At 47.4% G+C, this 288,358-nt stretch overlaps 3 protein-coding genes across 5 annotated transcripts; 1 reads left to right on the top strand and 2 right to left on the bottom strand.

Moving 5' to 3' along the window:
- The first annotated feature begins 14,649 nt into the window (after positions 1–14,649).
- Positions 14,650–150,387, top strand: Coro2b (coronin 2B). The gene is made up of 12 exons (XM_026387805.2): positions 14,650–15,109; positions 80,409–80,609; positions 120,584–120,700; positions 135,189–135,338; positions 135,857–136,021; positions 138,171–138,287; positions 140,024–140,128; positions 140,603–140,699; positions 142,965–143,077; positions 143,390–143,480; positions 143,661–143,800; positions 148,560–150,387. The coding sequence occupies exons 1-12, from the start codon at positions 15,095–15,097 to the stop codon at positions 148,689–148,691; spliced, it is 1,443 nt and encodes a 480-aa protein (XP_026243590.1). The 5' UTR covers positions 14,650–15,094; the 3' UTR covers positions 148,692–150,387.
- A 48,494-nt stretch (positions 150,388–198,881) lies between these two features.
- On the bottom strand, positions 198,882–231,801 carry Anp32a (acidic nuclear phosphoprotein 32 family member A). Of its 3 annotated transcripts, XM_077799810.1 has the most exons (8): positions 228,911–229,153; positions 211,950–211,971; positions 206,001–206,150; positions 205,643–205,765; positions 203,883–204,081; positions 202,490–202,587; positions 200,343–200,406; positions 198,882–200,106 (listed from the first exon to the last, which is right to left on the bottom strand). In XM_077799810.1, exons 1-8 carry the CDS (start codon positions 229,096–229,098, stop codon positions 200,045–200,047), a joined length of 906 nt encoding a protein of 301 aa, XP_077655936.1. In that variant the 5' UTR covers positions 229,099–229,153; the 3' UTR covers positions 198,882–200,044. The 3 variants fall into 3 exon arrangements, with proteins under 3 accessions (XP_077655936.1, XP_026243562.1, XP_026243561.1); XM_026387777.2 differs by lacking the exons at positions 211,950–211,971; positions 228,911–229,153 and adding an exon at positions 231,546–231,801; XM_026387776.2 differs by lacking the exons at positions 211,950–211,971; positions 228,911–229,153 and adding an exon at positions 228,414–228,491.
- Positions 231,802–242,493: 10,692 nt separating this feature from the next.
- LOC113182043 (methylglutaconyl-CoA hydratase, mitochondrial) lies at positions 242,494–243,398 on the bottom strand. Its single transcript, XM_026387778.2, is given in 3 exon segments — positions 242,494–242,933; positions 242,936–243,041; positions 243,315–243,398. Coding segments are annotated over 2 exon segments (534 nt in total). The 5' UTR covers positions 243,030–243,041; positions 243,315–243,398.
- Positions 243,399–288,358: the final 44,960 nt, after the last annotated feature.

Consider the following 288,358-nt stretch of genomic DNA (forward strand, 5'->3'; position numbering starts at 1 on the left):
TGGGTCCTCTGCCTGAATGAGGAGAAGTGGCAGGAGACAGAGGATGTCATGATAACGAAGCAGTCCGCACTCTGTCCAGGCTGGGACCCTTCCTTCGTACATGGGTGCATCTTACTCATTGACCTTCATAACACGGTAGGTTCTATTAGCACCCATTTCACAGCTGAGATGGAGCCACTGTGTCTCTGAGTCCTCATTACAAGTCCTCTGTACCAGGCCATGGGCAGATTTTTTTCCCTGTGGGATGGCTGCTATCATGGTCCACATTTGACAGAGAAGGAAATAGGGGTCCAGAGAGGCTAAATGATTCAACCAAGGTCACACAGCCAGGGCTTAGACAGCAGATGTAGATTCAGGTTGGCTGATTCTAAAGTGCATCTTCTCCCTCTAGCTTTCCTTCTGCCTGGTGATGCTGGGCATTGAACCACCGACAGCTTCACCTGATAAGCAAGCACTCTACCACTGAGCTACATCCCTGCTCCAAGTCTTCCTGTTCACCATGCAAAACATCCTCTCTGAAAGCACCCCCTACCACTCACACCTTAAAATCCATCCTCTGTCCTGTAGGCACCAAGGAGGAGGGCCTGCGGGGGTGCTGCCACCACCTTTTCTGCAGTCCCAACACCAGGGAACTCCTGGGAGCACAGATGCTTTTCTCCCCTGGCCTGGGCCTCCCCCATCTGTGGTGTTCCGGTCCCACAGGCCTCCTGTGCTATGGAGGGGCAGTGGGGCTCCCTGCTCCTGACTTTCCTTCCCTGGCCTGGAATGGGAGACAAAATCGGCATTCTGGGTGGGGCAGGAGCCTGTACTGCCAGGCAGCCTTACATGAACTTGGCATGAGATGGAGACCCAAGTGCAGCCTTTCTCAGCTAGCAACTTGGTAGGGTCCACAGGGAAGTGTCACAACAGCAGCACAGTGTAGTGTGAGGTCACATAGGGGCTCAGATGTGCTGATCCACGCATTCCCTCTTGGGTCTGAAGTACTCCCTTGCTTGAGTTCTGTGTCAGTTTTCTCATCTGTAAAATGCCACGATATCCCCCATCTGGGGGAATTAATGCAAGAACTAAAAGAAACAGAGCATGCCACATGCTTTAGAATCACCTGGCTCCTAGTCAGTCTGTAGAAATGTTGGCCGTGGTTATCATGAGTTATTATGAAATTGAAGCCAGAATTAGGCAGTCAGTATAGATAGGTAAATCGAGGCAGGTCGGATCAAGGAGGCCAGGCTGTCCCTGAGGGATTGAAATGTTAATTCCTTCAGAGCCCTTCCTCCACCCTTATCTAGAACCTGCCCCTGCTCCAGCCTGTTGCCAGCGTAACCTGTCCCAGGAATTGCCCCTCCTTCAGGGAGCATAAGGTTGTTAATTAATGTGTCTTGGGCTGCTCCTTCCACCCTTCCCCCTTCAGCCCACCTGTTTCCCACCTTTTGGCCAGCCACCAGCATTCCAGGGCCTGGCCACAGTAGGCAGGAAGGAGAGAGATAAGGGGAAGAGGGCAGGAGGGCAAAGGAAGCCTGGGACATATAAAAAGGGCAGATCCCTCCCTTCTTGGGATGCCAGGATACCAGCCATGGCCCCCTTCTCCCTCCCAGGAGAAGTCTATGTTACCCCTTTAAAAATAAGCCCTGCTTTATGTCCTGCCTTGGCGTGCTTCTCTAATGTCATACTTCAACATGTGGGGGAGCAGGACTCGTCACCAATAACTGGCCGTACCAAAACCAGTCCCCAGGGTTTGGGCAAGGGGGGCACCCCCTGGGTGCCTTCTATGGTCAGCCTGGGAGGCATGGGGGTGAGGTGGAAGGTTAAGAACAGGCCACTGAGTCTTCTAGAACCTTGTTGGACACTGACCAGCTGTTGTGACCCAAGTTACTTCTCCTCCTCTCCTTTCCCTCCATCCTCCCCTGCTTCAGTTCTCATCTGCAAAGTCAGAGTCTTTTCAAGGATGAAGCGAGATACTGCGCATCGAGTGCCTAACACAGAACTTCGACGTTAACGGTGCCTGTCATTATCACGGTCACTTTTACCACCACTTACCCTCTGAGAGCTTGCTGTGGGAATGGGGAGCGAGTGCTTTCATCTTACTCTGTAGCTAAGGACACTGGGATTGGAAAAAGTCAAAGGGATCAGCCTGGGCTCCCACTGCAGACTCTGGCACAGCTTGGATGGAAAACAGAAGAGCCCCAGGCGCTTTCGTGGATAAACTCACTTGCCATCCACAAACCATTCCTTTAACCCCGCTTAAGACCTGGGTGCTTTGGTCCCCGTTTTTTCAAAAGACTTTGTTTTTAGAGAAGTTTTAAGTTCACAGTAAAACTGAACAGAAAGCACAGTAATTGCCCATTTGCTCCCAGCACAGGTACCCCCTCCCGACTATGGACCTCCAGCACCAGAGTGGCACACTGTTGCTATCTACCAACCACAGACACATCACTACCGCCAGCACACATCCTTCACTTTAGGGCTCTCTCTCTCGGCATCGTACATTCTGTGTGTTCTGACACGTGTAGGATAACACAACCTCTCATAGCTTGTGGAATCGTTTCACTGCCCTGAAAGTCCCCTGGGCTCCTGCTCTTCATCCTGCCCCCTCCCCAGCCCCTGGTGATCACTGATCTTTTCACTGTCTCCAGTTTTACTTTTTCCAGAATGCCACACAGTTGGAATGGTATGGTCTGGAACCTTTTCAGATTGGCTGCTTTCACTTGGTAATGTGCATTTCATGTCCTGTCATGTCTTTTCATGGCTTGATAGCTCATTTCTCTCCAGCACTGAGTGGCAGTCCATTGTCTGGTGCACAGTTTATTTATCCACTCCCAGAAGGACATCTTACTTGCTTCCAAGTCGTAGCAATTCTGAATAAAGCTGTTATAAACATCCGTGTGCAGATTTTTGTGTGGACATACGATTTCGACTCATTTGGGTAAATACCAAGGAGTGCAACTGCTGGATCATATGGTAAAATATGCTTCGTTTTATAAGAAACCGCCAAACTGTCTTCCCGAGTGACTGTACCACTTTGTGTCCCTGCCAGCAATGGATGAGAGTTCCTGGTGCTTCACATCCTCGCTGGCATTTGATTTTTGTCAGTGTTTTAGAGTTTTGCCCCATTGCGCAGATGAGGAGACTGAGATGCAGAGAGGAAGAGGCCTTGCCCAGGAGGTGACACACACCTGCTTCCCACACACATGGTCCTTTCTGTGTCCCCACTGCTGTGTGTTCTTTGGCTGAGGAGTTGTTTTGCAGGGGGTCTGTGACCTTCCTAGCAGGCTTTGCAGAAGGTCTGCCTCAGAGAGAGGAGACTACTCTGGTGTGTCATCCAGGCCAGAGGCCTTCCAGAGGTAAGGCTGGATCACGGTGCCAATTTACAGGCTTGGTTGTTCCTCTGGCCCTCTGTGGTGGTCATGGGAAGGGCTGGGCTTGGATCTGGACATGGCTTGGATTCCAGCTCTGCTACCGACTGCTGTGTGGCTGCACACCAGTCCCTGGGCCCCTCCACACCTCAGTCAGCACAGCTCCACAGTTGCTGGGAGTGTTGAGGGTGCTTAGGCAATGAGCCTGCACATAGGCACAGCTGTCTACAGTTCTATACTCACCAGAGACACTGACTGTGGTTTTCTTTCTTGTGATGTCTTCATTTGGGTTTGTTATCAGAGTAATTCTGGCCTTGTAGAATGAGTCTGGGGCTTGCTGTATCCCCCAAAGTCTGTATGTTGGAACCTTAAATTCCCGGTGAGGTCTGTGGCCTGTTGGGGGATGTTTGAGTCACATTAAACCCTTGTGGATGGGTCAATGCTGCCACTCCCACTGGACTGGATAAGTCACCACAAGAGGGAGTTGTCATACAGGTGAGTTTCTCTTACTCTGCGTTCTCTGGCTTCCTCTCTAGCTATAGGATCCCCACCCCCCTCCCCGTGGTGCTGGGGATTGAATCCAGGGCCTTGTGTATGCAAGGCAAACACCTCACCAACTGAGCTATGTCCTCAGCCTCTATTATCCCTTCTGCTTTCCGACATGAGTTGAAGCAATACGAAACTCTCCCTGAAGGCACATGCTGGTGCCACGCTCTTGGACCTTCCATCCTCCAGAACTGTGAGCTAAATAAAACTCTCTTCTTTATAAAGTACCCAGTCAGGTATTCTGTTACAGTATCAGAAAATAGCCCAAGACAGGGCCGTGGCGGCTCTTGTTCATGGAGCTGTAAGACATTGAGGGCAACTCCTGTGAGGTGAGGTGTGAGCTGGTGAGTGAACATTAAGATGAGCCGAGGGGCTTAGATGTTGGCAAGAAGCCAGGCACCGCAGGTGGGCTGGTCAGAGGGCCAGCCTTGGAACCCCAAATAGGAAAAGTGGAGAACTATACTCTTAAGCTTCCTTTTGTTCTTCCTGGGGTTCATTGAAGCCTTGGAAACTGGGTCAGTCTCCAGTCGGAAGACTCCTACAGCGCAGCACAAAGAACTCAGGCTGGAACCAGGCAGACTCAAATGGAATCCAGTCCCTGTCACTGTCTCCTGGGATGACCTTGGGCTTCAACTCTCTAAGCCTCAATTTCCTCATCTGTGAAATGGAAATAAAACCTCTTCTAGGACTGGCATGCACTGGTGTGTAGATGATTAGCACAATGGACCTAAAGCTCCCAGTACAGAGTGGCCAGGACCTGGCCACCTTTTTAAGTCTTGCTCTTGGTTCTCCATTTCTAAGGAAGGCAGAAAACCGTCAGTATTTTGTCCTCTTGGAATTCGGGCAAGTTCAAACTTTTCCTCTAATGGTTTGTTAAAAAACTAACAATAGATGGATTAAAAGGCAAAAAGATACACAAATGTATTACCAGGCACCTGTGCGCGGGAGCTACGCCAAATATGAAACTCAAACGCTGGCGGGAGGGTTGAGGCTTAAGTAACCCCCCGGGGTGAGGGAAGTGGGAGGCTACTGGCATTTTCAAAGGAGGAAGAAATCATTTGTAGGGGAAATAAGTGAGCCCAGAGAACAGAAAATGGCCTGGGACAAAATTTCTCTGGGCTCTAATTTTCAGTCTCCTGTGGTGTGAGTTTAATCTTCCCTGATTAATGACATTTCAGTAAGAAAAATGAAGCAATTATGTTCCTCTTTGGCAGATCCAGTCCTAAGATAGGTAAGGAAACTAGGAGAAAGCCCCTTCCTATCCTTTGGGAGAGAAAGGAGGATCAGGAAACTGGGGTGGTGGTAGAGGTAAGGTCAGAGTGACCTTGAAGTTGCTGCTTTAGTTCAAAGCACTCCGCTGTCAAGTGCCATACTCTGGTGTATAGTTTTTGCTCTTTAAAGCATCATCCAGGAACATTTAAACAGTTTCTTTATAAAATCCTAATGAATTGTCCTGCAGCATCCTAGACCCTTCCTTTGCCACCCTGCCCCAGCCACAGGGGCCTGCTGGTGTGAGTACCAATGCAACTAGGGTTGACTACAACACAGTGCAGACCAGACCTGGCTGCCCTTTTTGATTTGTCCTTGGCAAAGTTACTTTTGCATCGCCTCCCTTTGCCAGCATTCTAAATTCTAAAGAAAAGCTGCAGCTCAGTAATTGAGATGTTAACTGCTAAATCATCTTTCTTGAGTCTTACAAGACCCAGAACATCTGGCAGCCTTCGGATAATATCAGAATATGAAACATCCCTCCTTCCTCTTTAGTTCTGTGCACTAACACAAAGTATTGGAGTTGCTATGAGCAACTTACTTGCAGAAAAGTTTTGCAGAAAAGTGATACAACTATCTAAAGAATTATAGGAATTAGCTCCTGGAGGTCAAGGTCAAATGCAATGTTCAGACCAAAGGCTTAAAAAAAAAAAAAAAAAGAGGAGAAACATACCATGGAAGACAGAGACCCCATCCAGGGGCACTTTCTACCTAGTGCCTCTGCACCTCGATTCCCTCGTTAGAAAAGCTCTTTCACATCTCAGTTCCCTAAGATTGTATTTTTTTAGGGGAATGATAACTCCGCATCTTCTCAGGGTACTAGCCCTTGAATAACTCTGGTTTCCATCAACTCTTGCCTCTGAAGTATTATTGGCTTTCAAGTAGTGAACAGAGTTGGGTCTGGCCACAGTAGTAGGGTGTAGTGAGCAAAAAATGGCTCCCCGTCCTTTCTCAGGGTCTTTGGCTGGGCTATGAATTAAATTGACCTAAGACAGATTAACAGGAGCAAAACCATATGTAATTATGTTTGTATGCAGGGGAATCCCACACAGGACTCAAAGATGGATTGGATAATTGGCACTTACATAGCCTCCTGGGCTACAGAAAGGAAAATAGGGGCTCGGGGATTCTGGGGGTGTTGGAGACGAGACAGGTGATACAGGGAGAGGCAGGAAATGCTTGGTGGATATAGGTTGTCTTGTTGTGCAGATAGTCTTTCAGGTGATGAAAGCTGTTTGGAGCAGTTTCCTCTTCCTCATATACTTTACTAATGTAGACTTCCTTCTTGGATGTGAATTTCTTATACAAAATGACAGTTTTTCAGAGCTGCTCCTGTGTCTGCAGTTTCTCAGAATAGCCAGCTCAAAATATGTCAAGGAAGTATATTTTGGGGTGGCATATTCTGGTCTCTTACAGTCATATTTTGGGGCAGAGTATCCTGAGCCCCAACAAGGGAACTGCAGATTCATATTGTTTCATTAAAAATAGGTTCCTGAGACCCATGGCACATGAATAACAGCATTGCTAGGCATGGTGGTGCATTGCTGTGAGCCCAGCAATTTGGGGGGCTGAGGCAGGAGGATTGGAAGTTCAAGGTCAGCCTCAGCAGTTACTGAAACCCTGTCTCAAAATAAAAAAGGGAAGAAATACAGCTCAGGTAGAGCAACCCTGTGTTCAATCCCCAGTACTGCAAATATAAATAATAATAATAATAATAATAATAATAATAATAATAATAATAATGGTCTCATTATCTTTTTCTCATAGTGGAAGATAAGAAATTAACCTGGGATGGCATATTTGACAATGAAGAACACCAAGATATAGTTTCTTGAATTGAACAGGAAAAGATGGCTCTTGGACCCTGCAAAGAATCTTCACATGCACTGACTACCCAATAAACAAAAATGCTAGTACCTCTTCTCTCCCCTTATTATACACTTTCATCTATAAATCACCATACCTTATTATGGACCAAAGATTTTACATTACGTTCTAGAATCCAATTGTTCATATAAAAGTGGGTCCCACACTAAAGGCCCTACACACTTAGCTAAGGGTAGGAGTAGTAACCGGGGAGGTAAGCTTTGTCCTTGTGAGCCAGAGTATGGAATCTCCTGGAGCAGGAAGCGACCTTGGCAACTGACTGATCCAAAGCCTGCCCTTGGCAAATGAGGATGGAAATTTAGCAATGAGAATGCCTTGAGGTCTTCAGTGCTGAGATGGTGGGGAGGGCTGGGAGCTCAGTAGAGGGAGAGACAGTGTGGCTGGGGTGGTATAAGGGGGTCCTACCTAATAAAACTGCTCTTGCTGAACTCTGGAAGATAGCAAACCTGTGGGAACTGGCACAGAGGCACAGAAGTGAGCAGAATCTGGGGCCCATTGCTGGAGGCTGGTCTGGTGGAGCAGGCGCCTGGGAAGGGGCTGCTGGGCTGTAAGTGGGTCTCCAAGCTCTCCCTCCCAGCCTCTCCAAATGGAGAGGCATCTCTCCTATGAGGCCATCAGGACCCTTGCCATTCCCATCACTGGGGGCATCTTCAGGTCCAGCCTCAGAGGGACAAGTGAGGTACCTGAAGCCCCCAAATCTGCATGCATGAACTATCAAAGCTCCCATCCCTCACCTTGCCTCTGTGCCCAAATGTGCTTGTGACCCCCTTATCTTTAATGGAAAATCTGACAAACCTCCGGTTCAGATGTTGAAGTCCAGGTTAAAATTCAACTCTGCTACCTGGGAGATGGATGGTGAAAACAACTGCTTCCCATCTGTTTTGCATGTTTAGCTCCCAGGGTGCTCACCACACCGAATGATGCAAATTCATGGTTTTCAGACTGAACAGCTGTCAGGATCCTCTGGAGGGCCCCACCTGGGGGGAGCGGAGTTCCTGCTTCAATAGACCTGGTATGGAGCCGGGAATTTGCATTTCTGGTTTTTGTTGTTGTTTGTTTGTTTTTGTTTTTCATTTTTTTACTGGGGATTGAACCCAGGGTTACTTAATCTCTGAGCCACATCCCCAGCCATTTTTTATATTTTATTGAGAGACAGCATCTCTCTGAGTTGCTTAGGGCCTTGCTACTGAGGCTGTCTTTGAACTTGAGATCCTTCTGCCTCAGCCTCCTGAGCCACTGGGATCACTGGTGTGCACCATCACACCTGGTGGGAATTTGCATTTTTAATGAGCTTCTGGATGAAGGTGATGCTGGCTTGGAGAACTGTCTCAATGTTGCCCAAAGCACCTTGAGGCTGGAAATCTAACCAAGGGACTAATGGACAGCGCTGCTCTGGCCCTCTGCTGGTGGTTGGTGGCGTGGCAGGCTTTTCTCTGCTGGTGGAGGCAATGTTACATGGAATGACCCCAGCTGCTGGGTGGGAGACCCCAAATCTATTTCCTTAGCAAGTTGGTTAATGAGAAGTGCAGCACACCTCTTCAGACACTGGGACGGCTGTAAAAAGCTGTCCCTCTATAAAAAGAAAATGACATCTCTTTACAATAGCAGACAACAATGCAGGCCAGGACTTCTCTATGACACCCCCTTTCTGCCCAGCAGAAATTTCTCATAAGAAGAAGGGACTGGGGCTCTGACACCCGCACCAGACAGAGATGCATGTGTGCCTGGGAGACTAGGTCTGCATCTTCAGGCAGCCTTTGCAGGGCACCTTCTCTCCCTGCTGCAGAGGAGAGTTAAGCCTTTAGGCTGCATGAGGTGTTGAGTGTTTACTTTCCTTCATGTGATGCCCCCATTCAAGATAGTCAGTTTTTATATCACTGTCTTCTGTTGATTTGTCTGTTGCCTGTTTATTTCAAAGGCTCAATTGTTGAACCTGTGGAAGGGCAAGGGAAGCTCCCTGTTCCCTCAGTTCTAAGCAGATGGCTTCTGTGACTCTACATGCAGTGACAGGGATTGCTAGGCCACAGGGATTTTGAGTCCCAGGCTCATAGGTGCTAGAACTCAGTTCTCCCAATTCCCTCCCCTTGCTCTTGAGGAGCCCTAATCCACAGCACAGGGAAGTTTGGGGTTTGCAGGTAGTGGAGCACAAGGGACATAAGGTGTGATGGAAACGGAATCCTGGACCCAGACAGGCGGGTTGCCTTCAGAGTCAGGGAGACCTGAGCAGGTGCCTGGGTGGTAGCCACGCAGGGAAGGTGCCGTAAGACCTGGGCCCTGGCCCACTTTGGCACAGGTAGCTGGGAGCAGTGTTCTCTCCGAGCCTTTGTTTCCTCCTCTGAGAAACCAGCTTATTCAGCTCTGGTTAGAAGATTATGAGTCTGAACAGAGAACAGAAGATTGAATGATGGGGGCACATGGCTGGAGAGTGTGGTCCCAGCAGCGTGGAAGGACTGGATACGCTGCTTTCACTCTGCTGGATCTAGTGACAACTCTCTAGGGCGTGCAGCTGCCAGCTCCACTGTGCAGAAGAGGAGTGAAGTCTCAGGAAGTTCAGGCACAAGGAGGCTCAATGAGTGCCTCATCACCCACGTGACAGTGGAGAGGAATGACTGAGCCTAGGTGCGTGGCTCCAGAGCAGGCTGCTTACCACGTAAGAGTGGAGGAGGCTCTGGGAGCAGCCAGCCCCTGGGCTGCATGAGTGACGGCTGAGAGGAGCCCTCCAGGGCCCCCATCTGCTCCCTATAGCTCCATGTGCCTGTTTGCCATCAGGACCCAGGGACAGCTTGGGAGAGCAGACCTCTGGGAGGAACTGGCTCAGAGCTTCCCTCCATGAGCCCAGTACTGTGATTCCTCCCTCCCAGGTCCATTTTCAACATCGTGGGTGCATATACATCTGGGCACGCATGCACACACATGCACATGCACACACACACACATGCACATACACACGTACACACACTGTTCAACAAGCTCACAGAATGGTCAAGGAGAAGACCTTGCTCAAGTGAGGGTGTCCCACAGTCAACGATGCAGCCCCAGAGGCCCCACATGTGCCTGCTGCCAGGGCCCCTCACTCATCATCCCTCAGATATGGGGTGAAGGAAAGATGACACCCCAGGGAAACCCCCACCTGTCTCAGTGCTCCCCAGGCCAAAGTCAGCATGGTGCATGTGGTATAGAGACAGTGGAGAAAGACAAAGACAGACCACAGACAAGGCAAAGAGGAGAGACAGACACAGCCACAGAGACAGGGAGATGGAGGCAGAAACACACGGAGAGGGCAGGAGTGCAAATGAGCTGGTATGTTGGAGGGGGAAGAGAGGAACCCTGATACCCTGATGTGAAGGTGGAGAGAGGACAGCCCGGTACCCAGCCTGACAGCAGTGGCTGTAAGTGGGAGGGGTACAGCAGGAAAGCATGGCGGGGTGGGCCACAGTGAGGAAGACACAGACATGGAGATCTGAAGTCAGAAAGGCGACAGCCCCAGAGAAACAGGGGTGGGTGGGAGCAGAGACGTGTGCTGGGGGAGAGAGGCTGGAAGACAGGGAAGGACAGGGACCAGAAGCTGACAGGGCAGGCACCCGAATGTGCCTCATTCCCAAGAGGAAGAGCCATTCACCCTCCAGCAGCACCTTCCCCAGGAGGATGTCAAGCACACAACAGGAAATACAGCCCTGCACAGGCGCAGAGGGAAGGAGGCCCGGGGAGCTGCGGAGAGGAGCGCAGAGGCGGGGCAACCAAACCCCTGTCCCTGTCCAGGAAGGCGGCCCAGGAGATGACGTGGAGGGAAGAATGAAGGGCTGGCGAGGCGTGGGGGAGAAGGGCAAGGGGAGACGGGGAACCTAGACACAAGGGGTGGCGCCTCTTCGTGAGGACAGTGGGGAGCCCTAGGCCGGTTTCCTGTGGGCAGATCTGTGTGTTCTGAGCAGGAGCGCAGGAGTGGCTGGGAGGGGAGTGAGAGGTCAGCACAAGGTAGGAGGCAGGAGGCCCAAGCAAGAGAAAAGCCTGCGTGGTCACAGTGGAGATGGACAGGAGGGGAAGGATTCGAGGACTCCAGGGACTGAGACCTGCGGGGCTTGGAAGACCCTGTAACTGAGGGTAGCCAGCATGTGCACCTGCATCTTGAGCGGCATGCACCAGGCAGCCAGCCAGGGCTAGAGAAGCACCACTCCCTATGGTTCCATGGCTTTTGGAATCTCCCTCAGTCCCTGCAGCAAAGCAGTGCCCACCCGTAATCTGGGATGGGTGCCCACATCTGTGGGTCTTTCGTAAGAGATTGTGAGCTTCTTGCAGACAAGGACCAAGCCCTCCTCACTCTGTACAGTGGCACCTAGTAGGAGGCCTGGGCAAATGAACACACAAGGCAGGGCAGAGGCTCTTGTGGAGAAGCCCTGGTGCCTGGCTGTGCAGAGCTGGGACCTGGACCAGAGGGTCATTCATTAAGGAAGATACTAAAGGTATCCCATGGCAGCCTTGTTGGATCGGTTGGGAAGTTATCCAGTATTTCCTCTGTGTCAATCTAGTAGCCGGGGGAGGGGGCACATATGGTCACAGCCCATAAAAAGAGAAAAGAACAAATACGTTTCATCAGGGTATATAATATAGTGTCAATCAGACGACTGTGGAGGTAGCATCAGGAGAGCTACATAAAGAAGGTAACGTTTGTGTTGGGCTTTGAAGGATGAATAGGAGTTTGCAGAGCTAACAAGGGGTAAAGGACTGGAGGCTGAGGAAAAAGCATGGCAAAGCATTGAGGCATGACAGCATCTAGAAGACATCGAAGCTGGCACTGCAGGGGCTTATTTACTCCACAATATGTAACAAATGCCCTCAGCCTAGCCTACTTCTGATTCCTCCTGCAGCCCAGTGGATGATCTGAGAGCTGACAGCAGCTCCTCCCTTCCTTCCCCAGGGCAGTCTCTGAAGCTGAGGGGCCAGCACTGCCCACCTCACAGCACAGCCCTGCAGTATGAGGGAGTGCTCTCAAGGACAGCTCTCAGACAAAGGGCGAGAGGAGCACAGAGGAACACGCTGCTCTCCATGACCCGCCCCTGCCAGGCTCTTCTGCACCTGTCCTGGAGGTCTCGGGGGAACTGAGCCCTCTACCCTGGGGCCCCCCACAAGTGACCTTGAGAACACAGCTTCATGCTGGCTTTCCCTTTTTTCCAATCTCATAGCCCACCCCACCCCACCCCTTTTCAACTCCTGGGATCACCTTCCAGTTAAATCCCCTGTATCCATCTCCTTTCTCAGACTCTGTTTCGGATGACCCAGCTGTGATGGGCTGTATGCTGGATGCCCATGGAAATGGCACACATTTGAGTTTCCACTTTGGGCTGAACCCTTGACCTGACATGAGGGGACCAGAGTTCTTTGGGAAGGCCCTTCCTCATCCAGACCTCCATGCTCACTGGGGAAATGTGACAGAAGGGGCAAACCAGCAGCACATAAGAGATCAGAAACATTTCTTCTCTGAGCGTGTCACGTGGAATGGGGGCAGCAGATTGATGTTCCTAATTACATTTGGCTCAAGCTGATATTAAGTATCTGTCTCATTCCCAGAGCCCACAGCAACAGCGGATGGCGGGGATGGTGCCAAGAGGCATGCTGGGTAGCCAAGGATGACAAACTGGAATTTGAAATATCCATGAGATAAAAGTGGACAAGCCACAGCCGTGGGTGAAGAGTGACTGGTGTTCTTGAGTTGCCCTTTAATGGTTTCCAATGGGGTCCTGGGGTTGAAGTGTCCTGTCCTGAGGCTGATCTATCCAAGATTATCCCAATCTAGACACTGAACCTGACCACTTCCAAATGCTGCACAGCTGCTGGATGGGAAATGCTTTTGTGGACCTAATTTACATTTCTTCTGCTGGTTGAAAGTTAATTTTGTTCTTGGTGGCATTAAATATTTGCTCAGTACTTAATGCATGCCCAGGGGTACACTATAAGAGAAGGCGGGCCCTTGTGTCCAGAGGCTAGGGGCTCACTATGGATACTGACAGGAAGTTCTTGGAAACTAGATCAGACCCTCAAAACTAAATGGAGCAGCACAGAGGTGTGGGGGCTAGAGTTTTCAGGTGAGGTGGCAAGGAGGTGGGGCTATCCGAGGTGAGGGCATCTGGTTGGTGCAGAGAATAAAGAGGGCATTCCGGGCAGGGGGTAACTGTGGTCAAAGGCATGAGATTCAACATGGAAATAGCCCAGGAAGGGTCTGGCCCAGAGGAGATGTTTAAGACCTATGGCCACAGCTGCTACAGAGATTTAATAAGTCCCTGAGACTTGGCTGAGGACTAGCAGTTGCCCACCTACCTCCCCAGACACCTGGGAAGCTCAAATAAGGCAGTGGGTGTACAAGGGCCCTAGCATTCAGAGGCTCAAAGCACAACCCTGGGATGGATTTAGGAAGAGTTTGGTTCAAGTCCTGGGTCTGTCTCTGTATGAGGGTGACCGAGTCTCTCCCCTCTGCAAATCTGTTTACTGGTCAGCCAAAAGGGGATGGCCACTCTCTCCTCACTTTATTGCATTTGGAGCTACCCAAGCAAATGTAAAAGAAATCAGCGGATCTACAAAGCTCTTTGCAGATGACATCACTCTATTATCTTCTATTACCATTGCTCTAGAATGGACTTGGTCTCGGTGAAGGCAGGCCCTGCTCTCCTTGCCTTCCCAGCACCCTCCTCACTGCACGTGCTCACATAATGTGGCCATCGAGGTCCCTGTGAACTGCTGGGTAGAATAGCGAGGGGCAGCGCTCTGGCTTGCCAGGGTCGGGGGAGATAGACGAGGCGAGGCGGACGTCCCCTGCCTCACGCAGCCCACTCCTTCCCTCCTCACTGCCAGCGGGCTCACTATCTGCCCAAACCGATTCTGCCCAGGTACTCAGGAGGGAGACTTCTTCCTCAAGACTTGGCAAGGTCACCCTCCGGTTGGTGACTGCCCGTCAAATCCCTGCAGCAGCTCCAGGGTACAGGTGACTGGGTCAGGATTCCCTCTCTACAGACTCACCTGTGGGTGCCCCAAGCAGCGCGGCCCTCCAGAGTACTGCAGACTCCCCTGGGCAGGGCCCGTCCAGTCCCTAAAATTCAGCTTTTATTACCAGGGTTCCTTAGGGAACTTGCGACGAAGTTGAGAGAGGGCGCCAGGAGAGACGGCTTGGGCTGGCACGGTCATGTGCGCCTTTACGAGTCACTTCCCACTCTGGTCCTTTGTAAAATTGACCACGATGGCCTTGGAGCGAGCTAACTGCTGCAAGAATTAGATTCAAAGATCTGCTTACACGGTCCGTCTGGCGACCGTGTGCGACCGTGGGCGCGGGGGTCTGCACGCTGCAGGGTGCTGGCAGGGTCGGGGCTGGCGCCACGCCCCTCACCCGCCGTGCCTAGCTCCCGGCCCCGGGGCAGACTTTTCGGACCTGCAGGGGGCGAGCCCGACTGTCTTCGCGGCCGGCGCGCGGCGCCTTGGCGGTCCAGCTTGTGACTTCACCAGCGTCCCCGAGCCAACCGGGCACCCGAGAGCCGGGTTGCCGCCCACTCCCCTAGCTGGCAGGTGCCAGGAGCCGCCCTCGCCAGCCGCGCTGTGTCGCGGGCCCTAAGGGGTTAAGCCGCGGGCCTGGGCGCCTGCCCCGGGATCAACAGTGCCCGGCGGCGGGCGACCGAGCCGGGAAGCGCGGGGCCGGCGGCAGCGGGCTGCGCTTCCTCCGCCTCTCCCTCCGCCTCCTCCTTTGTAGCGAGTTCCCGGCCCCTCTTCCTCCCCGCCCCCAACCCGGGCCCTCTCCCTCGCCGCCTTTCTTCCTGCCTCGCCTTCCTGCGGCGAAGGAGGCTCATCTATTATAAATGCACAGTCGGGGCTGACATCAGCGACAAGCGGCAGCTGAGCGCGGACGAGCGGTCCCTGCGCGCTGCCAGCCCGGAGCTCGGGCCCCAGCTCGGCGGACCGCCGGCGGGGTGCGGGGAGCGCGCTGAGAGCTGCCTGGCAGCGCGGGACCCTTCCCGCCGCCGCCCCCGCACGCCGCGCCCGCGCCCGCACTGCCGCCGACTTTCTGCATGACTGTCACAAAGGTAAGCGCAGATCGCCTGCCGCGCCCGGGGCCCGCAGGCGCTGCAGCCCCCAAGCAAGGGCTGCGCGGGGCGCGGGTGTGGGCGTGGGGAGTGGGCGGCGGGGCCGGGAAGGTGCGGCGCGCGCCTCACTTGCTCCCCCAGTAGTCGCTCGAGTCGCTCAGCCCGAGGACTGCGGAGGTAGGGGGAGGATGCCGCTTTGGCAGCCCTTGTGATTTGGACAACATCCCTCAGCTCCCGGCCCAGCCCCGGGACTGCATTTTTAACCCTTGTTTAGGATGCTGCATTTTTAACCCCTGGAGAGCCTTGTGGAGCTGCCGGCTCCCTGATGTCCCTCAGTGGAGCCCGCCGGCAGGAGCATCGCTGGCAGAGACTGGGGTGAAAAGTGGTGTAGGAATGGTCTGGCCACCCTGAGTGGCCCGTGGAGAGGAAGCCCCACCCCACCTGCCGGCCTCTGCCCCCATCCCAGGAGGCCTGCCCCACTCCAAGGCCATCCTCTAACCAAGGCGCTGCCCTGTCCCCCCAGTAACTGCCAGTGGCGGGGAAGCTCTCAGGCTGTGGGCAACTGGACGATACAGGGAGGGAGTGTGTCAGGGAAGGGGAAAGTGGGTACCCTGGCAGCCCCCATGTTTGAAGAGGATTCTCAGGACTTGCATGGGACCTAGGTTTATTGGAGAACTTTGGGGGCTTCCTGGTGTAGGGAGGATAAAGCAGTTGGGGCAGTGAAAAGTGCCCAGGGTTAAGCCATCAGGGGAGACCCCCAGCTCAGCTCTACCCCAGATCCTTTGGGTGACCTTGGGGGGGGGTTCTACTTTGGGCCTCAGTTTCCTCTTGTGTAATGTGAGAATCATGAGTCCTGGGGGTGTGACAGGCAGTTGGAGAACCAGAGAGATCAGGGTGTGAACCCACACTTTCCAAAAGGTTCTGTCAGGGTACAGAGCTCACAGTTTGGCTTTGGTCTTGGTCTTGGCCTTGGGTTTAGTGATCCATGCACCAAGGCCAGACTCCATCTTTTTTGGCTGTTTAGCTGGCCTTCGCCACTGGGGAGTCCAAGAGTAAAGCCAGGCAGGCAGTCTGCTTGTGGCCAGAGCAGTGGGGCCAGATTGCAGGCCAGGGGAGGGGCAGTTCTGCTCCTTCTTATAAGCCAGAGGCTACCCAGGCTCTCATGAAATCTATCATGGGACAGTATGCTTACTCAGGGTGCTTGGGCTCAACTCCAGACTTTGACATTGTCCCTGGTTCTGAGACTTGGGAGCATTGTAGGAAGATACACTTGAAGGCCAAGGGGCTACTTCAGCTCTGGCTGCTTCTGGTGGCACTGTTGTAACCCACAGGGGATAGGATGCTTAGTGTTTTGAAATGATACAAATGTTGTTCAGCTGGACTAGATTATTGTCATCAAGATTATTAATGCCAAAGATGCTAGAGGGCTAGGGCAGAAGAGTAAAGAATGGGCCTGGATAGAGAAATAACAGATGTGAGAATTGTAATAACAATACAGAGGGTTGGTTTGGCACTTCTTGTGTCTCTTTATGCACTTGAATTCACACAGTCTTCCTTCCCAGAAGGCTTGCAACAGAGATATGCTCAGCTCCCTTTAGCTGAGGAAGAAGGTGAAGCTCAGAGAGGTGAAGTGACTTGCCTAAGTCACCCAGCAAGTAGGGTTTGCTCTCAGGTCTGTCTCAATCTATAGCCAGTGATCTTCCCATTGCTCTGCACTGTTGAGCACCCAGGGATTGGGGGACTTTCACAGTGGAGGGGCACTGCTTGGAGGCCTGAACCCTAGGCAGGAATGGGACAGGAGTCCATGAAGGTGGCTCAGTTGCCTGATAAACCACTGGCAGACCTGGCTTCTTTGCCTCCAGGGATTATTCACTAACCACCCTGTGCCCAGCCCCCAGCAAGCCTTCCCAGTCTCTCACCTCTGCTCCAACCAGTGTGGCCTGAGATTAAGCCTGCTCAGAGGATTAATGAAAATCCCCACCACCGATTAACCCTGTCTTCTCCTCCAGTGCCAACCCTTCACAGACCAGCAGTGCTCCTGTGGGGCACGGAGAGGGCAGGAGCCACACAGGTGGGGACCTGGGGACCTCCTGCTGCCTGCCAGCCCTGCTGGAGGGACTCCTCCCCCTTGGTCTAGGAGAGTTCACCAGCCCCTCAAGCTAGAAGGCCTGGCCTCTAGTCCTGAATCTGCCACCCACAGGCTGTGCAATCGTGGATCAGTCACTTCTGCCCTTGGCCATCTGCAGATGCAGGAACGGGTTCTGGTGACCGCTAGGCCCCTGGGCTGAGCTTTGGAATGGCTTCGGCTCTGGTGAAGTCATCTCCCACGGAGATCAGGGTTTGTTGTTGTCTGGGGTGATCTGATCCCCTGGCAGGTATGGAGGAGAACCCTAAAAGGAGCGTGGAGGTGGTAGGTAGGCGGTGCAGGGTCCCCCTGCCCCTTTGTGTCAGACCGCAGTGCAGATTGCAGCAGCGAAGAGCTCTGAGAGGCCTGGAAAGCAGAGAAGACGAAAACAGGAGAAGTGGCTAGATCTTCAGCAGCACCTCTCTCTTCTAAGCACACTTAGTGCCCTTCCTTGTGAAAGACACGGAAAACCTGGAGGGACGCTGTCCTAGAGGGATTTCTGCCTTGACTAGCGTTAGGAATGCAGCCATGCTGGTCTCTGGACTGTGGCCTTCTACCCTGATGACATTTTCCTGGTCATGATGCTTGAAACTCTTTTTTTGGTCTGGATTTTAGTCAGCTTCCTTCATTTCCTTATGGAAGGAGAAGAAGAATGGAAGCAAAAAGAAGGAAGAGCAGAGGGAAGAAGCAGATGTAGTTTCCCAGGCCACAAACCTCTACCACAGAGGTCAAGGGTACACCCCCTCCCCGTTTTGGTCCATGGTGCTTCCCGGGGTGGGGGGGAGTCAGGGATGAGGAATGAAGGATGCTTCCGTTGACTAGCAGCTCCTGGTGATTTTGCTCGTGCCTGCATTTTTTACAATTTTTTTAATCTCTTCCATCTCAGTCACATGCCAGACGAACCATGCTTCCCAACTTTGAAATATGTTTCTAAACTACTGTCCACTGGAATAGCAGAGACCGGCGTGCACTAGGATTTTTGTGTGTAAAGTGCAGGTTACCAGGCTGTAGGACCAGCCTGCGAGCTGGGATGCAGGACTTTGTATCCTTATTTGCTGCTCAGAGTTCCTTTGGAGTGGTTTCCTGGGCTGTTGACTGTGATGTGACCAGGGGTGGGGCTTCTAGGTAAGGAAGGTGGCTTACAGCAAACAGGTGCCCCTCTTCTCAGGTTGTGCCATGATAGGTTAGATGCTAGCGAGTTAAGTGCTAGTCCAGGAGCAAAGTGTCCTGAAGGAACAGGAGAAGGCATGTGGGCATGGAGAAGACCTCAGATGCCAGCCTCCTCCTCCCCACCAAGCAGTCGATTCCAGCTGCCCCCAGCCCCCCTGTCCTGCAGGCTCAGCATGCTGTTGGGATCCTGGCTCCTGCTGAAAGTGAATGGGTCAAGGATGGTGTTGTCCTGTCCAGCCTGAGTTTAGCAAAGACCACATGGCCCCAGGGCACCTGTAGAATCACCCACAGGGGAATAGAATGTTGGAGAAGTCAAACTGTCCAGCCCTTTCCCTGGGAAATGAGGGAACTGTGATCCTGGGAGTGGACGTCACTCGTTGTGTATAGTCACCCAGCAGGTTTGAGGCTGAAGGGGCCAGAACTGGATCCTGGACCCCCAGTTGGCCCTCTGTCTGCCTGGCTGCCCCATGAAGGGGACCCGAGCAGGAAGCCTGAGCAGGCACAGGTGTTTGAGGTCCACTCCAGTTACCCCTGGGTGTCCCCTCTGCCGGGCTGCTGATCGGGACTTCTTCCCTGGAGAAGCATCAGGGAGTGGGCAAGGGGACAGAGGTGCCCCTGCTACACCCAGCATCAGGAGGGTGAAGGGGGATCGCAAGGCCCCTGCCTCCAATTCCCTGACCCACATTCTACTCTACGTGGAGATGCCTGGACTCCCAGTTCCACTTCCCAGTCTTTGTTCCTGTCTGGCTCTTACTGGGAAAAGAGGGGAAGAGCTAGCGGGTCGCAGAGCCTTGGATCAATGGCACAGAGGTACCAGCTCCCAGACTCAGCTCCCAGACTGGGGCTGGGAGGGTCTCTGCCACCCCTGCTCACGGCTCCCCATGCCTCCTCCTTCTTCTCAGTTCTTCTCTCAAGGATCTGGGATTCTGGTGCTGGAAATGCGTGGCTGGCAGTGATTCCTTGGTTCAGCCAGCCCTCTTGGAACACCTGCGTGGGGCCAGGTCCTGTGTTGGGCATTAGGGACAAGAACTCAAGCCACAGATTCTGCCATCTGGGGCCTTAAAGGAGAAGGAGATGATGGGGAGGTGCCAGAGCCCTGAGCCAGGAGTCTCAAGGTCCAGGGATTCCAAGCCAGCCGTGGCCTGCCTCGCCCAGGTGCTGTCCTGCTGGGTCAACGCAGGCCCCTCCTGCCTTCCTGTCTGTCCCTCTCCACCATGAGACCCACTGTCCTGAAAAGCTGTCACTTTGTTCCTGATGGTGCCCAGAGGTCCTGTGTCTCCCTTGCCCTGAGACATTGTCCCCGGGCATCTATGACAGCTCTCAGAGGCATCTGGGAGGATTGTGTAGACTTGAACTTGGCTGGTTGGGACCACGCTGGCGGGACCAATGGTTGGCAGCCTTAGTCCTGGCGGCTCCATGTGGAGTGAGTTTTTCCACTGCTTTGGGGGCTGGCTAGCTGGAGCAGACGCCGCCCCAGCCAGCACCGGGCAGTGTCTCAGCTCCTGGCCTAGGAGCAGTGCAGAGTTGGGTTTGGATATGCCTGGCCATAGGACTTGTCTGGTGTCCAGGAGAGGAGAGAATATGCAGATCCCTGTGTGCCCAGCCTGCCTCCTTCCCTCTGCGAGCAGCTCCTTGAGTTCCCTGTCCCTGCCCCTGGACCCTGTGGCTCAGGCCCAGGCCCCTGAGCAGCCTGCAGCTTGGGAAGCTTGGAGCAGCTGTCACGAGGCAGGCCCTGCCAGGGAAGGACAGATGCAAATCCAGTGGCTTCCACATGAAAAGAAGCTGTTCAGAATGAGCCTTTCCTTTGTGGGCCTGGAGTGTGGGACCAGCTGCTAAGGAGGCAGGAGGGGGCGGAGGAGTGGGGAGCGGGGGAGTGGCTGCCACTCGGCCCTTCCTCCCCCTCCCCTCCCCCTCCCCCTCGCCCCTGCAGAGGCCCCTGGAGGGACTTTGTAATTGCTTTCTGGCTGGCACCCCCTTCCAATTAATTAAGGAAGCCCTGGGAGGCTCTCAGGTTTGCCCAGGCCCTCCATTTACAGAGCATCCGCCTGGGTGCACCAAATCTTTCAGTGCAAGGGGGACCGTCCCCTCTCTGCTGATGAATAAACAGAGCCTCCACTGGGGGAGAGATGACCGCACCCTAGTTGCAGAGCTGACGTGGGTCAAAGGTGGGATGTACCCCGGATCTTCTGACCTGGAGCCAGAACTGTTTCAATCCCTTCATCCAGGTCCCCCTCCCAGGAAGACGGATTCTCAGGCCCACAATAGTGACAGTTAGGTGCACTCTGCTTCTCCCACCCCGAGGTGTCCGGGTGTCTGCATCCCTGCCAGCGAGCCTGTGCTGGTCATAGGTTGGTGGCCTATAGGGGTGACGACCGTGGATGTCTTGCTCAGACTTGCCTGTCCCCTTGCTGGAGCGGGGAAACCACAAAAGCGGCCAGAGGAATGGTACTGGGCAGGGTGGGGAGTGTCCTGCATGGGGGGTGTGACGTGGAGCTGTCAGGCAGGGCAGCCAGCCCCCACCCTGCCCCCACAAACAAGGTGTCACAGAGGCAGGGCCACCTTCCCCATTTCCGTGAAGTGGGCTTTGTGGAGAGAATGCAGGTCTCGGACCCAGGCCTGTGGTCCTTACCAGAAGCAGCCTGGTCTCTCCAGTGACCCCTGATGATGAAAGGGTGCCATGGCTAAGATGGCAGGCTTTGGAGTCAGACAGATGGCGCGTTATCGTTTACTTGCTCTGTGTTCCTGGGCAAGTTGCCTAACCTCTCTGAACATCTATTTCCCCATCTATTAGTTGGAGATTGGTAATGGGAGCACTTAAAAGGATTATCATTAAGACTACGGAGCTGATCCACAGGAGGCATTCACCAGAGGCCTGCAGGCAGGGCTGGCTGTTAATAGAGCAGGAAGGCAGGTCTAATGGGTGTCAGGGGGCTACAAATGAATAGTTCAGAGAGGCCTGGGTCCAGACCAGCCTCCAGTGATGGAGGGGGACGGGGAGGGGCCGACCTAGTCAGGGGCACTCAGAGTGGCTTTTAAGCTGAGTCATGAAGGAGGAGGAGGTGGCAGGTGAAAGAAGGGGCACCAAGGAGGGTAACAGGTAGGCCTTGGGGTGCACAGATGTCTGGAGTCAAAAATCAACTTACCGCAATGACCTCCCGCATGCCAGGCAGTGAAGGGTGTGTGTCACCTGTGTGAGCTCACGTGACCCTCAGGCAGCATCACGGCCTCGGTTACCATTATTATCTCCACTTTACCAATGAGGAAACAGGCACAGAGAGGCCAAGTAACCTGCACAAGCTCACCCAGTAAGGCAGAATGGAGGCTGGCCCACAAGTGGGCCTCCTCTCTCCAGCACCCTTTCCATCCCCACCCCTGATGCTCGGTGGCTGGAACCTGGGCTGCTTCTTCAAAACTAGGCAAGGGGGCTGTGGATGTGCCAGACACCATTGCCCGGCTCTCTGCCTCTCCCAGCCTCCTGGACTGAACAGGGAGGCCCCGGGGCCTTCCTGGCTCTTGGGCAGCAGGGAGAGGTGGTTAATTTTTCCAAAAGGAAAACTGCTCTGGCAGGAAAATTTCCACCTTATATTTTTAGTGGCTTCAGTCACGACCATTTTTTTTTTCTTTGAATCTTTCTTCTTAGCTCAACTAGGCCTTGGCCTTTACAGTGAAACTATAGGAACATTCGAGTGTTTGCGTGCCTGTGTGTGATATTAAAAGGCCACTGGTCTGCAGTTTGCCTTCTGCCCTAGAGAGCTCAGAGGAGGCGGCTGTTTTGCGCAGGATTCACGCCAGGGGCTTACACTCACTGGCCCAGAGTCAGTGCTAACTCCAGAGGTCCCTGGGGTCCAGGCCTGCGCATCTGCCCATAGCACTTCACACTCTGGAAATGTGAGAACAGCTCCAATCTTCATTTAGATGAGCTCGTTAAACACAAATGTCTCACTGGGCCGTTCCCAGACCTTTACCAGGCGCCGGGGGCCTGGCGGACGATACTGATGACCCTGGAGGGCTCGTGGGGATGTAGCCCAGTGCTTTCCTAGCACATGTGGGGCCCCCGTACCCCAGCATCAATCCCAGTACCAAAGAAAAGAAAAGTAACAGTAACAAAAGTAGAAGCAGCTAATGATTTCAGGGCACTCAGGTTATGTCATGCATATAAAAAGTGTTTTATGGGCTGGGGACATAACTCAGTGGTAGAGAGCTTGCGTAGATAATGTGGGGGTCTTGGATTCAACCTCCAATACTTAAAAACAGTGTTTCCTATTATTAATTTGTTGAATCTTCATGAGAACCCGTGAGGTTGATGCTATTATCAGTCCCCTTTCCACAGTGGCAGAAATACAGGCCAAGAGAAGGGAGGGAGGTGACTAACTTACCAGTCACGCAGCTGGTCAGAGGCTAGACCTGCCTCCCAGGCTCTGTGTCTTGCTGCTCTGTCATAGTCAGGGCAGGGGACTTGGAGGCAGAAGTCGGAGGTCCTACCCTTGTCTTCACTCTTTCCTGTGTGACCTTGAGTTAGTTACTGAACATCTCTGAGTCCGTTTTCTTGTAGGGCTCAATCTTACTAGGCACTATAGTGTGTCAGTAATATGGAAAATAAGGCACTTATAGATGTCATGGAAGGGGAGAGTTTATTGTCATGTCCAATTTGTGCCTTGCTCTTCCCCTTCCCCCTGCCTGTGCTTCCTGGCCTTCAGATTTAGGCGGTTCCCTCCTGTAGCTAGCCCACTTCTCCCCTGCTGTAGTCCTGACTTTAATTGAATTGATTCATATTCTGTGGGTGGAAAAGTTCGTCTCTTCCAACAGCCTCTTCTGCTTTTACTCTGTCAAGCCAGCTCGCTACAGATGAGAGTTGCTGTTCTTCTCTTCCTGTTCTGTCTCTTTTGGCTGTTTTAATATGTTTGAGACAGATAATCTGACTCTAAAAATGTGGTGTCCTGCTTTTATTTGAAAAGTAGCCCAATAAAGCAATGAAACGTGGATGGGTCCCAGCTCGCCGTGGAGGGCGGGAAGATGGGTCCCAGGGCACGTGCTGAGGTCTGCAGCCCAGTGGTCACTTGACCTTGACCTTTGTTGCAGGTCCATCTCGAGGCCCCAGGGCTCAGACATGCTTTTCTTCTGGGTTTAGGGAAAGGAATATCCTCTAGTCGCCTAAGGCATGAGCAGCACTTACACACCTTGCATTTGATTTTTTAACTAATAGCTTTATATTCCGGAAGCTGGTGGAATTTCCAGGACAGAAAGGAAGGTGATAGTAGAAGAAAACAAAGGGATTTAATTCCTGCATTTTTTTTTTCAAGCTCAGGAAGAAAATGCTATTTTGTCACCCTGCTGACCTCCTGGTGAAAGATCAGTTTGCAGGAATGTATGGGGAAATTTGGGATTCTGAGAATTCTGGAATTGTGAGGAAGGGGATTTCTGCCTACCTGAGGGGCCATCCCATAACTTTTCATTATCACAAATCTCTCTTTGGAAGGCCCTGGGGTAGTGGTCATGTCCAGGCGCAAACTCACATTGCCGTGGCTTGAGGCTGGTCAGGGTCTGACTTGTTCTGCTCAGCGGGCCCTTCCACCATCTGGTCCGTGTGAGTTTTTCAGTCCTGGGAGCTCCTGGAAGGCCCAGTGTCCAGTGTCCCCAGCCAGCAGGTAGCAGCCTCGCTTGTTATGTGGTTGGCTGATTCATTCCTGAGCGTGAGCCATGGCCCCCGAGCTGTGAGCTTGCTGAGGTCAGGGCTTGTGTCTGATTCCTTCTCGGTGCCTCTCATAGTGTCCACCACGGGGCCTGTTAGAGACCCTGAGGACCAGACATACAAGATTCACCGGGATTTGGGGCAAACCTAACATACTGGCCAGATGCTTGAGCTAAATCCTTAATTTAATCGATCCATGGACTGCTTGAGCCAGAGGATCCCTAAAGATGTATCGTGGACTCCTGCATCCTGCAGAGGAGACCATGGAAGCCCAGAAACTTTGTCAGGGAGGGACAGTGAGCTGAGGTTCAGTGGGGACCAGGGCTCCCCTCTCCCATGTGAATGGTGGGCTTGGGTTAAGTGGTTTGAGCTCAGTGGGTTTTTTTAGGCCTGATGTTGGCAGGCCCAGGACTGATTGGAAAGTGGAGAGTGGAGGAAAGTTCCAGAAAGGAGACTTGGAAAACAACCTAGATAGGAGAAGGCTCTGAGTGACCAACTGTGCCCTGCCTGAAGTCTGGTGCTGGCAGAGGCAGAGAGAGGAGGAGTAACTCCTGAGTTCTTCCCGTTCAGTCACCAGGCTGTGATTACTGACCGAGGTCTGGCAGCCACCAGTCTGTGTGCCAGGATGCCCCCGTGGCCTCTGCAGTGACCCGTGCCCCAGCCCTCCCTCCTGGACGCCAGCCTACTGGCACACGGGGCTGCCTCTTTTGTTTCTGAAACCCTGAGAAGGACGGCTGGGTTGGGAGCCTGGGTTGCTGAGAGCTTTCCCGGGCCGGCCCTCACCGTGCGCTTCAGAAGCCACTTGGCCAAGTCTTCTCTGGAACTCTGGCCTGGAGGGAGGAAGGGAGCTGAGGTGGGAAAGAGGGGCCGTCAGGAGCCATAAGCGAAGCCGCCCCTGGAGGGGCCTCGAAGAACCGGGACGGAGAAGGAGCGGGGAGCTGCAGGCTGTGCAGACCCCACTTTACAAAAAGCAGGAGGCTCAGCACCATGGTTATCTCACATGATGGCCCCCCAACTCTGCTGTCGTACCCACTTTTCAGGTGGGAAAGCTGAGCTGCAAGGAGGATGGGAGGGGAAGAAGGGAGACCTGACCCTGGTTTGTCTGGCTGGACAGCTGCCTGGACATGCAGAAGCTGAGTGACCCACGGGCCAGGGGTGGTGGTGGCAGATGGTCTGTGTGGTTGCTTTTTTTCTAGAATGTCCTCCCAGTCTGCCAGTCTGGAGCCCACTGGAGAATTCAGTTCCCGTGTGCCTTTTGCATGTTGTGACCATATAACCTCCTGGAGGGGGTAATGCCTGAGGAGGCTGTCACTGGCTGGGTTGGGCCTGCGTGAGCCAGGGCCCCGAGTGGCAGTGTGGCTGGTGGGCCTTTCTAGGTGAGAGCAGAGCTGGGAGCTGCCGGGCTGCAGGGAGTGGGCAGGTGGGGGACACGGGGCCGGAGAGCCGGGCAGGGGCCTGGGAACCTGAGGATCCAAGCCAGGGCACTTGAGCCGCATCCTGTGGTCATGCTGGGGGGCCTGAGAGGAGTTCTAAGCAAATATCATGGTCCTCTCTGCACTTGGGAAGCACACCCCGGCTCACATTGCCCTCGAGGCCGGGAGGTGATGGACACTCACAGGGCCGCGTGCAGTGAGGTGAGGGAGGGTCTCCAGGCCCCCTTCCACGTTCATGTTTAAAAAAAGCATCTCCCTGTGTCCAGGCACTGAATGCTGCACAAGCCCCTGTCCCAGAAGGAGACGGCCCTGGACAGACCCATTCCCTGGTACCAGCCGTTCCCAGCTGCCTGGGTCGCTGGGATGGTGGATCCAGGGGGTGAGCTGGGGTGGCGGGGAGGGGTGGTGGGCAGAGGGCCAGGAGGCTCCTTCTAGGGATGCTCCTTAGAGCCTGGAACAAGAGCACTCGAGGGTGATTCCAGAAACTCCTAAATCCAGCCTTCACATTCCCTGTCTCTGTGATCTCAGGTTGGCCCCTTTCCCCTCTGGATGGAATCCGGTCTCCCCAACTATCTTAGGGTAACGTCACCTGGTCAGAGGCTGGGTGCAGGGCTGATCTGACACCCTGTGGCGGCCCAGCCTCCTCCCCCACCGCGTCCCACACCTGCAGCCTGTGGCTCTGAGCAGTGACCTCCGGCCCTGGTGTATCCAGATTGCTGAGGCTTGCAGGTGGTAGGCCCGGGCTCCAGTCCTGCACCAGCCTGTCCTGTGACTGAAGGGGGCTTTGTGGCCTCTCTCAGGCTCCCTGTGTGCTCCGGTGCCTTTGGCCTAAGTACCGGCCGCTGACACCCAGGAGATCCTCTCAGGCTGCATCTCTGTGCTGCCTCTGCCTCCTTCAGTGGAGGAGACCTTCTTGATGAAATTCTATCCCGTGCTGTGGGGCGGGGTATAGGACAGAGCAACTCGGGAGTGGCTTCATTAACGGTCCTGTGTGTAGAAACTTATCAGCTGACTGTGTAGGGTGGGGCACTGTCAGCACGTAGTATGCGTTTTTACACCTTGATTAAAAACATAAATGGGACAGAGCTCCTTCCCAGCTTTCATGGATCCATTCCCTCTATAAATATTTGTTTGTACTCCAGGCTGCTCAGGTGTATGCAGGACAAGGTGATGTAGGTTTGGATACTGTCATGGGAACTCAGAAGTATAGAACCTTCAGTGGCTCCCCATTGCCCATGGTAATTTGCTGCATGCAGATACCCAGTGAGGTTTAAATGCCTGTCTCCAGGACGGGATCATGTGCAGGAGACCTGCGTGGAGCTTGGTTCTGCTATCACTGTTTTGAAGTTCCTTGTGGTTTTTGAAAAAGGGCTCCTGAAAATTATATAGGTGGTCCCTCTTGTCTCCTTTGGTCCATACAATAGAGGGAGAATCTCTGGAGGTGGGGCCAACACATCTGTATTTCTTTCTTTCTCGGTACCGGGGATTGAACTCAGGGGTGCTTTACCACTGAGCTACACCCCCAGCCCTTTTCATTTATTTTTGAGACAGGGTCTCATTAAGTTGCTGAGGCTGAGGCTGGCCTTGAACTTGTGGCCGTCCTGAGGAGCATCTGTATTTCTCAAAGCTCCCTTCTTGGAACGGCCAGGTCCAGAGGTGGCCCTAATCCTTGAACAGCTGCTGAAACAGAACCTAGAGCCTGGCTCTCTAGACATTGGAGCGGTAAGACCTGGTGCTTAGGTGGCCAGGGGCAGAGAGCCAGGAGGGACCTCAGGGAGAAGGAGGATCCTGCACCACTGGGCAGTGAAAGAAGTCTTCCTGGAGGAGGTGGTGCAAGAGCCATTCTGAGAAGGACGAGAGAGGAGAAGGGAAGAAGAGCCTTTTGGAAAGGGAGGGACTCTTGTGTGGAGGGAGGAACCTCAGCAGAGAGCCATGTGGCCGAGAAGGTGGGGTGGGGCTAGATTGGGAAGCACAGGAAATGACCGTCTGCGAGTTGGAATCCTGACAGCCAAGGGGAGATGTTTGAATGTTCTGGATCCAAGAACATGTGCAGATACATGTGCATGTAACCGTTTGAACGAATAAACAAGAGGGGAGTTTGGGGTGTCTCGGAGGGCTGTGGTTTGCAGCGAGACCTCCGACGGGCTTGTCCTGGAGGCTCTGCGCCTCTCCCCGGAGGCAGTGCCTGTCTGTGCAGGAGCCCAGTGTCCCCGGAGTGTGGTCTTGGGCAGCAGCGACTGAAGTGTCCCCAGGAATAGCAGACCTGGAGCAGACCATTTCCTCCCACTTCTAGGAACGCAGGCCGTGGGCGGGTTGGTAGGTGGGGGTGCTTCTGGCAGGAACCGAGCAGCTCTCCAGGTCCCCCAGGGCAGCACGCCATCCCTGCTGTCGCGTTCCCGCACGGTCTGGTGGACACTGCTGCGGGGCCGGGTGGAGGTGTCTTGGGATAGAGGAGCCCCATTTCTGAATCACCAGCAACAGATCAAAAGCAAATCTGTTTGTTTGTGTCTCCTGAAATATTCATGCAGGAAGATGGGAAAGTCGCTCTGTTTATTGAACTCATCCTCCAGGGAAGACGCCAGAGGGGACAGGCCACTTCCCGTGCCTCAGAGCCAGCGAGGGGGGCGGATTTCTCTGGGTTTGAAGTGTGCTTTGCAGGAGGAAGCGGGTGGGATTTCTGGAGAGGTCAGAATGTCCTTTCACCCCACCCCCCTGCTCCAGTCCTGGGAAAACTTGATGCTTTCCTGAAATCTCAGCCTGGCTTCTATCCTGAGCTCTGCCTCGGACATGCTGTGTGACCTTGGGCACGTGGCTTAGCCTCTCGGGGTCTTTATTGCTAACTCTCAAAGTACAAAGTCATCGACCCAGTTCTGTCTGCCCCTTCATAGTATTAGGAGAGCCAGGTGAGCTAAGTGCCCCTGGTGGCACTGGGGTCCAGACCAAGGGAGTCCGTCCTCCACCCAGGCCCTACCCTGCCTCAGGGGTTGGGCAGAGGAGCCCCTTCCCTCCTTCCTCCTTTAGCTAAGCCTTGGTGTCCCTTGTCCCTGAGAATGCTGGCAGGATTTCCTCCCAGGAAGGGAACACGGTGTCCGGTTTCGTCCCCTGGGAGTCTCAGCAATGCTGTGCTTCCTCCTGACGGTGGGGACGGCCTTGTCTTCAGCTGTGAAGCTGTGGCTCCGCTCCCTGAGCCCTGGCCAGGCTGCAGATCACCTGCTGTCCCCACCTAAGGCATTGGGATCCCACCCAGCCACCAGGGCTTCTCCCAGGGCCAGAGTCCTGTTCTCAGCTCCATGACGGGCCTGCTGTTCCGTTTCCCAGGGTGGGACTTGCACGTGGTCAGGTTAATAACAGTTGGTTTCATTAGAACAATCCGAACCTCCATGCACACTACCACCCATTAAGCACCTGCTCGTGCCAGGCACGGCTCTGAGTCAGGGATCCCAAGAGGCGGCGACTTCCCCAGCCTTTGAGGGGGCTATTCTGCCTGGGAGCTGGTGACTGGGTGGGGGGACTGCCTGTGCTCCCTGGGGAACATGGGGAGGTCGGCAGGCTCGTGGGAGGGGCTGAGGTTGTTGGACTTTGGATGGTACGATGGCCTTGGGGACAGGCTGGGGCAGAGGGAGCGGTTTGTGTGCAGGTGAGGGCCACAGTGCTTCTGGGGTGACCCTGAACCAGGAGGTTGGAGTGGGCAGGGCCCAGGCTGCAGAGGAGCTGGGTGGGCCGTGGTTGTGGTGGGTGCTGCTTGGGACAGTGGGTCACATCAGCAAAGAGCTGTGGGTGGGAGAGATGGGACCAAGGTGTTAGAGTCTGCACCCTGTGGTGATGATTCTAGGTGATGGGACAAAACGGAGCAAGTCCCTCCCCCAGCAGGCCTGGGAGGGTGGGGAGACAGCACTGAGCACAAACACGGTGACATCAGGTGGGGGCAGATGCCGTTATGAAAAATGCATCTGGTGGGGGGCAGAGGGCAGGCGGATGGGCAGTTCTGATGGGGGGTGAGGGGACATGCGGCTGGCGTGGGAGGAGTGGAGCCACGTGGAATCTGGGAAGAGCTTTTTGGCTGAGGGAGCAGCACTGAGAGCCTGGGAGGAGCCTGCCTGCCAGGAGGCCCTCATTAGGGGCCGTGTGCCGAGAGGGTCCAAAAGGAGGCTGAAGAGGAAGCTGGGTCCTGCCTCCCAGGAGGCTGGCACTTACCAGCTGCTCACTGCTGTTTGTTGAGTGACTGAATGACTGCTCTAGGAGCTGTGGGAAGGAGTGCTAGGAGGAGGATGACTGGAGGCCTGGAGCCCAGCAGCCATGTTGAGTTGATGAGGGTCTGGGCTAGGCTGTGTGCTAGGGGAGAAGATACAGGAGTGAGAGGACAGGGATTTCCCTGGAGCTCTTGGGAGAAGAACTGGGTCCACCAATCTTTGGGACTGGTTGGCTGGGCATTACCACAGAGGGACACCCCTCCTCTCCCATGGGTCATCAGAGCCAACCCAGCCACCTGGCCTGGGCCCAAGGAGCAAATCCAGATCCTCACAGGCTGCCTGCCCTCTTGAGGATGCTCCAAACTGGGCCGTGTCTCGCTGCAGGGCCAGCGGGGTTCGGGGAAGTCCTCGGGGGCCGCCTTCCCCTGCCAGCCTCACCTCATTAGTATTCTGAGCAGAAGCATATTTATTTTTTTCCTGCAGGGAATTGGTGCCCTGCTCATTTCAAATTGAGTAAAACCAAAGAGCAATTAAGAGGCACAGACTTCTCGGTCAAGGAGAAATGACACAGAGCCGTGGCTGTGCCTCCTGCCTGGCCGCTGGGCACGGCTCTTCCAGTCTGGCCTGGTTCTGGGGAGTGGAGGGGGAGACGCTGAGGGGTTTCAACCCACCAGTAACAAAGCACCGATGCTAAGGCTACGCTCACCAGCGCTTCCCACGCCCAGGGACCGTGCCCGGAGCCCCACGCACACCTGCTGCCACCCTTCCTGTGCCCCAGAAGCACGAGGAGTTCGTATTCATTTTGAGAACGAGGAAACCGAGGTTCAGAGGGGCTAGGTAACAGGCCCCAGGTCACACCAGTAGTGGACCAAGAGGGCACCGCGTCTGTCACGTCCCTGATTTTCTCCAGAGCCTGTGCCCTTAAGTACCTGACATTTTGCTTCTAGAAAGCGTGGCTTTTAGCCAATCACATCCCATTTCTGTTTCCCTCCCCTCAGAAAGAAAGAGAGGGAGCGGGAGAGGAAAGGCCTGACAAACAAACCCCGTTGCTATGGAACTCAGAGGTGTCGCCAGAGTCGCTGTGGTGAACCAGGACGGACGGAGGGAGGGCACCGGCAAAGGTCCAGGCTGTGGCTGCCTCCCTGCTGGCCGCCCGGGCCTGCACCGTTGGACCCCTGGCCCTTGGCAGGCCTGCAGGCAGTTCCAGGGTCCTGTGATGGCCCAAGCTGGCTGGGTGGAAGCAGGGAGGGCTGGAGAGGAGGTGGGGGTGTGACGCTTTGGAAGTTGGGGGGTCCTGGAGGTGAGCCTGGGGGAGGAGGCCAGGTGACCCAGGTGACCCTGCGCTGCTCCAGGCCCCTCCCCCAACCCCTCACCTTCCTTGCTCCACAGGTTTGGGCTGCCTCAGAAAATCAGATCCCACAGAGGAGAGAACTAACTGGGTGCCAGCTGGTCTGCAGGCAGCTCTGGGAGGGAAGGAGTGGCCCCTGGGCCAGTGGAGTGTCATGGCTCCCAGGGACAGAGCAGGCCTGTCCTGGCCCCAGCATTGTTGATTCCAGGGTGTTAACAACATTAAGCCCTCCTGGAACTGCCGAGTGTGTGGATGTGGGGGGCAGTGGCCAAGTCACCCCCTCGGCTCCCCTACCTTGCACGGTGGTGAGTGAGCTTTGCTCATCGTGGCCACCTGGAAAGCAGCTAATTCAAGGACAGCAGTCTGATTTTCTCTGCACAGTAGGTCTGCTTTCTGGAAAGGCCAGCCTCAGAGCCACCATGGGAACCTTAGTGGCCCAGGGAGGACAGTCCCTGAGCAAGGACCTCTTGTCTCCAGGCCCCATTCTGTCCTGGAACCCACAGGCTGTCAGCAAGGCCTTGGGTGGCGGTCCTCTCTCCCCATTCTTTAACGCAAGAGCCAACTTCCTGCTCCTCCGCCCCCCCCTTCCCATCTCCCTGCTGTGCTCTTTTCTGGGTGCCACAGGCTGAGCTGGTCTGTGTGGAGAGGTGGGGGTAGTGGCCACGCAGGAGCCTTGGCTAAAGAAAGAGTCCTTCTGATCAGCGCCTCAGAAGTCTGGGAGGGGGATTCTCTGGAGGGAGCTGGTGGGATGGGCTTGTGGCCCTGCCCTGGGTACAGGTCCCAGCTGGGCCAGGCTGCAAGGGGAGCTGGGAGCAGTGGGGAGCTGCTGGCCAGTACTCCTGGAGCTGGTTACCCTGTTCTTTGGCTTCCTACTGCCCCAGGCCACTCAGCGGGACACTGGAGGCCTCCCCTCTCTGGCCACACCAGACACTGGTCTGCTTGCTGCCTCCACCCTCAGCCTGTGCTTTTCGGTGCCCTTTGACTTGATCCGTACTTTCAAGACGGAGTCAAAACACCACCCCATCCAGGGTCCTTCTCTGGTCTCTTCCTCCCTGAACTCTGTCCTTCTGGTGTCACTGCTGGGATGACATCATTATGTCCACACTTGCCTTGTCTCCCCGGCCAGAGGGTGAGCCTGTGCCCTGGGGGGAGATAAAGGGGTGCCCTAAAACCAGGCCTCTGGGGAAGGAGTGGAGAAAGCAAGGACCCAAGGACGTGCCGGCGTGGGATGCCCCAGATCCCAGTGCCCCCCTCAGTGCCTGGCCCTGGCCCTGCGGATGTTCCATCAGGATGTTGCGTGACGAGTTTGCCTGGGTAGAGGAGGTGTGTTCTGTGTGTGCAGCAGAGTTTCGGTCATGTGACGTGCATTTGTTGGCACATTCATCAGAGGGTGCAGAGGAGCCTCCCCACCCTGTGGCGGAAGGGCCTGGGACAACCGTGGCAAGCTGGGGCTTCCATCTCCCCGCCCCCACCCTCCTCCAGCTGCACGGAGGCCTGGCTGCCTGGAAGCATTCTAAAGGAGGACAAATGCTCCCCAGGGCTCCCAGACCTCCTGCCCTGGAGAGACTCACCCTGGTGACCCTGTGACAGCCATGTGCCCTCCCAGGCTCTGCCCTCCCCTGGGAGACTGCCATACGCTTTCCGGATGTCCGGGTTTCATTATGCTCTGACTCAAAAATTCATCTTGTCTAATTGTGCTGGAGGCCTGAGTGAATTCAGGCACTGTGAGCCAGGCTCCCTGGGCTCTGATCGCCATGGCAACCGAGGAAGCCTCCTAATGAACTGCCTCCTTGGAGACTCTCTAGGGGGGTCCTCCCGCCTGTCTTCATAAGGACTGCTTTTGTGGTCCCTGCTATTGAGCAAGGTCCTCTCCAGAGGGGGACTTCGACTGAAGAGAGGGCATGCGGGCAGCCCCAGCATGTGGTCCCAGCACGAATAGGGGAAGATATTCACAGAGGATCCACAGCCTCTTCACTCGCCATGGGTTTCCTCAATAAACAAAACAAACAGCCCTTTAGCCATCACACACACACACACACACACACACACACACACAAACACACACACAAACACACTCAGACTCTCACACACACACACACCAAATTCTAGGAGCTGAAGCTCTGCGTGTTTGGCCACTCTTCCTAAACTGCGCAAGTTGCAGACCTCCTTGGAGGCTGGCTTCAGTGCCCCTTTCTTCAGGAAGCCTTCCTGGAATGCCTGTCTCTCTGCCAGCCCCTCCTGGGACCATGCTTGGCCGGTTCATGCCCCAAGGAGATTTTTCAGCACAGTCTGTCCAGGTGTGGACTCCGCTGGTACACACTGTGCTTCCTTCCCACCAGGTCACAGGCTCCCCCCGCACAGGTAAGCCCCACACCCCCTCGTCCTTTCTGGAGAGCCAGACTCGCTCCCAGGGTGCTCAGTCTGCAGGAGAAAGGGGTCTTTGCCAGCAGCCCCTCTCACACCTCAGCCTCACCCCTGGGTCCAGGCCTGGACGCCTCCTTGTTGATGTGGCTCCTGAGGCCCCCAGGGACCCTGCCGCCTCCCACAACATGGTGATGACAGGAGGTGGCTGCTGGAAGATAAAGGGGTGCCCTAAAGCCAGGCCTCTGGGGAAGGAGTGGAGAAGACAAGGACCCAGGGACATGCTGGCAGTCAGTGGGGATGGCCCTGGTCCAGCCTCCCCTCCTGCTTCTGGGCCCCAGCCCTGCCCTTCAGGCCCCTGCCCTTCAGGCCTGCGGAGCTGCAGGAAGACCCTGCACAGTGGGAGCAGGTGGGCACGAGAGGCACACACCCAGCCATTCCCCAAGGCTGCCACTCTGCCCTCTGGGCTGTCCTGCCGATTTGGCTTCTAGAAATGGCCTGGAGAGAGAAAGGGCAGGGAGGAGGCTGTCTGTCTGTCTTTTAATTAAAAGGGACAGGACACCTCCCCACGGGCATTCCTGTGGTGTGGGTGTCTCCACTGAGGGGCACCGGGCAGTGTGCTGGTGTGTGGGCGAGGGTGGCCAACAGGCCAGGGCGGAGGCTGGGCTGTCTCTCCAGAGACCGAGGCTCCTCCACACCCTTTGGTGCAGCCAGCATTTCCTAGTGCCAGGCCCTGGGGGTGCAGGGGTGGATGAGATGTGGCCTTGGCCCCAGGGCTGCTGGGCAGGTGGGGTGAGGTGGGGTGGGAGTCTGTGAGGTGGAGGGGCTTGTGGGTCAGGCAGTCAGCCTCCCTGGATGGCCCGTGCCTCGGCTCTGGGTAGACACTGGGGATCACACAGTGAGTGTGGCAGCGGTCTCCACCGATGAGGAGATCACAGTGAAGGACCACGTGGGGTGGGTCAGGCAGGTCTGACCAGGACGCCAGCTCTGCACTGTGCAAGGAATGCTGGGGGAACAGGCACGCGGTGCGGACGGTGCAGGAGGAGCAGCTGCAGCTGTCTAGAGGAACCGGAAGGCTTCTCTGAGGTGGTGGCATTGACAGAGACCTGAAGGAGGACAGGTGACCAACGTAGAAGAACAGCAGATTGTACAAAGGCCCCGGGAAGAGAACCAGGGGTTCTGAGGAATGGAAGGAGCTGAATGCAGCCAGCCTACTTGTGCGGTGACAGGGCTCAGGCCAGGGAGGGCCACCGTACTCTAACTCACAGGGACCATGGACTTATCCTGCAGGAAACTGCTTGCTGGCTGTAGGCAAGGGAGGGCCTCCAAATTTATGTTTTAAGACCGCTCTGCCTTGGGAGGCTGCGGCTCTCAACATCGGAGGATCACAAGTTTCAGGCCAGCTTGGGCAACTTTGTGAGACCCTGGCTCAAAATAAAAAAAAACAAGAAGGGCTGGGGATGCAACTGAGTGGTAGAGTGCCTCCCACCTTCAGTCTCCATTACCGCAATAAATAAATTCATAACAAACACAATAAAAGAACACTCTGATATGTGTTTTTTAATGATAAATATAAGAACATTGTAAGTGTTCTTTGTAGTCACTCTTGTTGGGAACAGATGAGGGGCAGGAAGGATTTAGGATTGGGATATTTAGATCTGCCCAGATTGTAGATTGGCCTTGGACACACACACACACACACACACACACACACACACACACACACACACTTAGATGCTCTGATTCACCTCAATAATGGAACATTTCTGCCACAAAGAGGGATGGTAAAAAAGGGTCTCGCTGTGTCCGTGAGCTCCTCCCTTATCATGTCCAGGCTAAACAGGTTCCAGTTGTAACTTCTGTGGTTCCCAGGACTCCAGTGGGCCTCGCTGGTGGGATCCCGGTGGCTCTCCCTGCTCTGGGGTCTCCCTCCTGTTAGTGCCCCTCTGAGGTGGAATGGTGGATACGAGGTATGACAGCCAGTATCATATTCTCTCCTGCAGGGTAGGAGGCTCCCTGGGACAAGCAGCGCCCACACTGTCCCCTTCTGTTAGAATGGCAGTGTTTGATGGAAGCACGCCGGTTTCCTGGGCAAAGAGGGACTGCTTGTACGAGTCTTGCAAGCACACATTGCTTTCACTTCTTGGCACCTGTGTCATTTTATTTTCTGGGAGATGTGCATCCCCTTGCCTAGAAACAGCCACCACCTTAGATTAGTACCATCCATTTCCCCTGAGCAGGAAGGTGTCAGAGAGCCCTCTGCCCCAGCACAGGGTTGTCAGGGTCTGTTGGGATGTTGAGGGACGTCGGTAGGCGGGGTTAGGGAGGACAGAGGGGAGGGAGAAGTGGGCAGGCTGGCTGGGTCAGGATGCTCATGATCTGCTGTAGCTGTGCATTGTTGACGTCAAGGACCCATACAGTGGCTCCCTTCTAGAAATTGCTGACTGAGCTAGTTGCTGGATAGCCCAGTGGCCACAGAGTGAACGGATGAATTGAATGAATGAACAGATGAGCAAAAGTTAGCCTGTAACCTCCAAATAATCATAAGCATGCTTTTCCATGACACTAATCTGAGACGTGGTGGCAGAAGAGCCTTCATGGTGGCAAGCTGTAGTAATAGTGCCAGGTCATCGACAGAGGTCAGGGAGTCTATGGGTTTTTGTTTTTGGTTATTTGTTGAATAGTTCTGGGGACTGAACGCAGGGCCCCATGCATGTGCGCTCCACCACTGAGCCACATCCCCAGCCCTTTTCATTTTATTTTGAGACAGGGTCTCACTGAGTTGCTTAGGGCCTTGCCGAGTTTCCAGGGTTGGCCTCGAGCTTGCAATCGTCCTGTCTCAGCCTCCTGAGTCACTAGGATTACAGGTAGACAGCACTGCACCCCTGTGTTTTTCAGGACAGAGTTAGGTTGACATGTGCTATGGACTTCAGTGTGTCTTCCAGGTTCATATGTGGAAGCCCTAACCTCCAACATGTTTGGAGATCATGCATTGAATGAGGTAATTAGGGTTAAACAAGGTCATAAAAACGGAGCCCTAACCCAAGGGGAAGAGAAGAAAAAGATGTGTGCACAGAGAAGAGGCCATGTGAGGACATAGTGAGAAGGTGGCTGTCATCACGCCAGGAAGAGAGGCCTCACCAGGCACCACCCATGCTGGACCATGACCCTAGACTCTGGCCTCCAGAACTGTGAGAAAATGAAGATCTGTTGTTCAGGCCATCCAGTGAAGGACATTCTGTTACCGCAGCTGGATCAGACTGAGGCAGGGGGACTCTGGTCTGAGTTGGGAGTTCCAGATGACAGAACAGGGGGCTGCAGATGTGCTGCGTCACAGAACACAGAAGGGCAGCTGGTTTCCCCAAGGCTAATCCTCAAGCTCCTGCACCCGAGAACCCAGGATGTGGGGTCAGACTGTGGGTCCAGATCCTAGCTCTTCCCATCCTCTAGCTCTGAGGTCCTGGACATACCTTGAGCCCTCGGTTTCCTCATCTGTCAATGGGGAGAATAATGAAACTCACCCCACAGAAGTGTTGTGCACACTATATGTGCTTAAATACACAAAGCCCTCAGCACAGAACTGATCCTCCTCCTCCTTTTGATATTTACATGTCAACTTTGTCACTTTTGGGGACCCCTTTCCTCTCAACATAGGTCATCACAGGTTTCCAGCATGCTCAGGATGTTCCGGGATATCATTTCATTACCAGCCTTTAAGGTCAGGAAATAGATTTGAGTTTTCGTGCCCCCCACTTCCAAACCATCTGACCCACCATGAGCGACCAGGCTTGTGGCTAGGTCTGCATTATGGCTATTCTTAGTGTGGTTAATGAGGGGCGAAGACACATCTGCACTGAAGCGGTCCCTAGATCTTGCCAGTCCCCAGCAGGGTTTCACACCAGCAGTTTAAAAGTTATTCTTTAAAAAAAAAAAAACTGATCTGATGTCAGCAGTGTGGCCAGAGTATGTGCCTGTCCCCCCAGGGACTACTTGGCAAGGCAGGGGTCCTCTCTGTGCACTGTGATTGAAAACAACCACTTCACCTCTGTTAGATGGAATTCAGCCCAAATGCCTCAGCCTAGCTTCCAACATCAGAAATCTCACCTTTTGAAAACTTATAGAAAGATGAAGCCTGATTATGCAGGTTTTGGTATCATCTACTTTTCTATTGTCTTTCTATATTGTGCATTGATCATCTTGATAATTAGGAGAAAACTAAGCAGACTTTTAAGAAGTTTCTAAAAAAAAAAGAGAGAACAAAACTACTAACTCTCAGCCTCCCTCCACCCTCCAGGGTCCTGGGGCGGCACAATCCAAGTTTGTATAAGCTATTATCAAAGACACATAAAGTCAAGTAGTGTCATTCTTTTGGAGAGCCGTTTGGCAACGTGTGTCTGTCACAAGCCATAAAAATGTCTATATCCTGTGACCTGGTGATCCCACTTCTGGGAATCTGTCCAAAGAAAGTGATCCAAAGGCAGAAAAGATGCTGTACATCAAGATGCTCAGCACATACGAAGAACAATTGGAAGCAAAATAAGGACCTAACAAAAACGAGACGGGCTAAATAAACTAGGCAGCAGTTATTCCGTGGAACATTCTGCAGCTATTAAAAATCATAATGCCAAAATGATATGGTGAGGTGGAAAAATGTTCATGCTGAGCACAAAAGGCCTTATACAAAGGTTTATGTGCACCGTGTTTTTAACTGTGTGGAAATTTCTTGGGAAGTTTAGAGGGGCCAAGACCAGAAAGTAAAGAAAGGATGACAGGATCTAGAGGTGGCTGAGAGTGAAAGTCCCACGTCCTGGGAGTGAAGGCAGGAGAGAGAAACAGATTGGCACATCAGGTCAAAGGTGTTTGTGTGAATCCACCTGGATGGGTGTGGAGCTCAGGAAAGGCCCAGGCCTGGGTGGGCAATTCTGGAGCCCTCAGCTTGTAGATGGTGTTTGAATCCCTGAGTGTGGATGGGAGTCCAGGCAACAGGACCAGAACCCCTGGAGTGTGGTTGGGCATCAGCATGTACTCGAGTGTCCCCAGGTAATTCCAGCACCGTGAAGGGGAGTTCTGGGTTAGAGTGAAGGGGAGCAGCTGGGTTTGAGGGAAAGAGCAGTCCATGTGACCAAGAAGGCGTGGCCATGGGAAGGTTAGAGAAGAGGGAACGGTCATCTCAGGTCCAGCGGGCAAGCATGAGAAGGTGTCGGCCTCTGGATTTAGCAGCATGGATGGGTCAGGCCCTTTTGGCACAGGGACTGGATGAATCTAGAGCTGCACTGATGGCCCCGTGGTGCCCGGAGTAGGGCTTAACGCCTAGGCAGCAGGCTGCGTCTGTTATAGGGGACTGAATGGATCCTTGTTGGTAGTTTCTCTCCTTAAAGGAAACATTTTCCATACCCCACATTCTGGCACAGCGTCTAACAGGATTTTTGAGCTGTTTCTAGTGAAGAAGGCCATGTAGAAAATGCAGTTTGGGCACAGAAACCCTGAATTGATGAGGGTGTTTTGATAGCTCATGGATACAGTGGGCAGCATGTTCGGACCTGGAACAGATACAGAAAAGTTTGTAACGTGACAGTTCTCGGGCCAGCCTCCGATGGCTGCAGATAGAGGGTAAGCTTCTTGGGCACAGAGAGGTGGTCAGCTCCTGGAGCTGTGCACGGGGCAGGCACTTTGGAGGTGCTCAATGTGTCCTCCATTGACTTGATACCAGGCAGTGCCTTGGTGTCCCACGCGCCAGCCACCGTGATCAGGAGCCTTTCCCAGTCATCTGAGATCTCTCTGGCTTTGTCCCTGGGGAGTCAGGACAGATCCTTGCCTTCTAAAGGGCCTCATGTATTCTGTGCACCAGGCAAAGAGGGAATAATAGATTAAATGTGATCAGCGGGGAAGCGAGGAAGGCTGAGGTGGGCTGAGGTGGCTAGGGCTGACATCTCAGGGGCTGGAATCATCTGGAAGTCTTTTCATACTGATGCCTGGACTGGACTGGGAGGACTCTAAGCTGGACATGGCTGGGATTGCAGCTGGAACCTCCACACAGGACATCTCAGGGTGTGGGTTTCCTCGAGGCGCAGCAGTCCCTGAGAAGCTCCGACATGGTCTGTGTGAGGTCTCAGGGCTCCAGAGCAAACGAGTCACCAACCAAGGTGGAGGGTGGGGGACTTCTGACGACCTAGCCTCCCAAGTCAGGTAACTGCCACTTCTCCACCAGGATCCCAGAGGGGAGACAGGGAAGTCACCTCAGGGTGCTTCTCAGAAAGGGCTGCCTGGCCTCTCACTTCCTGCTCCTCTCTAAGGCCAGACCAGGCCTCTGGGAACAGATGCCATCTGGAGTTCCTGTCCCTGGCTCTCCCCAGACCCCAGGCTCTTTATCATCTTTCAGTCAAATCAGCTGCCCTCAGACATAGCACCTCCTGAATAGAGGCCTGGGATGTGTGCACTCCAGGGCTCAACCGCAGCTGCCAGCCACAGCTGCCAGCCACAGCTTTGCCAAGGCCTCTGCAGACTATGAAATGATACCCGTGGGAGAGGACTGATCACACTTTTCCTGCAACCCACCTCTGGGCCAGGTTTCCTTGCTGTGGACCCAGGCGATTCAGACCAGAACCGGTGGCTGACTAGGGCTCCTGCAGGCCTGAGTCGTCCTTTGTGAAGGGCTGGGCTGCACACAGCCAGACCTGTGCCGTGGTGTTCGCTGTCTCCAGGCTTCCTGGGAGGAGCGCCAGTTTGCAGGTCCTCCCTCCCAGACACTCCAGTCCTCTGGAGGACTGTGTTCAGCCTGTCCTGGGCCAGGCCAGTCAGCACGGACCGACGTACAGCTGGCTGGGAGCCCCTCTCTCTCCCCCGGGAGCCCCCAGCCACTTCCTGGAATTGCTCAGTGGGTGTGTGCACACGTGTGTGAGTGTGTGTGTGTTAGGGGGAGGTGTTTGTTTTTCGAGGACGTGGCTCTATGCGGTGAAGGGATTTGTTGGAGAACGATGTGAGGCCCGGGGGTCAGGGAGCTTGCTCCCTTCTCCTCCCCTCTTCCCCTCTCCCAGGAAGGGACTCCCCCAACCAGAATTCCTGAATCCCGCGTGGCTGGAGCCTCCTGGCTTTGCTCTCAGGCTCTCCTGGATGCCCTTTCTCTGGCCACTCACAGCTGGTTTGGGAAGGGTCAGGGGACTCCAGGAGGGGGGATATGACATTCTTCAGCATTTCCCTCCCTGTGTCCCTGATTTAGCCCTCCATCCGTCCATTCCACAGATGGGACAGGGAGGTCCACAGCACCCTGGGACCTTGTGAGGGTCTGAGGCTGCAGAAGCCCCATGGAGCACATTTGCAAGGTCATCCTCCGTTACTCCCTGCTACTCCCTCTCTGAGCCTTTTCTGGAAGAGGAAAAGAGGGTGGTGAAGTGACCACATGGGGCTGCTGGGAACTGCCCTTCTCCTGGTGGGGTCCCTATTTAAGATGGTCCATAGCTGTGTAAGCTTGGGGACAGTGTGTGGTCATGAGGGTCTGGGTCAGACTTGGGCCAATGGCGAGGTAAAGGAAGGAAATCTCTGAGCTGGGGGCAGGGCCTCGGCCGCCCCCCACATTAGCTTCTTCCCTGGAGTCGGGGAGCAGTGGCTTTCCCTTTCCTCTTTGCTGTGGGTCTCCCAGCGCCTCCGGGGACTTCAGGCCCAGGCCCACTGAACTCCCTTCCGCTCCCTATTATTCTGTTCCCAGAATGTCCTGTGACTTAACCAGAGGCACAAAGCCACAGGAGGAAAGCTGCTGCCCTGGCTGCCTGGGCCTGCAGAGGTCAGTCAGTAGGCTGGGCTGGAGGGCTGCTCTCCACTGCGCAGCGTGTCGGGTCTCTGGACCCCGGCACTGGCTACGATGGCAGACGGGGCGGGAAGGGATGGGAGAGTGTGAGCCACTTCGTACCCTAGCCTGACCTAGAATCTGCCTGAATCATCCAGATTGGCCGCTAGCCTGTCCCCAGGGGACCCTGCAACTGTGCAAACAGACCCCCTAACTTCCCCCACCTCCATTTTCTTGGTGAAACCTGGCCCCAGACTCAGACACAGGGAGAGGACAAGGCAATGATGCCATTTGTTTTTCGGGAGGGAGCGCCTCTTGGGGGGGCCATTGAGGGGTGCAGAGATCTGTGGGAAATAGGTCCTGCCCCAGGGGTCCTGCAGTCCTCAGGCCCCCGGGCCAGCAGCCCTCACTCCAAGCTGATGGGTGCAGCCTAGAGGAGGAGGCAGGACTTCCTGGGACGCAGGGGACCACATCCCCAGTGTCTGGTTTACGATGCAAAGCTGAGCCACCTCCTGTCCTGAAGTTCGGCATTTTCCTTCATGGGGGGGGGGGCTGGTCCCTTCACTGACTCCTTCATTTGACAGCTAAGACCCCTGGCTGCCATATTTAGAGAGTGGAAACCTAATCCGACTATGGTGTTTAGAGGCGTGGCCATTGAAAGGTGATTCAGAGTAAGTAGATAAGGTCATCAGGGTGGAGTCCCCATGATTGATATTGGTGACTTTAAAAGAAAAGGGAGAGAGACCAGGACCCACAGGTGTATGCACTTCCTGCCTCCTGCTGTGTGATGCCTGCACTACTTTGGAACTGCCAGTAAGAAGAAGCCATCTCCAGATGCAGGGCCTCAACCTCGAGTCTCCAGAACTGTGAGCTTAAATAAATCTCTTTTCTTCATAGTTACCCAGCTTCAGGTATTTTGTTACAGCAATAAAGAAAAAACAGGCCAATAGGACTAAATCTGATGTCCATCTTCTATACCTAAGGGGCTGTTTCTCCCACAGTCTCATCTCCTAAGGAATTGATGTGTTCATTTCACTTATTAAAATAGTTTATCACCTCACAGAATAAAATTCTCTGATGAATTTCAGCTTCTATGAGGCAGGTTTGGGAGGCTAACACAGCATCAGGCAAGCCTATAATGTTCATATATAAAAATAGACTATCAGAGTGGACATTGCCCTGAGACACCACACCGTCCCTTGACTCCAGCTCACAGAGTCGTCGGTGGACACCCAGAGATGTCAGGTAGTACCTTCCGTGTCACAGCCTGGAGGCAGCCAAGGAAAGAATCCAAGGGGGAAGAGAAAAGAAGCTCTCTGCACAAAGCTTTATTTGTGTTAATAAGAAATCGGGAAACAGGCCACATATTGACCAACTAGGCTGAGTCAACCTCCGTTCATCATCAGGAGGAAAGTGCCCCACCCCTCAGGGTGACTGGTGGGCGTGGCTCTCAATGAGGACATGCCCCTCAGGGATGATGGGAAAGAATCCAACCAAGTCCCGAGTAATGTGCTTCCTGTGATTTCACCTGTTCCACTGTTTCCATTTTTATATTTACTTCTCAAATAGCAATGTCTTTTTCAGGTTATAAAAATGAAATATGTTCATTCTAGAAAACTTGGAAAATCAGAAAAATGCAAAGATAAAATTAAAAAGTTGCCCTGTGGGCTCTTCTCCCCAAATGCCACCCTCTGCCTTGGACACTTTCCTTTCTACTTGGTTTTTTTGTTGTTGTTGTTGTTTTTCCCATGAGGAGGTGTGAATACTCTCTATCTTTTGCATTTACTATTACAACCTTGTATCAGGAGCATTTCCCCATGGTGGTATTTATACCACGTTTCATTGGTTATAATATTTCACATTTTGTGATCTCTGAAATTGGATTGTATCTTCCATCAGTAGCATGTCATAAATTATTACGTTTTTTTTTCTTTCCCAGGGGAACATAAAATAATGGTCAGTTCTATAGTTGAATTAGATTGGATTAATTATGGTGTGTGCTTCAAAAGCATTCTTTTAAGGTCTGTATAAGATGTTATCATATGAGCACAGACAAATTTTATTTTATGGGCCTCTTATTATTGAACATTTAATGGTTTCAACTCCCCCCCCCCGCTTTTTTTTTTGGTACTGGGGATTAAACCTGGAAAATTTAACCACTGGGTTTTTTGAGGCTGGGTCTTGCTAAGTTACTTGAACTTGGTGATTCCCCCTACCTCAGCCTCCAAAGCCGCTGGAGTAACAGGGGTATGCCACCACGCCTGCCTCAACTTTCTGTTCATAAAAAACATCCCTATATGTGAAATGTGTCCACACTTCTCATTGTTTATTGGGGGAGAGTCCCAGGTATAGATAAAATGAGATATATAGGTATAACGAGACAAAATGCATCTTAAGGGTCTGGATGCAGATGTATGTATATGTTGACAAGATCAAAAGTAACTTAATGGTTATTAACATCTAGACAAACATTCTTTGACAGTATATTGCCCAAGAAAAATGAGAACCAAAAAGAGAACAATTTTACACTGTGTAAGAAGAACAGAAACATTTGTAGTGCTAAGCAGGGTCAGGATGGCAGAGGCGGAGTTTTCCCATGGGAGAAGTGTTTCTTACATGACGTGGCATCTCAGGGCAAAATGGAGTCTGTTTGATCATTGCCCATATAGCCTGGCCCATAACAATGTGAATACAGAGGGGTGAAGATGGGCATTACATTCGTCAACTCATTGTTTTATGTATTGACTTTGAAATGATGATCAAAAGGACAGTCAGTAGTAGATAGAACGCCATTTATTTATAAGGGTATGTGGAGGGGGACTGTGTTAGTTAGCTTTTTGTCACTGTGACAAAATACCTAAGGAAAAAAACTTAAGGGAGGAAAGATGTATTCTTTTAAATTTTAATCTGTTCTAATTAGTTATACATGACAGTAGAGTGCATTTTATCACATTGTGCTCTCAAATGGGGAAATATTTATTTTGGCTCCTGGTTCCAGAGGTTTCAATCCATGCTCAGCCAGCTCCATTGCTTTTAGGCCTCCGGGGAGGCAGAGACATGGCGGAAGGGCATGGCAGAGGAGAGCTGCTCACCTCTTAGCAACAAGGAAACAGACATACAGAGAGTATGTGTGTGTGTGAGGAAAGGGCTGGGGACATGGCCCTAGTGATCTGCTTCCTCCATTTCAGCCCTATCTCCTGAAACTTCCACCACCTCCCTTTAGTCCGTTCAATTATGAACCTATCAGTAGATAAATCCATTGATGAGGTCAGAGTCCTCATCATCTAATCACTTCCCTAAAGCTACACTTCCAAATATTGCTGTACTGGGGACTAGGACTTCAACACATGAGGCTGTGGAGGACATTCCTGATCTAAACTCTAACAGAGGTCTAGATTGAGAAACGCCCAGTGCTGAGGGGAGCCTTGGAATGCTGGAATGGGTGATGTGCTCTGAGGTCTGGGTTGGAGCAGGAGGCCAGGAACTGTTGAGGCTGAGGAGTTTTTTGGTGAGATTTGCAAACTCTCTAGTTCCTAGGAGCTGGGCTCTTGCAGCAGTTGGACTGCAAAGTCTAGAAAGAGCACTGAACTGGGCAGGGCAGGCCATCTGGGTTTAAGCCTTGGCCTGACACTTTCCCTATAACTGACCTTGAATGTATGGCTTCACATCCTCACACCTGTTTCCTCCTCCATAAATGAGAGTGGGATTAAATGGCATTTAGGTTTCCTCCAGCTCTGCAGGTCTGCAGCTTTGGAGTTCCCAGCATCTGGGGAGAGACGTGATGTACCTGGTTTATTACTGACCCCAGCTCCCCTCCCTTTTGTGGCTCATTGTTCTTTGGTGCTTAGAACAACTTCCTCAAATCTCTTATCCAGGTCCAGAATGTCAGAGTCATTAATTCCCTGGATGGCACAGGTAATCGGTATGGGACTTCCCCCACTAACTTCGGGGCCCCGAAGAGATACCTGCTGCAAGAAGAGTCAGGTAACGGAAGCAGATTTTAGTCTTAGCTTGTGTGCTTTTTATCTTAACTGGCTCCTCACAAAATCAGGGGCCAGATGCATTCCTCATCTCTACCCCCATGCCACGGTTGTGAAAGCATGAGAAAAAGGAATTAGAAACGGTGCTTTGGTGAGGATATGATTTTGGTTGTTCTAATAAAGACCCAAAATGGCACAAACAAAATGAGGACTAATTTTCTCTCACATCACAATCTAGATGCAAGTGTCTGGGATGTGATTCTCCTTTTCAAAGTTGTTAGGGGCCCAGGTCCCTTATTTCTTATGGCTGTGTATCTAAGATGGCATCTAAGCCTTCCTGTGAGAAGGGAAGAAGGGAAGGAGGAGAGGGCTCCCCTTCAACAACGACCAGGAGTTGCCTCAAGTTATTACTGCTTATCTGATTGGCCAGAACCTTACCACATGACCACAAGCTAGGTTGCAAAGGCTCTTGGGAAACGTAGTCTTCCTTTCAGCTAAAGACCTAAGGCTCTTTCTGTGAGAAAGAATAGAACAAAAGTGAGGGAAATGAGCAATCTCGTCAAGAATGAAATCTTCATACTCAGCACTTCAGGGCTCCAAATAGCTGTGTGATGATAGCAACAGCTTATTAAAATGGCTTACCAGATTGAGGTTTGTCAGAATAGATGCCGCCAGAGTCCTTCCCCATCTCAACCCCTCAAGCCTTTCCTTTTTTCCGTGCAGCAAATCTTGAAGAACCAATCTGCAGCCCGTTTGTAGGTGGCAAGGTTCTCTCTGAAGGCTGAGAACAGATTTGGAATCACAAGCTCTGTTTGGGCTTCTTAAAAGCCAGTGATTCTCTGAGCATGGTGGTACATACCTGTGATCCAGTGACTGGGGAGGTTGAGGTAGGAGGATGCAAGTTCAAGGCCAGCCTGGTAAAGTTAGTGTCTTGTCTCTAAGTAAGAAAATCAATAAGTAGGGCAAGGGATATAGCTCAGTGGTGGATTGCCTGTGGATTTAATCCCCAGTATCACAAGAAAAACAAACAAACAAAGCCAATGATGCACACTGCCGTAAATTTATATTTTAATATCCATCCAAAAGCTACTTATAAATGTCCTCCTGAATTAAACAGGGGTTTCCAAACCGTGACACTCAAAATGAGCAGATCTCTAGAGAGCTCATTGGGGCTTTGAAGTCAGTATTCCACTAAGACATACAGTGCTTTTCCAGGCGCTGGCAAAACTCCTACTGTCCTATATAGATGGTTGGAACTCCTAAAATTCTCAGAGTGAACACTCTGCCCTCCATGACATCCCTGCTTTTTAATTATAAATTACTGTGAGTTTCTTTTCGTCGTCACAGATTGAATGTGTCGTGGGTTGTTTGGTTAACCACCAGTGTGTAGAACCTATTTGCACAGTTGAAACCTGTGATTTTTCAATAACCACTGTGTGCTGAAGGTGTCATCTGGCTACCACCTGCATAGGAATCTCTCAAATGCTTGTTAAAATGAAGATTCCTGGCTCTCAACCTCCTGAATCAGAATCTTTGGGAGTGGGCCCTAGAATAAGTGTCTCTGTGCCAGTGAGAACCTCTGAACACATCTTTTAATGTGTTTGCAGAGTGGTTGAAAACAGATCTCCCAGGCCCTTATTGCTAAAGCAGATGTACACATAATCCCCAATCCTGCTTATGTAGGGGTGGGTTGCATTTCGTTTGTTCTGCTCAAATTTCTTGCCAGAGAACTGGTGCTATATTAACATGGGAGATTGTGCATAGCTTCTTTCAGGAAGAACATAATAGGTGATTCATGGTACTGCTGCCTGACTCTTTATCCCCACTTTTTTTTTTGCACTGATTCGTGGGTGGGGGTGGGCGAGGAGCCTGTGGACCAGGTAAGATCAGAAACCACTTAGACACCAAGGAGCTCCCTGGCAGCCTCCCTGGGCAGTAACACCTGCTGGAAAAATTCTCAAAGAGGGAACATGAGGGCTAAGGCAAGGAGGGGTCCTGGATGGCTCTCCTCAGGATGGAGAGCAGAAAGCATCGAAGCCCTTGAGGTCCAGGATGTGGCTGGAAGCTGTGCTGCGAAATAGGAGGGTTTCAGAACTCCCCAGGGCCCTCTGGAGACTGGTCTCTTTTCCATCCCTGCACTGTGTGCTGGGGGAAGGGCCCTTTGTCCAGTCCTCTCAGCTGTGACTGGAGCGCATTGTGTCCTGACTGTGCCCCTCACAGCCTCTTAGTGACGGGTCTGTTGTCCAAGATGGGCCTGAGGCTAGCCCGGGCCTGCGCCCATGTATTATGCAGCAGCAGCCCAGACAAAGCTGCTGTGTGTGGGAGTCGGGGGAGTGGGGGCCCATCCCCCCCACAGTCCTGTTTACCAGGCACTGGGAGGGAGGGGGTGGGATGGGGTTCTGTGCACAGGAACGGGCTTTCTGATGGGGTCCCTGAGAGGAGAGACAGGGCATGGTGGGCACTGCTGCGGGCCTTCCTGGTGATGAAGGGCAGCTGGGTTCAACCTCAGGGAAGCCTGGAAACAGTCCCTTCACCTCCCAGGGCTCCAAGGCCTGCACAGGACACACTGTTTGGTCATTAACAGAGACTCTGTGGCTCCTGATCCCAAGAACCCAGTAACTCTCTGTGGCACTCACAATGTGTCCTGGGGGCCTCAACTGGGGACAAGACTCATGCTGACGTCCCTAATCAGAGTGGCAGAGAATCAGTTATTCCCTCTCTACTAGGAGCCCCTTGAGGGGTGCAGCAGGGTCTTGATCCTCTGAACCCCTAGCCCTGGGACCTGATGCAGGGCATCCACATAGTGCATGTTTGTGGAAGGTGAAAGGGTTTCCAAACCTTTGCTTTGTGCTGGTGGCTCAGGCTCAAATGAGAAGCACCTGTGCTATTGTCTGGGTGTGTCCCCCCACAAATTCTTATGTTGAAATCTCCACCCCAAGGAAATGGTATTAGGAGGTGGGACTTTCAGGATTGCATGATGAGGGTGGAGCCTTCTAATGGCATTAGCTCCCTTATAAGAGGCCGGAGGAGACCCTTGTTCCTTCTATCGTGTGAGGATGAAGATGGAGTTACAAGTTCCACCTGTGCAGCAGAGAGCCGGCCCCACTAGACACTGAGTATACCAACACCTTGACCTTGGGCTTCTCAGCTGACACACTGTGAGGAGCATATTTCTATGGTTGATAAGCCACCCGGTGTATGGGTCTGTGCTAAACACCTGCGTGGAGGAGGGTGAGAAGGAATATGGTAGCCCTCCTGCTAGATGTGTTCCACTTGACAGAAGATGTGAACTACTCCAGAGGAGGAGGGTGCAGGAGGCTGCAGGAGACAGAGCCCCATGGGTGACAGAGCCCCGCGAGGCCAGCTGCTGGATGGGTTACATGTAGGACTCATTCCTTCCTGCCAGTGGCCCTGTCCACCTGAGGCCTCTCCTCCATTTCGGGGTGGGGAAGAGCCCCACTCAGATGTAGTTTCCCAGGGACTGACCCTACAGCCCGAGTGTTCGTGGGCAACGGTGTAAGATGGACATAATTGGGTTGCCGCTGGAGACCCGGCTGTCAGAATTACCTCAGGCTCCTTTTCAAAACAACACCTCTGCCTGTTCTCCACCCTCCCAGATTCCTGTATGCACTTATTGTGGGAAGGAGGGTCAGGACCTCAGGCAGGGTGTCTATAACTAGGAAAGAATTCCAGCCACTCATCCTAATTTCTTCTCAGAGAGCTAATTGTCTTATTTATAGATTTCAGACTTTTCTTTGACTCCCACAGAAGGGGAAGATCTTGCTCAAGGTCACTTGGTCCCCCAGGGTCTCTTGCTGCCTGTCCTGCTGGCCTCTCTGCCGCACCACACTCCCTTCAAGCAGGGAGCTCCGTGGGAGCCAGATTCAGCCCGCCTGCTGGTCCTGACGAGGGCAGCCAGTCTTCCAGGCCGTGGTCCACTGTGGTCCACTGGTTCTGACAGACCAGTGTGCCGTCAGCACCTGAGTGACAGAGTGTGCAGGGACTCCCAGGCTGCCGTCATCTGTGACATATCCCACAGGAGAGGCCTGTCCCTACCCAGGGGCCAGGGAGCTGGGTCTGGACTCTGAGCACTCATGGTTCCATGGCGGGGAAAGGTGGACACTCTGGGAGGAGGCATGCGGGGGCAGTTCTGCAGCGTGTCTAACCGCCTGGGGCCTGGAACTGACTCACAGCCAGACTAACCCCCACTGCACAGATCTGAGAAGCCCGTCAGAATCAGGGTTTTGAAAGGGAGGATGTGGGATGTGGGGAAGGCGGGTCTGAGGGTCTGAGGGCGCGTGAGTGTGTGTGAGGGTGTGTGTGTGTGTGTGTGTGTGTGTGCGTGCACATGTGCATGTGCTCATTGTCAGCTAACTCAGTGATCCCAGGTGACGGGTTCATCACAAGTGGACAAAAGAGTTAAAGAGGGAGGTAAGATCTAATTGATGAAGGATTTGGGGAGTTGGACTTCATTCTTTCCGTGTGGAGATGTTGAAGGTTTTAGAGCAGAAGAGGGTGTGGTTAGAGGTGTTTTGTTTTTATTGGGAAGAAATTTATGACATGAAAAAAAAGGGATTTCCAGGAAAAGAGGGAGGGACGGCAGGACTCACGTGTACAAACACTTACTAGGTATTTGACTTCCTTTTTTTTTTTTTTTTTTTTGTCCAGGGATTGAATCCAGGGTCATTTAACCACTGAGCCACATCCCCAGCCCTTTTTGTTTTATTTTAAGACAGAGTCTTACTAACTTGCTTAGGGCCTCACTAAACTGCTGAGGCTGGCCTTGAATTTGTGATCCTCCTGCCTCAGGCTCCCAAGCTGCTAGGATTACAGGTGTGTGCCACCATGCCTGGCTCCCCAGCCCTTTTTACTTTTATTCTGAGGCAGGGTCTTGCTAAGTTGCTGAGTCTGGCCTCCAACTTGAGATCCTCCTGCTTCAGCCTCCTGAGTAGCTGGGATTACAGACTTGTACCACTGTGCCCAGCTGGTATTTAACTTTTCCTTGTCTCATTAAATCCTCCCCAGAGCCATGTGAGTGCAGAGAAGTAACCCTGGTTACCAGATGAGGCACTGGGAGACTAGGTTGGGGGAGGGGAAAAATGGCGCAGGAATTTTGGGGGACTGATCTTTGGCCATCAGTTCATCCACCTTCATGCCCACCGTGCTTTCCAGGGACACTGGCTCTCTCCAACTCCATGGAGCAGGATGAGTGATGTCTGGCACTGGGGCAGCAGAGAGTGGTGGCCAGGGACAGCATGCCAACACTGCAGCCCCTTGTGTGTGCAGACCCTGGGGCTGGCACTGGCCTCGCCTGCAGTCTTTCGAGGGCCCTGCACACTGAGCACGTTCCTGTTTAGCATGTCGTTCACCCTCCCTTTCCTCTTTGTCCTCTTTATCTAGGGACCCAGGCACTTGGTTCTAGTCCCAGTTTGCTCCCAACCTGCCCCAGGTCTTGAGCATCACTGGCTCATGCTGGGCCTCCAGGATCCCACCTCCAAAAAGCATAGTGGTGCACATGTGTGAGAGTGTGTATGTGCACACCTACACACGGGTGTGAGTGTCAGGCTCCTTCTCAGCATCCAGTGTGCAGAGTAGAACTAGAAGAGCCCCAGGCCTCTCCTCACTGTGTTCTCTCCCTGTGGGGTGGACATGGAGTCCTGGTCACTCCCATCTTACAGGCAATGAAAGTGGAGTCTCAAGAGTGGATATGGGATAAGCAAGGACTGAGCTTTATTCTTCCATTCACTTCTAGAAACTTTGAACCTTTTGAAATCCACACTGGGTGCCTGCCATCCCACTGGGTGGGCCCTATGCCTGAAGGGGGCCCTTGGAAGTCGAGCCTGGACACAGGGGTTGACAGTTGCATCTTGGGTATCTGGACTGCCCTCATAGATATGCTGGTCTTGATTACTAGATTTTTTTAGTTCACTTTGCAAATATTTACAGGTGTGCCAGGCTCTGTTAGGTGCTGGGGACAGACGTGAATGAGACTTGGTCGTTGTCCTTCAGGAATCCCCAGTTAATGCTATGGCTTTCAGGCATTTTGGACCACAGCCTTAGTAAGAAAGTCATTTCTTATGGTCTATCATGAGCAAATGCGTACACACACACACAACACACACACAATATGTGTTTATATATAAAACCAAATCAAAAGTCACCCTGCACACGTCAGTATTTTCCAAGCTTTCTGCTTGGCTACTGCTTCTTTTAATGCTGGTAACAACCTTCCTTTTTGTTTTCAGAACCTCCTGGTAGGCGGTGACCCTCTGGCACGAGCAACGCTGGCCGAGTGTTGCATCGATGCACATCATGTGTTGCATGTTAGTTGTGGGTGGGAAAAAAGAGAGCAAGGGCAGGTAACTTTAACTAGGAAAATCAGAGAAGGTGGCCAGCTCAGGTGGCACTTGAGCCAGACCCTGATATGATAGGAAGCCGCAGTAGAAGCAAAGTCTGGGGGGAGAGCAGTGGGAGGGGCTCCTGGGGTACCTTTGGGGTGCCTGGCTGGCATCTGAGCAGCGCTTCCTGGGGGGCCACGCCCTGCCCGCAGCCATCCCTGGGGACGGGCCTCTTCAGGTACCCATGTACAAATCAGGACGTGGAGACTCTGAGAAGCTGTGTAACTTGCCCTGAGTCACAAGTGGCTGAGCCAGGATTTGAATTCAGGCAGCTACGCTGTGATCTAAATAAGAAGTTCCTGAGATGTGGCCCTAAAGGATTCAAGGGCAAGTATGTATACAGGCCTGAAATTTTAAATTTCATTCTGTAGGTGAGAGGACAACATCGTGCATTTTGGAGCAAGAGAAGCAGCACCATCAAAGCTTGCTTTGGGGGCTGATCACCATGGCATTGCCATAGGAGATGGGCTCAAAGAAGGCAGGCCACCTGTTGGAGACGAGAGCAGCATCTTGCTGGCCAGGCCCACAGGCCAGAGATCTTATTTATCACAGGGATCATATATCACATGCTGTTGAGAATGCAAGGAGGGCGAATCATATTTCCTTTTTCACTTTGACTGCTAGGAAGCTCAGAGCCCCAATCTTGTTGCTATTCTGGGGAGCAGTAGAGAAAGTAGGCCTTTGATGTACTTGTTTTGCTTTGCCTGAGTTCTCCTACCTCCACCTTCCTTTAGTCTGAATTGCATCACTTAGTTTTTCACCCTGCTGTCACGTCCATTTTAGCATCATGTCTTAGAGCAGGCTGCAAATACAATACAAATAAACACCTGGAAACAACTGGAAAGCATTTTCCCCCAGGAAAGATCAGAAGGCCTTGGAGGGTGGGATGGTCTCACCACCTCTGGGGGCTTCTGTTCCAGGGATGGGTGTCAGGTGAGTGCATCATGTAGATGTGGTCCTTGTCCCAAAGTGTCTGGTGAAGCACAGGACGGTCTCATGGGGCCTGGGTGAACCTGGTCTGGTGTAATTGTATATTTTTTAAACATGTCTCAGAGGAAAAGGCAGCTAGCACGTGACAGTGTCTTATCTAAACTTGCTTAGAATGCAGCTCATAGAAACATTTACATTTTAGCAAGAGTCAATTTAAAGAAAAATTTAAGGGTGGGGGTGTTGCTCACGGGTAGAGCATTTGCCTTGTAACAACAAAGCCCTAGGTTCAATCCCCAGCACTGCAAAAACAAAAGAAAAAAAATTAAATTAATATGATTTGTATGATTTCTAGAGATGGCAAGAACATATTGACAGTGGTACAAAATAATGCAGTTTGAAAGACACTAACTACGTTGACCCCTCATCTGGCATAAGCCAAACCGAGGCCCAGGAGGGACAGAACGCTTCCCCGTGAGTCTTGTGGGTTATCTGAAGCACAGTGGTGAAGAGGGCCTTCCCCTTCCGCCCTGGTTTGAAAGCCTAAGCACCGGGGTCACCTGGCCTGGATCTGACTTTGGAATCACTTTGGTATCTCTAAAATGTCTCCTCTCTTTTACTCTGTTTTTCCCTTTTTGCCCGAGCCTCGTCAGGCAGACACGACTGGGTGATTACTGGTCCCTTTTGAAGATGACCAAACTGAGGGGCAGAGAGGGGTGGGGCTGCTGTCACTCAGCCAGCCTGGGCACAGCCATAGAATGTTCCAGGCCCTCTCACTGTGCATGTCAGGCAGGCTTGGGTGGGGAGCCAGTCTCTGTGATGAAAACCCCCGAAAATGGCAGTAGACAGTGTGCTGCAGGGAATGCAGGAGCCAGTTGGCCGAGCTCCACTGGGGAGCTGTAGCAAACCATCCTTGGCCAGTGACCTGTCTCTCCACGTCCAGGAAGTTAGGACTAAGTTAAGACAGACAAATGCAGCCCCTCCCTGCGTAATGAGCTGCGTGCCTCAGTTTGGTGTGGACAGATGAGGCCATCAGTGAACACTCTTGACTCTGTGACCACCATGCACCCCGCTGGGCCCTGTGCAGGGACCCTGGGGCTATCAGCAGTCGAGTTGCAGGGTTCATTGAGCACCCGGGTATCTTGAAGCTGCCAGGCCCCTGTGGGATGGAGGCTCAGGTGAATCAGACCTGGCGGCCAGCCCCAGAGCACTCAGTCCTGCAGGGGAGGCAGACCCGTCAACAGTGACCAGAGAACGAGGTGGATGCTGTAGGTGCTGGGATGGAGGGCTGGACCAGAGAGACCAGGGAGCACTGAGTTCTTTCTTGGGGTTCAGAGGCTCCGCAGCGCAGGGACATTGGAGCCGTGCTTGCTCTGTTGGACGGATTCACTGAAGGAGGAGAGGAGCCAGACTTCCTGACAGGGGCATGCACCCGAAGCCCCACATTTGCAAAAATCTAAGACACCACCTGTGCCCCCCACCTGGGTGCCTCTGGCTTCGCGGTTCTGCCTTTCCAGGTGGGCCGGCCACTTGGTGGGCTCTCCAGTGAGGATGGGGTGATGGCTGGGCTGGAGCCAGCTGGGCCGTTTTGGTTTGGTTGTTGGTTTGTGCCAGGGAAACAGTGTGACTCCAGGGGACAGGCTCTGGAGGCAGACCCACCTGTGTTCCAGGCCTTGCTCTGCTCCTGGCCTACCATGTAACCTCAGGAAATCTCTCCACTCCTGAGCCATGACGTGCCATCTTTAAAATGAGGATAATGACCCCTTCCTCTGAGGAGTCCCCATAAAGTGCGCAGGACCACGGTAGACATGGTGGTAACCGGGGTCTGGTTTGTAGTGAGCACTCAGGTCCTCAGGGATGAGGATGGCGACGTGAGTGGCCGCCTGTGGGAAGTGGATGTGAATGTGTCTTGAGACTGTCCCAGGTAGAGTCAGTGACCGCAGCCTGAGGATGCGAGGGCTGATTTTACATTGGCTTGAGTGTGGGCCGCCTGGGCCAGAAGAACTTGAGGGCTGCTGGTGGCTCAGGGATTTGGGGTGGGGTGATGCCGCCTGTCTTCACCCCGAGGTGGAAAGGACTCTAGAGTGTCATCCTGAACCTGCTCTGTGCACCCCATCTCTGACACCTGCCCTGAGGGTCCTTCCAATGTCTTTAATTGCTTTCAGCGAAGGGGAACTCACCACTTCCCCACACAGCCCATCCTGCCGTGGGATGTCACAGCTCACCCTGCACAGTGCTTCAGAGTCCCCCGATGCAGCCACACCCTCCCTCCCTTCATTCCCGGGTATTTGCTGAGCACCTTTCTTGGCGATACTGTTCTGAATCCTGGGGATGTGGAAGGAAGAAGGCAGACACAAGCCTGTCCTCAGGGAGTCTCCAGTCTTACTAACCTTATCGTGACTCACAGTTCCTCCTGTGAGGTGGCAGGACAGGGCTTAGAACTGCTTCCATTTAGCAGAAACAGGTTGTGGGTGATGATGGTGATGGCTTTTATTTTAGATGCTTAAGATATGTCAGGTGCTTTAGATGTCTTAGGAAATCCAATCTTCACACCAAGAGTGGAGGCTCAGAGAAGTGACACTGCTGAGGGCCACACAGCAAGGAAGTAGCAATACAGACCCCATCTGGATTGCCTTTTGAGTCAAGGCACGGAGACTTGCCAAGAACGGCAGAGTAGGGGCCAGACTGAATCTGCCCGATCTGTCCCTTGCACCACCATCAGAAGCTCGTGTGGGGAACTTGGCAGTGTCCACACAGGCAGAAGCCAGACTTGAGTAACCTCCAGTCCACCCACCCCAACCACAGCTGAGCTTACTCCACCACCTCACCCCACCCCACCCCATCCCATCCCAAAGGGACAGAGTGGGTGTGGCCAGCCTCTCCCAGCTCCAGGTGCACTGAGGCACTGCAGGAGGACCAGGAGTCATCTCAGGGCAGCGGGGTGGACTCCTGGCTGGGGAAGCCAAGGAAGTCCAGAAATCCTGCCAGACATCTTCCCCCTATCACCAAGGACCCTGGTGCTCCCGGGATATGGTAGTGGCAGGCAGGCAGGCTAGATGGGGAGTGCTTATACTGGACCCCTATCCTGGGTGGCCCTCACTTGTGCCACCTCCAAACATGCAGTTAGAAGGGTGTGTTTGAGCACTTGGTCCCTCCGTCCTTCACACCAGGGAGCAGGGAACACTAACAGGTGCCTGGACCACTGTATTGAGAGGGAGCACTGTGTCCCCCTGCCCTCTGCACAACCCTCCTCAGCTCAGCCACCGAGAGCAAAGAGACAGGGTGATGAGAGAGTCAGAGTCAGAGGACTGGGGCGCCAACTGGAGTAGGTGACCTGACCTCTTCAACTCCAGTTCCTCCCCCAAATGAATGAGGATAAAAAGAGGCCGACTGCCCAGCTTGAATGAAATAACTCGTGTCCAGGTGACCTGTATGCTTCAAGCACCCTGCCAATGTCAGGTACTGGGATCAACAGCGAACACAGCACAGCTACTAGCAAAAATCATAATGACGTGCAGAACATGGAAGGCTGACTTCAAGAGGTGCTGTTGCAATGTGTCCCCAGCCTGGAGCTGGTATCCGGAACTGCCATTGTCCCTAGGACCTAAAACCAATATGTGATATACTAATTATGTGTTCAAATTACCTGAGCGGCTATTTGAATATCAGACCCCAGTTTCCTGGGGTTTACTCCCAGAGATTCTAGTTCAGTGGGTATGGGATACAGCCAAGAGACTCAAACTTATTTATTTATGTTTTTACAGTATTAGGATTGAAATCAGGGGCCCTTAACACTGAGCTGTATTCTCAGACATTTGTATTTTGAGACAGGCTCAAAGCTTCCCAGGCTGACCTCAAACTTGCAATCCTACTGCCTTAGCCTCCTGAGTCACTGGGATTACAGACATGTGCCACTATTTTTGACCCCAATGTTAGTGGTTGAAGGCCACCCCCTCCCAGAGTTCAAATTAGACAAGTGGCAGTGTGACCAGGGACCTTTCCTCTGCGCTGTGCTCATCTATTACTAGGCTCTTTGCTGGGAGTGTCCAGAATATTCTATCAATGGTGAAGGGACTCCCACCCTGAGTCTGCCAGGTGGGATTAGGAATCTATAAACCTGAAGTTTGTCTACAGTGGCTTTTTTTTTTTTTTTTTTTTTTTACTGGGGATTGAACTCAGGACACTCAACCACTGAGCCACATCCCCAGCCCTATTTTGTATTTTATTTAGAGACAGGGTCTCGCTGAGTTGCTTAGGGCCTTGCTGAGTTGCTGAGGCTGGCTTTGAACTTGTGATCCTCCTGCCTCAGCCTCCCATGCCACTGAGATTACATGCATACACCATCACGCCCATCTGTCCACAGTGTTTATAATGCAGCTTTCTCTATCAAGAGCCAGGATACAGGTTAAGGGTGGTTGTCGTTGTTTTTTGTTTTTTTTTTTTTTTCTTTTGCGGTGCTGGAGATGAAACCCAGGGCCTTGCACAGCCCAGGTAATTCTCTTTTAAAGTTAGGTTTATTGAGGTATAATTCACATGCAGTAAAAGTCACCCTTTTTAGTGTCCAGTTGTATGTGTTTCACAAATGTGTACAACTGTGTAACCACATCTCCATCAGGATAGAAAACGTCTCCATCACCCCAGAAATGCCCAGTGGGCTGACTGGGTGGTAACTGTAGGAGGTGGGGTGTGGCTGGAGGGGGCGGTCTCTGGGGGTGTGCCCCGGAAGGATGCATCTTCCTTTCAGCCCCTTCTCTCTCTCTTCTCCGCCCCCTTCTCCTCCCTCCCTCCCTTCCTCCTTCCTGGCTGCCAGGAGGGGAGCGGCACTTCCCCACCAGGCCCCTCCTCCTACCCCAGGCCTTGCCACTAATCTGTGATCTGTCTTCAGTCTTTCCCAGAATATCACATAAACAGGGCCGTTTATAGTGCAGCCTTTGGGTCTGCCTGCTTCACTCAGCTTCATGTATTTGACATCGTCCAAGGTGTTGGGGGGATCAGAACTTTGGTCCTTGTGTTATTGAGCAGGAATTTATCACATGGACATGCCTCAGCTCATTTTCCTGGGGTAATGTAACGCCCCCGGCTTTCATCCACAAATGCTATCTAGCGAGAAATGCAGTTTGTTTGATTTATTTACATGTAGATCTCTCTGCACTGGCTGCTTCAAAAGTCAAAAGACTCATTCTTCAACAATTGAAAAATAAAACATTACATGCCACTGCCGGGACACCCAGCTCCAGGGATTACAGGGATGGGACCAGAGTCCTAATGAAGGAGGTGATTTGGGCAGAACAGAAGGGGCAGCAGTGGGTGAGTGAGCCCACAGGGGCTGGAGTTTCTGGTTCTGATTTTTCAAGGGGAAAGAAATCTGGGTCTGTATGTTGGTGCCCTGGTTTCCTTAAAGTGGGCAACTCCATCAGAACATTTTTCAGTCACTCAAAACCTACACCTGCTGGCAAGATTGGGTCCTGGGACGTCTGTCTCATGACTTCAGGTGTATGTGGTACTAAGTTCTATGTCTGCAGACAGGCAGCTGTCTTGCCCAGGGAATCACACTCTGATGAGAGAAACCAACGCGTCACCTGGGGTGAGGGCTCCGTGAGCTACGCAAAGATGTTCTGAGCAGACAGAGCTGTGTCTGCAGCTACTGGGAAAGGCTCGCAGATGAGGGGGCTTTGCATGGGTGTGTTAGTTTCTTGTCACTGTGATCAAAATACCCCACGGGGACAACTCAGAAGAGGCCAGTTTATTTGGGGGCTCATGGTTTCACAGGTCTCAGTCCATAGACTGCAGAATCCTTTGCTCTGGGCCTCAGATGAGGCAGGACATCATGGTGGAGTGGCCGGAAGTGCTGCTCCCCTCCTGGCAGCCCAGAAGGAGGAAGGGAGGGAGGGAAAGAGAGGGGCTGAAAGGAAGATGCATCCTTCCAGAGACCCACCCCCTCCAGCCACACCCCACCTGCCTACAGTTACCACCCAGTCAGCCCATTCAAAGTCGGATGGACTGATGAGGCCACAGCTCTCAGGATCTGATTGTTTTACCACTGAATATCCCAACCATGACATTGGACCTTGCTGAGTAAGGAGGACTTTGCACACCCCGAGGGACATCCAGAAGGTTCAACATGGACAGGGGATGAAGAGAGTCCAGCCTCTGCAAATAGGAGACCTGTGGGCGTGCTGGGCACTTTGGTACACATGTTGATTCGTGACAGATTTCTTTCATGGCCTTGCCCCTGAGGGAATCAGGGCTTGTTTTGCTCTTATGCTCTTCCAAAGGCCTAAGTGTCCACTGTCCTGGAAGTCCCACTGCACCCTTTGGTGACTCAGTTTTGACCTTGCCTCAAGCGGCTCATTCCTGTGTCTGGGAGCCCTGGGCTCTCTGCCCCTCCCCACCAGACACTTGGCAGACGTGAAGGTCACAGGGGCCCTGCAAGTCATCTCCTCAGTGAGTGCCAGGAAACCAAAGGCCACTGCACTGTGTGTGAGCAGCAGGACGGCAGCAGTGGCGGGGAGGGGAGTTACTCCGCCAAGCCTGGGGTGGACACTTTTGGGGGATGTTCAGGGGCCTAGGGAGGGGAGAGACTGACAGGGTTGCTCCAGAGCCACGTGGTCTGCCAAGGCCTGCTCTGGATCCCTGGCAGGGACCCTGCAGCCTGTGTGCGGTGGGCTGGGTCAGCGCTGCCTGCTTGCTCCTGTGCGCCCTCTGGGGAAGTGATGTGGACAGGAGAGAGGAGCAGAGGCCTGGAGGAGAAGCTGCAGAACTGCCAGAGAGGGGAGGAGGCAGTAAGAGGAGTCAGGGAATCGCTGCTTTCAGCTCAGAGGCTCGGGGTTCTTCAGTGGGGAGCTCTCAGGAATGCCCATGGCCAGGCCTATCATCAGGACTCCATTTCCTTGGGGGGGGAGGGCTGGCAGGTGTCAGTACTTATGCAAAAAAAAAAAAAAAAAAAAAAATCCCCCCAACCCCCATGGATTTTAAGTGCAGTGGAGAGGAGCAGGAGATCTGGTCGGAGGTTGTGGGGGCCCAGCTCCCCAACCGCACCTCACTGCCAGTCTCACAAGGCAAGTCAGGAGTTGGAAGAGCAGACCACAGGTCTGTCATGGAGTCACTCAGCAATTGCTGAGGAGACTGCAGTGAGCAGCTCTGAGCACAGGCCCTGGGGGCCATTCCTGGGAGACTCCCAGGCCCACCACCACTAAGAGCTAACCATGGACTTCTTAGCAGGAAACTCACCGTCTGTCTGCCTTCTTCCTGCATCTGCAAAGGAACACTGTAATGTTGGCTTCTTAGGGATAATAAGGACTAGAAGAGTTAATTCCTATAACCTGCCTCCAGTACTTCCTGGCACATCGAATGCAGAATACATGTGATTTGTGCATTACTTATAAAATTTCTTCCTTCCTTCCTTCCTATTGTACTGGGAATGGAATCCAAGGCCTCATGGTGCTAGAGAAGTGCTCTACCACTGAGCTACATCCTCAGCCCCTCTTGTGTATTATTTGCTTTATTTTTGTGTGTTCACTATTCTCTTTATCCTGTGGGCGTTTTGTGGGGGAGTTAGGGATAATCTTCCAGGTAAGGTCTTAATGCAGGGCTGGTAATGCACCAGGCAGGCACCTTAACCTAAGTTCCCAGAGTGGGGTGGTGGCCTTCAAGTGCAGGTGGGTCCTGAGAAGAAAGAATATGTTAGTGGGGGTGTTCCGCAAGGGTGTGTGCCGGGGTAGACATGGGTGGGATTCCAGGACAGAGAAGGAGGCTGACATCTCTTTGTGTTGTCTTGGGGCTGGGTTCCTAGAAGTCCCTCCTGCCTGGGACAGTGAGGAGAGTCTGACAACAAGCCCCACAGTCATGGTTGGTGAGAGGCACTGCCCCAAGTCTGGTGTGTATCTGCAGGATAAGGAAATGGGATGATGGCAACAAGAAGTGGCATTTGCATTGGGCCTTGGGGATTGTGTTAGGTGGCTCAGTTATCATTTGTGGAGTTGAATCTTGCAGGGGCAGCCTCTCCTCCCTCCAGCTGCTTCCCCACCATGGACCCCTGGGCGCAGGGCTCAGCCCCCTCCCTGCCCCACGTCTTGCATTCCCCCATCTCTTGCCTTTCCCCTATTATAGCCAACTTGGCTTGCTGAACTTCAGGGGCACCAGTTTCTTAAGGCTCCGTGCTGAGGGATTTATTTACTCTCCCTCAGTACCCAGATCACCCGCTCCTTCCTGCCTGCAAGCTGGAAGCCCAGCAGGAAGCTTCTACAGAGGGCAGAGACCCCCCCCCCCATCACCATCAAACCCAGTGACATCAGTGCTGGAGGGAGAGAGCAAAGGGAAGAAAGGCCAGCTTAGCTTTGCTGAATGCTTTGCATGTATTAATCATGACAATGACAAACATTCAACCATCAGGGGACATTAACATAAGGACTGTATATTGAGTGCCTTCTAGGAGCCAAGCACATTGCACCCTGTGATCTCATCTCTCACAATAGCCGTGGAGAGGCTGCATCGCCCACTGTTAAGCACACACCTCCTGGAGCTGCTAGGCCTGGGTTAGGATCCTTCCTCTTCAACTTCCCTGGGTGATCTCGGGCAAGTTACTTAACACCTTGTTAAATGCAGGTTTCGAAATCCACCCTATAGGAAAAACAGTGTCTCACAACTTACTTACAGGTCAGCTTCTCAGCCCAGGGTGTTGAGGGTCACAGGTACAGGGTGAGAATGATGGGGGACAGGAAAGGGCTAATAAAGGGGAGGAATGCCATGTCTTTCCTGGGGGTAGGTGAAGATCTCTCAGGAACTTGGATGCCACCCTCTTTCACTCCTTTTGTGGTTGGGCATTTCTGATCAAGGCAGATGCTCGTGTGTCTTTAACCTTAAAGCATGGGATGGAGAGGGAGGGAGGGAGACTAGGCAGGTCTAGGTCAAGTTAGCTCCATATGATAGTTTTGGACAAAATATTTTTCAAATGATCAACTTATCTATGCACAGTGCCGAGGGGAATCTGACCCAGAGGTTAAGGCAGCAAAGGAGACAGACATAATGTGGAGACAGAGATGCCAGGCCTTTCATCCCAACCCCAACACCATGGCACACCCGCAGTGAAGAGTTAGTATCTTCAGCCAAAGTGACCTCGGGTCCCTGAAGAGTTACCTAGGCAACAGTTATCATCATAACCCATATGCAAGAGGTGTGATCTACAGCAAAGCTAGTGGGAGACTGAGATCGCATCACCTGGCTGTGTGACCTCCAAAGTCGGTGATTTGCAAGTCAGTGAAGAGCAAGTGTTTATTTTTTTTCCCCTGGTAGCAATCTGTGCCTCAGTTTCTTTCCCTATAATAAGGAAATGGCACCTACTTCACCAGGTTGCTTTGAAGATGTAAGTCAGTCAACATTGGCAAAGTGCTTAGCCTAGTACCTGATATGTAGCAAGTATAATACTAAGTATCAAATACATTGAAACTTGCAACATATTGCAGTATTCATCTTATCCATGTAAAGCAGAACAGGGTGCAGGAGGCCTGGAACCACAGAACAGGAATAAGGCACCAAAAGGAGTTTTATTGTAATGCCAGATTCATGGGACCCCAATAGACCTCCAAGAGCTGAATTTGATGCAGTCACACAAGAGTCTTTATTGCAAGCTCAAGCCTGGACTCACAACTGTTCCCGATGCAGTGGTCCCAGGGAGTGAGTCCTGGTCCTTTATCCAGTGAGATTTTATAGGTTTTTCGGGGATACTCTATGCATCACAATATCACACAGCAAATCATTCCATACCATAGGAAAGTCAAACAACAACTCTTAACATTGATTAGCACATTCACTGGCGGGAACAAGTTGGGTAAAGGTGATTGGTTAGTACAAGAGGGGGATTCGTTTGAACTGATTGGTTTACGCCAAGAGGGGAGTACGTGCTGAACTACGTGCTTTCCCAACATGTTATCAACCACCATAAACTACTGGGGGGTCATCTGGCATCCCAAGTATTTTCTCTCCTGATTGGAGGTTGCTAGGGGGGTTGCTATGGGTGCTCACCTAGCCTGACTGAGTCTGGAACACCTAGCGCTGCAGATCTCTCCTGTTATTTACAGACAAACATCTCAGCAGGGTGGCTGTCTACTTAGGAGTGCTCTGTGGGTTTTTCCAAGGACAAGTGTCTTGCCCCCTTCCTTAGGACAGACCTTGAGGTAGAAGCTCCTGTTATTTATTTATTTTCACAAATGGAATCACATCAGTTTCTCATCATTGGGAAGGAGGGGCAGTTTCTCATTATTGGGAAGGAGGTTCACCAGTCCAAGAAAGGGTGACGGCTGGGGAAGTCGACTTGGGCTTGCTCCAGGGGAGAACAACGCCTATATAGGTCACTAGAGGCAGGAGGGCCTAGGCCAACTAAATTGTGACTACCGTTATCAGGTTGGTCCAGCAAAGTTTAGGGGCCAAATTTAAGGGCTGGGTCTCTTCAGCCAAGTGAAAAGTCTCCACCATGGCCACCCTAGGATGGGGAGGGGGCAGGGGGAGGGAAAGGGAAGGGAAAGCTGCAGGCCCGACCATCAACAAGGAGACAGAAATCACAGAGTGAAGGACATAACAACTGGATTAAGCCACATGATGTTACGTGATGTTATGATTCTTTTACGTGCACTTCTCCCTCAATCCCCATGTCTTTGCAATGAGGGAACACCATTGTTGTCCTCATTGGACAGACAGCTGAGGCCCAAGAAGTGAAGCAACCTGCTCGGGACAGTAGCTGACTAGTGGTTGAGAGAGGCCGCTAACCAGGGTCCATCCATCCTCCTCCAGAGTTCGCACACTTCCTCCTGCCCACCCCATGCCACCCAGTCCCTTGGTCTCTCCGTACATCCCCAGCCTTACCTGAGAGTTGCTGGGTCCAGGAGACACTGCTCCGAGAGAAGAGGCCCGAGGATAGGGAGGCTGGAAAAGGGCAGAATGAGAATGGGAGAGGGAGGGGCCGCCATGCTCTGGGGACAGTGGGGAATGAATTGTGAGTGGACAGCAGAGATGTTCTGACTGGATCCAGTGTTAACAGCAAAGAGCCCAGAGGTGAGAGCAGCAAGGAGATGCTGGGGAAGCCTCAGGGGACCGCTGAGAGGGTCTTAGAATTTCCCTTGTGATGTCTGCTTAGATAGCTGCTCCCAAGCTGGGCTGCTCCACCTTGGAAGCTCTGGAGTAGTCAATGCCTGAGAAAAGCACCTCGGTCAGAAACACAGGAGAGTAAATGGAAAGACTCCACGTAGGTCTGCTAAGTACACTTGTGCAAGTTGTGTGCTGTACCAGGGCCACGGCACGGGGGAGCAGGTAAGGGCTGAAATCCATGTTCCACTCACTGAGCTGTAGGCATGGCCTGGAGCTGCCAGAGGAAGTGGCTCCTTTTTCTGTTCTCACACAAGTGCCCTAAAGACTGGGGTGGTCCTTACTCCATGGAAGGGTGAGAGGAGAGACTTTATTTGCAGAGGTGAGTCTGCAGAGGCAGGCGACACCAAGGGTTTGGCACTTGGACAACCACCTATTTGGTTTCCATAGTGACCAGGAGGTCCCGAAGCCAAGAGCACAGCCTGGGACCAGGCCAGGGATGAAATGCTGTGCGTGGAAAAGCTGAGCAGGACCACTCTCTGCGCTTTCTTAGTGAGCTTACAAAATGGACAGGGGACCAGAGGAAGGGTCAACCCCACAGAGGCTCAGACCAGGAGGATGCAGAGGAGGCTGAGGAAGAAGCTAATCGAGAACCCTGACCCCGTGACCAAGGTCCCCACTCTGTGGAGCCAGGAGATTGGGCTCCTGAACCTCCTGCAGACCTGAGCAGACCTCATGAGGGCACAGCACCCGGGAGCAAGAGCATGTCTCAAACCAGGAATGCAAAGAAGACAGGCGCCACCCTGCCAGAGGCACCGCTGCCCTTAAGAGTTGCCCGATGGCCCTGCTCCGTTCCCGGGCGTTGCCATTGTGATGAAAGGGAAGGAGGGCGGTGGGGTTTGCTCAGTGCCCACCAGGCGCTGTGCCACATACACAACCACATTTCCACCTCCACCCTCTTGCTCATGAGTTCTGTAATAATGACAGCTTTCAGTAGAATAAAGGGAAAAGGGGGAAATCTTTTAAGGTTCAGCAATATTGCTGCACTGGGAGGTGCAGGGAAGGTGGCTGGGCACCCACGAGCTGGGCACATCTGGTTGTTGCTTTCCCCTCCCTGGTCATCCTTATCCCCTGAGCTGTGTGACTTTCCCAGCTGCATGGCCCACTGCAGCAGCCCAGCCTGAGGACTCCTCTGAGGGATAAGAGAAAATCTGGAAGGGAAACAGAGGCCCTTGGTTTTCTTCACCCCTGCAGGGTGGGTCTGCTAGGCCTGGGGCTGGGCTGTGTGGTCCTAGGGCCTCCACATTCTCTCTAGTTTCTTGGCTGTGATAGCAGAGAGATCTCATGGGTACCCATCACAGGCGATGTCCAAGGACTTAGCCATCTGCCATCCTCCTCCCTTTCTTCTTTATTTCTATCAGTTAGGATGCTTTTGGATGCAAGTAACAACAACAAAGAAGCCAAACAAGAATGACTCAAGCTCTGGGGATATTTATGGTTTATTGAACCATAACCATTTGGAGGAAAGGGGTCCTGGGTTTGGTGTGGTGGTTTAACAGTGTCCTCAAAGACCCATGATTTTTCCATCCTTTTGGTCTGCCCTCTCATCATGTTGGCTTTTTGATTTGGGGCTTGTTGCCTCCCGGCTTCAATAAGGCTGCCACAGCCCCAGACTTTCTATCCTCACATACAAGCAAAGACAGAAAGCTGTGCATTAGATAATGTGCCAAGAAAGAATTTTTCTCATGTTCATCTCTTTTCTTTAATAAGGAAAAAAATCTTTCCCAGAAGCACCCTCACCCCAGCAGATTTCCTCTTATGTCTCACTGGCCAACCCTGGGTCATGGAACCTCTTCTAAGAGTGAGGGATGTTGGCACAGTGAGTACCCCTCCTGTGGCAGACATGGGCAGGCAGAAGTGGGGATGGCTGCTCTGGGGCCAGTCAAAAGCACCTGGCACACCTCCCTTCTCCAGGAGTTTGTCCCACTGCTCCCAAAGAACACCCAGATGACAGAGTTCTGAAGCTGAGCGTGACTTCCCACCTCCCCAAAAGTCAGTCACTTGGTTCTGGACTGTCTGCCTGTGCAGGGCACCCTAAGGGACACCAAGAGGGTGGAAATGCCCTGAGCAGTGGGCTCTGTTATACCCCATCTTTATAGATGAGAACCCAGCTCTGAAAGGTCTGTACGGTGTGTACCTAGTTAGTAAGTGGTTTTGGCTTTAGATCCCCTGCTCTTTGCTATTCTCAAAACTGACAGATGGATCCAGCTTACAGACTCCTAGAGAAGCTAAGCCCTGCTCATGTGAAGAGTACCAATCAGACCAGGCAGTGTACACCACGTGCCAGCTGCAGCCCACAGTCAGGCAATACTGCAGGGGCTCAGGGAGGGTAGGTCTCAGGCACAGGATGGTCAGAGACCCCAGGGGACCCATTCATTCACCTCTATTAACACCAGCAACCACATAGGAGAAAGTGCTCCCACACCTGGGCAAGGAGAGCCCACCCTTGCCAGGAATGAGACACTTCATGGGCCAGTAGAGACAGGCGACTGGAATGGCTTGGGGTGGCTGCCAGGGAAGGCCCCCCATGTCCCTCAGCATCACTGGGGTGGGCTCTCAGATATTGCTAGAAGCATACTTTCTGTTGATCTTTAGTAATGGATGGCCAGAGAATGACAGGCAGCCAGGTCTCCTGAGTCCCAGGAGCCTGAAATAATGTTTCAGAGATAGAAAGTGCCCCACCCCCTGGTTATCTTGTCGGCTCAAGCCAGGCTTCTGGGATGGTGATGATGCCCTCACCCTGCCCCCTGCACCTGTGCTCCCAGGCTGCGTGACTCCAGGGGTGCTTCTCACCTGGTCTGTCTCTGCAGTGCACTGCCTTCAGGGCCTTACCTGGCAGCCCTCACAACTTGGATGTGCAGAGAAGGTACAGACCTAATGGCTCTCATTCCAGAGCCCCAGCTGGCAGGTCTGATTCCATAAATATGACATCAAAGCTCGGTCTCTTTGGGGTGATTTGGCTTCTGCTAGAATGACTCCCAAAGCCTCATCTTTCAGAGCTCCTTCTCTGGAATCTGGGGTATAGATGACCTGGCTGATGTGGCCTCTAGTGTTGCAGGGGAAAGGGACCCTGGCTCTGCACTGGTTCTTAATGCTCTGGCTGACATGCACAGAGGTGTGTCTGGTGGGTCCTATCCCAGAGCGTTCTCTGGGCATGTGCACCTAACAAACTCATGGTCCGTGTTTTTCTTGGCCCTGCTGGTGGATTCCATACCTAGTTGGGCCATGGCCAGTCTTGCAAGTTATGAATCCAAGTCTCACTCGCCATCTTGCCCCAGTACCAGACTGGCTCCCCAACAGCCTCTGATGCAGTCGCCTGTCACTCAGGAGGCAACTGCACCACTCAGACCTTCCAGGCCCTTCCTCAGGGGTGTGTGCGGTGTCTTCCCCAGCAGGCAGGAGCTGAAGCAGGCTCTGGAGTGTGCTCCATCTGGCCTCGCCTCCATCTGGCCACACCCCCATCTAGACACACTCCTCTGGTCACGCCCCTCCCTGGCCACGCCCCTTGGCATCCTCACTGGGTAGAGCCATCTTTTTGGGGGACCCACTGTTCAGAGCAGTGCCCTCTCTCCTTCCATTATCCCAATCGGGAAGTTAGAGAGAGACTCCTATATTCTCAGACCACCTTCAGCCTTCACAGCCTCCCTCCCCTTTAGATTTTGGCTCAAACTACAGAGAATCCAGGCACATCTCTGGAGGGACCCTCACTTCCCTGTCTCTGCTTCTCAGTCCTTCAGGCTGTACCGGGTGGCCTTCCCTGGCCCTGGTCCCTGACCAGGACTCCTGCAGGATGGTGTTGTCCAGGTGGGAGTCCTTGTCTGTTCACAAGGGAGACCTAATTGAGAAAAGCCTTTTCTTAACATGCCTGGCTCCTAAGATTGTTGTGTTGCTGTAAAAGATGTCAGAACCTGAATTGTTTTGAATCCGACTTTAGTAGTCCTATTCTTTTCTGGGTAAATGGATGCTATTTAGAGAGAGAAGGTCGCAGTTAGTAAATGCAAAAGAGCAAAGCACAGTCAAACAAGTCAGGCCCTTTATGACCCTCCCTGACCCCCTCCTCCTGGCCCCTTCCCATAGGGTGGCTCCAGCCTCTTCCGCCAACTTGCTCCGTCTCTCACAAGTGGACCTTCCTCCTGGGGAGAAGGGGCTAGTTTGCTGTCACCTTGGAGTGCAGGGCCAGGTCACTCCTCCTGAGCAGGGCTCTGGCTGGAGGAGCACGGCAGGACCCCATGCAGCCACCTAGAATGGAGTTGTGTCCCTTGTGAGTTTTGGGAGCAAAGGATGTGCAGGGGACTTGATGGCTGAAGATCCAGGAAGAGCCCCTTTCTTTGCTGGGACCTACAGGGACTCGTAGATCCTTTTTGTAAGGCAGACAGCGCCCAGTGGAGAGCGTCATGAGACAGTCATGAGAGGGGTGTTCAAACAAAAACCCTTTTATTTCCTCAGTAACGTGATAAACTTCACGGAACTTCAGGAACTTCAGGAACTTCAAAAAGTTCCTGCTCTAGTTTCTAGGCCCTCAGCTGGTGAGGCCCCTTGAATTGCCTCCAAAGTCCAGGAGGAAATTGTTCCTCCTACGAGAGCCCCTGGAGGACAGAAGGGGATGACCATACAAAGAGTTTATCTCCAAATAAGCTCTGTGCCTGTGGCCTGGCATCGGCTGCTCTGCGGGGAAGTCGATGCGCTGCCCTCTTTTATACCCAAAGTGACAGTCACATAAAGAATTTCCACTTTTCCTTTCTTATTTCGGGGCACTGAGCCATAGGCTTCCTCATTTCTTCAACAAAGACAAAACGACTCAGCCAGCAACCCAGCCTTCTCTCCCTTGCCTATCCCCCCATCTCCCTGTCCCCATGATAATTTAGATCTCTTATCTCTTGGGAAGGGCAAGGGGAGGCCCAAACTATATTACCACAGGGACAGCGTAGCAGCCAAGGGAAGCCAAGATCTTTGAGAGACAGCAGCTTGAAGGTCCCTTGGCTACAAGGAGCAACAAGTCGAAGGACCTCTCTACAGAATCTGAGGGCCAGAGGGAGTCAGCAGCCTTCCCAGAGGGAGGCCCAGGGACTCTACCCCGGCATCTCAGATGTCCCCTTCCCCAGTATGCACACTTGACCTAGCAGCGTCCACCCTGGCTAGGTTTGCATGATGGTGAACACATCACCCTGCTGTGCCCTGGCTTGCGATGACATCCCTCAGGGGAATGACCTGGGCATTGGGGGCTCTCTGAGTGTGGGATCCCAAATCATGCTGAGAGTCAGGAGGGCATTTCACAGCTGGCAACCCTTGGAGGTGGTGGCAGCAGCTGGGACCTGGCCTTTCCCCAGCTCAGCCTTTGACTCTGACACAGCCTTTTTAAAAAACTTGCTTAACCTCATTACCAAGAGACTTGGGGGCCAGGGAAGAGGATGTGAGAAATAGGGACTAGAGTAGAAAGAGAATTGGACTGAGAACAAGAGACTGGGTTGAATCACAGCCCTTATTGAGCACCTACTGGATGCAGTCATGTGCATGGCAATGTAAGGCAGTGTTGTGGACCAGCACTTGTACTCACTGGCTCTGGGTCAGGGTGGGTGTCCAGGCTGATGGAATCACCTAGAACACACTTAGAGATACCAATAAATTTATGTACAGATTTTTATGGGGTAGTGACCGCTCAGGAAGCTCTTTCACACAAATGATTAATTATTTCACTGGATCCTCAAACTATCCTAAGAATAAAGCATGACTCATATCTATTTTACAGGTAGAGAAACTGAGTCTCAGAGAAGTTAGGGGCATCTTCAAGGCTGCAGGGCTAAAGGTTCAGAGGCACAGGGTTCCTTGCCCTGCAGCTCAGGGACCAGAGTCTGGTTCTGGGGCCAGTGGCTTCTGTGGCAGAGCACAGTGTTTGGGATGCAAATTCTCAGGCCCCACCCCAGATGCCTGCATCCGCAAGCTGCAGGTGGGGCCCAGCTACCTGTGTTCTAACATGACTGCTGGAGGAGGCTGGTGTACATGAGCTGGAGAAGCGCTGGATTGGAGCAGGGTATGCACTTTACCTGAGATCTTGATAGAGGGACCAGGTCAGGGCGGGGCCTGGGATTCTGCATTTCTCAGCAGCTCTGGGGAATGTGGGTGCTTAGTCCATAGACAATGGGTAGAATAGCAAAGATCTCAAACCAGGACCTGTCTGGGGGCTTGGTTACAATGCACACTCCCTGCCCACTCCCAAACACTGCAGCTCTGCAGGCTGGAGGTGGGGCCTAGAAACCTGCATTCCACAAACATCTCAGGTGATTCTGAAGCAGGCGACTCAATCTGAGGATTCCTTATCCAGGTTGTTCAAGCTTGCAGACCGGCCACCCAGCCTCATTTTCAAAGGTTTTCCCTATTGGCCCTAAACCACTCATCTGATTTCCTGCCAGACGGAGGGTGAAGGGGTGTGAGTGGGAGGCCATCTCTGAGCCAGCGGGGGCCCTCAGTTCCTCAAAATAGGTCAGGAGCCTGGCACACACCAGGCTCCATGACTGCAAATAGAAACCATCTGTGGGCCCTGTGCTTTGAACACCACTGCCCCTCCCCCAGCAAGAAGAACACAGGGCTCAGAACCCCAGTGAAGGGGACGGGGTTCCCTGGGCGGGCCTACCCTGCTACTGTCTGCCCTGACACCTCCACTGGGCCCCCTGCAGAGGCAAGGGGGCAGCACCAGCTCCTACCGTCCCAGGAAAGGAGGCCTGCAGTACGGACTGGTTGCCAGGTGGTCTTGCTGTGTGACCCTGGGGAAGTCACTTCCCCACTCAGGGCCTCAGTCTGTCCTATGAGAGGCTGGATTTTCAAGGCAGGGGGGTCCTTTTCTGTTCTGGCAGGTTCTGGCTCCTTGAGAGCCATTTAGTGTCAGGACCACATAGGGAAGTGGGGCTGGGGGAAGGCGGACATTGCCCCCGCCAGCTCTCGGCCCAGGTTGGGGGTCCTGGGATGCAGTCCTTCGGGTATAGGGTGGACAAGACTTGTGATGGGGAGCACCTAGGGTGTTGGAAGGCTTTGAGGGGAGGAGGCTGGTCACTGTCCCTTTTCCCTGCCCTCCTGTCCCTTCACTCTCTTGTGTATCGAGTAGACATTTATCAGCACAGTTTGGAGCCCAAAGTGAAGCCCTGGGAAGATAGGAAGAAACACCCTCCGAGGCACCCAGCGTGGTTGGGGAGCAGACAAAGAAAATGGAAACTCCAGTGTCAGATCCAAGCTGAACTCTGAAATCCCACTCCTCCACTGGTGACCTGGGACAAACCCGGTTCCAGGATGGAACGAGTGTAGAGTGCTTCACTCACAGAAAGCACCAAATGTACCTTGGCTGCTGGAGGTAGCAGGATGAGCCAGGAGCCCAGCACAGAACCCAAGGCCTGGGTTCCCCACGTGGGCTTCCTTGGGGGAGGTGGGCAGCTCTCCTCCTGAGCCTGAGGCGAGGAGGCCCGAAGCCTTCTCCTCCCATGTACAGCCCAGTGCAGCAGAGCAGCAAGGGCCGCAGGATTCAGGGCGGAAGCCTGGTCCAGGAATAGATTTTGTCTGGCTGGCCTTGTGGTGGGTGATGGGTACCCAGCGTCTTTGGTGGACGGATCTGTCTCCTCCCATCTGCAGACTGCTGAGAAGGTGCCTCCCAGCATACGCATACCCCCCTGGACTTGGGCCCCTTCTTGATAGCCTGAGGGCAGCAGAATGGGGCTGGGCAGAGGGGAGGCACCCTATCCATGGCTGAGAAGAAGGAGGAAATGAGAAGAGTCTCTCTGGGCTGGTAGCCGAGCTGGCCTAGTCAGGAATTGCATGTTTGTTGGGGTGGAGAGGAGTCTTCTGGGGTGACTCCATATCACAGCCTTCCTTTGTCCCTGTTCGTCCCATCCAGGAGCTGCCAGGTGTGGAGGTATGGTTTGGTTCTTTTTTCCTAGGAGGTGACTCTGGGGGGCCCAGGCAGAGCATGATGGAAATGCTCTGGGATCTGTCCACTGTGATACCGCTACACACCTATGGCCATCGAGCTTGAAATGTGCGTCTAACCAAGGGATTCATTTTTAATTTGATTGAAATGGAATTCACCTGAATTGAAATGATCACCTGTGGCTAGTGGGTGCTGTAGGGGACAGTGCAGCTTAGCCTGCTCTCAGCACATGGGCTTGGGGGGGGGTGGGCATTCTCCAACGTTGGTGTCCACCGATTTGTGCCTTCCTGGCACACTCCTCAGATGATGTGGGTGCATGGGCAGCTTTGAGAGTGACTGGGCCAGGGGTCTGGCAGATGCCATGCTGAGGGAGGTAGCAAACCCCACCCCATTGGTGCAGCCTCTCATTGTCTGTCTGTCTGCAAGGCCTCTCCCTCTTTTTCTTATTACCATTACTGTGTAGATCAACTACACATTCAGGGACATCACGTGATTCCTTGAGATGCTCATGGTGGGAGCATATACACCGTGGATATTGACAGAAAAAAACACCCCCGGGCCACCCACTCACCTCAACATTGGAAGCTATACATTTACCAGTACGTCATTGTCCCAAAGCCACTGGCCTGTACATTCTTTGAGCGTTTACTGTGCACCAGGCTCTGTTTTAGGCATTGTGGAGCCAGCCGGGAGCAAGAAACAGAAATCCCTGGTGGTCTGGGCTTACTCAGGGTGGTGGGGAGGCGACTGAGACCTGAAGGAAGAGAGTTAAGAACGTGGTGCATCATGGAGGGACTGGGGATATGGCTCAGTTGATAGAGAGCTTGCCTCGCATGCACAAGGTCCTGGGTTCAATCCCCAGCACCACACACACACACACACACACACACACACACACACACACACGCTGTGGAGTAGAGCATCATATTACAGACAAGGGTGCTGCCTCAGAGAGGTCTGGGGACTCTACCTGGGGGATGTGGAGTCTGGATTCAGATAAGGGTCACTTGGCGACAGAGCCTACCCTCTGGGCCACTGCAGTGTCCAGCTGGGGTCTTTGACTCCGCCCTGTGCCCTGCAGCCTGCTGCCATTGGCTGTGCTGTAGGGGGGCAGAGAATCCAGGCAGCCGCTCCCAGCGCGCGCCCTGACCCCCCAAGGCCAAGTGCCGTACACTGATCTCAGAGCACTCCAGGAAGATGTGTGGTCCGGCTTCTCTGCTGGGAACAGCCATAGCGTCTCCTCAAAAATCCTGGAAGTCGGTGAGAAGCCAAAAAACACAATAGGATCTCACTTCTTCATTTCACAGAGAAGGAAGTTGAAGCTTAGCGTCCCCTTGGGGATGAGTTCAGCCTGGCATGCATCTTAGGACCCTGGGTTTCCTCCACGTTTCCCTGTGTCCCTCCTATGTGTCCAATCTTCCTGGACTCGGGAAAGCAGAGCAGACTCAGATGGAGGAGGACCAGGTGAGCAGCTCTCACCATGGCCCCAGAATGCCGTGGGTGACAGAGATGGAGCCATGGGTGACGGAGATGGAGCCGTGGGTGATGGAGATGGAGCCGTGGGTGACAGAGATGGAGCCGTGCGTGACAGCGCCTTCCGTTGACCCCTCCATCCCTGGGCTCAGGGCTCCACCTCCTACTGTTTCCAGGACCCTGGTGCCTAGATTCCCACGTTTCACAGATGATGACCCTGAGCTGGAGAAGGAAGGTACTTGTCCCAGGTGACACAGTAGTGACCAAACCACAGAAAAATGCCCCTCTGACAGCACAGGGAGATGAACAAGAATCGCCGTCCATCTGGATGGGCTGCCCATGGGAACAAGTGCCCTGCAGCCACCCTGGCAGATCAAGCGGCCCATGGGGCTTCCTCCCGGCCCTTTGCTATGGATGGAGCCCTGAGCTTGCCCCACCTGAGCCAAAGACAGGGAAAAAACAAAGCCACCAGGCAGGTTTTTGTGTTCCAGTTAAAGAACTAAATTTCGTTATCCTCATCAAGAAAATGCACCCGCTGGCCACAATAAATCATTTTTGAGAGCCAAGGGCAGGATACAGTTTGCTTCCATGTGGGGTGTACATAGTGATTATCTCAGAGGAAGGAGGCCAGCTTCCATTTCTAGAGAGGCTTTAAGGGCCACTCATCTGCGAAATGAGAGCGTCTTCCTTTCGGGCCTTCCCCTCTCAGAGGGAGACCAGTATGGTCCTGGGCCCAGGGGAGGCTGCCAGGGAGCAGGCCCAGCAGCTATGAACATCTGGAGGCCAGAGCCTTTCTCTGCCTCTTCCTAGCCCAGCCTCCTCCTCTTCCTCCTGGCAAAGACTCACCTCACCAGGTAAACACCCGGTTTCCTGGGGTAAGAGCCCCTCCCTTACAGGAGAAGGGAAGAGGGTAGAATTGGTGTTTGGAAAGCACCCATCCTGTGCCAGACACCTTGCCAGGACCTTGCATTTGGTTGTTTCACTGTATCCAGTGAGCAGGGTGACCTTATTTTCATTTTATTGATTAGGAGACAGATACTCAGAGAGGTTGAGTAATTAGTCTAAAGTCACAGAGCTGACAAATGGCAGAGACAAGGTAGAAACCATTCTACTTTTTTCCGACTCTACAAACCCTGACTACTATGATTTCTTTATACATTTGTGTAGTACTTTACATTTATGGAGCAAGTAGAGAGGGGAAGAGACTGGGTGGAAAGACCGAAGAAGGACAAGATGTGGGTGATACTGGGAAGAAGGAGACTAGGAGAAGCTCTTGGCTGACATGCTGGCTCTGCCACTTTGCCCACCTGTGATCTGGGGCAAACCTCTCTGAGCTCTAATTCATCAATTGTGTACTATAGATTGTAAACGGGATGGCGGTATCTGCCCAGCTCTGCCCACTGGACAGCTGGAGGGCTGAGCAAGGTGGTCTTAGAGAGAACTAGGGTGTAGGTGGGTCATGGCCAAACTTTGGGGTGGTTCTGTGGATTCCTGGTCCCTTGCTGATATGATGCTACCAGCAGCACAGGACTCATTAGTCCCCAGCCCAAGAGCAACACTGGGTTTAGAGGCCCTGACGTCCTGGTAACCAGGAGCCCAGAGAAGCCAGGGCTTCATGTCTGAAGCAAGAACCCAGAGGAGCAGGTCCTGGCAGGAGGGCAGTGGCCAGACCCGCATCCTGCCTGCGGATAGCAGAACTCAGAACCTCAGCAAGCTGAAGGCCCAGCTCTGGCTGCAGTCCCAGAAGGGCAGCCTCCTGGGTCTGACCTTGGCTCTTGCCTTCCCACTAAGCTGAGAGATCTTCCCCTCCTCCCAGCATCACAGAGTCCCCTCCCCAGGGAGCCCTGGGCCAGGCCTGGGGTGGGCTGGGACTTGCAGGGGCCAAAAGTTGGATGAGCTGGGAACTGACAGCAAGTAACTGGAGAGAGGAAACCTACAGACCTAAGGCATTAATCATCTCTGTGGGACGCCCTGGAGGAGGTGGCAACTGCCTTGGGAGAGCCATTGTCACTCAAGGTCACAGCAGCCCAATTGAGGGAGGGTTATTAAAGAAGGATGGTCCCCAAGCTGGGGCTTCAGGACCAGGATGACCCGAAGCTCCTGTCTGCCATGACACCAAGGCTTTAGTAAAGTGGAGGAGCCCTGCTGTCTCCGGAGAGGCCAACTAGTCCCAGCCACTGTTCCACATTGCCCTTGACCAGAGGTCATCCCCTTAAATCTCGAATGTCCCCTCCCAGGGATCAGAAGAGAGTGATGGCTTGCCCTCACTGGAACTAGCTGGGACCCCGGGATCTGGCTTTGGGCGTCAGAGGCGAAGGGCCCATTCTCAGATCCCTTCTTCACTGCCCCATGATTTCCCGTTGAGGCCCCGCAGCTGCTCCAGCTGCAGCCCTGCGTGGCCTCCGCCTCCCCAGCACAGGGAGGAGGCTCCTCTGCCTGCTGCCTGCACACCCGGCCTCTGATCTCAGAGTGAGCTCAGCCCCTTAGGAATGGGGGCGGGTGAGTGTGAGTGTGTGTGTGTGTGTGTGTGCGCGCGCGCAAAGTGCAGACCTCCGCAGTGCGCGCTGGGCCTAAGCCGACTGCCAGGCCTTCAGCCTCTGGCCTGCACCCTCCAGAATAAACCTTTGGCACTGGACAGCTGGCCCCTCGCTGGCCCCACCCAGGTTCTACCTGTTCACACCTCCCCTGTGGCCTGTCCTCTCCTCCCCTCCGTCCCCCATCCCTTCCCTCCTCTCTTTTCTTACCCGCTATGGAGTCCGGAGACAGAGGAGACACAAGTTTACAGGGGAGAATGCCATGAGGCAACATGTGACAAATTGCTGGAACATTTTTATGCAACGCTGACCTGGTGTCCTGAAACAGTCAATGACACTTAAAAAACCAGGGGATGTGAGTGTTCTAGATTAAAGAGGCAAAGGCAAGGTCACAACCAAACGCAGCCCATGCCCTTTTCTTGTTGTTGTTTGGTACCAGGGATGGAACCCGGCACTTCACCACTGAGCCAGTCCTCCAGCCCTTTTTAAAAATTTTTATTTATTTGTTCTAATCAGTTATGACAGCAGATTGTTCTTCGATTCGTTGTACACAAATGGAGCACAATTTTTTACTTCTCTGGTTGTATACAAAGTATCATCGCTCCATATGTGCAGTCATACATGTACCTAGGGTAATGATGTCCATCTCATTCCACCATCTTTCCTGCCTCCAAGCCCCCTTCCCTCCCATCCCTCCTCTTTGCCTAATCCAAAGTTCCTCCACTCATCCCATGCCTGTCCCCCATTGTGGATTAGCATCCACTTATCAGAGAAAACATTCGGCCTTTGGTTTGTTTGGGATTGGCTATCTTCACTTAGCATGACATTCTCCAACTCTATCCATTTACCTGCAAATGTCATAATTTTATGCTCTTGTATTGCTGAGTAATGTTCCATTGTGTTCCATATATACCACAGTTTCTTCATCCATTTAGGTTGAATTTAGGCATTTAGGTTGGCTCCACAGTTTGGCTATTGTGAATTGAGCTGCTATGAACATTGATGTAGCTGCATCACTGTCAGAATGGCAGTTATAAAAAATACAAAAAACAATAAGTGTTCGCAAGAATATGGGGGGAAAGGCACACTCATACATTGCTGGTAGGACTGCAAATTGGTGCAGCCAATCTGGAAAGTAGTATGGAGATTCATTAAAAAACCACCATTAGACCCAGCTGTCCTGTTCCTTAGTCTATACTCTTTTTGTTTTTCATTTTGAGACAGGGTCTTGCCAAGTTGCTTAGGTCCTCCTTTAGTTGCTGAGGCTGGCCTTGAACATGCCTCAGCCTCCAGAGTCGCTGCGATTTACAGGCGTGTGCCACCATGCCTGGTTCCGTCGACTTTTGTTGAATTCACAAAATAAAATAGCTGCAAAAGACATTTTGAGGGAAATTTGAATATGGACTGCATATTAGATGGCACGGAGGGATTTTTCAGTTCCTTTGATGTGACAGTGGTGCTGGGATCGAGGAGGATATTGCCCTCCTTTGTGGGAAATGCGTGCAGCAGTAATAAGGAGGCAGGACTCATGATTTTTGCAAATTCCTTTCCAGTAATTCCACAAAAGAAGAAAGAAAGGGACTTGGGGAGCGAGGGGGAGAGAAGCAGCTGGTGCTCGGGAGGCAAAGGGTCTCTTTGCTGAAGTTGGTGGGAGAGCCCGGGCTCTGCAGGCTCCAGTCCAGGGCTCTGCCGTAAACACTTGGCCTGGGCACATGTGCAGTATACCTGCAGGCCCAATGAGGTGGCCCGTGGGTCAGCAAGGGCCCTCCCAAAACCAGATGAGATGGCTTTCAGTCTACCAGCCACTGGCAAGAGGCCAGCAGGACGTGCTGTGAACCAGCCCTGGAAAGACCCCCCACACCACCATCCTGGGAAGCAGGCCGTCCTCCATCTAGAACCTCCCAGGCCCACTCTGGGGGACATGCTCAGTGGAAGAATTGCCTGCTGAGTGCAGCCCCCAGGCTGGGGACTGAGGTCTCCCATGACACAGGGTCCAATTCAGAAGCACCAGCTGGGCACAGGGGCAACCATCAGAACTGGCCAAGGGATCATCCAGAAGCATACGGGGTGCCCATCAGGAGCCTCTGCCACAGCTGAACTGGGGCGGTGGGAGGGAGGGAAAAGGGCAGGAAGTGGGAGACACAGAGAGAGCAGGGGTTGGAGAGGAAGAGGGAGAGTGGAGGAAGAGGAGGAGGAGTGATGTCAGACACAATAACAGACACAGGGACAGGGCAGCTGAGGGCTCCCCCAGGGCATCTGGGTAAATGTGGGTGTTGTCAGGGGAGCCCAGGAGATCCCATCAGGTCAGTGTGCCCTGTCCTGGGCACATGGTGGCAGCATGGCATCGACTCCTCCCAAGCCCTCAGAGCTGGTGCAGATATCAGCCTCCTTTATATAGGAGCAGATGGAGGTGGCACAGAGAGGTTAAGTAGCCTCCTCATGTCGCACAGCTAGTCTGTAGCAGAGATGGAAGTTGAACTCAGCTCGGGGTGGCTCCCAGTCCTTTGCTTGTGACGATTTCCTCATAGCCCTCAGGAGACCCTGTGGGAGGAAGGAGCACAGAGCTGGGCCACTCTGCCTCTAATGAGGCCACCTGCTCCCATCCCCAGGGCCCAGCTGTGGCTATGCTGGACTAAAGGAGAACTTGTCAAAGTCCCCAACTGCCACACCTGGACTCTTTGGGTTCTGGTGGAAGCTGAGGTGTTGTCCCTTACTCGGGTGGGCTCCCTCCAGGGAGGGACCAGCTGTCCAGAAAGAGCACAAACCAGAGTTCAGTTCTGCTCAGAAGAGCTTGGTGTCACCTCCTGACGTCACAGAGCAGGGAGGGAGAACTTGGGGCCAGGAGAGGCCCTGAGTGTCTTGGGCTCTGAGGAGGCCTCTGGGGGCCAGAGTCCGATCCGAGTCAGGTCCTGAAGGCCGAGGTTGGGCTGGGCAGAGGGGGAGGAAAAGGCTTTGCAGGCCAGAAGGCTCCAGCAAGGGGCTGGGGGGTGGTAGGAGCAAGCTCAACACCTCTCTTCCATGGGAACTGTGGAATCTAGAATGTTCTACCTGGAAGAGACAGAGTGAGTCCCAGCTTTTCCCCCTCCCATTGAACTTTTACCAGATCCACAAACCACCCATCCTATATTTTTCAGACTTTATTTTTCTTTGAATCGATTCTTAAAAATTAACCTCATAGGGCTGGGGTTGTGGCTCAGTGGTCGAGCACTTGCCTCCTATGTGGGAGGCACTGGGCTCGATTCTCAGCACCACAAATAAATAAGTGAATAAAATAAAGGTCCGTCAACGACTTAAAAAAAATCAAAGAAAAAAATAAAAAAATCTCACTGACAATAGTATCTGTGACACCATGGAATTGGCATGTATGTTATGTTTTTTTTTAATGCAAAAGAAAATAAACACACAACTATTAATATTAGAAACTTCATCTCTGGGCCATGTGAAGGGACCTTGAGTGACCACCTGGGATTCCACTTTGGGGATGGATGATGTCACCCAGGAACTGGACACCAGAGAGGGGAAGGATTTGCCAGAGAGGGGAAGGCCTCAGGGCAGCAGTGGCCACAGGCCCCCGTCCTGGGCTCTCCAGCATGACTGTTCAGATGTCTACGTTCATATGGCCAGCAGAGAGAGCAGGAGGTGGGAGAGGGTCCAGCGCAGCCAAGGCGAGAGGTGGGGAGCCATGGACAGTGGGAGATGGCCCTCTGGGATGGAGGCGCCCTGGGGAAGTGGAGAGGGGCAGGGAGGAAGGGGCCAAGAGCTGGGGAAGCAGCTTGCCCACGGTGAGGAGTCCTCCCTGGGACTGCCCTTGGATTCTGAGCTTCCCCTTCCTTCCAGAAGCCCTGGTGGCCCAGCTCCTGGCTTTGCTTAAACCAAGTGCAAAAGGCAAATTCCCAGAGTTGGCTTCCTGGTCCTGTGGGGGTGTTCCCTTTTGTTTTTCCTCCCCTGGGGAATTTCAGTGTGTGTGTCTGTCTTGCTGGGGGAGAGTGGGGGAGGGCAAGGAAACCGGATCCAAGTGCTGATGTCAGGGCTCCATCCACAAAATACTGGATTCTGCAGGCCCGCACTGGGACCCAGGAGTCTGTGTTTGTAGTAGGTGGTGTGGGAGGCTCAGAGATCTCCTCCACCCCCAGTGAGTTTGATACAGGTGATTCTTGGGCCTCACATGAAGAATCTTGCTCCAAAAGGAAGTCTGGCGTAGGAAAAAAACCTATGCTTAGGCCTCTACTCTGCTCTGTGGCCTTGGACAGTCACTTAACCTCTCTGTGCCTGATGATGATGATAATGGTAACGATGGCAATGATGATGACATGTGGGACTAAGAGGTTTCTGAGGATGCCCTTGTGGATTAGAAACTTTAGAAAGAATCTAGAAGCTCTAACAAGAGGAGGGGTCAGGGGGTTGTGCATAAATGAACATCCCCCTGACCCCTGGCCATCAGCATTGTTTCAGTCTCTGGGATCACCCAGCCCCCCGCCTGTCTTCCCATACTGAATTTGGACCCTAGGTGGCAGTCCACGTGTGGTTGGTTTGCTCCCTCACTTGGCATGGTCCTTGGTAATGAAAGAACCCTACCATCTTTCTGGAAGGTGGGATGGGCATGGGCACCTAAAACAGGAAGTGTGTGAATGCCCATGCCAGTCTCTGCTCCCGCAGGACTTTGGTAGGCACAGGGCTGGCACATCGTGGGCCCAGAATTGGTGGAGGCTGTACCCTGCGCCCCCAACTCCCTGAGTGCAGGCACCAGGACTTGCTCACCTCCTACACCCCCGACTCCCGGTGCCCAGCCCAGACCCTTCACAGAGCAGGGACCTGCCTGACCCTCCTCTCTCCTGGCCCCTCACAGATGTCCTGGCGCCCGCAGTACCGCAGCTCCAAGTTCCGGAACGTCTACGGGAAGGTGGCCAACCGGGAGCACTGCTTCGATGGGATCCCCATCACCAAGAATGTGCACGACAACCACTTCTGTGCCGTCAACGCCCGCTTCCTGGCCATCGTCACCGAGAGCGCGGGAGGTGGCTCCTTCCTTGTCATCCCCCTGGAGCAGGTAGGTGGCCCTGGGCTCTTCATGGGACACCACACAACAATGGCAGGCCCGGGAGCCAGGAGACCTGAGATTTCTTTCCAGAACTTTCCCAGAGGTGTGCACTTGGATAAGCCACTGCCCTCGGTGTCCACGGGGTTCCCTTCCTGAGGGACTGGAACGCTTCTCCCAAGACCAGCCCGGCTCTCAGATCAGCTCCCCGGGCATCCTTTGGGTTTGGAGCTGGAGCGGATGAAGACCCCGCCACAGGTGTATGGGCATCTGCAAAAATATCCCACTCTTTAAAAAATCATGGCCCTCCACCGAGAGCCTGGCCATGGCGTACCTCCCCCTCATCTCTGCCGCCAGCTAAAGGTCCTCTGCCTTCCGTGGATGTTGATGTGGATACAGCAGGTTCAGTCTGCAAAGCCTAGATCATGAAATTTTTAAGTTGCAGCCATTTGGGCGGAGGCCCTGGGGGCCTGTGGGAGGTCACGCGCCTCAGGGAAAGTGCTGGCTGTCAGTCCTGCTTGTTTATGGCTCAGCGCCCCTTCCTGGCCTGACTCATCCCACTCCCACCAAACCGCTCCCCTGTGGAAGGAAGGAAGCCCTGCTTCTGCTGGCTGTGCCGGGGATGGAGTTTTTTAGTCTCTCCTACCCACAGCGGGGTATCAAAGTTCTAGAAAAGTCTCAGATCCTCTTTCCCAGTGAGGAGGCAGCTTCGAGGACCCCCGAGGACTGGGCCTGATACACAGAGATGTCCCTGGAGCACTGAGTGTGCTTGGAGGCGGGAGCCTGGGTTCTGCCGCTCTCTGGCCGCAGGCTTGGGTGTTTCTCAACCTCTGCCCTTGTTTCCCTGTGATGGTCCAACAGGGATCCTAAGTCCTCCCCTGTCTGCATCTGCCTTGGCCTCAAGTGGGACCGGACAGGAAAGCTGCTCATGAGCCACATGCAAGGCTAAAGATGTTTTGTTACTTTCTTGGAAAACTTGTCAGCTCTGCTGGTGAGCTTCTGAGATGTAGTCTGTCCCCCCTCCCGGGACAGATGGCCTCGGCTCTGTCGGCCTTGGGATAGCACAGCTCCAGGAACCTGGCTGTGTGTGTGTGTGTGTGTGTGTGTGTGTGTGTGTGTGTGTACAGGGGATTGAACCCAGGGGTGCTAAACCATGGAGCCACATCCCCAGCCCTTTTGATATTTTATTTAGAGACAGGGTCTTGCTAAGTTGCTCAGGGCCTTGCTAAATGGCTGAGGCTGGCTTTGTGCTTGTGATCCTCCTGCCTCAGCCTCCCAAGCTGCTGGGATTACAGGCATGCGCCACCGCAACTGGCTCCCGGCTGGTTTTTATTGGGGCACAAGCCCATTGCAGACATTCTGCCACTCTCCACTTTATTATGGCTGGCAAGGGTCAAGTCAACCCCCATAACACAAATGAATTCCAGGTGGATTAAAGATCTAAACATTAGGAAAGAAGGAAGGAAAGGAGGGAGGAAGGAAGGGAAGGAGGGAGGGAGGGAGGAAGGAGACTGTTAGTATGTTAGAGAAAAATGGGGAATATTTTTTAAATCATGCCAAGTAAAAAGGCTTCTGAAGCAAGACAAGATCTCCCGAATCATTAAAGAAATGATTAATAGATTAGAATAAACTTTGTAAATAATAGTTTCTGAACTACAATATTCCTAAGCAAAATTAAAAGGAAAGCCCCTGCAAAAAGATGTCCAAATATCATGTCTCAATAAAAAATAAGTAATTAGGGAAGTCCTAGCTCCTTATAAAAAGCAGAGGTCACAGAAAACTGTGACTTCTCTCAAAGTGTTTTACTATGAATTAAAAAATAAAAAGCCATAGTGCTCTTAAATATTTAGAGTGTTTTTAAAATCAAGGCAGCTGTATTTTTTATATAAACATCCTCTCAGTTTAGTACACAGTTTTTAACACCCAATAAAAGATAACATTGAATTCACATTGTAGAAATACCCAACATCTGCTTATCTTGTATTTTGCATTAAACCTGAGGACATTTTTTGCATGTATTAGGAATTGAATGAGATATTCAATAATACAGCTATGACTAAAGGTCAAAAATGCTCACTTGTAGCCAGGTGTGGTGGCACATGCCTGTAATCCTAGCAGCCCCAGAGGCTGGGGCAGGAGAATTGTGAGTTCAAAGTCAGCCTCTGCAAATTAGGGAAGCCCTAAGTAAATCAGAGGGACCCTGTCTCTAAATAAAATGTTAAAAAGGGCTAAGGATGGGGCTCAGTGGTTAAATGCCCCTGGGTTCAATCCCCAGTATCAAGGGGAAAAAAAAAAGCAAAAAAAAGAATATTCACATATTTTATTAAAAACCACTAGTGTCCTCGTATATAAATTAGAATGTTTTTGATAAAAACCTATTGATTACAGAAAAAGAAAAGCTACACACTTGGGCACAATCTGTGCAGTGTATAACAGACCAAAGATTTATGTCCAGAGTATATAAAGAGCTCCAGAAAAATCAATAAGAAAAAATTCAAAAGTGAGCATGAGAGATTCATAAGCAATTCACAGAAGACAAAATACATCTTTTAGCTGCTAATTGGAAAAGGTTGAAGAATCAGGATCCTCAGTGTTGCCCAAGGTGTGAGAGAGCCGGTGCTCCAGGGGTGCTCCAGTATGCTCTTAGGGAGATACCGATGAGGCAACCAGCGGTGTCCATTGTATTTAAAGGTTCATGTCCACTGGCCCAGCAATGCCACAGGAGTTTGTCCTGCAGAGCTATTCTCAAGTGTATTTAAAAAAGAAAAATGTTTGCAGCATTTTGTAGTATTTGATTTTTTAAAAGCAAACCTCAATTTCAAATTCTTTCCAATAGAAATAAAATTTCTGTCAGATTGATTAATTTCTCAACTCTTCTCCCTAATTTCTGTAATGGTAACAAAACATTTTATATTGTTGGTAACCCTGGTCTAGAATACAATCAGACATTGTAAGCACTTTGCAGAAAACAGAAAAGACAGCATAGTATTCTTTACAAGGATAAATTGACCAATTTAGAAATATGTAATACATATGTACCTATGCATGTATTTTTGTATGCACATTTTCCTTTATTTGTTCACGTTCTGTGATGCAGTTTGTGTAACTTGATCAATCATGATAATGACGGCTCCTACTACCAGTTGATTCCTTTTGTTTTCTCTCATTTCAAGAAGTTTTCACTTTATGTAAGTATTCTATAATTTGTGCAACATTTTATAATAGAGAAAAATTGCAAGTCCATCAATAAGGAAGCAGGTAAACAAATTTCTTTTTGTGTGGACGCCATGCAGTCATCAAAACTGATCTTGTGACCAAGAAGAGACGCATGCCTATAATCCCAGCAACTCATGAGGCTGAAACAGGAAGATTGCTAGTTCAAGGCCAGCCTCAGCAACTTAGAGAGGCCCTAAGCAACTTATCGAGACTCTGTCTCAAAATAAAAAATTAAAAGGGCTGGGAATGTGGCTCAGTGGTAACATGTCCTTGGGTTCAATCCCTAGTACCAAAATAAAACAACAACAACAACAAAACACCCTGATTTTGTGAATCAGTCCTTCTCAAACAGTCTCAGGATCACTTTTCAAGTCTTAAAAATTATTAAGGGGTGTGAAGAGTTTTTTTTTAATATAACTATCAATTTTTAGCATATTCAGAATAAAAATGAAAGAATCATAAAATATGTATTTATTAATTCACTTAAAATAATGGTAACAATCAGATGAGGTGGTGCACACTTATAATCCCAGTGACTTGGGAGGCTGAGGCAGGGGGATCCTGAGTTCAAACTCAGCCTCAGGAACTTCGTGAGGCCCTAAGCAACTCAGCAAGACCCTGTCTCCAAAAAAAAAAAAAAAAGGTGGGGGATATGGCTCAGTAGTAAAGTACTCCCAGGCTCAAAGTCTGGTACTTAAAAAAAAAAAAAAAAGATTACCTATTTTATATTGTCCTAGAGGACATACTTTCATGAAAAATAACTATACTTTCCCAAACAAAAATAAATAAATAAATAAATAAAAATAAAAAAGAGATTAACAAGAAAACTAGCACAATTTTATGCTTTTGCAATCTCTTTAATGAGAGTCTGGCTTGATACGGATGCCAGATTCTGCATCTGCTTCTGCATCCAGCTGTTGCCCTGCGGCCCATCAGGCAGCCTCTGGAAAACCCACTTGGGAGAGAATGAGTGGAAAGGCCACCAAGGTCCTTAGTGTCATTATGAGAATGTTTCAACTCAATGGATTCCCTGAAAAGGTCTTAAAGATCTGTCGAGGTCCCCAGACCCATTTGAGAACTGCTGACACAGAGACGTATTCAATGAGAAACGATGATATACTGTCAAGCAAAAAATAAAATAAAATAAGAAGGGGGGGCGCAATCTATGATCAATCACATTAAAAAATATCTATCTGTCTGGAAAAAGATATTTCAAATGTTAAAGGTGGTTGGTTCTCTCCCCCCTGGGAAGCACAGTGCTCTCTTTCTTCTTTTTGTTTTAGCATTCTAATTTTTTTTTAAGAGAGAGAGAGAATTTTTTAATATTTATTTTTTAATTCTCGGCAGACACAACATCTTTGTTTGTATGTGGTGCTGAGGATCGAACCCGGGCTGCACGCATGCCAGGCGAGTGTGCTACCGCTTGAGCCACATCCCCAGCCCTGTTCTAATTTTTTTTAACAGGGAATACTTAATATCATGGGCTTTAGGAAAAAGTTATGAATGTGCTTGTGTACCTGGTTGGAGGAGGGGCTGGGGTTTCAGAGGCCCCCAACATCCTCACCTGGGCACTAGGCCACCCCTGGCTCTGCCGGCTGCCCACTCCTGCTCCAAGGGACGTCTTCCTCTACCTGGAACATGAGCACCCCCGTGCTCCGACAGGGATGGATGTGTGTGCAGCAATGTTTTCTCTAAGCACACATGACGACCTGCTCACTGTAGAAAGTCCACACAGAGCTGAATTCCCAGGGTGAGGGGCATGATGGGGGTCCTGACCAAGGATCAGCAGGACCTGGGGTCTGGGAACTATATGGAGCAGGTGGCACCCCCAATAAAAGGGCTGCTCAGGAATCAGGGCAGCCTTGGCCCCAAGGCCTGGGCCACACCTGCAGTCCCCTTCGGTTAGGGCTGGGCCTCAGGCATGAAGGGGATATGGCTCAGTGGGACTCCTGAGGCACAGGACTGCCTGGCTGGTGCTGGGGGAGCCAGAGAAGGCAGGGCTATGAACGGTCACAACAATGGCAAATGCAGACCCCTGGTGTATCGGGCAGAGCTGCTTCCTGTCAGCCAACTTTAGGAAAGAGAAGGCCAATTATTTTAACTTCAGTTTTCTTTCTCCCAGTTTGGTAGAAATATCTCCTAAAACAGTTTGTATATTACTCAATACATAAACACAGAAAAGACCTTGGCCATTTCTTGGTGTCTCCTGGTCGTGGCTTTGCATGTTCCTTATGAGCTGTGGACACAATGGTGCACACCTGTCCCTGTACTGAATGGCTCCAGGTCATTGTCCTGAGCCACCAGCAGGCCATGGGTTGTCTGCATTAGCAGTTCTGACCACCTCCTCCCCCACCATCAGGGGTCTCTTCCATCCCTTTCTTGCTTCTCTGAGAGGTTTGAGCCAGAAGAGGGTAGAACTTGCCCAGGACTTCCAAATCTCTGCCCCGAAGCCAAGCCTTGTGAGGGAGGCTCAGAATCTTCCAGAAAGCCTTTCTGCTTTGGTTAAGACTCCCTTACAGCCAGCTCACTTGAGGTTTCAATATGTCTCATCAACAATCTTCCTCCGGGGTAGGAAGCCCTGTCCACCACCAGCACGAACAGCTCTAACAGTGCTGGGCCTATGAACGCCAAGGGCAGCAGACTCTCTTCATTGATGCTCTCAGCAGATGGGTAGAGCCGTCTGTCCTCATCTCACACTTGGGGAAACTGAGGCTGCAGAGTCAGGCAGGAGCCACACCTGGGCCAGCTTACTGGTCATTGCAGGAGCTGCACCCAAAGCCCACTTGCTTGTTTCCCAGTCTGTGACTTTTTCCACTGCCTGGACACTGGTGGACGGGGCAGTCCTGGTGGCCGGCAGGTCCCCAAGGAGCAGATCTGTTCAGATCCTGAAGGAGTGGATGTGTCTTCCTTGGGGCTCTTGTTCAGGCCAATGCTGTGAAGGCCAGAGCCCGTTTTTTCCATAGTTAACAGGCAGCTACGCGCTCTCGCCTCTGGAGTAGAATGTTAAACTCCAGGGGGATGCAGTCGGCACCCTGATTGCCTGGCACAGCTGGAGGGGCCTTATGAATGTTCCAGCAGCCTGATTATGCACAGGGGCCTCCCCAGGTGCACCCACTTTCCTGCTGCACCCCATCAGCACTGCCTGCCACCTCCAGAGCGAGGCTGCAAGACCAGGGCTGGAGTCACTGCTACTGGTACCCCGACGGGCACCTGGCAGGAAAGAGGAATCAGGGCGTGGATGTCAGGAGTCTGGCTTCTCCCGTAACCCAGCCTAGGCTGTAGGCTTGAGTCACCTGGGAGCTTTCAAGGGTCTAACACGCCTGCTCTTTTGGACTCTCACTAAGCCCCACAGCAAAAGTAGTTACTCTCCCCATTTTACAGATGAAGAAACAGAGGCTCAGAGAAGTCACTTGACTGCACTACATACAAGTGGCAGAGCCAGAGTTTAAGACCAGGGCTCTCTCAGCCACATGCCAGCCCACCTCACAGAGAGTTAAGGAGCAGCATTTCCACTGTCGTGCCTTAAACAGGGATACCTTGGTGACCTCCTCCCATGTGCCAGCACGTGGACGTGTCTCCTGGCAGCCAGGAGAACAGGTGTTTCCTAAACTCCAACAGGTGTGACAGGTTGTAGGGACACTTCCTCTCTGAAGAACTGAGGCAGCAGTCCTCGTCAGCAGAACAGGCAGGGGAGAGGTTCTGCACCGAGAGACCCACGAGAACCTCATTCCTTCAGTTAGGGGACAAGGGCCCAGCCCCCAGTGCCATTGGGCTGGTCTCTGAGGGACCCGTAGTCTTCCTATTGTGGGCTGGGCTGGTGAGTGTTCCCTGCAGGGTTAGTCCTGTGTCTTGCTCCAGGAACCAGCTCCGTGTGGGGCAGGCGAGCTTTTGAACACATGCGTCGTCCTCCATGTACCCTGCCAGCAATGACAACTGACGGCCACTCGCGCCTTCCCTGGAAGCTGAGGTCCCACTTACTTTATGCTCAGATGTAGCCATCTAGGACTCAGGTAGCTGGTCCCTCTGCTTTAAAGCAGCGGCCCAGTCCTGGGGTTGGGATGCTGGGTTCGGCCTCCAGGTGGGGGTCATCCCTGCCGCTCCCCGCCTTCCCTGATCTTGCCCAGGCTCAGCCTGGAGACAGAACATTTCCCCTGGTCTCTGGGATGAGGAGACACATCCTCCTCCTTCACCCAACCAGTGGCCTCCTCTTGCCTTCTCTGTCATCTCTGATGTCTCTGAGGCGGGAAACCTAACCAGGCCTAGGTGGTCGCTGCAGTTCTGGGGTCGGTGGAGCCTCACTGGGGCAAGATGGGAAGCTGAAGTCGGCAAGGCAGTCTTAGGAGAGCAAGGCGTGGGTCAGGAGAGCAGCTCAGGACAGTGACTAGGAACGCAGCCTCCAGGAACAGACAGACCTCCAGTGAATCTCTGCACTGCCACTCAGGTGCTGTGTGACTTTGCATGAGTCACTTTACCCTCCTGTGTCCCAGTTTTTCCTTCTGCCTCGAGATGACGAGGTTGGACCACATGATTTCTAAGGCTCATTTTAGCTCTCACATTCTGTTCCCTTCTAATGCCATTTTATTCAAATGTGTCCTCACGAGTGTGCGGGTAGGCACTGTGTAGGACACAAGAATGGCTCCTTCTCCTCCTCCCTCAAGGCCCATCTCAAATGCTGCCAGTTCCGTGACGCCTTCCCATCCCAGGGCCCATCTGGAGGTAGCTTGTGTCTGCCATGGTTAAAGCCCTTCCTACATGCTCCCTTATTTTCTCCGTGGTTAGTCCATCCTTCCACCCATCCACCCACCCACTCACCCACCCACCCATCCATACAACATAAGGTTTATTAAGCACCTACTATTTCACTCAGCGCTCCTGGACCAAGGATACAACAGGAAACAAGACCAGGTCCTTGTCCACATGGAGTTTAACCTTCCAGTGAGCCCTACCTCCTTACTTTTTTGTTTATTTGTTTGTTTGGTACCAGGAATTGAACTCAGGGCACTCCACCACTGAGCCACATCCCTAGCCCTATTTTGTATTTTACTTAGAGACAGGGTCTCACTGAGTTGCTTGGCGCCTCACTTTTGCTGAGGCTGGCCTTGAACTCACGATCCTCCTGCCTCAGCCTCCTGAGCCACTAGGATTACAGGCGTGCATTACCATGCTTGGCAAGCTGTCTCTCTTGGACTGAGAGCCCAGGAGTGGGGTAACTGGCAAAAGGCAGGTGGGGGGGTGCTCAGCAGGGGAGCATCAGGCAGACTTGAGCCAATTCCCAGAGTCCCAGTCCCATCTCCCGTGGTTGGGGTCTTCTTTTTGCTGGTCCTGGCAGCCTCTCTTTCCTGAGCTTGGGGGGAATGTGTGTCCTGTGGGGGCTGCACCCTCCCCTGAAAGCCCTTCTAGCAGTCTCGCCTTTCTTACTCCAGAAATTGGTGACTAGTTATCTTCATGGCTTGCGGGATGTTTGAGGCCTAATATTGACAGAAGAGTGGGGAGGAAGGTGCCCGGCCCAGTGCAGGGGACTACGGTAAAGTCAGCCTTCCTTGCTGGTCCGAAGACTTTGCTTCCATTCCAACCTCTAATCCCTGCCCTGCACTCAGCATGGAGCTCCTCAAGCCTCATCTCCTCATAGAAAAGCCCTGAATCTTGTCGTTGCCCGTCTGCCATGAGGTCCCCCTCTGCTCCTGGTTCAGAGAGCCTTTTCCAAATCCATTTTTCAGCTCCTTCCTCAATTGCTCTTTGTTCTGCCTTCCACGGGTGCAATTTGCATCTCAAAGCCGATGACAGCCTGAATGTACAGTAAGTGACTTTGGGAAGGGAAGAATTGTGCTCAGAGAGAGGGGAAAGTCGCAACTTTATTCCATTTGTCTGAGGCCTGAGATTGACAGCCTCGCTTTGTGTCTTTCCCATTTTTGGAAGAATGGCTGCTTATTTTTGAGAAGAGCGAAGGCAAGTCTTCAGCAGAAATGCCATGTCGCTCCCTTAATTTATTTCAAGCTTATGGGATGGGCTGTTGTCCGGATTTGGGGTCCCGGAGGCCGGGGATGCCTGGTTGGTGGGCATCGTGGGAGGTAGGAGAATCCATCCCTCTGCCTGGGTCCAGCCTCAGCTGAGCTGTCCCCTGCCCCCATTACCCTCCTTCCTCACAGAACCAGAGGCTGGGGACAGTGGCACCTGCTTCAGGACTCTGAATTCAGGTCCTAACTCCAGCCAGCAGCACTCCGAAGCAGCCTGCCAGTCACTTGATCTGCTCCCCATTTTCCTTCCAAGGCCCGCAGCCCCACAGAGTTGGGGACTAATAGTGTATCCCTCAGTGGCACCGTTCCAAGCTCACAACCACTCTGTGCCTCAGTGTCCCTCTTATGAAACACTGACGGGACTCATGTCTCGGGGTGCTGTGATGATTCAATGGGGTGCTGTTGAGAACACTGAGCTCGCAGCCTGGCACAGATCATGTGCTCTGTACTGGGAGCTGTGGTGACACCCAGGATGTGGTGTGTCGCCTTTTGCCCACCCTCTCCCCCATTTCCCCCCATCCCAGGATGGGCCTGTGGGCTTTGGAACTTGCATTCGGTAAGGACCAGGCTTGTCTCTGGCCTGTGTGCAGCTGTCTGTGTCCTTGGCCATGAGCCTCACCCTGCCTAGAGGGAGGGCCTGCAAAGTAAAGCCATTTTTGCCTAAAAGGAACAGAGAGGGTGGCCCAGGGCCTCCCGGGAGCAGTGACTAGTTGGGCGGCTCCATGCTGAGCTGCTCCTTGCTGAGTGTCTGGAGGAGGGAGAGTGTGGGGAGGAGGCTGGGCTCTTCCGAGGCCCCCTGCAGTGGGCCTGCCTGCTTCCTGAGGTTGGGCTTCTGCCAGGTAAAATAAAATAAGGCAGGAGAAAGCTTCACTGCAGCCGCTGGCATACAGCAAGTGCTCCATAGATGAGAGCTGTGCTGTTTCCATGATTATTATTCTAGTAAGCTCCAGGTTGGGAGGAAAGGGATGCTGGGAATCGGGGACAGGGGCTTTCTGGGGTCTGGCTGGCTCAGATGTTAGCACGAGGCCATTGATGGGCGTGGGTCTGCGATTCTATGCTCTGAGCCCCTTTGAAGCCAGCGCCCCAGCACCCACATCCTCTAAGCACCTCACTGTGCTGTGACAGATCCTGGCCCCAGGAAGTGGAGAAGTGTCCTGTCCCAGGTTGCACCCGCGGCCTCTTCCCAGGGTCCTTGCACTCAGCCACTTGACAGTGGCTCCTCCCTCCCAATGTGTACATGGCGAAGGTTATGGTGACCCAAAGGAGTGTGTTGCTAGGGGATTTCAGTGGGCAGCGAGACCTGCCATACAGGGCAGCCGCCTTCAAGCCGCTCAAGAGGGACCCGGTGGAGGGAGACCCACCGCCTCACCAGGTCGAGCCCGGCTCTGGAAGCTCAGGGCTGTGATGCCACCCCTTCAGGGAACAGAAGGGACAGAGGGTGCGTGAGTCTGTGGGGATGAGGACTGGAGTGACCCGGCTTGAGGCAGACCATCCCCGGGGACCAACAGGGCTTGGAGGCCTTGACGGAGACTCCTGCCCTGAACTTCTCATCACAGCTTCCAGAACAACACCCGCTGTTGGCATCGCCTGGCAGGCTCCAGGCCTGGCGTGGTCCAAGGGCAGTTTCCACCTCTGGAGTGCCTCCCCGCTCCCTGTCCCTCCCAGGGCTCTTATAGGTCATCATGATGGGGCGTGCTGGTCGTGGCATTCCCGGCCTCTTAGAACAAGAGCCAGCTCTGCCGCATCCGGCTCACAGAGCGCTCTGCTTCTCATCCGTCTTCCCCCACTTTTCCTTCCACTCAGCTGCGACCTTGATTTTAGTTGCTAAGCAACCTGTGCCTAAGTCTCCAAGTGGGTCATCAGGTGAACATGGGAGGGGAAAGAGAGGGAGTGGCAATGCTTTGAACTATGTGATTTATAGATGGAGGCGCGGCGGCCCAGAGAGGGCAAGGGACTTGGTCAAAGCTGCATAGCTCATCAGTCCACATTTGTCAGAGTGGTGAACTCTCCAGGATTCCAAACCCTCCACCCCCCACTCTTACCAAGAGAAGCACCCAGGAAGCAGCAACACCTTAGGGACGATCCACGAGAGACAGCCATCCAGCCAGGCAGGGAGGCAGTGTGTCTGGTGATTAGGCGGGCAGGATCTGGCATCGGATGTCCTGGGTTCAAATCCCAGTCCACCACTTACTAACCGTGTGCTGTGGGTCCATTGCCTAAACTGGTTTGTACCTCGCAGTTTCCTTGGTGACAAAGTGGGAGAAATGCTATTGCAGAGTCCAAGACTGTTCTGAGGGTCGGATGAGGAGGTACATGGTCTGGAAGGTGCTGGAGCCTGGGGACTCTCCTGCTCCTGTGACCCAGGTGCAGCCCCGCAGGGTGCCACCCCCACCCCAGCACACCATCCCTCTGGTGGAATCCGGCCTCAGTTTAACTAGGCCACAGGTGTGGTACAAAAGATTTCACACTTTCGTTTCTAATACTGGAGACTTGTTCACCTCAAACAGGCTCCTTAACTTTTTGGGGTAGGGAGACCCCCCTTTGAAGTCTAGAAAAGCCCAGGGATCCCTTCATAGGATAAAGTTTTTAGGTACATAAATGAAATGCAAAGAAACTGATTCTGTGGAACTCTAGCTGTCAATAAGCGTGGCAGGATGGGGTAAGGGAGTGGAAAGGTTTTATATCTCTGCTCTAAATAACAGGATCCAGTGGGAGCCTAATAACGACTCTAATCTCCAAATAGTGATGAGCGTGAACAGCATTCTGAAGTAACAGATGTGATCTGAGAACATCTGTGATGTTCGGGGATGAGAACATGACAGGTTAGGCTGATCCTACGGGGATTTGCTGACTGCACTGATGAAGGATCACAGGGTGAAGTCTCAGGTAGATGAGAGGGAAAACAGAGACCCAACCTTTCTCCCATCCAGGTTCACAGACCTCCTGGAAATGGTCTGTGGACCATCAGGTTAAAGGCCCCAAGAACAAAACCAGGGGGAAAATCATTGTTCAAAATCCCAATGAGCTGAGCTGCCCTGGCTGAGGCTGGTGGGGAGGGGCGAGGCAACCTGCCTGCACCCCTTGCCCCTGGGTGCACCCCACCCACATCCCCAGCCTCCCTGGAAGTCAGGAGGCCTGGCTTCTGCTGGCCCTTTGGGCCTCAGTTTCCCCATCTATAAAATGAGATGTTGGTCCCGTTGTCATTCGAGATCTTGCCAGCCGATGCTCTGGGAGTCTGTGTTCCTGCCTCCCTGGAGACAAAGGCCCAGGAGTCTGGGTCTGCAGCGCCCTGGACCAGGGAGAGGGAACAGCTGGGGCCAGGCTGGCAGGCTCCCAATTGTTCAAGGGAGCTAGAGGAGGATGAGGCGCAGGGTGCTCTCCAGAGCGACAGCTGGGGGATCCTGGCTGGGGGCCTGGGCCTCGCCTGCCATCTGTGCCTCCTTCCTGCCGACAACTCGGTGGGGGTTGCTGGTGGGAGTGGCCATGGGGCTGGGGCCAGCAGGAACCTGGATGGAGTGGGGCAGGGCTGGCCAGAGAGCCAGGGAAGAGCTGCGTGCTCACTCCTGGGTGCTTAGCTCCCTCCACCCTCGCTTTCCCACCCTGATCTTAGAGAGCTCTGCAGAGGAAAGGTGCACAGCCCTAGGTCCAGTTAGGTACTTCATGGCTGTGCTACCTTGAACCTCTCCACAGACATCATTCCTAAGGCCTACTCCTTGGACCAGATCAAGGTTTAAATGACACGGAGGAGATAAACTCCCTCAGTGTGCTGACAGCAGTGGGTGTTTCCTGTGAGCTGTAAATGCCCCTGCTGGTTGGGGTACAGTGAAGAGTCCTGTGCACCCCGGTTTGTGAGCAGTCCAGCTGCCTTGCCCTCCAGCTTTTGCTCCCACTCTTCCCTCCCTCTTGCTGCCCTTACCTACCAGTGCCCCCACACAGACACTCCCGCCCACCTAGAGTTACTCACCTATTTACAAACAAGTGCTTGTTCCAGACAGGCAAAGCCTTCAGGCACTTGAACTTCAAAAGTTATGTTCACCAAGGACGCAAGTGAGAAGCCAGCCTGTCACACCCAGCTTCCAGTTGCTCCCTTCCTCCACTAGGAGGCAACCTGAGCTCTCAGTATCCTCCCCAAAGTTCTCACACACACACACACACTCACACACACACACACACACACACACATATGTGGCGTGCACACAGATGGTCCCCAATTTAGGGTGGCTCAAGTTGCATCTTTTCAATTTCAGAAGGATGAGAAAGTGGTGCACCTTCAGGAGAAACTGAATTTCAAATTTTGATCTCGACTCTTCCCAGGCTACCACTTTGTTCTGATACTTCTTTGTGATGCTGGCTGCAGGGACGCGCTCCAGGCAGCCCACGATCACCAGCATCCACTCTGGGGGGTGCTGGGCTGCTGGGCTCTGAGGGTCAGGAGGTTGCGTCTACAATTTCAACTTAAGATGAGTTTCTCGGGACATAACCCCGCCCAAGGGATGCTGAGGACCATGTGTATATTATACAGAGACAGCCTCCCACCTGCATCGTTCTCTCTGTATCTTGCCTTTTTTAATGTAATTACATATCTTCAACATCATCAGTACGGAGTTTCCTCACAGTATTGCTGGGTCTGTATGGTGCCGTTATTCACTGAGCCACGTATTATCTGTAGATGGGCATTTAGATTGCCTCCCAACTTTCACTATTATAAAAGATGTGGCAGAGAATGGTTGGTGACTGGCCCTTGTGGTAGGGGCATCTGAAGGCTGGACTTCTACAGGTTGAAATGATAGTACTAGGGGAATGTGCTTCCTACCAGGAAACACGCTCAGAGCAGGATTTCTTCTGACTTGTCATAGGTAAAGATTGCTAGCAAGACACAGAGAGCCATGACCATAAAAACAATTGATAAATTGATCAAGTTTGAAAACTTTTGACACCCAAAGATCTAATGAGGAAGAAGGCAAGCCACAGGCAGGGGGCGGTGTTTGCATAGCCCATATCTGAAAAGGACTGTAATCCCTAACATAGGACTGCATTTAAAGATGGGAGTGAGGAGGCAGGACGTGCTTCACATGCAAGCAGATGTCCGTCCGGGTAGCCAGTGAGCCCGTGGAAGGGTGCTGCTTCCTCTTTGGACTAGCATTTTCATTAGCGCAACTAAGATCTATTTGCATTTCTTGTGTGTGCACATTGTTCATGTCCTTCGCACAGCATTATTTACCAGGAAAATGCAAATTAAAACCACGAGTCATACCCACCCGAATGGCCAAGATTTAAGACTGACAGTATTGAGCATTGTTGAGGATGAGGAACAACTAGAAAGCCCACACCCAGCTGGTGGGAATGTACAATGTTATAACCATTTTAGAAAACTGGGTGTGTCTAATAAACAAATATGTACCCCAATGTGATCAAGCAACTCCACTTGTAGATTTACACCCAAGAAAAATGCATACACACACACATACACACACACTCAAGACTATAGGAGAATGGTTGCCAGCAGCTTTATTTACAATAGATCCAAACCAGAAATAACCCAAACGTGTATCAGCAGAATATATAAGTTGTGGTAGATTTATAAAATGGACTAGTATGCATCAATAGAAAAGAATAACTACCAATACACACAGCAGCCTGATGAATCTTTAAGTCCTGTTGAGCAACAGATGCCAGAGACCAAGCAGTATTCACTGTATCAGTCCACTCATTTGTAGTTCAAGAGCTGGCAAAATTGATCTACAGTGATGGAGGTCAGCATAGTGGGTGTGTGAGCATAAGGAAACTTCATTTAGGATAACAGAAATGGTCTGTGTCCTGATCATGGTGGTGTTGTACACACATATAAAAATTCAATGAGGCTAACAACTAAGATCTCTGAATTTTAGTGAATACAAATAGACCTTGGTTCAAATTTCCAGAATAGAAATTTCTTTTTATCTTTTCTTTTTTTTTCTGTTTCTTGAGACAGTGTCACTAAATTGCTGAAGTTGACCTTGAACTTGTCATCCTCCTGCTTCATCCTCCTGAATCGCTGGGATTACAGGCATGCACCACTGCACAAGGCATGCTTCTGAGATGTTGATAGATATTAATGCAATTGTTTCCCAGTTCAGTGGCACATGCCTGTAATTCCAGTGACTCAGGAAGTTGAGGTAGGATCACAAGTTCAAGGCCAGTAGTGAGGCTCTAAGCAACTTAGTGAGACTCTCTCTCAAATTGTCTCAAAATAAAAAGTAAAAAGGGAAGGGAATGTGGTCCAGTGGGTAAGTACCCCTGGGTTTAATCTCTGGTACCAACAAAAAAAAAAAAAAAATAAGTATAACAAGTTACATTCTCACCAGCAAAATAGAAGTATGCCTGTTTCCTTACTCCCTTGAAAATTGAATGTTATGCTTTCTCCCCCACTGCAGTACTGTAGATTGAACCTGGTTCCTAGCATGTGCTCAGCAAGTGTTCTACCACTGAGCTACATCCCCAGCCCCATGCTTTTATTTTTGTCATACTGATAGATTGGAAAACTTTCTCAGGATAGTTTATATTTTTAAATGAGGTCAAAAGTATTTTTATATGCTTAAAATCTATTTGCCTCTCCTATTTATGTGAACTGTCCGTCCATTCCTTTGCTCATTGTTCTATAAGGCCTGTGCTTTCTTCCTTGATTTAAGAAGTCCTTTATGTATTAGTGAAATTCGCACTTTGTGTAGAGTCTGCATTATAGATATACCTTTCAAATGGTGACTTTTGCAATGCAGATTTCTTCGTTTAAATTTCAAGGATTGGGGAGTAGCCCAGTGATAAATCTCCTGCCAACCATGTGAGAGACCCTGGGTTCAGTCCTTAACACCAAAAAGCAAAAATAAAATAAATTTCAAGTAGTTTAGTTTGTTAGTCTTTTCTTTTTATGGCTCTATCTTGGGTCATCGGTAGAAAGATCTTTTCTCTGAGGTTATAAAGCAAATTTTCCACCAGGCCTTTCAGTACTTTTATAATACCATTTTTTATGTTTCAATCTTTGAGTTTTGTGTGTGTGGTGGGGTAGTGGGGATTTAAACCAGAGGTGTTCTACCACTGAGCTACACCCTCAGCCCTTCTTTAAAAAAATTTTTACTTTGAAACAAGTTCTCACTAAATTGCCCATGCTGGCCTCAAGCTTGTGTTCCTCTTGCCTCCCCCTCTTGAGTTGCTGAGATTACAGGAATGCACCACCATGCCTGGCTTTCTTGATATTTTTGTTGAGATTAAGTTAAATTTATAGATTAAAGAGATTGTATGATGTTGAGTCTATCTATGAACATAGTTTACTTTTTCTAGTCTTTTCCTTTTGTAAAATTATTTTTTTTCACTTAGCTCTCTTATACATTTCTTGTTACACACATTTACCATTTTTGTTGTACTGTTGCATAAAACTCTTCTTCCCTAATATACACTAGTTGGTGATTATATACTTAAAAGCTACAGATTTCTATATGTTAATAATAATCACCATGTTCCTAAATTTACCAATTGTTTGTAGTCATTTTTCTGTGATTTCTTTTGTGTTTTCTAGGGATATTGACATTTGCAAATAGTCATACTTGTACCTTTTTCTTTTTTTCTTTTTTTTAACTTATTTTTTAAAGTTGTTGATGGACCTTTATTTTATTTATTTATATGTGGTGCTGCGAATCGAACTCAGTGCCTCATGCATGCTAGGCAAGTGCACTACCACTGAGCCACAACCCCAGCCCCGATATTTGTACCTTTTCACTTATATATTTTAGACCTCCAATTTTGTTGTTGGTCTGTTGTTGTGTTGTTTTGGTTTTTAGCAGTGCTGGCGATCAACTCTGGGGCCTTGTGAATGCTAGGCAGGAGATTTATCATCAATCCACATACCCAATACTTTTTCTTTTCTAATTGCATTGGCTAGTACCTCCAGAAAAGTGTTCAATGATAGTGGTGTCTTGTTCCTAACTTTGATAGCAATGCATCAAGTATTAACTTATTAAATACTTTAAACTGAGAAAGATAGATCCCCCCAACATTTCATTATTAAACTTTTTAAACATACTTCAAAAGTTAAATGATTTTGCGCTGAACACCACCTAGATTCTACTAGGAACAGCCCACTCCTCTTGGCAATGTTGGAAGTCCCGTTGTTGGAGGTGGAGAAGGGTCTTCAAACAGAAAATTCCTTGGGGACATTCTGTGTACATTGCTATGCAGCAATAATTTATGGCTAAATTATCAGGTGATGCTCAAATGTACAACTGAGAGTGAGGCTATGGGAAATGTCATGCTTTGCCCAAGGGACCTCATGGTATCAGAAGTAAAGAGGAGCCCAGGTTTAGGACGTGAGGAAGGTGGGGTGATGCTCAGAGGAGAAGAGGCAAAGGACAGCAGCCTCATCCCACAGTGTTCCCAGCTCCTGTGGGTTCCAGGGAGGGGCTCTTCCTTAACAAATACTAGGGATTGCCCTTTTCCTTCCTCCTCCTGCCCTGCTGATTCCTCCTGGCAGAGTCACCAAAGATAAAAAAATGACAGGAGAAGATGCTTCCTTCCAGCTGGGGGCAGTGGAAAGTGGTGCAGCCTGGGGTTTAGGATATTGGTGTTGGAGGATGGATATGGAAGGTACCAAGGGAGCTCTGTGCCTCTCTCCACTCTGCAGGGGGCCTCAGTGGTGTCAGTTTTATCTGTACTATGAGTCACCATATTGAGTTGGTGGGGGAAGGTAGAAAAGAAAGCCCGCAGGTTCATAGGCAGACTTGGGTTAGAAGTCGGCACTGCCCGAAGCCAAGCAGCACCTTGGTGAGTTACAGGCTCTCCACTGCCCCTCAGGGCAGCCAGAGGTGCACTGTTCAGCAGAAGCACAGGCACTGCCCCTGTTGGAGGAGAGCCTCAGTTTTCCTCTCCCCAGCCTGGCCCCTCCTGGGTCTCCCGTCACTCTCATGGGGTCCCAAGAAAGCCCCCAAGGCTTCTGCTCCCTTCCAAATGCAGTGCACTCCAGCTGGATCCGCCTGCCTCTCCAGGGCCTCTGCTCAGACCTGAGCTATCCTGGGCTTTCTCCCCTCCCCGCCCTCTGGCCTGTTCCCCATTTCTTCCTCTGCTGTGCCACCAGGTTCTGCTCCCACAGCACCCCTCCGTGTTTGGAGAGCGGTTCAGATCTCTTTCCACACCCGATAAGCATGCCCATCCATCTTTCCCTTCTCAACAGTCAGGTTTCACCAGGACACTGGACAGGAGAACTGGAGGCTCGGGGTGCGGATGAGCCCTGGTCCAGCCCCAGGTCTGCATGATGAGAGAGCTTTGGATTTAAGACCTGGGTCAGGACAAGGCCTGCAGACCCTGCTAGGCCCCCGCAGCCAGGCAGCCTGATTGGGTGTCTGTGACCAGCACCCTGCAAACTGGGGGGTCTAGCAGCCAGGTTTGCACTGGGCTTCCTCCAAACCCAGGCCCTGCTCAGCCTGTTGGCCCCAGCTGTGATATGGGTGGGTGGGTGGGGGCAGCACTGAAGACTGGGGTGACTGAAGGAATGAGGAAGGGGCTTGTTCTTTATTTGTGGGGAAGTCACTGGAAAGGGAGAGACTTGAGCCCAGTTTCCTCCACGTCTGTAAATGGAATATGGTGGTGAAGATCACAGGCTGGGGGCTTGGAATCCGGATGCCCCCACTTTCCAGCTAAGTGAGGACCCGTAGCCTGGCCTTCTTCCTTGTCCTACCTGGCAGAGTCCTTGTGAGGACTGCTATCTCTCACCCCTAGCACATACCTCGGGCCAGTGGGGAGAGTGCGGAGACCAGGGAAGCTTCTGGATCAGGCAGACAGCATAGATGGACTATCCCGACAGGGCCCCTGTTCTGGGGAGCTGTGTGGGCCCGTCAGGAGGCCTTTATGACAGTAATAAATGCTGTGGAAATCAACTTGTAATGAGAGAGTCGTGGGGGACAGATGAGGGAAGGCCTCAGAAGGGGTCTCTCTGAGAACCCGAGTGGGAAGGAGCCAGCCATGGACGGACGCGTGAAGAGTCTTAGGAAGAGAGGTCACGTGTGCCAGGGCCCAGGGCCTGAAGAAGGCCCAAGAAGGTGGAGCTGCAAAGGGAGCAGGGAGCAGGGTCGGGGCCACATCACTCAGAGATCTAGAGACCACGCTGAGGTGTGGATTTTCTTCTAGGCTAAGAAAACCTGAGCAGATTTTCTTCTAAGTCTTACTTGAGCTAAACAAAGAAATACGCATCATAACCTCCCTCAGAAAGCCCGAGGCAGCGGACCTTTAACCTGAGACCCGAGCTCATCCCCTGTGCTGTAGAACAGTCTAGCTCAGGCCTTTATCCTAAGACGCCTTTGCCTGTCTGCAGATGGCTGGGTTCCCTAGTGGGACCCACAGAGGCCCTCTCTCTGTCCAGGGCAAATGCGGAAGTGGGCATCGAGTGCAGTAGATTTTCAAGTGTATGGGGGTGCAGGCGAAGACTGGGGGAGCCAATTCCTGCAATTGGCCCTGAACTTGGGGCCCATTTTCTTCAAGAGAAATGGGTGAAGCGTCTCTGAATTAGCTGTGATGTATGTCCCTGAGCTTCAGAAATAAATCTGCATCGACTGTAGAGATTATTCTAGAGGTGGGTTTTGTTCTCAACAAAGTAATCCCTGAGTTTCCTGCTATTAAAACAATGTTTATAGATAACCAACTAGATAGAGGACCAAGAAGAAGGAAAAGGAGGGATATTTACAGTCGTTAGTTTTTGTAGATGGATCAAGAGGGGAAGGGAGCCAGGCACGGCGAGGCACACTGTAATCCCAGGAAGTTGGGAGGCTGAGGCAGGAGGATTGCGAGTTTAAAGCCAGCCTCAGCAACTTAGTGAGGCCCGAAGCAACTCCATGAGACCCTGTCTCTAAATAAAATGCAAAATAGGCCTGGGGATGTGGCTCAGTGGTCAAGTGCCCCTGAGTTCAATCCCTAGCATTAAAAAAAAAGAGTGGAAAGGGACAATAAATGTGATGAACAATTAACCTACAGAGTTAATATCTCTAATTACAAAAAGTACCTATAAATTGTTGGAAGATAAACCCTTGTGTTATGCAGCTGTTCATCACTTGTGACAAAATAGCAACTTAAAGGTGGAAGGGTTTATCCTGGCTCCGGGTTTCAGAGGTCTCAGTCCCTGGCTATTTGGAGGAGAGCTGCTCAGCTCTTGGCGGCTGGGAAGCAGGGGAGGAAGTGGCTGGGGACGAGATACTGTCCCCAAGGCACACCTCCAAGGGCCTACAACCAGATCCACGTCCTGCAGTGTCTGCCACCTCGCATCATGCCATCAAGTTGTCAACCCACCCCTGAGGTCCAAGCCCTGGGATCCAGTCACTTCCCAAAGCCCCACCTCTGAACACTGCTGCCCTGGGGACCAAGCCCTCAACACGTGTGCCTCTGGGAGACCCTCCAGATCCAGACCATAATGTTACCCCACTAGAAAGAACTCGAGTATTTCATATAATCAGAAAATTCACAAGCAAATGAATGCATATGTACAACTAGCAAATGAACCCAGAATCAGCCTTACTAGGTATTCAAGGCTTGCATAGGAAAACAAAGAGATGTTATTTTTCATCTAAAAATAAACAAAACATGATAATATCCTGTGCTGCCAGGAGTGTGGGGAAAGGATCATTCTCTTGATGTGCTGATGGGAGTACAAATCAGTACAACTTTTATGAAGGACATTTTAAAATTCAGAACAAAAGCCTGTTTTTAAAGTGGGCCTGCTAATCCCAGCCTTTTCACTTATAAGAATCTATCTTTTAAAGAATGCACAAGTATATGCAAAGATTCAGCTGTGACATTTACTGCAGCCTTTTAGAGCACTGGAAACTGTAAACCACTTATGGATCCAAAAGTAGAGATTATCAGTACAGCTCCACTGTGGAATACAATATAGGCATAAAAAATGGTTCTGTTGAAAGGAAAGCCAAACAATGGTTCTCTCTAGCTAGGCATAAAATGGAGTTGGTTTTCACCAGGACAGAATAGTACTTATCCCTCATCTGTATTTCCCAATTTTCCTTTTTTGTTTTTTTCCCATTTTCTTGGTTCTTTTTTAAAAAGTGTGGAGGGACCCTCTGCAATATCACAGGGATCATGCTCGAAGTTTGGGACCCAGGATAACTGGTACAACCCACCCACTCCTTGTGGGCTGTGGACCCACAAGGGGGATGGCCTTGCTTGCTCCCAGCCTCAGTTTCCCATCTCAGAATCTTAGATGATGGCACCTGCTCCCCCTCTCTCACAAGGAACGGAAAGTCGGCTCGTTCTCTACTATGGCATAACAAGTGTCCCCAATGCAGTGGGCGGTTCTGGCTGAGGGTCTCTCCCGAGGTTGCACTTACAGCCATGCTGGGGCTGCGATCGTCTGAAACCTAAACTGGGGGGACATGGGCTTCCCCACTGCCCTGTGGCTGTTGGCAGGAGACCTCAGCTGACACCCAGCTCCTCACCATTGGGCCTCCTCTCAGGCCACATGTCCTCACTTCTGGCAGCTGGGGTCCCAGTGCTGACCGAGGGTAGAGCAGAGACCAGGCTCACTCATAGCCCACACCATGCCTTATTGGTAACAGCCCAGCCCTAGCACCCCGTGGGCAGGATGGCTCTGGGGTGTCCGTAGCAGGAGGAGGATCCCAGGGTCAAAATGCCAGAAGGGAAAGGCAGGCAGCGTGGGGAGGGGCTGTGTGTCCACCTACAACGTTCTGATGGCACCTGACTCTTGGAAACCCTGGAGAGTGTGATGAGGACCATCAGGATAGTGAACAGGGACAAAAGGACCCTATTCCACTGGTTCATTAAGTACAGGTTGGGGAAGACTTGCACCAAATTAATAGTGATTATCCCCAGGGATGGTAGTACAATTTAATAATTTAGAGTTGTGTATTGTGTGTGTGTGTGTGTGTGTGTGTGTGTGTGTTTCAAATTATCTTCTTTGAGCCTGCATATTTTCCCCCTTGGTACCCAGGATTAAATCCAAGGGTGCTTAACCACTGAGCCCCATCCCAGTCCTTTGAATTTCTTTTTATTTAGAGACAGGATCTCAGTGAATTGCTTAGGGTCTTGCTAAGTTGCTGAGGCTGGCTTTGAACTTGGGATCTTCCTGCCTCAGCCTCCTGAGCCACTGGGATTACAGGCATGTGCTATCATACCTGGCGGAGGATATCTAATTTTTGAAGTTAAAGCAAAAGTATCTCAGGACAGTGAATTTATCTGACTCTCAAAAGAACTCACAGTGATGCACTGGCCCAGCCTTGGAAGTGAGAAAAAACCATGCTGGTGCCGTGAGAATCAGGGAGAATCCTGGTCTAGGCTGGAGAGGCCTGAGAAGAGGTGGAGGGGTAACCAATTAAGTCAAGGCAACAAACCAGGCCCTCCAAGTCGTGAGGCAGAGGCCTACCATCCCAGGAACCTGTCCCTACCACATGGCCAGGGGCTGAAGGTGAGGTAGCTAGGGCCAGGTGTGTGTGCTTGGCAGTTGGGGTGGATGGAGGACCCTGCAACCAGGACAGCCCACACCCCTAGGAAAGGCAGTGGCTTGGAGGGGGGTAAACAGCGCCCCGGGAGCCCCTGTGGATGCAGAAACCCAAGCTGGGGAGTGGAGTGGGGCTGCAGCATCTCCCCTATTCCCTCCATGGCCAATGTGAAAGGGAGCTGTATGGAAAGCCCTGGTTGGTGGAGCCTCAGACTTTATCAGGATTCATGGCATCCTCTTAGAGATAAGAAATAAAACCTCTTATAGGAAAAATAAGAATGACGGCCTCTGTCACACACCACTGCGGGTGCCCAGTTGGAAGAGGGACTGCAGCTTCTGAGAGCTGGCAATAGAAACCTGACTGACTTTTTCCTGTGGCCCCAGAAGCAGGAGAGAGGGGGCGATAAGAAAGAGGGAGTGACGAGACAGCAGGACGGGGCACAGGCGCCCGTGGCCCAAGTCAGAGGGAAGCGGATTTCCGTCTCAACATACAGAAGAATTTTCTGAGTGAGTTGGGCACAGCTGTGAGCTTCATTTAACTGGGAGCGTTCAAGCAGTGGCTGCTGTGAGGGCCACAGGAACCCCAGCCTCTGGAGGGCTAGTCTGCAAAACTCCCTCCTGCTCCAGAATTCAGGATGTGGCTGAGAGCAGGGCGGCCACTGCCCTCTGCTGGTAGCATGGCGGTAGCACAGCTTCCCTCTTGGCGCAGTGCCGTCTGGCCAGGCAGGGCTTCCCTGAAAGATGGCAAACCTTGGGGTCTGCGGTCTGAGAGCTTCCCACTGGTGGACTGGGGAAAGGCTGTGGGGTGTCCCCTGCACAGATGTGGCCAGGACCTTAGTGTGGCCCTGGTATAGCCATTTCCCACTTATTCACTAGGTGACCTTGAGGCAGCACCTGCCCTGCTGGGGCCTTGTGGTAATGGTGGGGTACTGAAGGGTGAGGTCCTCTTGGAACACAGCATCAGGAAAGTTTCCATCATTTAGAACGAGTTGACAGTAACCAATAACATCTCCCACTAGGCTCCCCTCAGCAGCATTTGTGGGTTAAAAGCAGCAAAATGAAACACCAAAGGAATGAATCTCTCATGGTGGGATTTCAGGTGACAGTCAATTATAGACTCAGGGATCCTTTCATAAGGCAGCAAGACCTCGAGGTCAGGGAAGAAGGAGGAAAAATCTTCCCTCTCCTTTTGTGGTAGCCAGCCAGAGCACAGGCTGGAAGTACAGTATTGTTCTCAGCTCCGTGAGCCACACTTTAATTGGGAAATAGAGCAGAAGGTAATCTGAAGAAGACAGCCATGATGGCGGAAATACTTCTAGTCTAGCATGCATTGGGGTGTTTGGGTCCCCTCTCGGCGAGCCTCTGGCTCTGCTGTCAATCATTGGTGAGGATTTCCCTTTCTCAGTCAGGTCGGCCTCCTGAGGCCCACAGACCGCCCTTCCTCCAGCTCACCTCCCCAGAGAAAGGAAGGGCCAGTGCACCATCTCCGCACAGAGCAGGGGCCTCCAGGGGCCTGGAGAGAGCTGGGGACTTGGGCAGGTGGCAGGTGGTGTCATAGGTTTTGCTGTTAGTTCTGGCATTTCCCTGCTGGGTGAACTTGAGCAAGCCCATTAGCCCTTCTGAGCCTCGTGTCTCTAATCCCTGAAATTAGGGAAATTACACCTCCCCCAGAAGAATGGGAAGACTTGAATAAGATGATTATAAACATGCTTGTGAGCCATAAAACCAAGCCATAAAACATGGAATAATGTGCCTGCCCTGGCCCTGTGAGACACCTCAGCTTTGAATTCTGCCTCTCCTCCCAGTGACCGTAGACAAGTCATCTGTAAAATAGAGATAACAAGTTGGCAAATATTTAAAATGTTCAGAAAATCCAAATGCATACTGGATGTTCTGTAAATGTTAGCTGTTACTGCATCTCCAGGAAGGGAGAACTTATCCATTCATCTGATTTTCACTGAGCACCTACTATGTGTCAGGCACTAAGGACCCAGCAGTGAACAAAACCCAATAATCTCAGCCTTTGTCAGGCCTACAATGCTGTGAGAGGCAGATAATAAAGTAAGTAGATCGCAGGGCACAATAGAAGGCAAAGAATGCTAGGAAGAGAAATTAATTAGGGAAGAGGATGAGGGCAGTTAGAACTTTAAACAGGGTGGAGGGGATCTGATTGGTTCGCTTTGCTTTAGATGTTCACCCTGGTCCAATCCGCTCTGAGGCTATGTGAGAGGGAGGGGTGGGGCGGCTCAAGATCTGACAAGCTTGAATTGGATGCACATCCTGATCTGGTAAGCATGGGTGGGGGAGTGTTTGTGAGTGTATGTGTGTGCGCGTGAGTGTGTGTGAGAGTATGCGTGTGTGTGTGTGTGTGTGTGTGTGTATGTGTGTGTGTGCGCACATGCGTGTTGGGGTGGCCTCTGCTGGTGGTGCCAACAGCTGCTAGCCTGGGCATCTGGCAGGGCCTAGTTTGGGGGCCATTTGTGAACTGAAACTCCAGGGAACTGTGAATTCAAGCAGGACCTCTTCCTCTTCCTCCTCTCCTCTTCTTCCTCCTCTATCAGGCTCACCGTGGCCTTGGATTTCCTAGGCCCAACTAGCTGAAGGTCATTTCCCTCAGCTGTCAGGACTGGGGGGCTAGGGGGTGGAGGGTCTCCTTTGTTAGCAAGGATAACCATATGGAGAAGCCCACCCGGGGTTGGACTCCTCCTCGGTGCCCCTGTTCCTGTGCCATGGGGCTGCTGTTCCTAGCAAGCCTCAGTGGCCAACTTGAGTCCAGGTCCCTGAGATGTCCAGTGGGTGCTCAGGCCCTCCCTGCCACCTCTGCTGCCGCAGAGCACGGGCACCACTTAAGGATGTGCTGGACACGCTTCCCCCCCCCCCTCGGCCCTGAGTCAGAGGAGACAGGGATCTGTTTTGAACAGAGCCTCCAGGACGGCAGCCCTGCAGACTCCCTCCACCTCCCAGGCCATCTGCTGGCACCCCACCTCTGCTCTCACACAGCCGGGCGTCAGGGTCCTCACTCCCAACAGAACCCCTCAATCTGTACCTCGAGGCTGTGCTGCCGCCCCTCCCCACAGAGCCCAGCAAGGAGAACACAGGTCAGAAGATGACAAACCACAGAGGTCACCGGGCACCAAGCCCCACTGTACAGATGGCACCAGTGAGGCTCAGAGGGGGCACTGGTTCAAGGCCAGGCGACAGTGGATGGGGCTGAGGAGCAAAGTCCCCATGGCCTCAGGACACGTCTCCTCAGGCCAGGGAGGTCCTCTGGGGGAGATGCCAGGCTCCACCCAGAGCTGTCTGGCTTGGCTGGCTGAGGCAGTGCTAACTTGAAATTGACCTTCAAAGTCTCCCTGGGCAGAGAGGAGACAGCAGTGCTTGCTGTGGGCACCGGTGGCCGTGTTGGGGGATCGACCACCCTGGGCCAGCCTCTGCCCCTCTGCTGATGAGGAGCTCTGCTGGGCCTGAGGGGCCCCTCTCCCGCAGTCCAGCCCCGTTTTCTGTGAATCCTGCAGCCAGGTCCCCTCCAGTGGCATATCCAGAGAGGATTCAGATCCCCTTGGCCCCAGGTTGTCTGCAGCTGTGGGAGCAGAGCGACTGGGTGGGGCTGAGCATTTCCTGTTCTTACCAACAGTCAGGCCTCTGAAAATCCTGCCTCGGGGCCAGTGCAGTCCAGCCTCAGCCCAGGAGGCAGCCCTGCCTTCTCCGCCCACTGTAAGTGCTCCACTGTGAGTGCTCCCTTTACAGGGCCTCCCCACCCCTCTGGGAAGACCTTGGGCCAGGTGCTGCCCAGGGAGCCATTGGCGGGACTTTCTAGGGCCCCCGCAGTGCGGAGGGGGTGCTCTGGAGGACGAAGAATCCCTCAATTTCTGCACCAGTGGGAGCCCCCGGGAGATAGCTGCAGGGCCGTGGGACAATAACGAAGAAAGACAGCAGCTGGCTGTCCTTGGGACTGGCAGGTGGGGCAGCCAGGGCCCAACTCAGAGGAGCTGCCCACACCATGTCCCCGAGGGCCTCCCAGACACACAGGCACTGTGTGCCCAGCCCCCAGCCTTCGTGACGGCAGGCAGGCTACACGTCCCATTTATCGTTTGACAATTAGAGTAGAAAATGTAGCCACAGGTCACTGGAAAGATAATGGATCTGGCTAGAGGCCAGGTGGCAGCCGTTCCAGGGGCTGGGTTCACCTCCCTGCCCCCTCCGGCCGCCCAGCTCTGCTTGACAACAGGACAGTGCCTGTGCTGGCCGCGTGCTGGGCTGGGAGGAGAGTGAAGGCCTCCTGAAAACGGCCCTGCCCCTGGCTCGTGCATTCATCCCAGAAGTACTGACCCAGTGGGTTATGAGCCTGGCCCCGCACTCAGGGTTGGGCATTCGGCAGTGGCCAAGCAGACACAGTGTCGCAGAGCTGATGTTTAAGGGAAGCGTCCCACCTTACTGGTCAGGGACTGGTGGGAGGGTGGGTCCCTGTCTGTGCTGAATGAGCATGGATGAGCACCTGGGTATGGCTCAGTCAGAAGCAGGGCGTCTGGTGCTGGAACCCTGCTGGTGCCGATCTGGCACTTTCTGGGTCCATGTTCCAGTGGCTGAGCTAAGTCTGAAATCCTAAGTTGGGCTGGATACATGCCCCAGCCTTGGAGTGTCACTGTCAGTGAGAGAGACAGCAGGCACAGCGCAGAGCGGGCTGAGAGCTGGGACGGGTGCAGACGCAGTGCAGGGGCAGCTAACCTGCATTTCCGGGATGATGACACAGTAATGGCTAATGCTCGTTGAGTGCTTATTCCGTGCCAGGCCCTGTGCCCAGTGACCTTATATTTGTTGGCACATGAGGAAACTGAAGCCCGTAGAGGAGGGAGCTGGCACAGTTACTCATCAGCATGAGCAAAGCCAGAACTAGACTGGGAGTTCTAGAAGCACATGGCGTTCCTTCTCCTACCCCGCTACCCTGAAGCACAAGTCAGTCTCAGCAGCTTCAGCAGAGAGATGGGTGGGAGGCCGGCCCAGTCGTGGGCTGTTCACCTGCAGCGTGAAGGAGATTGTCAAGGCCATCACCTCCATGGTGGACAGCCCCTTCTCTGGCCTCTTAGATGTCCCTGAATGTTGTAATCACAGCTCCCATGGCTTCTGCAGGAGCAGCAATGGCCCAGGGCTGAGTCTCCATGGTGTGGGCCCAGGGCCTCTGCAAGTCCACACACCCCGTGGATGGGTGTGTTCCTGGTGATGTCCCAAAGAGGCAAGATGGAGTGGTGGTCCAGCCCGAAGGGTACACATGGTGCCCTGGGACCCTCTCCCACAGTCGCCCCAACAACACCTGTGCATCTGGCAGATGTGGGAATCATCTGATCCTGAAGATAGACTGACATTGTGTCTGGGGCCAGAGGGCAAAAGAAGCATGTCTTAGCCCTCTCAGCTTTCATCTGTGTCCCCTACTCTGCTGGAAGCCTTCCATGACTACCTCATTTAAGATGAAAGTGCTGATAAATCTCTCGGGGAAAGCAACCAACACCAGTGAAATAAAGCAAACAAGACAAGATTGTGCTGAATGAAGAATCAGAGCAGCAGCACAGTTAGGCCCTGAGAATCACAGAAGGCTGCTCACCAGGTGAATGGTACCCTCCACGTTGTACAGTGCACAGTTTATACAACTGTATAGAGGATCCTAATTAGGTTCACAGTTTGTGATGTGGTTCATGCAACAAAATTTTACTGAGACATTACCATGTGTCAAGCACAATTCCAGATGCGGGGGGTTACAGCAGAGGACAAGACAAAGTACTATCCATTGTATATTGCTTATATTCCAGTTGGGAAGAGACATGAGTCCTGGCTTTGCTACGGTGTTAATTAATCTCACTAAGCTTCAGTCTTCCCATCCATAAAATGGACACAACAATGTGTGCTTCGGGATTATTGTGAAGAATGACTAAAGCAACACTTGGTTTCAAGTCTGACACATGGAAGGCCCCTCAATAAGACCCAGCAAGCTACAGGGAGAAAGGCTGGTCAATGTTGAGGGAGAAGAGGGATCAGGAGACATGGAGGAGCCAGAGGTGGCCCAGCATAAGCAGGAGCTGCAGTGGCCTTGAAGGACAGCTAAGTTTGCAGAAGCCTGCAGGAGCAGGATGGGTGGCATGGCGGTAGTGGTAGGGTGAGATCATTTTGGTCCAGTGAGGACCCTAATTTGGGGACTGTATTTTTCCAAACTGAGAGTTTTAAGGCCCAGGATCTGGCAAAGGTCTGTGTTTCTTCCACATTTGAGAAGCAGTCCGAGCAAAGGTGTGGTCTTCAAAATCTTGGGACTTGTGGAAATTTCAATATTTTATTAGGCCCTGAAACATAACATTGAAAACTGTCTCTTTAAGTGTGACCCCCATAGGGTGGCACAAACTGAATGGCAAGGTTAGGGGGCTGTGAGGGTGGAAATGAGGTGTGTGGCCCCTCAAGGGCCAGGCGAATCAGCTGGGTCGGCTGAGGAGAGAAGAGTGAGCTCCCTCAGGAGTCCTGACTGCTAATGACAGAAATCAGCCCTGAGCCCCCTCTGTAGGAAAGGATTTGGTGCATTCACAGATTTAAGGGACTAAGGCAGGGAGTGGTGGGGAACCAGCCTGAGTCAGCACCAGCACTGGGCTGCCCAGGGTTGGGAGAGTCTGATTGGCCAAACCCAGTCATGTGCCCAACTCAGGCCGCAAAGGACTCTGGGTAGGAGGAGCCCCACTGCGGCTCCTGTGTGGAAGGCCCCGTGTCCCGCCAGTCCTGGATACTGTGAAGAGTCCTCCAAATCCAGAAGGAGGCTTGGAAGCCCAACCTGTTAGAAAAAAATCCTACAAGTGGTTACCCCTACCATAGAAGATTCTGGAGAAGCTGCAGAATGGAATTAGTAATTATAGAAGGTCAGCCTCACACTGGGGTTTAAGGGGAGACTGGCTCCATGGAGACCAATTAGAAGGCAGCTGGAGCCCCTCCCCGGGGCTGTGGGCCTGGAGGAAGGGGCAGATGTAAGGGCATTTGTGGGGATTATGTTCTCAGAGGCCTCTAGGGATCCTCTCTGAATACAGAGAGGTACGGGGCATCTCAGAGGCTTAGCAAGGGGCTCAGATGTTAACAGCTGTCAGAGCCCTAGGGATCACATGGCGCCAGGCTGACAGTCAGACTTCATCTCTTTTGCCCACTCTGATTGACTGGCCAGGAGTCCCCGGGGTTGCAAGACTCAGGCAGAGCTCAGTGAGCGATTATCAATGCCTGCTAGAGACACAGAAGCCCCCAGGGGCAACCAGTATACCAGGTGTGTGTTACCTCTTTCCCTCAATGCTGGCTCCACTTTTCAAACTGAGACCCGGAGAGGCAGACTTGTCCAGGGAGGTACAGCCAGTGAGCATCTCTTTCCACTGAACATGGATTGCTACTGCTCTGCAAATCCCAGGTGGGCCAGCAAAGATAATCCTAAATGAGTTTCCTCCCGTCCTGCAGGAGATTTGTGTAGAGTTGGGGTGTCTCAGGAAGGGCTTCAGACAGAGGAACCCTCTTCTCCTCCTTCCCTGGGCCAGAGGAGTAATGGGAGAAGAGATTTTTATACTTTTGGCAACCTGGAACTGTCTGAGGGATCCTGTCTTGGGATGGCCCCTGTACAGCAGTCGGCCAGGCTTCTGGGCTGGAAACAGAGACTTGGGGACTGGCTCCTGACCTTGACAAGGTTTCACTTGCACAGGATCCTCCATGTCACATCCCTCCAGGCAGTTCCCACGTGGGGAGGCTTGACCTGGGCTGCACTGAGGAGCCTGAGGAGGAAGGCAGCTTGTGTCCAAGAAATGAGAAGATCCTAAAGACCCTAAGTTCACTCCCTATGGGTCCAGACCACAAGTTCCCAGCATGCCCTGCCTGCTTGGAGTCCGCTTGTGATGACAGACTGCATATGATGCCAGCACTTTTTTCGTGTGATTTTTCTGCCTGAGCCAGAAGTGTCCTTTCCTGTTTGTCGTAAAACAAACAACTCGAGGGCTTTTACCCCCACAATTGGCATAGAGCCTGTCAGTTCTTTGCAGTCACTTCTTAAACACTTTTACAGAGTTCTGTGCACCCTCCTGCTCCACGTGGGCCTCTGGGACGTAATGGCAGGGCTGGGACGTCAGGAGACTTGCTTTCCTCTGTGGTCCCCCTGCACTATCACACCAAAGGCCTGGAGTGCAGTTCAGTGTCTCAAGACATGGCCTCACACCCCTTTTTGTAGAACTTGTTTCGTCTCCCAGGGATGCAGAATGGCTTTAAGGCCCCAGGCAGGACCTGGTCACCATGCCACAACCTGTGTTATCACATGACCTTGGACAAGGTAGCTGCTGGCTCTCAGTCTCTGGGTTTCTTATCTGTAAAATAGGGAAGAGGCATTTAACCTCACCTCCCCACCTGTCCTGTTGGAGCATGGCTGATAAGGGCCTCCATCTGGGCAGGTCAGTGGAAGAAGAGATGGAGCAATGGAAACATTGTCCTCAAGCCCTGCCAGGGGTGGTAGAGAGAGGATGGGTTCTGGAGCTGAGGTCTTGGAGAGCTTCCCAGCCTTGTGATTCCAAACAAAACCTCAACTTCTCTGAGCCTGTTTCCACCTGTATAAATGGGACCAAAGAAGATGTCTGCAAAAGCTGCCTGGGGTTTATTGGAGAACCGTACTACTGATCTGTGGCTCCTGAAGAAAGAGCGCAGGAGAGATTTGGCTAAATGGGTGGGTGGGGGAGCCATCATCCATAGCACGGGACATAAAGGCTTTGCCCAGGGAAGCCTTGCCCAGCACGCCTCCCTCCCTCAAGGACATGTTCCCTGGGCTGACTCCTGCCCTCCCTGCTGTCTCTAGGCTCACCACGCATCGCAGTCCTTGCTGGGCAGCAACTACCTGGCACACTTCTGGGTCCAGTGTGTTCCAGAATGGCTCCCCATTGCCCATGGGGTCAAGTCCCGATTCCTACACTTGGCCTGCAGCTTCCTCAGCAGTCTGCTCTGGGCCTTCCGCTGTGGTCTTGTCCATCTCTACCTATTCAAGTTTCCCCAACAGACCTGGGCCTTCGTAGGTGTGGGTACTTCAGCACCCCAGACACCCGCTGTGCCTCCCCTGTTCCCTGTCTGTAGGCCCCTTCCTCCTCTGCAAAGGCCCTCCTGGCCTCCCTGTCCCCACGCCTGCCCCTCTGCCTTCGCACAGCCCTCAGCATTGCCTCCATCAGAACCCAGCCCCACCCCCAGGCTGGCTTGTCTCTCTCTTCGTCTTTCTTGCCCAGTTGGCTGTGAGCTGCCAGGAGGGAGCCATAGCTTTCCCTACACACCCATCAAGAACCCTCCTGTGATTTGTCAGGTTCAGGCAGTTTGGAGACTTCTTATCATCTCTGTTTTAGCAGGACCAGTAATTAGGACACTGCAGAGGCAAGCGTGAACTCTGATGTCTGCAGGGTGGCCAGAGTCCCCAGTCCCAGAGACCTAGGTAGCCCCTTCCGACACACGCGAACTCCCTCGCAATCGCTCAGCATCTTCCATTTCTAGGCTCAGAAGCCTCTTCTCCCTTCTGGCGTCTGTGAACAGACACTGCCCAGGACCAAGGACTAAGGTGGCCCCTGCACCTCTCCTCCTGGACGTGGAAGAGGGCGTTTCTCCAGGAACCACAGCAGGGCACACCTGAGGTGGGCAGCCAGCACTGGATGACAGACACCTTAGTGGTGACTCAAGTGGTTCGAGATGCTTCCCATGGTGACACCCAGAGCTCCCTCAGGTTTTCACTGCTGGTGCTGCAACCAGGGACCAGTTTCCTCATTTGTAAATCTCTTCCTAGGTAATACTAAGAAAAGTGACATATTTGGAGTGTCGAGGGCTGTATTAATCTAAATTGGGGCACAGCTTCCTTTGGGCCCAGTGCCTGACATACGGGGGCCTGACCTGTGCTGAGAGCTTTGGAGAGATGGATGGGTAGTACCCCTTGTATGACTATATTTCAATGTGAACTTCCAACTGTGGAGAGAGCTGAGAAGTCTGCAGGCAGCCTGAGGGGATGGTCTGAGGTGCAGGGGCAGCACTCAGGGAGGATGTGATGACAGACGGGTGGCCCATCCTTAGACATCTCCCACTGGGGCCTGGGGTCCCACCATTCGACCCCCCATCTCCGGGCTCAGCATTCTCCTCTGCCCTGAGTTCTACTTCAAACGCCATCACTTCATATGACTTTTACCTTCCTGTTTGCTTTATCTGAGGTTTCTAAAATAAGACCGTATTAAATGTTATGCATGATAACGTGTGATTATGCTTGTTAGCTGCTCACTCTCCCCCATCGGGTAAGACTGATTTGCTGCTGGTCCTGTCCCCACATGTAGATTTCCCTGAGCTGGGGACCTAGCCCTTGGGAGAATATGGGATCTCTAGGAGAGTGCTTTTTAAACACTGCTAGCCGCTGGAATCACGTGGGGAATCTTTAAAACCTGCTGGTGTCTAACTCCTGCCTCTCAAAATGGTGATCTAATTGATATGGGATGCAACCTGGGTACTGGGGTTTTCAAACTTCCCACTAAACTCTGGAAAGGTTTGGGAACCCTGAGGTTAGAGCAGAGAGACCAGGAGAGAGAGGAGGGAAGGAGGGAGGGTCTCCAAGAAGAATTTAAGGGACTTTACAACTGAGTTGCCACCAGCCCCTGTGGAGAACACACTGGAAATGTTGAGGTTCTACTTCTGATTTCTGACTCTTCCCCTGAGTTACTTGCTGTCTCCCTTGATCCTGAAACAGGCACCAGCATAGCAGGGAGACCTAGAGGTCAAGTTGAGGTGGCAGCTGTTCAATTCTCACCGGCATCACCTCCTACAAGGCTCTTCCCAGAGCTCAGTTTTCTCATCCAAAAAATGGGTTGATACAGGAGGGCTATAAAGACTTAATAAAACTTTATAGGGTTGTTAACAAAGAGTAAATAAAATGATATCTATGAATTGCTCAGCGCAGGCTTGGCACCTGGTAAGCACTCAGGTCTGTGATCATTGACAGTGAACTCGAGGCAGACCCTGCATTCTGTCCTGGTTTTATACTCAAAGCGAGGTGCTCTGTGTTTGTTCAGGTGCCCTGCTCCATAGAGTAGAGAGGGCAGCCACAGAGAATCAGGAAGGGCATAGGCCAGGGTCTGGAGATCTTGGAGGTTTGGAGTGACCAGGGACAATGTTCAAGGTCACCTAGCTGGTGAGTGCCAGAACCACGCATGGAAACACTACCTCCTGCCCAGTGTTTTCTGCCATGCTAAGCTGATTCTGCAGGTAAGAAAACATTTTGCTTCTGTGTACAAAATTCAACTCTGCAGCCATGGGAGGTTCCAGGAAGCTGAAGCTGCAGTGCGGGTTGTTTTGGAAGCATCTCATCATTGGTCAGTTCAATGAGTTCAGATAAAGCCTGGGCAGGGGCCCAGAGCCCATGCTGCTCCCCCGGCAGTCTGCCGGGCGAGCTGCTCCCAGGGCATCAGGGCATCACCACACCGCCAGCCTTCCTGGGGGAGGCCGGGCCCGCACTGCCGTGCACATCCATAGACACTCTGAATCCTACTTGCAATTAATTATTTAATTGTATTCAGTTTCAAGGAGTTTTTTCCCTCCAGACCATGCAGGGGGCAACAAGGGAGTAGAGAAGCCTGTACAAACCAGTACACCTATGCTCCATCAAAACTCGTAGGACAGGGACCCTGGGAAACAGCCGTCTGCATCTCATTTCTTTAAGACCTGTTTGCCTGAAACCAATCAAGGTGATTGGGTTTCTTTTTAAAAATAAAAATGTTAAGTATTGATGCTGGGGCTGTGTCTCAATGGTAGAGAGCTTGCCTATCATTTCAAGGCCTGAATTTCATCTCCAGCATCAATGGGGAAATAAAAGGTTAAATATTCATTATAAAAGAATTGGAAGCCACTAATAATTTTCAGCTAGCCAAGGTTACCACTATTAACATTTTGATGTATTTTCTTGCAGATGGTGTATTTTTAATAATATGTATCTCATATATAGGAATCATATATATATAATATATATGCATATGCACATATACATGTGTGTGTGTATATATATGATTTGTTTCTGTTTTACTAAATGTTAGATGTTGGGTCTTTAGCAATTCCCATGCCACTAAACGTGCTTTGAACATGGTTTTAGGTGACCTCTTAGTATTCTGCTATATTGGCATGCTGCAATTCCTTCAGGTGGTGCCTTTAGTTAGGCATTTATTGCATTGTTCCCTGTTACTCAGCAGTGAGAGTCTTAGTGCGCTTCTCTGTTGATTGCCCTGGGGTAAATTCCCCAAGCAGTGATGACCTGGTGAAAGTTTTGGAGAGAGCTTGTCAAGCAGACCTCTGGAAAAGTGGCGGCAGCTACCAGCCAACATTTGACGTGGAAGGAGGACTGGCCTTGTGTTTCCAGCCCTCCAGGCTCACATCAGCAGTGTGAAGGGCTCCCTGAGATCCCCAGGCCAAGAAACAGGCCTCCCCAACCTCCCCCCCCACACACACACAGAGCTAAGTCCTTGCCCAGCCCTGCAGAGCCAGAGTAGCCGAGGCTGGAGATCAGAGGGCAGGTTAGGCCCTGACCCGGGCGGACCTGCCCCTGGGGTGGTTCATGAGCTGACCATCTGGACAGCCCTTCTAATGTTCTGTCACAGTGGAAAACAAGACTGCACTCAGAAGCTCCTGAGCCTCTTTCTCTGCTGTAAAATGGGATTGTCATGAGGATGACATTTGATCATATAAATCAAAATAAATTTGACTGTGTATTGAGGATAGCGATTCATGTAGTAGTGAGTGTGAGGAGGCAGGGTCGGATAGCCAGCAAGAGCCAGACTGGGGATGGCCTTTCTTCACAGCCCCTGTACAGAGTAGGAATCATACAACAGAGAGATTTGTGGAGTCCAGGGAGAGCACTGTCCACGTTTTTTTTTTTTAATAATTAAGAATGAGCTTCCTTTGGAACATCTGGCCCAGGTGTTTTACTTGATTGCTTTTTAAGTTTTACGTCAATCAAAGTTTCAAACAGGCAGCGTTCAGGACATCTGCTGGCATTCCAAGGCCTGCGGTTCTGCAGGTGAGGTGCTAGAGTTGGCTTGTACTGGCTTGTGAGAGCCTGCTGTTAAATTTTTAGGAATTTTGAGAGCCAGTTGTTAAACACCACTTTTATTAAAAATTCAATTGCATTAACTTAAATAGAGTAAAAACAGAGGTACTAAATATTAAAAATTCATCACTTCCTAATTGTTTTGATACAGTCTGTGTCCTTGCAGTTATTTATGTCAATGATGTCTGTAGAGTGGAAATATTACATAATGGTGTGCTTGCTGCTAAGAGTCTCTTCTAATTCTGTATTTTCTGACGTCAGTTCTTTAGCCTGAGATTAGTGAGGGTGGGAATATTTACGCTAATGAAAATGGCAACCCCTACAAATTCAGGTCTTTCCCCTGGAGACGGAGTTGTTAAACATCTCTGTCACCCCCTGCCTGGAGCCTCATCTTCTGTTCACTGTGCTGAACCCACAATCCCTATTTCTTAAAGATGGTGGCTTTCATTTGCCTTAACTATTCCTTTTTTATTACTCCCCTATTTCTTTCTTTTTCTTGGTACCGGGGATTGAACTCAGGGGCACTTAACCACTGAGCCACATCTCCAGGCTTTTTTATATTTTATTTAGAAATGAGAGAACAGGGTCTTGCTGAGTTGCTTAGGGCCTTCCTAAATTACTGAGGCTGGGTTTGAACTCCTGATCCTCCTGCCTCAGCCTCCAGAGCCGCTAGGATTATAGGCATGCGCCACCACACCCAGCTCCCCTATTTCTTGATTAGGTGCCTTTCCCTTTACCCCTGTGTGTAGATTTTTTTTTTTTTTTTAACTTAAGCATTGCTTATTGACTTCCTCTGATGGGAAATGAGACCTGGTCTTCTCCTGCTCGGCCACCCTCCACCGTACACAGGCTCGCCCTCCTGCTGCTGTGTTCCCAGCACAGTAGAGCACAACTCTTGTTTAAATAAATATTCAGGATTTACATGATTTCAACTATGTAAATATTGTACACGAATCATTATGCTCTATGATTACATTAGCTTTTGTAGACAACATTTTCCCTCTGAAGTTAATAATTACATTTTTAAATTTGCTTCGTTTCTTTATGAAAAAAAAAAAAAACACGGTTTTCTAACTTTTCTTTTCAGCAGGAGAACTCATCTTCCAAACAAAATGTATTACCTGCCGTAATAAACAGGAGATTCAGAGCCGCCAGGTGGAAAGGGGGTCCTTCCCTTCAGGCTGCCAGTTATAGCCAAGCAGACGGTGCTGCAGAACTCTTAGGGATGCTGCTCCCCTGAGCAAGAATGTGGTTCCCGCATGAGAGTCCCCTGCACCGCCTCATTAGCGAATGCGTCCACTGTGTAAAGTAGCACGGTGCCAGGCTCAGGCTCTGCTTTAGGAAGTCTTGCTCTCCCCCCCAGCGTGGGGCTCTGGCCTCTCTGCTCCTGCTTCTGCACTGGTTCCAGTGACGTTGCTGAGTCTGCCCCTCCAGTGCATCACCCGCAGGCTGCTGGCTTGACGCTCCTGTTAGCTGATGGCCACCTATCGACGGAGTCGGTGCCCCTCAGATTTGCCTGGGCTGGGCTGGGTGCCAAAAGCTTATTGCAGACAGTTTAGCTCGGAGAGGACTCAAAGGCATAAGGAATGGCTCTGCGAAAGTAAGTAAGCTCTGGAAGGAGATGATGCAATATCTGTCTGGCTGTGGCAAGTCAGAGCTGGAGGAGGGGAGCTGGCCAATATGAGCAGTGGAGTTTGAAAAGCTCACTTTGGGAAATCACCCCTGTGTGGGAGTCCCGACTTTGCTTTCAGCTGGTGGATCGTGGGAAAATTACTGAACCTCTCTGGGCCTTAACTTTCCTTGTGCCTAATTCACAGGTTTGTTGTGAGAGTTAAAGAAAATGCACTACTCTAATAAATCCCAGCGTCACATGTGGCTCGGTCTCTGCTTCAAGTCATGGTCTGCCAGGTGTGGTAGCACATGCCTATAATCCCAGCAGCTTGGAAGGCTGAGGCAGGAAGATTGGGAGTTCAAAGCCAGCCTCAACAATTTAGCTAGGCCCTAAGCAACTCAGCAAGACCTTATCTCTAATCTCTACATAAAATATAAAAAAGGGCTGGGGGTGTGGCTCAGTGGTTAAGTGCCCCTGGGTTCAATCCCCAGTACAAAAAAAAAAAAAAACAAAGTCATAGTCTAACAGCCCAACAGTATTTGGAAAAATATTCCAATCCTAGCTGCATGCATCCCTTATGGAATATGGAAAAGGATCTCATCATAATGGAGGGTAAAACTCCCCAACATCTTTCTTCCATTCTTGAATTTTCCCCAAACATACAGTATAATAATGTCCTCCTGGCCCAATTCAGGAGGTTTCTCCTCTCTCTCATACCACTCCAGACATGGTTTATCTTGTTTTGTTTTGTTCCTTTGCATTGGAATTGAACCCAGGGGCACTTTACCCCTGAGCCACATCCCCAGCCCTTTTTAGTTTTCATTTTGAGACAGGGTCTTGCTAAGTTGTTGAGGCTGGCCTGGAACTTGAGATCCTCCTGCCTCAGCCTCCCGAGTTACTGGGATTACAGGTCTGGGCCTCCATGCTCTGCTCCAGCCTGCTTTGGTCTACGGATCCTGCCACTGCTATGTCCCAGAAGATCATATCTAGACCTGATGACACAGGCAGGAAGAGGGTGGTACGGCAGGGCCCTCACTCTGAAACCACTCTTGCCTGAGCACCTAGGAGCAGCCAGTCTATTGTCTTCCTCTTAGTTTTTCAGACAAGAAGACTACAGGAGGGTGAGGCCCTGACCCCCGACCCCTATTAGCAGTGGGGCAGTGAGAGGAGAAACCTTGTCTGCTCCCCTCTGAATCCTCCCAACACATCATGCTGGGAAGACCTAGGGTATGGAGGTGGCCTCTGCCTCTTTCTCTGCCACCTTGGCAGTCTTTCTTGGGAGACCAGATCTTCCCACCCCTTGTTCCATCCTTCTGGGGACTCCCCCTGCCCCCAGGATGTCTTTCAGTCACCTACTGGGCACCTACTGTGTGTGAGGCCTATGGAGAGCTGCAGATCCAGAGACAAAGACAGACAGACTGCAAACCAGACGCCCCTGTGTTATGTTGCAGGGAGGCACTGAGAGAGCATGGCAGGGAGCTTGTTACCCACTGAGGAGTCAGGGGGACTTCCTGGAGGAGGTGTCTTCTCACCTGCACAAGAAAGACCACTAGCATGTACTGAACATTTGCTATGGTGCTTAGCACTGCACCAAGCTCTTTGCTAAGCACATTAGTTTATTTCATCTGCGTGGCAATGAGAAGAAGTAGGTGGTTGCCGGCCCTCATTTTAGAAATGAAGTTCTAAATGGAGAGAAACTCGTTGGCTTTCCCAAGGATGCACATTTAAAATGTATCAGAACTGAGATTCAACACAGGCCTGTTTACTCCAAAGACTGTGCCTTCAGCCACAGGGCACTGTGCACAGGTGCTCAGGATGCATACTGCACAGGGGGCCCATTGACAGTGAAGATGGAATAACTTATACCAATGAGTGTATGGGTGGACCCCGAGATCGGGCCTCTCTGCTGGGTCCCGGAGCAGCCGGAAGGAGCCTCCTGCTGATCCCAGCCTGAGCATGTCAGCTTCCCTGGGGTGCCGCCGGAACAGCAGGTGTCTGGGTGTGTGAGTGTGTGAGAAGGAGCAGGTCTGCTGGACTTGGGGGTCCCAGGGGGTCGTGATCTGATCTTCAGGGGCTTTCACTTGAGGAAGGGATGACCTGCACAGGGGTGTCCTATCCTGCTCTGTAGCCTCCACCACCATTGAGAGCGTCTGTCAGGGAGGACACAGCCTCAGGGCGAGGCCCAACAAGGACCAAAGAGACAGAACGTGGGTGGTGGGTCCTCAAAGACCTTCCAGTCTCATCAAACCCACCACGAAAGTTGCCCTGAGAAGAGCAGCAGGAGAATCCCACAAGGGAGTGTCCCAAACCACCTGGAGATAGGGCCTTTGGGATTCCAAAGAAAGAGGCAATAAGTGCCAGGCGACCTTCTTCATGCCTGGGAATGTCAAAAGCCCTGGTACAGGTTCAAGCTGCTGCGAGAACCTGCGGCTGTCAGAGAGCTTTGATTTGGGGGTCAGGAAGGAAGTAGGGAGCCCTGGAGGGCTCCCTCATTTGAGAAACCCAGAAAAAAGGCTTTCCTCCCAGGGCCACCCTGGGGCCACCCAACTAACCCCCTTCCTCCTTCTTTCTCCTCTGCAGACAGGAAGGATCGAGCCCAACTACCCCAAGGTGTGCGGCCACCAGGGCAACGTGCTGGACATCAAGTGGAACCCGTTCATCGACAACATCATTGCCTCCTGCTCTGAGGACACTTCGGTGAGCCGGAGGGGGCTCCCCAGCAGGGTGCTCCCAGGAGGGCCCCTGAAGCCCCTCCTTGCTCTCCTGCCTTCTCAGGAGCCATGGTGTGGGGAGGAAGGAAGTCAAATAGGCCGAGGGAGTGAGTCCAGGGCACTTGGGACTGATCGCGTGGCTTTAGTGTGATCGGGTTTGGAGGTGTTGATTTTGTAGGTGAGAATTAGAACAACAAAAAAAAATTAGGTGTGGGCTTCAGCCCTGGGCTGCGCGCTAGGAAGCCGGGGATGGAAATGCTGTGTGTCCAGGAGAAGAGCTCTGGTCTCTGGGCCTGGCATGGCATGTGCCCTGGTTAGTGCTCTGGGAGCCCTGGTGTCTAGGCAAGGACACTGGGTGGGGACTATTGTGACTTATCCTAGGACCCACCCTGGTGAGACCCACTCCATGTGTCCCCTCACTCATGGGAAGAGAGAAGAAATAAGAGAAAGAAATTAGGAAGAGAGCAGGGTAGAGCCCAGGGGAGGGTGGGTCAGAGGTGGAGATGGGAGGAGAGGGAGGAGGAAATCATTGGGGAGGCAAGAAACCAGGGAGAGTGACAGTCACAACTGCCTGTGTCTACCCTTGGCTCAGACTCTGTTGCCTCTCACAGGTAGGGTAGAGTCAGAGAGGCTGGTGTGGCCTCCAGGTTCCTGGAGAGGGGATTCTGCTGTCTCCACACTGCCCCTGAGCAGCATCCACAAGAGGCAAGCAGGAGGGGATCCATAGCCCCAGTGGAGTGGGGGCTCCCAGTGAAGGAGCAGCCTCCCAGCCAGGCCACAAGCATCTACCTGGTGCCCATTAGCAGGACTGGGACAGACCACATCCCAGGACACTGGAACTGGAAGGAACTTTGGAGCTTTTGTCTTTCTATCTTTATAGGTTGGACTGTGAGCTCCTGAAGGTAGAGACCAGCCTAGGGCCCGGGACCTAATAAATGCTTATTGTGTATTAGATGGATGGGTGGATGGATGCATGGATGGATTGATGCATGGACGGATGGATGCATGGATGGATGGATGGTTGGATGCATGGATGACTTCACTGATGGATAAAGAGATGATTGAATGGGTGGATGATGGATAGATAAATGAATGCATAAAAGGAAGGATAATGGGTAATGGAGAGATGAATGAATGAAAAGATAAAAGAATAAATGAATGGATATGGTTTAAATAATTAATCATCCAAATAAAGAGAGAGAGTTTTATGCCAGTCATGGTGGCACATGCCTATAATCTCAGCAGTTTGGGAGGCTGAGGCAGTTCAAAGTTCAAAGCTAGTTCAAAGCCAGCCTCAGCAAAAGCAAGGCTCTAAGCAACTCAGTGAGACCTGTCTCTAAATACAAAATAGGGCTGGGGATGGGGCTCAGTGGTAGAGCACCCTGCTATCCCCCCCTTCAATCCCCAGAACCAGAGGGAAAAAAAGAGGGAGGGAGGGAGGGAGGGAGGGAGAGAGAGAAAGAGAGAGAGAGAGATTGATTCACAGTAGAGTCTCCATCTGTCCATAAAGTTGTGGTCAGCTGACATAGCTGGACATGGGCAAATGGTGGGAAGGAGGCTGGGTGGGTGGGCTTGTCCAGCTCCTGACTGTCAAAGCCTAAGTCAGCTGGAGAAGATCCCTGAAAGCAGCAGCAGTAAGGGCAGGGTCTCTGTGGATGGACAGAAGAAGGAGGTTTGAAGATTGTCAGGTTTTATTACTGTCTTTAGCAGCCTCAGAACCATGGTGGTTATGGGACATCAACCAGAGGCCAGACCAGAGAAAGACAGAGCTACCGAAGGGCAGGCATGAGGTGACAGAGCCCAGGAAAGGTGATGAAGCCAGGGGGACACTGGTTGCTTCCTGGCTAGGAAGGAGGCAGAAGAGCTGGTTGGGGCTGGAGAGCTCAGTGGTCATTGCCAGAAAGAGCAAGGCTCAGCTGGAGAGGGCAGGCAAAGGCACTGCCCCCGCTTCTCCCCTGGATACAGGAAGCTGCAGTGCCTGGAAGGAGTGCAGTGACTGCACTGGGGTATGGAGTGACTGTCACCAGCCAGCAGGGAGCAGACTTTCCTAAACCTCTGGGCTCCCCACCCACTGTTGGCTGAGCACTTGACAAATGAGACAGGCTCTGCCACCCTCAAACTGAGGGTCTGAGGGCAGATGGAGCACCCAGCTAGGGAGTGGAGGAGCCTGTCTTCCCCTGGGCTGCCGCCTCCAGCTGTGTTCTTCCTGCTCCACGAGTTCCTTTGCCACAGGATCCAGCAGAGCATGCTTGTTGGGGGCTCAGTGAGTCTCCCCAAGGGATCCAGCTGCCTAAGAGAAGAGCAGTGACCACCTTGGTGCAGGAGAGGGCCACATTCAGCCTCAGCTCTTAGAATTGCTTGTCCCCTGGCTCTTCCCAAGTTACCTCTCCCCCTCCTCCTCCTCTCCCTCCTCCTCCTCCCCCTCCTTCTTTTTGGTACTGGAAATTGAAACCAAGGGCACTTAACCCACTTAACCATTGAGACACATCCCTAGCCCTTTTTATTTTTTATTTTGAGATAGGGCCTCACCGAATTGCTAAGGCTGGCTTTGAACTTATGATCCTCCTGCCTCAGCCTCCTAGTCTCTGGGATTACAGTCATGCATCCCCTTGCCCACAGGTTACCACTTCTTTTGCCTGAATCAGGACAACATGGACCTGCCTGGTTCTAGCTCAGCACCTACCTCCCAGGCAGAGATCCCAGCTAATGAACAGAATACCCAGGGTGTGTGTTCAAACATGCATGAGGCTCCGCCCTGGCCGTAGGAGCCACAACACCTCTTCAGTTTTGCACACACCTATAGATCACACTGTGCCTGACACCCTCCTGGTTACTGGGGTCCAAAGAGAGCTTAACTGTGGAATCTGATGGACTTGGGCTTAGATCTCAGTTTTACCACTTACCAGCTGGGTGGCCTAGGGCATGTGATTTAACCTCTCTGGGCCTTGGTTTTGCTCATCTCTGAAACTGTAATCATAATAGCCACCCTCACCTTGAGCACGTGGGAAAAGGGGGCAAGGGTGTCTGCACCCAGCACTCTGCCTAGCACCTCATAAATTTCTGCTAATCTCAGGTTGCTTCAGAGACACTGGGGAGCCCTCTGCTGCCATTCACTCCTCTCGCCAAAATGCAATACAAAAGGAGGGCACTGTGTCCCTGGGGCCAAACACACTGGCAAGGGAGAGAATTAATCTTGACCAAGGTGCAGGGAGGAAAGTAGATTTAGAAAGGTAGACCTGGGAGAAGCAGGTCTTTCACAAGCAGGAAACAGGTTAAAGGTGTCCCAGGGAGAGATTTGGCACAGGAGAAGGCCTGGAGGGAATGCATATGGTGGCTTGGAAAACAAGAGTCACCTGGCGTGGCTGGAGCCCTGGGGCGGCACACAGTGAGGAGAGTGGGCAGACAGCAGGATGGAAGGGGACACAGGGACTGGAGAGAAGGTGTGGACACGGCGATCAGCTGAACTTGGAAGGGACGCCTGTGCTTCTCAAGCCATCTGAGCCCAAACCAGGGGCCAGGGGAGGGGAGTTAGGAGGAGGGCAGGGTCTTGGTGGCTCTGTGGAGGAGCCCCTGCAGACTGGGATTTGGATCTGTGGACCGGTGGGGAGCGGCCAGGCAGGGAGGGGCTTGCGGGGCTGCTGATGCCGAGACTAGGAGATGAGGTCCTCTGACCTAGAGGAGCTGAGCTTTCACTCCGGCTGCCAGGCCAGCTGCTCCCAGAGCCAGGCTCAGAGCCCCCCTTACCCCTCAGGTGTCTGCTCCCGAGCTTCAGGCAAGGGTCTAGTCATGGTAGCCCTGAGGCTGGAGCCCAGTGGCTCCTGAAGAAGGACAGGGGTCTTTGTCACGCAGGTCCCTGACCTGCCCTCCTACCACGTCACCAACAGCCCTGGTTTTACAGGGGAGGAAACTGAGGCTCGGAGCCACGGCAGACTGAGAGCTCAGCTCCAGCACACACCCAGGATTTAAGCACAGCCGCGCCTCTGTGCAGGGCCGCGCTGGCCACTGGGGACTCTTGCAGGGGAGGCCTCCCTGCCCCAGGCCTGGGTGCAGTGGGAGAGCCAAGCTGTGCTCCTGGCTGGGATCCTTTGATGGGTCCCTGAGACACCTCCTGTGACCCATTCTAGCCAGGATGGTCAACTCACTGTGCACCAAACACAACATCCAGAGCCAGGGTCGGGAGGCCAGTCAGCAAGGCACTGGGCCCCGAACCAGGGCTGGGGAGGCTCCGGCCCAAAGGGGCCAGAAAAGCCCTTGCAGCAGCCACAGCCTCCCCCGGGAGAGCCAGGAGCTGCTCCCAGCCCTCAACTCCTCTTGCTCCTCAACACTGAGCATTCAGAGGACAATGAAGCCCCCCTGCTCCCTAGCTCCTCTCCCAGCCGTGAGAAATCGCCTATGGCGTGGGTCCCCATGTCCACCAGGGCAGGAGGAGGGCCTTGCAATCTAACCTCCATCCCTGCAGGATGCGTGGCACAGAGCTGAGCCCCTTCCCAGGGGGCCTCGTCCTGAGGGAAGGATGGGAGCCATAACTCTCCCTGGCATCTGGCAAAATCCAGTTCTTTCTGCCGCTGGGTGATGTCACCTATTGTTGAAGGGCTGTGCTTTTTATAGCTTCTGCTGCAGCTAGGGAGGGCGGCTGGCAGGCGGCAGGGAAAGGCGCTATCGCTTTCCAAGCCTCGTGCTCCCTCTTCTCTGGGGGGCCAGCAGCAGGGGAGAGAGAGAGAGAGAGAGAGAGAGAGAGAGAGAGAGAGAGAGAGAGAGAGAGAGAAGGTTTCTGACATTTCAAGGAGAAGGGGGGAGTAGGGAGAGGGAAGGTCTTCCTGGTGGGCCCAGCTCAGCATCTTTCTTTTGCCTTGTCTTCAAGCCCCTCCCCAGGAGCTCGATGGGATGGGGCAGCATGTCAGTCCTGCAGGAAGCCATCCATCCTGCCTCCTGCCACACCAGAGTGACAGAGAGAGAGGGGCGAGGGAGACTCAGAGATGAGAGGGGAACTCTGATAGCCTCAGAGAAAGCATCTGTGTGGCCCTGGTTAAGCAGGCTCAGGAGTCCATAGGTTCAAACCCTGGCTCTGCCACTTCCCAGGTCTATGACCTTGGACTAGTTTTTTTTTTTTTTTTTAACCCCCCTGGGCACTGGCTGCCCTACTATAAAGTGGGCTCATAGTGGGCTCACAGGGAAAACTAAATAAATGTGAACGTGATTCTTGGCTACTAAGAGTCTCATCAATAATAACTGTGACTCTCTTCTCCTCAAGTAGGGACATAAGAGTTTAAATAACTCACCCCAGTCATGGGTGGCCAGAAGGCTGGGTGGGAGTCAGAGATCTGGGCTCCCAGGCCATCGCTCTGCCCCACACACCCCATTCTTTATTCATGGAGCTTCCTTTGCTAGTTTCCCAAAAAGATCAACCGAATTGCTGAGTCTTGCAATTCAGGAGAGAAGCCCCCACCAAGTTTCCCTCCCAACTCAGGATTAAAGGGGTGATCCATCTACCCAGCCCACCATCGCCTGCTCCCCCAGGTTGGGGGTGATCTACTGCTGGACTTAGTGATCATAGGTAGTGTTATGCTCGAATTCGGGACCCCCCAAAGACCACCAGAGACCAAGGTCGATGTAAGCAGCAAAGAGGTGTTTATTGCGAGCTAGCTCGGTCCTCCACACGCACACAGCAACTGGTGACACTGAGAGGCCCCGAGCCCAGGGATTGCAGCAGTTTTATACACTCTTTGGGGAAGGCAGGGACTTCACATACACCATAGCATCTCTTAGCAAATCATCACACACTGCGGGAAAATCATTAAACAACTCTAAAACATGATTAGCACATTCACTGGTGGGAACAAGTTGAGTAAGGGTGATTGGTTAGGACAAGAGGGGGATTTATTTAAACTGATTGGTTTAAGCTAAGAGGGGAGTACGTGCGGAACTACATGGTTTCCCAACATGTTATCAACCACCAGAAACTACTGGGAGGGTCATCTGGCATCCCAAATATTTTCCCTGACTCATGCTGATTGGTGGTTGCTAGGGGGTTGCTATGGGTCCCCACCTAGCCTGACTGAGTCAGGGACACCTGGCAGAGCAGATCTCTCCTGGTATTTGTAGATAAACAGCTCAGCAGGGTGGGTAAGTGCCTAGGAGTGCTCTGTGGGTCTTTCCAAGGACAAGGGTCACGCCCCCTTCCTTGGACAGGCTTTGCTCTGAGGTAGAGGCTGGTTTTTCAGTAGCCTTCTGGACTCCTGGATTCTTCCATTTTTTCACTCATTCTGTAAGTCTATCTTGGAAGTGCCAGGACACACATGAATTTTATTTTATTTTATTTTTGGTACTGGGGATTTAACCCAGGAGCACTTTACCACAGTGCCACATCCCTTTTTTGTTGTTTGTTTTGAGACCAGGTCTTACCAAGTTGCTGAGGCTGACCTTGAACTTGTGATCCTCCTGCCTCAGCCTCCTGAGTCCCTGGGTGCGGCTCAGGCAGCATGAATCAAAAGAACCTACCCCTGTCGGGTGGAGCTGACCATCCCAAGTTCAGGAAGGGTGATTTTGAGATACAGTCATGCGCTGCGTGCACAACGACATTTCCATTGATGAAGGATCCCATTTGCAGCCCTGGTCCCATAAAATTACAATTGGACTGGAAAATGCTGATTGGCCAGCAATGCTGTCATAATGTCAAAGCATTCCTCACGTGTCTGTGGTGTAAACAAACATGCTGCACTGCCAGTCATGTGGAAAGTACAGCACCTGCGATTAGCACCGGACATGATACTTGATATGACAGCAGACAACTGTAGTACTGGTTTACATATTTACTCAATTGCACATTTTATTTCAGCGTGTATTCCTTCTACTAATGAAATTAAAAGTTCCCTGTAAAACAGCCCGGGGCAGATCATTCAGCAGGGATTCCTGAAGAGGCATTGTCACCACAGGAGGTGACAGCTCCTTGGTGTCACTTCCCCTGGAGACCCTTGGTGGGGGGGTGGAGACCTGGAGGTGGAAGTCAGTGATTGTGATGATCCTGCCCCTGTGTGGACTGAGGCTGGTGCATGTGTCCTGTCTTACCTTTCAACACAAAAAGTTTAGAAATTTAAAAAGAGAGAGAGAGAGAGAACTTTAAAAATAGAAAAGCTTATAATTGATAGGAAGCTCGCTTAAGCCTGTCTTCTAGTTTATTAAAAAGAGGAAAGAGGAAATTATCTTTTTTTTTTCTGTTTTTGGTCCTGGGGATTGAACCCAGGGGTGCTAAACCACCGACCCATACCCCCAGATGTTTTTTAATATTTTACTTAAAGACAGGGTCTCACTGGATTGCTCAGGGCCTCTCTAAATTGCTGAGGCTAACTGTGAACTTGCAATCCTCCTGCCTCCGCCTCCAGAGCCCCTGGGATCACAGGTGTGCGTCACTGTGCTAGGCTAGGAAATTATCTTTCAGTGAACTGAGTGCAGCCCCAGTGTGCAGCGTTGGCAATGTCCACGGTAGAGCAAAGCCAAGGCCTTGACTCTCACACTGGCTCCCTGACTCCCCCACCCCACCCCCACCCCACCCCTACCCCAGCAACTCCAACTACACGCTCCTGCCATAGTGAGGGCCCTGTGCAGGCGCACTGGTTTTTAATCTTTTACACCATATTTTTACCTTGCCTTTTCTATATTTAGGTATGTTCACATACACAGATACTTGTGCTCTCATCGCCCACAGCATTCGGTACAGGAGCATGCCGCACAGGCTGGCAGCAGCTTCCCCACAGGGCTCACAGTGTGAAGTAGTGCCCCTCATCCAAGGGTGTGTAAGGGCACTCTGCGATGTTTGCATGATGAGGAAATCGCCTAACAATGCAGGTCTCACGAGTGAGACGTGATTGAATTGGGGCTGGGCAGCTGCTCCATTTCCTGGGATAGATAAGCACAAGGACAGATCCGTCCCTCTTGAGGTGGTTGGATCTGATCCAGGGCAGCAGGGACTTGTAGCAACCCCCTCCCAGGACTCTGGCAGCAGATGTGCAAGCATGCTTCTTTCTCCAGGTCCCAGTTAGTGTCTCCTGCCTCCAGGGGTTTGATGTGATTTGTCTCACGTTGTTGGGAAACAGTGAGGTGGTCAGAAGAAGGTAGACTTTGAGATTCTACCCCTGGTTTACGTGAGCGACAAAGAACTCAAATCTCCAGTACTAAGCAGAACAGTGGACAAGAACTGAGTAGGTCAGAATTCCAGGACCCTCCAGGCTCTGAGCAAGATCCTCCAGCTGCTCTCTTCTCCCTGTGGGATGTGGGACTGCTGCTATGCTCTTGACCCCAGGCAAGGTTAAACCCCAGTAGTGGTTAGTTGCAAAACCTGGGATCGATGTCTGCATACTACAGTACAGCTTAACTGGATGCTTACAGAGGGTTTTTCACTTTCTTTTTCCTCCCAACACTACAGAGGGGTTTTGTTGTTGTCATTATTGTTTTTCCAAAAATGTTGATAATAAGAAGTTTAAAATTTAAATCTTATTCCATGTACTTTGGCCCGCTGTGAACTCCAGCTTTTCTTCTGAGCTCCTATGCTGCATTTACAATGTAAGTGTAAATAGTGTATAGTAAATACAGTATAGTAAATAGTATCTGTTTGCTGCAGTTGTGTAACAAGCAGGTCCTTTAAATGGAGCATGGTTTCCCTTAGGAACTGTGTCTTTTTGAGGCCCTCACTAGGTTCTGGCCCTAAGTCATTCCCCCTAAAGTGTCAGAAAACAGATACAACCAAATACCTCCAATCTGAAATTATGAAAGTTTTTTGTTTGTTTGTTTATTTGTTTGTTGTTTTGTGGTGCTGAGGATTGAATCTCACACATGCTAAATAAGCACTCCACCACTGAACAATGCCCTTGGCCTAACTTTTTTTTTTTAAATATTTTTAGTTGTAGGTGGACACAATACCTTTATTTATTTATTTATTTTTCCTTACATGTGCCAGGAAAGTGCTCTACCACTGAGCCCCCGCCCCAGCCCCTGGCCTAACATTTTAAAGATGCAATTTATAGCCAGGCCTGGTGGAGCACTCCTGTAATCCCAGCTACTTGGGTAGTTGAGACAGGAGGATGGCAAGTTCGAGGCCAACCTGGGCAACTTAGCAAGACTTTTCCCAAAATAAAATTGAAAGGGCGGGAGATGTAGCTCAGTGATAGAGTATCTGCATATCTTGGGCAAGATAGGGTTCAATCCCCACTACTGAAAGAAAGGATAGAAAAAAAGGAAGGAAGGAAGGAAGGAAGGAAGGAAAAAAAGAAACTTCATACCAAATGTACTGACCATACAGGGGGCAAAAAAAAAATGCACATGAAAAATAAAAATCACATCTAAGTTTGACCCATATGAAAAGTTGTATATAACCCTTAATGAATATTAAATAAGCATCCTTAGGAATTATCAAGTCCTTGGTAATCTGGTAGTGCATATATTTTGTCTTTATTAGGTCTCCATGGCAACTTTGTTGTTTGGGTATAATTATCTTTCAGATGAAAAGACTGACACTCAGGCTAAGGGACTTGGCCAAAGTCTCCTGCCAGTAAGGTCAGAGCCTGGTCTGGAACAGTGCGGAAGAGCACAGAGCTCTCACTTTGTTGACCAGCAGCTCTGCCCCCACCCCCACTCCCCACGTGGGGGTGTTTGGTCTCTAGGCCACCCTGTCAGCTGCCTTTACTGAGTCTGCACAAGTCTACTGTCTCCTCAAAAGACCCTGGGCTCCCTGAGACCCTGGACTGTCCCCTGGGGGCACAGGGCGGGGCTGGAATATTCTCTTGGATGGACCAGAACAGTTAAACCAGCTCTGACCCAGGCGCTCACCAAGGGGCAGCCCCAGGCACCGCTGGCCTGCAGCAGAGATTGGTTGTTTTGCCACTTCTCCTCCCCACCCCTTCCTCCCTGAAATCCTGTTTGGCAGACTATTGACTTTCCTGTCCAATCCAAGTGACCTCCCAGAGCAACCTCTGGGCAGATTCACAGTGCTCCTCCCACATCCAACCCGTTCTTAGTTTCTAGAGAATCCCTTAAATACTAAAGGCAAGGCTAGGAGGTCCTTTCTCAGTGACTCAGGCCCACTGGGAACTCCAGCGCGGCCTGTGAGCTTTAAGAGCATCTGGCACCAACTGTTTGCGGTCTCTGTAGTTCAAGCAGAACAGCCTCCTTCCCACGAACGCATTCAGTGGTGTCAAAAGCAGAAAAGTTTGGGGGATGAACTAATAACGTCTCAATGGGTGGATGAGGAAACCAGGGCCTAGGAAGGGAAGTGGCTGGTATCAAATGGTGACAAGGCAAAGTACCTCTTTCTGTTATATTTATTCATCCTGGTCCCCCAACTCCTGTCTGGGATCCTATATCTAACAACTGTCAGAGAAAACAACTCTGTTGGCTTCTACCTGTAGCCCTTTGATCCATGAGACTTGGATCCAGGCAGGGCCTGCCACCTGAGCACCACCTGCCCTGCTGCAGCCCCTCCTCCATCCCCAGGCTCCCAAGCAGAGCTGTCACCCCAACAAATCAGCTCTTGTGACCCAGAAGTGCAGTGTAGATAACCCATGCATGGACCTGCACTCAGGTCTCTACCTCCTAATCCAAGAGCCAGAGCAACAGCGGTAACTGGCTCATCCTGTCACTCTCCTAGTGTGTGGCATTGGCACCCGGTGGAAGGAGCATCACACCCGTCCTGATGTCCCTGCCTTGGGCCAGCATGCAGGGACAACCCAGGCTCACCTCAGTTGGCTGCTCATGAGTGAGGTTGTCCTGAGCAAATGTTCTTTTCCTGAGACTCCAGGCTCAAGCAGAACATCTTCAGGCCTGGTTCTAATTGGATTCTTTTTTTTTTTTAATTTTTTTTAGAGAGAGAGAATTTTAATATTTATTTTTTAGTTTTCGGCAGACACAACATCTTTGTTTGTCTGTGGTGCTGAGGATCGAACCCGGGTCGCACGCATGCCAGGCGAGCGTGATACCGCTTGAGCCACATCCCCAGCCCCTAATTGGATTCTTAACCATACATTCTTATGAATTTTATGGTTGGGAGGAACTATCCTTATGTCTCAGAGTTTCAGATCTGGTCACAAAAATCTCTTGGGTTCTACCCATCGACATTATTTTGGGCCTGCATTTCTCCTGCAGTGAACAGGTAATTTGCTAAGGAATGTGAGATATCCTGTCCACATAGCCCAGGCAGGGCTGCAGGTAAATTGCTTCTTGGAAATGAAAGCATGTGGGGGTCAGCACTATGGCCATTTTATAAAATTATTCTCTTAACTTCTGTTCCCATATCATCATCTGTCTGTCCCTTAACATCAAGAGCAGCATGAGATAAGCTCAACATGGGTCCTGTTGACTTATAGGAGGCTTCAAAGATCCCTCACATTGGCCAGGGACAATTTCCTGCACGCATCACCATGTGCACAGACTGCCTACCATGCTCAAGTAAGGCAAGCCCCTAGACGGAGTCCTCACCCCAACCCCCCTGTGATTCCACCTCTCAAAGTCTCATCAATCTGAGTCCAAAAGCTTTTGAGACCTTCCAACCCAAGCACAGACAAGTGTGGCCAATAACACCAGGAAGGATGCCTGGTATTTCTAAGAGTCAAGGAAACAAAAAGCCAAACAACAACCAGATGGTATTTTTGACCTTTCAGATGGGTAAAAATCAATTTTTGTTTTTTTGGGTTTTTTTGGTCTGCAGTACTGGGTGCTAGGCAATCTACCACTGACCCCAAACATTACTAGCCTTCAAAATCAGCAACTTGGGAGGGTGAGAGGATCAGAAGTTCAAGGTCAGCGTCATTAACTTAGCAAAATCCTGTCTCAAAAAAATCAAAAATAAAGGTCTGAGGTGTAGCTGAGTGGTAGCATGCCCTGCATAGAGTTTAATTCCAGTGCCACACCGGCAAAGAAAGTATTATTTAGAGGAAAAGGTGAAGAAGTGTCCTCAGACTCTGAGGGTAGAAGTAAGGATGACTTTGGGAAACAATTTTACAATAACTATTTTAAAAAGATGATGCATACCTAGGCATTTGTCCTTCAAAAATATTCACACCATGCACACACTTGTATGTTCATCATCATACAATGAATTGCAATCGTGAAAAAGTAATGCTCAGAACCCAGGTGTCAGTTAATAGAGACTGAGCAAATTCACCTTGGGACAGACATATAACAGATGTCTCTCTGGCCATTTAAAAAGATAAGGTAAACTGGGCACAGTGGTGCACACCTGTAATCCCAGCAACTCAGGAGGATGAGCCAGGCAGATCCCAAGTTCAAAGCCAGCCTCAGCAACTTAGCAAGGTCCTGTCTCAAAACTGAAAAACTAAAATTAAAAACAGGCTGGGAACATGGCTGAGTGGCTATAGTTACATGAAAAAATCAAGCTGAAGAACATGTGATACAGTTTCTTTTTGGTAAAAAGGAAAGAAGTAAGTGTGTGTGTGTGTGTGTGTGTGTGTGTGTGTTGTACACGTGTCTAATACAAGCATAGTCTTCCTGTTTCAAGAGTCACTTTCCTGTGTTACATCTTGGGGACAAAGAAACATGCATACCAGTTGACAGCCAGGTAGTTGTACCTAGCAGCTCGTCCCCAGCCCTCACGCCTGCACTGTCAAGGAAGCAACTGTCAAGGAAGACTGTGAGGCAGGTCCCTCTTCAAGTTTACTTCCCTCCCCAACAGAAATGTCGGGCTTTACTGGAGGGTTGGAGCCACCAAAAGGGATGACAGTGGGGAAATGGGGACAAAAGAACATTTGCAACTGTCCCCTAATTATCAACTTTTTCTGAAGTGTGCATTTGAAGATGATTTTCTGAAACTGAGAAGGATGCATATGGGGTGACCCCCAGTCCTTGCTTGAACCTGACTTTCTTATCTGAAAACCTCCCAGTCGTCTGGTGCATGAGTCCTGGGGGACACAAGTATCGGGAAACCTCACTTCTGAGGACTCAGGAGGAAGTGCCTTTTTGCATAGGAGACTTAAAGGAATTCCCTGGAGGTGCCCATTCCTGGTCTTACTCCTCAGGCCCAGAGTCGGCCTTTGGCTGTCCTTATCATGCTCTTTGTGATTATCCACAGCCTTCACGATTATAACCCATGGCTACTAGGACATACTGACAGAGCATATTAAATTGTCAGTTACCTAGAGTGTTTCTACATTTTCTGTTTAGATGATGTTGCAATGAACATCTTCATGTGCACATTGAATTTTTAGAGTGAAGTTATGGAGTCAAAGAGTCTACTATAAATGTCTTTATGGTTCCTCCTAAAGTTTGCCAAATTGCGTCCAAAAGAGCTCCTCTGATTTATAATACTGCCAACCCCAATGCAAGTTCCAGCATAATCTTGCCAACACTGACTCCCCCTCCCCCGCCCAGTTGGCTATTTTAGTGGATTTCAAATGGTATCTCAAAGCCAGTTTTCCTGTTTTCTCCTTACTAGCAAGGGTGGAGTTCAGGTTTTCAAAAGAGTTGCTCTAAAGATATCCAAATTGTAATCCCACCTGCTCTTTCCTTTCCACCTGGTTAGATTCTAATACACAAAATTAATGATGATAATAACAAGAACTGTTACTCCACAGGTCTGTTCAGAGCACCTTCACAAACAGTTGCAACCTTGTCTCGTGTTATACCACCAGTACACAAGGCAGAGCCAGGGGCACCCACCCTCCCCACTCCCGCTATATAGATGACACAGTGGGAATTTAGTTTGAGTGACAGAAGCCCACCAGGGTAATGTCAGGAGTCCCAGGGTGCAGGGGGTTATTTGCAGAGAAGGGGATCAACTCATCTCTCTGTGGCAACGTGGTCTCTCTTCTCCACTGTTCTCTGCATGTCCCAACCTCCTCTTAGCAGATCATCTTTTTCTGCCTCTTCTCAGCATCCACAAGACTGAAAATAGCAACTCCATTCTAGGCTCTGCCCATGTTTTAGGCTCAGTGACTCCAAGCCAAGTCACTCTCCCGAGTCCATCACCTCTCAGGACAGACTGGGACCTCCCAGCCTCCCAGATGCATTTCCCCCCACTCAAGTGTCCCTACTGGGTTGGGCACAGAGTGGGGGCCCAGGCCATGAGGAACCATCAGGAGCTGGGGCTGAGGAGAGAAGGAGGAAGGCAGATTCTCATGGAAGGCTGTGAGGTGGAGGTGAAGATAGGCTTTCTCCTCCAACGCTTGCTAAACGCTGCATGCACATGGTCCTGAACCTGGCTGACCCCAGCAACATCTGCATGCCAGGAATCATCTTCATAGGTCTGCAGAGACTTCTTAGAGTAAAACTCCCAAAGGCAAAGGGGAGCTGATCTCCTCTCTGGCCACTCTTGGCACCTTCCCAGAGGCCTCTGGTCAGGCTTCACCTATTGCCCGGAACCAGGAGGTGCCTCACTTGGCCAGCCTTGGAAAGCTGGGTATCCCAGGAAAAGAACCTCATTATCAACTCCTCTCCCTGTCCGCCCAGCCAAAGCCCTTGGTTCTCCTCTGCAGGTGCGGATCTGGGAGATCCCTGAGGGTGGGCTGAAGCGGAACATGACGGAGGCGCTCCTGGAGCTCCACGGACACAGCCGGCGTGTGGGGCTGGTCGAGTGGCACCCCACCACCAACAACATCCTGTTCAGCGCGGGCTACGACTACAAGGTGCACAGCAGGGCGGGGCAGTGGGGCAGAGTCAATCAGCGGGAAGGGGTAGGGAGAGAGAAGGGGATGTTGGGGATCTATAGGAAGGCCTTTTCCTAAGCATGTTCACTACTGTGGTCTCATTCATTCATTCGCTCACTCATTCATTTACTATACACGACTGAGCATCTCGCATGCACCCCATTGTTCCTGGGGTCCACAGGGGCTGGAGGCATCTTTCCTGCCTTCTCTGGTGGTTGATGAACTGGAGGGAAGAAAATAGAGCCCCATCCCCTGACTCTAAGCATGCCCTCCACAGAGGGGTGCCAGCCACCTGGGACCAGGCAAGGGATATTAGTGCATCTGTATAACCAGACGCGTCAGCTTTTCTGAATAGAACTCAATGTCACTAGGCTGCAGCCCAGCACACGGCAGCCTCTGCACGAGGTGTTTCTCCCAGGGCAACCAGGGGTGGATCGAGGACAGGCGCCCACACTAGAGCAGCGGCTGACCCCCCTGCTGCGTTTCTGCCTTCTCAGGTCCTCATCTGGAACCTGGACGTGGGCGAGCCGGTGAAGATGATCGACTGCCACACTGATGTGATCCTCTGCATGTCCTTCAACACCGACGGCAGCCTGCTCACCACCACCTGCAAGGACAAGAAGCTGCGTGTGATCGAGCCCCGCTCTGGCCGAGTTCTGCAGGTGGAACCCCACATTTTTTTGAGGTGGAGGGAGAAGGTGTTGGGCCTGGGGCTCGGCTTTCTACCAGGCCTGGAGGAAGAGGTTGTGCCGGGGCCCTCCTCTCACTCTGGTGGTCACCTGTTCTAGCCCATCTGCTCTGGCAGCTTCTCCCCTTGTAGGAGCCCTGCCTACCTTCTGGGTGGGAAGGGCCCCAGTATCTTTTCCTGTACCCACTTCACCTGCCTCCTCCAGATGGGATTCTTCTGGCCTGCTGGGATGACATCTTTAGCACACGAATCCCCAGGTGTCAACCAACTCCCATCATGGGCATAGAAGGAGGAGACTTTGGACTCACTGCCCAGCCACCTGCCTGGGATGAGCTGGGGAAATGGCTCAGGGAACCATCCCCACAGAAGGCTCCAAGTGGGGAGGTTGGTGGTGACCTTAGCTCTACTTTTGGTCTTTGAATGTCCTGAGTCTTAAGTGTGAGGAAGGGGGTAGGTTCCATTCAGGAGTAACAAATGAACATTTCTTGAGCACCTACTGTATGCCATTCACTGGGCTGCATAGCATGGAAAATATGGAAGCCATTGAAGGTTTGCCTACCATATAAGAGAGATCAGTGCTTGACCTGGGTGTGTTAATCTTGGAAGAATCCAATTGCAACACCAGAAAGTCATCTTCTATTGGGAGGACTACAGATAAAATAATCCTATTGTTAGTATCATCAGTATTCACCAACATTTACTATGGGCTTGCTGAGTGACAGACACAGGCCTCTGCATTGTTACTGCTGTTAGTCCTCCCAGGTGGGTACCGTTGCTCTTTCCGTTTTACACATGACAACACTGATCCTTAGGGAGGTTGAGAAACAAATTTCACGGTCCGTGGGGCGGGGCTAGAATTCAAGCCCAGCACCCACACGGAACACAAAGGGTGCTGGAGCACAGAGGACGGGCCTGCAACTCGCAGATGAGGATCCAAGCCCAGGGAGGCCAAAGGTTCTCCCAGGGTATGCTTTTTTTTTTTTTTTTTTCTTTTTTTGGCAGAACTGGGACTAAAGCCCAGATCAAGTGCAGCCAGCCTGGACCTTTGGGCTGCCCCCTGCTCCTTTCCAACCTGGTGCTGACTCACCTGGCGAAGGACTGTGGTGAGTCAGGAGGAACTCAGTGTGGTAGGAGCAGGAGCGCGCTCAGTTAAGAAGGAGCCTCCTGTTGAAACCAGGTTACTGTACATTGAAGCAGCAGTGTCCTGTGTCCTCCTGAGCCTCAGTTTCCCTGTCCTCAAAATGAGGATAATGAGTCCTTCTTACAAGTCAGGTTTAAGAGATGCCCTGTGTCCCCCCTCCCACCTGGGGGAGGAGGCTTGGTGGAAGTTCACCCCTCCCTGCCCTGTTCCTGCCCGCAGAGGCCTGGCTTTCTGGTTCCCGGGGCTGCCTTGCTCCACAGCACCTGTGTTCATTTCCTGTCGCTGCTACAAAAACTCACCACAGATGAGGTGGCTTAAAACAACAGAACTGTGTTCTTTCGCAGCTCTGGAGGCCAGATGCCCCAGATCGAGATGTCAGCGGGGCCAAACGCGCTCCAGAGGCTGTGGGGGAGGATCCATTCTGACCTCTTCCAGCTTCTGCGCCTGCTGGCTGCCTTGACTGTGGCTGCAGCACTCTGGTATCCGTTGCCGTGGTCACCTGGCCTCCCCTCGCGTCTGTATACTCATCTTTCTCTTACAAGGACACTTGTGATGTCATTTAGGGCCCACCTATATAATCCGGGGTTACCCCTCATCTCAGGATCCTTAACCTAATTACGTCTGCAAGGACCCTTTTTGCAGCTGGGCGTGGTGGCGCGCACCTGTAATCCCAGCTGCTTGGGAGGCTGAGACAGGAAGATCGTGAGTTCAAAGCCAGCCTCAGCAATTTAGCGAGGCCCTAAGCAACTCAGGAAGACCCTGTCTCTAAATAAAATATAAAAAAAGGGCTGGGGATGTGGCTCAGCGGTTAAGTGCCCCTGAGTTCAATCCCCTGTATTTTTTTAAAAAAAGGATCCTTTCTCCAAATAAGCCAACATCCATAGTATCCTGGGATTAGGATGATATCTCCTGTGGGCGCAATTCAGCCACTACAGTACCTGAAAGTTGGGGTCCCTGGCTCACTCGCTGCCTGTCCCACCAGGAGGCCAACTGCAAAAACCACCGAGTGAACCGGGTGGTGTTCCTAGGAAACATGAAGCGGCTCCTCACGACAGGGGTCTCCAGGTGGAACACAAGACAGATCGCCCTCTGGGACCAGGTCGGTACAGGGAGGCTAGGTGGTGGGCAGGAAGGGAGCAGGTCACCTAGGCCTGAGCACCTGGGGTCTCTGTTTCCCAGATGGGGCAAGAATAGAGGTTTATGACTTGGGTTCCTGGGGTCTCCACTCCATGTGGAAGGGGGGACGAGATATAAGAGAAGGGAAGGGCTGGATGAGGCTCATGTGGTCCTGGGGGATGGACCCATAGATGGTCCCTGGACAGGGCCAAGGCTGTGGCCCATCCTCTGGTGGAGAGTGGATCAGCCACCTGGCTGGAGCCTGGATGTGCTGCTGATCAACCCAGACACAGGCTTACATTCCACGTGCACCCCCAGCATGTGCTGGGATTCCATCCTGCAGTGGGACATGGGTGCACTGGGCCAAGGCCTGCAGAGCCTCCAGGGAGCCAGGTCAGCATTTTCACACTGGGAGTGGGAGCAGAGCATGTCTCCCCTGCCCAGCACTGCCTCCATCGGTGTGCACGCGTGCCCACGTCCAACTGTGGCCTCTAGCCAGGCCTCGCTGGTCTCCTAGCTGGGTCTGCGGGGTCATGAGGACTTGTGTGTCCAGTCCTTTTGCACATCCTCTCCTCACCTACCGCCTGGCCCAGAGCAGTGGCACAGGCCCGTAAGTAGGCCCCGGAGGTGGGCAGGGTTAACTCTGTGCCACTTGAGACAAGACCTATTGTCTCGGTTACAAAAGATGATGGGAGGGAGAGGAGGGGAGTGGGAATAGGAAAGACAGCAGAATGAATCGGACATTAGTATCTTATGTGTATATATGATCACATGACCAATGTGATTCTACATCATGTACAACCAGAAGAATGAGAAGTTGTACTCCATGTATTTATAATGTATCAAAATACTCTCTACTATCATGTATAACTAAAAAGAACAAATTTTTTAAAATAAAATAAAATAAAGTCTCAGGCTAAGAAAAGCTGCTAAGGCTCAGCAGGACAGAGCGGGCTGGGCCAGAGGGCGGGAAGGCCAGAGAATGAGATCTAGCTGGGTTTGGGCTAAAGGAAGCATTTGACTTCCATCAGAGGCCACTTCCTCAGGAAGTCAGGTGCCTGTCCCCACACAGCCAGCTCTGACAACATCACCAGCGAGTCAGAGACTTTGGAGCTGGCACTGGGCCCAGAGGGCTTTGGGACCATGCCTGCCCACCACTGCAAGATGCTTGACTTCTTTTTCCTGAGTTGGGGTTGAGCTCCAGAGAGATCTGGAGGCTTGCCTGGGGGCACACAGCAAGTAGTGGGTGTGCAGAGGGGACACTGAGAACAAGTCCTTACCTCCTGCTGGGCTTTCCTACTGCCCTGGCTGCTTTTTTTTTTTTTTTTTTTTTTTTTTTTTTACAAATAAGACTGCTAACAGAGTCTCTGAGTTCTGGATACCATTTCTTGTCTTTTTAAAAAAATATATTTATTTATTTATTTATTTTTAGTTCTCAGCACACACAACATCTTTGTTGGTATGTGGTGCTGGGGATCGAGCCCAGGCCGCACGCATGCCAGGCGAGCACGCTACCGCTTGAGCCACCTCCCCAGCCCCTGCCCTGGCTGCTTTTTATGACAGGAATGCATCCTTGTCCCCCACTCACAGGACAAGATTTTTAACATCTGAGGGGGACCTGGCATGAAAGGGTTGTGACTCTGAGGGCTTGGCTGAGATTCAAGGAGTGAGGTACCGTCTTGCCTGGACATAGGCTGACCTGTCCCTGCCTCCCCACAGGAGGACCTGTCCATGCCACTGATTGAGGAAGAAATTGATGGGCTCTCTGGCCTCCTGTTCCCCTTCTATGATGCCGACACCCACATGCTCTACCTGGCTGGAAAGGTAGTGGGGGGGGGGGCAACCTGTGGGAGACTCCTGCCCCGGTAGGACCTTTACCCTCCTAAGAAGAGTCACCCTCACCTCTCTGACTTCCCATGAGTCATCCCAGGTCCTGGGTCTCACCCTGTCCCACCTACAACTGCCCTGAAGTCCACACTGGCTCCTGCCCAATTGGCAGTGAGTGAGAGTTCCCTGGAAGGTGAGGGGTGCGGGTTGTATGTGGGAGTCAAGCTCAGAGCCCCGAGTGCAGAGACGGCGAGGAACGGCGGGATTCGAAACACCAACAGGCCCCTGGTCAATAGTCTTACTTGTCAGAAAATGCTGCCCCCATCCCACCTCCGGCCTCCACCTCCAGTCAGTCCCCATGGCAGGACCGCCCCGTGGAGAGCACAGGTCTCTCTGATGCACATCGAGGGCAGCTCTCTTCAGCAGACCCTGGGACCAGGGCCTGCTCACCACCCTCTGTCCTGCCCCCAGGGGGACGGAAACATCCGGTACTATGAGATCAGCACAGAGAAGCCCTACCTGAGTTACCTCATGGAGTTCCGCTCACCGGCCCCACAGAAAGGCCTAGGTAAGGGGGCCCAGAGGCTGCCTGGACATTTGCCTCGTGGATCACCCTCTTCCTTAAAAAGGGAAACCAGACTCAGAAGGCCACCGTCTCGGACAAGTCAGAGTGGAACCTGCAGGTGCTGGCTATTGGGAGGGTCAGCTGGTCCTTCCTCAGCCAGCCGGTCACTGCCCCATCCACCAGCTCAGTCATTCCATGGCATTGCGTCCCCTGGCATCCGTGCTGAGCAGCAGCCTTCAGGCTACTGTGTCTTCATTCCCCACCGCAGATGAGGAGATGGAGCCCTAAGTGGGTCTGACATGCGTGGAAGGTAGTTCAGTAACTAAGGTCCAAGGCAGGGACGAGACTCAAACCCCTTCCTGAGGTGCTGGGAAGCCAGAACCCCAACCCCAGCAACCGGTCTGTCCCTGCCCCACCTTTCCCCAGCTCTCTGTCATCCCCACCTCCTTCAGGGACACCCCTTCACCAAGTAGCACAGAAAGTAGCCTGGACTTTGGAGTCAGGCCTGAGTGTACATTCTGGCTCACCTGAGTGCTTAACCCTGGTGGGAAGGAATAGAGTAGTCCTAGGAGGAGAAACAGTTAATGCAAAGGCCCTGTGGCCAGAAGGAGCCTGACATGTTCTAGGATCAGAAGGAGGATCCATATGGTTAAACCCAGCATAGACTATGATATAGCAGGGATGGAGAGGAGATGGGGGAAAGCACTAACTAGGAGAAGGAGTTTGGAATTTATTGGAACTCATTGGAGGATTTTCTTTTTCTTGGGTGAGGGGTGGGGCAACACCTTGTGGTTTGAATATTAGTGTAAGATTGCTCTAGCTTCTATGGGGGAGCAGAACATGGGAAGGGCCACTAGGAGGCATGGAGACCAGTTAGCAAGCAGTTGTAGATTGTAGACAAGAGAGGCTGATAATTAGGTGGATAGTATGCAAATGGGGAGGAGGGGGAGATTCCTGGAGATGTTTGGGCGTAAGGTCAGAAGCACTGGCTAAGGCATGGGATGTGCTGGCTGGGGAGGAGCTAAGAGTAACTGCCTCCTTGTCCTCATCCTCCTCACCTTGGCCACCACTGAGCATTGACCATGAGCCAGGTATTTTTCTCAGGCTGAAAGACATTACGTAACTCATGCCTGGCAGGTCCTGGAGCTGTGAAGTGGCAGAAACGTTCAAACTTAGGGTTGCTAGCTCCAAATCCCAAGGGGGTACCCAGTGCTCCAACCCCTCCACCTCCTGGAATTGCACCATCTGGAAAAGGAGTTTCTGTTCCAGGGGCGGGGAGGTAGACCTAGAGCCTACCTCCCGCTTACATCACAGGGAAAGACAGGAGTGCCATCCACCCACGCTCCTCCTGGTGCCAGGCTGGCAGTGGGCATCTTTGCACTTGATCCCTGCCTCTCATGGAGCTGCTTCTGTCCGAGGAAAGAGAGCTCAGAGAGGCAGATAGAGGGGCAGAATCAAACCTGGCTTGAGCTGTGCTAACACCACACTGTCCCCTCCTAGTAGGTATTCAGGAGACTTGGGTGTTAGGGACATTGTGAAACACAGATGTCACCTGCAAGCACCACTTATTCTGAAAGACATACAACAGAAAAACATCTGAGGCTGTGTTTAACCTCTAGGGGAGGGGGTGGCTTTGCCCTCCTCGCTCTCGGAGGACACGGAGGCTTAGGGAAGACAGTTCATTTCAGAAGGTAATGGGCTCTGGGACCCTGTTATCTTGGATAAACCCTGCCCCTCTGCCCCTCAGTGGCCTCATAAATAAAGGAGTCAACTAGATTCAAATATTTCTGCAGTCTCTTCGGGTTCTACAAGGCCCAGGTTCTAAAGTGTGCACATGATGAGACATGTCTGGTCCAAGGGACTTATTTGAAAAGTGACCAGTAAGAGTCATATTCTGCTGGGTGCAGTGGCACACGCCTGTGATCCCAGCTATTCTGGAGGCTGAGGCAGGAGGATCACAAGTTCAAGGCCAGCTTGGGTAACTAGCAAAACCCTATCTCAAAATAAAAAGGGCTGGAGACGTAACTCAATAGTAGACCTGGAGACCCTGGATCCCCAGTACAAAGAGAGAGAGAGAGAGAAAAGAGAGAAAGATTGATTCCATCAGAGCCTGATTCAAGCCTGAGGCTGCAAACCCAGCTGCACTCTGCACGGGTTGTTGTCTCCAAACCTCTTCCTGGCCCCTGGCTGAGAACACTAGGCAGGGGTAAATGCACCCAGGGGGGTGGATATCCGGGCCCCCATGGACTGGTGTGCACCTCTCCACAGGGGTTATGCCCAAACACGGGCTGGATGTGTCGGCCTGTGAGGTGTTCCGCTTCTACAAGCTGGTGACTCTCAAGGGCCTGATTGAGCCCATCTCCATGATCGTGCCCCGCAGGGTGAGTGGGACTGGGATGGGCACCAGAGGGCCCCTGTGTTGAATCCTAGCTTGCTCACCGCTGCCCATAAGCCTGGAGGAGCCCAGGTGAAGGAGGTACAGTGGGTTGGGATCTTCAGACTCCGGGTACAGAGTAGAGCGAGACATGCTCAGGTGGGGACAATTGGGCCTGCTGAGTACAAGGGCAGGTCCAGGCAGCTGGTATGGCCAGAGCCAAGACCTGGAGCAGGAAAGCAGTCAGCATGGCGGGAGGTCTGGGAGGAGAAGTCAGCAGCCCCCAGCTGTCCACTCCCCTGTGCTTCCTCCACTACAGTCGGATTCCTACCAGGAAGACATTTACCCCATGACGCCGGGCACGGAGCCAGCTCTGACCCCGGATGAATGGCTGGGAGGCATCAACCGAGGTACCGCTGTGGGTCGGCTTCTCAGAGGAGGCCACGAGGCTGCAACTCCAGCCTTCAGCCTGGCCCCTGGCACACCCTCCACCTGCTCGCCCTCACACCTGCCTGCTGTCAAGCATGTCAGTGAGATGCACGTCACTTGACAGCAACCAGTCGGTGAGACGCCTCCCCTGCCTTCCTTAGATCCCGTGCTGATGTCCCTGAAGGAAGGCTATAAGAAGTCCTCAAAAGTGGTATTTAAGGCTCCCATCAGAGAAAAGAAGAGCGTTGTGGTCAACGGAATAGATTTATTAGAAAATGTCCCACCCAGGACAGAGAACGAGGTAAGGAATATAAGTCATCACCTCCACGGGCCCTGGAAGAGCAAGACCTTTACATTTCAATCATGGGCTTCAGGCCCCCATGTGCCAGCTCCATTTGGAAGCATTTTTCTTCCCGTGACAAACACTATAAGTAGCCTGCTGTGGCTTCCATTGCCTCTGACCCCAATAAATAGAGGCTGGGATGGTGGGGAGATAATTGCCCCTGCCCCGCCTCAAATTCACTAGTGCACGGAGGTGTGAGTCTTCTCCTGAATCCATTTCAGGTTGCTGCTGTCATGTGGTGTCACAGGGAAGAAGCAAGCCTGGCCTGGTGCATCGCAGCCCTGCCTCCCTCTGGGCACAAGGCAGTGATGGGCTTAGACACTTCCTGGCCTGTGGAAAGGGCTGGCTAGTTATGAAAGTGCTCTTTGTGTCATTTGGAATGGGAGAAAGCTCCTTTAGGGACAGCTAGAGCTGAGCTTTGTCCATACCCTCTGAAGGCACCCCCCACCCCCAACCCAGGGATCAGTACAGCCCAGCTCAGCCACCAGTCAGAGGGTCTGCCATGTGCCAGGCACTGGGACTGGTGCAGCTGAAGTAGTTGCATGGAACCATCTGCATTTGAATCCTGGCCTTGCTATTTCCTGGGTGACTAAGCAAGTTTCTTGATCTAAGTTCATTTTTTCATGGAAAAATAGGGGTATGTGATGCCATGAGCATTAAAGAAGATAATCTGTACTGCTCTTTCCAGTTTGTACTAAGTGCTCAAGGAAAGAGGCCAACTGTAATAGCTATCTATCGCTGTGTAACAAATTTCTCCAGAACTTAAATGACTTACAAATGTTTATCATCTCACAGTTTTCTATGGGTGCTATGGCTTTCGTGAGGCTGTGGTTACACTGTCTGCTGGGGCTGTGGTCACTTCTAAAGGCTGGACTGAGGAAGGATCTACTTCCACATTCACTCACTTCAACTGGATTGAAGGCCTCAGTTCCTCATGGGATGTTGGCCAGAGGCTTCCTCAGGTCCTTTCCCTATGGACTTTGCCATAGGGAAGCTCACACACATGGCAGCTGGCTTTCCTCAGAGCCTGGGTACAAGAGAGAGACTCCAAGATGGAAGCTACAGACTTTTAATCTATTCTTAGAATAGCTGTGGTGCCTGCCTGTAATCCCAGTGGCTCAGGAGGCTGAGGCAGGAGGATCACAAGTTCAAAGCCAGCCTCAGCAAAAGCAAGGCCCTAAGCAACTGAGTGAGACCCTGTCTCTAAATAAAATACAACATAGGGCTGGGGATGTGGCTCAGTGGTCGAGTGCCCCTGAGTTCAATCCCTGATGCAAAAAAAAAAAAAAAAAAAAAGAAAGAAATGACATTACATCAATTCTTCCATATTCTGTTTGTTTGAACCAACCTATTAGATCCAGCCCACTCTTGAGGGGGGGAGGATGACATGGCCATTTTAGAGGAGGCCCACTAACTTACATTATTGCTATAATTAATAAAAATCAGAATATCTTTGACCTCTGGGATCTCACAGTCTTAAAAGGGGGAGATGGACAGGATCCCTGATAATATGTTTGCTGTGAAGTATGTTTGTGTGCCATTGTAGAGGGATTTTCAGTTTTCTAGGGTTGGATGAAATCTTATGATAAATGGGATTTGCTTCAAAATAATTCCCGAGGGGTGTGGTGGAAGGGAAGTAGGGAGCAGAGATGAAGCAAGAATGATTACGTGTTATTTGCTGAAGCTGGGCAATCCATACTTGGGGGTTTGTGGTGCTGTTCTTCCTATTTTTGTAAATATTTAACATTTTCCCTTTTAAGAAAAGGTTTTTGGAAAGGTGCCCTACTTTCAAAGGTAGTGATACACAGGTGGCTGCAGTTTGCCCAGGTGGGCAGTGGCAAGGGCCTGAACTCAGGTCTGGCCCTGGATCTGGAGCAGGCAGGGTAGAGGAGTGTCGAATCAAGGAACATTTAGCTATAGACTTGCCTGTGTGATCAGAACTGAGAACACGGAGGAAAACTTCAAAGGGTGTCTGAGCAGACCATGATCTCTCTGTTCCAAAGCTGTGTATCTTCCTTGGGAGGAAGTTGCTCAGAGCCTGCAGACTCTGGTTCCCCTCACAGTTCTAATTGTCACAGAGGATTGGAAGCAACCAAAGAGAAAGTGGGACTGCAAAAGATAGACACGTTGCTCTAAGCGTAAAGACCAACTGAGAGCTTGACACAGCAGAGGAGACGTAGGTCATACAACTCAGTAACACTGAATTATACACCTGAAATGGGTGAATTTATGGTATGAGAATTATACTTCAATAAAGCTGTTTTTGACAAAAGTGGACCTAATATCTGCAAGGAAGTTTTTTGTTTTGTTTTCTTTTTGGTGCAGGGATGGAACTCAGGGGCACTTAACCACTGAGCCACATCCCCAGCCCTTCTTTATATTTTATTTTGAGACAGGGTCTTGTTAAGTTTCTGAGGCTGGCTTTGAACTCACAATCCTCCTGCCTCAGCCTCCAGAGCTGCTGGGATTACAGGTGTGTGCCACCATGCCTGGCTGCAAAGAAGTTTTTTTTTTTTTTTTTTTTAATATTTATTTTTTAGTTGTAGTTGGACACAATACCTTTATTTCACTTATTTATTTTTATGTGGTGCTGAGGATCGAACCCAGGTCTCGAACATGCAAGGCAATTGCTCTACCACTGAGCCACAACCCCAGCCCTGCAAAGAAGTTTTGAGAATGTGGAAGATGCAACATTGTGCAGAATCATTTACTATAAAGAAAAATAGTATATTGTCCCTTGGAGAAGATATAGTCAGGATCAGTGGTTTGTTGGTTAATAAAATTTTAAAAAGAAAAGAAAAAAAGTAGGTTAGGGAGGGAATCAAAAATAATGCAGACATTGCTTAAATAATTGATTTTCATTTTTCCTCTTTTTATTGGCTCATTATAATTATTAACAGTGAGATTTGTTATATTCATACATCTCACAATAAAATAGTATAATTTGATCAATTTTGATTTTCATTTAAAACATACAAATATACAAATATTCAACATATTTTGGTGTTTTATCTGATGAGTTCTCCCCTGGCTGGAATCTGCCATGTCTTTCTCACATAAATCACATCCTACCTCCAATTTCCTGTTTTAATTTCATTTGGGTGGAACAAAAATTTAAAGTCATTCTGAAAGCAAAGCCCTTGTTTTCACTAATCTGTTTTTGAGACAGGTGAATTAGGGTATAAATTTCCTCATTTGTAGTGTGTAGCCCTATGAGGTTTGACAAATACACACAGTTGTGCCACCACTACACAGCAAGAGATAGCCTATCACCCAATCTCTATGGTTATATCACCCATGCCTAACTCAGCTACAATTTTTTTTTTTTAAGTACTGGGGATTGAACCCAGGTGCAGCTTACCACTGAGGTACATCCTCATCCACCGCCAGCCCTTTTTATTTTGGAATAGTCTCACTAAATCACCTAGGTTAGCCTCAAACTTGCGATCCTCCTGCCTCAGTTTCCCAAGTTGCTGGGATTACAGGTATGAATCACCATACCCAGCAAACTATATTTTTTAAACATTTTTTAAACTGGTAGTTGGACACAATACCTTTATTTTATTTATTTGTTTTTATGTGGTGCTGCGGATCGAACCCAGTGCCTCTCACATGCTAAGTGAGCGCTCCACGGCTGAGCCATGACCCCTGCCCTTAACTGTACTTTTTTAGCATCACCTTTAGCAAGATTTTATAAAGCACTTAGCTAAGTTCTTTTTAAAAATTTCTTATACTCATTTCATCAGTGTATATCATATTGAATTAAAGTATGCCATTACAATAGTAAATGTAACTCACATCAGAATTACAGAAACACAAGTGACCTTGGATGACCTTCAGTTCTGGTGTGCAGGGTCCAGAGTAGCCTGCTGTTTTCCAGGGCTCAGTGTTTTGTGGGCATCTGTCAGTATGTTTTTTTTTTTTTTTTTTTTTTTTTAAGAGAGAGTGAGAGAGGAGAGGGAGAGAGAGAGAATTTTTAATACTTATTTTTTAGTTCTCGGCAGACACAACATCTTTGTTGGTATGTGGTGCTGAGGATCGAACCCGGGCCGCACGCATGCCAGGCGAGCGCGCTACCACTTGAGCCACATCCCCAGCCCTGTCAGTATGTTTTACAGAGGAAATGAAGAAAGTGGTCAGTCAATCCAGGGAGTCAATTGAGTGAAGGTCTGCCAACATACCTGATGCTGGGCCCCCGTGCCCACCCCGTGAAGGAATCACCTCTCAGTGAAAACTTTGGTACCTGGTCATAGTCCCATATTTTAAAAGCAAAATTCCAAGGCTGGGGTGTAGCTCAGTGGTAGTGAGCTTCCCTAGCATGCATGAGGAGCTGGTTCCATCCCTTGCACCACAATCAAACCAAAAACTAGTTTCCGTTCTGAATCCTGAGCCTCCTTAAGAAGAGAAGGATGAAAAAGATCTTAGAAAGGTTTCCATCCAGGATGATAAAGAAAAGCATTAGGTTCACATTTGGACTGCAGGGCTGGACCCAGACCTTCATCGGTGAGCGCCTGCCTTTCTCTTAGGTCACAAGGAAGCTAGGAGCCAGGGCTGAGCTTGGAGGGTGAAAGGTGGATGGGGATGGATCCGGGCTGCCCAGGACTGAGAGCAGTGGAAGCCTGGGAGGCAGGGGATCTGGAGACCCACTTGCCAAATCCCTTCTCACCTGCTCTCTCCCGGGCCCTCTGTGGCCCTGTTTCTTCTTCTTCCACCCCAGCTCCTCCGAATGTTCTTCCGGCAACAGGACGAGATTCGACGATTGAAAGAGGAGCTGGCCCAGAAGGACATCCGCATTCGGCAGCTACAGCTGGAACTGAAAAACTTACGCAACAGCCCCAAAAACTGTTAGCTCCTCAGCTGGGCTGATTTCTAAGCCGATCTCTCCGTGGTTTCTACTCATCCCTTAACTTCCCTTTATCCAGTGACCCCAGAGACAGAGCCAGGGCTGGAGTTGGGGGGCCAGCCTGAAGACCCCCCTCTACTGCCTCAAGAACTGGAAGCTGACCCTTGACCTCCTGACCTCACGCTAACACTAGCCCCAGCTTCTCCTGGAGACCCCTTCCCCCACTGACAGCCCCTTTTCCTGCCACCCAGGAGCTAAGCTTCTCCTCTGGATCAGGACCACAGACTCCTTGAGAGGTGTCTTCCTCAGACGAGAGAGCAGAGGGGGAAGCAGAATCCCTGATCGACTTAGAACTTGAACTTTTCCCCTGCCAAGGGGCTGTCAGGACATGTCAGCACTCAATAGAGGCCTGCCCAGGATCACGGCTGGAAGCACAGAGTGAGGGCTGGGTTGCAGGCTCCTCCTGCAGTCCCAGCAGCCCTGGCTCACCTGACATGGGCAGCCGCGGCAGGCTCCCCTCTGTCTCCTCCCCTCCCCCTGCCCCTTGTCTTCAGGGAATGAAGAGGATGCTCTCCAAGGCCATAATGACCCCTTGCCTGCCCCGTGAGTCTCTTCAAAGCTCTTGCACACCCTTTTCCCAGTTAATTTGTGAGCCAGCCAGGGTAGGGATTAGTGTCCCCATTTGTCAAAGAAAGCACTGAGGGTTGCAATGGGGACAAGACCTACTAAATCACCCAGCAGGTCAACAGTGTACCCAGGACCAGGACCCTTGGTGGCCAGGGCCCTTCCCACTGCATCGAATGCCAATCCCATTGTAGGCTTCTCCAGAAGGAGAACCGGAAGCCACTTCTACCGTCTGTCCCACACCAGTAGTGCCAATGTGCCACACTGCCCGGTGGAGACCCCCCATGCTGGGGGCCCCAGACCCCCCTTGATCTCACCCTGCCCTCAGGGGACTCCATCTGAGATGAGGCCTCTTTCCTGGAGGAAACCAAGGCTGAGAAGGGTGGAGCTCCTCCTGGGGCAGGCGGAGCAGGGGTCCGATGGCTTCTGGGGATGTTCTGCTTGTGTCTCTCCCCACCGCTCTCTCAGTCACTCTCAGCCTTACGCACTTAGAAACGACCACAGCCGACCACAGCCGCTCACATCAGTGCCGCACTTTCAAGTCGCCACCATCCTTTCACACATAGGATCCCGCCATCCTCACAGGCTCCATTGTGCAGACGTGGGAACCGGGCGGTGGCCCGAGGGCGCACCACTCTGGGATGCCACATTTCACTTGGTCTTCTGCAAATTTTCTTTTTTCCTTCTCCTCCTTGTCTCCTCTCATGGTCCACCACCCACAGAGCCCCAAAGCACTGTTCTCAGAAAAGTCACAGCTTGGGGGTGAGATCTGGGGATCAAGACATGGGTGTCCACTCTTCTCCCACTGGCTAGGATCTGCTAGATCCAGGACACTCCACCTGCTTTTCCTCAGCCACCCTGCAGAACATCCTGTCCACTGGCCCTCCAGGGGGCTGGGAGGGGTGAGCCCCCAGCCCTGGGCCTCTCCTTGACACCCCCCACCCTCCCAGAGCTGAAGCAGGGTCTCCTGGTCCCTCCTCGCCGCCAGGCAGCATCAGCTCATCTCGCCTCACACTTCCGGAGCTTTTTTTTCTCTCCCATCGACCTTTGTGGTCTTCTGTGATTATTTATGCTGCCTCCCAAGGATAGAGTTGAAAATAAAATGTTTTCAATGTATCAAAGCTGGGCGTGGCCATCTCATTTAACCCTGGGTGGTTCCTGCTCTCGGTCAGGTGGTACCTCAATGGTCAACTCCCCAGGCACAGCTCCTTGGCCCTTCTGGAATAAGAGCCCAGCTCTGTGTCAACAGATGTGCTTTTGCATCTTCATTCCTCACAGGTTTGGGGGGCCACACAAGCCCTGGCCGTGGGGGCTGTCTTGTACATTGGAAAAGGTTCAGCAGTCAGCCCCACCTCCACCCATCGATGCCATAGAAACCCCCACCCAGTTGTGACAATTTAAATGTTCCCAGAAACTGCCCAATGCCCCCAGGGGAGTCAAAATCGCCCCCAGTTGAGAACTATCATCCTAGAGTTACTCAATAGTTCCATAGTTATTCTGCTCTGTCTTGGGCTCTGGGGAGACCAGTGTCTTACACTGGAACAGCACTTCACAGTTTACAAAGCAGATTCCATACACTCGACACACACGTTATTCTCACAGCAGAGGAACAGGATATGTTCTATCATTCCCATTTTCAAGGACAGTCAGGCTGAGCAGTGACATGTTCAAGGTCATTCAGCCATTGTAGAGGGTGAGAGGCCTGGGGACATGGATCTCCTGGGTCCAGGACCAAAGGAGACATGCCCTGTCCCCAGCCAGGCCTAGAGCTGGATACAGCTGTTCTGAAGGCCCCCCCTCTGGGTGCCATCATATCATGAGACTGGTGACACTCTGTCACCAAGCCAGGGTTGTCTGGCAGAAGACAGGTGCAAAGCCACCACAGGAAACTCAAAAGAGCCAGAAGAAAGCAGTTGTCAGTCTTAGAGAAGAGGGTCAAGGAGGAGATGATAGAGGGCTGCAGAGGAGTCCTGGGCAGGACACCAAGCAGAAGTCCAGGCCCAGTCCTGGTCCTGACTAGCTGTGTGATGTTCAGTCACTTTTTCTTTCTGCGCAACATTTATTTTTCATCTACAGAATAAGGGATGTGGACCATTCCTAGGGTCCCTTCCTGGTCTACATCTGGTTTCCATTATACCAGCGTTGAGAGGATGGGACAAATCCCCAAATCCACCCATTGCCCGGATCAAGTGGCACAAACAACTGTATCAGGAAAAGGGAAGCAGACGGGGAGCTTCTCACGGGCTTAGGTGCCAGAAAGCACTTCTGCTGAACATAAATGTGAACAAAGACACTCCTAGAGGTTCTGCTTGAGATTGACTGACAAAATCTGGATTTGAAAGCAATTTTGGGTCCAGTGGAAGTCTAACTCTCATAAGCTCCTTCTCCTTAGATGTTGGGGAGGATGGAGATGGTCCTTTGACAGGCTTCCCCCAATCTGGGCCCAGGGGAACAAGTGAATGAATGGACAGGTAATCTATCTTTTTGACTTGTCCCACCTTTCCCCCAAATCTGAGCCCAATTGGGTAACTCATTTATTTATTTAATTGTATTACTGGGGATTTATCCCGGGGACACTTTACCATTGAGCTACATTGCAGCCCTTCTTATTTGAGACAGGATCTCCATCAGTTGCTGAGGCTGGCTTGGAAATTACAATCCTTCTGCCTCAGCTTCCTGAGTCGCTGGGATTGAAGGCATGCACCACAGCACCTAGAAAATCATTACTTATCAGACTGTCCAAGGTCAGAGTTGAACTTGTTCTCCCTCTCCCCTCAGTAGTTCATTTTCCCAACTACATTTTCTGCATTTATTGAAAAACTCGTTGGTTTCCCATCGGTTGGCTCTATGCCCTTAAATTCTTCATATGGTAGGATATATTCCTTGCATGGTCTGTTACACTAATCCCTCTGCCAATGAGGCCTTGCCCACCATATATCTTTAAAGATGCAAGCAAGCAAGCCCTTTGTGGCTTTTTGAACCATCCCTGTAGCCATGCTCCCCCCGAGGTGTTTGTTCCTTCTTTTCCTTAGGTAAAGATATCGTAGGCTCAACCCATCCCATCTATGGAGAGGCCCCTATTACCCCTGCTATTAGCAAGGGTGCCCTCCTGGGCATCCCTAGAATTCCTTATCCAGCCCCCTGATACCCAGTTGGATTTCCAACTTAGTTTAACACATACCAGGCAGCTGAACCTACTCAGTACTGGGTGCTGGGCCTGCCCCTGAGCGGCTCTGGCCGGTGGTCTGTCTGTAGGTACCATCACATCTCCAGGCAGGATGTAGAGCCCCTAGAGCTAGGATGAGCTTTGCTCTTGGCTGGGCTCAGCTTGGAATGGGCAGTTGTTTTGGAGTTTGCTGACTCCTTGCTTGTCTTCCAGCCAGTTTCCTGAGATCCCAAGATGGGTTTGGGCATTTTTAGACTCTCCTGCTACTGGGCAAGTATCCCAGACTGTCAGTGGACCGTGTAGAACGTGGCTGCTCCTTCACTGTGGGAAATGACTTCATACTGAAAACACCCCCCAAGCTCCACCCTGTCCTCCAGCTCGAAATTGGTGGTGACCGTGACGGGGCTGCCTGGAGCAGAGGTAGACTCTTACTCACCTTGGCCACAGGAAGCACTAGCTGATCCCTCCGAGGCCCGGCAGACCTGCAGCGAGGGGCAGGAAGAGGGCCTGTCTGGGATGCTGGCAGAACCTCCTTGTTCCCTCACGTACGTGTGTTTCCTATTTGGGATCAACCTGCCGCCTGTCTTTCCTTGGAATTTCAATTCGTTAACAAGCACAAATGGGTCAGCCTTACTCAGAGACAGAAGGTGAGCAGTTACAGGGTAGAGCTTGAGGTTCTAGGAAGCTACTGTCCTGGAGCACCCTGTCCCCTCCCCACACCTGGCTTGTGACCCTGCCTGGCATTGCCCGTCCTTAGCATGTAGTCCCTTGGATTAAGCATTGCCCTTGCCAGAGCCACCTTCATAGATAAACCCCCTGGGGTGGGTAGGCTGCTGGTGTGCACCAAGTTAACAGACTGGGCCTCAGGAGGGAGGATGGAGGAAGGGATACTAAGGACAGGGATCTTGGATTTCAAGGTCACAGTAATTACAGCAAGATTTAAAAATCAGGAAGAATTTGCTAGAAACTTGAATCCAGCCAGCAGGTGGCAGATTATGGCCTTTCTATCCAGCTTATTTGTTCTGAGCTGAGTCCCTTCTGCCACCTCCCACCCACCCCAGAATTAATGACCCAACCACAGGCACCAGGCCTCATGACAAAGCAGACACCCAGAGCAGCCAGGATCCAAAACACCCCAGGTGTAGGAGGAGGGAGGCTCTCAAGGAGGCACCAAGCCTTCTGCTGGCCTGGAGGTCACTTGTCCTCAGGGAGCAGTGGAGAGAGCCTGAGGAGGGAGCTTGCGTCTCCTTCCCTTGGAGGCTGCAGACACGGCAGGATGTGCGACTGAGGCTTCCTCTGACTTCCCGTCTCAGACCAGACCAACGCTGACCTGTTCCATGACCTTGACCAGTTTCCCACAGGGACAATCACAGGGAGGGGCCTTTTCTGCCTGGAGAGTCTGAAATTCGATGAGGTTGGGGACTGAGGAGGAGGCGAGGGAAGAGAAAGCTGTAAAGCAAAGGGGAAGAAAGGGACAGGGGTCCCAGCCAGGCCTCTGCAGCTGGTGGTCAGAGCCCAGGGCAGCCTAGCCCTGGGGCTCACCAGCTGCAGCCCACACAGTCTTCAGGAAGCCACCGATGAGAGAACCAGGAGCCATCTGCCCAGCTCTCTGCTTCCCAGGCACTGGTATAGCTCAGGGCACAGAGGACGAGGGCAGGGCCAGCCCAGGGGAGCCCAGGGGAGCCCTGAATCCTTGCCCATGGGAAGTGGACTCTGTTAAGGAGCCCTGGAGGGCTTGAAGCAGGAATGGACACCTCCCTCTGGCTGATTGGACTGCAGGGGATTGGAGGGCAAGAGTCACACAGGGAAACTAGGTCTGGTTGTGGGGTAGTGACCCAGGTGGGAGATGGCAAGTGCCTGGGAGTGGTCAGGGCAGACTTATTGAGTGAAGGACTGGACCTTGACAGGGGAGGGAGGAAAAGAGCAGGGAAAAGGGAGTGGGCAGGGACACATCAGAAGAACCCCCAGGAGTGCTCCACAGAGGCAGGGTCAGCACTTTATACTTCTAAATCACCACTAACTGGGGACTTGGAACCATGTTGGCTGCACCTTATTTAGCAAATGCCCTTTGGGCTACCTGAACGAGGAAGGGCTGTCTTAGAAAATTTGTGTCCTTTTATCACGAAATGATATTGCCTACCCGCCCCATGGGGCCTTTTTTTTTCTTTTTTTTTTAAATGTACTGGGAATGCAATCCAGGGCCTTGCACATGCTAGGCAAGTGTTATATTACAAAGCTACATTTCCAGCCCTTTTTATGTTTTATTTTGAGACAGGATCTTGTTAATTTGTTCAGGCTGTCCTTAAACTCGAGATCCTCCTGCCTCAGCCTCCCAAGCTGCTGGGATCACAGGTGTGCACCACCCCACCTGGCATATGCTGTAATTTTAATGAGAGTCTAAACCCATGTAAAGCCTTAGGACCTGCCATGACTGCTTTCCTTGAGGCGGAATCCTGGGCTTATTCTGTCTAATTCTCCAGGCGCAGATGCTGGGGCTTCCTTCCCACATCACCACTGCCCTCTGGACCAGAAGAGCTAGAGAACACGTGGGCAGTGGATGGAGAGAGCAAACTCAGGGCTGGCCAGGCATCACTTCTGTAGGACCTCGGCAGAGAGGGCCCTGCCAGAAGCTCCTGCTCCCCCAGTGAGTTGACAGTTCGTGTGAATATGGACACAGGCCAAGGTGGCCACAGATGCTCAATGGGAGCTGCCTCAGCCTCTCCTGGGTCTTCTTGATGCTGACTCTGCCTTCCTGACCTGTCCAGGTTTGGTCCCACCCACTGACCTGATCCAGCTCCACCTAGTGTCCCCATCGCTAATCTTGTCTTTGGGGAAGATGCTGGCTCCTCACCCACCCTATTCTAACCCATAGCTTGAGACCTAACCCCTGCGGCCTACTTTCTCGGGCATCAGGCTCTTCTCTCCAAATCAAATGCATTGGTTTTCAAGACTATTATCTCTGCCATGAAGTTTTATTTGTTATTTATTTAATCTTTTTGTGGTTCTGGGGATCCAACTCAAGGTGTTGCACATGCTAAGTCAGTGCTCCACCACCAAGCTACACTCCTAACCCACTGTGGAGTTTTGAAAATCTGCCTCAAAACTCATAAGTTGAGCATTGACTATTTGCTTACTTATGCATTCCAGCTATCAGAATCCTCATCCTCCCTTCGACAATGAATACCACTGACTGTGCTGGAAAGGAGGTATGGCAGGAACTATTGGATGAACAACTGTTATGATTTCCCAAGTCCATCTTCTCCACCTCCCCCCACCAAACACATATATAACTGGATCATTAAAATAGCCAGAGAGATTAGGAGCATATGGAATGGAAGAATTTTAATTAATGATGACATGAGACTAGAGAACAGCATTATTTTGTTAATTTTCAATTAACATCTGCTGGACAATGACGCTACTGTAGATGCCAATGATATAAAACCCACTGAGATACTCCTATCACTGGCCTCAGGAGCTCGGTTGAGTGAGGGAAGCAAACGACGCGTGGGTCAGGAAATCCAGTTCAGTGTGGTGAGTACTGTCTCAGAGCAACCCAAACTGCACAGGGCAGAAGAAGGCCCTCTGAGGTCCTGAAGTGGATCCAGTTTCCCCCTCAGAGGGAGAAAGGCCTTGAGGGAACAACAGCAGGTCCAAAGTCAAGGAGAAGGGCAACAGCTGGTATGATGTGGGGGGAGCACAGAGGGCCTTGGCTGCTGAAGCCAAGAGAGGCTGGGAAGGGGCCAGTAGGTGTGCAGAGCCTTGTGTCTGGCTGTCTGCTGGGAATGTGGGGCTTGAAAGCATCAAAATGAGACATTTTTATCACATGTATATTTCTGTGTTTAGGAAGAGAATGTGGCTCAGCGTGGTGGCACACACCTGTAATCCCAGAAGCTCAGGAGGCTGAGGCAGGAGGATCACGAGTTTAAAGCGAGCCACAGCAATTTAGGCCCTAAGCAACTTAGCGAGACCCTGTCTCTAAATTAAAAATTAAAAATGGGCTGGGGATGAGGGTCAGTGGTTAAGCGTCCCTGGGTTCAATCACTGGTCCCAAAGGAAAAAGGAGAGAGAGAGAGAGAGAGAGAGAGAGAATATGGTGGGGTGGGGAGGCAAGGTAAAATGTTTCTGACTATGGGCTGCAGTCAACAACATCTGAAAGCCACTGGTCTAGAACATACTAATGGTGCAAAGCAGAGAGTAATTGTCAAGGAGATTCCCAGGAGAGAAAACTCAGTCAGTGTGTGCTGTCACGGATGGCTTCCCAGAGGACGTGGGGAATGGGGACTGGGCCTCTGAGAGGACAGGATGTGGGTGAGGGGAGGGGAGAGGGAATGACTGGGGAGAGAGGGATTTAGGAGGTGGCTTCCAAGGCCGCCCTGCTGGATCTTCCCTAACAGCTTCAAGATGGTTATCTTGGGGAGATAACATTTCAGTCTCAACACAGAAAAGCATCTGCTGACAGCTTATCTTTTCCTCCAGCACTTATGTAAAACCTACCTAACAAATAACCCATGTCTCTTTTGACCTTCCATACTGGGACACCAAATTCATGCTCAAAACACATTACCCATTTTTGTAAAAATTCCCCAAACAGAGATTATTGAATGACCTGGGATCTGGGTTCAAGTGCTAGCTCAGAACTTCTTTGATTCAGTTCCTTAACCCTGCTTTTGTTCATCATAAAATAGAACCACCTAGGTTCCCCACCCCCCAAAACTTGTGAGCATCAGGTGCAGATAGACCCTGGGTAAAAACTCCCTCATCAGGAGAATTGTTGACTTTTCTGTTGGCCAGAAGGCCCATATATTGTCATGTAATGCCAGATTCGTGGGACCCCAATAGACCTCCAGGAGCCGAATCCGATGCAATCAAACAAGAGTCTTTATTGCAAGCTCGAGCCTGGACTCACAACTATTCCCTATGCAGCGGTCCCAGGGAGTGAGTCCCGGTCCTTTGTTCAGTGAGATTTTATAGGTTTTGGGGGGATACTCTATGCGTCACAACATCACACAGCAAATCATTCCATACTGCGGGAAAGTCAAACGATAACTCTTAACACTGATTAGCACATTCACTGGTGGGAACAAGTTGGGTAGGGGTGATTGGTCAGTACAAGAGGGGGATTCCTTTGAACTGATTGGTTTAGGCCACAAGGGGAGTACGTGGTTTCCCAACATGTTATCAACCACCATAAACTACTGGAGGGTCATCTGGCATCCCAGGTATTTCCCTGTCTCATGCTGCTTGGTGGTTGCTAGGGGGTTGCTATGGGTCCTCACCTAGCCTGAGGATCTTTCCTGTTATTTACAGACAAACAACTCAGAAGGGCGGCTATCTGTCTAGGAGTGCTCTGTGGGTTTTTCCAAGGACAAGGGTCATGCCCCCTCCCTCTGGACAGGCCTTGAGGTAGAAGCTGTTTTCAAAAATGGAGTCACATCAGTTTGTCAGTCAGATTTCCCAAAGAATAAGCACAATTTGGCCATTTTGTCATTGTTGTAGCAGACAAGAGAAGCTATTATTTTATCTGGTAGCACAAGAGTTCTTTTTAGGGAAGGAAGTGTCTTTGTTTAGGCAAATACCTTGATAGGCCCCCTGAGGGTAGAAGGTGAGGCCCAGAGGATATGGGTTAGGAGGAAAAAAACAAAGATTGCTAAAAATCTCTAAGAAATGATCAGGAATTTGGAGAGGAGAAGAACAAAGAGGAAACCAGAATACTAAGCAATAAGGCCAGAAGCTAACGCCTATTAGGTGGGAAATTGGGGAAGCTCTAAAGAACAGATTTTGTTTTAAAATTTTGTAAGGTTTTGTTTTAGGGCTGGGGTTGTGGCTCAGAGGTAGAGCGTTTGTCTAGCATGTGCGAGGCCCTGGGTTCAATACTCAGCACCACAAAACGTAAATAAATAAAATAAAGGCATTGTGTCCAACTACAACTAAAAATAAATATTTAAAAAAAAAGATTTTGGGGGCTTGGATTGTGGTTCAATGGTAGAACGCTCGCTTAGCACAGGCGGGACCCGGGTTCGATCCTTAGCACCACATAAAAAATAAAGGCATTGTGTTGTGTCCATCTACTCAAAAAAAAATAAATATTTTTTAAAAAAGATTTTGTTTTCAATTATCTGGACCATGATTCTGCAATCAAACCTTTTTTCCCAGTATAATCTATTCCTAAAATTCTAATAATTGTTTTTTGTACAGGCCGCCTTGGAGTAGGTGAACTATAAGGAGTATCAAAGAGAGGGGGCTGTCTTCAACATTTGAGGCAATTTTGAGATAGGAATAAAGGTGTGGCCACAAGACAACCAAGAAGGAAATTTAGAGTCAGAGTTGACCTGGAGAAACCCAACTCCAGGGAATTCCCAGAATTCTTGGGGGAAAGCATGAGGTTCCCCTAGCTTTAAGATGGAGGTCAAACCAATCACCTGTAGAGTCACAGTGTAGGATCACCCCAGGAGACAACCAAAAGTGCTGACTGTCCTCTTCTTATCTACCATCAGGGTAAACATTTTCTCCAAGTTTTTCTCTGTGAAGTCAGTACTCTTTGGCTATTAGTGATTGAACTTCAGTCATAAATTAAGAACCAACCATATAAAGCCAATTGCAATGGAACACACCTGTGACTTGGGAGCCTGAGGCAGAAGGACCACAAATTCAAAATAAAAATAAAAAAGAGCTGGGATATAGTTCAATTGGGGAGTACCCCTGGGTTCCATTCCCTGTACTGGAAAGAAAAAAAAAAAAAATCAACCACATAAGAAAAAGGACATCAGCTTTTCTTTTCTATTTTTATGTTTCCTTCCCCCTCTTTCTGACTGTCTCCTGGCCAACAGCCTGTGGAAGCAGTGCTTACCTGACAGGTGACTCCTTAATGGTAATCTATTGCATCTGCCTGCTATTTTAAAGTTTCTTCAGCATCTCATCTCGTTGGATACTGGATCTTCCAATAACCCTGCAAAGCAGGAAAGGCGTGCATTTCTCATGTTAGGGATGAGGAAATGGAGGCCCAAGGAATCAAAAAACCAAATATGGATAGTTGTGAGAGACGATGTCTGATGTTAAGGTACACGGGAGGGATAAAATACAAATGCACGAAAAGACAGTATTATTGAAGAAGTAGAATATAACACTAGGGACTGAGGATGTCGCTTAGTGGTACAGCATATGCTTAGATTGCCCGGGGCACTAGGTTCAACTCCCAGCACCAAAAACAACAACCACCTTTTATGTTTCCAGGGCATTGGCTGAAGGGCAGCCTGGGAAAAACCTGCAGCTCTCAACCCACTCTGGCCTTGAGCAAGCCCACCCTTTCCAGTTCCATGGGCCCTGTTGTCCAAGTACCCCAGCCATTTTAGTCACCTTTTTCACCACTGTGATCAGAAGACCTGACAAGAACAAAGAGGAAAGCTTTATTTTGGCTCCCAGTTTCCGCCCGTAGATGGCCGACTCCATTGCTCTGGCCTGAGGTGAGGCAGCACATCATGGCTGAAGAGGAGAGCAGCCAGGCCACAGGTCCAGGAAGCAGAGAGAGCCCTGCTCACCAGGCTCAAAATATAAACCCCAAAGACATGGCCCCAGAGCCCACCTCCTCCAGGCATACCCTATAGTCACCACCCGGTTAATCCCTATGGGTGGATTAATGCACTGATTAGGTTATAACTTTCATGGTCTATAATCACTTCACCTCTGAATGTTCTTGCTTGTCTCACACATGAGATTTGGGGGGACACCTCATAGCTAAACCATAACATCAAAAATAGCAGAAGCACCCACAGCCTTCCTCACACCTAGAGGTACCAAGTTCTGAAGAGTACCTCCTGCCAGACTCACCCACGTGAAGGCATTTACCTCTCACAAGGAGGTAATATCTCTTCCCTTGTCAATTTTTGAAAAATGAATATTTTTAAAATTAAATTCTTGGGAATTTTAACTCTTCCCTTTAATCCCCTGGGTCAGATAGCAAGACCCTCAAATTTCCCCAGCAACAGGACTTTTTGGGTACCTGTCGGGTCAGGGCTATAAGATCCTTGCTTAGCATCTGGACAGCCATCTTAAGTGACAGCAGTCATTTTACGGGAAAAGCTTCGCTTTCCCACCCAAGGGCATTTCTGAGAAAGGCTCACCACTCCCTCATCCCAACCCAACTCCTAACGCCTGCATTAGGACCCACCAGGCTCTAATTCCTGAGCCTGCCCCATAAAAGCCCCAGAACTCAAGCCGGCTTTGCCTCTTTCTTATAAAGAGATGGTCTTTATTTGTCAGCTCTGACAAATAAACTCTGTGTATCTACCTCTGCTTTGTCTTTCATTTCTCGCTTACTTTCTCGCTTTCATTTCTCTTGTTCCTTGCTTTCCCTTCATTTTGGTGCGGAAACCCGGGATCGGGTTCCCTGGTGTGCCCGTTCTCCTCTTCAAGGGTCACTGAGTATCCCTGGGCCCCGATCCAGAGTCCATCATGAGACCAGACCCTCCATTATGCAGAACGCCCTCTCCGCACCCACCACTGGACATTCCAGGTAAGACCCCTGTCTCTGGTAGATCTAAAGGACCTATGGGTCCCAGGAAGTGACCATTGATTGTCCGGCACTCCCAGGGTTACCGAGTGGTCAGGAGCACCCCCAGCCACAGCTTTCAGAGCGATAGCTGACCCCTACTGTTGACTGGGTCCATTGGTGATCTTTTATTTGGGTCCTGGGTTTTGAGAAAAAACAAAACACCGAAGGTGATTGGGAGTTGCTCCTGGTGAGACTACCTCTCAGCCTTGGGTTAATCTCTACAGGCTTCTGCCCCTTATACGTAGTCCTGGCCAGGTGCCCAAGTGCCTCTACAGGCTCCTGCACCAACGCTTACACAGTGGTGGTGACGACCCCCTGAGCATAACCGTCCTCTCATCTAGGTGATACTAGACTCACCTCTAAACTCATCTACTACGTCTCACTGAGGGTGGCTCCTCATCCATTCCCTAACCACAGTCCTCAAGGCTGCCTCCTGTCTAACCTAGGGTCTCTCTCTCTCTCTCTCTCACCCTAGACCTAACCCCCCAAAAAAACTTATCAGTAGTGCAATCAGATCTGGCCTCAATATCCTTTGAATGACTCTAAACGGCCGCTTAACAGCACTCTAGATCCCAATATTATAAGGGATCTTTTCAACTATTGTAAATGTTTGGGAAAATGCAAAGAGAGATCATCCGTTCAGGCCTTCTCCTCTACATTATGAGCCCTCTCTCTGCAACTCTTGCTCTTCCACACAAGTCCTCCTAGCTCTCATCTCCCCTATACCTGCTTCCTGAGGGACAGAAGATCCTACCCAGGACTCCTCCTCCTTCAACCCAGAGGATGAGCCCCCACCATACCACAGTTCCCTCTCTGATGAAGCCTCTGCAGCCACAGTCCCCTCAGCCCCTCCGCCCTTCCCTCCTCCTGCCACACGCTCACAGGCAGCTGCTGCCCAACCCACATCTCTGTGTCCTCTACACGAGGTGGCTGGGGTAGATGGTGTAATCCGGGTTCATGTGCCTTTCTCTTTGTCAGATCTTTCACAGATAGAAAAGAGGCTTGGGTCCTATACTTCAAGCCCCACCACATATATCAAAGAGTTTCAATATCTGACTCAATCATATGCTTTGACCTTCCATGATGTCCATATGATCTTGTCTAACACCCTCCTGCCTGAGGAATGCAGGCGAGTTTGGGAGCAAGCTAGAAATTATGGTGATGAGGTACATCAGACCTCCCCTGCCCATCTGATTGGCACTGAAGCAGTCCCTGATCGGGACCTCAATTGGGATGATAATTCTCCTGGAGGAGTAACTAGTAGTAGCCAATTCATTACTTGCCTCATGGCAGGACTTAGAAAGGCAGCCCATGAGGCTATCAATTATGAAAGTCTCCAGGAAATCTTCCAAGGTAAGAATGAAAACCCTTCAGCATGTTTAGATCATCTGACCAAGGCTTTATTACAATATACTGATCTTGACCCTGAGACTCCAGATGGGAGACAACTACTAATGACCTACTTTTTCTCCTAGAGTTTCCCTGATATTAAGGCCAAACTAAGGCACCTCGAGAGGGGGCCCCTAACTCCCCAAGCTGAGGTCCTGGGAATGGCCTTTAAGGTGTATAACAGGAGAGACGAGAAGGCTCTGAAGCATAAATATCAGATGCTCGCTCAAGCTGTCCATCTGTCTGTCCTTAGCATCTGTTCCTGGTTCCATTGGTCCATGGAAGGGTCTCTTGGGACCTCCTGGACCATGTTTTAAATGTGGTCAGAAGGGTCACTGGGCTCGTACATGTCCTAAGCCTCGCAAGCCTCTGGGCCCTTGTCCTAAATGCCATCAGAAGGGACACTGGGCCGTTGACTGTCCCCAAGCCCATAGCTCATAGAGGCCCCTGGCCATCTGGCCTCCGGTTCCCCTTTCCAACTCTTAGGCCTGGCTGCAGAGGACTGACGAGGCCCAGGTCCCCATCAGCTGACCGCTTCCATCCCTAGGGTAACTCTGCGTATTTCAGGTAGGCCTGTCTCCTTCCTCCTGGACACTGGGGCTACATATTCAGTCCTCAAGGAGTTCTGGGGGCCTACTACTCCTTCTATGACCTCTATTTTTGGGGTACAGGGTCAACCTTACCAACCCCTGCAGACACCTAGCCTTGTTTGTGCTTTTGGCTCTCTAATTTTTACCCACTCCTTTTTGGTCATTCCACAGGGCCCTGTTCCCCTTATGGGAAGGGACATCCTCACAAAGTTGGGGGACTATGCTTCCTTTCTCCCCTCATATACGCTTCCACCCAGACTCACCTGCCACTCCCCTGATCCTCACCCCTATCCCATCTGCCAGTGCCTTCCCACTACCCCCTTCCAAGGTGGACCCTACTGTCTGGGATGTTTCAAGTCCTTCTGTTGCGCCACACCACAAGCCCATTCACATCCACCTAAAGACCCCCTCCATTTTCTGGCCCAATCACAATACCCGCTTTCCTGACAAAAACTCCAAGGCTTACAGCCTATCATTCAAGACCTCTTGTAAAAGGGATTCCTTAGACCACTCATTCCCCATCTTGGCAGTAAAAAAGCCCAATGGTTCCTACTTCTTGGTCCAAGACCTCCATTCCATCAACTCTGCGGTCCCAATCCATCCTGTGGTCACCAATGCCTATACCCTTCTGTCCACCACTCCTTCCGGGACCTCTTACTTCTCAGAGCTAGACCTGAGAGATGCCTTCTTCTCTATTCCCCTCCATTCTGACTCTCAAGATATTTTCACGTTTACATGGACAGACCCTGAGTCTTATAACTCCACTCAGCTGATGGGGAGAATTCTCCCCCAAGGGTTCCGCGACAGCCCTCGTATCTTCAGACAGGCCTTGGCTAAGGACCTAGCATCCACACATCTCACTATGGTGCTTATGTTGATGACCTCCTTCTTAGCAGTCCCTCCTTTGAGGTCAGTGTCAGGACACCTGTAAACTTCTTCACTTCCTTTCTCTTCATGGCTATAGGGTTTCTCCATCCAAGGTACAGCTCTCCTTGGCAATGGTAACACACCTAGGCCTCCTCCTGATCCCTACACACAAAGGCATCACGGTTGAAAGAAAGGGCCTATCGCTGCTATACCAACGCCCTCTACTAAGGAAGAAATTCTCTCCTGCCTAGGTATGGCAGGATTCCTCAGAGCTTGGATTCCTAACTACTCTATATTGGCTAAGCCTCTATATGGTGCGGCCCCGGGCCCACTCTCTGAACCTCTATTGCACTCTGTTACAAAGCCCTTCACCAGGCTCCACCCCCAGGGCCCTGCTCTCCATCTCCCTGATCTCACACGCCTATTTCACCTTTATGTGGCTGAAAACTAGGGATTTACTCTAGGGGTCCTTGGACACATGCTGGGGCCAACCTTTGCCCCTGTGGCTTATCTATTGAAGGGTCTTGACCCTACTGTTCAGGGATGGGCCCCTTACCTACTAACGTTGGCTGCAATCTCACTACTCATTAGCTGAGTCAAACAAACTCACCTTTGGGGTCCCACTCACCATCCTGGCTCCCCATCACCTACAGAAACTCCTCATCTACAAGGGCTTACAATACTTACCCTTCATCACCTTTTATCTCTCCAGGTTTCCCTGGTGGAAGATCCCAGTCTTACTTTCCACATGAGCTCACCTTTAAACCCTGCTACTCTCCTCCCGGCTCCTCAGGACTCTTCCACCTCTTCTCCTCTTACCCATTCAGGCATTGAAACTCTGGAGGAGCTTCTTCCATCCCTCCCACATATAGGAAGGCCCCTTGCTCCAGGTGACATACACAGGGTTCACAGATGGCTCCTCCTTCAGGAGGGAGGGAGTTCATGGGGCAGGGTATGCTCTAGTCTCTCTAACCTCGGTGGCAGCTCCCCTCCCTAGTAGTACATCCAATCAGCAGGCTGAACCTGTTGCCCTCATCAGAGCCTTCACTTTGGCAAAGGGGACCTACACTGACTCTAAATACGCTTTCCACATACTTCTCTCCCACTCTGCTATTTGGAAGGAGCGCGGATTCCTTACCACCAAGGGAACCTCAATTACGAATGCCCCCTTTATCTCCGATCTCCTTCAGGCCTCAAAGCTTCCCACTGCCATTGGAATCTCACATGGTAAATCCCATCAGACAGACACCTCCTTTGTGACACTCGGCAACAACAAGGCAGACTCTGAGGCAAGGGCCGCTGCCCTCTAACAGGCTACTCCGCCTGTGGTCCTCTGCCTTGCTAGTCCTCCGAGGGGACTCTTCCCCACCTGACACCCAACAGATGCTTACCTTCCTTCACAACCTCTTTGACCCTCACACCACGTCTTTAAAATAATTTCTCACTTCCTACCTTAAACTCACTCTAGAGGACCTACAATTTTTTTCTACCCTCTCTGCCTCCTGTGAAATCTGCCAAAAAACCAATCCCACCTCCAATCTCCTTCCACCGGCCTTCCCTTTACACCAGGGAAGAGGACATCTCCCTTGCTCTGATTGGCAGCTGGATTTCATATGCCCCTGGTCAAGCAGTACAAATTTCTCTTGGTACCTGTTGACACCATCTTGAGATGGGTTGAAGCTTTTCCTACCATCCATACATGTGCCTCTACAGTGGCCAACATCCTCGTTGAACCCATTCTTTCCTGATTTGGCCTCTCCTCCTTGCTCCAGTCTGATCATGGTCCTGGATTTACTTCCCATGTTTCACGGTCTGTAGCTAAGGCACTCAACATCTCCTGGCATTTTCATATCCCCTACCGTCCCCAGTCCTCTGGCACGGTGGAATGTACCAACTGGACCTTGAAGAACAGTCTCACTAAACTATCCCTTGAATTACATTTAGATTGGACTAAACTGCTTTCCTTAGCTCTTCTTAGGTTACGTGCCCTCCCAAAGAAGCCACTCAACATCTCCCCTTTTGAGCTTCTGTATGGACTAAGGTCCACCCATCTCCCTGCTCAGCTCACCACCCTCTGATTCTCCACTACCCCTTGCTCCTCATCTTTTCTGGCCCTTCTTGCATGCATTAGGAACCTTCTTTGGCAATACAGTAATGCTGTTCTGCCTCTTCCCCTTCTCCCACTCTGTCTCCTGGTGTCCTGGTAATTTTTAACCCCCCCAACAGGCCTCCCTTCTCCTCTCTCCACAAAATGGACTGGACCCTATTGGGTCATTCTTACCACTCCCTCGGTGGTTCATAACTCCCATTTAAAATGTTTTTCTCGGGGCTGGGGATGTGGCTCAAGCGGTAGCGCGCTCGCCTGGCATGCGTGCGGCCCGGGTTCGATTCTCAGCACCACATACCAACAAAGATGTTGTGTCCGCCAAGAACTAAAAAATAAATATTTAAAAAAAAATACCTGCTGTGCTCACTTTTAAAAAAAAATTTTAAAAAAATAAGAATAAAAATAAAATGTTTTTCTCTGTCCTTTTCTATTGTGACACCCACAGGCCCTCTCAAGCTGCGTTTCTCCCAGGCCGGATTCAAATGCTGCCCCTTCCCAGCAGGAAGCAGTTACAGAAGATCAACCTACGTCCCTGTTCCCAAAGGGGCCCAATAAAAACAAAAAAGGGGGAAATATAAGGTCCTTGCTTAGCATCTGGAAGGCTATCTTAAGTGACAGTCCTCATTTTAAGGAAAATATTTCACTTTCCCGCCCAAGGGCGTTTCCGAGAAAGGCTCACCACTCCCTCATCCCAATCCAACCCCTAACCACCTGCCTTAGGACCCACCTGGCTCTGGTTCCTGAGCCTGCCCCTTAAAGTCCCAGAACTCAGGCCTGTTTTGCCTCTGTCTCCTAGAGAGGGATGGCCTTTATTTGTCAGCTCTGACAAATGAACTCTGGTGTGTATCTCTGCCTGGTCTCTGTCTTTCATTTCTCGCTTACCTGTCCTTCGTTCCTCAGTTTCCCTTCAAGGGCTAAGCCAGCACCCGAACTCCTCAAGGAGATTTTGAATCAGCTGGCAGATATGTCAGGTCAAGTAATGGCTCCCCAAAGCTGCTGTGCACTATCCCTGAAACCTACGCATAAATATATATGTATATGTGCTTTTTTCCCCCCAGTACTGGGGATCAAACCCAGCTAAGTAACCCCCTTCTCCAGCTTTGCACATGCTATTCAAGAGCTATTCCCCTGAACTACCTTATTTACATTTTATTTGAGAGAGAGTCTTTCTAGGTTACCAAGGCTGTCCTCGAACTTGCAATCCTATTGCCTCAGCCTCCCTAGCTGGATTACAGCCACCACATCTGGCTCTTACAGATATATTCTGATACACTGTAAAATGGTCTTTGCAGACAGTTTTGTCCTGAACTTTCCAAGTGGGAGGACACCTAATGCTGCAGTCTGGCTGGGCACAGAAACACGAGCCACCACACACCTTGTAGATTCAAACAGCAATTCTGTATTCCCAAACTCACACCGGCCCCGTACACACACGTTCTCAGGAAATTCACGTTCCCAAATACTTTTCGAATTCCAGGAGAACTCAACTGGAACTCAGGCAGCAGGATACGCCCTATTCCCAGCAGGAATAACCTTAAACCTGGAACTGCCCTAAACCCAGATTGTCCTAACCTGGGAACGCCCTAAACCCAAGGAGTGGGATACTTCCTAAAACCTGCAGGATACACCCTAAACCTGGATCCACCCTGGTCCTTGAGCAGGGTCACCTTTCTCAAACATACATGCAATGTCACAGCGAATGTCCTAGGCAAGTCCATTTCCACGAGTCCTTCCTCTAAGCAACATGGGGTACGCTGGCAAGGAAATTTCGATGCGTCATTCCTACTTGGCAATGGCCCTCAGCAACCTAAAATATATGAGCCCTTAAAAGTAGGGAACAATCTTCTAGGGACAGGAGAAGGGGAACATGGAAAGCATGAGACAGAACAAGGGCAGCCTCTAGGAGGAAAGACTGGCCCCTGACAGGCACCAGTGAGAACGCAGGAACCTCAGTCCTGCAACCCCAAGGAACTGAATGCTACCAACAACCCAAATGAACTTGGAAGTGGATTCTTCCCTAAAGCCTTTAGAGGAGAGCCTATCCCTGCTGACATGGTGATTTCAGCTTTCTGAGGGTGTGGTAGGGACTTTCTCAGAACAAAGGAAAGATAACCTGGCACCATCAGTATAAACTGAACATTCCACCACTTTGTGGTAACATTGTTGCACTCTAGACTATAGAAATAGAATGTCCAATCCAGATGTGTATTACCCTATATGAGAGACAAAGAGCTAGCAAGTGAGGAGCAACTAACAAAAGGAATATAAAGCACCTCCTGCATTTGGGGCTAGCCTTAGGATACAAATCCACTGGGCCAGCGCTGGAACTAATATATGCTGCTTCCTGCTGAATGCCCTGGTGCCTTGTCTCTCTATGCAAGAGTCCCACAGGACCTGTCAGCAGAGGACCCAGGCTTACCTGTCCTGACTTACAGAATTGAAAGATTAAAAAGTGATTGTTGGGGCTGGGGTTGTGGCTCAGTGGTAGAGCTATTGCCTAGTATCTGTTAGTCACTGGGATCGATTCTCAGCACCACATATAAATAAATAAAATAAAGATCCATTGACAACTAAACAATATTTTTTTTAAAAGAGTGTTGCTTTAAGACAGTAACTTGTTATTACAGCAACTTAAAACTAATATGGGGAGATAAGGCCCATGTATTGGGATCCGTAAATACAGACCTTAGCCCTCAGCTGCCACAGTTGTAATTCTTGTAATTCTGAGCCGGACTGGAGAATTGGGGTGGGGCAAGGGGAAGGCCAGAGACAGGAAGACTGAAGGAGGTAGAATCATTCCTCATGGAGGTCAGAAGAGCTACTCGAGAGAGACCCACCCTGGGACAAGGACCCAGCCCTGAGGGTGGGGAACAGAAGGAACCACCCATCACACATGCAGGGCACACAGAACATAATGGGGGCACAGGCTGGAAGGCCTTCCCCCAGGAACTTCTGGTCAGCAGCCCTCGCCCTATAGGACAGGGGAGGGAAGAGAGACCTACTGAGTAAGGGCCAGATGGGCTCTTTGGGAAGTACATGGGAGACCTGCTTTCTCCCCCAATTCTCTGAACTGGCTGGAGGTATCTGAGAGACTCCCAGATGCCTTTAGTTCAGTGGGAGAGGCTGAGTCACAGAAACAGTGCTTTATTCGTATTATTGGTAATGTACTGATGCCCTACCCCCCAAGCTGGTATGTCCTGGAGAAGCAGAGTGCTCAAAGTCTGTAGCCCCAGGGCAATGGGTCAGAAAGGAGGAACATGGTGGACTAGGAAGGGAAACAGAAGGGATGGTTTTGAGTCAGACGCAGCTGGGTAGGATCCCTTGCTCTGACTGTTTGCGTGAGTTATTTTACCTTTCTGCAGTTCAGTTTCCAAAACTAAAAAATAGATAGTTTATACAAAGGGTTCCGAAGACACAGTGGGCAGGTTATTGACCAACATGCCACATGAACAGAACTCTAGCCCATGCTATACTCCAAGTCAAAGACCCTCATCTCCCCTGCTCAAACACCTTAGCTAGTGAGGGTCTCCTAGCCCATCATCCAGGAAGCAGCCCTGAGGCCCTCTATTGCTAGAGTCAGTGTCAGTGGTTAGGAGGAAACTGCCAAGACAAGGGTGAAGTTTGCTCTGAAGAAGTGCTGCCATTTCAACCTCCTGTGGACCCAGAGTGCAATCCTATGTCAAAAAACACAGGTGTTGATAATGCTGAGCCCTGGTGAAGAGCCAGAGGTGAAGTTTTAGGGATGCCACAACCAATTTGCTTTGCTTATTTTTTTTTAATGAGAGATATATGATAAAAAGAAACTTTTGGTCTAAAAAAGTCTAGAAGAGTCCTTTGATAAGTATGAAATTAAAAGAAAATTGGAAGTGATAAAAAGGTGCTGACAAATACAGGGTTACTCACTTCTGGGGAAATCAAGACCGAGAGGGCATTAACAGTTGGGCAAGGCTTTATAGCAGCGGGAAGCAGAACTGAGAACTGAAACAGACAGACTCAGGCCTGCCACGGATGCCAGCTCAGTGGGGCTGGAATCTATTGGCTTTACTCTCAAGCCTTCACAAGGAGCCTGAGAAGTGTGGCCTTTGCTCACCAGATATTACACTTCAGTTTTTCCTAATGAGCATGTATTTTGCCACACATACAATATTCAAGAGAGAAGAGTTGGTTAAGAAACAAAAACCTCAGCAAGAATCATCTTCTGAGAGAAAAAAACATAAAACTATTTGTATTTGTCCTTCCAGGGTGACCAGGTTTGCTTGCAGACAATTATGAAAGGTTGAGATTTCCCAAGCTCAGGGTTCATCATCTGTGACACACATCTCACTGTGTGCATAGCATCTACCTACTACTGTGTCAAGTTACAAGGTTGTTTGTTGGTCCTGAGTCTTCTGCTAATCTCCATGAAATCTTAGCAGGCTAAGATTGTATGTTTACAAGTAGGGTGTTTTCTCAGAATCTTCATGGTTCTTGCATGAAATTTTATACCATTATTTGGAGCTAGACTGTGATAATTTAAAAATGTATATGATTAATTTAGGAGCAACCATTGAAAAATAAAACAGAAATATAGCTAACAAGAGAAATGTAGAGAAAAAGTGAAATCATTAAAATATTGAATGGAGCCAGGAATGGTAGCACATGCCTGTATAGCTACTTCAGTAGCTGAGGCAGGAGAATCCCAAGTTCAAGGACATCCTCAACAACTTAGCAAAACCCTGTATCAAAATAAAAAAATAAGGCCAGGCACAGTGGCTTAATCTATAATCCTTGCAGCTCAGAAAGCTGCGGCAGGAGATTGCAAGTTCAAAGCCAGATTCAGCAATTTAGAGAGGCTCTAAGAAACTCAGCAAGAACCTGTTTCTAAATAAAATATTTAAAAAGGGCTGGGATGTGACTCAGTGATTAAGCACCCCTGGGTTAAATCCTCAGTACAAAAAATAAATAAAAATTAAATAAATAAAAAAATACAAAGCACTGGGATTGTAGCTTAGAGGTAAAATACCCCAGGGTCCAATTTCCAGTACCAAAAAATAATTAACTAAATGACTTTAACGAATTAAAGGTCTGGGAGTGTAACTCAGTAATAGAGTGCTTGCTTAGCATGCACAGGCTCTGGAATTGATCTCCAGCAACAATAACAACACACACACACACACACACTATATGTATGTATATATATATATATATATATATATATATATATATATAAAATGACTGAAAAAGTAGAAACAAAGAAAACAGAATAAAGAACAGATATAACAAATAGAAAACAAATAGCAAAATGGTATGCTTAAATACAACTATATTATTATTACATTAAATATAAATGGCCTGAACACTACAATTAAAAGGCAGAGGTGTCAGGCTACATAAAAAGACCATGAGAACAAACTAAATATAAATACACTGATTGGTTAAAAAATCAAAGGATAGAAAAAAGATATACCAAGCAAACATTAATCATAATAAGCTGAAATGGGTGTATCACTATTATGCAAAGTAAGCTTCAGGGAGATTATAAGCAAATGAGAAAAGAACCATGTCATCAAAAAGAAATAACTAAATGTACATGTGTTGGGTGACAGAGCTTCAGATGACAGGAAAATAACCTAAGTAACTGAAAGACAAAATAGAGAATGTACACTTACAGTTATAGATTTCAACCTTCCTCTCTTGCTGGGATCAAGAATATGCTCCATCACACCCAGTTCCTATCCCATTTATTGATAGAACAATTATATATAAAACTAGTAAGTATATAAAAACTTGGAACTACTTTTAAATAACGTCACCTAATATGTAGATATAAAACATACTCAATATTAGCAGAATGCATGTTCTTTTCAGGTGCCCATGAATATTCACAAGTACAGACCATATACTAACATATAAATAATCTCCATAAATTTATAAGGATTAAAATTATGTTATCTGAGTATGGCAAAAATAAATAAAAACAAAAACTATCTGGATAATCCTCTAAGAGAAATTAAACAGCACATGTCTATTTAACTCAAGTTAATGAAGGAATTACAATGAAAAATAGAAAATATTGGGCTGGGGATAGGGGGTTCAGTTGATAGAGTGCTTGCCTCACATGCACAAAGCCCTGGGTTCAATCCAATCCCCAGCAACACGCGCACACACACACACACACACACACACACATCAGAGAGAGAGAGAGAGAGAGAGAGAGAGAAAAGAAAGAAAGAAAATAAAGAAAGAAAGAAAATATTACTGAATAAAAATAAAAATGCAACAAACAAGTTTATAATACACATCTACAATTGAGTGTAGAAGGAAACTTTGAGGCTTGAAACACTTACATTAAATAAGAAGTGTCTAAAGACAATATTCTAAGCCTGTATCTTTTTCCAGAAGCTAGGAGGAAAACAATAAAACCAGCAATTTATGCCCAAAGTCAGAAGGAAGAAAATCAGAGCAAAATCAATGAGATAGAAAATGGACCAATGGGGCTGGAGATGTGGCTCAGCGGTAGCGCGCTCGCCTGGCATGCGTGCGGCCCGGGTTCGATCCTCAGCACCACATACCAACAAGGATGTTGTGTCCGCCGAGAACTAAAAAATAAATATTAAAAATTCTCTCTCTCTCTCTCTCTCTCTCTCTCTCTCTCTCCCTCTCCACTCTCACTTTAAAAAAAAAAAAAAAAAAAAGAAAATGGACCAATGGACCAATAGAGAATATCAATTAAACTGTTGCAAAACTGACCTTAGAAAGATGAATAAAAAACAAAATGAAATTGAATCCCTCTCTCTTACCATGCATAGAAGTTAATTCAAAATGGATCAAGGATCTAGGAATCAAACCAGAGACTCTGCGTCTAATAGGAGAAAAAGTAGGCCCTAATCTCCATCACGTGGGGTTAGGCCCCAAGTTCCTTAACAAAACTCCTATAGCATATGAGTTAAAACCAAGAATCAACAAATGGGACAAATTCAAACTAAAAAGTTTTTTTTCTCAGCAAGAGAAATAATATGTGAGGTGAATAGGGAGCCTACATCCTGGGATCAAATTTTTACCCCTCACACATCAGATAGAGCTCTAATCTCAAGGATATGCGAAGAACTCAAAAAGTTAAACAACAACAACAACAACAAAATAACCCAATCAATAAATGGGCCGAGGATCTGAACAGACACTTCTCAGAAGAGGATATACAATCAATCAACAAATACACAAAAAAATGCTCACCATCTCTAGCAATCGGAGAAATGCAAATTAAAACTACTCTAAGATACCATCTCACTCCAGTAGGAATGGCAGCCATTATGAAGTCAAACAGTAAGTGCTGGCGAGGATGGGGGGCGGGGCGGAAGGTACACTCATATGTTGCTAGTGGGACTGCAAATTGGTGCAGCCAATTTGGAAAGCAATATGGAGAGTCCTTGGAAAACTGGGAATGGAACCACCATTTGACCCAGCTATTCCTCTTCGCAGACTATACTCAAAAGACCTAAAAACAGCATGCTACAGGGACACAGCCACATCAGCACAACCACACAGCAGCACAATTCACAATACTAGACTTCGGAGCCAACCTAGATGCCCTTCAATGGAGGAATGAATAAAAAAAATGTGGCATTTATACATAATAGAATATTACTCAGCACTAAAAAATAACAAGATCATGGCATTTGCAGGGAAATGGATGGCATTAGAGCAGATTATGCTAAGTGAAGTTAGCCAATCCCAAAAAAACAAATGCCGAATGTCTTCTCTGATAAAAGGGAGGTTACTCAAAATGGGCTAGGGAGGAAGAGCATGAGAAGAAAGTTACCTCTAGATAGGGAAGAAAGGTGAGAGGGAAAGGGAGGGAGAATGGGAATTGCATGGAAGAGGGAAGGAGATCCCCTTCATTATACAGAATACAGGTATGAAGATGTGAGGGGGAAAAAAAAGAAGAAGTGGGTCACATTAGATTGGGTAAAGAGAAGAGATGGGAGGGGAGGGGAGGGGAAGGGGGGAATGGAAGGACAGCAGAATAAAATAGACATCATTATTTGCTAAGAGCCACAGCAAAAATATTGATACAGGCACCTTTGGGTTTAGTGACTGCCAGCCAGCCATTCAGATTATGATTATGTTAAGTTACATTCATATGGTAATTGGACTCCTGCTGTTTACCTGGGCCCGTTTCGGGACTCAGGTTACTCATGTCACTCTTGTAATGGGAGAGTTCCCATTGGTTGGGAAAGGATGGTAGGAGGATGTTCCGGGGGAAGTGGAGCCCCCCCCCACCCCCCCACCCCCCCCACCCCCCCACCCCCCGCTCAGGTAGAGGACACGTGGGTGGACCCACTTGTTAGGGGACGCACATGGCCTCTCACAAAATAAAACTTTGTTTCAGTTTGACTGGCTTGTGTTTTTGTGCCCAACCGGGTTGCAAGATTACTAGCCGGCGTGCACTGACAGCCCAGCAGGGAAGCGCCCAGCAGGAGTGCGGCAGGCAGTGCTGGGCGACAGCAGCGGCAGGAGTGGAGCTCAGCCAGCCGGCTCGGCCTGGGGGCCGGGCAGCCTGCAGCAATTATTGCTTTGGGTATATACGTGACTGCATGACCAATGTGATTCTGCAACCTGTACACTCAGAAAAACGAGAAATTAGATCCCATCTGATTCAAATGTATGCTTTGTCAAGATCATTGTACTGCCATGTGTAACTAATTAAAACAAACAAATAAAAATAAGAAAGATGAATAAAAATGACAAAAGCTAAACTGATCAAGAAAGAGAGTCAAATTAACAACAAAAGGGAAATTAAGAGGACATTACCAGAGATATGGCAGCTGTTAGAAGGATATGGGACTATTACAGACCACTGATGCCCATATGTTGTAAAACTTAGATGAAATGGGCAAATTCCTTAAAAGACACAGAGTACAAGTCTTACTCTAAAAAACACTGCAAATCTGAATAGTCCAGCAATTACTCTAAACATTGAATCCATACTTTAAAAGTCTTTCCTCAAAGGACAGTCCAGAATCTTTGGTTTAACTGGTATATTTTAGAGAACATTTAAGAAGGGAAACAAAGCAAAACAAAACGAAAACCCCTCAATTCTACAAAAATATTATTAAAAATGATCTTAAACTATGAAGGGAGCATTTTTCAACAAAAGTTTTGAGTCTAGCTTTGCCCCAATATCTAAATTGAACAAAGTCATTACAAGAAAAAAATTACATACCAATACACTTCATGAACATAGATGCAAAAAAAAAAATAGCCTTAAGATTGTAGCAAATTCAATGCAGTAATATAAAAAGGAAATACATCATGACCAAGTGGGCTTTATTCCAAGAATTCAAGGTTAATTTGACAAAATAAAGGATAAAATCCTATGGCCACTTTAGTAGATGTTAAAATAGTAAATGGCAGAATTCAATATTCATTCCCAATTAAAACTCTTATCAAACTGAAAATAAAAACTCTCTCTGGTAAAGGGTATCTTTAAAAAATATCTACAGCTATCATTATATTTCATGGTGAAAGACAATGTTTTCTCCCTAAGATTGGGAGCAAGGTAAGACATCCATTCTTACAACTTCTGTTTAGAATTGTATGGATAACACTAGTCTAGGCAAGATATCAAGGAATAAAGGCATACAGATTGAAAAAGAAGCAAATCTGCCTTTATGTGCCGATATTATCCTAGTACACATAAAAAGAAAATCAAGAAGTATGTGTTAGAAAACTCCTCAAACTATTAAGTCTAGCAAAATTACAGAGTGCAAGGTGAACATACAGATATCAATTATATTTTTATGGAATGCAAAAAAAAATAGAAAAAGAAGTTAAGAATCACTACAATTACTAGGGATATATTTTAATAAAAACTGTACATGACCTGTTTACTGAAAACTACAAAACATTGTTGAGAGAAACTACAGAGGACATAAAAAAGGAGAGATATACTATGTTTGTGGATTAGAAAGCTACATATTTATGCCTATTTTCTGCATTTTTACAGATTTAACCTAATCTGGATCAACATTCCAAAAGCATCTTAACTCACAAGATTCATTTTGCATATTATTTATAAATATAATTTTTTTTGGAAAATATACCTACACATGCAAAGAACTTATAGTAAATAAAACAGTATCAAGAAAGAACAAAGTACCTGGACTTACACTGCTTCATTTACAGCCAATGCAACAGTCTGTGTTGACATAACTGACATTATTGAGATCAGTGGAACTCAACATAGGATCCAGAGACAGAGTACACCAGCAAGTGGGTTTTGACAAAGGTGCCAAAGTAATACATTTAACGGCAAGAAGGACAGTCTTCTCAACAGATGCTGTTGGGACTAATGGACATCCATGTGAAAGAAATGCACTGCTGTGCCCACCCTCAGTTCCTGTGCAGTGGTACAGAGGTTCTTACCTGGGAAAGGAAAGACCCTAAGGGGAGAGCACTAAACCGCTCTCCTGAAGAGGACTGACTTCATTTGGAATGGGGTTTGGAGAAGTTCATGCCTAAGGATATTGTGGGAAAAAAAACATTTAGATTTTGGTAGTAAGAAATCGAGGAGGTGGGCAGTTTGCTGGGGATATAGCTCTGTGGTAGAGAGCCTGCCAGCATACACGAGACCCAGGGATTCCCCACTACTGCCCTAACACCACCACCACAAAAGAGGGGGCTAAAGTACAAGTCGAAATTTAACAGAGAATCAAGGTGAGAGAGAGCCAAGAACCCTCACAGGTAGCATTACATATGGAAAACGACAAACCCCCAAAGAGTGAGGCCTGGGAAAGGGAGTAAAAAAGAAACCCGTACAATGATTGATCCTTCCCCAATTCATTGATCCTTCCCCAATACATTCCTCCCAGTGACAAGACAGGCCCAAGGGAGGAGACATCCATCAAGTCTGGAATGACAGTCTCTGGCAAGAAGCCAAAGCATGGATACTTCCCTAAAGAAATCCTTTCCCAGATAGCAACCACTGGCCCCAGGCCCTTCATCTGGCCCAGTAAGATAAATCTCAGATACTGTCCACTGACCCAGACCCCCTCCCATTTCGTCCAGTAAAACAAACCCCCAAATCCTGAGTACCCAAACTGACACCTTCATGAATTTGTAAAGCAGACCCCAAATTCTTGAGTGCTCAAGCTGACACGCTCACTAATTAAGTCACCTCTCAGTATAACCTAGCTTAGCCCTTTCCCCTACTTTTGTCCAGTGGCTCACTTTCCACCAGGAAAGTGGGCCCATCAGAGGCATGACTCTAAATAAAACTCCATTCCTGGGCCTGGAATGTGGCTCAGGCAGTAATGCGCTCGTCTGGCATGCATGCGGCCCAGGTTCGATCCTCAGCACCACATACCAACAAAGATGTTGTGTCCGCCGAAAACTAAAAAATAAATATTAAAAAAATAAATAAATAAAACTCCATTCCTGCATAAAAATCATGCTGAGCTGATCCGTGTAGTTGCGTCTGGCCAGGTCCTTTGGGGCTAACAGGTAGCAGTAAGCCTTAAAGCCTGATAAAACACGCTGCCACGGCAAAGGGGCCCTTAACTGGGTCAGACAATAGAGCAATTTATGACCTAGGACACTGTGAAAAACAACAGAACAAGCGAGGCTCAGCGGCATCCCTGTAAGTCTCAGCTACTGGGTAGGCTGAGGCAGGAGGATCTTACCTTTGAGGCCAGTCTGGACAACTTAGGGAAACCCTGTCTCAAGATTAAAATAAAATAAAGGACTGGGGATGTAGCTCAGTGGTAGTGCTATCATGTGTGAGGCCCTAGGTTCAATCACTGGTACAGGAAAGAAGCAAAAAGCAGAACAACTAGTTGTGTTAAATCAAGTTAGATTTGGCCTGAGAAAGCCTCCCTATTTGAATATCCTAGTCCTTGTGTCACAAACTGCAACCCAACTCAGTACATAAACAAACTGAAAACCCAATTCAGAAGCCCCTTTGCTTTGTAACAAATAGTGGAGTCTCAGCCAGTCAGAGCCGCCAAGCTTCAGTCACTTACAGGTGACCAACCATTCAGACCAATTTCAAATAAGGCAGGCGCCAAGCTTTAATCCACAGAGCTGTCTCTAGACTTCACTTCCACCTTCCGCACGTCACTTCCCTTTTTCTGTCCTTAAATGTTGTCCAGCCACGTGGCAGCCCCGAGGTTCTGCCTTGGTTCTCGGGGCTACCCAATTTCACAAGTCATCCTTAATTAAGCCCTGTGAAATCTACTTTGTCTAAAGGTTTTCTTTTAACAGTGGAGACTGTCAGCTTAATAGGCTACTAAATGGAACACTTCTGTTAGAAATACTGAGTTGCCCCCCAAAATCAGACACGAGATCCAAAGTGGGTGTGCAAGGCAAACTTCTCCTGCCCAAAGGGCAAGCTGTGGCGCCTGGCTAGGGAGCGCACCTGAGCCCGTGGTCAGCCTGCTTATATCCCTAAGGCAGCACTGTCCTTCACCCTGATTGGAGGAGCTCGGGGTTTCAATCTACACAATTGGCTAATTGGGGCGGGCAAAGGGAAGGGCTATAATTAACATGGCTACAATTGCATCCAATAAAAGCTATATTCTGACTTTCTATTTCTCATATTTCCTTTTCCCATGTATGTAGCCCCTTCTAAATTACTGTGATTTACTTACTTATCATATCATTTATTGTTTGTCTCCTGTTAGGATGTAAACTTTGCAAAGGGATCCTTGTTTCATTAACTATGTACCTGACCCAAAAAGTGATCTTTCAATATACATAATAGTGAATGAAAGAAACACTTAGTGAATATTAAAAGGCTGTATAAATCAATAAGAAATACCACCTCACTAGAAAAGTAAAATGCTACAAGAAGTAAATATAATACAGAAAGAAAGTTATTAAATATATGAAAGGATGCTAGGTATTGTTAGCAACAGGGAAATGCAAATTAAGATCTCAGTGAGATAGAAGATATCATTTTACACTTTCAAGATTGGTAAAATTAAAGATATCTCACAATATGCACTGTGGCAAGGAATGTGGTTGAATGGGACCTCTCCTCCACTATTTACTAAATGAATAGTCATTTTGATATAAAGAGTGATATTTCCAAACCCTAGACTGTAGTGTGACTCAGAACTTTGATGTGATTCAGAATCACCTGGGAAACTTGGTCCAAAAAAATCCCAACATGCCAGGGTGTCGTAGCACAGACCTGTAATCCCAGTGGCTCGGGAGGCTGAGGCAGGAGGATCGAAAGTTCAAGGCAAGCCTTAGCAATTTAGGGAAACCCTAAGAAATTTAATGAGACCCTGTCTCAAAGTAAACATTAAAAAGGGCTAGGGATGTGGCTCAGTGGTTAAGTGCCCCGAGTTCAATCCCTGGTCCCCCAAACAAAATCAAACAATCAAAAAAACACCATTCCAACAAAATAAAACCAGGCTGAAGCCCTTCATCATTAATTTGGGTTTCCTATTGGTTTTACAGATGATTCTGGTACACAGGTAATTTTCAGAACCATTCTGGACCCATTCCTCATTGTCCGATCTACCCAAACCCTGCACATATGTCTACCATGAAGCATGTACAAGAGTATCTTTTCTCTTTCTTTTGCAGTACCGGGAATTGAAGCCAGGGATGCACTACCATGGAGTTACATCCCTGGCCATTTATTTATTTATTTATAGATAAGGTCTCACTAAGTTGCCCAGGCTGGCCTCTGACTTGTGATCCTCTTGTCTCAGACTTCTAAATCGCTGGGATTACAGGTTATGTCGATATTCACAGTGAGGCTGAGCCCTGCCAGGAAAGAGCTCAAAGAAGGAGACAAATCCTGTCACTTTAGCTGTTGGGCCCTGGATATGGTTTATATAAACTTGGGGACTCCTACCATGACCAGAGACTGCAAATTCCTCTGTTTCTGGGCAAAAGGGGACCTTATCAGTTCAGGAATCCTCCACTGGGAGGAAAGCTCTCCAAGAGACCCACAAGACACCAGGGAGGAATAATGAACAGGAAGGGGGAGTCATAGGACAGTAAAACAAGGTCTGCAAGACACGACCGATATCGCACCTGAAGATAAACAGCACAGAGGGAGTCACACCAAGAATCCTTCTCCTAGAAAAGATTTCCAAACTGTCCATATTCATTAGAACAGGAGAAAGGAAGGAAGGGAGGGAGGGAGGGAGGGAGGAAGGAAGGAAGGAAGGAAGGAAGGAAGGGAGGGAGGGAGGGAGGGAGGGAGGAAGAAAAAGCTAATCTGGGATGAATACCTCAAAAAGTATAAAAATAGTCTTGGAAAACTAGAATAGTTATATGGGAAGTTTATCCAGAGCCTGAAACTAGCAAGTATAATAACTTCATCCTTAGAGGGTCAGGTATACTGAAATAGATGCTTCTAGCTTCCTGCTTCAGCAGCACGGAAGTCCTCTACGAGACGATGACATTTAGAACCTCTCCTCCCAGTTTACCTGGTAAAGCACCAATGCCTTAAGAATGCTGTGTATGTGATCTCAAATGACTGCCTCCAAAGATCCACTGTCGTTCTCAGCGATTCTCCTGGAGAACCCTCACACACCAAATGCCAGCACCTTGATCTTGGACTACCAGCCTCTACAACTATAAATGACCCAGGCAGTCATGCTGGCACGAACCTGTAATCCCAGTGCCTTAGCGGGCAGAGGCCAAAGGATTGCAAGTTGGAGTCCTGCCTGGGCAACTTAGCAAGACCTGTCCAGAAAAAAAAAAAATTAATTAAGGGCGAGGGATGGAATTCAGGTGCACTCTACCACTGAACTATACCACCAGTATTTTTTATTTTGAGACAGGGCCTGGCTAAGTTGTCATGGCTGGCCTTGAATTTGTGATCCTCCTGCCTCAACCTCCCAAGCAGATGGGATTACAGGTGTGCACTACTGCACCTGGCAATTATGCTCCTTTCTTGAGATCAGGTCTCTTCCTGAGAAGCAGTGGAGGGTGTGACCCACTGGTGCCAAGTGGGTATGGCATGGCAGGGTTTGTTCACTGTGGGCCTCTTCATTGGAGAGTGCTTCCCTCTTTAGGCAGCTGAGATCATCATTGAGTCTTTTCACCAGTATGCTCAGGACTACCCCACCAACTCAACCTGGCCTGGACCTTTAAAAAATAAATAAAGGTGTTTTCTTTACGATCACTCCTAGAAAGATCCTGGTGTAAAGTAACCTTCATCCCTAGGTGCTATTGTTTGAATGATGGTTTGCCCTGGAGAACTGATGTTGAAAATGAATTCCCAGGATGAAGATGTGGTGAACAGTTATTAAGATGTGGTCTTTGGAAGGTGATTAAGTCATGAGGAATCCCTCCCCCCTTCCCCGTGAATGGGATCCTTACCCTCAGGAAGAGCTCAAGGTTGAAGGGCATGCTCTCTTGCTCTTCTGCCTTCCACCATATGTGAACACAGCAACAAGCACCATAATGGAAGCAGAGAGCAGCCCTCACAAGGCACCAAACACCAGCACCTTGTTCTTGGACTACCCAGCCTCTAGAACTACAAGAGCTCGCTTTATAAATGACCCAGGCAGTCATGCTGGCACGAACCTGTAATCCCAGTGCCTTAGCTGGGCAGAGGCCAAAGGATTGCAAGTTGGAGTCCTGCCTGGGCAACTTAGCAAGACCTGTCTGAAAAACAAATATTTTTAATTTATAAAAAAAAAAAAAAGGTTAGTAGTAGTAGCTGGGGATGTAGCTCAGTGGTAGAGCATCCCTGGGTTCAATCCCTAGGATGGAAAAACAAAACAACACCCAGTCTAGAATATTTCATTACAGCAGCATTCGTGAATTAAGACAGTAAGTATCTAGAGGGAAATTCAAGTCAGAAGAGAAGAATCTAGGAAGTGAAAAGAACTTAGAAATGGCAGAATCACCCAAAAGTGCCAAAGAAAACTCAACTATGCATTCATAACTTAAAAAAGGTTTATTTTTGATAGGTGCCTTTTGTAGGTCATAAAGCTCAATAAATTTCCAAATAATATAATAGTACAGGTTAGGGCTATTTATCTCGGAATGTGGGGGGTTGTTTGTTTTTTGATTTTGCCCCATTTCTTTTTCAATTCACAGTATTCAACTATTTCTTGGTGTTTCTGATGAAATTTGGTACAAGGGCCAAGTGAAAATTAAGGAGTCAGGAATTAAATGCCCACATGACTGCTGTCTCTTAATGATCTCTGGTTTATTATTATATTATCTATGTAAAGACAAATAATTTGGAAGTATACAAAGTCCTCCTTCTCTAACCTTCTCTCTTAATCAGATGTAATTGTGGTAAATAGCCTTTATTGTTTCATTTTCCTTTAACTTATTGTTATTTATTTATATATGCAGGTATCCATCCATCTGTCCATCCATCCATCCATCTCTGTGTTTGATAGATGACATACACACATGTAGTGAAATGTACTCTTGCTATCCAAGATGCCCTGTACTCTCCTTTTTGTATTTATTTATTTATTTATGGTACTAGGGATCAAACATATGGCCTTGTATATGCTAGGCAAGTGTGCTACCACTGAGCCACACTCCCATTTCTCCTTTTTAATTAATTGATTTTTTTTTTGGGGGGGGGGTCCTACCAGGGATTGAACCCTTGGGTACTTAACTACTGAGCCATATCCCCAGATTTTATTATTTTTTATTTTGAGACATGATCTCCCTAAGTTGCTTAGGGCCTCACTAAGTTGCTGAGGCTGGCCTTGAACTTGTGATCCTCCTGCCTCAGCCTTCCTAGTAGCATGCACCACCACACCTGGCCCTTTTTGATTTTTTCAAACAAGGCACTACATTATAGACATATGTTGATGTTGGTATATAAAGATCTACTTCATTCTTTATCATGGTTGCATTGCTTTCTGCAGCATGAATTTATAATAATATTAGATAACTCACTTTGTGACATTTAGCCATCTTTCTCTCTCTGTCTCTGTCTCTGTCTCTTTTTTTTTACTATTTCAAAATAGTATGTTTGTATTCTTACGAGTACAAACTCGTGCCAGGTTGGCTGGGTCCAAGCCTATCTCTGCAGCTTATTAGTTTTATCCTTTCTGTATTTTAATTCTCCATCTCTATAAAATTGAGCTAGTAGCCCTTACCTCATAAAGCATGGGAATTAGATTGGTTAATATCCATAAGCTCTGAACACCACGACTGCCACATTGTATGCTATGAGGATTATATTTGTGTTTGCAGCTTGTGCTAGTATTTTTGTAAGACAGCTTTCTAGAAGTAGAACTGAAAAGACAGTGCCAAAATATCTTTCAAAAGTCTATCCATGCTGGGTGCTGTGATGCATGCCTGTAGACCCAGTGACTTAGGAGGCTGAGACAGGAGGATCCCAAGTTTGGGGCCAGCCTCAACATCTTAGTGAGACCCTCAGCCATTTAACAAGACCTTGTCTCAAAATAAGAAATAAAAAGGGCTTGGGATGTAGCTCAGTGGTAAAGCAACCTGGATTCAATTCCCAGTACCTCCTCCCCACAAAATGTCTGACCAATTTACGGGGCCACAGCAGTGTATGAAAATATTGTCTCCACCATATTCCCGGTGGAATTCCCAGTGGAGCTCTCCTCTTTCATTAGGCTGATTCTTTTCAAACTTTTTTGACGCATGCTTTCCTTGGCTTGAAGAAGTCTGGAAATTTAAAACGTGATCTTAAAAATAGCTACAAAAGTTCCAAATACATATACTCTTCGACCCAGCAATGTCTGTTCTGGGAATTGATCCTGTAGATATCATAGCCAACTTGCAAAATGACATGTCTCTAGGGTTATTCATTGTGGTATCATTTGTAACTGTGACAGGGTGGAAACTAATAGGGGGCTGGTTAAATAATTTATGGCTCATTCACACAATGGATTACTATATAACCATTTAAAACAGAAAGAAAAAGCTCTCTTTGTACCAATATGGAACAATATCCAAGATATATTTTTAAGCAAAAACAAGAGTGGAATGGCTAACACTTAAATCCCACGTTTCATCAATTCCAAGATGTGCATTTTTTCACTTTGTATCATATTTGAAATTAGGATGGATTACAGTCAAAGGCATGTCATAATTTAATTGCAATGGCTTTTCTTTCTTAGTACATAAAATAATGATGCATTTTACAACTATGCCATCTTGGATTTGCTGAAATACAATAGTGCTGACCAAGTGCAAGGCACTTTCTGAAATGACATATACACATCCATACACAAACATACATATATATTATATATAGTGGATGTATATAGACTATATCTCTCTAAAGATAGTTTCAATCACACAACACCCCTAGGAGGGTTGGTACTGCTCTCCGTTCTACAGATAAGGACACGAGACTTGACGTTAGGCAGTCTTGGTCCAGAGCCATGCCTTAGTCTCAGCACACCCCACCTTCCTACAATAAAAGTGCCCGCTGGGCTGGGGATGTGGCTCAAGCGGTAGCGCACTCGCCTGGCATGCGTGCGACCCGGGTTCGATCCTCAGCACCACATACCAACAAAGATGTTGTGTCCGCCGAGAACTAAGAAATAAATATTAAAAATTCTCTCTCTCTCTCTCTCTCTCTCTCTCTCTCTCTCTCTCTCTCTCTCTCTCTCCCCTCTCTCACTCTCTCTTAAAAAAAAAAAAAAAAAAAAAAAAAGTGCCCGCTATACAGGGCTCTCTGTGTACCAGGCCCTGTCTTAAATGCACCATATATTGCTTAATCCTCATATATGAGACAAAGGCTGTTACTATCCTCATGCTACAAAAAAGAAAACTGAGAGATTATGAAATCTGCATAAAGACAACTAAAGGGTCACAGAACTGGGGTGTGAGCGTTGCCAGTTTGGCTTCAGAGTCCACATTCTTTTTTTTTTTTTTTAAAGAGAGAGAGAGAGAGAGAGAGAGAGAGAGAATTTTAATATTTATTTTTTAGTTCTTGGCGGACACAACATCTTTGTTGGTATGTGGTGCTGAGGATCGAACCCGGGCCGCACGCATGCCAGGCGAGCGCGCTACCGCTGAGCCACATCCCCAGCCCAAGAGAGTCCACATTCTTAATGCTCTTTTTGCCACCTTTTGTGTTAAAAAATGGGGGGAGTTCATAATAAAATATTCATATTGTAAAATGGAATCTTTTGTGTGTGTATGCTTTTTTTTGTACTGGAAATTGAACCCAAGGTGCTTAATCACTGAGCCACATCCCCAACCTTTTTTCCATATTTTATTTAGAAATAGAGCCTCACTAAGTTGCTGAGGCTAGCTTTGAACTCACAATCCTCCTGCCTCAGTCTCCCAAGCAGCTGGGAGACTGAGATTACAGGCATGTGTCACCACACCTGGGGTGCATTTACTTTTTAAGCCCTTTGTCTCCCTACAGACTTGGTTTAGTAAGTCCGTTGACTCTTCCTCATAATTCAGAGACATCTGACTCTAGATTCCCCCCAGATTCCACCTTATTGGGTTGGAGTTTGGGCTACCTGTATTTATATATATATTTATTTATTTTAAATTACTTTTAATCAAGTAACTGCTTTTTTTTTTATATTTATTTTTTAGTTCTTGGCGGACACAACATCTTTGTTGGTATGTGATGCTGAGGATTGAACCCGGGCCGCACGCATGCCAGGCGAGCGCGCTACCGCTTGAGCCACATCCCCAGCCCTACCTGTATTTATATTTTTACTTATTTGTTCTTCCACAAGAAGGCACGTAAGTCATGGCGTCAACTATCAAGTGAATTTAAGAAAGGCAAATCTCTTTCAGCTTTCCAGAGAAGATCATACATTTTTGCTTTTCATTTTCGTTTAGTTTGTGCAACCAACTTTCTAATGAGGATTTTCCCAGGGTGCTGCTCCAGGACAAGGGGGAAATACCTGGATTCTTGTCTTTCTAGAGATTTTCAAGGCCTAGATGGTCAGCTGTGGGAATCCAGCCATCTGAGATCAGAGCTTACTGGGCCCACTAGGCTCACAGCTACTGCAAACATTCTAGGGCCATCAAAAAAGACCCCCACTGCTGGGCATGAAATCCCAGTAGCTTAGGAGGCTGAGACAGGAGGATCGCAAATTCAAAACCAGCCTCAGCAACTTAGCAAGGCCCTAAACAATTTAGCAAGACCCTGTCTCAAAACAAAAAATACGATAAAAAGGGCTAAGGATGTGGCTCAGTAGTTAAGAGCCCCTGGATTCAATCTCTGATAACAAAAAAATAAAAATAAAAAAGAGAAAGCCACAGAGAGACTGTGGCTAATGCTACCCTGATAAGTTGTAAAATGAAGAAATGCCAAATAGGGCCACAAAACTTGTGGTATATTTTAAATGTCTACATTTTTTTAAAACTGGTCATTTAAATAAAAACAAAACAAAATAAAATGCATTCTAGTTGTGCTAATCAGGAGATAATTACAGAATTTATAACAACACTAATTCACGGCACACTATCAGTGATGAAACGATATAATAAGGGGCTGCATTGTTAAAGTGGCTTCATAAACATCTTCATTCAGTTTTTTTTTTGGTGGATCTCTGGGTGAATGGCTATCTCATTTGGAAATAGGATTAAAATTCCACAAGATTTTCTGAGAGCATGAGATCTGGGGGTACCCAGCAAACACCAGAGGCTGGAGAAGCTGTTCTTGCGAATGCAGGTCAGGGGAAGACCCTGGCAGAGCTCTGCTCCTTGGCATAAGAATGCAGGCTGTGGTACAAGCCAGCTTGAATCAGGCATGGCAAAGAGCTAGGTTTTATTTCTCTATTTTTACTTATTTGTTTTTCCACAAGAAGGCACATAAGGTAAATTCAGCAATGTTTCTTGTTCTGCACATTCTAGATTATTTTTATTATGAAACTGAATGTATTATACCTTAAAAACTTTTAAACTAGTTTCTCATCATCCATCTTCCAGTTTAAAGAAGATCTTTAGAAAATATTGTTCCCCTGCAAATATCAATCAAAAGAAAGTAGGAGTGGCTTTACTAATATCGAATAAAGTAGACGTCAGTGAAGATTTTTACCAGGGACAGTGAGGGCATTACCTAATGACAATGGGCCTATCCAACAAGAAGACAGCACATAAATCTGTGTGCAACTAGCAACAAAACTGCAAAATAGTGAAGAAAAAAATTAATAGAACTGAAAGAAGAAACCGACAAATCCACAATTATAGTTAAAGTCATCAGTATTCCTCTTACAACAGATAGCACTAAACAGAAAATCAGCAATGACAGAGAAGAATTCAACACTGCCACTAACCAATGGGATCTGTCTGATACTTTTAGAACACTCACTCAACAACAAAGGAAAATAGGTGAGGCGTGGTAGAGCAGACCTGTAATCATAGCAGCTTGGGAGGCTGAGGCAGGAGGATCTCAAGTTCAAAGCCAGCCTCAGTGATTTAGTGAGGCCTTAAGAAAATCAGGGAGACCCTATCTCTAAATAAAATATTAAAAAGGGCTGGGAGGTGGCTCATTGCTTAAGTGCCCCTGGGTTTAATCCCTGTTACTAAAAAAAGAAAATTTATTCTTTTTTGAGCACTCAGCATATACCAAGATCAGCTATATCTTAGGCAATAAAACAAGCCTCAACAAACTTAAAAATTTAAGTCAGGGCTGGGGATGTAGCTCAGTTGTGAACTATTTGCCTAGCATGCATGAGGTCCTGGGTTCAATCCTCAACACCAAAAAAAAAAAAAAAAAAATTGAATTGTATAGTTTTTTTAAAACTCATTTAAATCAAATTAGATATAAAAAACAGTAATATTTTCAAAACAATTGGAAACTCAACAGCATACTGATAAGTGATCCTTGGATCAAAGAGGGCATCTCAAAAAAATTAAATTGAATTAAAATGAAAATAAAGATATCAAAATTTGTGATTACAGTGAAAGCAGGACTGAGTGAGAAATTTTAGCCTTGGTTGCATACATTAGAAAAGAAGGAAAGCCCCAAATTAACAATCTAAGTTTTCACTTTAAGTAACTAGAAAATGAGCAAAATAAATTCAAAGGAAAAAGAAAAGAAATAATAAATACAGTAGAAATCAGTAAAATTTTTTAAAAAGTAGAAATAAATCAATGAAACATTTTCGATCAGAAAATGGATACAAGAAGATATTTCATAAAAAAGACTATAAAAAAGAAAATAAATAAATAGAAATTGTGTTAACTGATTTAGAGATTCAACACAGTAAGGATGTCACTTATCTCTAAATTTATGTATAAGTTTAGTGCAATTTCTTTCAAAATCTCAGGAAGATTTTTTGTTATAGGCAAGATTTTTCTAAAGTTTATATGGAAAGGCAAAAAAAAAACACCCAAGAATAGTCAGAACAATTTTGAAAAATAATAATAAAATACAAGCAATCAGGGGGCTGGGGATGTGGCTCAGCGGTAGCGCGCTCGCCTGGCATGCGTGCGGCCCGGGTTCGATCCTCAGCACCACATACCAACAAAGATGTTGTGTCCGCCGAGAACTAAAAAATAAATATTAAAAAAAAAATTCTCTCTCTCTCTCTCTCTCTCTCTCTCTCTCTCTCTCTCTCTCTCTCTCTCTCTCCCTCCCCTCTGTCACTCTCTCTTTAAAAAAAAAAAAATACAAGCAATCAGTCTACACAATTTCAAGACTTATTTTTACCTATAGTAATCAAGACTGTGTGCTATTGGTGCAGGAACAGACATGTAGGTCAACAGAACAGAACAGAGAACCCAGAAATAGATCTACCTATACATGCACAGTTGATTTTTGATAAAGGTGCAAAATCCATTCTGTGGAGGAGAAACAGCCTTTTCAAAACATGATACTGGGGAAACTGGGAATCTGTGGATTTAAAAAGAGTCTAAAGGAAACCTCACACTTCAGGCAAAAATTAACTTGAAATGAATCATGAGAAAAATGAAATGTTAAACTATTGAACTTTTAGGAGAAAAAAAAAAAAAGGAGCAATTGTCTGGACAGAGCGCTTAACAAAGAGTTCTTAGACCTGAAACCCAGAAGATCATCCATAAAAGGAAAAACTGATGAATAGGAATTCATCAAAATCAAAATCTTTTGCTCTGGAAAAGACCATGCTATGAGGATGAAAAGACAAACCAGAGACTGGAAGAAAATAATTTGCCAACTGTGCATTCAACAAAGAACTAATATCTAACATACATAAAGAACTCTAAAAACTCAACAGTTTAAAAAATTCAATCAGAAAATGGATACCAGAAGATATTTCACTTCAAATGTCTATGGAGAGGTATTTCACTAAAGAGAATATACTGATGGCAAGCAAGCACACAAAAAGAGCTTCTAAAATAAAAAATAGTGGGCTGTGGTTATATCTCAGTGGTAGATCACTTGTCTAGCACATGTGAGGCACTGGGTTCAATCAACACTGCATAAAAACCAATAAATAAAATAAAGGTATTGTGCTCATCTATAAATAAATAAATAAATAAATAAATAAATAAATAAATAAATAAATGTAACACTAGTATTTTTGAAAACTAGCTGTAGCAAACACTTAAACATGGGATTAATATCCTTATTTCACAAAAAAATTTCAACAAATCAAACACAAAAAATTGTTCAGCTCTCTCCCCACAAGTGATAGAAACTGGTAAGGAAAAGAATATAAAACAGATAATTCAGAGACAAAGCACAGAGGTTCAGTCATAGAGTATGTGCTTAGCATGCACGAGGCTATGGGTTCAATCACTAGCAACACACACACACACACACACACACACAATTTTTAAAAGAATTTAGAAAAATAAATGTTTAATACCATTCAAAGGAATATGATTTAAAACTATAATATGATACAATCTTCACCCTATAGAATTGGCAAAAAATTAAAACATGAATAAAAAAATATCCAAAGATGGCCAAGTTTCAAGAAAACAAACATTATCCGACTCTATATGGGACATATAAATTGGTATAATCTTTCTGGAAAATAATATGCTAGTATTAAATGTTAAAAATAGTTCCTAACCTCTGACCCAGTAACTGGATTCAAGGAATTCATCCTACAGAAAAATCAAAATGTGATCAAATACGTAGGAACAGTAAGTTCACCCTGGCTTTGTTTGCGATAGAAAAACTTGGAGACAAGCCAACATCTAACAATAGGGAGTGATTAAACCATTTATATATAGTAAGTACATACAATGGAGCATACTACTCTCTAAAAATCATGCTTTTTGAAGAGAATTTAAAGACAGGGAAATGTTCAAGATACTTTAAGTAAAAAAAAAAAAAGAAAGAAAGAAATATACTAATATATTTTTAGGGTCATGAGATTACAAACTAAAAACATTTTGTTTTTTTTTTCTCTGTATATTCCAAAATTTCTATGGTGAGCTTTGCTTTTTCTTTTTACTTTGGTAACATAGAATTATGTTACAATATTTCAGTTGCATGTAAAATCACAAAGTTAACATTTTAAAGGATTTAAAAAATTGGTCACAGTCTTAATTTTGTAATATCTGTTTCTCATGTTATCTTCACACTGTTATTTCATCATGAAAGTTTTCATACACACAGAAAATCTGAAAAATCTATTTACCACCTAGATTCTATAATTAACATTTTGCTATATTTACTTTATCACATATACATTAATCCATGGTTTTTATGCATTTCTAAATAAATTCTAGAAATCAGTGCGCTTCATTTGTAAATGCTTCTGCATACATATCATTAGCAATAGTTCAACATTTATTTCTGGTTCTGTATTTCTTTTTACCTTACACACACCGTACAAATCTTCAGGGATGAATTTTGATGAATGTATGCATGTGTGCATCCACACCCCCATTTAGATACAGAATAATTCTCTCACCTTGGGTGGGTCCCTCACGCCCCTTTCCAACCCATCCTCATATCCATGCTCCCGCAGGCAAACCAGTGTTTGACTTCCACTGCTGCAGATCAGTTTTGCTTGTTATTAAATTTCACAAGAACGGAACCGTACGGTATGGTGTGGTTTTGCTCAGCATCATTTCTTCTTTCTTTTGGAGAGCTGCTGCGTTCTTGCGTTTGTCAGTAATTCATCTATTTTCATTGGGAGGCGGTATTCAATTGGCCATCTGAAGACTATTTACAGGAGAACTTCCATAAACATGCTCAGGTAAGTCTTTTTGTGAGCATGTTGCATTTTTGTTGGATAAATCTCTAGGCTAGATCAGAGGTAGGCAAATAATTATAAAATAAAAAGAAATTTGGGGGACTTTTTTCCTAGCAGTTGTGCCATTTTACACACCCACCGACTCTCAGGGCGAGTTCCAGTTGCTCCAAATCCTCACCCACTTTCAGTTTGTCAGTCTGTGTAATTCCACCAGTCTGCTGGGAGTGATGGTAACATTGGGTGCGTTTCTCTGATGATTAATGACAGCAGGTGATTATTCACATGCTTTTAGGCCCTTTGTATCTTCTTTTATGAAGTGATCTGCAAATATTTTGCTCATTTTTTTTAAAGAGAGAGTGTGAGAGAGAGAGAGAATTTTTTTTTTAATATTTATTTTTTAGTTCTCGGCGGACACAGCATCTTTGTTGGTATGTGGTGCTGAGGATTGAACCCGGGCCGCACGCATGCCAGGCGAGCGCGCTACCTACCGCTTGAGCCACATCCCCAGCCCAAATTTTGCTCATTTTTAAATTGGATTTTTTTTTATGTTCTTAAATTACAGAGCATATTATCTTTTCATGGACAGCAAACTTCATACTGTCATCAGTTGCGTGTATATACATTTTTTTCTGCTCTTTTCCATAAATATTGTTTCATATGACCACACCCCACTCCTACCCCTGCCTTTTTTCTTCTTAGAAAGCTGAAAACCCTGTTCATTTTATTTACTTATTTATTGCAATGTTTGGGGATCAAACCAGGGCCTCACCCAGGCTAGGCCAGCGCTCCACCACTGAGCTACACCCCCAGCCCCACCCTGCTTTGTTGTTGTTGTTGTTAAAGAGACAGGATCCTGCTATGTCTCGCACACTGGTCTGGAACCCCTGGGCTCAAGCAATCCTGTTTCTACAGCCAGGCTGCTGTGGGGGTGCTTCCTGATCCCCTCCCTGCCATCTGAATGCTAGCCATGAAGTTTGGAGCCCTGGTCAAAGATGCGCCCGTTGAAGGGACAACTGACATCTGTATTTGATAAATGGGTGCACACACGAGTGCCTAGTCATTGAACTTCTTGCCAGAACTGGTCTTGGAAGGGGGTGATCCTGAGCAAAAGGTGAAGGCCAACCCTGTACTTGGCTGGAACAGAGACTTGTGGGTTGTGGGGTCCCAGGGAACTGGACCACCAAGCTCAAAAAATCCAGAGGGGACAAGCAGAACACAAGACAAGCGGCACCCCATGGACACCCACAGCATAGGGTGGGGAGGGCAGGGTGTTCAGAAGGCTGTAAGGATGGACCAGGAATTCTAAGCTGGCTCAGGAGTCAGGACTGAGCGTGAAAAAGTGAGAAAAGGTCATTGTCCTGGACAAGTGCCAAGGCTGTAGGCTTGTTGGGGCGGGAGGATGGAGGGAGTGAGCTGAAAGAAGAGAAGGGCGCAGACAGCGCGGGGAGATGCCCAGGTGGACAAGTCTTGGTGAGAAGGTCAAGGATATGGCCCGGGAACAGGGCTATTTACCTGTCACCTCCTTGACCTTCAGAAAGCAGGCATAGCTCATTGGAGGTGCAGGAGCTCCTCTCTTGTCCCTGCCCAGGGCCCACACTGCTGTGTGATCACCCCATTAGGTCCTGTTGAGGACCCCACTATCCCCGCAGTCCGAGGAGGACCACGGGAGAAGCCGTCCCCTGCCTCCACATACCCCAGAGCCTGGGACTGGAGAATTGCTCTTGTTCCCCATTATCACTCCCATTTCTCCCCCTTCCTCCTTCAGAGATGTGACTGCTGCTCTGTCTCCTCACTAGTGAGGACTTTAGAGATTGGTTCATTATCTTTTTTTCCTCCCTATCATTAGTCTTGTTATCATTCCTGGTAATTTCAGCCATCTCAAGGATGAACCATCTAATACCTTGGCCTCTCCAAACTGCAAATTCCTCATCACCCATGATGACTCTAGCCCATGAGACACCTGCTCCCAGGGCCATATCCTTAACCTTCTCACCAAGACTTGTCCACGTGCACATCTCCGCCCCCTCCGACTGCTTCCCCTCTTCTTTCAGCTCTCTCCCTCCATCCTCCCACCCCAACAAGCCTGCAACCTTAGCACTTGTCCAGGACATTGACCTTTTCCTACTTTCTCACCCTCAGTCCTGACTCCTGAGCCAGCTTAGAATTCCTGGTCCATCCTTACAGCCTTCTGAACACCTGTCCTCCCCACCCCATGCTTGGTCCATTACAGTCTTCTGCATGGGTCCACCCACCTGTCTGCCTGTACATCTGCACTCAAGCAGCTGAGCCACGCTGACCTCTCTTCCTTTAAAACCATGCTCACCGGGCTCAACTAATGGACATTCGGGCCTCCCAGACTTCCCCAGAGTTGTCTCCCCACCCTCCAGGGTAACTGCCCAGGCCCGCTGTCTCCCTTCACACCCCTGTTGCCATCTGCCTTCTCGGCCTCCACCTCCCACATGCCTTCAAAGGCCAACAGGATCTCTCCCATCTCCTCTCCAACAAATCTGCCTACTTACCTGTAACTACAGTCCACTTACCTGTATCTACAGCCTGCCTACCTGTATCTAGAGCTTACCTACCTGTATCTAGAGCTCACCTACCTGTGTCTACAGCCTGCCGATGTCTACACCTTCTTCTTCTTTCCTGTTACAAAGGATGAGGTGTCCTGTCTCTACCTTGCCTCTGCTCCAAGACTCCCCATCTCCCTGCATCATAGAGGACCCCCTTTCTCCAGGGTCAGTCCCAGCAGCACCCACGAGCACCGCCTCACCTGACAGAGAGTAGAGAGAGGCTTTGCCTGAGCCACACAGACCTCTTGGCTCCAGCCCAGGATGGCACCACCCACTGTGCTGCTCCTTCTGACTTTCAAGCATCACAAAAGATGGTCCTGACCCTTGCAAACATCTTAGTGTCCTTCTCTCCAAAAGCAGAGATCCTCTCCTCTTGTTCATGAGGTTCAAAACATTTTTGTTGCAAGACATCTGTTCCCAAGGACTATGGAGAGACTGGTTCTGTCACAGGCGTGGAAGTCGGAGAACTGCAGAGATGAGTGGGAGGACCGTGCTGGGCCTGAGAGCTGGAATCTTGAGAGAAGGTGTGAAATTAGTCAAGCCAAGATTTGGGTGAGATGAATCTGGCTGCAGTTAGCTGTGGGCTGCACGGGCCCTGAAAATTGAGGACACATCTCCATCCTTCAGACCAAGAAGCAGCAGGTTCTAATACCAGATCCTGCTGTACCTGGCTGTGTGTCCTTGAGCAATAATGTACATAATGTACATAATGTCTCTGAACCTCCATTCCTTCACTTGGAGAGTAGGGATACTTACTACCTCAAAGAGAATTCTGCTACAAGAATGAACAAGATCGGTGTCAAGCTCTGGACATCAAAAGCACTTGATCCAGGCCAATTTTAGTTCCCTTCTTTCTTGGCCCAGCTGGGTTACCCAGGCAATCGTGGTTGTGCATAGGCCAGACTACCAGTCTACAGACTGAGACTGCAGAAAAGCATTTCATTGATTCCCCTTCAGAGTGCTCCTACCCCAGCAGAGCTCCTACGCTGACCCTTGCTACCTCCGCTGTGGGCCTGCGCAGGGCGATGCTAAACTTCATGTTCAAAATCAAGGCAACCAGAGGCCTCCGGGCAGTGAGGGGACCACAACAACAAACTGGCAAGGCTGTCAGAAGGCATTCAGTCTGCGCGCTCTTTCTCCAGGACATAAAGGGGACCCGTGGGCGATTACCCAGCTAGGCAGCTTCAGAGCTAGGACCAAAATCCAGGTCTCCCGACTCCAGAGGCCTGGCCACCGTGCGCTACGCCTTCAGAAGCCACCAGCAGGGTTTAGGAAATTCCCAGAGAGCAATGCATTTCTTTTTATAACCAAAAAGTGAGTCTGTATCATGACTGTGGTGGTTGATACAAAGAGTGAACTTACTGTACCTAAGTTTTGAAAGGGAAGGGGAAATTGTCTTCATGATTATTCCCCCACCTTTTTTTTTTTTTTTCCTTGTGGGGCTGGGGATTGAAGCCAGGGCCTCCAACATGAGCTGCACTGAGCTGCACTCCCCGTTCCTTGTTTGTCTTATGTTTGTCACTGTGTGGCCTGGGCTGGCCTCAGTCTCCCAGAGCCATGGTTTGCAGCTTAGATTGTTTTAATAACCAAGTAGCAGTTAGAACTTGGCTTTCTTCTTGTCACAGAGGATATTTGTGTTGCTTGGATTTCTTCACCCTAAAATCACCATCGCTTTTTTTTTTTTTTAAAGACAAAGTTTTCTCTCTTCCCTTTCCTTTTGCTCTTTCCCATCATCTCAGAAATGGTGAGACACACAGCTGTTTTCCCTTCCTACATGAAGTCTGAAGGTCATGTAGACCTAGATTCAATCCCAGCTCTGTCATCTGCCATCTGTGTGTGCTCAGGCAGGTCACTTAACCTCTCTGAGCCTCACTTTCTTCAGCTTCAAGTGAGTATGGCTTTAATGCTTTTCTCTTTACACTGTGGTAGGTGTTGAGTTTAATGCATCATCTCCCAAACTTCCATCATAATGAGAATCCTTTGGGCATTGTTAAAAACACAGATTCTGGGCAACAATCCAGAGCTACTGAGTCAGAATTCCCAGAGGGTGAGGTCTGGCCAGCTGACAAACCCCAGGGATTCTTATCAGGGAAACTTGGGGAATACTGTTGATTTTTTACTAAGCATTTATTGTCGAAGAATGGCACTAAGCAGCTAATATTTATTAAGCACTCATATGTGTTCAATCTTTGAAATGGGGACAATAAGGACCACCAAGTGGAGTTATAAAGAACAACAAGCAAAACACTTGTGCCCAGCAAACAGGAAGTTCTAAGTTAGATGTCAGTGTTCACACTTTTTGCACTAGTCAGACTCTGAGGCTGAGACTCACAGGAGGTTGGGCTGGCTCTACTTCCTGGCTCCGGCTTCAGGCTCAGGCAGGCTTTGTCCAGGAGGAGTGTCTCCACAATTCCAGTCTCCGTGCTCCCAGCCCAGGACCCCAACTGGAGATTCTCATTTCCCAAATCCCAGGGATTGAGTCTCACTTGGCCAGTCTGGATCTGGGCTTTTGCTTGCACAGATCACTGTGGGCAGGACGTAGAGCTTGCTAATTGGCCAGATTTGAGCTACACGCTGACTCTGGGAGCTGGAGAGAGAGATGGGAGTCAGCCCATCTGAACTTCAGGAGTGAAGAATGGTTTATACCCACATGAGTCCTTCCAGTGGCTCCAGTGTTGCAACACTAACTGAAACTGATGCTTGGCAGGCCACCTGCGGATGTCCCCTGCACGAGCCCCCAAGTCACCATTAGTAGTAGAGAGATGCCCCTTCAGGTTTGACTTTCCCTAATCTTGTCTTTTGTGCCTGGTCTTGAGGGCCTGTCAGGTGGTTCGGCCTCAGACCTGTCCCCATCTGTGCAACCATCCCCAGCCTTCTCAGTCTGCAGCTCCCTGGACCCAATCTGCTACAGGGGATGTCCAAAGACTGGCTTAGGGACATAATGGTGGCTGTTACTCAAAGCTGCTTGTTAGGGACTATCTGTAGGAATCCTTCCAATTATGAACAAGTAGTTTTTGAACCAGGATAAAAACAGCCCTTGTGGGGCTGGGGTAGAGGCTCAGCAGTAGAGTGCTGTGAACTACACCAAAAAAATAAATGAGACCAATGGAACTGCTCCACCCTTCTTCCCTCATCTGCCTGGTTCTTTTAACAGGGGATAAGAACAGGGTGTCAGGGAGATGGAGGTTTGAGGCCTGTCACTTACTAGCTGGGCTAGTTGTCTCATCTCCTGGAGCATCAGATTTCATCAGTGCACTCCAGGTTTGGAGGAGGAAATGGATATAAAGAATATGCCACCAACCAGCACGTGGTTCTCTCCAGGCCTGGGCCTGCACCCGTAAATGCACAGCCCTTTCCATGGTGATCAATGTCAGCATCAGGAAGCCAGTCACTGGGAATATGAGGAAAATGCAATTTGTCCCAAAGGTACGTAGAAACCATCATTGGCTGTCCACACCCAGCTAGGCTTCATTCTAGCACTGCAAGGTGGACCTTCTGCTCCTTACCATGACTGGCCTCCCCTCAACTGGCAGTACAACAGCAGGAATGATATTAAGCCCAGGAACGGGAGTCCTGGGTTCCAGGTTTTGCTCTGCCCCTCCCTTGCAGAATGACCTTGGGCATATCACTTGCCCTCTTTAGCATTTGTAAGTACAGAGTATGAGAAGTTCCTTCCCTGATCCATGATAGTCAAGGGTGAAACTGAACACAGCTGCCTCAATCAAGTGGTTGCCCATCAGGGGCTAGGAGGCTGGAGGTACTTCACTGTAAGGGCAAGAGCTAGACTGACACACCTGACCATTCCTGATGGTGCTCTTCTGGCTGCATGACCTTGGTGAGTCACTCAGCCATCTGAGTAACAAGGGTAATGCACCTACACAAGGTGCTGTGATGACTCAGTATTGAGATTTCTGAGAAGGGGTGTTTAAAGCACTGGGCCAGGCACATAGCAAGATCTCAGTAAAGGGCAGCTCTTCCACCCAGGTGGAGCCTCCTCCTCCTCCATTCATGACCAAAATCCATAAAATGAAAATAGTATAATAGACCTGGGTTTCACCTCTTCCAAGTTACCAAGCTGCCTCCTAGTCTGTACAATGGGCATTATCTTCCTCAGTGGTTGATAACAGATGGCATCATTGATATATTCATAATTTCATTAGTGAGAAATATTCAGCCCCTTGACTGAAATCAAATTAGCTGAGGCATGTATTCTACCTTCCAAAACTAGAAAGAGGTTTCCTTCCTTAGGCTCATTAGTTTCATCCATTCATCATCTACCTTACATTTTATAGTATTTACTTTTGTATCTATCAGTGAATTGATCCTTAAAGATTCCATGGAGGGAGTCAGGGCCAAAGTCCTGAGAGTGTCCTAATGTTTTCCCCAATTTCTCCCCACTCCCAGGCTCCTTCACAAGCTCTGAGGCTCAAAGCATGGCTGCCTGGTTCATACCCATTGCCCCATTACTGAGCCTGGCACCTGCCTGGAGACTGGGTAGGTCACAGGCTCTCTTGGATGCACTGTGAATTGCTGGATTCACAATGATTCCAAGACATTGTAAGGAACTAGAGCTTGCAGTGGGGATCAAGGACGTACGGCTGAGGCTGAGAACAAATGTGTGGATATGGCTACAATCACTCTGGAAAACAATGGACTGCATACACAAGCATTATAATGTGAGTCAACTTTTGGGTCAATCAATCTTATAAAACTTTGTGCTAAGAACTCCACAAACAGTGTAAGTACTTATATATATGAAAATGTGCACTGTAATGATAAAATCTAACCACGTGGTCACAAACAAATCAGAATACATTTGATGGACTACTACGTAGCCATTTAAGATATATGCTTTTAAGAACAATTTAGAAATATAGAGAAATGATAACATTAAGTAAAAAAGGGGACAAAATAAAACACCATATGTAAATCTCTTGAGTTTGTGAAATAATTTGTTTTATACATTCCTGAGTTTTCAAGCATACATTCTTTTTACAGCATGAAAAAGAAAACAAAAAAGATATTTAACACAAGGCTCTAAGGTTGATTTGACTTTCTGGTGATTTTTTTGGTACTTTAACTTTTTTGTATTTTTTTAAAATATAGCTTCTAATGAGTCTTGCTTTATGACCAAACGTATTCGAACTCAGCTATTTCATCAGGTGACAACAGAGATGCTTCCACCGCCAGTGAGCAGTTTACCTAAAACGCAATTTATAAAGATCAATGGCCTGTTGAACTCAAAGAAGCCATCCCCAAAAATTGTATAAAAAGATTTATTGAAATTTATCAATGACAAACAGACATAAAACTCAAAGTTTGGCTCTTCTGAGGGGCAGGAGAAAAACTGGTGCAGATGTTCTTTTATACAGATGAAACATGGGTTAGGAAATAACACGTCACTTCTAAAGCAATCCAGAAGAGGGACACGAAAGCAAACCTGTACATTCACTAGGAATTTGCAGTCATTTCAGACTTCCACTAGGTAAGAAAATACAATTTTGCATTAGTTTTTCCGTGCTTGGGTGTATGAAAAAAACCCAGCCGACATGCAGCCACGTCTCCAGCGCTCAGGTCTGTAAAAATGTTCTAAGCACGGAAGTACACGTGGAAGAATTATCCTGTCATTTTCATAAAACAAAGCGTTCTAATATTTTACAGAACAAGATAGGACAGTTTTTTTTTTTCCTTTTAAAGAGGCTGAAGTTTGAGGGTTTGTTTCTTCTAATTATAATCACCAAACCCATTTCACTTATAATTCATAAGCCTGCTGTTCTCCGCTCGAGGGCTCACAGCTCAAGAGTACCACCGAGTCCTCTTTGAAAAGCGAAGCCCACCACCATCTGTGAAGGGGAAAAAGGGATGAGAGATGGGGAATGTCCCCAAACCAGTGCCAAAATACGCCTTTAGGTTGCTATTTACAAACCAGGGCGCTGGATGCCTCTAGCAGGCCCAAGAAACACAGAAATCACATGAGCCAAAGCAAGAGTTAGCGGGTGTAGCTGGTATTCAGCCCCTCCCAGGATCTGAGTGACCAGACTGAGGCCAGCATGGCTTTCAAACCAACTCTAGGGACTTGGGACATACCAGGAAATGTAAGAGACTTCCAAACCATCCTCTTTGAGAGTAAGGAACAAACGCTCACTTGGTGTGTACTCAGCTATTGCATTTACAGGGACAAAACCAGACACAAAGAAAAAGGAGGGGGAAAAAATAAAGAGTGGCAGTAAAAATAGTATTTTATTCCACCCCCTCCCGCCCTCCCTCCCCCAGCAACCCCCAGTACACTTTTCCCCTCTCATTCCCACAGCAACGTTACAATCAGAAAAAAATAAGTTTCAGGGGACAGGATTTGGAGGAGGGGAGGGGATACGGGTAAAAACAGTCAAATCACAATAGGAATTTTTCAAAATAGGTTATTCCACTTAGTCATCATCTTCTCCCTCATCTTCAGGTTCTCGTTTTCGCTTCTGACCCCTTTCTTCTTCTGGAAGAGTAAGGGAAAGACATTTGGATTAGCTATCCAACCCGCCTCTTTAACTCAACACACCCCTAGCAAGCAGCCATATCTAGAAACCTTGCCACCTTGGAAACCAAGGCAGGGAGGCACCTGGGGCCTCAGACAGGCATCTTCTGCCCACTGCAGGCTCCTCAGAGCCCAAGCAAGCCAATGTAAACTACACATGCCAGGCTGCTATCAGCTGAGATAAAGTGGTACTGTACCGCCAAGTTCTTCCTCATCTTCCTCATCGTCGACTTCCCCGTCGTTATAACCTTCTTCATCCTCCTGGGAGAAAAAGCAATGTTAGAAATGACCTGGTCTACGGATGTTACCCAACCCCTCGGAGTCCCATGCCAAGGCCTGCCAGCTCAGGATGAACATCAAGTGGAGGTGCTGAATCTATTTTGGATCAAGGATTGTACTTGAGAATCTGCAGAAAGCTTTGAACTCCTTCCCCAGAAATTGCTCACATCAGATACAACACTGTCAAGACAACTGGAGGGGGCTGGACTCCACCCTGCAAAGAACTCCTGATGAGAAGTCCCCAGAAGTCAGGCTGCTTTCCAGCTCGCAAGCTCTTAGGAGAACAGGCTCCCTAAGCAGACTCCTGACGTGTAAAGTAGGCCACCCTTTCTTTCATCTGTCCTCAATCCAGTTTTGGCTTCAAGGGAAGACCCTGGTCAGCAAAGCCAGATTGTGTGGGCAAGTGAAACTGCACCCTACCCCAGTTCTTTCACTATCTTGCAAGCTTGGACCACCTGATGGGGAGGGGCAGGGAAGATAAACTCAAGGCCCCCTGAGGACATCATTCCCAACTTGCTTGAGACTGAGCCAGGAGTGTGATTTCCCTTTTCCACACAGGGGCCCTTGCTCTGTGCTGTCCCTGAAGATGTTATATGCTCCCCGACTCCCTGCATGCTGGACTGCTTCTAAAGCAGCCCACTGTCTAGAAGAACTGGGTGACAGACTTCTTTCTGTCAAGGGAAATATCCTTTGATAATGTCACCAAATAGTTCCCCTCGGTTTGTTTGGTAGGACTGTTTTTGTGTGTGTATTATTGGAAGCTGGAAATGTACAGATGGTCAATGAGATTATAAAAACCAAAACAAAACCCAAATGCTGCGCCTCTTGTGACAGGAAGGGCAAGATGAACTCTCCATTAGCCAGCACTACTTACTGCCCTGTCCTAAGGAGACCTGCTTTCCTAAGTCTTTACTTTTAAAGAGCTCACTCAATAGAAGTGAGCCTAGCTTAGACCTGGGGAGAAGAGGCTTTGAACTTGCAATCCTCCTGCCTCAGTCTTCCAAACCACTGGGATTACAGGTGTGTGCCATTGCACCCGGCTTCTCACCAGCTTTTCTGGCCTTCCCCCACCTGTTCCAGGCTTAGGCCAAGCAGTAGCTGGGAGACCCTGCCTGAACAAAGTATATACGTATACGGCAGGTAGATGTCTGCATCCAAGTGAAGGAGACAGGAAGTGAGGATGATGGTAAGGGAGGGGGCAGGGGCAGGCACCTTGCCCACACTGTTATCTTGCTAGCAGCAAGAGTTGGTTTGGAATTCTAAACAAGTCATAGAAAATGCTTCTGCTATGGAGAGCTGGAACACCAAAACACAAACAGAGCCAAGAACTTGAAGGAGGGTGTGAATGCCTACACTAACTGGTCAGACGCTCACCCATTGTCAGACACTGTCCTCAAGCATTTTGCTTACACTTTATTTTATATTCTAAATAACCCAGTGAGAGATACATCATGATCTGTAATTTACAGACTAGTACACAATAGAGCTAGGATATATCCCCTCAGACTGCTCTCTCCCTTGTCACCTTCATAGACCTTATTTTTTGAAAAACTGGGAATCAGTAGATCCACTAGGCTAATGGCCCACTCTTGATGCACTACTTTCTCAGTGTGCAGATGACCCCTGTTCCTCTGATTTGAGACCCAGGAGTACCTTATCCTACCTTTTAGCAGTTCCAAGCTGCCTAATTTTACCTGGTACACTTTTAAGTGCTCAGTATCGTAATTAACATATGAATGCAAAACAGCAGCAAATGGGGCCAGGACTCTATACTTCCAAAAGAACTAATTTTCATACAGAAAAGAGGGCCAGGCTTCCCCCAATAGGTGAGTCCCTGGCTCCAGAATCTTCTTCCCCACTCCTAATGCGGCTTCCCTAGAACTACTTGCAAGTCTTATCCCCCAAAGACAGTCCAGTGAATGGCACTCCTTCCCCTGCCCCTGGGAGAGTAGCTCCCCACGAGGGCCCCTGGCTGCCCAGGTTGGTCATGGTGTTTGGCAGGACGGGCTCAGAGGCAGCACCAGGGAACCCAGGACATGGCGCCCTTGCAGTCCCGCCTCCTTACCTCCTCCTCTCCACTCACATCCTCCTCTTCCCCTTCCTCCTCTTCATATTCGTCTTCCTCATCTTCCACTATCTGAGCATCTTCATCATACTCCTCCTCTGTTCAGTTGGGATGGGAAACAAAGACAAAAGGGGTGGTGAGCTGCCACCTCCCTCGTGAGCAAGGTCTAGTGTGGGTCCCACAGCCCTCCCACCCCCTGGAGCCCAAAGCCCAAGTACTCTCACTCACACGAGCGCTGATATGATTAAAAACATCTCAAAGGGATCCACAAGGTTAGCCCTCCCCTCAAGTTTTATGAGAGCAAAAGACCTCTTGTGGATGCGAGGCCAGATTGCCAGATTCAAGCACAAGTCAGAGGAAGCAAGGAGGTCGATTCATTTATAAAGAGCTCCCAGGAGCTGTGTGTGGTGGCATATGCCTATAATTCCAGTGACTCAGGAGGGAGAGGCAGGAGGATCGCAAGTCAAAGCCAGCCTCAGCAACTTAGTGGGTCTCAAAATAAAGGACTAGGGATGTGGGTCGGATATCTAAAGTAGAGACAAATGACTTGTTCAAGGTCACACATGGAATCAGAGGTGGGCAGCCCAGCAGAGGTCTGGAAGCCTGGTTTTAAGACTGGACCATCCTGCTGCACCCTCAGATCTTCTCTGTGTACCAAAACACCACATGCACCTCAGGAAGGAGGATGGTTATTATCCACCAAGACAAATAGGGAATCTAAATACCTTATAAAATAATTCTAATATAGCAAGGAAAAATCAATCTTGTGTCTGAATTAATGGAGTGGAGACACCACACTGTACCGACAGCAGGGAAGGTGGGAAGTCAAAAGGAGGCACTCCTTTTCCCAGTCTTTCCTTCCTGAAGGTTCTGCACTACTTGCAGCCTCCTACACACCCCAGAGCTGGCCAGCAGTGTGTGGGCTATAGCCACCAGGGGGCCCCACAGTCTCTCTGGCTGGTGACCTGGTCTCCACTTCCCGGAGAAAGAGGGTCTTCAGGCTACACTCCTCCTTCACCTATCCTCTTGCCCCCTACCTGGAAGTGTCTACATCTGGGTTCAAATTATATATAGAGAGACAACAGAATCACATTCCTTGTGAGGTTTCAGAAAAGGGACAAAAATTGAAGATTCAATTTTAAAGGAATTACACAATCTCAAGATGTTCCTCTGGGGTCTGTATCCTGTTCTTTTAGGGGAAATAACCAACGAGACCTATTAGGGTCTGGGGGAGAGGGGGAAGGCAGGCCCTCTGGAAATAGCCCACCCCCAGCAGCAGGTGGGGCTTCCCAGCAGCTAGCCCACCCTGCCTCAAGCCAAGGAGGAAGCCCCTGGCCTCAGGCTGAGCCCTTGCGGCCCTGTGCCACCCATCCTCCGCCTCATCACCACCCACCATCCTCATCCTCCTCGTCATCGTCCAGACCCTCCACATAGCCCTCAGCATCGGAGTCGGAGGCCTCCTTGTCGTCCTGGTCATAGCCATCAAGATACGTGAGCTGTGGGAGGAGCTTGAACACGTTTTCTCGGTAGTCGTTCAGGTTGGTTACCTCACAATTGAAAAGGTCTAAGCTCTTGAGGTTCTCTAAGTTCTTCTGCAAGTGGTTAAAAAAAAGTTAAGAGTGAGAGCAATTTATGGGAGGTGGCATAAGTCAGGAGTGGTCACCCCTGAAAAGTTCTCATCTGGAAAATGGGTTGGACTTGAGGACCTTTAAAGCCTTATTTAATGTTAACGCTTTTATTCTGCAATTCCAGCTGTTGCCTTAACAGAGCCAGTCTTGAAATTAACCTGGGTCCTTCTTGGTACATGAACCAACAGCTTTGCCGAGTACCCCTGTGACCACAGAGATTGAGGAACTAAAAGGCAGCATGAACTAACTTCTGCATCTACATGATTGTCATGGCAGTTAACACAGCACTTCACATAGAAGTCAATTCTTCCTGCAACCGCTTAGGTTGAAACTATTAGTGAGTTCTACAGGAAACGAGAGGCACAGACCTGTGATCTTGCACTTGCCCAAAAGGACAAGAGAAAAACTGATGAAGGGTCCAGATTCTGTCCACAGTACTTAGCAGGACGTGCTTGTCAAAGCTTTGTACTAGCTTGGTCCTAAGCTCATATGAACCCTGTTGGATGGCTGAGAAAGCTAAGGGGCCACAGCTTGCATGTGAGAGCCGCATCTTCACCTCCAGACTAACTCAAGCAGTTTGACCCAAGTTGAGGCCCTGTTGGAATGGGGGCCGACCTAACTGGGGAGGAAAGCCACTGCCTCTCAGGGTCAATATCGATTCTCTAATACTTGGAACACCTGGCACCTGTGACCTGGGTCATTCTCAGCAGAGATGCCAAAGGCATCTTGACTGTGCTATGTGATGAGCCACCACCTCCCAACCAAAAGCAGTTTCCCGCACCAGGGAAGTGTAGCACTCATCACACTACTAATGGAGGGGAGCCTGCTGAAACACGGGTGTGGCCACTGGGAGGAGCATGTGTGTCCAGTACATGGTGACTGAATGGCAACATTTACGAGGATTTCATTTACTCAGTCCCCAAACACACTCCAAGAAAAAATATTCCACACTTCCAAACTCAAAAGAACTTAAAAGACTTTTCCTTTCATAGTAAAATTACAAAATCAAGACCTCCAGGCAGACCAAACCAGGAGACGAGTGGGAGACCAGAACAGAACTGTGCTGGGGGAAGTACATTTCATTGGCTGACCCCAAGACATAGGTAAGGTCTGAGCATGGGAAAGAAATGCCAGCTTCTTATTCTGCCACCCTGGTCCATCAACTGGGGTCACTCCTTCTTGCTCAAAGAAAGGCAATATGCACAGAGCCTGAAGTACAGTCCAGGTTTCCAAAGTGAGTGGAAACTGAGGGAAAAGCTTGAGACCAGGAATCGAGGCCAGGGTCCACATCCTGCCTTCACACTGACTACCCATTCTGGCTGTGTAACCTCGGTCAGCTGTTTCAACTCTGGGCCTCAGTTCATGTATGGCCTAAGCAGCTCCTATTCTACCTAACAACATACAATGAGAGTCCAAGAAATTATGATAAATGAAAAAAGTTCTTATACAAATACAAAGGCAGTATTCTCTGATACCAATCCCCCGCCCCCCCAACCCAGCAGAGGGGAGCATTCAAATGACTCACCAGTGGCTCTATTGTGCTGAGGTCTTTAATTTTGTTGCCACTTAAATTTAGATGCGTAAGGTTCGGACACCTTTCTGCCAATACTTCCAGGCCCCCTGAGATTCTGTTATCGCTTAGTTCGAGCTAAACAGGCAGACAAAAAAGCAGAAAGGGCTTTTAAAATAAAGGTTCTCGGCTCAGGGCCTCCTGGTTCTCCCAGAACAGTGAGGAAGGGAAGAAGGGAAAGCAGTCTCAGGGGATCTGCAGGCAGGTTGGTGCAGGCACCTGGCCTCACCTTCAATTACGCTGCCTGCACACCAAGTAATCACCCCCCTCCTGCCCACCCAGCTCCCTGCACACAGGCTCCCGTGCTGTTTACCTTCTTGAGTTTGTTTAACTTTGGTAAGTTGGCGACTGAGGTGAGGCCTACGTTGATTGTACTTAGGAATTCCAGTTCTTCAAATTTGTCTGTGAGGCCTTCAATTTTGCCTTCATTCGACCGACAGTTGTCCAGGACAAGTTCTTTCACCTGGAAAGGGAAGGACCACGTGAATGGAAGCGGGTAGGGGGATAAGTGGGGAAGAGTGTCAGGGAAGCCTCCTTAGAGGAGGAGGAGGAGACGCTCCCTGGAAGCAGTCCATCATTACACAAAAATGTCACTTCCTGATCACTGTGCTGCCCAGGACAGATCTCCTCCCTGCCCCCACCTTTCTGCCTCAGCACTACAGAGGCCACCTCCTACCTTTACCTCTCCGTATTTCTGCGACCCTCTGTTCATGGTGCCCAAGAGGCACACATATGCTCGTTCACTCTCTCTGGCTGTCACAGAGCTTGCTTATCTGGCCCCTGGCGCTTATTGCCACCCCATGGTAGGGGGCAGACCAGGGACTCCTAAGTCCCCATCCCTAGACCAGTGCTGTCCAATAAAAGTTCCATGAGACTGCAAACATTCTATACTGCTCACCACGTGTGAGCCCTGAGCATTTGCAACTAGCCTTGGCTCTGTGCTCTCCAGGGTCCTGCACACAGATGGGGAAGGAGGGAAGGGAATGCCTCCCACCGAGGATCCATCTATAATGAAAGGCTGAGGCTGGCAAAATCCCCAAGGATGTCTCTGGAAGCATCTATGAGACCCTGCTTCCCACCCACCCTTTACCCAAATATCGGTACTAAATTCTTTATTTCTAATGAGATAGAAATAACTGATCAAAATTCACCTCAGGAGTGGTTAAAAGGTAGACCTGGCTGAGGGTGACCTGGTCAGATAACAAGATGACCAGTAGACATGGTCAGACAACAAGGTGAGGAAGAGCAAGCAGATGTCAGGTCTGAAATGACCAGGGAGCCAGCAGGGACACCAGGGTGCCTCTAAGAGGTTACCCTTGAGTTACTCCTGCCCAGTGAATGCCACTTGCTTGGGGAACCTGGCCTTTCAGGGTCGGAAGGAATCTCCTGGCTGCACCTGGTACTTGAGAGGGTCCCTTCAGACCCAGACATAACATCCCAACCTGCTGGCTCCCTAAAGCCTACCAGGACATGAGATGTCCACTGAGATGCCACCTCCCTCTCTGGGACTCCCACTTAATGGCCCTCAATTTTCACCACTGGGTCACATGGCATAGGCTTGTCTCTTCTCCACAGCACTCCTGCATTTGTTGCAGGATCACTGCTGCCCCTCAGAGCCTTTGCCTCTCCTGGATAAGCAGAATGGACCCTGTCCAGGGATTCCCCATCTCCTTGGCTGGCCAACTTGCTTCAGTCTTCCAGGTAACCCTTTTCTTCAGCCATCTGTGGGCCAGGTGGAAGTTTGCAGGAAAGTAGGAACATAGCCCACATTAAGCCAGGGAGCAGAGCAGGGGACAATGGGAGACAGCTGGATGCCAGAGCCCAGCAGGGTTCTGCTGTCCTCCTGGTGGAGGACAACTGCCCTGCCCATGAGAGCAGCAATTTGTGGGTTCCTATAGAAGGGAAAGCCTGGAAGCAGCAGCTCTCTTCCAGAGCTAATGAGCTCTCAGCCTAGGTGTTAGTCATAAAGGCCCACCTGCCCACTGGTGTGGAGTGGGCAAGTTCATTCCCCAGTAGAGGCCGGATGTCCAGGTCAAGCTACTTTCTCCAGGTCAGTGGCAAGAGTGCCTGGGAGTAAATCCCGGGAGGCCCTCTACCCTCGGGCAGAAAATCAGGGTGGGGCCAGGAAGCCAGGCCTTATAGGGGACAAGTAAATGGAGAAAGAGTAACCCCCACCTCCTCTACAGGAGTCAAGAGGCCCCTGTCGGCTGGTTTCCTTAGAAGGCCTGGGAATTCCTGAAGCTCCACTAAGGAAAGATAAATGTAAGAAGAGACTCTGGTCTACCCTGGAGACTGCAGGCGTGGTTTTCCTGGCCTAGTCAATGGCCTTTCCTCTCACTGCCATTAGCCAAGAAGTAAAGGGCCTCAGTACTGGGGGGGGGGGGGGGGCGTGGGGGGCGTGCAGAGACCAGGGCACACGCCACCTAGAGATTCCATGGATACCTGGGTTTCAAAGTGTTGACCAGGCCAGTCTCCAGCTCCCAGTACCATACCCAAACTGCAGCCACTTCTCTCAGGGACACAATACAAGCCCTGACACCTAATGTTTTTTATTCACATCACTCTTCCTTGAACCCTCACTAGGCATCCTCCTCTATTTGTAGCCACAGTAGCACTGCCTGTCCTGAAAACCCAGGACACAGTCATGGAGAGTGGCCCCTGGAAGCTTCTCTGACATTCTTAAATGTAGGGTACACACTCTCCAGACCCCACCTCAATTCTGCAGGCTCTCCTGGCTCTGTAACTGCTTCCTCTCAGCCCCCCCCCCCCTCTTCTAACTGCTCCAACAGCTGCGTGGGCGGCACTTCCAGAGCTCCCCACCCTGGCTACACTTCCTTGGTCACCAAAGCATAGAACCTAACCCAGCCCTAACTCAGAGGGCTGCAAGAGGGAGCACAGATCCAGAGGGCCCTAGGATCCCACTATTTGTCTCTCTCCCAAATCACAGAGGAGGCTGCTCCCTGGGAACTTCTGAAGGGACAGGTGGGGACTCAGAATCCCCACTGTTCCTGTGTCTCCCTCCTGGCAGGGGGTGGGAAGTAAAGGTGTTCACACTGTTTAGGGTGAGACCAAAGAGAAGAGGGAGGGGTCAGGGCCTAGATCTTGTAGTTGCTGATATCACCCAAAAGCCCAAACCATGTTATATCACACGGGTGGCAGGGGTGGGGTGGGGTGGGGGAACAAGTGAGCTGCCTATGAAGTGTCTCAAATGGACCAAAGAGAACAAAACAACTCCAGCCTGGCTGCTGGCCTGTGGAAGTCCCATTGGTCACCCTCCTACCTGTCTCCACAGGCCAGTGTTGTAGTACCCCAGGGCAGACTGAAGTATTTCCAGGCCTCGGGCCCCTCCCTGAACTGCTCTAATTCCAATCAGCTTCCTCTGGAACTTGGCGGCCTTGGCCCTAACCCTTCCATGCTAGAACATCCCTTTTGCATCCGTGGTGTGTTTTGCTTTAAAAAGGAGAGGGGAGGAAAAAAAAAAAAGCCCATTTTCCTGCCAAGTCCTGGGTGTGAGCAAAGTGCAAAGTTAAAATTAAACTGAAAATTTGTACTTTGGGTTTAGACTCTCCCCAGTTCCACCGGTGATTTAAAAATATCCAAACGTGGTTACTCTTTGTAGCCCAACAACTGGAACTACTCTGCTGGTATGGGAATTTTCAACCCCACAAGACCCGCCACTTCACTGCTCAAGTGGTGATACCCAGAAAGAGCCTCACATTCACATTCTGCCCTCAAGAGATGTCCATGAAGGGGCACTGAAGATTCCCAGAGGTCAGACAGACTATCCTGGTTCTCGCATTTCTTGAAAAACTGTCCCCAAAGCACTGGCCTCAGTCATTCCCCACCAGTGGGAGCTGAAACTTCCATGATAAACACAAACATTATTACTCTAAAGGAACAACTTGTTTGTTTCAAAACTCTGAAGTCCTTTTGACCTTTCCTCTCCACTTCCAACATTGCAGCCATGGTCACTGTCACCTCAAGTTACTTCAACACTGCTTTTGCCTCCAACTGAGGTCTCTGTGACCTCGGAGACAGCTATAGTTAGGAGGCTGGAGGCCAAGGACTCCATGGGCTGACTGACCTTATCTCTGTCCCCAAAACCTTAAGCTTTTGCCTGTTAGAAAGGGGATGACATCTGTTAAATTATAAAACACAAACTCTAACCTAGAAAATATACCTTGTTTTTCAATGCCTCAGAAACATTCACGTTCCTAAACATGACCTACAAGCCCCCTCCCCTTCCTCCAATCCCCACACTCCCCACCTCTCACCCTGCACTACAAATCAAGTCCCCTCCCCAGGAAGCCTTCCTTGTATCCAGCTCTGGGCGTCCTGGGGCTCTGAGGGCAGCTGCTACATGAATCATTTAATCGTGTATTAAGCATCTGATCCTCCTAGAGGTCAGGGACTGTCCTTCTCCGTAATCAGCCTAGCAGGGAGTGGACACCAGAGCAACTGCCTCACAAATGTCCTCTTTATTGTGCCAGGCACAATACTAGGTACCAGGAAAACCAAGAGAGGCAAACTGCCAGGGGACCTGCAGCGTAGCCAGCGGAGTAAGCATTGGATAAGCCCTACCTCTGATAAACAGCAGCAGCTTTGGGGTGTGTACTTTGTGCCCCTGAAAGGCAGGGCAGCTGTGTTTGCTCCCAACTTGACCCAGTGCTCTGTATATGGGCCTCTAGGCCTCTCCACACAGGGTGTTCCTGCAACATTGTTGGTTGAGGGGACACAGAGACGATGGTGAGCCAAGGTCGGGGTCCTTGCCAGCAAGGTTTGGTGACTGGCAAGGAAGAGACAGTCAGCCAGTAAACAACTCCAGCCCAGTGTGCCAGGTAGCAGGACTGAGGCCGAGACAGAGTGCATGCTCCAAATGTCTCCACTAGAGAAGACAGAAAGCCAGAGGCGGCCAAGAGGCACCCAGAAAACCCAAGAAAGTGGATGTATTACCTCACAGCCAGGACAGGCTCCATAAATCACAGGCCCAGTGCAAAATGAAAATGTGGGTCCCTTGTTTAGAAAATCATGGAGAATTCTAAGGTAGTAACAGCAGCTCTTGCAGCACAGGTCACATAGCTGTGAAGCTGGCCCTGATTAAAATGGACAGCTTGGGCCTAAAAACAGAGCTCTCTAAAGAGCAGAACCAGAGAAAAGGAAGCTCAGAGTAAGAACTGTTCAGTATGCTTCCAGTACTTCCTGAGGCAACAGGGAGATGTGGGGAGAAGGCAGGCAGGCTCTAGAGTCAGGCAGACCTGGCTCAAGCCCAGATTTTCTACTTACTAGCCCATCTCGCCTCCCCGAGCTTCCAATTTTCCTCTAATGACTACAATGCCCATCACCTTGGACTGGATTAAATGAAATGATGTACTCAGAACATTCCAGCTTGAAAAAAGCTCCTTGCCTTCCCCTTTATCCACTGCCTTCTCTACTGTATGTAGTCAAGGCATGGCAGTGAGAATAAGGGCAGGCTATAGATGCATATCACCCACCTGCCTGCAGAAATTCCTCTGGAAAACACCGGGCCTCCTAACCTGTTGGGGAACCAAGGCAGCATGCTCAGAAACATACTCCTCTTGATTTTTACACCTACATATGGTTTTGTTTGGTTTCAACCTTGTCAGTCCCTGAGCAATTTAGTTTCCAGGTTCCAGTCTTTGCACAGCAGAGAAGACTCAAATCAAATTGACCCTGTGTTTTTGGTGCTCATGGTTTTAAATAGGTCAGCTTCTAAATGGGCCATCCCCTGTTGCAGATCCCATTTCTAGCTAGAAGGCCAAATTATTTAACACAGCTATAACAGATGTGATTTTGTTGTTTTAACCATAAAATCTATAGTTTTGTTTCAGAGCAAGAATGGCAAAACCTGAAGAAAATAAGTCAGGCCTGTTGGGGTGGGGGTATTAAGGCTCTTTGAGAAAAGTTAGACATTTTGAAAGCTACAAGGGCCTTAGGGATCATCTAGGCCAGTGGCTTTCTAACCACCCCCCACAGCAAGAAATACACTATGTACTCAGTGCACACATTTTGGGAATATAGACATATACACCTGAAACAAACTTACAATTACTTTTTTCTATTAAAAGAACTTTGGGGTCCGGGGTTGTGGCTCAATGGTAGAGCATGAGGCAATGGGTTCAATCCTCAGCACCACATAAATGTAAAATAAAGATATTGTGTCCACCTAAAACAAAACAAAACAAAAAAAAGGAACTTGGGGTGGGGGAGGTTTGGGAATGTGGCTCAGTGGTACAGCACTTGCCTGGCATGCATGAAGCCTTGGACTTGATTCCCAGCATTGCAAAACAAGACAAAAACACGACCCGGTTTGCAAAACATTGGTTCCACTCAGATCACTTTTTCCCAGAAGCAGCAGTGAGGTCCAGAGTTGCACCCAGTGCCCCAGACCCTACAGCCGGGTGATTTTTTTCCTTTCTTTTCTTTTCTTTCTTTTTTTCACTACAACACACATGGCCACCCGGATTAGAAATTGCAGTCCCTAGTGGAAAGCCGTGGAATTGACGGATCACCCAGGAAGCTTCCCAGCTTCTGCTAACAGGAGGAGGCTATTCTGCAGCCTCCATGGTAGCCAAGCTTTAGGTCTCCACACTTCTCAAAGATCTTTCAAAATCTTAACTAGGGGCAGGGCCCCACGCTACTTTAAAAACAAACAAAAATCTCTCCAAGAAAAAAGCATCCGTGTCCCTGATTTTTTTGTTGTTGTTCCTACAATAGAGCTAGGAAGGCAGCGAGGAGCACATGGCGCAGAAAGTGGTGACGCCATCCTGATTATTTTCGGGAGCCCAAGAACGCGAGCCCAGGGCGCCGCAGCGGTAATTAAGCTGTCGGCCAGGCCGGCTCATAGGCTGAGCCGCGGCGGGGGGAGGGCCCACATTAACATAAACCCTGTGACTCGCTCGCGCACAGTCACCACCGCCACGGGAACTGGAACCCGCTCCTCTCTCCTCCCCAGGGCGTGGGGAGGACTTGGCTTCGGCTTTGCCTGAGCAGAGGGAGCTGGTTCCACTGCGAAAGCTCCGTCCAGTTAAAGATAGGCTGGGGCAGTATTGATCCCGGTCGTGGTAAGACCTCCCTTTATGCCTGTCTAGTTAAGGCACCGTTGCTGGGCCTCACCTCCTACGTGGTACTTTTGTTGCTTTCCTCCCCTTAAACCTCATTTCAGCCAATCTAGATGATGCTACTTCACTGACCTGATGGGTACCACCTCCTGTGGGAAGCATTCCCCAATTGCCCAGCCTCTGCATTTCCTGCCTAATTTAAGAGCCTGTACAGGAAAACCTTTCTAGAGTTACAGGAAAAGGGCCCAGAGGGTAGTTTGGGGGCTTTGAAGAAGAGGAGGGGGCCTGGGTTCTGAATTTGCTGGGGGAGGGGAAGGAGTGTTATTTGCCTGGAGGGTGGAAGGAGTGTTAGAAGGTGAAGGAGACAGGGCTCAGGAACAGACAAGTGGCCTCTCCTCCCTTCCCATCTTGGGGGGGTGGTGGTGCCAGAATACCAGATGAGGCAAGAATCCACCCAACTAGTCTGAGCAGGGATGTGTGTGTAAGTGAATAGGCAAGCAAGTGGAGAAGGAAAGGGGGACAAGCAGCACTCAGGTACACTGCAAAGGATGCTTCTCAAGCAGTCTGATGACCTGCCTCTAGTCTCCTCTCTGTGCCACTAGTTTGCTGTGTGCCCTGTGTGAAGTCACCACACTCTCTGGGCTTCTGTCTGGTCTCTAGCCCATATACTGGACAATGGAGCTCGAGTAGAGATGAGGCCACTTCTAGTTCCAAAATTCTGTGGGTCCAAATACTTTGAATCTATGAGTGTCCACTTCACATCAAACTCAGTCCCCAAAGGAGGTGATTTCAAGGGCCAATGAACCCAGAGCTGGTATCCTGGGTGATAAGTAAAAAAAAAAAAAAAGTAGGATTCCCATGCCCCCCCATCCATTAATGCCCCCTCATAAAAACCTGGCACCCCCTCCCCAGGCAGTCTCTTCTCAGCTCTCTGTTAGCACAGTCAACAGGAATAACACTCCTTCCACCCTCCCAGGCAAATTGCCGTTGCCCACCAAGTGCCCTGATAAATGCTACAAGGCCATTCTTTCTTCCTTCTCTCTAAACACAGCCTTGCTAAGGTTTCAGGTCTCAGAGTCCCCGCAGGTCCCCTGCCCAGAGGAGCTGGCTCTCGGTAATGGCTTACTGAGCGGTCACATGGAACAAGCCAGTCAGGCTGGAGGAAGGGTCAAGGTGCAGGTGGGCAGGGGCCCTGCAGAACCATCCAGCTTCTAGAAAACCAACACTTTTTTCCATTTTCTGAGGCGAAGCAGCCCACTAAAACAACTCTTAAGTAAGTCAACTGCTCCAGTGACTGATCAGGTTGACACTAGCTCCAGAAACCAGATGAGGACATTTAAGCAGAGCTGGGCTGGGCCCACTTGTGGACTATAGAAACTAACTGCTGAGGAAATCCCACTACAGACCTTGGGGCCCAGGGCCTAGGGTCTCTGCCTTGTTTAGATCGTGACTGCAAAACAGAAGTGAACTCATTTCCCCAGTTGTAGTACTCAGCTGGCAATTCTGTTGTTGTTCAGCTCAGCCCACAGTGGCTATGAAGGCACCAAGCCATTCAGACTCAGAGGCAGGACACTTCTCACAGCTTTGCTGTGGGCATTTGCCCCATTTCTATTTGGCTTTTTTTTTTGGGGGGGGGGGCAGTGCTAGAGGTAGTACCCTGGGCCTCATACATGCCATGCAACACTCTACCACTGAGCCACACACCCCCAGGCCCTCCCCCCCGCCCCCCCTCCATCCCTACTGGGAATTGAACACTTTTACCACTGAGTTACATTCTCAGCACTTTTCATTTTTTACTTTGAGACAGGGTCTCTTAAAATACAGAGGCTGGCCTTCACTTGCAATTCTCCTGTCTCAACCTCTGGAATTGCTGGGATTACAGGCATGTGACCATGCCCAGCCCCAACTGGCTTTTAAAAAATGCTTCGAAATGGGCTCATTGCCACTCCTGTCATCCCAGATACTTGGGAGACTGAGGCAAGAGGATCACAAATTCAAAGCCAGCCTCAGCAACTTAGTGAGACTGTCTCAAAATTAAATAAATAGATAGATAGATAGATAGATAGATAAATAAATAAATAAATAAATAAATAAGGGCTGGGGATATGGCTCAGTGATTAACGGCTCCTGGGTTCGATCCCTGATACAAAAAAAAAAAAAAAAAAAAGTTTTTCAAATAACTAAAGAACCCCATCAGTGCTACCTCTAGGGACTGCTGTGCTTGATCCAGCCCTGAACAATTGATGAAGTTGGGTGAAAACAAGCAGTGGTTCACCCAAGGTTAGAGTGGCCACTGAAGTCAAACTCCTAGCCTAAGGCCCACATCCCAAAGTTGTAGCCTCTCCTGATGAACTAACTCCTCTAAGAGTCAACACAGGAAGCAAATACAAAGGGCTGCCAGGGAAGGACCCTAGGCTTGAGTGCAGCCCTCCATCCAGCCTCAGCCCCCAGGGGGTTAAGAGTACAAAGAGGCAGGGAAGCCCAAATGACCTCAGAATCAAAACCTCCTTGAACTTGGCTCTTCCTTCCTAGCCACCTCTACCCCAAATGACACTAACCTCAGCAATGACAGAAGCAGAGCAAATCTCTTGACATTGAAGCCCTAGTGTCCAGTCACGAATGGGAAACCGCTGATTTGGGCAGAAACGGGAACCAATCTCGCAGAACCTAAGACTGGGGCTGAAAGTTCTTTCCTCCAAGACAACAAAACAAAGTAGCCCAGGGTTACAAATAAGAAGCAATTTAATCTTATTTTTTTTCTCCCTCAGACAAATGTAAAATGCACAACTTGCCTAAGTTTGTAAAGTCAGGGCTTATGGTAAAATATTGGTGATAGAAGTGCAAAAAATTCTGGAAGTAAATATTAGTTCCATATTTCTATTAACTAGAAGGGGAATAAGTTAAGCAACAGATTGAGGGAGAGCAAGAAAGCAATGTGGAGGTGGCAGAGAGGGAGAGATTGACACTAAGACAGGCAGGGAAAAAAAAAAGGAAGAAAAGGAAACAGTTACAGGTTTTGCCTAAGTTCTAGAGTTCCACCTGTTCCCCTGGGTTTTGGTGATACAACTAGATTTATTCTCTCTTTTTAATAGAATACAGATTGAGTTAATTGTTCACAGGTCTACCACTGCTTTAATCTCAAAGTGCTAAAAAACAAAACAGGAGGAGAAAAAAAAAAACTTACAATTTTTGACTCTTGAATTTTAAGAGTCTGGGAAGGGCTAGATGACTGTAGAAATGGCCCTAAATTGTCCTCATTAACAGCTCTGAGGAGGCCTCTGCCATGGCAGCCAGGAAGGTCATCCTAGACTGTGTTGACAGAATCAAGTGGGATGGACAGGTTCCTTGGTCCAAGGTCCCAAAACACTCTGCACTGATGAGCCCAAACTTTAAATTCTGAAACTTGAAGAGCAAACTTGAAGAAGGTAACCAGGGTGGAAAGGCAATTTCAATTAAAGAACAATTGAAGGAACTAGTGATGTTTAGGTCAGAGGGTGGGGGAGACCATGACAGTTATCTTTCCCCAACTATTTGAAGGAGTGTCATGTGCAAACAGAGGTATATTTAAGTTTTCTGCATTACTCCAACAGTTCCATTAATCAATGTGCAGGATTTATAAAGGGGTAGGTTTCTGCCTAATGTAAAACCTAAGAGGGTCTTTTGATCACAGTGGCTGTCTCATGAAGAATGGGCTGTTCTGAAAACTGGTGAACTCCCTGGTCCTGTAAACATGAACCAGAGGCTGCTAAATGACTGTCTGCAAAGCACTATGCATAAACAGTGCTGAACAATTATCACATGGAATGATATTATATAATGAAGCTCTGCAAAGAGACAGTCCTGGGTCTTTTCCCTTTTTTAAAAAAAATATTTCTCCTAGTTGCGGATGGACACAATAGCTTTATTAAAATTTTTTTTAAAGTGGTGCTGAGAATCCAACCCAGTGCTTCACTCGTCCTAGGCAAGAGCTCCACCATTGAGCTACAACCCCAGCCCCTCTTTTCACCTCTTAAACTGCTAGGATTTGATTCTGTCCTCTTAAAGCAACCTTACTTGCTTGGCCCAAAGGCTCAATTTACCCATTCAACAAGCTGTGTGGAGTAGCCATTATATGCCAGGCACTGAGCTAGGCATTAGATACAAAACAAACTAGGCTTCTGCCCTCATAGGTTTATATTCTAATGGGAGCACCAGATAATAAATAAGTTAATGTAAATAATATTAATATTATAATATTAATGCTACAAAGAAAGAAAATGGGAGAAAAGCAAATGTGACAAGAGATAACAGAGAAAAGGGTGACCAGGAAAGGCCTATTCAAAGCAAGGTTTCTACAGAGACTTGAACCCAAATGAATATCTGGGAAGGGGAAAGGAAGAGCCACCACACAGACTCTGAGCAGGAAGTGCACTTGTCCCTATTTGGGAAGAGCTAGGAAGCCAGGTAGCTGTAACAAAACTTGAGGATGGAAGGAAAGGAGACAGTAGCAAGAGACTGAGGTATGGAAAAGGGTGCTGTCTGCAACATACTCTTACACACCCACAGCACATTCCACAAGCACGTGGTAGAGCAGGGAATCCATAGGCAACAGAAGACAGAATTGTTTGGACCACCACAAAGGAGATTACCCAGGATTTCCTTTGCCTTGCCCTAAAGTAGGGGAGGGGTGGGGGGGATGAAAGAACTGTTTCCATCCCATGCTTCTAGGTAGAAATGGGCCTAAGCTATACACTTGGGAAAATCCTTATGGAAGAATGTTTTAATTTTGTGTAGGCACCTGTGAAGAAATTAGAAAACATGGTTTGGTTCCAGGCTTTACCACTTAGGAACCAGGTGTCTTTGGCCAAGACTTCACTGAAACCAGTTTCTTCATCTATAAAATGGGAAGAACCCACACCAACCCCACATCTCCATGGGACCAGATGGGTATGAAACCACCTGGTAAGCTTGCTGTCCTGGAGGTTACTGTAATAAATTTTATGAGTGTATTTCTTACTCAGGACTTTGCAACCCGGAAAGCAGAGACCAGGTATCATACAACACCAATTCCCCCATATTGCCTTGCACTTAGCTTTCAGTGAATGTTTGCTGAACTGAAAAGCATTAAAAATAACCTGGGACAATGTTCCGCCATTTTTCCTTCCTGTTACACACAGCCACACTGCTCCAGAAGTCCCTCTTCACTGTATCCTTCACTTTCAGAGAAGAATCAACTGAGCCATATCAAGGCAGTATGTTCAGGGGACAAACCCCCAGAAATGGGAATGGGGACAAGGTCTGACACCTCTGGGTCAGCTCCTTGCTCAAACATCCCAAGAGTGCCAGACCAGATCAATAGAAGGGACCACAGATCTGCCTAGGACATGGCTAGGAGTATTCTGGGAAAGCCCATGAGAGCCAGGGAAATACACAGGGTACACAACATTCTTTTCCAGATTAAGATGACTTGATCTGGTCCAAAGTCCAGAAAATTAAGTAGAATAGCTAATTCAAAGTCACTTTTGTGTTTTGCTGTTTCCTTTTTTTTTTTTTTTTTTTTAACTGAGGTTTTTAAATCAGAAAGTACAAGCAGATATGGAGTTAATGGTTGAGCCCAGTAAGGGCAGTGACTATAATCTTATATTAACACATGTCTGCAAGTGATCTGTTTGGGGGGCTGAGGGAGGAGGATCATAAGTTCTAAGCCAGACTAGGCAATTTAGCAATACTCTGACTTAAAATAAAAAGGGCTGGGGATGTAGCTCAGTGGTAAAGTGCACCTGAACCCATTCTCCAGGACTGAAGTGGGGAGGGGATGAGGAGGAAGATAAAGAGGAAGAGGTAGAAAGAGAGGAGGGAGAAGAGGAAGCAGCATCAGCAGAGATGATGATGACTACATACAGTTATTCCTCTCTGCTATCCCATTCTTTGTTGGCCCGGTTAACTACTTACTGAGCCAAAGTTTGTTCATACATGACATGCACAAGCGATACAGAATCTTTTTTCTCTTTTTACCCAACCAACATATCATACTGATCTTTACTTGTCTTTGTTTTTTCATGAAGTTCATGTAATAGGACACATAAAAACCTCCCATGTTTCTTACTTGCAACTACTGGTTGTGTTCCATTGTGTGGATGTGCCATCATTCTTCTCATCCAGTCCCTTATGATGGGTATTTGGGTTATTTCTATTTTTTATTATAATAAATAATTTGCAATGTAGGTAAACTGGAGCATGTCATTTTGCACTCACCCAGATTACTGAAAGAAGTGCTGAAATCAGATCGCACTTCTGATTATAGGGTGAAGTCCTAATGGGCTTACTACTGCCCACCTGTGTGGATAAATAAGTCAACCTCCCTTCATTCATTAAATGCTACTCAGAACTTACTAAATACCAGGTATGACTCTAGGTTCTGGGGATACAATGATGAAGGTGTCCTTGTCTTCTGCCCCCAGAGTGTCTGTCCCATCTGGGAGGGATAATCAAAGGGACCTTTATAATACACAAAGGCAGTCTGCTGAGCCTTGAAAGCTATTTAACCTCTGGGCCTGTCTCCCTGTCTCAAAACCTAGGGGTTTTCTAATGGATCAAAAAAGTAATGATTGCCAAGTACTAGCATGCAGGTACCAGGCAAAACTCATTTTAGGTGCTCAATAAGAGGTTCCATTCCACAATAAAACATTTTTTAAACCAGAAATTTTGGCTCGACATGCTTCACTTTCCTAGGAAAACAAAGGTAGCAGATTTGGATGTAGACGAGAAAGAAATAGAAGTCAAGAATCTAGAGTATTTGCATATATCACCCAGTAGTTGGGAGGAGATTTGGTGATCAGAGCTAAGGTTCCAGATTCCATGCGTTATCCCTGAGGCTGGAAACCTGGTTTTGCACTCCAGCATAGTTCCTCAGTACATGACTCTGGGGTAGTTACTCAACCTTTCTGAGCCTCAGCTCTCTCTCATTTGCTCGATGGGAACAATCTCACTCATCCTGCATCATTTCTATATAAATTAAATAAGAATATGTTACCTGGCACAAAGGAACAGAACAGTCAAAAACAAACAACACATACTGGGAAGCAGTGCCCTCGAGAACTTCAACCAGAGCCCCCTTTTCACAGTCTCAAGGTGGGCTGCTACTAGATGTGAACCCATCAGCCAACCATGGCTCATCCAGCTCCTTGGAAGAGGTGGGTCAACAGTCATACGTGTGATCTCTACCTAACGATGAGCAGCTTGTTTTGCCCCCTAAAATAAGCCCTGGGCCTGAGTTCTGCCTCACAAACTCTAGGATCAGAGGCATTGGTAAGTTCTTACCCAGCCCACCCAAAGTACCTGGACCTCCAAACTAGGGCTGGAGGACAGAAAAGGTCCAAGTGAATCAAAAACGCAGTGGGTGCAAGTGGCACAAGTCTATAATCCCAACAGCTCGGGAGGCTGAGGCAGTAGGATCACGAGTTCAAAGCCAGCCTCAGCAAAATCAGATGCTAAGCAACTCAGTGAGACCCTGTCTCAAATCTACTATTGTTAATAAATGCAATTTAGAAGTCCAAATTGTTTAAAGCATGAGTCCCAAGAGGATAATAAAAGACATTCTGGGATGACGAGGCAGAGGTCAGTGCCTAAGGTTGATGAGCAGAGTTCTGGCCAACTGTTACAACTTCTCCCTGTTTTTCATCCTATTAATGGTCTCATGAGTTCACATCTTAATCTTGCTGGACCTCAGCTTGCTCAATGGGAAGACGGTACTTCTAGATAGGTATTATAAGGTTCTGGCTAACAGCAATGCAAGCCCACCTTAGGTTACCAATACTGCTCAAATCTCAGGCCCCCAGAAGCTTTCCTGGATAGTCATATTCTGTAATCTACACAGTACTTACCGCACCACCACCTTGTTTGGTGATTTATTGGATGCTTCCTCCAAAGAAGGGAGGGCCCAAGTGGGCAGCACAGGTGATGTGCTTATCTAGTTCACTGCTATATCTAGAACAGAACCCACTACACAGCAAGCATTCAATCAATGTTTGTAAACAATGAATGAAAAGAGTTAGCCAAGGCTGGGGGTCAGCCAGAAAGGTAGGATTTTAATTCTTACCTGAATTTACCATCTAGATAACTCTGGTCAAGCTATGCAGCCCTCTGCAGTATTTTCTATTTGAAAAAACCATCCCTATAACCCTAATTTATCAGTCACTCCCTGTTCCTCATCAGGACATCCAGGTCCATAATAAGCCTCCCATGCTAACATGACTAAATCCAATTCAAGTCTGCTTTCTGGTATGGTGGGCACCTCTCAGACCAAGAGCCACACTTCATTGGAGCCTATGGCTACTGATCAAACTTAGAGGCACATCCTCATTTCCACATGTGACTGTGTCCTGACAATGATCACACTTGCCACTAGAATTGGCAGAAGGTTCCTGAGTACCCACATAGGCCAAACACTTGCAATGAATTAAGTACCCTGTAGCTTTAAGAGGACAATCAGCATTCCATTTCAGCTGCTGCTACCCCTACCCACAACAGCAGACCCAGAGGGCTCTCCTCTAGAGGAAACCTCTCTAGATTCACAGACTAGTTCTCAACCAAGACACATAAAGTCACGTTTGCAGAGCTGCAAACTAGACGGGGGCTCAGAGGAGCAGAACCGCTCATTATGGCTTCAGGCCAACCTTTGCAGACAGGCTTCATCAGGCCTACCGGAGACAGCTAGCAGGCGTCAGAGTACATACAGCCCACTCTTCTAGAGTACACCCAAACTCCACAGCGGGGAAACATGCAAAAGTGGAAGGAATGCCTAAGAGGCCATCCTGGCCAGTTCCTTTCCGTCCACATAGAACAGGCCCCTGAGCCAGAATAAACAGGCCCTTCCCACAGGTAAGCAGGTGGGAGCCTCAGAAACAACTCTGTAGTCACCAGAGCACTTCTTTGTCCCCAGCTGTGGAAGAGTAACCCAGGGCTCCACATACCCTCAATGTGCCCTCTGGCTAGAATACAAAGAGACATTGATTGACCAGGTCAAGAGAAAGGAACCACAAACACACACCCAAATGAGGTGCTACTGGAATTAGCTAAGGAGATTGCTGCTGCAGGACCTGGACACCACCTGATGGGTTGGCTGAGTCCCTTTCTCCTGGTGGGTCCAGGAGGGCTTCATGGAAAAGGAACCTCTTAGAGCCCTTTGAAAGACTGGAAGTCGCAGACCCAGAGTTTGGCAGCCAGACCAGGAGTGGAGAGGCAGGAGGGCCGATGCCATAGGACAAGAGCACAGAAAGGCAAGTCAGGCAGAGGACGTGCCACCTCGAGGGAAGCCCTGGGGAAGAGGACACCAGCAGCTTGCCTAATGTTCCTCCAGCCCCACTTCAACAAAAAGCTGAGGGCTCTGTCCTCTGCCCAGGCTTCCCACTTGCTTTAAAAGCCACAACTCCTTACAACAACTCCTGGAGAAAAAGCATTACTGTTATTTACAATTTTATGAAGGTAACAACCAAGGCTCAGATCTGCCAGTAACCTCAAACTCAGCAGTCCTAGGGCACTACCCACTACACCTGATGACCTTCCTGCTCCATAAAAGGCCCACTGCCTCTCAAACCCTTCAGACTGAGGACGGGCCAAGTCCAATTGATTACACTTCCAGCCACAGCTTGAGGAAAGAGGGGTACATGAGAGATTGAGCAGTTGAGTAGACGTGTGAGGGGGGAGATTCTGTGTGCCCTGTGTGGCATGGGGGGACAGGCCAAGGAGTGGACTCCTGCATCCTAGCAGGTTAAACCTTGGACCTTTCTCTATTTGCTTGCTCCACTTCCTCTTCTTTTACATCGATTTAGTATAATTCTTCCTACCTGCTGTGAAGTTCTGCACCCTCCCTCCATGTGGAGGTTTCCAACTGTGCTTTAGAGTCCTCTTTTGAGCTTTCTAAAAATACACACACTGGGGTACCACCTGGAAACATTCAGTAGTTGGGGCAGAGCCTGGGAATCTCTTCAAATGCTTCCCTGGTGGCTCTAATGTAGAGCTGGGGTTGAAATCTGCTTTATTAACCACACACCCTTCCTTCCTCCTGTTTATCACTCCAACTCCTACATGGGAACCAGATAATATCAAGCCTGTGCAATCTATTCCTGTCATGTCCTTCTCAAACAATTAAATTTGCTACACAGATACTTTAGTAGAGTAGTCCATTTAAGTAGAATCCCTGCCTCATTCTGGATGCTTGTGCCCAGGCTGTGCACAGGCTATGGCTGATAAACAGGTCAGTGGAAGTGGTTCCCTCACTCTCTTATTCTTCCCCTCACAATCATACTGCTTTGCCTGCCAGGAAAGCCAATCATAAATGGTAAGGTGAGAGCTAGTTATATAAGGTGGGGATGAGTCCCTCCCCTAGAGGCAAGAGCCCTCTAAATTTACTATCATAGGTCCTTGCCTCCACCCTCCTGCTATCCCTCCTACACAAACTCTCATCCCCTCCAACCCTTCTCATAATGTCTGCAGAAGGTAGCAGAATCCAGAAATCCAGACCTGAGCACAGCAGGGCTGGCAGGTCTCTCCCCTCCTGAGCTTCACTATGCCCCTCTCCCAACTCTCCTAGCCCAGCAGATCCTGCTGCGTCCTACTTATGCCCAGACTCAAGTAGAAAAAAGCTACCCATGTACTCTATCAGCTCTGAGCTGGGAAGGGATTTGGGCATATTGGATGAGGCATTTCTTAGGAAAGCAGGTTTCAATTTTCCATGAGAAGGATGTCCCAGGCTGGGAGGGGAAGGGTGTAAGGCCAGTGGGAAGTCTGCGGAGCGGACGGATATCTTTGAAATAGCTGCAGCAGCAGGGAGAAAAGGAGCTGCAGCTGAATCTCAAGTGGCAACTACCCTGGATACAGTACTGGGGCTGCTCCAGTTGTCTGGATGCTCCAGCTATCCCCAGATCTAGGAACAACAGCACACCAACCATTAAACTGCTCCCAGGGAAATATAACTTCCTGCAAATTTGAATCTCCAGCTTACAACCTCTTTTCCCAGGGGAACAAATGTTACCTTTTAATATAATGTGCCTGTTGATAATGTAAAAAATTTTAAATGAATGCCAACTAAGGTTTCTAGCAGAACAGACTGTAACAATAACAGCCAGCATTTCCTGAGTGCTTACAGTGTACCAGACTGTTGATCAGTATTATAACACCCTCATCTTATAGAGACAAAAAGGGAAGGTGCTACGAGGTGAAGGGACTTGCCCAAACATCCCAGGTAGAAGTGGGGGAGACAGGATGTACACCTAGGCAATATCCCCTCTACAATCCTCTGACTTGGTGCTACAAAGTGTGGGGGGCCCTCAAGAAACCTCCATAGTGAAGGGCACACTTAAGAATGGGGGACAAGAGGGGATGAACATACAGGAGGGGGTGGGGGGATATGGTTGGCTGAGGGCCACTAGCACAACCAAGAATATTGGAAGGCATCTGTCTGTTGTAGGAAGCTACAATGATTCCTTATTCTGTGACTATTTGGGGTGGGAAAGAGCTAGAAGTAAGGAGAAGAGGGGACCAAGAGATGGGCTGGTTTAAAGTAAGGAAGATTTCACAAGAGTGCTATAAAAAAGCACTCTCGGGCTGGGGAATGTGGCTCAAGCGGTAGTGCGCTCGCCTGGCATGCGTACGGCCCGGGTTCAATCCTCAGCACCACATACAAAGATGTTGTGTCCGCCGAAAACTAAAAAATAAATATTAAAAAAAAAGCACTCTCTTCCCCAAACTAAATCAACAATATCTAAGAATACCTTAATATCCATCTTTTAAATATCTTTCAATAGTAACAGGGTATGAAATCAATTTATGCACCCAAACCAGCACATTCTTTTTAATGCTGTATATGCATGTTAGTGCTAAACATATGTTATTATTAGGATCAAGATTTGGATGCTACTGATCTAATTCAACACCCCCACTTTAGATGGGGAGAAAACAAGAGGTTGAAGAACTTGTCCAACTTAGTTAATAGCAAAGCTGAAAACAGCACTCAAGTCTTTAATAGTTCTCTGGTAATTTCCTCACCAAACCGGAATCTCCAAAAGTAAATACCTCTGGGAAACACAGCCTGGACTTTAATCCACATCAGAGTAATAGTAGAGTAAGCTGATCTTTTAGATCTGCTCCCTGGAGCAAGTTTTGGTAAAGGAAATGATAGGAAAAAGCAGGGGGCAGTCATGAAGCTAAAATAAAATCAATTTGGGGAAAAACACATGGATTGCAGGGCATGGTACAAAGCAGGGATTAGAGTCAGGAAAAAAGACATTTTTACCTTATTTAGGACTTTGAATTACCAATACCATCAGGACAACTGCTTCTATACAAGAAGGCTACTATCATGTCTTGGAAGGTGGCTCAGGGCCATGGGTGCTTTGCTCATCTAGTTTCAACCAATTTTATTAAATTGAATAACAGACGCCTTCACAAATCTCCATCCCTGCCAGACTCTTTAATGAAAACATCATTGTTGGGCATTTAGTATTTGCCAAATAGTTACATTCCAATGTAACATAAGATTCTGAGTCAGCTCCACATTTCTCTACCTGCATGTGAAAGGGAGGCAGTGTTGCTGTGTGCTAGGTACTGGTGGAACATAGGTCCCAAAGACCAGAATGCTAGCTAGTCCTGCAGGGGTCAGCAGGCCACAATGGAGATGTAGTAGCAAAAGTCTCTAATAGTGCCCCTTCTGCACACCAAAGTGAGGAGCTGCCTCTTAAACGAAGTCAGGCCAAAGTTGTACCAAGTTCATTCAACCAAGGCCCAATCTCCACTGAGCAATAGCTCTTGGTTCTTTTCTGAAATGACTACACCAAGACAGAGAGGACAGAATAGCAAGCAGACATCTCATGAGTGTTGTGCGCAATTTCCAGAAAAAAAATCAACAGCCCTAAGACTAGAGGAAAATTACCTTGAGAGGCTGGTGGTGCAGCAGCAGCACAGAGAGGAAACTGGGTCTGTGTTTTGCCATCTTTAAAGTACAGGATGCCCTTACTGGAATGAGGATTTGTCCCCTTGAATTTACTTCCTCCTCCCCTCAGCCTGGCCATCTTCTATCCATTCCTTCTCAGTACCTCAGGCACAAGAGGCTGGTGGGAAAAATAAGGGCTCTGAAACCCAAACTAGGATCCCAAGATGACTTGTGGTTTTCAGCAATCTCTGTCCTGAGCCTGATGCCAGCCACTGGGCCTCAAACCACGAATCTTTGCAATGCAAAGTTCCTTCCACCTGTCTCTGGGAATCTTGACAAAGAGTGGTACTTGGACAACTTCTCATCCTACGGAGGTCTTGGATCAAGAACTAAGCTCAAACTAACTCAGGGCACATACAAAAGGTCTTGTAAAGATCCACATATATGACTTTCCATATGTTTAAAGAACAAGCACCAGATCCCTGGGGTCACCCCCTCAATCTATTAAGCCAGATTTCTGCAAAGGGCTAGATAACAAACTTAATCAGGAAGCAAAATTTAAAAGACTATACACAGGCACTTTTATAACAAGCATGAAAACAAATTCCCACAATTCCTTTATTGATAAAATTCAAAATATATTAGATACAATTTTTTTTTGGGGGGGGACACAGTTCTGCTAATGAGACAGGTACAATTGGGAGGGTAGATAACATCTTGCTTAACTGGGACTCAAAGTCAGTGCTCCTTATCATAAAACTGATTACAATGTTTACATGTACAAATTATTCTTAGCTCATGGCAGTTATTAAACCAGGCAGCTCAGCTGTGGTTTGGTGACCCCATGGTAAACCTACATCCAGGGGTAGAGTTTGGGAAATCTGCATTTGCTCTCCAAATGATTCTGGTAATAGACAATGTCTGGGTCCCAAAGGACTACACAACCCTCAGAGTTGTTGTCCACCTAATCTCTGGTTTTATAGTGGAGAATCAAGCTCTGCTGTCTGCCACAATTTAACCTTTCCAAACCCTAGATGATTCATCCTGACAGCCAAATGATGCTGCACTGCTTGGCCTACCCTTAAGGAGTTGTTGGGAGGATTAAATGAGATGATCCATGAGGTGCTATTAGTATACTGTCCCAGATACTAAGGACATACCAATTCTGTTCATGCATTACATGCAAGATCCCATATAAGCCACTGCCTAAGAGTGGCTCCTACTTATCTTGTTACCTAAAATGTGTCCCCTGACACCTAAAATGCCAGATTCATTTGAGCCTAAGTAGATGTGATGTGCTAAACCAAATTCTATATGGCTTCGCTTAAAATTTCAATGCACAGGGCCTATGGTTGAACACCCCCTCATACCCAGTATCTAGAACCAGGAGACTACATGGTCTTCATTTCAATACCTCAGTAACAAGAAACTCACTCTTCATAAGGTGGCACCATTCCAAAGGTGGAGAAGAAAAAGCTCTTCCCCATAGTGCCTTACCACCAACCCCCCCCCAAACACACACAAAAGTAAAAAACGGTGCTTCAAGGGAGGCTATAGAAGGTTGAGGCTGAGTACTGACTAGCTGACTTTGAATCCTGATTCTGACACTTATTAGTCACATGATAACTGCTCTCTGCTTCAATTTCCTTAAGCATAATGTAAAGATAACAAAGTATGTATCTCATAGTGCTGTTGTGGGGATAGATTAATTGCTACCTCTAATCCACTTAGCAATGTGTCAGACCCAGCATGGGGGGTATATAAACATAAGCTATTATTATTGTTCTTATTCTAAAGTAAGAAGAAACCCAAGTTATGCCTCACTGCACCCCAATATCTTTCTGAGAATAACATTATCATATACTGAGCACCTACTGAGGGCTAGATCAAACCAATTTTGCCACTTAGTGATTAAACAGGATTACAATTCCCATTTTACAAGAAATCAAGCTTCAGAAAGGTGGGTAACTGCTCCTCCAACCTCAATGTCAGGGGATTCAAACCCAGGTCTCTGCGGTTCCAAAGCCCAGCTTAATTTCATCATGGATCCTCTAGAATCAAACTGCCATCATCAACAGCACCAGTAACAAAATTCAACTGATCACAACTATAAGGAGATCTCAATTTTCTGCCTACGAATCCCAGATTAGCCTGCATACACTGGAGTTAATATCGAGCTACTTAGACCCAATTAGGCAGTCAGTATACAGTCAGCTTGGAAAACATCATGCGATGTACTCCAAAGGTCAAAGCTGGCTTCCAGGGCAGCTCTTGCCAGACACTGCCATGAAAGTAAGTATCTAGGCAGACATCAGAGTCTTCGTTGCTTTTTTAAAAGTCTCAGAGACAACAGCATTGGAAGATATAAACTGCCTGGGCTTTAACAGCCAGAGAAAGGCAGTTTACTTTTTGCAAAACAAACCTTACTCTTCTTTCAGTTTAGGGTCATGTTTGGTATGGTAGCTAACTTCATTATCCCGGCAAAAATGAGGGGAGGAAAAACAGCGAGGGGGCTCTGCCAGCCGGTAGGGTGCTGCGACACCCACCTGAAACACGCAGCTCGACCTACCTTCCCGGAGAGCCCAGCCCCGGAGGGCGTTTCCCCAGCGCATCCCCGACACCTCGTCCCTCCCGGGTAAGAGGCTGTTTGCTGTCCTTGGCTTCAGTCAGGGCCACTAGAGTCGCGCGCTCAAAACCCTCCCGCCCGCCAAAAGAAACCTCATGTTTAATTTCCCCTCACCCTATCACTTCCGCTGAAGGAGCAAACGCCAGGACGATCGGTTCGTCCTCGAGGCCACATTTAACTACGTCTAGAACGCCTGCCTGCAGGAGGAACAGCGAAATACCAGGGAAGAGGGCGGGGGACAGGGAGCCCGACTGGGTGTGTGTGGTGGGGGGGCTCGGGAGAGGATCGTCGCCCTGCGACGCTCCAGCAGACCTCAGGCCGTGGGCGGGGGGAGGGGGTAGAAGCCCCCAGAGGTGAGCAGAGCACAACGGGGGGTCCCTGGAGCCAGCTCCCCAAGCCAGAGGCCGTCGGGGCAATGGCGCAAGACTCCGCTCCCCCCCCCCCCAAGCGACAACAGCCACGGTGACAAAATGGCAGCCCGGCGCCCGGCAGTCGTGCCACAGGCGCGCAGGGCCCTGGCGACTGCCCCCGCCCCCCAATAACGCCTCGGCGTCCTCGAGCTCGGCCCCGGGCGGGCCTGGCCGTTAAAATACTAATCACAAATAAAACACCTGGAGCTCGGAGCCAGCTCGGGAAGCCGCAGGCCGCCGGCGCACCCTCCCGGCCCGCGCGCCCACCGCCCAGCCGCCGCTCCGCGCCGCATGGAGCCGGAGCCCGAGCCCGCATTCCGAGCCCCGCGCCGCGCGCCGGCCGCGCCATGGGGGAGGGGCGGGGCGGCCGCGAGAGACCCGGGAAACATGGCTGCTCGTCCTAGTTCGGCGTCGCGGCGTGGCCACCAGCCCCCGGATCCGAGTTGGGAGAGGTGCCAAAGGTGGGTGTGTGGGGGCCCGGGTGGGAGCGCGGCGGGGAGGGGCGCAGGGGGCGCTCTCCGGGAGCTATTCGTCTTAAAAACGTTTATTTTTAAAAAACAGTTCCTCCTCCCCCACCCCTTTTGTCCCTCTTTCGCGAGCTTTCTCTCCCTCCCCCCCAAATGTGCAGAAAGTGCCCCCTCCCCCGCCACCCGCGCCCCACCCCGCCTCGAGGCAGGGGGCAGGCGTGTGGGCCGGGGACTCGGAGGCAAGGGGGCGAAGCGTGAGAAATCGCTCCCAGTTCGGCGCGGAGCGCTCCCCTCCCCCAGCACACACTCGGGGAAGTTTAAAGAGCCGGTTCGACCCGCTTTCGACGTCGCTCCCAGTTGGCCAGCAGCGCTGGTCGGGTTGGTCCGGCCACCGCGCCTCCACACCCACCAGCCACGACCCCGGCCCCCTACTTGGCGCCCTTCCCCCTCCGCACAGGGGGCTTCCGGAAAGTACGCGGGAAGACCGCGGCTCGAGCCCCCTCCCCCATCACCACACCCAGCCCCCAAAAGCTCGGGCCCGGGGTCCCAGCCGGGAAGACGCGGGCCGCCGGCAAATTGTTCGCGGAAACTCCTGCCTTCTGTGGCGGCACCCCTTCCTCCCCGCCCTGCGCGCCATAAGGCACTCGCACGTCTACAGTCCACAGCTGCGTTATGATGGGGGTGGGGGGACAAAAAGGATCTTGTTTTCAAAAGTCTCACTCAGGTTTGGGGGAGGAACTAGGGAAAAGAGGAAGCCAGGCCTGCCTTCGCCAAGGACTCGGTCTAACACGCCGAGGGGCGACAAGTCGGTGCTGCCCGGACTCCCAACTCCGCGCAACCCCGGGCACCGAGGCTGGACGCGGGGTCTTCCTGCCTGCGCGCCCCGGGTGCCCCCGAGGGCCCAGAGGGGAGTCAGCTAGCGTCTCCGCCCCAGGCCCAGGGGTTTCCTCCGCTGAGCGCCAACTCGCAGAAAACACTGGTGTTTTAAGGAGAAGAGGGAAACAAATAAAAACGAGTGTTCAAGTCACCCAGCCTCACCTTCCTCCTCGGAGGTGGGCTTTCGCCCGAGCCTTCTAGTTCCCACCCGTGCAAGTTTCCTCGGGCCGGACTCCCGCCGCGGCCCAATCAATAACGGCGACGGGAGGGCAAACTCCCATCCTGAAGCTGCGCGTCTGCCATGCCCGCATAAATGTGGACCCAGCCAATACCCACCCCGGGCACCGGCTCTGGGCAGCTCGCGTCCTGACAAAGTTTCTCGTGCCCATTTATTAACCAAGTGCCGAATGGCTGCCAGGGAGCCCACCCGGGAGAAGGACGGGCCAGGGGCTAGTGCTGAGGGGCACCAGGGCCCAAAGGCTGGCATCTTAGGACGGAGCTGGGCGAGGGGGACCGGGACGTAGCCTTTGGGCAACTTGCACTAACGATCGCTCGGGGTGGGGAGGCGCGGGGATTATCTGTGCCTTTGCACGTTCGAAAATCCCTCCCCCTCCCTCCAATTTATCCTCCCTTCGTTAGGAAAGGAAGAAACATCAGCATCTGGCCCAAAGGTGGGGTGGAAAGAGTGAGGGAGAAAGAGGAGGAGAGGAAGGAAGGCAGAGAAAGGGAGGGAGGGAGAGAAAGGGCGCGTTCACGAACACTACAAAGTTACAAATATGGCTCCCCCGTCTCTCGCCTCATCACTGCAAAGAAATGAAGACGCACTTTAAACTCGAGCCATTCCCAACTCCACTGCAGCCCCCTCCCCACGCGCTTTCCCTGGGGGCCTCGGCCCACATTTATCAGAAACTAAACTGGACTCGCGAAAACCAAAACTTATTGTGTGCGCGAGCGAGGGAGAAAGGGAGGGGGCAGGCGCGGGAGGGGGCGGAAGGAGGGGATACATGTATAAAATATAACACCCCCCCCCTTTTTGTTGTTAATTCCAGGAGGCAGCCCCTCTCCTCCTCCTCCTTCCTCCTCCCTCGTTAATCTTTCCCCCAGACGAAGTCATGGGAGCAGGGAGCCCCAAGGGCTATTTCGCCCCATTCTCTCCGACCCAAACGCGTGCGCCTGCTGGCCCCCGATGGGTGCACACTCGCACGCACACACTCGAACCCACACTCGCACACGCGGGAGCACACGCACAGGTAGTCACACACCAAGGGCAGCGGCGGCGGCAGCCGGAACATGCTCGGATGGCATTGCAACCCCCAATCTTGCAATTCATTTGCAGTCGGACCCCCAAGCCTACACCTCCGGGTCGCCCTCCTCAAAAAAAAAAGTGCCTCCCCCCAATACGCGCGCGCGCGCGTACACACACACACACACAGACACATACACACACAAAGTAGGAGAATGGACCGACGGAGATATTTTTGGCAAATGCTCACATCAGAGGGCGTCCTGTTCCGCAGCTCTAAATGGATCCGTTTGTCCATGTCCATCTCTCGCACTCTCTCTCTGCAGAGGATCCCGCGCCGGCGGAATTCAATCAATAAACCCCGAACCCACGGCCGCGCGTTTTAGGACTTTGAAGGCTCAACCAGCTCCGCTCGGTTCTCGAGCCCCCAGCACCCGCGGCGCACACTAACCTGATCACCATGGAGGCGGGATCTGCGGCTTCGCGAATGAGGGGCAGCAGCTTGAGCCAATCGCTGCTGAGAGTCTCCGGGCAACAGCCAATTGTGGCGGCATGGGGGGGGAAGGGCCCAATGGGCGGGCTGCGCAGCCGGCCAGGGAGGCTCAGCCATTTGGTTGTGGTGCCGGAGACGGACCCCTTTAGGTTTCGGGGCGGCTGAGGAGCGCGGCGGCTGCTCGGTGGCTGAGCCAGCGGGGTGGGCGGAATGGCGGGGGAAGGGAAGGTGATTGCACCTCGAGGGCTCCGCTGCCCGGTCTCGCTTATCCGCCGCTACCTCAGTGTTTGGCCGGGGGCGGGGCCGCAGGTGCATTATACAAGGGGGAGGCGCGGCCGGAGGGGTCGGGTTAGGGTCCCCGCCCGGCTGAGGGCTTGGTGGGCTGCCCTGGGCCTGCCCGCGCTGTAGGCGGGAGCTGCGGAAGGAGGCGGGCGGAGTGAGGTCTGGGGGCAGCTGGCGGGCTGATGAAAGGCCCAGGAAAGAGGAGGAGGCGTCAAGGGTGCCGTGGGGGAGGGGCTGGTCGTCTCCAGGGTCCGGCGGGTCTAGCTGGGGGAGTGTGGCTGATCCCACTCCGCAGAGACCTACCCCACGGGTGCAGCTTACAGCCCGCGCACCCCTTCCCCCCGCCCCCCGTCCTCGTCCTGGTCGCCGCCATCGCCGCCTCTTGAATAAATAAGTAAATAAGAGCAAGATGCTTCCACCTTTGGATGACTTACCGCTCGGTCTTGACCCTCTCTCCGCCGAGGGCATTTAATTTCGTTGTCAGATAAGGCCAGCTTCTTAAAAGGAGTGGTCACCAAAGTGACTCAGGATCTCGTTTAGGCAAAAATGAATGAAGACCACGGATTAAGAACTGTTGCTGAATGTATGGAATATTAAAAAGGAGAAAAGGAAGGTGCTAGTAACTCTTAGTTTTATGGGCTTCATAGGTCTAGTGAAAGGGAACGGCGCACAGTTTATTCTAATAGTCCACCTGAGTCATTTGGTTCCATCTGAGTTGCCAAGGAGACTCTAATTGGAGTATTTTCTCCAGGTTTTTCGGTTTACCATTTATTTTTGTGGGGGGGGGGGTTGCTTTGTTTTTTAAATGAACCTTATGCTTTAGGAGACTTTAAAGTCCTAATTTCCTTTAGGTTGCCAGCTTCTTAATGGCCAACCCTAGGACCTGGTTTGTGTGCTAAATTGGCTGCCTGTGCTGTTAATAAATCACGGGGATTGTTATCAACAAGGACAGATAACATCTTTACCTTCTTATGCCATACAACTGTTATTTTAGTGTCTTTCTACAGGTCTACACTTTCCCTACACACCGTGGTACTTTTTTCTTTTTAGACACATTGTGTTTAATTTTCAGGATCATGGGTTCAAGGGAGAGATAAACGTGTACGTATGTATGCATGTTACAAATTTAAAATACGGTTACATAACACTGATACAGTGTCGATCTCAAACAAAAAGTTTAGGAGGAAATAAAGAGCTACAGAACATAAATAAAACAGAATCCTTACACTGGGGAAGAATCTGTAGTAATAATTGCAAGCTGATGAAACTGCAAATAAGCATTTTATTCAGTAAATTCAGGTAAAATAATGAATTTGAAAATTGACAAATGTTTGAGTAGCTGGGAAATGCAAAATAAAAATTAAAAGTCATTGTTTTATTTCATCTAAGTATAAATAGGATGATTTCTTGGATTAGCTGACATCTCATCCTCAGATATTGTTAATTTTGATGAAGGCTATTTGTGTAGTTGAAAATTTTTAATTGTATTCGCTTCTTTTAAAACAAGAGGGAATTACCTCTTTGCCATTGAGTCAGTTGTTATTTCTGGATATGATGTTTAAGATGGTTTTAATGACAGAGCTCTTTATCAGAAACACTTTAAGTCAATATGGTGTGTGAAATCCCTACAATACAAGAATCCTAAAGTTTTTTCAGGATAAATGCTCATCTTCAACCTAAACTTTTAATCACAGTTGAGACCACACTGCTGGCAACATGATGTGAGACAGTGCCTTTCCAGAGGAGTAATCCCTTTAAAGCCAACCAATCAAGTGCAGAGATGTGCAGGCTTCCAGCATTGCTAAACAGAAGCAAAGAGCTCACATTGGTGTACCAGGAGTGAAGAGAATGACTTGGAAGCACAAACCCTCATTAAGAACATTGTATGGAAACAAAATTGTAAAAAAAATATCATAAACTGATCACCAAATCAAAATATTAAATCTAACTTGTTTTAGAAGCATTTTTATACATTTTGATAACAGCTTTTGTATTAGTGTTAGAAAATTTGAAAGAAGTCTTCCTTAAATGTCAATCATCACAGAAGCTGAACCGTCAAAAGTATTTTTTGCCTCAGGAGGCTGAGGCAGGAGGATTGTGAGTTCAAAGTCGGCCTCAGCAAAAGCAAAGCACTAAGCAACTGAGACCCTGTGTCTAAATAAAATACAAAATAAGGATGGGGTTGTGGCTCAGTGGTCAAGTGCTTCTGATCAAGTTCCCACCTACCCACCCCCTGCCACAAAATTATTTTTTGAGTACTGACCATTTTCCAACATATTTTGAAAAAAAGAAATTTTCTTGTTTATTCCTAAGAAAGTTTTTATATGATTTTTTTTGTCTATTTTTTATTATCAGAAGGAAATAGTAATATAGCTTAGCTAAAGTTAACTGATTGTCCTACAAGACTTGACTAAACAAAAAAAAAAGTGCTCTTAAATTTACAGTTTTTAAATTAAATTTTATTGCATACTATGGTAGTCAACAAATGTCCTGAGTGAGTTTGCATTTTAAAAAATATAGTAAGAAAAGAAGCCCTATATCAAGGAATCTTGGTAGAATTTTGATATGTAATAGGAACAGGTGGAGTTCCTCAATGAGTGACCCTATATAGATTATAGAAGGTTAGATTATAAAAGATATAGTCTCTGACTTCTGAAATGGCTTGATTTCCACTGAGGAGAATAAATGAGATACAATTCAAAATTTTTAATCCCTAGAGAAAAAGATGGCTTTCAAGTAAGGAAATGTTCCAAAATGTTTTCCATCAAGAATCATTCCAGACAAATGAGCAGCTTATTTTGTTCTCAAAGACACAAGCAATGTGTGTTCTTAGTCTCTTTTGATATGTGTTGAAAAGTACTCTTTTATAAATATGGACATTATTGCTACTGCCATTTTAGATGGTTTTCTCTTGTTTGGTCTCTAAAGATGGAGACCCTTTGGTTAGCAACTTTCTCATAAGTCAGGCTAATGTATTCACAGTTCAACTTTTTGTTCTTCAACTGAAGCACGTATACTGGAGCCTAGCCATAGTACTCTTTCACCTACACTATGGATCTGCTGCTTGGACCCCAAAGACAATGATGTGGAAAGACTCCAGCTTAATTATACTCTCTTTTGTCTCCTATATAAATAGCTTTTAGAAATGTAGATTATTCTTTTGAAATCCATGGTAACAAATGTGAATACTATGAATTTTGATTTGAAGAGCAAAGGAATGTTGAGACCCAGGATCTAAAAAGTTATTCCTAATTTTCTTTTCCTTAATAAAACATTGAACTTTTTTTAAAAAAAACATATTGATTGAATAGTTACCATATCAATAGATTGGTCTTAGAGAAAAGACAGTTAGATGAAGATGTCCATAATATGTGACTTTAAAAATTAAGCTAATCACAGAAATCTTAAAAGCAGCATAAAGGTGGTTTATTTTGAAAGAGAAAAAAAAAACTCTATCACCTGTACACTTGTTTTGAATTACTAAAAATTCTGTGAGTCAGCTCCTTAAATATATTTATTAAAAATAATTTGGAGGAGGTCGCAATAAGAGGAAAATTTGTTTACTGTTTACCAGGAATAAAACCAGAGGTATAGGTCTTATTTTTAGTATTAAGATATAGCTGTATAAAAAAAAGTGCCTTAAAGATAAATAATGGAACGAGGAGCCATAGAATAAGAATGTGACTAAAGACAATTTAGATTGAAAAAAAAAAGCAATTAATTTAGAGTGTACTAATTTGTTTTAATTCATCTGGGGTTGTATTGCACCTCTATAAAGAAAGGGTACTAAATATATTAGGATAGAAGGGTAGAGATCAGAGTTTATAAGAATTTCCAATGTATTTGCTATTTGCAAATGATATTCATAATCTTTAGCATACATGCAAAATTGTCCTCTCAGATTCTTTGCTTTGTAATGGCAGTTGTCATTTGTTCTCACATATATTGATCTATTTTCAAACATATATTCTACAATTCTTTATGAATTAGAGATCAGTTTGTTGCATTCTGAGAAGTTAGTAAATTTTTATTGTATTTCTAGTCAAATGTTGAGTTCCTTTGGAAGAGTATGCACCACCTTAAACTTTCTCTGGAAATTCTGGATTCCAGCACTTTTAATATAAATATTTTTAATTTATTTGCATGTGACCAAATGAGATAGCCTTGGTAGGTATTTGAGGACTCTTACCCAGCAGAGGAACATGTTTTACTCTGCTAGATTGGTGTTCTGGCCCAATAATTTACCTGAACTCATTCTACATAAATTCTTGTGTTTGAGAATTATATGACTTTCACATATATTTACTTACTCAAAGGCAATTTTAATAAATGTGATAAATAGGCTGGGATGTAGCTCAGTGGAGGAACACTTGCCTCACATGCACAAAGCCCTGGGTTCAGTCCCCAGTATCACAAAAAAAGGAAAAGAGTCCAAAGGAAAAGAAACAAAGTGTGATAAATACTTTTCACTCAGCTGGCCAACTCACTATGTCTGAGCTGATGTGAGAAAGTACTGCTGAGAGTAAAGCCAAAGAGCAGGCAAGTTCAGGATGCAAGTGTGTGAACATGTGTGACAAGCACGTTGACCATAGATAGCATCATGTTACTTTTTATAATAGCTAAAGAAAGAAAGAATATATTCATATGCCCACGAAAAAGGCCAGAGAGGGTATGTACCCAAACAAAATGTTTTTTTAATTGTTTTTACAATGGTTTTATTATGGGTGATGAAGTTATAATGTTTTGGGGGGGTTGCTTTTCTTAATTTTTGAAGTGTTCTGGTTGATAAATAATTTTTTTTTCAAAAGAAAAACAGTTGTTTTTAATGGAAAAACCTAGGTGTAGCTGATGTCTGTGTTAGTCATGATTCTTGTATGAAAACAACAGAAATTTACCCCGACCGATAAGCAGAAAGCAGTTTTTAAATAAGGCTACCACAGAACCAAAGAACAAGGTCCAAAAAATGAGCAGCAAATGGAATGCTGGGCACCCTGGAGCACAGCCAAGAGGACACTATAGGATACTCTGCAGAGACCCCCACCTGAGAAGTCACCTCTAAACAGTGGACAGCCCCCTACACCAACCCCACTGCTGCAAATGCATCCTGCATTTTTGTGTCACTCCCTTAAGGTTTGAAGCCCTTAGCAAGAATATTTGCAGATGGCCCAGCTGTCAGAGAAAAAGATTATGTGCCCCCTTTAGTTTCCACAGTGGGATGTGTAACCCTGACTCCTAGCTATTCTAGGATTCTGCCCAAAGAGTGTTCTGATGCTAGGAGACCAAAGCAAAAAATTCCACAAAAGTGAGCTAATTCAGTATCACTGTGAAAGTTTTCTAATGATCCCTATTACCCCCACCTCAGCCTCTCTCCTGATTGCTACTACTTACTGGAGAGACTACACCACTTACCTAGGAACAACCTAAAGCAGAGCTAATATATGGAATCCTAATGTTTTTTTTTTTTTGAAGGTATCCCTCTCCCAGTCCTATGTCAGAATAAACAATATATCAGTGTGAATGAAATACTTATCAAAGCAGAGCTGTTGATAACCATAAGACTTTGAGGAAAATATCCCCAGTAAAGATATTTGATCTTAAATTGAAAATAATTTAGTCTTAAGGGGTAATCAAAAGATAGGAATAACCAACTTGTTATATTTCATGCATAAAATATAAATATATAAATATATATTTATAAATATCAAGTGATGTATTACTGAAAATGAGTTCCTATGTGCTACTCTAAGTACACAATTTAGGCTCAAATGCAGAACTCGGCTAAAGGGTATGAGATTTACAGTCAAAGTCTTTGGAAGTAGATGAGTAGTCCTAGGCTAAGTAAGGGTTAAAGGAAGGATGCAGTCACTTTAGGACCATTTTGAAGAAAAAATACTGATAGTAAAAGAAATTCAGGACCACAAACACATAAAAGGGGAACATATTCCTAGAAACAAAGATGAAGGTCATCAAGGATGTGCTTATAGAAAACATATCTTACTGGAATAGTTTCCTCTCTCCCACCATTTCAGGTCAGTTAGCTGAGATTGCTTTTCAGCTAGAAAAAAAAACCATATCCTTGCAAGGACTCTAAACAATGTTATAGGAGTTCAACAGTTTTCTGTTTCTATTAAAGCATTAATTTAATTTCTATTAAAGCATTAACTGTTACTTGAATGGAAGTTCTTTTTAAGTGCCCGTAACTACTTTCCAGAGGAGCAGTGCTAAAGATTCTATTCATTGATATACAAAATGTTCTTCACCACCAAGTGTCTTATGGAGTAGAATTTAACTGTTTTCTCAGATTATTTAATGCAAATTATGTCAGACTGCTAATTGTTCAACAAAATCCATTTCCTCTTTTTCCCAGTTGCCATTGTGTTCATGTGACTGAGTCCTAGCAAATAGAGTGTGAGTAAAAATGTGTTGCACTTCAAAGCCCCAAATCACCCATGCTTGCCAGTTGAGATGGATATGACAGAATGACCTTAGAAATCATGAGGTGGAAACTCTCTCAGCCTGTGTCCCTTAGGAGAGCCATCTCACCAGCTTATTAACGTGTCCATCAAGAGAGAAACTGTGACCAAGACAGAAACTTTCATGGTGCTGTGCCATTACACATTTGGTCTATTTGTTACTGTAGCTTCTGCTAACTAATACACTAATAAACTTATTTTTTAAATCTTTGTTTTCCTTCCATTCGCAATCTTATGGATAAATTATAAATTTGAATACTGTTGAATCTGCAATGTATTGCTTTGAATTACAGGCTTAAAGCATCACAAAACAAAATATAATCTAATGAAAATATTAAATAACACATGCTTAATGAAGACAGTTCTAAGGGAGTCTATAGAAATGACATATAAATATATCTCTTTACCATAAAATTAGTGCTTGGCTCATAGAAGTATAAAATAAATGTCTGTTATCTTATTAATAAATGATTCCTCCTAATGAGTTCTAGACTAACAATTTAGTAGCTTGGTTGCTTGTTGGATATTTCTAAATAGTTGTCCTGCAGGGACATCCACATGATATTTCCAAAACTAATCTTCCTTACCAACCTCTGCCCACTCTGCCTCCACCAGACTATGATCCTCCCAATTTCCCTCTTTTTATCAGTGGCATCCTTGAAATTGTCCTTCATTGGCTCCCATAGCCAAATGGTTGTTCCTATTTTTTAAAACTTGTTCTTTTTAGACATACATGACAGTAGAGCATATTTTTGACATAGTACACATACATGGTGCATAAATTATTCTAATTATGATCCCATTCTTGTGATTATACAGCATGTGGAGTTTCACTGGTGATGTATTCATATATGAACAGAGGAAAGTTATGTCCAATTCAATCTACTGTATTTCCTATTCCCATTGTCCCCTTCCTTCCTTCCCCTTTGTCTAATCCAATGAACTTCTACTCTTCTTCTAATTTCCCTCCCAGTATCTTTCCTCCTTTCAGCCCCCTTTTTATCACTGTATCTAAGACTATTCACATTATTTCCAATCTCCCCCATGTCCAAATCCCTACCCCGTGCTAGTAGTCCCTAGGTTTCTGGTTTTCTCACCTGTGGTATTTCAGAAAAGGGTTTGAGGACCAATATGGGATTGCCAACTTTAGATTTTGCCAGACAAAAACATTCTTAAAAAAAAAATATTGATGACAGAATGGACACAGTGGCACATGCCTGTAAATCCCAGCTACTTAGGAGGTTGAAGGCAGGAGGATCACAAGTATCACTCATTTTTCTATAGACATTTTAAGGTTTTTATTTGTTTATTTTAACACTGTGTGTGTGCTGGGCAGGCCTCATGTGTGCTGGGCAAGCACTCGACAGCTGAGTCAAACCCTAACCTTATGTTTTTTTCTGTGGACTATTTAAACAATGGTAATAATGTGTAAGGTACTCAACTTCAGAATACAGAACAATCTTTTAGATTAAATAAACAATTTTACAAGAACTTATTACATTGTCCAAGATCAGGTGATTGGAAGCTCTCATGTGGCATTGACCCTCAGGTCTCGAAATTTTCTCTTACAGCCAGGTGAATACTCCTGAGCTCCAGTTACAGTGCTTTTCTGATCAACAATAGGTCTCCTCTGGCTTATTCTCCATCTGGCATTAAGTTCCCAAAAGGGAGACCCCACACAATAACTGCTGTGCTTTGAATGTGTCTCCCCAAAGTTCATGTGTTGGAAACAATCCCCAAATTAATGTGTTTATGGGGACCCATGGGAGGATGGGATCTTTGGGTTGTTATTAGGATTAGATGAGGTCAAAGGGTAGGGCCCCTTGATTGGATTAGTGGCTTTATAAAAGAGGGAGAGAGGCCCTAGCTACCATGCTAGCTCTTTCTTATCATGTAGTGTCCTCTGCCATCTTATGATGCAGTGAGATGTCCCCACCAGACCCTGTGTAGTTGCCAGAATTATGTTTTGGACTTCCTGGCCTCCAGAACCATGAGCTAAATAAACTTTCATTCTTTGTAAATTACCAAGTCTTGGGTATTTTGTTACAGACACAAAAAACAGACTGACACTATCTTCCCAATATTATTTCTAATTTCCAGGCAAACTGGGCCTCTATTATTCTATTTCCTTTTCTTTGACTATGTGATTCTTCTATCTTGTACACTCTATCCTTTTGTTTCTTCCAATAGTCAAAATTCTACCTAAAATTTAAGACCAAATTTGATGCCACTGCCTTCTTGAAAACTTTGATTCATTCTACCCACACAAATAAAATCATCTCTCTCCTTGAACTTTCCTAACACTGTAATGGAGCAAGTGGCTGCTTACTTTCATGATTATGTTTATTTACCCCTCCCACAAAATTAAATCCTTGAATATAAGAACAATGATTTTCATCACCCCTCCATTATCTGAACATTAAATATTCAATATATGTTTAATGATGTAATAAATGTTTTGGCCATAATAAGCCCAATTTTAAAAGTACCTCACAGATTCTCAGCACTCCCCTCCACACACACATGCATGTACTTTAGAAACTTTTTAATAACTTTATCTTCAATGTCAAGTGAATAGCAATAAAGTATTAGGGAATCAGGGTTTGCTAAAAACTTCTTTGTTCCTTCTAACATGAGGGAAACAAAAATAAATTCTGGTTCTAAGACTATAAAACAGCTTTTCTACCATGAAAATTTCAATTTAGGCTTCTACCCAGGAATTGTCTTATTTTATTTTAGTTTCCTACTTCATATTTGAATTGCTTTTAAGGTAATTTGTAGGAGAAACAGGAATTATGGGACTTCTTAACTTTAATCTAATTTTATGTGTATGCCCATTTTCGTGAAGGTACCTAATTTTTATTCCTTTAGTTTTTCACATTCATCAAAAAACAAGAAGGAGCTGGGCACAGGGCACATTCCTGTATGGAAAGCTCAGGCAGGAGGATCACTAGTTCAAAAGCAGCCTGTACAACTGAGGTGGAAACTCTCTTGCCAGGTCCAGGGTCTTTCTGTAAACAGCATGGGTCAAAATAAAAAATAAAAAGATCTGGGATATAGCTCAGTGGTAAGCACCCCTGGGTTCAATTTCCAGTACCGAAAACAAAACAAAACAAAAAACAAACGCAAGGAGGAATGAGATGACAAGGCTTATCTATTCCATTCTTAATTAACATTTGAGGGCTGGGGATGTGGCTCAAGCGGTAGCGCGCTCGCCTGGCATGCGTGCGGCCCAGGTTCGATCCTCAGCACCACATACCAACAAAGATGTTGTGTCCGCCCAGAACTAAAAAAAAAAATAAATGTTAATTAACATTTGAAGAAAATCTGAGCATTTGTACTCTCATGCTGTCTTTGACCTAGGGAATCTCCCCCTGCCCCCACCACCGAATAGTCTATTAATCTGAAAATCAATTTGAATTTATTATTTTTTGATATGTGGAAGTTATTTTATTTTCTTAATGCAGTATAGTAGATAGACATACAATCAATAATCAATATTATTCCCTAGAATGTGCAATATATACATTATTCACATTAAAAAATTAAGAATGGAAAACCTCATATGCAGGAACTATTTTAAAACATTCACCTAATGTTTTATTTTTTTGGTGGTGCTGGGGATTGAACCCAGGGCCTTGTGCATGCTGGGCAAGCACTCTACCAACTGAGCTATAGCCCCAGCCCCATATATCTAAATGTTAATTTGTTTTTGGCAATATATACTGCTAGTTTTATAAATCTGAGTGAATATTATAACACAATACACATTGGCATGAAGTACACATATGGGTCCATTCCAGAGGCTTAACACACTATATGAGTTACTTGCTCTTCACTTTGGTCATTGAGATTCCATGTACTGAGGCATCAGAGTGGATCTGAAAGTTACTTTCAGAAGTACTTTTATCACAGTGACATTGTAAAAACTAATGTTTTTTTTTTTTTTCCTATTTTCCTTTATAGTGAGGGGGCCTTTCCTCTTTAGAAGAAAGAAGACCTTCAAGTTTGTCTTTTGTTGGAATGGTTTGAGCGTAACATGCTTATTCTATGGCTAATCCTGTTACTAAATAAACTTCCATTCCTTGATTAATTGCTAATTTTGCCTCTCTCATTGCAACAGTTTCCTGAGGTAGAAACTCTCTTGCCAGGTCCAGAGTCTTTCTGTAGATAGCATCCGCCTCCTGGTTCTGTCCCTGGCCATCAAAGACTCCCACAAAGAAGGTGAGCTCCTTGGCCAGGGACATTCTGATGGCATGTGATTATTACCGAGTTCCCCCTCCACCAGGAATAATTGCCAACTTTGTTTTAACAAGGCCCATTTTTGCAGAGGAAGCTGCTACTCCTGTATCACAGGCTTGAGCCAATTTAAGACCACCACCTTGTGCAAGTCTATTGCTGCAGTGGTTGGCAATGGCAGATTGGCAAAGTCATTAATTTCTGCTCTTATTTTGGAGACAAAAGGACCAACTTCACTGGAATTCATTTTGGCCCTTTCCTTAAGGGAAGGGGCACCAACACAGAATATCTCTGGGACTTCACTCCTAATTATTATCGTTCAAACTTTCTTAATCAGATTTTAAAGCATCCCCAGCTTTTGATAACATTTTAATAAGATTTTTACTAAATGAGTTTTTGCTATAAGCTCTACTTATTCCAAGCACTTCGATTCTCATTTTCACTTCTGGTGAACATATTATAGGTGCTCCATAAGCATGTGTCAAAATTAAATGATGTGAACAATATAATATGCTATTTCACTCTTCACAACCCTTTTAATTTTTCCCAACTCTCTGTTGTCTTCCTCCTTGTGCCCCACCTGCAGCTCATCCTTAATCTCAGCCTCAAAGCTGTTTCCCCTCCCTCAGGAGGGATTCCCAGCAGCTGGTGCCCGGCCCAGGGCCCAGACCGCCCAGCCCAGCCGCCTGCTGCAGCCATGCACAAACCAGACTGCCTCTCCCCCAGGTGGTGCTGGGCATGACAAGCAGCCACCAGGCAGGTGTGACCAACCTGCAGGGCGCCCAAAGCCCACAGTGCTGCAGCCTGATATAAATACGGGGAAGACTCCAGCAAAGATTAGGCTGAGACGAGTTTCTGAAAGGCTGAGAACTGGTCAGAGATCACAGAGTTTGCCCAGGAATAGGGATACAGAGTTAGGCTTAGCCAAATGTAGAATTACAAACCTTTAGGACTGCCTAGGAACTTAATGGAGACTCCAAAACGGTCAAATAGTAGGATTAAGGACCATGAACTCCTAGCATTACACAATACGAGGAGGGACAAATTTAAGTAGACATTACCAGAACAAGATTCAACACTCAGAGAAATATCATATGGAGCCCTTTCACTGTGTTATCCACCATATCTGGTAGACAAAAGCAAAACAAATAACAACAAAAACCCACTGGACATGCATATAATAAGGAAAAGAAAAAGAAAAAACTACCAGTAATCATGAGAAAAAACAATAAATGAAGCAGACCCAGAGATTATCAGATATTGGAGAAAGGACTTCAAGATAACTCTAATGATTATAGTTTTTAAATTAGAGGAAAAGATAGACAAAATACATGAAAAGATAAAGTACTTCAGCAGAGAATTTGAATATTCAAATATGAATCATGGACATTCTATAGCTGCAAGTTGAAATATCTGAAATTAAGAACTATTGGATTCAAAGATAGTCATAGAAAATATTTAAACTGAACTCAAAAGGGGAAAATAATGGAAAGTCAAAAAACACAGTAAGAGATATGGGGCACAGGCAAAAGGTCTATCATATGTGTAATTGGTATTTTTGAAGGAGAAGAGAAAGAGAAAAGAGGTAAGCAAAATCCCCAGAATAATAACTGAGAATTCTCTTAATTTAATGAATAATAAAGTCAAAGATTCAAAAAGCTCCACAAATGACAAGCAGGACAATAAAACCATATCTAAATGTATCATAAGCAAACATCTAAAAATCTGAGCTATGAAGAAAATCTTAAAAACAGCCAGGAAAAAAGAATTTAGTATCTCTTGGTGAACACCAATAAAGTTGATAGTTGATCTCTGAAAATTCTATGGACAGTGAAAGACAATGGGATAACTAACATCTTTAAATTGCTGAAAGGAAATTTTTTAAAAAGCTGACAAAAAAATCCCATCCACCTTGCATTCTGCACAAAAACAAAATAACAACAAAAAGCACCTCAAAATATTAAAATGAAAAAATATAAAAGTCCTCAGATAAACAAGAACTGTGAAGTTCATCCTTAGCAAACCAACATGGTAAGAAATCCTAAAGTGATTTATTCAGGGTGAAAGAAAATAATCCCATGTTATCGTACTAAGTAAATACAGAAAACTACTTTTTACTAATCTTTTCTATCATGACAGATGTTTATGGGGTTTGTAACAAAGGTAGGAAATAAAATATGTAAAAGTAATGAAATATGTTTGTGGAGCTAAGTGGATATTAGCTGTTATAAGATTCTTGTATTATTTGTGAAAGTGATATTTATTTATTTATTTATTGAATTTTAATATTTATTTATTTTTTTTAGTTTTCCATGGAACAACATCTTTGTATGTGGTGCTGAGGATCGAATCTGTGCCGCACGCATGCCAGGCGAGCGCGCTACCGCTTGAGCCACATCCCCATCCCCTGAAAGTGATATTTATACATTTTGTAAATTCTATTATTAACTGAAAGGTCTGATAGTAAAAAGAAAATGAAAAAAAGGTAAATGGAATATTAAAACCCATCATTAATTAAAAAAAAAAAGAAGGCATGAAGGGAAGAGGAAAAAAAGGAAAAATAGAAAACAGCAATGTGATAGACTTAAATCCAACTTAATTATTTCATATTTTGGGTAAATGAAACCACTTATTAAAAAACATAGACTGTCAGATTTTTTTAAAAAAATGATCCAATTATATACTGCTTATAAGATACACACAAAGATATGAGAGCAAAAATAAGTATGAGAAGTTTTTATAAGATACACACAAAGATATGAGAGCAAAAATAAGTATAGTATGCAAACAACTAACCAAACAAAGCACATAGATTATATTAATATCAGAGAAGGTAGACTTTAAGGCAAGAAGTATTACTTAAAAAGGGAAATTTCATATTAACAACAAATTTTCATATTAATAATTCACCATAAAGGTATCTAAATTTATATGCAGCTAAGAACCTAGTTCCAAGTCCATAAATCAGAAGTTAACAGAATAAAAGCATAGACAAATTCACAATCATATTTGGAAAATTCAGCTCAGTTTTTTCAGTAATGGGATAAAAACAAGATATTGCGTAAGTAAATACTATCCACCAATTTATCTAATTGTTAATTATAGAATATCACACCCCCAAACATAGAATATACATTCTTCCTAAGTATACATGTAACATTTATCAGATAACATTTCCTTCAGTTCATAAAGCCAATCTCAACAAATTTCAAAAGTTTTAAAAATATATGGTGTACAATCTTAAACAAAATTTAGCAAATGGGATTTATCCAATAGCAAGAGCAGGTTGATATTAGAAAATCAATTTTAAAAATTTGTCACAATAATGAAGAATTAACCCCCACATCATTCTCTCTATAGATTCTTTAAAAATATTTGGTAAAAGTAAATATCTGTTCATAATGAAAATGTCTGCAGCTGAGGAGAAAGGGGATATCTCCAATTTGATCTATAGATTCAATATTATCTCAAAGAACCAAGAGAATTTATGGAAGTGAATCAACAAACTGATACTAAATTCATATGGAAATTTGAAGGGCTAATAAAAAGCAATCTTAAAAAAGGACAAAGTTGGAGGACTTATTCAACTGAACTTATGCTATCGTAATCAAGTACAGTGGAGTGTTGGCCTATTGACAGATCATAGATCAATGGAACAGCAAAGAGTCTAGAAATAATTCCCCAACATATGACAGTTGATGGTTAATAAAAGATCCAAGGTCATTTATTAAGAAATGTATAACTTTTTTTAAAAAAATGGCATTAGAAAACTATATGGAGAAAAACCTAGATTTCTGTTTCACAGCTTGCACAAAAATTAAGTTGAGATGAATCATACACCCACACTTAAAAATCTAAACTTTTAAAGCTCTTTTTAAAAAATAGGAAAGTATCTTCCCAAATTTGGGGTAGGCAAACATTTCTAATGGGACACAAAAAACACTATCCATAAAATTAAAAATTCAAAAATTAGACTTCATAAAGGGCAAAAATGTCAGATATGGTGGCATATGCCTATAATTCCAACAAAATTGCAAGTTTGAGGCCAGCCTCAGCAACTTAGTAAGCTGCTAAGCAACTTAGACCCTGTCTCAAAAAAAAAAAAAGTAAAAATGTTTGTTCCTCAGTACCATTAAGATAATAAAAGGCAAGACCTCATGTGACTAAAACATTCTCAACACATGTATTTTAAAAGAAATTTTGTAGGAAAGAACTCTTCTAAACACATTCTATGAAGCTAATATCACCCTGATACCCAAAACAGATAAGACACATCAAAGAAAGAAAACTTCAGACCAATATCCTTAACAAACATAGATAGTTCAGAAAAACTGAACATATTCCCTATTTCACAACTTCTATTCTCAATAAAATACTGGCAAATCACATCCAAAAGCACATTAAAAAGAGAGTTCACCATAATCAAGTGGGGTTCATCTCAGGGATGCAAGGTTGGTTCAACATGTGGAAATCAATAAATGTAATTCACATAAATAGACTTAAAGAATCACATGATTATCTCAATAGATAAAGAAAAGCATCTGACAAAATACAGCATACATTTAGGAAAAAATAGGGATAAAAGGAACATATCTCAACACCGTGAAAGCTTTATACAATAAACCCAAGGCCAACATCATTCTAAACAAAAACTGAACATATTCCCTCTAAAGACAAGAACAAGACAGGAATACTCTATTTCACAAAACTTCTATTCAACATAGTCCTTGACTCTCTAGCCAGAGCACTTTAGGGAGAAGAAAGAATGGGATACAAATAAGAAAAGAAGAGCTTAAACTGTTTGCCAACCACAAGATTCTATATTTAGGAGAACCAAGAAACTCTACCAGAAAACTTATAGATGAATTCAGCAAAGTAGAAGGATACAAAATTAACATTCATAAATCAATGGCATTCCTTACTTCAATGAAAATATGCCAAAAGAGAAATTAGAAAAACCATCCCATTCACAATAGTCTCAAAAATAAATAAATAAATAAAACCTGAGAATCAATCTAACAAAAGAGATGAAAGACCTCTACAATGAAAACTACAGATGCTAAAGAGAGAAATTGAGGAAGACTTTAGAAGATGGAACTATCTCCCTTGTTTTTGGATAGGCAGAATTAGTATTGTCAAAATGGCCATACTACCAAAATACTATACAAATTCAGTGCAATTCGCATCAAAATTTCAATGACACTCTTCATGGGAAAAGAAAAAGCCGTGATGAAATACATTGGAAAAACAAGAAACCCAGAATAACCAAAATAATCCTTGGAAAAGCAAAGCAGGAGGCATCACAATACCAGCCTTTAAATTATAGTGTAGAGCTATAGTAACAAAAATAGCACAGTTGTGCTGGAGATGTGGCTCAAGCGGTAGCGCGCTCGCCTGGCATGCGCGCGGCCTAGGTTCGGTCCTCAGCACCACATACCAACAAAGATGTTGTGTCCACCGAATACTAAAAAAAAATGAATATTAAAAAAATTCTCTCTCTCTCTTTCTCTCTCTCTCTCTCTCTCTCTCTCTCTTAAAAAAAATTGCACAGTATCGGCACCAAAACAGGCAAGGAAGACCAATGGAACAGAATAGAGGACACAGAGAAAAATCCCTCCAAAATAGTTACCTCATACTAGACAAAGGTGCCAAAAACATACATTGGATAAAAGATAGCCTCTCCAACAAATGGTGCTGGGAAAACTGGAAATCCATATGTAGTAGAATGAGGTTTAACCCCTATCTCTCACCCTGCACGAAACTCAACTCAAGGTAGATCAAGGACCTAGGCATTAGACCAGAAACCTTGCACCTAGTAAAAGAAAATGTAGGCCCAGTACCCTAACATATCAGCTTGGGAAATGAGTTCCTTACCAAGACTCTTAAACCACAAGAAGTAAAACCAATGATCAATAGATGAATGGCATCAAACTAAAAAACTTCTTCATAGCAAAGAAAATAATCAAGAGCATGAAGAGAGAGCCAACAGAATGGGAGAAAATCTGTGCTACCTGCACCTAGATAGAGCATTAATTTCCAGGATATATAAAGAACTCAAAAAACTTAACACCAAAAACAAACAAACAAAAACCCCCAAATAATCCAGTTAATAAATGGGCAAAGGAACTGAATAGACACTTCACAGAAGAAATACAATCGGTCAACAAATATAAGAAAAAAAATGTTCAACATCTCTAGCAATGTGAAATACAGATTAAAACTACACTGAGATTCCATCTTTCTCCAGTCAGAATGGCAATTATCAAGGATATAAGTAACAATAAATGCTGGTGAGGATGTGGGTAAAAAGTACACTCATCCATTGATGATAGCACTGCAAATTGATGCAACCACTCTGGAAAGCAATATGGATATTACTCAAAAAACTAGGAATGGAACCACCATTTGACCCAGTTATCCCACTCCTCAGTATATATTTAAAGGATTTAAAATCAGCATACTACAGTGATGCAGCCACATCAATGTTTATAGGAGCTCAATTCACAATAGCTAAGCTATGAAAACAACCTAGATGCCTTGAACAAATGAATGGTTAAGGAAAATGTGATATATATATATATATTCATTTGTTCATTCATATACACAATGGAGTATTACTCAGACATAAAGGAGAATGAGAATGACTTTATGATATTTGCCAGTAAGGGGATAGATTTGGAGACTATCATGCTAAGTGAAATAAGCCAATCCCAAAAGCCAAAGGTTGAATGTTTTCTGACATGTGGAGGCTAACCCACAATGAGGGACAGACGAAGAGTAGAAATTCAGTAGATTAGACATTAGGGAATGAAAGGAAGGTGTGGGGGATAGCAAATGGGAAGACAGTAGAATAAATGTCACATAACTTTCCTATGTACATATATGAATACACTACAGTTAATCTCACCATCATGTGTATCTACAAGAGTGAGATCCTAACTAGAAATAAGACATAGTCCATGCTTGTATAATTATATCAAAATGGATTCTACTAATTTACAACTAAAAAGAACCAATGAAAAAGTACTTTTGTTGAGATGAATTCCATTATTATACATGGCTATAAAGTTCTAAAAGGCTTCTATCTTAAATAAAAATAAATGTATTAAAAAATAATATAAGGAGTTCCATCCTTGGGCTGGGGATGTGGCTCAAGCGGTAGCGCGCTCGCCTGACATGCGTGCGGCCCGGGTTCAATCCTCAGCACCACATACCAACAAAGATGTGTTTGCTGAGAACTAAAAAATAAATATTAAAAATTCTCTCTCTCTCTACTCTCTCACTCTCTCTTTAAAAAAATGTTAAAAAAAAAAGGAGTTCCATCCAGAATATATTAAAAAAAAAAAAAAACCTCTATAAATCAACGAGCCAAGAAAAACAGTGTTAAAACGGGGGGGGGGGGAACCCTCACATAGACACTTGATAAAAGATGTATAAATGGCCAATAAAAACATGCCACACAGGGAGATCTGGGAACTGGGAGGCAGCCACATGGGTTAGGACAATGAATCAGAATTTGAACTGGGCAAGGAAAGCGTATCCTTGGTGGGAGGTCCTGCATGGGTATCAGAGCCTGAGGGGGGTGAGGGACATTGTGGAGGCAGCCCCACATGGGGTGTCAGAACCCAAGCATGGTGAGAGGCCACCTATGTGGAAGGAGCACATGGTGGGTTAGAGCAGAGGGAAGGAAGCAGACATGACCAGGGACAGTCCAACATGGTATATTCTATGACTCATGGTGTATTCCAATGTGTACACCAAGTGCCTCAATCTTGATTTCTAAAAACTATGCTAAAATAAACTAGGATTCCTGGGAGAAATGGCTTATTCCAGGGCTAAGCAGGGAAAACACAGGTGATTCTGGAAATTTTTGTTCCAGAAAAGAAAGATGTTTCCAAGGGTGAAATAGGTGTCCAAATAGGGGAAGCCCAGCAATAGATGTCAGAGCCTGAGCTGAGAGAGCAGAGGCCTCCCGGAGGCAGCTCAGTGTAGAGAGTTAGGGCCTAAACTGGGTGGAAAGGGTGTCTGCCGCAGTCTGGCTGGGCACAAAATCACAAGCCACTCACAGCCTTGTAGATTCAAACAGCAATTCTTTTTTCCCCGAACTTACACTGGCCCTCTACAAAGACGTTCTGGGGAAAAATTCACATTCTCTCCAAATACTCTGGGAGCGGGCGTGCCTGAGGCAGCAGGACACTCCCTATTCCCAGCAGGGTACACCTTAAACCTGGAACCGCCCTAAACCCAAGGAGCAGGATACTCCCTAAAACCTGATCCGCCCTAATCCAGTAGGATCCTCCTTAAACCCGGATCCACCCTGGTCCTTGAGCAGGGTCACCTTTCTCAAACATACATGCAATGTCACTTCAAATGTCCAAGGCAAGTCCATTTCCACGAATCCTTCCTCTAAGCAACATGAGGTACACTGGCAAGGAAATTTCGATGCGTCATTCCTACTTGGCAATGGCTCTCAGCAGGTGTCCATTTGAGGGTGGCCTCATGTGGGGAGTCAGAGCCTAGGTGGAGTAAGGAGGGCATCCACTGTACAGGAAACCCAAAGAAGAGTTCAGAGCCCGAGCAAGCTAAGGAGGGTGTCCTGGTGGAGGAATGACCTAGAGTGGAGGCTCAGAAGGTAAGTATAGTAAAGGGTGACCACATCAGGGAGTGAATGACCATGAACATGGGATGTTAGATACACTGAATGAATTGCTAGGTATGGTTTTGCACACCTGTAAACCCAGCTAATCAAGAGGCTAAAACCAGAGCATCACATGTTTGAGACCAGCCTTGACAACTTGGCAAGTCTCAAAGAAAAAAAAAAAAAACTACAAACAAAAAACCAACTGAAGATGCAGCTCAGTGATAGAGTGCCCAGGGTTCAATCCCAAGTGTCACAAGAGAAGAAAGGAAGGAAGGAAGGAAGAAAAACAGACATTGAGTATGTTGACACAAATAAGTAAACATAAGGATAACATATCAGAGACAGGAGATAAAAATATGGGAAGGAGGGAACTAAAGTGAATCATATAGTTATTTTTTTTTTTTTTGGAAATGAACATACTAGTGTAGATTCATGGCTCTTAAAAATACAGATAGGTAAGTATAGAAATAAATATAGGTGTAAATGTATGTGTGGTGTGTGTGAGCACATGTATACGTGCGTATCTATCTGTACATTCCATAGCTCTGTCCTGAGAGAGACTCTAGAAGCAATGATATGTCAAAAACAATGAGCACACCAAATGCCTAAACTTTGGTTTCTAAATATCATTCTGTACAAAGAGAAAGGAAGGCTCTTCAGAGAACTGACTGACTCAAGAACTGGACAGGAAAAACCAAAGATGATTCTGGATATTTGGGAATAATAGGGAAAGGCCAGGTGTGGTGACCCACATCTGTAGTCCCAGAGACTTGGGAGGCTGAGGCAAGAGGATCACAAGTTTAAGGCCAGTGTCAGAAACTTAGTGAGACCTGTCTCAAAACAAAAATAAAATAAAATAAAATAAAATAAAAAGGGTTGGAGAAGTGGTAAAGTACCTCTGGGTTCAATCACACACACACACATGCAAAATGACACAGAATCTAGTATGCAGGGCCAAATCTGGTATAATCTGAATATTAAAATGAGAGACAATATAGAGTTTTCAAGATGGCAGAATAGAGGAGGCTGCTTTCTTGGCTTATCCATGGAGTGAAACCAAGATAGAAAACAGACAGCTTCTCAGCAAGGTGGGTTAAAAAAAAAAGCTAGGGGACTTTACTGGAATTTAAATCTACATTCAAAACAGACTGGGGACTCAGTAGGTTGGATATAATAAAATATGGAAGAAATCCCCAGTGGCACAGCCATTGCCACAGAGGGGTTGGAAGCACCAGCCAGAGTGATCCTCCCCTGAGCACAGTAGAGGATAAGGGAATTAAGGGAACCCACATTTTTGGAAGGCACCAGGCATGTCTGGGTACAGAGTGTTTAGAGATCAAGGTCATTGCCTAGCAAACCTGAAAGATTCCCTGCACAATATTCGTGTGCAGGGAAAGAAGTTGCCATCTATCCAGGTGGCCTGCAGAGGACAAAAGAAGGAACAATTTTGCAGCCGCTGTGAAGTATTAGGTTCCCCACCATATGAGTAGAATCCAGTGGAGATTCCTGGGGTAAAGACTTTCAGCATGGACCAGCAAGTAATGGGCACTAAAAGGTAGGCTGATTTAAAATCTCCAGACCAACTGGCATTCAACAGAGAACCTGGAGCTCGCCCAAGTCTGAACCCTGCCTCCAGGAACTCTGCCTAGGACACGACGGGATCACCTCTCTCACTCCAGCAATCTGGAGGGTGGAGCATCATGCTCCAGACATCCCACCTAAAACTGCTGAGGAGAGAAACTGAGAATCTTTTGAACTCCAACAGAAAGAATTCTTTAACTTTTCATCAAGATCTTTTTTTTTTTAAATTCTTTTTCTCTATTTAATTTTGACTTTAATGGTATATGGACATTTATACATATTCATATTTGTTTTTTTCTCATTTCTAGCATTTTTGAAGCCAGTTATTGTTCATGGATTATTTGTGAATTAGGATGTTTGATTAGTATACTTTAGTTGTGTTTTATATACTTTTGTTTTTGTTTTTAATTTAATTATTATTATTATTTTTTTTGGTGCCAGGAATTGAACTCAGGGGCACTCAATCACTTGAGCCACATTCCCAGCCCTTTTTAAATATTATTGTAGTTGTCAAAGGACTTTAATTTTATTTATTTATTATATGTGGTGCTGAGGATTGAAGCCAGTGCCTCACACATGCTATACACGTGCTCTACCACTAAACCACAACCCCAGCCACTATTTTTAATTTTTTAAAATGTTTTACTTTAAGGGCTGGAGTTATGGCTCAGTGGTAGAGCACATGTCTAGCATGTGTGAGGCACTGGGTTTGATTCTCAGCACTGCATATAAATAAATAAAATAAAGGTCCATTGACAACTAAAAAAATTCTAAAAAATTTTGCTTTGTATATATTTTCCCCTACCTGTTTCCCTTGATTCTCTCTTTTCTTCTGCTTATAGCCAATCTCTATTGTTCTCTCTTTCACTCTTCCTTTATTTTTTTACTTTTTCTTTTCTTCTCTTCCTTAATAATCATCACATAATCATCACATCCTGTATCACTTCTGTTCTCTCCCTGTCTACCATTTGATATTATAAACACTTTTGCAAACTTGCTATTTTTATTATAGGCAATAACTAATCATATAGTTTCTATTTATTGTGAAAGATAACATTGTAGACATCATAGGAGGAACTGTTTGGATTAATGTTGTATATTGTTTGCATTGGTTATTGTTATTATTTGTCTCCCCCTAAACAGTGAGGTACTGAAAACCTTTAGGGACACTATAAGTCCGCAAGGTAGAAACTCTGATACCTCACATCCATACTGTTAGATGATAGACACACAAACAACATGAAAAATCAAGGGAAAAAATCATCCCAAACCAACCAAGATACTCCAATAACAGAATCCACTGATACCACAGTGGAAGAAATATAAGAGAAGGACTTCAGAATGTATACAGTTAAACTGATCTGTGCAGTAAAGGATGGTATAAGAAATGAAATCAGAGAGAAAATATGGGAAGTGAAAGATCACTTCGATAAAGAGGCAAAGGGTTGGGGCTATGGCTCAGTGGTAGAGCGCTTGCCTAGCATGTGTGAAGCCCTGGGTTTGATCCTCAGCACCACATAAAAATAAATAAATAAAATAAAGATATTGTGTCCAACAACTAAATATAAATAAATATTAAAAAAGAGGCAGAGATTCTGAAAAAAAAAAACCCCCAAAAAAACAAAAACAAGCAGAAATCCTCAAAATGAAATAAACCAATAGAATTCCATAGAAATCATCACCAACAGACTAGACCACTTGGAAGACAGAATCTCAGGCAATGAAAACAAAATATATAAACCTTGAAAATGAATCGACCATGGAGAGAAGATGTTAAGAATCCATGAACAGGGCTGGGGTTGTGGCTCAGTGGTAGAGCACTTGCCTAGTACACACAAGGCCCTGGGTTCAATACACAGCACCTTATAAAAATAAATTAAAAAAAAAGGTATTGTGTCCAACTACAACTTAAAAAAATTAAAAAAAAAAAAAAAGAATCCATGAACAGAACTTCCAAGAACTATGGGATAACATGAAAAAAATTTTAAGATTTATTGGGATAAATGAAGACACAGAGATAAAAACCAAAGGAATGCCCAATATTTTCAATGAAATTATATCAGAAAATTTCCCAATCCTAAAGAATGAAATGGAAAATCAAATACAAGAGAATTACAGGACCCCAAATGTACAAAATTAAAACCGACGTACACCAAGGAACATTATAATGAAAATGCATAACATACAGAATAAGGATAGCATTTTAGAGGCTGAGAGAAAAATATCAGACTATGTATGGGAGAAAACCAATTCAGATCTCAACTGATTTCTCAATCCAGACCCTCAAAGCTAGGAGGTCTTGGAATAACGTATACCAAACTCTGAAAGAAAATGGATGCCAACCAAGAATTCTATGTCCAGCAAAATTAAGCTTCAGATTTGAAGATGAAATAAAAACCTTCCATGCTAAATAAAAGTTGAAAGAATCTGCAACTAGGAAGCCTACATTACAGAACATTCTCAACAAAATATTTCAGGAAGATGAAATGAAAAAAAAAAAGTAAAAACCAGCAAAGGGAGGAACTACACTAAAGGAATAGTCCATCAAAGGAGAAATTAATTCAAATTAAAATCTAGAAATAAACCCAAATGACTGGGAATACAAATCATATCTCAATAATAACCTTGAACATTAATGGCCTAAACTCACTTATCAAAAGACACAGACAAGTGTATTGGATTTAAAAACAAGATCTAACAATATGCTGAATCTAAGAGACTCACCTCATGGACAGAGACATCCACAAACTGAAGATGAAAGGATGGGAAAAAACATATTACATGGATCACATAAACAAGAAGCAGTTTCTTTTCTTTTTTAAAAAAATTATTTATTTATTCTAATTTGTTATGCATGACAGCAAAATACATTTCAATTTATAGTACACATATAGAGCACAATTTTTCCTCTCTCTGGTTGTACACAAAATAGTCACACCATTAGTGCCTTCATACATGTACTTAGGATAATGATGTCCATTTAATTCCTCCATCTTTCCTAACTCCCATGCCCCCTCCCTTTCCCTCCCTCCCCTTTGCCCTATCTAAAGTTCCTTCATTCCTCCCATGCTCCCCCCAAATTCCATTATGGATCAACATCCACATATCAGAGAAAACATTTGGCCTTTGGTTTTATGGGATTGGCTTACTTCACTTAGCATGATATTATCCACAACTCCATCCATTTACCTCAAATTCCATGATTTTATTCTCTTTTAATGTTGATATTCAATTGTGTACGTATACCACAGTTTCTTTATCCACTTAACTATTGAAGGGCATCTAGGTTGGTTCCACAATTTAGCTATTGTGAATTTTGCTGCTATAAACATCAATGTGGCTATGTCACTGTAGTATGTTGTTTTTAAGTCCTTGGGTATAAACCAAGGAGTGGGACAACTGGGTCAGATGGTGGTTCCATTCCAAGTATTCCAAGGAATCTCCATACTGTTTTCCAGATTCATGTTGTCAGGAAATAGTGATAGTTTGAGTTCTTTTTTTCCATGTCCCTTTAATTCTTTCATCTGTCTGATTGTTCTGGTTAGAGTTTCAAGAACTATGTTAAATAGAAGTGACAAAAGGAGGGTATCCTGTCTTCTTCCAGTTTTTAGAGGGAATGTCTCATTTTTTCTCCATTTAGAATGATGTTGGCCTGGGTATTAGCATAGATAGATTTTACAATGATGAGATATGTTTCTATAATCCATAGTTTTTCTAGTGTTTTGAACATGAAGGAGTGCTCTATTGCATTGAATGCTTTTTATGCATCTATTGAGATGATCATATGATTCTTACCTTTAAATCTATTAGTGTGATGAATTCCATTTATTGATTTCCGTATGTTGAACCAACCTTGCATCCCTGGGATGAACCCCACTTGATTGGGGTGCATTATCTTTTTAATATGTTTTTGTATTTAATTTGCCAGAATTGTATTGGGAATTTTTGCATCTATGTTCATTAGAGGTATTTATCTGAAGTTTTCTTTCTTTGATGTGTCTTTGTCTGGTTTTGGAATCAGAACAATATTGGCCTCATAGAATGAGTTTTGAAGTGTTCCCTCTTTTTCTATTTCATGGAATAATTTTAGGAGTATTGGTATTAGTTTTTCTTTGAAGGTCTTATAGAACTCAGCTGTGTATCAATCTGGTCCTGGGCTTTTTGTGGTTGGTAATGCTTCTGGTGGTGTCTTCTATTTCATTGCTTAAAATTGATCTGTTTATGTTGTTTATATCATCCTGATTCAGTTTGGGCAAATCATATGACTTGAGAAATTTGTTGATGCCTTTGATATTTTCTATTTTATTGGAGTACAAATTTTCAAAATAATTTCTAATTATCTTCTGTATATCTGTCACAGATGTTAGTAATTTGAGTTTTCTCTCCCCTTCTCTTCGTTAGCATGGCTAAGTGTTTATCAATTTTATTAATTTTTTCAAAGAACCAGTTTTTTGTTTTGTCAATTTTTATCATTTTTTGTGTGTCAATTTCATTGATTTCAGCTATGATTTTAATTATTTCCTGTCTTCTTTATTTGGTGTTGATTTGTTCTTCTTTTTCTAGGGCTTTGAGATGTAATGTTAGGTCATTTATTTGTTAATTTTTCTTCTTTTAAAGAATGAACTCCATGCAATGAACTTTCCTCTTAGTACTGCTTTCATAGTGTCTCAGAGATTTTGACATGTTGTATCAGTGTTCTCATTTACCTCTAAGAACTTTTTAATCTCCTCTTTAATGTCTTCTTTAATCCATTGTTCATTTAATAGCATATTATTTAGTCTCCAGGTGTTGGAGTAGCTTCTATTTTTTATTTTATCATTGATTCTAATTTCATTCCATTATTATCTGATAGAATGCAGGGTAGTATCTCTACTTATTTAATTTGCTAAGAGGTCCTTTTTGGCATAATATATGGTCTATTTTAGAGAAGGATCCATGTGCTGCTGAGAAGAAAGTATATTCACTCATTGATGGATGAAATATTCTACATATGTCTGTTAAAGTGTAGGTTATTGATTGTATTATTGATTTCCATAATTTCTCTGTTTAGCTTTTGTTTGGAAAATCTATCCAGTGGTGAAAGAAATGTGTTAAAGTCTTTCAGAATTATTGTGTTGTGGTCTATTTGACTCTTGAACCTGAGTAAAGTTTGTTTGATGTATGTAGATGCTCCATTGTTTGGGGCATATATATTTATAACTGTTATATCTTGTTGGTTTATGATTCCTTTAAGCAGTATTAAATATACATCTTTATCCCTTTTGATTAACTTTGGCTTAAAGTCTACTTTATTTGATATGAGGATGGAAACTCCTGTGTGTTTCCACAGTCCATGTGAATGGTATGTTTTTTCCCAACCTTTCACCTTCAGTCTCTGGACGTCTTTTCCTATGAGTCTCTTTAATGCAGCATATTATTTGGTTTTTTGTTTGTTTTTAAATCCAACTTTCCAGTCTATATCTTTTGCTTGGTAAGTTTAGATCATTAATATTCAGGGTTATTATTGAGACATGATTTGTATTCTGGGTAATTTTTGTTTAATTTTTGGTAATTTAACTTAGTTTCTCCTTTGATTGGTTTTTCCTTTAGTGTAATACCTCCCTCTGCTGATTTTCATTGTTGTTTTTCATTTCCTCCTCATGGAATATTTTGCTAAGGATGTTCTGTAGTGCAGCCTTTTTGGTTGCAGAATTCATTTAACTTTTGTTTATCATGGAAGATTTTATCTTTCATCAAATCTAAAGCTTAATTTTCCTGGATATAAGATTCTTGATTCACATTCATCTTCTCTTAGAGCTTTTATGTTGTTCCAGAATCTTCTAGCTTTCAGGGTCTGGGTTCAAAAATCTGCAGAGATCCTAATTGGTTTCCCCCTATATATAAACTGATTCCTTTCTATTGTAGCTTTTAAAATTCTCTCCTTATTCTGTATGCTGGGGGCCTTTTCATTATAATGTGCCTTGGTGTAGAGCTGTTGTGATTTTGTACATTTGGTGTCCTGTAAGCCTCTTGTATTTGATTTTCCAATTCATTCTTCATATTTGGAAAGTTTTCTCACATTACTTCATTGAATAAAATGTTCATTCCTTTGGTTTGTAACTCTATGCCTTCCTCTATCCAAATAATTCTTAAATTTGGTCTTTTCATGTTATCCCATAATTCTTGAATGTTCTGCTCACAGTTTCTTATCATCTTCACTGTGTGGTCAACTTTATTTTCAAGATAATATATATTTTTTATTCATTATCTGAGGCTCTGTCTTCCAAGTGATCTAATCTGTTGGTGATGCTTTCTATTGAGTTTTTAATTTGGTTTATTGTTCCCTTCATTTCAAAGATTTCTGTTTTTGTTTTTTTTTCCAGAACCTCTATCTCCTTATTGAAGTAATCTTTTGCTTCCTGAACTTGCTTATGTAGTTCTTTATCAAAATGGTCTTTTGTTTTCTGTATTTGCTTTCTTATATCATCCTTTAATTTACAGAACATTTTAATTACATACATCCTGAACTCCTTCTCTATCATTTCTTCTGCTGTGATGGCTATGGACTCTAATAATGTAACATGTTGATTTGTTTGGGGGTACTTTTTTCCCTAGTTTTTTTCATGTTGTTTGTGTGTCTTCCAGTTTTTATCCTATTGGCATATAGTGTCCCTGTAGGGTTCCAATACCTCTCCTTTAAGGTGGAGAATACTATTAACAGATCCCAAATCAAACAATATGCAGCCTTAAACCAAATAGCTCCTATTAAGATATTGATGATTTTGTCATAATATACAGAAATGGTGAGGTCAATTATTATCTACAATATAATCAGTAGGTTTGCAAAAGGGTCTACAGTTTCTGATGGTGGACAAAAGAGAACTGGGGGTGGGGTGTAGGATGAGATTTTAAGGAGGTAGGAGGTGACCATATAAAGTTATTAGAACTTAGGAAGTGTGAAAGAGGGACCTAAAGAAGTTGGTTAGTAGCAGGAGAAAAGAGAGATTTGGGGGAGACAAGTAAATGGGAAGAAATTAGAGTACAACAACAAACAAACATAAAAATTAAGAAAAATAAAAGTATAAAATAGGAGATAAAAGAATATACAACACAACTGCAATGTACTATTCAGATATCCCAGTCCTCAGTAGCCTAATCCAGGAAAAGTGCTTGATTTCATAAATGTTGGGAATGTGAGGGCAGGAGAAAAGAGAGAAAGAAAAGAAGAAGAAAATAAAATAAAAATCTCAAAGGAAAATACAAGAATTACTTTTGTTGGAGTTCAGCATCTTTCCTGCTTTCCTTCTCATCAAATAGGTGGGGTTGTCTGTTGTTTGCTGGTATCTCCACCCTCAGGATAGTGAAGGTTATTAGAATGGAAGGGTTGGTCTTGGGAGCAGAGCTCCTGGAGGTGGGATATAGCCATTGCCAGTCCCCAGTGGGAGACTGTACTCCAAGGATCTACTTTGGTGCCCGCTTGTGTGATGTGGACACCTGGTCTTATTTCCTTATATTGCCTGTAGCCCTTACAATTCCTGGTCTCTAATTTAGTCTATAAACTGTATCTCACTCACCCCCTCCCTTTCTATTTCCCAATCAGGAATCTCTCTCTCTCTCTCTCTCTCTCTCTCTCTCTCTCTGCCTTGTGGGCTGTGCACCTGTCATGTAGAGCTGTTTTGTATTGAGAAGTTCAGGGCCAGGCTTTACAAACTATGAACCGGCTGCATAGCCACAAGCACCTTGCAGGGTTAGTGGCTGCAGGGGAAAGGCAGGGAGTTGGGGACTACAGGTACCTTGATATTGCTTCTAGGTCCCAGCAGGTGCCCCAAGCTGGGAGTTGCCCCAACTAAAGATGGCGGCAAAGGTGTCCCAAGATGGAGGCAGCTTCTCTCAGAGATCGAGTGTCAGGTCAGGTTGGGCCAGGTGGTGGTGTTGGGTGGAGTGTTCAGAGCTACAGCTCTGTAGCATGCTGTGTTGTGGCTGGTGGCTGTCTCCAGACCCAGTGCAGTATTCCCCAGGTGCAGGCTCCACATGTAGGGAACTATGGCAGTAGTTGCAGTTGCTGCAGTCTGGCTGGGCACAAAATAACCGAGCCACCATAAAAACTTGTAGATTCCAACAGCAATTCTTTATTCCCGATCTCTCACCGGCACTCTACACGCATGTTCTGGGGAAAATCCACCGGCACTCTACACACACGTTCTGGGAAAATACACACCTCCACTGGGCTCTGCATCCCAAAATACTCTCTGAATCCCTCAAGAACTCAATGGGAACTCAAGGAACAGGCGCCTGGAGGCAGCAGGATACGCCCTATTCCCAGCAGGATACACCTTAAACCTGGAACCGCCCTAAACCCAATCGTCCTAAAACCCTATCCGTCCTAAATCCGGATCCGCCCTGGTCCTTGAGCAGGGTCACCTTTCTCAAACATTCATGCAATGTCACTGCAAATGACCTGGGTCCAAGGCAAGCCCATTTCCACAATGGAGAGTCCTCCCTCTAAGCAACATGGGGTAGGCTGACAAGGAAATCTCCATGCGTCATTCTTACTTGGCTATGGCTCTCAGCATGCAGTGTCCCAAGAAGGAGGCAACCAGGGGAGCCCCACGTTGGTAGATAGGGGTCTGCAAGGGAGTGGCAGCGCGTGGGCAGCAGTGGCTGGGGGTTCCATGTGGGTGCTGGTGCCAGTGGTCCTGCTTGGCATGGCAGCCAGTGGCCCTGCATGGGCCAGCAGCCAGGAGTCCCACGCTGACACTGAGGCCTGGAGACCTGTTTGGGCACTGCAATCAGGATTGCTGCATGGGAGCAGCTGTCAGGGGTCCTATAATAACTAGCAGAGAAACAGCATTCCACTGCTAGAATCCCAGGTCATGGAGTGACACTGAATGCAGCCTCCTTCTAGCCTGTCATCTTGAATCCACAAGCAGAAGTTTCTATTCTCATATAAGACAAAGTGAACTTCAAGCCAAAGTTAATCAGAAGGTACCAAGAAGGCCATTTAATACTGCTTAAGGGAATCATGCATCAACAAGACGTAATGATCGTAAATAGTAATGTCCCCAATAATGGAGCATCTATGTACATCAAACAAACCCTTCTCAATTTCAAGAATCAAATAGACCACAACACAATAATACTGAGTGACTTTAACATGCATTTGTCAACACTGGATAAATCCTCCAAACAAAAACTAAATAAAGAAGCTATAGAAGTAAAAAATACAATTGATAATTTACACTTAACAGACATATATAGACTATTTCATCCATCAATGACTGAATAGGCTTTCTTCGAAACAGCACATGGATCCTTCTCTAATATAGACCATGTGATGTAAGCTATCACATATATTGGCATACAGTTGTAATATTATCATAATATATTTTTAGCATCTATAGGATTATTTTGACAGTTTCCTTTCCATTGATACTAATTTTTGTGTTCTTCCTTTTTCTTGATTAAACTTGTTTGATTTTTTATCAAATTTTAGCTGTATTATTTCCCTATTTCATATATTTCTGTTCCTACTCTTATTTTTTCCTTTCTACTACATGATTTGAAACTAATTTGGTTGTTATTCTAGCTTCTTTCTGATACAAGTACTTTAAGTTATAAATGTTCATCTGAGTTCTGTTTCATCCCAGAGATCCTGATATTTTAAGCTTTTATTGTCACTTAGTTCAAAGTACTTTTAATTTACTTTTCTTGTGCTTTCTTCCTTGATCTTGGAGATATTTATAAGTGTGCCATTTGACTTTGAAATAGTTGACATGTGGGGGTGGGGTTCTATATATCTTAAGGTGATTGATTTCTAATGTAATGAATTGTGCAGGAAACAGTCTGCATGATTTCAAATAAAAAAATAATAGAAATGCGTTTTATTTTGATTGTATTAGTTACATACATTACAAAACTGATCAAATTGCATACTTCAAATATGTGCACTTTATTGTACTTCAATTTTACCTCAATAAATCTGTGGAAAAAAAGATAAACATACAAAAGTCAGCAGCATTTTATACACCAATGACAAGATTGCCGAGAAAAAAAATCATGAAAGGAATCCCACCCACAATAGCTATAAAACAAATAAAAATATTTAAAAATAAGCAAATTAAATATAAAAATTAAATAAAATATGATTATACTGTTTTTATTAATTTATTGAAATTTAATAAAATATAAAAATAAATAAATAAATAAATTTTAAAAACCTAGGAATAAATTTAACCAAGGAAGTGGAAGCGCTCTACAATGAAAACTACAAAGTTGATACAAATTAAAGAGGACATAAAAAAATGGAAGACCTCCCAAGTTTATGGATTAGAAGATTTAATATTGTTAAAATGTCTTTACTACCCAAAGTGATGAGTAATAATGACATTCTTTGCAGAGCCAGAAAAAAAATCCTAAAATTCATATGAAAGAACAAAAGACCACAAATAACAAAAGCAATCTTGAGCAAAAAGAATGAAGCTGGAGGAATCATAATTTTTGACTTCAAAATAGACTGCAAAGCTATAATAACCAAAAGGGTATGGTATTGGCATGAAAATAGACACACAGACCAATAAAACAAAATAGAGTTCCCAGAAATAACCCAATGCATTTGCAACATAGATCAGTAAAGGATCAAACTAAAGTCATGTGCTTTCTATGATAATCTTGCCAAAGTTGTACAATCTGAATATAAAGATTAGACAAACCCAAATTTGGAGCTGTTCTGCAAAATGTTTGGCCTGTAAACTTCAAAAGTGTCAAGATCATGAAAGTCAAGGAAACCTAAGGATGGTTCCAGGTTGATGGAGACTAAAGAGATTTTTTTAAAAATATATTTTGAAGATCTGATATATATATATATATATATATATATTTAGTTGTTGATAGACCTTTAACCTTTAACCTCAAGACTGAAGAGATTTGACAGCTAAATACAACATGTATTTTTTAATATTTATTTTTTAGTTTTTTTAGATGGATACAATATTTTTATTTTATTTTTTATGTGGTGTTGAGGATTGAACCCAGTGCCCCATGCATGCCAGGCGGGTGCGCTACCGCTTGAGCCACATCCCCAGCCCAACAACATGTATCTTTTGAACTGTATCCTTTGATGAGAGAGATCATTATAGGGAAAAAGAGTCTTGGGATAATTTTAAAGTTTGACCAAGGTCTAAGTATTAGATGGTTGTGTTAGTTTCCTAATTTTGATGGTGGTGGGGTATTTATGTGTGAGAATGTCCTTGATTGTATGAAATGCACACTAATGAATTAGGGGGAAATGAGACATCAGGTTGGCAACTGTTATCGCATGGTCCAGGAAAAATGTTCTTTGTATTGTGCTTGAAACTTGCTCTTGATTTGTGCTTATGCTGAGCTTTTAAAAACCTATTAAAATTATATTCAACTGCTAAAACTATAATACCAAGTGTTGATGAGGACACAGAGCAACTGTGCTATCCCACAGGTAGGTAGTTAAATGGAACAGCCACTTTGGGAAACTGTATTCTCACTCACCCTAGGATCCAGAAATTCTACTCCTAGAAGGACTCACAAAAGGACTTGTATGTTCTTAGCAGGCTTAGACAACATGGCCTCAACATGAGCTCAAATGGATAAAGAAGTTGTGGTTATTCCACCCAATGGAATGCTATTCAGCAACAAAGAGTAAACTGCATATACACAGAACAACCTGGATGAATCTCAAAAGCATGTTGAGGGAAAGAAGCCAGACCCAAATGAGTACATGCTTATAATCCCATTGATACGAAGTTCAAGAGGAGTCAAAACTAAATGATAATTATTTAAATTGAATAACTGTTACCGAGAGGGAAATGGGTATTGAGTAGATGGATAGAAGGGAAGTTTCTGAATGCAGAAATGTTTTATATCTTGATTATATCATGTGTCAAAATTCATCAAGCTGAACACTTAAAAAATCTATGTATATTATTTTTTCTAAAACATACCTCAATATTTAAAACAAAATTTTAGATTCACCAAATCACCAGCAGTGGCTATATGTACAGGGTGAAATTTTTTTTCACTTTTCATATTATAGTTCTGAGACATTGAGCTTTCTTCACAAGTCCTCAACACATTGAGGACTTAAAAACATAATTACATGAAGATAGGATTTGTCCAAAAGGTGCTCAAACAACTAGTTAGTTCAAGGAGCGGAGATTAGGTTAAATTCTCTTTTAACATACACCCAAGTGTTCAAATAAGTCAGAGTTCATGTATAAAATCAAACCATAAAGTTTAAATCAAGTCATAAATAGTGGAAAATAGAGGTTAAATGTCTCAGTTTTCTAAATGACAAAGAAACTTTCAAAGTTTAAAGCAATGTTAGGAACCATAAAGGAATAGACTTTTGCTATATAAGAACGTTAAAGTACATAATAAAATACACAAATTAAATACAACAGGAAGTTAGAATTTGCAAGACCAACAGCATATGACAGACTTTTAGGTAAAGGATATGAATTCTAGAAAGAAAGAAGGGAAAGGAGAGAGAGAAAAAAAAAAAGGAAAGAAAGGAAGAAAAGGCAAAGGAGTTAGGCAGGAAAGGAAGGAAGGGAGAAAACCTGAAGGACTAACCATCAGGTGACCAACAATGGAGCCTGGGTTTTTAAACAAAAACAATTCCTAGCAAATTAGACAGCATTATTGTTAAATGATAGTGTTCACAGGGCTGCAAGACGATTTTTTTGTTTACTAGGAGCAGGAGAGCAAATGGCTATATTTCTGGAAACTGGTATGTGTATTGATATTCTTTAATACAGTTTCTATTTTTAATTTTAATTTGTTATACATGACAGCAGAAAGCATTACAACTCATATTACACATACAGAGCACAATTTTTCATGTTTCTGGTTATACACAAAGTAGAGTCACACCATTCATGTCTTCATACATGTACTTAGGGTAATGATGTCCATTTTATTCCACTGCCTTTCCTACCCCTGTTCCCCCTCCCTTCCCCTCCCTCCCCTTTGCCCTATCTAGAGTATATCTAATCCTCCCATGCTCCCCCCAACCACATTATGAATCAGCATACTTAAATAAGAGAAAACATTTGGCCTTTGGTTTTTGGGGATTGGCTAACTTCACTTAGCATGATATTCTCCAACTCCATCATTTACCTGCAAATGCCATGATTTTATTCTCTTTTAATACTGAGGAATATTCAATTGTGTATATATGCCATATTTTCTATATCTATTCATCTACTGAAGGGGATCTAGGTTGTTTCCACAGAAAAATCTTAACACCATAAAAACAAATAATCCAATCAATAAATGGGCCAAGGAAATTAACAGACAGTTCTCAGAAGATGATGTATAATCAATGAACACAATATGAAAAAATGTTCAACATCTATAGCAATTAGAGAAATGCAAACCAAAACTACTACCCTAAGATTTCATCTCACTCCAGTCAGAATGGCAGCTATTAAGAATACAAACAACAATAAGTGTTGGCAAGGATGTGGGGGAAACACACACACATTGCTGGTGGGACTGCAAATTAGTGCAGCCAATATGGAAAGCAGTATGGAGATTCCTTAGAAATCTGGGAATGAAACTACCATTCAACACAGCTATCCTCTCCTTGATCAGTACCCAAAGGACTTAAAACAGCATACTACAGGGACACAGCCACATCAATGTTTATAGCAGCACAATTCACAATAGCTAAACTCTGGTTTTTATTTTTTAACTAGAAATGTTACTTTTGGGAATCTGTCTGAAGGAAATATTAAGAAAAATCACTATTTTCAGAATTACCCATGATAGTCAAAATAATAAAAATAACCTACATGTCATCATTGTGGAATTAATTCATTAAGTTATATCTCTCTGGTGGATTATGATTACACTATTAAACAGTGTTTACAATGAGACTTTAATGACATGTTTTTTTAAAATCCTTTTACTTTATTTTTTAAATGTTCAAGATAAATAAAGGATAGCAAGGCTGAACTTCAGTTTAGCTCCCAAACAGAAATTTCCCGATGGTGAAAAACTCTACCTTTAGGCTCACTACATTCCCCCTCCTTTGTTGGGTTTTGACACCTCCCCCATAGGCATATATGCGTATGTATCCTTCCAGGTGTGATCAGAAAAAAAGACCGTTTTATGTATTTTGGGAATTGAGGGGTTTAAAGTAGCACAAGGGGCTTATGGGATTGTTGGAAGAGTGGGGAGAGGGGGGCTCAGGACAGCTGCTGTGAAGACAGAAGTGGACACTGAAGGTGTCAGCCTGAAGCAGGTGGTGCCCGAGAACTTGCTGGGAAGCCTGGTTCTGTTCAGCATCTGGATGTCTCTGCCTCTGGAGAGTAACAGGCTCCCCTTCCCTTTTGCCTTCCAAATTTCCCCAGGTTCCTCTGAAGGCGAATTCCAACCTGGACGAGGGCATTGTGGGCATGGACGAGGAGGGGTAGGAATGGTGGTGAGAGCCCCAGCAGTCCATCCAACGGGTCATAACAGGTCTGTCTGGAAACCGACCCCATCCCTACCTGTCAGAGGCAGCCAAGTTGTCAGGAGGCCACAGGTTGAGCAGAAAAATAATCTGGATTATAGATAACAGAAGTTGTACTCTACGTTTTATTACTGAAATCATTCATTTTTCATGTGTGACATTCTCGGCTTACCTTATTATAAATATGCAAAGCAAGACAAAACTATATAGGTTATATAACTTTTTAGAAGTTTAGAAGATGATAGCATTCAAAAACTGTTTACATGAAACTCACAAATTGGTGGGAATGTAACATGGTGTAACAACCATGGAAAACAGTTTGGCCATGCCTCAAAAGGTTAAATGTAGAGTTATCATATAACCTAGCAATTCTACTCCTAAGTATGTATCCAGGAAGATGGTAAACACTTGTTCACACAAAAACTTGTACGGTAATGTTTATAGCAGCATTATTCATAAGAGTTGAAATGTGATACAACACAAATTTCCACCAACTAATGAATAAGCAAAATAGTCTAATGAAATATTATTTGGCTAGGAAAAATGAAGTAATGATGTATGATGTAACATGGGTGACTCTTGAGAACATTATGCTAAGTGAAAGACACAGGGCTACATATTTTATGATTTCATTTATAAGAAATCTCCAGAATAGGCAAATACATAGAAAGCAAGTGGACTCATGGTTGTCAAGGGTTGGATGAGGGAAAACAGAGAGTGGTTGCTAGTCAGCCTCTTGGGGTGGGGAATGAAACTGCCCTCAAATTAGATAGTGATAGTGGTTACACAACTCTGAATATATAAAAACCATTGAAAATTTTTTATTGTGGTAAAGTATACACTGCATAAAACATCCATTTTGTTGACAGGTCTGGCATGAAGTATATTCACTTGTTATAGTGCCATTGTCACTACCCATCTCCAGAATTATTCATCTTCCTAAACTAAAACTCCACACCATTGAGTAATAACTGCCTCCCCGTCTCCCCCCAGCCCTGGCAGCCACCATTCCTCTTTCAGAGCAGAATGAGTTGGACTATTCCAGAACCTCATGAAATTGAATCCTGTAATACTTAGGCTTTTACAACTGGCTTCTTTCACTTAGCATAATGTCTTCAAGGTTCATCCGTGTTGTGACAGGTGACAGATTTCCTTCTTTCTTAAGGCTGAATAACATTGTATTGCATATATATATTATCATGTCTTATTTATCCATTCATCTCTCAATGGACATTTGGGTTTCTTCCACCTTTTGGCTATTGTAAATAATGTTGCTATGAATGTGAATGCACAGATATTCATTCAAGTCTGGTTTCAGTTCTTTGGGTTATATACCCAGAGGAGGAGTTGCTTTATATTATTTAATTTTGTAGTACTTGCGGTTGAACCTAGGACCTCACACATGCTAGGCAAGCACTGTACCACTGAGCTACATCTCCAGACCTTTTTAGAATTTTGATTTAAGACAGGGTCTCACTAAGTTGTTTGAGGAACCACCACAGTTTTCCATAGCAGCTGTATCATTTTACATTCCCATTGGCAGGACACAGAGCTCCGATTTCTCTACATCTTTATCAGCACTTGTTATTTGTTGCTGTTGTTGTTCTTTATAATAACAATCCTAATGGGTCTGAAGTGGTATTTCATTGTGGTTTTGATTAGACTTTGAATTGAACATTTATAAGGGTAAATTTTATATGTGAAATAGATATAAAAAAAAAAAAACCCAACACTATTCATTGAAAGACTGAGCACACCTAGTGTCCAGATTCTGGTTCTAAGTATCTTTCTTTATGAAAGAGGTTTCAATTTGGGGCAGAGAAAATTCAAGGAGAGCTTGGGATGTTTCACTGTGCCACAAAGCCAAGGAAGTGCTCAAATGGTGAGGCATGACTAAAAGAACACTCACCAAATATGGGATAATTCGAACGTCCAACTGACGTTAGAAGCTTTGCATGAATTACAATCCATGATTTGATGTAATAAAAAGAGAGAGAGAGGAAAATGCAATTTTTTATGGAAGAATGCTAGCTAATAAATGTAAAAGGAATCATAGACTTTAAAAATCACCACTTTGCAACTAACTCCTAATATCATACTTGATTCAAGTAAGGATTGGCAATAGATGTTATAGCTATTAGATGAGAAATTACTAGAAAACAGAGTGTTTACATGGTGTGATCCCACAGGTTATTTATCAATTGCAAATGGAAACATACATTTTTGCAATGAAGTAATCTTGTAATCACCACCTTAAATAAATGGTCAAACTCAGCATTGTGAATTGTAGAAAACCTTGGTGTGTATGTTTCCCAGGACAGTGCACCAAGTACACAACACCACCTCTGACTAAATGTGTTCCCTGCAAGCAAACAAGCTTCTCTAGGACTGAAATCCATTTTTTTCAGGAATTCGGGGGATAGTGGACATGTCCTAAACACACACACAGGAGGTTTAGGCAACTGACCGGGAATCTTGGAAAAGTCAATGTCATGAAAGAGAAGAGGAAGGAGCAGCAGAGGTGCTGCTGTAGATAAGAAGACACTTGAGAGACCCAATTAAACAGCAGAAACAACCAAACACATGTGTCCAATGAGCGCTCCTGCCAGCTGCACTTAGATGTTATAAATTAATGCTGAAACAATGGAGGCACGTTCATTTGTCATGCTTTAGTGATTGCCTGAAATATTGATTATTAAAACTTTTTAATGAATGGAGATTTTTATTGCTGTTTTCTTTCATATTCCCTCCCCTGTGGGAAAAGAGACCATGATCACATAAATGGCTGTCCTTGAAAGCCAACAGTATAGCACATGCTTCAAGATATACGTATGATTTATCGCTAAATCACAGATTCAGCCTAGGAAGAAAATAGAAATGTATGGAACAATTTTTCATTTCATTGTGCATGCAAAATCTTTTCACCTGTTAATGGCATTAACTGCGGTATAGGCAACTCTGTAATACCATATTTCTAAAGAAAATGCAACTTTTAAAATTGCACTGTCCAACAGAGGTGCAGGAGCCACAAACACAGATCCACATACAATTTCCCACACACCCGTCTAGCAGTCATTGCACAAACGTGGAAAAAGGGCTGGGGTTGCAGCTCAGTGGTGTAGCACTTGCCTAGTGTGGGTGAGGCACTGGGTTTGATCCTCAGCATCACATAAAAACAAATAAAGGTTAAATTCTAAAACAACAACAACAAAAAAAAAAACCTAGAAAGGAAGCAGGTAAAATTAACTTGAATATTTCACTTATGCCAATATATCAAAAGATTATGACTTGAGTAAGTAATCAATATAAAGTGACCATAGAAATATTTCACATTCTTTTATTGCATTATGTCTTTGAAATCTTGTATTTTCCCTTCCAGTGGATCTCAACCTGGACCAGGCACATTTCAAGCGCTTGGTTGTGGCTGTCACGTTGAACAGAGAGGCTCTAAAAATTCTGAACCTAAATCAAATTAAGTTGGGGTGCCGCGGATAAGCAGTATCAAATGTGACATTTAAAAAAGTGAACTGTCCTAATATGTACTTTTGATTTGCATTTATTCTGGAATTTTTCCAGGGCTGAAAAATGCTGTTTACCTCTCAAGCAACTGATACTTTTGCCTTTAGGTTAAGAGAGTGGAGCTAAGACTGGGGGGGAAAAATCTAATTTTACTCATATTTGTCAAAAATTCTTAAACACAGAACTGGCTTATAATACAATTTGCTTCAAGTGTTTGTGTGCAGGGGACATGCATGTCCCTGATCCTGCTGATCCTCCCTTCACGTTGGCCTTTGCAACGTGAAAAGACCCACGCCATCCACTTGCACAGCACCTGGGCTTGTAGAGAAGGCTGTTCTGTCATGTCTGCTCTTGAAGTGTCCCAGCCCTTCCTCTGAGACACCACCCCTTTTGCTCTCCCTGCCACTCAGGCCCAGATAGAGCTGGGGATTTATGGGGGGTATTTTCTGTTACGAGGATGAACCTCACTTTCCCACCTTTCTGCAGCAACCCGGCCTCAGCCCCTGGCCTTGCACTTCCCATCATGCTGTTCTCAGAACGCTCTCCCCTCTTTTGCCTGGCTATTGAAGTCCCATTTGCCTTTCCCTGACTGCTGTCAATTGCATTTCCTTCAAGAAATCTTTGCTGTCCTGACTTGGCAGGCTGCTGTCACCTCCTTCTGCCCAGGTTGGGTCACTTGTCTTGCAGTGCCTTTCACTGCCTCATGATGATTCCCCTACGTATTTTATCTTGCTTGTGAGTCTGTGGGGCCAGGTCACTGATTCCTGCAGGTTCCTGCTGTGTTCTCTCCTCAGCCCCACAGTACTGCTGAGCTCACACTAGGCACCCACTTGGTAAATACTACAGACCCTTCCAAAGCTTCCCCACAGTCTAACGAGGAGATGTCTAGAAAGTCAAAAGACCTGCAGATGCTTCCGTTGAAAATTACAAGACCCAGGGCTAGTTTCATCCAGACAAAAGATCAGGGCCATGGAATACATTGACCTTTTATAATAAGTTGGTTTCAAAAATACCCTCAGTTCTTCACCCTGTCCTGTACCTGCACCTGTTGCAAGGTGACTGTATAGTTCCTCCTCCTGGGAGGTGGGGACCAGCTCCCCAGCCTTGAATCTGGCCTGGCCAGAGGCTTGCTTTGGCAAGAAGGAAGTTCCCACTGCTGAGACCTTCGCAGTTACAAGGCTAGGCCTCCAAAGAAGCATGATCAGTAAGAACACCATGGGAAGAGAGGGGCAGCAGGAGTCTGGGTCTCCAGGCCCTGACTGGCTCTGCCACTAACCAGCAAGAGCAACTAGCACAACACACTTCACCTCCTGGGCCCACACTCCTCATCTGTGAGATGAAGAGATCCAGCCAGGATTCTTCTAGCTCTTTATCCTCTCATGCTCATGAAAATCATAAATACCTGTATGTGATGCACAGCTATTATGTACAGGTCACTGATTCCGCACGTTCCTGCTGTGTTCTCTCCTCAGCCCCACGGTACTGCTGAGCTCACACTAGGCACCTACTTGGTAAATACTATAGACCCTTCCAAAGCTTCCCCACAGTCTGGCGAGGAGATGTCTAGAAAGTCTCTTTGGGGTAAACAAACCCTTTCAGGTTAAAGAACCATCTTGGGTCACACAGTCAGTAGGTGGTGGGTGAGGCTGGGTGTTAGACCCTGGTCTGTCCAGAGTTCACGTCCTTCTCATTAGACTACACTGTCCTGAAACCACTGGGATGGCTCATAGTGAGGCCCAGAGGCTAATTTAATCACCTACATGCATTCTGCCATGAAAACAACCTACAACATGCTTGAAAAACTAGTGATGTCTTATACTTTAGTTTTATTCCTTCTGAATTTATGCTTGGAGGTAAGCCCACCATCAGGGCTTTCTTCGAACTCTATTTACTTGTGTCAGATCTCCCAGTTAGAGTGTTTCATGGTCAGGGACTCACATTTCACAGAAGAGTATTCACATTTAGAATGTTAGTGTTGTGTGAGAATAAGGTTCTACCTCCATTCATAAGGTGCACGGGCAAGGGGAGGAAAAATATGTTCCTATAGTTTTAAACTGGTGGCCCTTTATTGGACACCAGTGCCCTATGAATTAATATCCTTATAATTCTCTAGTAATATGTTAAGGTTGTATTTCTCTTGTATTTTTCAAATGGGTCGCATTCATTGCATATAAACATTTAAATCTATTCCAGCTTTTGAAACTCTTGCTTTAAATTCCTATATTTTGCAATATGTGCTTGATAAAAGGAGGAAATGGGCTATCTATGGAGAGAAAACAGTTTCCATTCACACCTGAGTTACTCAAGGTGCAGAGGACCCTATAAGGATGTTTGATTTCGTGCTCCTAGAAAGGAACCAAATATACTTAATTTCTTCTTGCACCAAAATAGACTATTACTCTAGAAGGAGAGTTGTCCACACATACTTCAATCATACCCCCTTCATGCCCAAACCTGACAGTGACCCTGTTGACTTACCAACTCAGAGAAATGTTTAACAACAGGGGAAAAGGAAAAAAAAAAAAAACCCAACCTCAAATGACTTCTGCTTTCATTTTATGACAGAGTGGTTGATATGAGATTTACTCTCCTCATGAGAACCATTATGAAACCAGGTTAAAGAGCTCTCGTCTCACAAAAGTTGTTTGAAAGCCGTGGAGAAAGAGTAAGCAAGACTGCTGGAACCTGAAGGACCAAAAACCTGGAGAAAGAGGAGTGCACTGAGTTGTTTTCCAGATTCTTGATAGTTTTTCAAGTCAGGGCATTTGCACAGCTCTCACCACAGAGGTGGAAGGTAGAAAAACACGTGTGTACATGTGTGTGCACATATACATATATGTCTCTCTCTCTCTCTCTCTCTCTCTCTATATATATATATATATATATATGCATGCAGACTTATTTCCTTGCTCCGTCTACTGGAAGGGCCCTGGAGAGGAAACAACCCAATAGTGAAGAGCCGAAGGGAAGCCTGAGACATCTTGTTGTATGTGAATGCCAGGAAGTGCTCAAAAAAAACCCCAAAAACCGATGGGAATATGTCAAAAAGACGCAGAAGCAAACTTGAAGGGACTCCCGCTAGCCAAATCCAGGATAATTTGAGCATAATAATATTTAATGATAGTAATGGATTATGACTACTTAACAGAAAGCCATAAGTCCATACTGATCTAAATAGGTAAATAAATTCTAAGTTTGATGAGTAAGGATATAGACATGATTTAAAATTATTTTCCTATAAATTTGCAATTTATTAATTGCAAAGGGCAATTCTACATACATACTTTAGCTGCTGCTGAATAATTCTATTTATATGACATCTTGCTCCAAAGCATAAAGATGTTTTGAAAAAGGCAAAACCATAGGGATAGAGATAAGTGGTGGTTTGGTGATCATGAAGTGGGAGGGCTTGGCTACAGAGGGGCAGCAAGAAGGAATATATCCTGGGGGGATGGAATTGTTCCTTATCTGAACTGCAGTGGTGGTAACATGGTTCTCCAAAATTTTTGTCAAAACTTATAGAACTGTACACCAAAAAAGAGTGAATTTTATTATATGTGATTTTTTTTTTTAAATTTTTAGTTGCGCATGAACACATTACCTTTATTTTATTTATTTATTTATTTTTATGTGGTGCTGAGGATTGAACCCAGGGCATCACATGTGCTAGGCAAACGCTCTACCACTGAGCTACAGCCCCAGCTCTATATGTAAATTTAAAAAAAATTAACTTTATAGTGGAAAAGGCTAAGCAATAGCTCAATCAAATGATCAAAGTGGACATCATTAGTAACTGTGCTGAGAGCATGCAAAGTGCTGGCTTCTGTGATTGTACCAGCCAGGGTTCTCTAGAGGAACAGAACCAATACAATGTATTTATAATTATAAAGGAGATTTATTAGATTGTCTTGCACAATCTAAACCCAGATGGTCCACAGTGGCAATCTGCAAGTTGGAGAGCCAGAGAAACCAGCAGTTGGTCAGGATAAGAAGGCAGCAGTCTCAGAACAAGAGGTAGCAATGTCACAGCCCTGTCCCAGGCCTGGATGCTCCCTGGAGAGATGCTGGTATGAGTCCACACTGAAAACCTGAAGGAGCTGGAGTCCCATGCCCATAGGCGACAGCAGCAGCAAAAGACAGGAACTCTAGAAGAACTGAGCTCACACAGAGTAACAGACTCCCTCCTTCTGCTTCTGTTCCACCCAGGCCCCTACTGGATGGTGCCACCCACAGTCAGGGTGGGTTTTCCCCTCTTGGTTTGCTGTTCCACGTGGAGATCGTGTCTGTCCTCACAGACACTCCCAGAAATGTGCTTTACTAATTTCCTAGGCATCTCTCAATCTAATCAAGTTGACAATCAAGATAACCATCACAGTGACATTCCTGACAAAGATGCATACCCTGAAGCTAATCATGGGGAATCATCAGACAAGCCCAAAGTGACCTACATTCCACGAAATACCTGCCAGGTATTTTGTATCAAAGCCAGGAAGCCAAGGAATTCTTTTGTAATTTTTCAGCAAACATATTTTGTTAGATTTATATCTGGATTTTTTGGGAGTGATTTAAATAGTATTGTGTTTTAAATTGCCGCATGCCTGTTGCTAGTATATAGAAATATGGGTGATTTTTGTGTGTTGATATTTTATTTTGAAGTCTTTCTGAACTTGCTTATTAATTCCAGGATGTTTTCTTTCTTTTTAAATGACTCCTTGGTATTTTCTACATAGACAATCATGAGATTTCATAAGACAGTTTTATTTTTACCGTTCCCATCGGTACATTTTTTGTTTCATTCTCTTCCTCCTTGCTCTGGCGAGGAATAAGGGTGATGATAAATTTAAAAAATAATAATTAAAAAAAAGGAAAAAGTAAGGGTGGTGAGAGGGGACACCCTTGTTTGATCCAGATCTTTTTTTTTTTTTGCAAATAGTATTTATTCCTTCCAGGTTATTCATTGTTAGAGGACTGAGAATATACAGTGTTCTTTTTTTCTTTTTATTATTATTGGTTGTTCAAAACATTACCAAGCTCATGATATATCATCTTTCATACATTTGACTCAATTGGGTTATGAACTCCCATTTTTACCCCAAATACAAACAGCAGATGAGGTAGAGAGGGAAGATGGGAGGGGAGGGGTGGGGGGATAGTAGGGGATAGGAAAGGCAGCAGAATACAACAGTCACTAATATGCCATTATGTAAAACGTGAGTGTGTAACCGATGTGAACCAGATCTTAAGGAAAAAGCATTCAAACTTTCGCAAACAAGCTCAGTGTGATCAGTGGGTTTTTAGCAGATGCTATCAAGTTGAGAAAGTCCTCTATTCTTAATCTGGGAAAGCTTTTAGGTGTTTTGTTGTTGTTTCTCAGATTCTTTCATGAATGAATATTGGATTTTGTCAAATGAGTTTTTTTCTGAACTGATTGATAAAATGACGTGACATTTAATCTTCATCTTGTTAATGGAGTAGGTTATACCGATTAGTTTTATATATTAAACCACCCTTGCATTCTTGGAACAAAACCCTCTTATATACTGTTTATATTTAGATTCACTTTGCTAATATTTTGTTGAGAATTTTTGCTTCTGTGTTCATGAGAGATATTGATCTGTTTTACTTTTTTTTTTTCTTATACTGGGGATTGTACCCAGGGTCACTCTATCACTGAGCAACATTCCTAACCCTTTTTATTTCATATTTTCAGTCAGGGTCTTGCTAAATTGCTAAGGCTGGCCTCCAACTTGTGAGCCTCCTTCCTTAGCCTCCCAAGATGCTGGGATTACAGGTGTGCACCACTGCATCCAGCTGTTTCACTCCTTGGTACTTTTTGGGGGGGTCTGGTTTTGGTATACAGATTATGCTGGCCAGATACAAATTAACTGAAAAGTGTTCCATCCTCTCCTGTTTCCCATAAGAGATTTATGAAATTAGTGTTAATTCTTTAGTAGAATCATCTTTTAGTAGGATCATTTGACACCATCTGGACATGGAGATTTCTCAGACTTCAACAACAACAACAACAACAATAACAAAGGTATAAATTCAATCTCCTTATTAGTTTTGGACCTATTTAAATGACCTGATACTGGATGAGTTTCAGTAGTGGTCCTTTTCAATGAGTTAGTCCATTTCTTCTAAACTGTCAGATCTATGTATGTGTACAGAGTTGTTCACAGTATCCCTCTTTTATCCTTTCTATATCTGCAGGGTTTGTAGTGGTAGTCCCTGTTTAATTCCTGAGATTAATCATTTGTGCCTTCACTAATTTTTTTCTTTGCTAATCTACCAAATGCTCTCAACCTACTGATCTTTTCAAAGAACTAGACTTTGTTTCACCACTTTTTTCTTTTGCTTTTCTGATTTTTTAAAAAATCATCTTTCTTTCTGCTCATGTGGGATTTCTTTTTCCTTTCCTTTTCTAGTTTATTAGAATTAAAATCCACTACTTATGTTGCATCCTGCACATTTTAATATGCTCTATTTTATATTTTCTCTTGAGATCTTCTTGATCTGTGGATTAAAGTGTGGTGTTTACTTTCTAGGTTTAATTTTATATTTCATATATTCTCTATCTTTGCCTGTCATTTCTATTTTTGATTTCTAGTTTGATTCCCTTGTGGTTCATGAACATATTATGATTTTAATTTTTAAAAATTTTGTTGAGGTCTGTGTTATGACCCAGAACATAGTCTATTTTGGTGAATGTTTCATGGGCTTGTTGAAAGGATGTGTATTCTGTTTCCGTGATTAGAATATTGTATAAGTGTCGACTAAATCCTGTTGGTCAATGGTGTTTAGCTCTTCTCTGCTCTTGCTGCTTTTCCATCCAGTTGCTCTGCCAATTGTTAAGAGACAGGTGTTGATGTCTTCAACGTAATTGTAGACTTCTCTCTTCCTCTCTCCCTTTTTTTTTTTAGTTTGATAAATTTTTACTTTGTAAAAAGTTTGAAGCTCCATTGTTTTGTGCATCCACATTTAGGATTGCTATACCTGCTTGGTAGCTAGACCCCTTTATCATTGTGTAATGACCATTTTTTTTTGCTGGTAAAATTCTTTAATCTAAAAAATACTTTATCTGGTATTAATATATTGCCACGCTTGGCTTCTTTTGATTGATACTTGCATGATATCTTCTTTTCCATTCTTTAACCTATCATTATTTCTATAGACAGAATATACCAGGGTAGTGTTTTTTTCTAAAATCCATTCTGCTAATTTTTTTCTTTTAGTTTGTATACTTAGATCATTTATCTTTAATGAGATTATTGATATGTTAGAATGCAGGATTGCCATTTTATTGTTTGTCTTCTGCTGGTTCAGCCTGGGTTTCTCTCTCTCTCTCTCTCTCTCTCTCTCTCTCTCTCTTCAACTTACCTGCCTTCCTGTGGGTTACTTAAACATATTTAGAGTTCCATTTGACTTATCTAAGTGTTTTTTTTAAAGGGATCTCTTTCATAGGTTGCTCTAGGTGTTGTATCATGCCGATTTTTACACTACTCACTTCCAACGCAAGCTATGAATTTGGGGTTTCCCTTGCTTGAAATGTGCTGGCCAATACATAACGATGAATAATCACACAACACAGAAATAATTTTTAAATGGAGAGTGGGACACCTTGGCTACCTTAAAGGTCCTGCTTCCACACTGGAAGGAGAGAGAGTGAGAACCTGTGTTTCCTTTATTTTTCCGATAGAATGTTCTTCTCGAAATAAGGCAGGGGGTGGGCTGTCCAAGCCCCAATGAGTAACGCCCAGGTCCAGAGCCATGAGAAAGCAGACTTCCTGGCCATGAAAGGTGGAAGTTAGAGGCTACGTGCATTGGGCAATCCATCAAGTGGGAGGGGTCACAACACAGCAATGCCAGACCAAAATCTCCTTGGCTCCAGGCTGAGAGAAGATGCGCTGTAGCTCAGGGGTGGCCCCCCCACAACATTATACATGCATCAGTTAACAGTGCTCACTAATACCAACTATTTTACCACTTTTGAGTCAAGTGTAGAAACCTACAGGTTTGTTTCCTCCCTCCTCCTAACTGTGTTAAATATTTACACATATACATTGAGAGCCATGTTGTATAGTATTATAACTTTTGCTTCAAGTATCACATACAATTTAGAAAACTCAGCAGGAAGGTAGTTTATTACTGGTACTGGGATTGGACCCAGGGCCTTGTAAGTCTAGGCAACTGTTCTGCCACTGAGCCGTGTTCCCAGCCCCTTCCTTATGTTTTGTTTTGAGGCAGGAACTCACTAAGTTGTCCAGGCTGTCCATTTCTTTAGCATAGGCATCAAATTCAGTTAATTTCCTTCCACTTAAGAATGTCTTGATTTCCTCCTCTTTTCTAAAGGATATTGTTGATAGGTATAAAATTCTAGTTGACAGTTCTTATCTTTCAGCCCTGAAAAAAACGTTGTTCCACTTTCCTCTGGCTTCCACAATTTCTGATGAAAAATTGATCATCAGTCAAATTGCTATCCCTCTATAATTAATGGATCATTTCTCTCTTGCTACTTTTGAGACGTTTTTGATCTTTACTTTCAGAAATATGACTATGATATGCCTTGTGTGGGATTCTATGGGTTTATCCCTGCTTGGATTTTTGTCACCTTTTTAAATCTGTACATTTATATCTTTTGTTAAATTTGGACATTTTTCAGCCAACATATTTTAAATTGTTTTTTAACTCTACCTTTTTTGTTCCTCTCCATTTACGTCATTAATAATGTCACATTAAATATCTTGTTTTTGTACTATAGGTTCCTGAGAGTCAGTCTCTCTCTCTCTCTCTCTCTCTCTCTCTCTCTCTCTCTCTCTCTTTTTCCAGCCCATTTTTCTTCTGCACTTTCAAATTCTAAAATTTCCATTTGGTTCTTTATTACATCTCATATTTCTTTAGTTTTTTGCTAAACATTTAAAACATTTCATCACCAAATACTATAATATACTTCTGTATTAGTCAGCTTTCACTAAGTGATGCTGCTTCGAAAAGTAATCCTCAAATCTTAGCAGCTTTTTAAGACAAAGTTTTATTTCCCCTCACCTTCATGTAAGCTGCTGCTCACACTTTTCCTATGAATAGGCCGTGGACTACTCCACCTGTCTCTTCATACTGAGACCCAGGCTCAAAAAGCATTCCCTATCCGGGCCATACCATCCTCATGGAAGAGGAAAAGAATAAGAAAGCAAACAGAAACTTTCAGTGTTAACCTCAAGTTTCTGCCAGGACTTCTGCTTATATTTCACTGACCAAAAACCAGCACGATGTCATTGGGGTGTGGAAATACACTCCTGTAGGAAATCCTGTAAATCTTATGGCAAAATTATGAAGGGAGGCAAGAATAAATAATCCTTCCATAATTCATTGTCATCTCTGACATATTTACTAGTAATTCCTTAATATTATTTAATACCTAATTTATATTCAAATTTTCCAATTATCCTCAAATTTATTTGAAATATATTTTTAAAAATATTTTTTAAGTTGTTGATAGACCTTTATTTTATTCATTTATTTATATGTGGTGCTGAGAATCGAACTCAGTGTCTCACACATGTGAGGCAAGCACTCTGTCACTGAGCCACAACCCCAGCACTATTTAATCAAGGATTTAATCAAGGAACAATGTAATATGGCTACCTGTCTGAAAGTCTTTTTGAGTTGAAGATGGTCAAGAGCCTTTATTTTTTCATTGTTGCTTTTTTAAAGAGACTAGGCTAACTGTGCTGTAACATTTCCCACCTTCTGGGTTTTTCTGGTTATTGTCATTTAATCTGTTCCTCCAACTCCCATAATCAACTGGCATTTTAAATCAATCACAATTTTAAACCAGGTTTAACATTTTTGGCAAGAATATTAACAGGAAATACTGCATTGTTTAAATTACAGCACACTTGGAGGCACATTTTTTATCTACCATAAAGAATAATAAGATTGATTGTTGAGTTCAAGTGTTGACAACTTGATTCTTCCAATGTAAAAGGGATTATTTTTTCCTCTTGTAATCATCAAGTAACCTGTTATGTGAGACTTGTGAACTATGTTGTATTAGTCTATTTCATGTTACTATAGTGAAATACCTGAGGCAATTAATTTATAAAGAGAAAAGATTTATTTAGTTCACAGCCCTAGAGATCATAGTTCAGGATTGGATAGCCCTCTTAGTTTAGAGCCCTGGTGAGAGCAATAGTTAGCAATGGTGATGAGCACATGCTGGAGGAGACTGCTAATGTCATGAATCAGAAAACAGAGAGGCAGAGAGGAAGAGATTAGGGTCCCATAATCCCTTTCAAGAGCATACTTCCAAAGACTTAAGAACTTCCTACTTGGTCCTACCTCTTAGAAATATGCAGCTCCTAATAGTACTAACCTGGGACCAGGCCTTTACCAGGTGGACATTTGAGGGATACCCATCCAAAACATAGCACATGTGAATAGCCAGTTCCCCACCATTTTTTTTTTAAATGCTGACTCCATTTCAGTAGTTTTTCCAGTCATAGTAAAATGGTAATTCACTGTAATAACTTTTACATTTGTTAGTGGCAAAGTACATGCCTTTCTGTGTAAAGAAGGGCTTTCCTAGTATCATTTATGAGGCAGAGAGAGAATATATGTTAGATTAAAAAATAAAGCTCTTAGGATCATATTCTTTGAGCTTTTCATCTTACATTTACATAATATTATATCATGAGCACTTTACTATGTATTTGTTTTTTTAAAATATTGATTTAATGTGTGTGCAAATGCACTGTGGTGATAAATGACTATGGAAAAAATGAAACAAAATGTATGGGACATGTATGCTGGACATTAGAAAACAGTCTCTTAGGTTTCTTTGACTTTCGTGGCTCTGATACTTTGTTACTCAACTGGTTTTAAGTCATAGTTCCTTGTGATTCATTCAGGTTTTTCATTATGATTTCTAGTATTCTAGAATTTCTGTTTAGTTCTTAAAAATGTTTTCCCATTTCACTATTCCATACTTGTTCCATACTTGTTTGTTTATTTTGGGCATCTTTTTCCTAGAGATTATTTAAATTATTTCGTTACACTTTAAAGTCCTTTTCAGCTAATTCTGACATCTGAGTCATTTGTGGGTTTATTTCTGCTGACCATTTGATCACGGGCCATATTTGTGTTTTGTTTCTTTGAAAGTCCAGTAATTTTTTAAAATCGTGTGCTGGTTGTTCTGAAGAGTTTGTTGTTGAAACACTAGGTTATGTTATATTCCTCTGAAAGACAGCATTTTATTATAGCAGCAGCTCAAGTACTGGCAGACCAACTCGTTGTGCTTGGTTTTGGGCTGTGTTCGAGTGGGTGCCTTGAGTATTGCTCTGGGCTCTAGCATGTGTTCTCCGCCTTCTGACCCCGAGGTGTGGACTCTTCACCATCAATAGAAAGCCCAGCACACTTAGCAAATTCTGCTATTTTGGTTGGACTTAAATGTTATCTCCTGAGTGCATCTCAGTCTTTAGACTCCTTCTTTTTGCTGGCTTCCTTGGTGTCTTGCCCAGTGCCTGTACAAATTATGAACCAGTCAAGGGTTGAAGGGAAATTTATATGAATATATTGAATCTCTTTCTTCTGAGGCTTGTCTCCTTTCTAGGTGCCCCGCACTCCTCAATTTCCATAGCCTCTGGGTTGTTTTAAAACTCTGACTTCTGTCTCCTCAGCTTAGGAAAGATGCTACTCTCTACTTTGTCCTAATGTCCCCAGGCATGGCGGCTGGAGAGACATGCTGAAGAGTGTGGCCCACGCCCACTGAGCTTCCCTGCTTCAGGAACAGAACCCACTCCCACTGCTCCCTGGTTTCAGTTGCCCTCCAGGGCTTCACACAGTTGATTTTTAAATATTTTGTCCATCACCCTTGCTATTAGTAGAAGAGTTAATCTAATATAGGCTACTCCTCATTACATGAACGGGACTGGAGAAATATGTTTTCATTCAAGATACTTAGAATTAAGTATAAATGATGAGGAGGTAAATCAAGCAACCAGTATTAATATTTACGTGTTAATAAATGTGTTTGTGGTTAGTACTTTAGATATTCCTAATGTTTGATAGAATTTAGTGTGTTAGGTTTACACATCTACCTTATACTGTGTAAATAAGTAATTGGTTTAAACTTGTTATTTAATGTCTGAATCTTCCTTTATTTTATAAACAGGGGAATAATTAAAGACATTGGGGACATATTTATATTTAGCTGATTAAATTTACAAGTATTACTTAAATACTCTGGAAGGGTCTCTTTGTTAATGAGATAATTGAAATACTTAAAAAAGAAACTGACTATATTAAATTTCAAAATTCAATTTGAAATAATTAAAGCATTTAATTAAATTTGCAAATGGGACCAAAAGTAATCCAAGCTCCTTATCAATGATTATTAAAATTCTTTAGATTTATAAGGAGAATAAAAGAACGATTAATATTTTAAATTGAGCCAAGGTTTTGCATTTGTAACTTTAGTAAATTGAACAATTAATTTAAAACCAACATTCTAAATGAGTATTTATTGATATTGATTAACTGCATGGGCTTGGCATGTATAAGACTCCAAAATTGCTTCAGAACACAACTTACTTAGCATCTGTCATGCTCAATTTTTTCATCTGTAAAATAGAAATAATGCTACCTCCCTAAAAGTATATGTTTCAATAATTAATAGCACTAATGATAGTGGTAATAATAGCTTATTTTAAAGGAGTGTTACAGAATAATGTGCACAGTATAATTCCGTTTTTTGGCTGACAGAGAAAGAAAGAAAGATGCAAACATATTTTTAAAATCTCCAGGAGGCTATATAGGTGACTATAATTTTTCTGTATAGTTATCTATAATTCGTAATTTTCCATTATGTCCATCTGTTATGTTTTGATGTCTATTCATGCGAATACCTATTCACATACATAAATTTTAATTGTAGTTAATTATTTCATGGGGTGGGATTATAACTAGTTTCTTAATTTTATCTGTTTGCTTTGTTGAACAGAGATAACTTACAGAGACAGAACAAACATACACCTGAGCATTTTAAAGTCACGAAAAAGATGTTTTTCCCTTTTAGAAATCCTCCATGGAGATCTTATCCGAAGTGCTCGGGAAGAGAGAAAGAAGGCATTCTCAGAATGATCCATCAGCACAGCCATCAAGCCATTAAACAAAACAAAACAAAACCCCTTTCTTAGAGGAGTTGAGTCAAGGCATCTTCACTTAGGGAACTCCTGGTGCTTGCTCTGAGGCTGGGTACATGCTTCGGTCCTGCCCAGGAGCAGGTCTTGAGCTCTTGCTTTGCGCTCAGAGGTGTGAGCCTAGGGGAGCGAGTGTCTAGAGAGAGGCAGTAAGAGGGGGGACTCTGTGCTTTCAGGTTCTGCCCTTCTCACTCCCCACATGAAGACTAATCCCTCTGAGGCCTCCCCTAACCCTCCAGAGAGTAGATTTCCAAATTTGCCTCTTAAACTCCTTGGTCTCCCAGGACCCAGACCAGAACACACAAATGTCTACTGGATGTTCCCTCAAATCCAGCAGGTTCATCACATCCAACTCTGACAGCTTCACAGCCTACAAACTGGCTTTTAATCCCACCCCCCCTTTTTTTTCTGGTATGATTAATATGATCTCCAGATATATACTCAGACAGGTGTACACAGCTGCACGCACATGTCACTTCCTCTAAGCCTCTCCTGAACCCCTTTCTCTCTTCCAGCAAATAAAGCTCTCTTCCCAGGGTCTTTGAGGCTCCCCAGCCCTGAGGACACACAGCACCTCTGACTTGGGATCATGACTCTTTGCTTACATATTTGTGTCCCTGACAAGGAGGTATGTTCTTCAAAACCAGGGCAATATCGGGTATCCCTAGCACTGACCCCAATGCTTATAAAATGCTCTCATCACTTGTCGTTTGTCTTGAAGCAAAAACAATGCATTTTGAGTGTTGAGATTTTCCTCCCTCATGGAGCAGAGGTAGATCTGTCCCTAAGATACCAAATAGCATAGGAAGATACCGCCACTCCCTATCTCAAGTATGGGACAGAGGAGAGCTCACTTCCAAAGACCAGAGTATAGAAAAAGAAAATGATAGCTTTATGCGACGGAAACCCAGCCCATACTCCCTTCGGTGAAGAGAGTTAGTGTCTTCTGTGATGTCACATAGACGTCACGTGCCCCAGCATGATGGGCCGAGAAAGGAACTTCGCCTCTGTGGCCTTCTTCCCCAAACCCACGACCATGTGGAACATCTGACCAGCCCCAAAGGAGGGACATTCTCCACATACATGCCAGCACTCAGTTGAGGTCATTAAGAAAAACAAAACAATACAAACAAAATTAAACAAATAAACCAAGGAAAGACTGAGAAACTGCCACACACTGAGAAGACTATGGAGAAATGATCACTTGAAGTAATGTGAGATCTTGGATTGGATCCTGGGACAGCAAAAGGACAGTAATGGAAAAACTGGTGAAACCTGAGTAAAGTTGGGAGTTTCGTTAATAACAATGTACAGTGTTGGCTTTTTAGCTTTGACAAACGCATTGTGGTAATTTAAATAATATTTGGGAAAACTGAAACTGGGTGAAGGACTGCTCTGTATTTATTTAAACTTTTCTGTAAGCCTAAAATTATCCCCAAATGAAAAGTTTATTTAAGAAACAAAAACAAGAACAGTCTCCCTGATACTACACGCTCTGTAAAGGCCAAAAGATCAAACATCTCTATCTGGATACAAATAAAATTTATTACATAAATTCTATGTAGTAGAGCTGAGCAGTAGTAGAACTGAGTAGTTAAAAGCAATGTAATTTATTTTTTATTTTATGTTAATTGTATGGTCTGTGCAAAGAATGCCAATTACTTGTTGCCCCTGACCATTTCTCACTAACAGAACCCACGTTGGCACTAGAGGATTACATGTACCTACCTTCCTTGAAGCTGGGGGACACTGTGCCTAGCCTCTGGTCATTGCCAGGGAAAGGGAAGTATAGGACATCTCTAAGAGGTGTCCTAAAAGAGTAGGCACACCCCTACCCTTCCTGTCTCCTGCTGGCTGATGTGAAGGTAGAAGGGCCACTGATAACTGACTGAGCAACTAGCGAGGAAGCCTGGGTCTTCCACGAAGCTGGAGAGCACATATTTAATCTTGTTTGACACAGGATCACACACATCCATTTTTAAAAACTGGACAATTCAGTAAAGCATATAGGTGCATATGGAAGAAAATGAGAATGACCCATACTTCTATCACCTAGACGTCGCTAGTTTGGACATATCCAGTAACATCAATGAGATAAACAGATATATATGAGATTAAGAAAAAGCTTTTGTATGTTACTTTTAAAACTTATCATTATACCATGGGTACTTTTATACTATATATTTTTTAAAATATTGATTTGATGTTTGTGTAAAATGCTTTATGGTGATGAAAGACTATGATGAGCATGAGTTTGGTGTCACACAGAACTGCATTCAAGTCCCATTTGGGCCATTGACTGGCTGTGTGACTTTAGGCAAGTTGTCCAATTCTTCATAAAATGGAGATAAATAAAGGACTTAACTTTTAGACTCCTTGAGAGAATTAAATGAGTTATTGCATATAAAATCTCTAGCATAGGGCCTGGATCACAGTCAGTTCATACTTATTGTGATTGTCCTATTGTGATTGTTAACATCCTTTATCAATTTCCCTATTCTTAAATAGTTAGTGTCAAGGTCAACGAGAAACAACAAGCTGGGCACACACCTATAATCCCTGTGGCTTGGGAGGCTGAGGCAGGAGGATCCCAAGTTCAAGGCAGCCTTAGCAACTTAGTGAGACCCTATCTCAAAATAAAAAATAAAAAGAGGGAGACTCGGCTCAGTGGCAAAATGTCCCTCAGGTCAATTACCAGTACCAAAAAGAAAAGAAAGGACACATGAGTTACTACTTAGAATGGAAGGAATTTTGTAGAGAATTGGTTACAAAGATGATAGAAAAACTGAGAAATTAAATAGGGAAAAATAAACAGCCCAAAGATTAGCATCAGCAAGAAAGCACTACCACATTAGGTTTGTGTGGGAAGCGGGGACTGGTGTAACTCAAGCCCAGGGCAAGGGTCACCTGAGGGAAGCTAGAGTCACACAGACCTTTCCTGATGGAGATAACAGGAAGTCCCACTACTTCTGGAAATGCCACCTTAAGGTAAAGGGAGCTGGGGAGAATACTCTGGTTGTCCCTTTCTCCTACTTTGTTATCTATCCCCAGAATCTCCCATTAGGTCTTTAGGAACAGCCTCCTTGAGATAGAGAGCAGAGCAGGGGAACTAGAGCTGAATGGGATGGATCTGACCGAATGGCACAGTCCACCCTTTACCATGCAAATTCCTTCTCCTCCTTCCACCTGTACCTAACAACACAGATGAAGATGTTTTCTTCTTCCCTCCAATAAGAGAAAGAGCAAATCCCAGCAGTTATCTCATCCGTCTCAGGTCTAAGGCTTCTAGGTGATTGTCAGTCCCTCCCATCTAGTGTGAATGTTGCTTCTCATGTTCTAGGGAACTTGTAAAGTGAAGCCCCAACAGCAGTCCTCATGGGAAAGGCCGGGGGAGGGGAGGAGAAAGAAGATGTCAATGGTTAATGGTACATACAGCTATGCAAAGATCCTTCAGTTCTCGCTTCCACGACTGGCCATAAGGCCATGATGGACACTCATCACTTTGTTATTCCACCGCCCATTCTGTTACTCTGGCAGCACCCTGGCTAGTTGGGATTATTTACTTGGTGAGAAATATTGTCATTCCTGAATGATCTGTCTTTGGTGTTCTTTGACTCTATTGGGTTCCTTTAGTCTTTAATTACATTGATTTAACATTTTATTATTATTATTAATTTTCTTTTTGCAGCACTGGGGATTAAACCTTGGGCTTCACACATGCTAAGCAAGCACTTCACTACTGAGCTACATCCCCATCCCTTAAAAATTTTATTTTGAGACAAAAATCTCACTATATTGCCCAACCTGCCTCCAACTTGTGATCCTTTTGCCTCAGCCTCTCGAGTAGCTGCAATTACAGGTGTGTGCCCCTGCATCCAACTTTAATTGACTTTTAATATTGGACAAGCAATTACTATCCTTTAAACATTTTCCCTAATCAAAGTGGCACCCCAGTGATTCCTTCAGTTCCATATATGGTGATCCTTTCCGCACCAAAAGTGTAGCAGTAAAACTTTTCTCTTGATAATAAGTACCAACACTTCCAGACAGTACAGTTATCCTCCCTCAGCCTGTCAGTTCAGTGACAGGAGAATCCTAAATGGTCAGGCGGAGGGCTCAACTCTAAGTTTCATGGAACCATTTTTGTGTCTCCTGGAGGTATAACACCTCTC

The sequence above is a fragment of the Urocitellus parryii genome, chromosome 6, assembly GCF_045843805.1.
Source record: "Urocitellus parryii isolate mUroPar1 chromosome 6, mUroPar1.hap1, whole genome shotgun sequence".
Taxonomy (NCBI): Eukaryota; Metazoa; Chordata; class Mammalia; order Rodentia; family Sciuridae; genus Urocitellus; species Urocitellus parryii.

Bases quoted from the DNA above. Each gene is read 5' to 3' on its own strand.
- Coro2b (XM_026387805.2), top strand. The intron at 135,339-135,856 runs GTGCACAGCAGG...CTGCCTTCTCAG, and splicing joins GCGCGGGCTACGACTACAAG to GTCCTCATCTGGAACCTGGA. The intron at 136,022-138,170 runs GTGGAACCCCAC...CTGTCCCACCAG, and splicing joins GCTCTGGCCGAGTTCTGCAG to GAGGCCAACTGCAAAAACCA.
- Anp32a (XM_077799810.1), bottom strand. From the start codon at position 229,098: ATGTTTCCCGGGTCTCTCGCGGCCGCCCCGCCCCTCCCCCATGGCGCG. The intron at 211,972-228,910 runs GTGTTTTATTTG...CTGGGAATCAAG, and splicing joins GAGCTGGCTCCGAGCTCCAG to TCCAAGGCTTCATGCATGCC. The intron at 204,082-205,642 runs GTGAGTCATTTG...AACCACTTGCAG, and splicing joins TCAGCACAATAGAGCCACTG to AAGAACTTAGAGAACCTCAA.